The sequence below is a fragment of the Puma concolor genome, chromosome E4 (assembly GCF_028749965.1).
Source record: "Puma concolor isolate L17-30 chromosome E4, mPumCon1.1.hap2, whole genome shotgun sequence".
NCBI classification, from domain to species: domain Eukaryota; kingdom Metazoa; phylum Chordata; class Mammalia; order Carnivora; family Felidae; genus Puma; species Puma concolor.
Genome location: NC_141683.1, coordinates 29,979,175 through 30,206,556, shown reverse-complemented (window position 1 = coordinate 30,206,556; position 227,382 = coordinate 29,979,175). Strand labels below are relative to the sequence as shown.

The window sequence follows — 227,382 nt, the reverse complement described above, 5'->3', positions numbered from 1 at the left end:
TTGAAGAAGATACAAGCAAACAAGTTGACAAAAAAAATGTTTTGTTTTGTTTTTTTAATTTTTTTTTCAACGTTTATTTATTTATTTTTGGGACAGAGAGAGACAGAGCATGAACGGGGGAGGGGCAGAGAGAGAGGGAGACACAGAATCGGAAACAGGCTCCAGGCTCTGAGCCATCAGCCCAGAGCCCGACGCGGGGCTCGAACTCACGGACCGCGAGATCGTGACCTGGCTGAAGTCGGCCGCTTAACCGACTGCGCCACCCAGGCGCCCCGACAAAAAAAATGTTTTAAGACCCACTAAGGCTTTTTTTTTTTTCTTAAAACATGTTAAGCAAAGTCACCACGGTACTTAAAAGCACGGATGTATTTTTTTCTGTTTAACCTCAATCCATTATTTTAGGTGGCTATCTGTTCCTTTCTTCAGTAGCCTCTGTTGGCATCAGAAGCATCACAGGGCTCAACGACACACAGGATGGCATGTGTCGTTTGCTGTGCCACAGTTTACGATTATATTCAGCTGCAGTGATTCCTGACTCCACCCAGTTATTCATACTTTACAGTTTGCATGTTTACATGAGAAAGGAAGTGCGGCTCTCAAGCCTGAAGCAAATCGAAACTCTTCACGTTAATACTGCTTTAGGATTTAAAGTTTCTTATTATTTACTTATTTGTTTTGCTTTCTGTGAAGAGCCATTAACATCTCTATTTCACAGATGAGGTTGATGAGGCTAAAAAGTCAGGAACTAGCAGGGACCCAGAGCTAGGAGGTGGCAGCATCACAGCTGGAGCCTAAATTCGATTTCACGTCCCCTTCACTGTGCCACACACTGCACGTTTTCCACTGCTGTAATAAAACTACTTAGAAGTCTGGGGGCACCTGGGTGGCTCTGTCGGTTAAGCGTCCGACTTCGGCTCAGGTCATGATCTCGCGGTCCATGGGTTCGAGCCCCGCGTCGGGCTCTGGGCTGACGGCTCAGAGCCTGGAGCCTGTTTCGGATTTTGTGTCTCCCTCTCTCTCTGCCCCTTCCCCGCTCGTGCTCACTCGCTTGCTCTCTCTCAAAAATAAGTGAACGTTAAAAATTTTCTAAGAAAAAAATACTTAAAAGCGTGACAGTTGCACTGGTCAGTAACGTATTTACCATTGAAGGAAAACTGAGAACTCGCCTAATAACTGTAACCAGCATCCACACAACAGCAGCCAATACCAGACTAGTGTTCCTGTGCTCTCAAACATCTCGACTTCTAAGGACAGAAGAATGGAGAAATTACAGGTGTGGTGGAAATAAATGAATGCTGCCAGCAGGCTGATCAGATGTATCCAGAAAACAGTAATTAGGTGCAAGAGACCGGGTCACAAAGACACAGGGGCTCCTCCATCAAGGAGCCCGCTGTCTGGGGGCGGATGCGGTTAGACCTTTACAAACATCTCATAAACTCTATGCGCTAATAGAGGGTGGACCCAAAGTAAAGGGCAGGTAAGCCAGTAAGATGCCACATCCTAGTGTTCTTTCGACTTGAGTTTTGAACTGCAGAGACCTCGGTTCTGGCAGCTGAGTTTAGAGGCCTACTTTATGATCATCATCGCTTGACACAACTAGCTGATTGTCAACTGTGTCCTCTTTACTTCCTTAGCCAGAGGCACCTGTGTTGCACTGTTTTCGCTCCTCTGTTGTCCCCTCCCACCAGACACAGAAAGTCTGGCTGTGCAGTCCCTTCAGAGGGCTGACCTTGAACACTTGAGAGAACCACGGACACATCTGCACGTGAGGCAGTTCATGCTTAGCTTCTTTATCCTTACAGTCGGTGCCTAAACACAACAGGTGTTCTGAAATTTGTCAAATGAATAAATGAAAGAAGGCTGCCTCGTACTGTCTGGGTCAACTTCAAAATCATGCCCAAAATTTAGTTTGATTTCTGCTAGGCCCCCACGAATTTCCTGCTATAGATACTCCTGCCCTAAAAATGGAAATTCGACGTTGACTTCCCTGCTCTGACTCCCTGTGGTTCACACATACCATTTCAGGGGACCCAAGTGCAGCTTGAAAATTCAAACCACTGGTGGCTGTGACAGCGACGTTCCGATTCCCTACTTTCTCTCTTAGCTCCTCGTACTCTGCCCCTGCCCGAATTACGGCTCAGTCCTCCTCCGTGCCCTGCTCGTCCTCCTAGTCTCCGTCCAAGAAGGCCGCCAGTACCAGCTCCACCGACCCCTCGGCCCGCAATCTCCATTTCCAGCCCCGAAAGCGGCCCGTGGCCCCACTCGTGCATCCAACTTCCATCTTGGCCTTTCACCTGGAAATTCCGTTGTCCTCAACCTCAAAAAACTGGTATCAACCTCCTAGTAAAACCGACTCCTTCCTGGCGCACATGTAGCCACCGTGGCCTGAACCTTCCACGTTTTCTCTTACTCCTTCCTCTTTCCCACATGGAAGGCGCCTTATGCCCGGACAACCACCAAATCCCATCAGTCTTCACACTTTTAAACTGTTCCTCATTTTCACTGCCACTGTCTTGCGTCCAGGCACTTCAACTTTGCAAGAGCGTCCAAGTAGTCCTTCCCTAGTTCTGTTGCCCCCCCCCCACCCTCCCCAAACAATCCTGCCAACCAGTACTCAATTTTCCTCAAACACTGCTTTCACTTTGTCATCCCCACCGGTCAAAAACTCCCACAGGGCCTTATGATCACAGTATAGAACTCAGACTCCTGAGAGCAGCATTTAAAGCCCTCACAGGCTTGCCCCAACTTGGCTTTTCAGCGACGTCAGAACATCTCATAGACACCCCAAGAGGCACAATAAAACTCAGAAAAAATTGACGTTTCAAGGTAACTCATCAAAGTAATCACGAGAAGTAGCATGATAGGGTTGAGAGAGGAGGGGGCTGGGGTGTTGTGATCTGTAACCCTTTGGCACTTGGGACTACTAACGGTCTCACTCGCCATGTTGTAAGTGCTTCTTCCTATACACACACCTCTTCTTCAGAGAGGCTGACCTGCTCTGACCTTGATAGAAGGCAGGATATCACAGTCAGCCTCACGTCAAAGACATGTATAGTTCATTTTCTCGGGTAGTGTGTGAGCTGCTTGAGAGGAAGCACCATGTCAAAATCTTGGTATCCATAATGCTGCCTGACAGACAGACAGTCCTTGGGGCGCCTGGGTGGCTCAGTTGATGAAGCGGCCAACTCTTATTTCGGCTCAGGTCATGGTCTGGCAGTTGCTGGGTTGGAGCCCTGCACTGGGCTCTGTGCTGCCACTGTGGAGCCTGCTTGGGATTCTCTCTCTCTCTCTCTCTCTCTCACAAATAAATTTTAAAAAATTTAAAAAAAGAAAGAAGGTGCTTGCCCCGTGGTAGGAAGGGGCTGTTTACAGTCAGTCTGAATTGAAGGTGACCTTAGAAACTGGTTTCCCTGGTCAGTGGTGGAATCACAGCACTGGGGTGGGGCATCCCTATCCATGCACAGGGAACACTGCTGAATTCCTGCTGCGAATGACTGGAAATGCACACTAACTTTCCCACTCCAACTTTCTGTGAAGTCACTGAAAAGTTAATGGCAAGTCCCAGTTTAGAAGCTTCTGTGGGCAGAATCATTGCAAAGAGAAAATGTTACTTCCTTTCCAAACAAATTCTGGGTCCATTTTTATATTGAGGGACTTCCCTGCTGCTGGTCTTTTAAGTTTCTGATGGGTTGGTTTTTTTGCCTTGAGCCTTTGAGCTCTGGAAACCTGCGAGGGAGGGCAGATAGATGGGAGCCTCACTTTCCTTGAAAGCCACACTCTTCCCCTCACCCTCCACTTCCACCCTAACTCCTCCCCCAGGCCTCCTAAGGACCAACAATGAAGTCTGGGGGATATCAGGCCAGGGGACCATTACACAGCTGTGGGCCACAAGGCTTTCACACTGAGTCACCCCTCAGCAGCGTGGGCTGGAACCCAAACACTCATGTCTAACTCAGATGCTGTCCTTTCCCGGCCACCCCAGATTTAGTATCTGAAAGTTTCGGAAAGAAACATCTGAAACATTCTGCGTGGCCTCCGGCATCCAGGGTGGGGTCCCTTCCCTGGTGTGTGCCCGCCATCCCTCAGGTGGTTAGGCTGCAGGGCAGGGGCAAGGACTGTCCTTGCCTTTTTTAATCTACTACCCCTGCCTGACATATGCGTGCACATGCGCGCGCACGCGCGCGCACGCACACACACACACACACACACACACACACACACACACACACAAGCTTCTCCTGTGGGACTCAAGGGGATGTGGTCTATGGGAAACCTCATCTTGGCAACCAGTCAGGAACAGTGAGTAAAACAGACGACTCCCCATTCCCAATTCAATAACTCAGCAAGAGAGGGCGTGGACGCCCAAGGAGACGTGGCTTTCAAGGTCGCCCTCCCACTCAGCACGCAGAGTCGTCACCGTTAACCTCCCTGCCGGCCACAGCTGCGCTGGCGTAATGCCATCTGTCTGCGCTTTGGTCCTGTCAGCAGTTTGTCTGCAGCATTCTATCACTGTGAAATTCACCATCGGTGAGGCCAGGCCCAGGGAGCTCTGGTTGTTTAAGGCTTGAAGACACCCCCCCCCCATGGGGATTATCTCCTGGATTCCCAGTGCAATCCCAAAATTATTTGCTGATCACCCACTGTGTGCAAAGAAAGCATCATGTCCTGGAGGGGAGGAGAAGCGGCGTGAGGAGGCGACTCTGGCATCAAGACAGGTGAACACAAGGGCAGTCTTCCGTGACGCGGCGCAGGCTGGAACACAGTGTGCTGGGGGTGCAGGTGCAGAGCCCATAGGGAGGGGAGGGCCTCTACCGGATCCCCCACTTGGGGACAGGGCCTTCATTCCGCTGGGGCTAGTATGACCTTCACGACACCCAATCAGGTACATAGAATCAAACCCATTTGAAGATGTAGAAACTGGAGCCCAAGATCGCCCCGCTGTCACGTTATGAAGTGATGCAGAAGCCAGACTCGTGCCGCTAATAATCTGACCTGTTCTGTTTGCTCACTGACCACAAGCAGACACAATGACATATAAAATACGTATTTAATAAGTTTGACATCACAACATTGCAGGGTTTAAAACAATATTTGTAATTCAACGGTGTTGGGAAAATTGGACAGAAATCTAAAAAAAAATTACACTTTAGGTAGATTAAAAAAGATGCTAGAGAATTATTTTTAACAAGAATACAATTGAATGTTTTCAGATCAAAGAAAAAGTAACATTCTAAACTCTGAAGTTGCTAAGACCAACACATTTGACCTTATGAAAATGTAAAACCAAAAAAAAAAAGAAAAACAGCTAAGAAAAAAGTCTGGAAAAATATTGGAATTAAATGGGATAATGCTTGGGGCACCTGGGTGGCTCAGTCGGTTAAGCGTCTGACATCAGCTCAGGTCATGATCTCACAGTCTGTGAGTTTGAGCCCCACGTCGGGCTCTGTGCTGTCAGCTCAGAGCCTGGAGCCTGCTTCAGATTCTGTGTCTCCCTCTCTCTCTGCCCCTCCCTCACTTGTGCTCTCTCTCTCTCTCAAAAATAAACAAACATTATTGAGAACACAAGCTGGTGCAGCCACTCTGGAAAACAGTATGGAGGTTTCTCAAAAAACTAAAAATAGAACTACCCTACGACCCAGCAATTGCACTACTAGGTATTTATCCAAGGGATACAGGGATGCTGTTCCAAAGGGACACATGCACCCCCATGTTTATAGCAGCACTATCAACAATAGCCAAAGTGCGGAAAGAGCCCAAATGCCCATTGATGGATGAATGGGCAAAGAAGATGTGGTATATATATACAATGGAGTATTACTCGGCAATCAAAAAGAATGAAATCTTGCCATTTACAACTACGTGGATGGAATTATGCTAAGTGAAATTAGAGAAAGACAAATATCATATGATTCCACTCATAGGAGGACTTTAAGAGACAAAACAGATGAACGTAGGGAAGGGAAACAAAAATAATATAAGAAACAGGGAGGGGGCCAAAACAGAAGAGACTCATAAATATGGAGAACAAACTGAGGGTTACTGGAGAGGTTGTGGGCAGGGGGGTGGGCTAAATGGGTAAGGGGTATTAAGGAAACTACTCCTGAAACGTCGCACCATATGCTAACTAATTTGGATGTAAATTTTAAAAAATTAAAATTAAAAACAACAGGGGGCGCCTGGATGGCTCAGTCGATTAAGCATCTGACAGCTCAGGTCACGATCTCACAGTTTGTGAATTCGAGCCCCACATCGGGCTCTGTGCTGACAGCTCAGAGCCCGGAGCCTGCTTCGGATTCTGTGTCTCCCTCTCTCTGCCCACCCCCAACTTGTGCTCTGTCTCTCTCTGTCTCTCAAAAATGAATAAATGTAAAAAAAAAATTTTTAATAAAAAATAACAAAAATAAATAAAATGAATAAACATTAAAAAATATGGGGTGCCTGGGTGGCGCAGTCGGTTGAGCGTCCGACTTCAGCCAGGTCACGATCTCGCGGTCCGTGAGTTCGAGCCCCGCGTCAGGCTCTGGGCTGATGGCTCGGAGCCTGGAGCCTGTTTCCGATTCTGTGTCTCCCTCTCTCTCTGCGCCTCCCCCGTTCATGCTCTGTCTCTCTCTGTCCCAAAAATAAATAAAGGTTGAAAAAAAAAAAATTTAAAAAAATAAAAAAATAAAAAAAATAAATGGGATAATGCTTCATCCTAAATAGTTCATATAAATTAAAAAATATAAGATTATAGTAGATAAATGTATGAAGGACATGATTAGACAGTTCACATAAGAGGAATTAAGTACAGAAAGACTTTGAATCTTATTTATATTCAAGGGAATGTAAATTAAAATGAGGAACCACTTTTACCTCATTACCTATTAAAGTGGAAAAAGTATATTTTGCTGATGAATATTTCTGACACGACTATGTTGAACCTGTTACCCTTGTATAATGCCATACAATTACTGTCACTATAAGCATCTATATCAAGCCATTTTCATAGACTTTTACCTTATATCATGAGAACGATGTGAAAGAAAAAGTTCATAAGTGCAACTATTTGTTACAAATTTCTAGAATAGCAAAAAAAAAAAAACCACTAGAAAAATCCAAAATATTCAAAATCAAAGTATTAGAAGCAGCCTAGAAAAATGTGGATTTATATGGCATTAATCGAAAAAAGCAGCCTATAAAAGTATGTACATTCTAATTACAAATGACTCTGAAGTAGCTGTGTAAAAAAATATGTGGAGAACCTCTGAAATGGAATGTGAAAACAAAAATCTAAGAATATGGGATTACAAATAAATTCTCTCCTTCTCTGGTCGGAAAGAAATTCACCAAAGTGCAGTACCAGGCCTGAGTGGACTTGGCTTGTTTTATATTCTGCAATCTAGTCACATGGCTTTTATCATGAAAAAGGCAAATATAACGTTCAAAATTTTCCCTAAAGGTTAAAATTCTGTGTACGGAAAAATTAAAATTGGCGGGGGAGAAGATGTAACAGCTTACACATATAGCTCATAAAAGGGCAGAAATTAAAGGAACCTACTCTTGAAAGTAACCTAGTTCAAAGCAATGGGTATTTTGTTATGTAGCTTGTTCTCAGGCTCGTACCAATCATGGTGACGGACAGAGGGAAGCTCTATGCGCAAGGCGAGGCTGACCCACATAACAAAGTCGTCCAGAGAGAGGAAGGCCCATAAGGTACAGAGGCCAGAGAAGGCTCCTGAGGGCAAGATGGAGAACAAGGGAAGACCACTTCTGCTTTGCTTTGTTGACACCTGTCAGAGACTGGCCGAGATTCTCAGCTAAGCAGGAAGAATATTCTATTCGTTGGCTTGTTTCTAATCCTGTGGGGAGTCCCCCTGAGGAGGAGAAGAGAGAGAGTATCGTGGAGTTAGTTAGCCTTGGTCACTGCAAGTTGGATAGAAATCTATCCAGTCTTTGATGCCTCCTCCCCTCCAGACAGGTCCACAAAGGCCCACAGGACTTGGCCACGGCACAGAGAATCCACCACGTGCCCCAGGCCACAGACTTCCCTCGGGTATGAGACCATAGCCCCAGGAAGCCAGAATCTCTGTGTTTTTGCTAAACAACCTACTTCTCCTTCCCCCTCAATCCCCTGCCTAGGCTTCCCTCTCAGTCCCCTGCCCCATTCTTCTTTCTTACCTGGTGGTTTCCCGGCCCATTCATCTCTAGCTTTCACGGTCACTCATGCCTTCTCTGCCCCAGACGGACTATGCCTGAGGGGAGGTGAAGTCCAGCAGCACCGGGCCCGTCCCCGATTGTCCCCAGGCTCTGGCAAGCAAGCGCTGTCCTTGCCAGCCTTGTAGGGAAGGAGGCTGAGGCCCCCTAGGCCACCCAGCCTCAGTGCCACTCACCAGCAACCGTGGGACCAGACATTAGAAAAACTGCTCTGAGTCTCCAGCAGCCCATAGGCTCTCACCCTCTCTGGGTGGTCTTCAGAGGAAACTCAAGCCTGAGGTTTGGGATGCCCATGGAGGGACGGGCCAGAAACCAATGACTCCCTGGCCTCTTCTCCTGCGTGCCTGTCCCCCTCTTGTAATTGGCCGGGCAGAAACAGTCTTGACAAGAACAGCCTAGACATAGACATACCCAACTCTCCGTAATTTTTCCCACTCCCTGGGTATTCCCCTGGGCCACAGGGACCTCAAGCTAGGGTGACCGTAGGTCCCAGTTTGCCCAGAACAGTCCTGGTTTGTGGCCTGAGTTAATTACCATAGATCCTTTTTCACTCTCAGAAGTGCTCCGGTTTGATCATACATGATTTCATCACCCGACCTCAAATCAACAAGAAACAGAATCCATACACACACAAGCCTCTCTGTATTCCCAGGCCCAATGAACAGCATTCATACAGTTCCCAAACACAGCCACCCAGACCCATCTTTTGACTCCTCTCTGCTGAGATCCACAATGTTACAATGATCTCTTGAACAGATCCTCGTTTTTCTGTCCCCACTGCCAGTAATCTATTTCATATGCTCCCTATCCCCACACAAATAATCACAATAGTCCGCTCTGGGGCCTGGGCCTCCACCCTGTCCAATCCATAGTTCTGCCAGTGATCCTTTCAAAACAGACGGATGTCATGCCCTGCTCTCCAAGGTCCAGTGGCTCTCCACTACCTACAGAATGAAGTCAAGATCACCCTGTGATCTGCTCCCTGCTTTCTCTCCTGCCACCCTCCTCCCACCTTGGGCTCTGGTCACACTGGGCCCATGTACTGCTGCTCTGTTCACCCTTCAGCTCCTTCCTGGACTGAAACTCAAGGGCCGTCTCCTGGAAGACCTTTTCTGATACCCCCTCCCATCAGAAGTAACTGTTCTTTCCTCTAAGCTCCAAGAGAACTTTGCTTTTCACATTTACCAGTTTGACTTCTGGCAGGTTGGCCCCTGCACATACTGTATATGTATGTATCTCCCCTGCCTAAACAACGAACTTCCAAGGTCGAGGTGGCATCTCTCTCTCAATGCCTGAAAACAGTGCCTGCCACATGAAGGAGCTCACTGTTAAGTGAACTGAATCAAATAAAATTGATAATCCACCCAATGGGTCAGTCACTCGCTCCTGGTGACAGTGTGGTGGGGTCTGGGAGAGCACACATATTGAAACATGGGTTCCAGCACAGTATCTCATGGGAGGGATGTCTGCTAGGAAGAATTCGGACCCAGAACAAAAGCAAAGATAAACAAGCAGGACCACACCAAAATAAAGAGCTTTTGCACAGCAAAGGAAGCCATCAACAAAATGAAAAGGCAACCTACCGAATGGGAGCAGGTATTTGCAACTGATGTATCTGATACGGAGTTAATACCCAATATACACAAAGAACTTACAGCTCAACACCAGAAAACACAAATAATCCAATTAAAAAAATTTTTTAACATTTATTTATGAGAAACAGAGCATGAGCTGGGGGGGGGGGGGGGGCGCGGGGAGAGATACGGCATCTGAAGCAGGCTCCAGGCTCTGAGCTGTTTGTTAGCACAGAACCTGGGGCGGGGCTCGAACTCATGAACCATGAGACCATGACCTGAGCTGAAGTCAGACACTCAACCGACTGAGCCACCCAGGCGCTCCAAAGAATCCAATCTAAAAAATGGGCAGAGGACCTGAGCAAACATTTTTCTAAAGAAGACATACAGATGGCTAACAGACACATAAAAAGATACTCAACATCACTAATCGTCAAGGAATTGCAAATCAAAAACACCACGAGAGATCACCTCACACCAGTCAAAGCGGCTAATATCAAAAAGACAAGAAATAACAAGTGTTGGCAAGGATGTGGAGGAAAGAGAACCTCCATGCACTGCCGGTGGGAATGCGAACAGGTGCAACCACTATGGAAAACAGTATGAAGGTTCCTCAATACAAACAGAAATATCACACATTTGGGAATCTACCCAGAAAAAATGAAAACACTAATTAAAAAAGATACTTACACTCCTATGCTCATTACAGCATTATTTACAAAAGTCCAGATATGGAAGCAGCTTGTGTCTATTGGTAGACAAATCAACAAAGGAAATGTGTGTGTGTATATATACATATATATATGTATATATACACACGCACTGTCTATTCTATGGATACTCTAATTCTATGTAATGAAATATTAATCAGCCATAAAAAAAAGACCAAGATCCTGCCAAGTAAAATATTCAGAGAAAAGCAAATGCCATTTGATTTCACTTATATGTGCAATCCAAAACAAAACAAAAAAACCCCACAAATGAACAACAGAAATAGACTCAAATACAGAGAACTCGTGGTCGCCAGAGCGGAGGAAGGTTGGAGGGTGGGCAAATTAGGTAGGGGATTAAGAAGTACAAACTTCCAGTTATAAAACAAATAAGTCACAGGCATGCAAAGTACCGCATAGGGAATATAGTCAGTAATATTGTAATAATGTTGCATGGTGATGTGATAACTACACTCGTGGTAAGCACTATGCAATTGTCAAATCACTATGTTGTGCACCCAAAATTAATCTAATATTGTATGTCAACTATACTTTAAACACAAAACACAAATAATCCAATTAAAAATAATTTTTCAAATCATAAAAACTTTTTGAAAAGATAAAAAAGGATCCCGACCTAACTGGAGTTGCCCCAAATCCCTGATGTAGAAAGGGCACACCATAATAGAAGGCTTCTGCACAACCAAGGAAATCATCAACAAAACAAAATGGGGAGAAGAAAGGGCACCTTCTGGAGTAAGGGTGACTTTCTCTCACCCATCCTCTCCTGGGGCCACCAGTCCTTTCAAAGTCAGGCATCATTCCTACCCTTTCATGAATCTTCCCCTGACTCCCTCAGTAGGTAAGGGATTTCATCCTCCTCTAAACTCCTGACTCCTAATTAAAGACAACTAATGTGCTGCGAAATTGGGTACCATCTTGAGTCATCTTTTGTACTGAGCTTACTTGCTTCTGTGTTTGGCTTAATAGGGACGTTTGGCCAGATGAGGGCAGATAGAGAAGAGCTGGGATTAAAATCCCAGGCTCTGATCCTTTCTAGCTGGGTAGCTCTCCCTCTCTAGCTGAAAACCTTCCCACGTGGCTCCATGAAGACTTGATTTGGTCAGAAAAGCCACTGTTTGAGTTAAGACATTGAACCTACAACAGCTGAAGAGCTCTGATGGCCGATGCCTGTTTAGGAGGCAGGCCTCGAAGCCACAGGCTCCCCAGTTCACCCCAACCCCGTTGCACACCAGATAGCAGAAACCCTCTTTCCTAGAGGACGGGGGACCCGCAGCAGGCTGAGGCACCAGCCTTACAAAACCCTCAGCTGGAGTTCTAGGCCCTCGCCCCTAATAAAACTAGAGAAAGCAGCAGCGCGGAGCATGGGAAGGAGCGAAGTGGGGGACGAGAAGGGAGGAAGGCTCTCGGGCACCCGCCACCTGTTGCAACCTGACATCAGACTCCCCCTGGGGGGCAGAGCGGGCCTCCCAGCCCCGAGGCCTTGTCCTCGGAGGATCCAGCTGTGAAGCCCCCTCCGCCAGGTCCCGGTCTTTCCCCTGGGGCCAGCCCCAAATCGTCGGCCTCTACCCCCAGGAGCCTGCCCCTCCCACTCCACCCCCTCCTCCCCCACCTTCCTGCCCACGCATTTGCCTGGGTCGAGGGTGGCAGGAAGGGAGGTGCTGGGCACCGGCCGTGAAGAGCAACCCCCCACCTCTCCCTGGGAGAGCCCGCACCCAGGCTGCGTGCGGCACAGGCCCGACGGCCCCCGCCATGCACCCCACCGAGCCCAGGAGCCCCAGCCCCGGGACGGCGTCCTGGGACTACTCGGGGTCCGGCGCCCTGGAGGAGCTGGAGCCGTGCCTGGCCCCGGACCTGCCCTACGGCTACGCCTACATCCCCGCGCTCTACCTGGCGGCCTTCGTGGTGGGCCTGCTGGGCAACGCCTTCGTGGTGTGGCTGCTGGCCGCGCGGCCTGGCCCGCGGCGCCTCGTGGACACCTTCGTGCTGCACCTGGCCGCCGCCGACCTGGGCTTCGTGCTCACGCTGCCGCTGTGGGCGGCGGCGGCGGCGAGCGGCGGCCGCTGGCCCTTCGGCGAGGGCCTCTGCAAGCTCAGCGGCTTCGCGCTGGCCGGCACGCGCTGCGCAGGCGCGCTGCTGCTGGCGGGCCTGAGCGTGGACCGCTACCTGGCGGTGGTGAAGCTGCTCGACGCGCGGCCCCTGCGCACCCCGCGCTGCGCGCTGGCCGTCTGCTGCGGCGTGTGGGCCGTGGCGCTCCTGGCCGGCCTGCCCTCCCTGGCCTACCGGCGGCTGCAGCCCCTCCCCGGCGGCGGGGGCAGCCAGTGCGGGGAGGAGCCCTCCGACGCCTTCCAGGGCCTGAGCCTGCTGGTGCTGCTGCTCACCTGCGTGCTGCCCCTGGGCGTCACCCTGGTCTGCTACTGCCGCATCTCCTGCCGCCTGCGCCGGCCGCCGCACCTGGGCCGGGCCCGGAGGAACTCGCTGCGCATCATCTTCGCCGTCGAGAGCGCGTTCGTGGGCTCCTGGCTGCCCTTCGGCGCCCTGCGGGCCGTCTTCCACCTGGCGCGCCTGGGGGCGGTGCCGCTGCCCTGCGGCCTGCTGCTGGCGCTGCGCTGGGGCCTCAGCATCGCCACCTGCCTGGCCTTCGTCAACAGCTGCGCCAACCCGCTCATCTACCTGCTGCTGGACCGTTCGTTCCGCGCCCGAGCCTGGCGCGGAGTCTGCTTGCGCGCCGACCGCCCGGCGCGCAGGGGCAGCTCGGTGTCCTCGCTCTGCAGGGACGACAGCTCAGTGTTCCGGAGTCCGGCCGGCAGCTGGGAGCGAGCCCGGCCGGCGAACGCTGGCTCGGCAGTGCCGTAGCCGCCCCGGCCCGGTGGAGGTGGCGGCCCCGGAGCCCGCGGGGGGACAAGACCCGCGGGAGTGCGTAGGGGGTGGGGGTGGTGCCGGCTTCCCCAGACATGCCTTCTCTGCTGGCTGCGGGCCGCCCCAGCCGGCGCTGCCTGGACTCCCAGGGTCTCCTTCATTAGCTTTCTCAGAACCTCAGCGCCTTTTGAACTCTCTCCCACCCCCGCCCCAAAACCAGTCTGCTGAGACCAGCTGTTCTCTCAGCCCAGTGGGCGTAGGGGGGGGGGGCGGTAATTTTCTCCAGTCCAATAAAGGTCCTATGAGACCGTGCAGACAGCAATCTGGACACCCACATACATGTTCGCCAAGTAGAAGAAGGAGAAGTGGGTTTCCTCCTCTGCCCCATCGGGAATAACACTGGCCAGAATACCAAACCCAGACTCCCCCAAGAGTGACTGTTGTCTCCGGCTATGCTTTCTCTGAACCCCTACAAATAGCTACTACCTTCTGAGAAATACCTTCTCAAAGTCAGACTCTCTGGCCCTCTCATTCTCCAAAATTTCTATAGAATATGGGAATCGACAGCCCTTTCGTACTTAGTCATCTTTGTAGCTGTCTTTGCTGTATCATTAGTCACTATCAGTTCAGACTTTCATTTTCAAAGCTCACCAAAGCCATGGGAACCAGCCCCAGCGTGAGCTGCCCAGTTTATCCCTCCGGACAATTTCCCTACATGTGCTTGGCCTGCCCTGGTTTTGTATCTTCTCCCCCTTCCCACGAAGCTGAAGGACTCACCCTGGAAAGTATCTCGGCCCTTCCCTCTGGACAGAAGATTCTGAAATCGTTCACCAGAGTCTCTGTCACTTGGCCAGGGACACCGGAATCTCTTGCATCAGTTCACCTTTCTCAATAAACACTGTTGCTAGCCTGAATCTGACAACCGTGTCTTTTTTTTACTTGAGCGATGGGAGTGAAATGAGCATCGGGAGGCAAAGCCAATACTGCGCCAGACAAAATTCAAGCCAGTAGCTGAGGCTGCCCTCAGGACGATCAGAATTTGGTGCGAGGTCAAAGACCTGTACCACCTGTGGGTGCAGTAATCCTACAGAAAGGCAGCAAATCATTTACTCTTATTATTTCAATTTTCTTTAGATGTTTACATTTATTTATTTTTCAGAGACAGCACAAGAGGGGGAGGGGCAGAGAGAGACGGAGACACAGAATCCAAAGCAGGATCCAGGCTCCGAGCTGTCAGCACAGGGCCCGACGTGGGGCTCGAACTCACAAACTGGGACATCATGACCTGAGCCGAAGTCAGACGCTCAGCCGGCTGAGCCACCCAGGTGCCCATTTACTCTTATTATTTTATTTTTTTATTTTTTATTTATTTATTTATTTTTTTTTTTCAACGTTTATTTATTTTTGGGACAGAGAGAGACAGAGCATGAACGAGGGAGGGGCAGAGAGAGAGGGAGACACAGAATCGGAAACAGGCTCCAGGCTCTGAGCCATCAGCCCAGAGCCCGACGCAGGGCTCGAACCCACGGACCGCGAGATCGTGACCTGGCTGAAGTCGGACGCTTAACCGACTGCGCCACCCAGGCGCCCCATACTCTTATTATTTTAAAGGACGTTTCACATTTTGAAGGTTACGGGGAGAATAAAAACAGATTTAAGAGCATCTGCCAGCCAGGTGTCACTTGAAAAAGGGTATCTGTCAATGTGATATTTTAAGTATGTATTGGGCATTTTTTCCTATCCTTTTTGGGCCTATCTATCCATTTTCTGACTATAACTTACCCCTTGGGGTTTCTGGAGGGTTTGGAAATTCGGTGTGTATACTTTTGATTTAAGGGGATTTGGCTTAAAGAAATGTTAGTCGGGGCAGGGAAAGGAATGTAATTCTTGAAAACCACCTCCCAGCCAGATCCCCACCAGGCCAATCATAAAGTTGTAGGCTCTGGGGGCAGTGTCCACTCAGATCGGCACGGCAATGTGAGGTTGGGTCTGTATCCTGGGCATTCCTTCTCAAGCTGCTTAACCCCCTACCTAATACCTGCATTTGCGTTCAGCATTTGGGACTGTTGGATTAGAGCGCATTGAATGTCACACTCCACCTTGACCCCACCTGTCAGCTGCCCCTAGCAGGTGAGGCTGTTAAGAAACGTTAACCACATTCCTCCCACATACCCAGAGAGTCACAAGCCTTGCAGCCTGTGGGGTTGCTGGTGCCAGTGGGACAAATTTCAGACACACTAAGGTTTAAGAACTCAAGTATATCATGGCTCTTCTCATCCTCACCGTTCTTCTCTGGGCAAGAAATTATTCTGTGTCATATGGTGGGGCTGCAGGATGGGGAAGCCGGCTCTCATCTGGGTCGGCATGTGGCAAAACGTCCAACGACGAGGCTGTTCTGACTGAGTCCTCACCTCCACTCCTGCCAATTTACTTCTCCTGATTTACCAGTTGAGCTCCCTGAAGGCAGGCAGGAAGAAGGCTTCTCCATGCCTGAGTGAGTTTTCATAGCCCCTCCTGCAGGAATTATTGAAACTCAGTGTTTCTCTCCCACTGCAGAACTATGGCTGATGGGGAGAGGAAGTTCTCTCCCGTCGTTTGGGTAGGTCACCGAATTAGTCTGCCATGTGTCCCTTGGCAATTTTCTTTTATACTCAGTCAGGAATGAAAGGGGACCAGTAAGCTTCCAGTTGCTACTGAGGCAGCTGAGGCACAGGTTCAGGAAAGAACGGGTTAAATAAGTACTCCCACACAGATTGCTGGGAGGTGTGTAAGTGGCAGATTCTTTTAGAAAGTAATTTGTCAGTTGGGGGGCCTGGATGGCTCAGTCAGTTAAGACTCTGATTCTTAATTTTGGCTCAGATCACGAACTCTGGGTTCGTGAGATCGAGCCCCCGGATGGGCTCCACGCTAAGCATGGAACCTGCTTGGGATTCTCTCTCTCTCCCTCTCTCTCCACTCCTCCCACACTTAGGTGCACGGACACACTCTCTCAAAAAAAAAAAAAAAAAAAAAATTAAGGGCAGTCCTACTTAAAAAAAGAAGTAAGCAATTTGTCAATCAATATCCCCAGCTTTAAAAATATTCATATCCCATCCCCCCAAAATGTTCATTCCTTTTACCCTGTGCTTTCTTGTCTGCCACTCTCTTCTAAGCCAGTACTCCTGGATAAAACAAGTTTGATGCACTGAGTTCTAAGACATTCTGAAAGACTTACGCCTGAAAGAAACAACCTGAATGTTCAACAGTGGTGTAATGCCCTCGTTAGTATATGGGACTGTTGTTATGCAAATTTTAAGATGTTGCTTTAATGTCAGATTGGAAAATGTTGACAGTGAATGAAAAGAAGGTAACAGGTACCTGGGTGGCTCAGTCAGTTGAACGTCCAGCTTCGTCATCATCATATGGTTCTCGGGGGTTTGAGCCCCGCATCAGACTCACTGCTGTCAGCGCAGAGCCCTCTTCAGATCCTCTGTCCCCATCTCTCTGCCCCTCCGTCCACCCCCCTCTCAAAAATAAATAAACATTAAAAAAAAAAAAAGAAATTTAGGGGCACCTGGGTGGCTTAGTCACTTAAGCATCCAACTTGAGTTCAGGTCATGATCTCATGGTCCATGAGTTCAAGCCCCACGTCGGGCTCTGTGCTGACAGCTCAGAGCCTGGAGCCTGCTTCAGATTCTATGTCTCCCTCTCTCTCTGCCCCTCCCCTGCTCGCGCTCTATCTCTCCTTCTCGAAAATAAATAAAAAACATTAAAAAAATAAATTTTAAAAAAGGTGACAAAATTACTTGCGTTAAATACCCCCACACTTCAAGCTAAATAATTGTTAGCATTGGTTTTGTTGAAGCAAGACGTTATGTGCCACAAAGTCCTTTGGATAAAAACTATCTTTCGCTCTTTTCTTTCTTTAGCACAAGTTTTAAGCATCATAGGTATATTTCTTTCCTCTTGGTGCTAAGGTAAGAAATGTCATCTATTTTAATTTTTGGTTCATTGTTTGTCTCTCCCATCAGAATATGGGCTCCATAGCGAAAGGAGTTTGTCTGCTTTATTTAGTGCTGTATCCCCAGTTCCTGGAACACTGCCGGGCATGCAGTAGGCGCTCATGAACTGCCTGTCGAAGGAATGCTCATCAGAACCACATCGCAGTATAAAATAATATGATGCACTGTGAAGAGGAAGAGGAAGGTTATTGCATTTTATGTATGTTTGAGAAAAGGGTACACAAGAAAGTCTAGAGAATTCAATAAATGTTAGCAGTGATTGTGTCAAAGTAAGGGAATTACAGATTCTTTCTCTCCTCCCTCTCTTCATTCTTGAAATTTCCTATAACCTTTTTTTTAAGGGCAGTTGTCAAAGCGCTGTGAAACCGCTGATGCGCTCGGGCTAAAATCAGCCTGGGTCTGGTCTCCCACTGTCCCAGCTGGCCGCCGTGCTGAGGTATCTCTCCGCCTCAGGAGCCTCACTTTCTTCATCTGAAGGATGGAGATGATCATGTCTGCTTGGGCTGCCTGGTAGATCAAAGGAAATCATGTTCTTGAAAGTACTTTGCAAGCTGTGGTGTTTTAGACAAACAAACCACAGGAGCCCCGCCCTTGGGATTGTCTGGTTCCAGGCCCGGCTGCCCCCTTCCCGTCCCCGTCACCACCACCCCCACCCAGGCCCTCGCCCTCGCCCTCTCTGTGGAGACAAGAAGGGTGGAGCTGCTCTGGGTTTTTAAAAGGTCAGCATCAACTATACTCAAATTAAAAAAAAATGTATTAAAAAAAAAAAGGTCAGCACCTGGTCAAAGCCTGGGCACATGGGCTGTGTGTGATTCTGATTTCATTCTTGTGACTAATTCTGGGCTTTTTTTTTTTTTTTTTTTTTGGTACCTCCTTTGACCCCAGGGTTCTTTCTCAGGGCACAGTGTGGGAACCCAGGGCCTCCCGGGGTGATGAGTGATCTGGGGAGTTCAGAAGAATGGCAGAGTTGGCAAAGCTGTACTTGGTGATATGACTCACCCCCGTGTCACCACCCCCCCCATGTCACTCTGGGGGTAAAGAGAGGGCTCTGGACACTTGTGAGGACATCTCAGGTGGCAGAGTTTATCAGATCTAAATCCCTCCCTTACCCAGGCTGAGTGGCCGGCAGGAAGCTCCCTACCACCCCTGCTGGGCATCGAGCCCTCCAGCCTCAGTCCAGTGGGGAGAATGACGGAAAGACCCACAGCCAAAGGAGCAGGGAATGTTTGGTAAGTGAGAGGAAAAGAGGAAGCAAAGACGTGAAATCACTCTTCCTCGTCATTATCATCAAAGTCAAAAAGTGTTTATTGGGTGTGTAATTAATCACATCTTCCACGAGAGTGGACTGTGCCTGAGATTCACATTTACTCCATCGCAGTAACTTAGAGCTAGAGACCCATTTTCTCCGTTCTAAGAAGACACTGAGGATCAGAGGTGAAAGTCACTTGCTTAAGGTAATAATAACACCACTTAGGTCTCTGTAACACATCACAAATTTTTAAAAAGCACATACACATGATTTCATCAATTATTGTGACCCCGAAGCAAGCGGGAACGATTAGCTCCATTGTATCAATGATGAAACTGACAAGTAAAAAGGCTTGGTCAAGGTCACAGAGAAGCAAATATCGCAGCTCAAACCTTTGTTTAACCCTGCCCTCTCTTCCCCTGCCATCCCGCCCCTGTGAGACCCAAAGAGATGATCTCTCCATTCTGAACCCAGTCATACTCAGTGACTCCCTGACCCAGGCTCTCTCTTAAAAATTTTAAGAGTTTCCAAGACAAACACCATTTGATTTCACTTAGAGGGGGGATCGAAAAAATAAGGCAAATGAATAAGCAAACAAAAAGCAGACTCACGCCTAGAAATACACAGAACAAAATGGTGATTGCTCGAGGGATGAGGGGGTGCACAAAACAGGTGAAGGGGAGTGCGAGATACAGGCTTCCAGTTACAGAATGAATAAGTCACGAGAATAAAAAGTACAGTATAGGAAATATAGTCAATGATATTGTAATAGTGTTGTATGGTGACAGACGGTAGCTATACTCTTGGTGAGCACAGCATAATCTATAGAGTTTTTGAATCACTGTTGTGCACCCAAAATTAATGTAACATTGTGCATCAGCTATACTCAAATTTTTTTTTAATTTTTAAGAGTTTTCCTCTAATCAAGTTTTCCCCTAATTTCCCTTGATTATTAATCACAGGTTCTTTATTAATAAAAATGGATATTATGGAAAACATAAAGGTAAAAATGAAAAACACCCATTATTACACCATGAAGAGACACCTTAGAATATTTTTCTGTGTAGATGATAATACAGACATGCCCCCTTTTTTTTTTTCAGCTAAATTGGGGACAATCTACATGAGACCAAAGACTACTGTGTTCCCAAGTGTATAATCAGTGCCTGGCACAAAATTGGGACTCAGTAACTATATGTGGAATGTATATCATATACATTATTTTGGTGTCAAAATAATGTATATGATATACATTTTTTTATTTATAATATAAAATTTATAATATAATTTTTTTTAATTGAGTAGGTTCTACACCCAATGTGGGGCTTAAACTTACGACCCTGAGATTAAGAGTCACAAGCTCTACCAACTGAGCCAGCCAAGCACCAATGTATACATTATTTTGTAGCCTGCTTTCTTCACTTAGCAATATGCTATATTTTATATCATTAGATATTTTTCTAAAACACGTTTTTAAGGTAACATTACATCAATATATGAAATAAAACCTCATTCATGTAACCAAGCCCCTAATCTTTTTTTATTACATTTATTTATTTTTTTAGTAGTCTCTATACCCAACATGGGGTTTGAACTCACGACCCCAAGATCAAGAATCACATGCTCTTCTTACTGAGTCAGCCGGGAGTCCCTAAGCCCCTAATCTTGTTTCAAGTTTTCGCCCTTATAAATAATTCTATGATGAACATCCTTGTACAAAGATTTTTATAATAAACTTTTATTCATTTCTTAGGACAAATTCCTAGAAGTGAAAGTATTCATCAAAGATTATAAACAATTTGAGACTTTCAGTACATTGTGCCAAATTGTTGAAAAATTTATATTCTCTCTAGAGGTGTAGGCATTATTATTTTAACAAATATTTTGTCAGTTTGGTTTCCACCAAACTTTGAAAGAATATGCCATCTTATTGTATTATTCCAAAGACTTTTTATACATAATGTGTGATCACAACATCCCTCTGAAGGAGATGTTAAAATAACAGCTAATATTTAATGAGCACACACTATATGAGAGGCATCGAGCTAAAGGTTATATATATTGTCTTATTTATCCTACAACAACTTTATGAGGTATAGAATTTATTGTCCCTGTTCTACAGACTAAAGAGTTGAGTCTCGTTGAGTTTATGTAACTTGCGCAAGTATCTTCTCTAAAGAGCTTGTATTATTATCCCCATTTTACAGATGGAGGAACTAAAGTCCCAAGAGGTTTGATGACTTGCCGGGGTCACACACACACAGCAGAACACAAATCCCATGCATCCTGGACCACAGCTCAAGTCGGTTTCCATCTTCTACTACTCCTCCAGCACCTGCCTTGCCCTGTTTATCACTAATCAGTACTAAACCAAGGGCACACTGAGGTCAAGGCCACCATTACTGGCCCTGCGGAGAAATCACCCTGCTTCTGTTATCAAAAGATCAGTGGTTAATTGATGGTTAATTTAATGTGTCAACTTGACTGGGCCACAAGGTGCCCAGACATTTGGTCAAATATTATTCTGAGTGTGTCCCTAGGTGTGTATGAGATTAATATTTGAATCAACAGACTCAGTACAGCGGGTTGCCCTCCCCGAGGTGGGGTGGGGGGCCTCACCCAATCCATCGAAGGCCTGAAGAGAACAAAAAGACTGAGTAAGAGGGAATTTATTCTCTGCCGTCTGAGCTGCGACATCAGCCTTCTTCCTGCGGACTCAGACTGGGTTTGAACTTAAATTATGGACTCTCTCCGGTCTCCAGCTTGCCAGCTGCAGATCTTGGGACTTCTCAGCCTCCACAGGGGTGTGGGCCAATTTCTTATAATAAATGTCTTTAGAGATAGATGGATAGATAGATGGGTGGATTTAGAGATAGATCTATAAATAGACATAGAACTATATCTCTTCTGTTGGTTCTGTCTCTTTGGAGAATCCAGACTAATATAACCAGGGTTCTCTCACTAAGGAGAACTTGGGCATCTGACTGAGAGGGTGAATGGGGCTCTTCACAGATGTGCTGAGGTAAGGGGTCCAAATGGGAGAAACAGTGCGAAAACCCACCATGTTGCCTGCATAGTCCTAACTGGCAAGCGAAAGTGGAGGGGCTTGGCCTTGGTGGGCAGCAAAGCCTGAAGTGCAGACCCGAGACAACGGCTGCCAGCGTCTGGTAGAGGCTGTGGTTTGCCCCAGGGAGATGTGCTAGACACAGGGTGATTAATCTCACTCACCCTGCTCTGAAAATGACTGTCTTCATGATGTGCATGCTCACATCCCCTCTCTAATCCAATATGTCTCTTCACTGCAGCCCCCGAACCCCCCAAAGCGAGAAGGTCATGCCTTATACTAGCCCCATACTGGGCCCTATGCACACAAAGACACAACATACGATGTAGGTCACAAGGCTTGCTGAATTTCTATCTTCTTAAACAAAATCTTGGGTTTTTTTTTTTTTTATAACCTATAGCTCCAAATCTTCTCAGGTTTCATTTTTTAAGTTCTTATTACCATAAAGAGAGAAAATGTCATATTAAGAGTAAAATAACTCCAGACCCTCCAGCCTAATTGCAGTAATTTTCTTGTTTGCACATTCTCTTCCCGAACCCTTCTCTATCATGGTCACATTTTACATTGCTGTTACTCATGAGGCATTCTGGTGTTTGGGGGTTGTTGTCACTGTTGGGTGTTTTTTGTGTTTTGTTTTGTTTTTGCAGAATATACTGTAAACGTTTTTCTCTGCCCCTATGTAGATTTCATAATGGTCGTTTTTGAAGGTTTCCCTCTGTGGGTAAACCACCATGTAACACAACAATCCTCCATATTAGACATTCAACTTGCTCAAGACCTTTCGCTTTGATAAATACATTGCAGTGAGCAGCTTTCCCATCTAGCTCAGGACTGGTTTTGAACGTCTGTTCCAAACCGAACGAAACTCCCTGACACCTGCTCCCCCTCCTTTAGCCTCTCTCCTTCGCTGCCTTCGTGGGATTCTATCACCTCTTCTGGTCTGTGAGGAGCAGAAACAGGGAAACCCCCTCACCTCAAGAACAGTGGCCATGGACTCATGAACAATGCATTTTGGAAGCACTTTGAAAAGTAGCACAACACATTAGTGGAATGAACGGCATGTCAGTAGTTGTTTATTATTATTTTAGACCCTAATGAACCAACGGTGAAAAACAATATAATGTAGGGCTTTAGTCTGTAAACCAGTGCCACTGCCCGTGTTCAAGTTCCAGCTCTGCTTCTCACTTTCTTTGTTAGCTGGGTAAGTTATTCAACCCTTTCCAATTCAAAATCCTCATCTGTAAAATGGGAACAATGCTTCTTATGTCATTGGGCGTGTGCAGGAGTTAAATGTGTTCAAATAGGAAGCGCTTAGAACTATGTGACACGTATTAAGCATCATATGTTTGCTACGATTATTGGGAGTAAAACAAACAATACAAACTATTGTTAACTGGAACCGGACTATACCGTGGCTTTGGATTTCTCTTCTCAAATTCATGGATTCAACACATTTTTATTTTGCATTTATGATGCACCAGTTAGTAAGCGAGGCCATGGGGCTACAGAAATTAAAGACTTCCAGTCCCTCTACAGAACAACCACCGAAGCTCAAGTCTCTGTCCTACACACACAAATAAGATGGGAAATGTGGGCTTACTGGCGTAAAAGAAGGAAATAAAAGCCATGTGGACCGTTAATTGGGGGAATGTTATCTTTCTTCTTTCCTTTTTCTTGAAACTAAAAAGTACACAAAGACTTCTGTCCTATGAATAAGTCACTTTTGTAGATCATTGATTTCCAGAGAATTGGTTGATCACAGTGTCTCTTGAGTGAAAACCTGTGTATAGACCCAGGTTATTCTGTCTTTCAGGGCTGGGAATTTCCTGCTGAGCCCAAAGCATTCCCTGAAATGAGTGCGACTCAGAGACTTATGCACAGCAACAGCCTTGCTGAACAACTGTGTCCAGCGGTGGACAGTCAGCCCTGGATGGGGGTAGGATGAGGGGACCTCTCTGGTCCCTGTCAGACCAAAGATTCCATAGTCCCATGAATACAGGTCCAGTCTGTTTTCCAGAGATATATCGAATTTATTACTTTCAAAAATATTTTAAATATTTTATAAAATGCACTCATCAAAAGGCTGGAAACACATATCCATCATTTAAAAATTAAACAATCAGGGCGCCTGGGTGGATCAGTCGGTTAAGTGTCCGACTCCGGCTCAGGTCATGATCTCATGGTGGATTCGAGCCCCATGTTAGCTGTGTTAACAGCTCGGAGCCTGGAGCCTGCTTCAGATTCTGTGTCTCCTTCTCTCTCTGCCCCTTCCCTACTCGTGCTCTCTCTGCCTCTCTCTCTTAAAAATAAATAAACATTAAAAAAATTTTTTAAATTAAACAATCAAAGCAAAACAATCCATACACACACACACACACACACACACACACACACACACACACACAAAGGCAACAACTCGACCATGCCATCCATTACCACAACCAATCCCATCAAAAGGAGATCAAGGCAAGACAAACAACTTACATTAGGTCTGAATGTAAAATTCACTTATCAGCCCACTTAATAAACGCTTTTTGACACTTGAAAACCTGTTTCTCTGTGGTCCTACACCAAGAGAAATCCATGCATACATACTCTGGGTACTCTCAGAGGTTCAAGGCCTGAAAGACTCCTGACCAGATCCTGCCAGGGGCTCCCCAGCAGACTGCATGAATAGGGAAGTTATTTTAAAATATAATATAATAAATCACTACAGGCGTCTTTTGGGGGTTTTCTTATATCACAATCTGAATTTGGAAGGTAGGTCAATAAGAAGGTGATTGCTCACATCATAATGCAGTCTATTGGTTTTTAAGAAAAAAATTATTTTATTTCTTTCTTTTTTTTTTTTTTTAATTTTTTTTTTTTCACCGTTTATTTATTTTTGGGACAGAGAGAGACAGAGCATGAACGGGGGAGGGGCAGAGAGAGAGGGAGACACAGAATCGGAAACAGGCTCCAGGCTCTGAGCCATCAGCCCAGAGCCCGACGCGGGGCTCGAACTCCCGGACCGCGAGATCGTGACCTGGCTGAAGTCGGACGCTTAACCGACTGCGCCACCCAGGCGCCCCTTTATTTATTTCTTTTATTTTGTGTATTAAAAAAATTTTTAACGTATTTATTTATTTATTTTAAGTTTTTTTTTTTTTAACGTTTATTATTTTTGAGACAGAGGGAGACAGAGCATGAACAGGGGAGGGGCAGAGAGAGAGGGAGACACAGAATCTGAAACAGGCTCCAGGCTCTGAGCTGTCAGCACAGAGCCCGACACGGGGCTCGAACTCATGGACCGCGAGATCGTGACCTGAGCCGAAGTCGTACACTTAACCGACCGAGCCACCCAGGCGCCCCACGTTTTTATTTATTTTTGAGAGAGAGAGAGAGAACGAGTAGGGGAGGGCCAGAGAGAGGGAGACACAGAATCTGAAGCAGGCTCCAGGCTCTAAGCTGTCAGCACAGAGCCCGATGCAGGGCTCGAACCCATGAGCTGCGAGACTGTGACCTGGTCCAAAGTCGTATGTTCAACCTACTGAGCCACCCAGGTGCCCCAGAAAAAAATTATTTTAAATAGAAACAGAAATCACCTTGTGCAACCTCTAAGAAAATGGTTCAGGCAACAATCATTGGTGGGTGCTAAAACCACGAGGCGAGAGCTGGACTATTACAAGATGCTGACGTGTCGCCTCAGGGATTAGTTCTCAGTGATAAGAGAGACAACACGATGTGACAACCGAGGATGGTGAGGGTGAGGGTGGAGGATGACGAGGCGGATGGGATGCCCAGCACCACTTGTGAGGTGTTCTTGCCACAAATGATGAGCCGAAATCTATTCAAGCCTTTGCCGCTAATGTCCAGGTTACAGGAAATACGGGGGTCAGGAGTCAGTTAAATGACAATGTGAGGAGGCAAGCAGATAAAACACAGAATGTGGGGCATGAGACAACTGACCTGATTTCAACAAGGCACTGACATGATAAGAAAAAAATCGGGTGGGGGAAGGGGACCTACACAGGATTAAAAGAGCCAAATGCAAAGTGTAGACCTTACTTGAATCCAGATACAAACGGACCAACTTGAAAAGACCGTTGACAGGACGGTCCTGAGACCTTGAAAGGACAACTTGAAAAGACCTTGAAAGGACAACTGGGGAGCTTTGAATGTGACTCGGTGTCGGGTGATATTAAGGAGTTATTGTGGTAACAGTCATGTGATTATGTAAGAAAAGTGTCCAATTTTTTTCATAGATGCGTTCTGAAACATCTGCAAGTGATATGTCACCATGATTAGGATTTTATTTAAAATATTTTGCTAAAGGGGCACCTGGGTGGCTCGGTCGGTTAAGCATCAGACTTCGGCTCAGGTCATGGGTTTGAGCCCCACGTCGGCCTCTGTGCTGACAGCTCAGAGCCTGAAGCCTGCTTCAGATTCCGTGTCTCCCTCTCTCTCTGCCCCTCCCTTGCTCATGCTCTGTGTGTGTGTCTCTCTCTCAAAAATAAATAAACATTAAATTTAAAAAAATAAAACAAAATATTTTGCTAAAGAAAAGGTGAACTGAGGAAATATAGGGAAATGTTGATATCAGTAAGTCTAGGTGATAGATAAATGAGAGTTCATTATACTAGACTCTCACTTACGTTGGAAGGTATTCATAATAAAAAGTTTTAAACTACTAATTTTAATTACAGAAATTACACATGAATAAAGAATACATTTTCACAGCAAAAAGTCCACACAGAAATGATAAGTAAAGCTCAACTCCTCTTTGCCCCCCAGTCCCTAGGCCAGACTCCACCCCAGCATTTGGGTGTATAGAGACTATTTTTCAATTTCTTAGCTGCTCCTGCTAGAATCCCAGCTCTCAGCAGTGGGCAAGGATATAAAATAGACATCACCTACTTTCCAGCATCCAAGGCATTTTTGAAGCTTCTTGGACAAACTAACTGGTTTCTCCTCCCTGGTTTCAGCTTTAGGGGGCTTTTTGTCCATCATGAGCACCTAGCTTCAGGATCCTGGCTTCAGGATCCTCCATCAGACCCAGCATAGCGTCTTTCAACCATTCCATAGGACCAGCTCAGCCCTCTCTCTCCACCAACCTCCCACAGAGCTATCAAAGCACTGAGAACACATCAGTGCATGTGTTTATGAACAAATAGATGGAAATGCACTGACCAGGTGCAGAGGGGTTGGGACAAGAGCTTTGGGGTGGGAGGTGTGAAGAGGTCACACATCACCAGGTTTATGGACCATTTCAATTGATTTCAACAGCATTGTACCTCAAATTAAACCATCCTCCCTTTAAAATACACCCTTTTCTCTTCCTTTCTCATCATGTGGAGTATTTTAAGAGGAGACAGAGGCATGAGGTACTAATTTGTTTCTAGTTAATCCATGCCAAGGCCCCAGGCCCGGGCCTGGTCACAGGAGGAAGGTGCCCTTTGAAGCCTCGAGCTGCAAAACCACAGGAAGTGAAACTTGGTCACCAGTAAACAGGTTTGGACCACTGAAGATGTAATTATCATGCAGAAGTTTCTTGCTTTCTTTTTTTCCCTGAGAGTTGGGTGTGAGGACGAGGAACTTATTTTTCTTTTAAGACGAAGAATGTGGAAAAAAATGTCTCTTAAAAAAATCACTACCTTTCCTTAGGTGCCTACTATGGGCAAAGCATAATGCTAAAAAGCATCTTTAAAAAAATGTTTATTACTTAAAAAAAAAATGTTTAATGAGCCCCAGAGAGAGAAAGAGAGAGAGAGAGGATGAGGGGCAGAGAGAGGGAGACAGAGGGTCCGAAGAAGGCTCCACGCTGTCAGGGCAAAGCTCGATGTGGGGCTCGAACCCACGATCTGTGAGATCATGACCTGAGCTGAAGTCAGACGTTCAACCAACTGAGCCACCCAAGCGCTCTAAAAGGCATCTGATCTACACCCCCATTTTATATATGAAGAAACTGAGGCTGTCTGGCTCCAAAACATACTTTTTATGTCTCTCCTAAACTAGGTACCTGAGCTGGTTAATAACCACCTACCAGGCAAAGTGAGGAAAAGGCCCCATGTAGGTCAAGTGCTATTTTGGAGGGCACCTCTATCTCTAGGCCTTTGAGAAAAGCAACCGGTTATTAGAATTCTGATAATAATCCAGCCCCAATGAGAGCCGCAGGCACCGCCACCCCACCCTCCACCTTTCCCGCCACGTCTCCTGTCAGCTGCCCAGTCTTCAGCCTTCCGGAGGTGCAGCTCAGACAGGGGCTGGGTGGCCAGGGGTCTGCTCCCAGGGGCCTGGGAATTCTCTACCACACATAACCCTGCCAGGGAAGAAATGCAGTGGGGACCAGGCTGACAAAGTGTCTTTACTACATGCCATCTGACTACAAGCAAATATGAGCTTTCTTTGTGGGAACTGGAAGGGGGGGGCAGTGTGAAGAGCTTGGAGCAGAGGCGCCCTCGGGACCCAGGTGTCCTGTCTATCTGGATGCTGCCACATTTGAAAGCCCCCCAAAAGTCACTGCTCTCTCAGCTCTGGTATTTAGCTTTGTATCTTTGTAGCGGTGCTGTTTTTAACATAACTCACTATCTTTTCTTAGTTTCACGTTCTCTGTGGGTCTCTCGAAACAGAAGAGGGAATGGCTAGAGCCCAGGGCCTTCGGGCCTGCTGGGCGGTGGTCCCAGAAGGAAGGGAAGGTAGGCTGGGGACTTGGGGCTTGCAGTGAAGGAGGGGCCAGTCCTGATCTCCGGAGAGGAAGGGTCCACGTCCTGCACCAGCTGGGCCGTAAGAAGCATGGAAGAGTCTCAGGCCAGATTAGAGCCTACAGGCAACTCCACTCTGCCCTCCATCACTTTTGCTCTCAGGATTTTTTTCTCCACGGCGCAGGGAAGAAAGACCGGAACGTAGTTGGTCCAGACCCAAGAGCGCTCAACTCTCGCCCCCTGGTGGTCCCACCGGGGAGAGCAAGTTACAACAGGGGCTTGCAGAGTAAGGGACAGGGGAGGAAGGCGGCTCAGAGGCCAGTGCTCTGTACAGGTGCTCAGACATAATCCTGCGGTCCCTGGAATCCTGTGGAAGCCCTCGTGGCTAGGAAGGAGAAGCTGGAGAGGAAGGGGTAGAAGGAACGAGAGAAGGCGGAGGAAAGATGAAAGAGAAGAGAGAGAGGAGGCGGGGAGGGTAAGGGGCAGGAGGACCCTGAACACTGTGGAGAGGACCGGGCCGCGTTCAGAAACCAGCTGAGAATTGCTGGCCTGGAGGATGCTGGTGTGGCTTGGGGAAGTGGGTCCTTTCCCATCTCATGCAACTTGGGAGTCTGAGTCCCAGTGATAGGTCTGCCCTGCACTCCAAGCAGCTCCCTAGACTCCGTGTCCCCCAGCCCCAGTTTCTTAAGGGGGTGCTCTTCCCTTGAGGCAGTTAAGTACAGCCGCCTGGCTTGACCCCCCGAAGTTGGTCATATGCCTTTCCCATAGCTACTCACCTGCCTGCAGCCAGCCTGCGCCCCGTCGAGCGGGTTGTGGCCCACAGAGGCAGAGGCAGACGGGCACTGCCCCTCCTGCACCTGCCCCCTGCTGCGAGCTGCAGGATGCGGTCAGGAGAGGAAACAGGGCCTCCGGCTCCGAGTCATTCTGGGGTTTCCAAAGAGCTCCTTGCTGAGGGCATCGACGGGGCACTGTCTGGGCCGCTGAGAATCGACTCATTCTCCTCATCCAGCCCATAGAGGAAGGAGAGGGGGAGGGGAGGATGGACAAGGTGAGCCTCATCCTCTGCTGGGCCTGCGGCCCTGAGGCTGCCTGAGTCAGCAGCACCCGTGGGCAGGGAGAGGTCTGGGGCGAGTCCCCATCCCAGTGTGTGTGGGAGGGCTGTGTGCAGTGCAGAAAGGCAGCCGCCCAGCCCCCGGGAGGCTTTTAGAAGCTACGCCACGGAGATCCCAGCTTGTTCCTCTTTCTCCTCTCCAGCAAGAGCTCAGAGAACTTTTCCCAAGACCCCTCCTCTACCATTTCTCAGGAATAACCACCTGACAGAGATGAACGGTTGCCCCTTCAGCCAAAGTGAGGAGAGGAATGTACTGGGGACTTGATAACCTCTCCCAACTTGCACCCCTTCCCTTCCTTCCATAGGGTGAACCAGTCTGTTCCCAGTGAAGGCTCTGGTTTCTGCTTCCAGGACACTTGCTTCCCAAGCCCCGGCTTCAGCAGACCCCGTTCAAATCAGCCCCAGGCCCTGTGCTCAGAGCTGTGCAGCAGCAACTCAAACTTCAGCCCAAGGAGGGCAGACACATTTTTCTTGACTCCTTCTGAATAAAAAAATTTTTTAAACGTTTATTTATACGTGAGAGAGACATAGAGACAGAGCAGGAGCAGGGGAGGGGGAGGTAGTGAGAGAGGGAGGCACAGAATGCGAAGCAGGCTCCAGGTTCCAAGCTGTCAGCACAGAGCCCGACGCGGGGCTCGAACCCACATACTGGGAGATCATGACCTGAGCCGAAGTTGGACGCTTAACCGACTGAGCCACCCAGACGCCCCTTGACTCCTTTTGATTTTTTAATAAAAAAGTCAAATGTGTACAAATCAGATTTCGCATAAGCATTCGGATTTCCAGCATTTGTTTTTAAAATAGAAGCCCTTTGCTTGTGACATTTGCAGTGACAACCACCTTTGAGACAGAACCTCAGTGTTGGAATGTGCCATAGTCTCTACCACGCCTTTCCATGCTCCCCTCCAGCCACAACACATGCCAAGACCAAGGTACAAGTTGTAGTGGGACAAACTAAATACGGCCATGTTGGAATGCCAGAATTCTTCTACCTGACATACTTCATTCCTTCACTTTATCTGATAGGCCCTTTAGGTGTTTGATGTTTTCCAACCACTGGTTTAGGGCTATGGAATTAGAAAGATCTGTCTTCCAATCCTGCATCAGTCATTTACTGGTTGTGTGACTTTGGGGTGTGTGGGTGGCTCAGTCAGTAAGGCGTCCGACTTCTGCTCAGGTCATGATCTCACGGTTCACGGGTTCGGGCCCTGTGTCAGGCTCTGTGCTGACAGCTCAGAGCCTGGAGCCTGCTTCAGATTCTGTGTCTTCCTCTCTCTCTCTTCCTCCCCTGCTCATGCTCTGTCTTTCTCTCTCTCAAAAATAAAATAAAAATTTTAAATGTAAGACAGGAAGCCATCAAAATCCTAGAGGAGGAAGCAGGCAAAAATCTCTTAGACCTCAGCCACGGCAACTTCTTACTCAACACGTCTCCAGAGGCAAGGGAAACAAAAGCAAAAATGAACTACTGGGACCTCATCAAAATAAAAAGCTTCTGCACAGCGAAGGAAACAATCAGCAAAATTAAAAGGCAACCGACAGAATGGGAGAAGATACTTGCAAGTGACGTGTCGGATAAAGAGTTAGTACCCAAAATCTATAAAGAACTTATCAAACTAAACACCCAAAAAACCAAATAATCCAGTGAAGAAATGGGCAAAAAACATGCATAGACACTTCTCCAAAGAAGACATCCAGATGGCCAACCGACACATGAAAAAATGCTCAACATCACTCATCATCAGGGAAATACAAATCAAAACCACAATGAGATACCACCTCGCACCTGTCAGAATGGCCAACATTAACAATTCAGGCAACAACAGATGCTGGCGAGGATGTGGAGAGAGAGGATCTCTTTCGCAATGCTGGTGGGAATGCAAACTGGTGTAACCACTCTGGAAAACAGTATGGAGATTCCTCAAAAAACTAAAAATAGAACTACCCTACGACCCAGCAATTGCACTACTAGGCATTTATCCAAGGGATAGAGGTGTGCTGTTTCGAAGGGGCACATGCACCCCCATGTTTATAGCAACGCTATCAACAATAGCCAAAGTATGCAAAGAGCCCAAAGGTCCATCGATGGATGAATGGATAATGAAGATGTGGTATATTTATACAACGGAGTATTACTTGGCAATCAAAAAGAATGAAATCTTGCCATTTGCAACTACGGGGATGGAACTAGAGGGTATTATGCTGAGTGAAATTGGTCAGAGAAAGACAAATACCATATGACTTCACTCATATGTGGAATTTAAGAGACAAAACAGATGAACATAAGGGAAGGGAAGCAAAAATAATATAAAAGGGAAGGGGACAAAACATAAGAGACATATATAGAGAACAAACAGAGGGTTGCTGGAGGGGTTGTGGGTGGGGGGATGGGCTGAATGGGCAAGGGGCATTAAGGAGGACACTTGTCGGGATGAGCACTGGGTGTTATATGTAGGAGAGGAATCACTGGATTCTACTCCTGAACTCATTATTGCATTATTGCAGTATAGGCTAACTAACTTGGATGTAAATTAAAAAATAATAATAATAAACAAATTAATTAATTAAATTTAATTTAAATTAAAAAAAAAAGAGAGAGAGGGACTTAACTGGCTGTGTGGCTTTGACGCAATTACTTAGCTTCTCTAGGCCTCAGTTCCCTCATCTCTAAATGAAGATAATAGTAATGCTACAAATCCCCAGCTACAAACTCAGGTTTGCAAGGCACACAGGTCGTTTCTTTTCTTTTAAATCAATTTGATTCTGTTCCGGGCCTGCTGGGATGGCAAAAACCGTCTACTTTCTCCAGCAGAATCCTGAAGGTTTAGGGGGATGCCAGAAAGCAGGGTAAGGGTGGACATCTAGATGCTGTAGCCCCCAGGGACCTCTTGTAGCCCGGGCTCCTGCTTCCTGGATGTGTTTGGTGCAAGAGTCTGTCGAGGCTAGAAACTTGGGGCCCGGCATCCCACCTCCCAGCCCCGCTGAGGTCTTGCCGCCTCTGAAGGGCATTGCATGAAGGTCCTTGCTGCTCAGGACACACACCATTTTCTTTCGCGCTCCCAGGCCATCGCACCTCTTCTTCCTGGCTCTCAAAAGCCACCTCGCTGCCCTTGTCCCTGGGGACCCCTGGCACTGTCTCAGCAGGCTTAGGGCTAAGGCCTTTGGGAAGCTTCCACTTTCCACCCAGACAAAAGAGAGGGGTGAATGGGAAGGGAAAAGGAATGCAAATCAATATTTCAGCAAATTGTCCCACTGCATGAGTAATAATAATAATAATGTTTACCTTCATTTTTTTTTAATGTTTATTTATTTTTGAGAGAGACAGAGACAGAATGTGAGTGGGTTAGGGTGAGAGAGTGAGGGAGACACAGAACCAGAAGCAGGCTCCAGGCTCCGAGCTGTCAGCACAGAGCCCGACGCGGGGCTTGAACTCACAAGCTGTGAGATCATGACCTGAGCCGAAGTCGGACGCCGACTGAGCCACCCAGGTGCCCCAATAATGTTTACCTTCAAAGGCACTTTCCCCTCTGTCTACCCCTTAAACGTTCCCAGGATCCCACCCCCTTCCCTGTCCTGTTCTCATCGTCCACACCCTTCCTGGGTGATTTTACCTACTCCCAGAGCTGCAGCTCTGTAGTGGCTCTCAAGCCCCCTTCTCCAAACTTCCTGGGGCTTTAGAACCCCCAGCCAGGCTGCTCACTGGACATTACCTTCAATGTCCTCAGGTGAACACATCTTACGCTGAACCCTCAAGCTAAAAACCTGGGAACCCCTAGACTCTTCCCTCTTTTTCCCTGCCACGTCTGTAGTCGGTCAACTGTGAAGTCAGGCCAGGTCTACCTCCTAAAAAGCTGTTTCTGAATGCCCCCCGCTCCATTCGCTCATTCATCAAAGTGATCTAAAACGGAGTCTGCCTAGGTTCCGGATCGACGGTTTTCAGTAGTGTGATGGATCATTTTAGGTGTCAACTTGGCTAGGCCCGTGGTACCCAGATATCTGGTCAACCATTATTCTAGATGTTTCTGTGAAGGTATATTTATTTTTCTATTTTTTTAAAGATTTTATTTTTAGGTAATCTCTACACCCAATGTGGGGCTTGAATTTACAAGCCCGAGATCAAGAGTTGCACACTCATCTATCAAATGAGCCAGCCAGGTGCCCCTCTGTGAAAGTATTTTTTTTTTTAGTTTTTTTAATGTATTTATTTTTTTTTTATTAAATTTTTTTTTTCAACGTTTTTTTATTTTTATTTTTGGGACAGAGAGAGACAGAGCATGAACGGGGGAGGGGCAGAGAGAGAGGGAGACACAGAATCGGAAACAGGCTCCAGGCTCTGAGCCATCAGCCCAGAGCCCGACGCGGGGCTCGAACTCACGGACCGCGAGATCGTGACCTGGCTGAAGTCGGACGCTTAACCGACTGCGCCACCCAGGCGCCCCTTAATGTATTTATTTTAAGAGAGAGATAGAGAGAGAGGCAGAGAGAGCTAGCACAAGTGGGGGAGGGGCAGAGAGAAGGAGAGACAGAATCCCAAGCCGACTCTACACCATCAGTGCAGAGCCGGATGCGGGGCTCCACTCGACTCTTGAACCGAGAGATCACGACCTGAGCCAAGATCAAAAGTCTGATGCTTAACCGACTGCGCACCACCCAGGTGCCCCTGTGAGGGTACTTTTAAATGAGATTAACATTTAAACCAACAGTAGACTGAGTAAAACAGATTATCCTCCATAATGTAGGTGGGCCTCATCCAATCAGTTGAAGGTCTTAACAGAAAAAAGACTGACCTCTGATGAAGAAGGAATTCTGCAAGCAGACTGCCTCTGGACTCGAACTGCTATCTTCTCTGGGTCTCCAGCATGTCAGGCCACCCTGTAGGTTTTGGACTCGACGGCATTTCCAACAGAATGAAACAATTCCTTAAAATAAATCTCTTTCCCCATTTCTCTCTCTCTCTCATATGTATTATATACATATATCCTATTGATTCTGTGTCTCTAGAGAACCTTGACTAATACAATTAGCTTCTCTTCAGTTTCAGGGTAAAAACCTTAAATCCTTACTTAGCCCACGAGGCTCTTCAGTCAATTTAGCTCAAATAGTGCCTTTGTACAAATGAGAAAAAGTCACCACCTCTAGGCAGGGCACACAGCTTGGTGGGTGGAACACGGGTGAGCCCTCCCTCTTAGTATGGTGGAAACGTGGACGACCAGACAGAGCTGCCCTGCTTCCTGATGAACCTCTGCCTGCCACTTTAGCCTTGTCTTTGTTTTCATTCTTTTCCTTCCTCCTCATCCGACACCCTAAGGTCCACGCAGCTCCTAGGTCCCCGTGCTTCTTTGCCACTATGCGTTTGTATATCCCGTCATAGCTGCCTCAAGATCCTTCTCGCATTCTCCCGCCAGTTCCCCGGGCACATGCCTTCTCCCGCCAGACTTTGCGACCCTCAGCCTGGCCCAGCCGCGCGCACGGCCTCTCTCTCTCTCTCTCTCTGCTCTGAGTTTCAGCCCTTGCTTCATTGATGCTATTGCTACTTGATTACTCGCCTAGGTTGGGGAATCATCCTGGGAAGAATTTGAACTTTGATCCACCGTGCTGGGCACTCGTAGGTGCTCCATAAACTTCTCGCACAAACGAAAACAGGGACGTGTGAGTGAGAGAGAGAGTGAGTGAACGGATGGAGGGAGGGAGGGCACCAGGCTAGCGGTAACAGCAGGAGGCGCTCACCGGGAGTGGGCTCCTTTCCTTGCGCGGCGGAGCCCGGCCAGCCGGCGCCCAGGAGGAGGACTGGGCTCGGGCCGGAGGAGGGGGAGGCGGTTGCGGCTGCGCCAGCGCGCGGTGGCTCGGCAGCACCGCGGTGCCCAGCGAGGGGGAAGCGGACTCGCGGGGAGGGGGGACGGGGCCTGCGGGGGAGGGGCGCGGCGCCCTCTTGCCGGCTCCTCTCATTCTTTCACCCCGGGGTCTCCAGGAATGGAAACGGCCCCCGGCCAGGCCGGAGCGCGCGGATGAAAGGCGGCCCTCGGACGGAGAGAGGAGCCTCCTCCCGCCTGGGCGGAGGAAACTGGTAGTGCCGGGGGTGGCCCGCCACGCCGGCGTCCCGAAGCGGGAGAAGGGGGCAGTCTCGCCCCCCCGGGCCGGGGTCCCCAAAGGGTACCCATTCTCGCTGGCATCTTACCACCCCGCCATGGGGTCCCGCCCCGACTCTTGGATCGGAATCTCGAATCCCTTCTTGCGTCTTTCCCCTCTTTCCTCTGGGCCTTGGTATGCCCCAGGGGACAGATGTCTTGGGATCTTTAACATTTGGGATGCTGCAAATGCCGAAGTTAAATGAAATACCTCCCGGGAGGGAAGGCCGGGAGGAGGGTCGGGGAGAGAGAAGATGGCCTGGACAAACAGGTCCTGAAGCTTCGAGACAGGAACGGGGGGCGCGGGGACAGGCGGGCGGCGCCAGAGCTCCATGGGACAGGTAAGGGGGAAAACTTAGGGGGACGCAGCGCGGGTGAACTGGGGGGCTCCAGCTCCTGAACCCGTGGTCCGTGGCCTGAGCGGAGCTGGCCCTACCAGGAACGGAGTGATTTACAAAGGGGGTGGGAATTTCAAGTTCCTACCCAAAGTGCACATTTCCGACTCCTCAACCCTTCTCCTTCGACCTTCCCCACGCCTGTGGATCCCCTGGCCAGGTTCCGGGAAGCCAGAAAGCAGCCAAACAAAAGGAGCAAAGTCTCGGGCCGCCTGGATGCGGAGGGGCGTGGTGGGGGAGGGGAGCAGGGTGGACCGGACAAAGGGGCTTTTTAAGGAAAGCCGAGAGGTCTGATTTCAGGGCGCATTCCTGGCTAGAACCCACTCCACCATCGCCTGCTGGAGGCGAACACCTTTCCCAGTGGGGACGGAGAAGAGTGGAGAAAGAAACCAGTTAAGGGACCCTCTTACACCCTCCTTCGCCTTGAGGGTCCCGGGCTATTCCCCTTCTTTCTGCACTGCTGGCTCCGGCGGCTGACCATTGATCTGTGAATTCATTAAGTGGGATCTTAGGAGTGCCTGAGACTGTTCTTTGCTGGGTGCTGGAGGCAATGCGAAGATGGTAGATGAGGCTCTTGCTTTCAAGAACTTCCAATCTCGTGTATCAGAAGAAACTCAAAGGGACTTTTTGAAACTGTGGGAGTGGATGGCCACAGAGTGTGGAAGTTTCCTGATGCAGCACTTCTCCTTGGGAAGTGAAAATCCTAAAGAGATGCAGTTTTTCTCCTTTGAACAATCAGATTCCAAGTACTCTGACTTTATTCAAGGACACTCCACGTCCTCACCAACTTGTGCTCTGGGTGTTGATGCTCTGGGGGTTGGAGCAGGGCACTGATCTGAGAACCCTGATCCCTTAGGCCAGCGGGCAGCAGGGCACTGAACCCCAGCCAGCTCCTGGGGGTACTACCCACCTCCCTTTTGGTATTTTGCGTTGAGTGGCCTGGCAGACAGTGAGATCCAACCCATTGGATCTAGGGTTCTTGGGAGAATTGGTTGGCTAGTTGCATTCCAGACCTCACGTTCTGCTGGGTCAGGAAATGCTGCATGTGAGTTTGAGGGAGCAGGGGGTTTACAAAAATTCCAGAGGATCAATGCGATGAGTTGATTATCTGCATTTCTCTCCTCTGAACTCAGAGAGGGGGGATTACCTGATAGTGGGGTTCTTCACTGGGTCCCGGGCACCAAAGCATCTGTGGATAGAATTCAGAGGGTTTGTGAACTTAGATGGGAAGAAATACCTTTATTTCACACCAACCTTTAACAAAAATTTAACATTGCCTTCAATCACGAAGGCAAGAAACCATTGGCAGTAGCTGTGGCTTTGCCGTTGATAGAATTCACAGATAGTTTATGGTCACATCGCAGTTGTTCTGTCTCGAAGCATCGTTTACATTCATCGCTTCTATGAAACTATCCACTGCCACATCCCGTTTAACATTAATAAAGAAGCATTATATATTACTATGTGTTTGTTTTTAGAACTGTATTTTAATATAATTCGTTCTCCTGGTGATTCTCTTCATTTCTTTTTTGTGCATTAAAAACATGCCATGGGCTGGTTCCAGAGATTTCCAACACCCCCCACCTGGAGCTGGGGGATGGGCAAGGTGGAAGAAGGGGACTAGTTCCACTCAGAGTCAATCTCTCTGTTTGTCTTCTTTGGAAGAATGTGACAAGCCAGTAGGGGGAGGGGAGGGCTGCAGGCTCTTTGGGACACCCAAAGCTGGCTCCACATCACGGGAGGGGTCTGCCCCCGGTTGGGGGGGCCCCCGTAGCCTCAGCCTGGGGAGAGGAGGAAGTGGTCAGCCTGGAGGACTCTGGGGCTAGCATTGTTTGGAAAGAGGGTGTGTATAGGATGTGAAGGTGAGCTGGGTATGTGTGTAGGGACTGTGGGGGATGCAGGTGAAGGGAAGGAGGCAGACAGGAACTCTGTCCGGTGACACAGCTCTGCTCTACAGGGGACACTTGGTGGAGCACACTTCTACCTGCCCTGCCATGGGGAAGGGGAGGGCGTTTGGAGATGGGGCTGGGAGAGGGGAGCGATCCAGAGAGATGCTGAGGTGCTGATACCCCAGCGTGAAGGGACACAGTGGGAACATCAGAGTGGGAGAAAGGGAGGTGGTGCGATGTAAGCCTTGAGGGGTGTAGTCCTTAATCTGTATCACGTCTGTGTGTTTTCCACGTGGAGCCACAGGTAGCCTTAGCCCTTGCTTCCCCCAATGAAGTGGGCTGAATTCTAAACAGTTTTGGGTTTGTCTGAGGATCAGTGGGGTGGGAGACCTGGAGGCTTGTTTCCTGTAGAAAACAAGTTCCGTTTTGGTCCCTGGTCCCTCATGTTTGGGGAGTGGATTTAGAGCCTGGGGTCCAGTGGCTCTCCTGTGGCGTAGGGGCTAGGACTGGGGTTCAGCTTAGTGCGCCGTGGACCCTGTTGAGGGATGGATGTAAGAAATAAATAGGCCTTGATGATCCTGGGAGGAAATGACTAGGATGAAAAGAGAGACCACTCTTGCTTTCTTGGGGACCCTAGAGCCTTCCCATACGGACTTCCATAGTTACTGCCTTCCTGAAATTTCCTTAAACCTGATTTGGGAGAGACAAAACCCAGGCCTTGCTTTCCATGACTGTGTATGGAAAGAGTCATGACCTATTCTTGTCATTCTGTCAACCTCTTGTTGGTATTCCCCATGGACGGTGGCCTTTCACCCTGCTCCTGGGGGTCTCAAATGCCTTGATCTCTCTCCTTGCTAGGGAGACTAAGGGTTAGGAGAGCAATTGTGCACCCTAACCATTCACCACTTTTGCATTGGAGTCCCCTGAGGCCATGAAGACATGACCCCCCCGTTGCCTTCTTCTGGGGTTCCTCCACGGGGAGCCCCTCTCTCCCTCCTCACCCCACCCCCGGAAGCGTAGAGGCCCAGGAGCTGCCTGCTGGCAACAGCCACGGCAGGATTAGTTCAGGGAAGGACTTGCTCACCTGCTCCTCCCCTCTGACTCAAGTCGTAACAAGTAACCTGGTTCCCCTGGCCCGGCAGGCAGCCTAGGAGGAAAGGCAGCCTACAAGGAAAGGCAGGCAGGCCAGCAGGCGGGACCAGAGGGAGGGGCGGCCATCAGCAGCGGCAAGTAGAGAGCTGGAGCCAGGTCAGAGGAGAGCACAAGGGAGACTGGCCTGTGGCCTGGGACACCCTGAGGCGACATGCGACACCCCTCGGCCCCCTGACCTGGGAATGGGGGTGTTTCCCGGAATCCTGGACTAAACCCCAGAAGCAGGTGAGAGCAGGGCAGGGTGGAACAGGTCTTTGGGGCTGGGGGGCAGGCCGGCCCGGGAGTGAGGGGAGCCCCTGTAGTAGCCCTCGTCACCACCTCCTCCGCCTTGTGTCTGGGGCGTGGGATGATAGGGGGGTGCTGGTGGGCCCAGATGAGGAGCCCCTTGCTGTAGGTTTCCTACAGTTTTGCTGTAGTCCCCAGGCCTCCGTCTCCACAGGAAGAAGCGAGAGGCCCAGGACCTGGTTTTGGGGGCACACGGGTGATCGAGGAGGGTCCTCAGTGGCTCAGCCTGAGGGACGCTGCACTGGTGTTTCCCTTCCTTCCTCTATGCCTCTTCTTTCCTGTCTACCTTTTCCTGGGGACATTGTTCAGTCAGGTGGACTGCTTCTTAGGACCCAGCCCTGGGGCTTGCCGCTTAGAGCTGAGGGTCTGGAGGGCAGGGAGAGATTCCGGCGTTGGGAAGGGGTTGGGCATGTTCCCTGAACTATCTTTATCTGAAAGCAATGCCTTAAATATCTAAGGCTCAAGGGACTCCTGTGGGGCTGGTGGAGGCGGGAGCTGAGCTTATCCCTTGGGCTCCCGGGGCAGGGTCCCCACGGCCAGGAGGGCTGCCTTGGCAGGGCACATGAGGGCGACTGCTACATGGCTGTTTGGGGTTCCTGCTCAGCCCGGCATTGTCCAAGAGGTCCAGATTCTGAGCGGAGAGCTGGAAAGGGACTTCCCTGGACACTGTCTAGTCTTTGTGTCCACGAGGAAAGGAGGCTGGCCGGGCCAGGTAACTTTCTCAGGACAACACAGGCAGTAGCCGAACTACAACTTGAAGCTCTCAACTTTGGGTCCTGTGCTCTTTGCTTCGCTTGGAGCCGTGAGTTAGCCCAGAGTGTGCCCAGCATCAGACCCTGGCAGCGTGTGCCCTTGACCCTGGCGGTGAACACTGGAGGAGAGGGGGTGTGCCAAGGGGGCTCTCCTCTCATACCCACCCCTCTGTCCGCATAACCCTACACACCGCACCAGTCAAGGAGGAAAGCAGGGGCTGAGTTATCGTAACTTGCCAAGGCAACTCCTTCGTGGTTAATAATTAATTAGCAAGTGTGACTAATTCATGGCTTCTCTCCCACATTACCTCCTCCTTTGTGCAAAGCAGAACGCTCACCGTGCTAGCTGAGACACCCTTGCTTCCTAGTTCTGGCTGGGCCCGGGCCCTGGCTTCTGGGGAAGGTCAGAGGCTGCCCGCGGCGGGTGGGAGGTGGGTGAGCCGCCTGCCCCTCTGTCCTGCTCTCATCTCCAGGGGGCATGACGGTTTGGGAGGGATGGGCCATGCAGAGGTAACTCTCACACTAATTACCCTGTTCTGGGTTTCTAGAACACGGGCTGGTCTCTCTCTTTGGCATGTTTACAAAGGCCCTACGTAAACATTTCTTTTTTCTCTTTCTTTCTTTCTTTCTTTCTTTCTTTCTTTCTTTCTTTCTTTCTTTCTTTCTTTCATCCTATCATCCATTCTCTGGACTTTCTGGGAAAAATGCAATTTCACAGTGCAGGTACATATTGTTATCAAGGCTACCTTTTTATTGCTATTGCCCACGGTACTTCGCTGGCCTGTGCCATTTATGGAGGTCTATAAAAGCGCTCCATCGGTCCTGCTCTTCCAGTCTCGAGAGGCAGAGGTCCTACTGGGGACCTGGCTGTGCGAAGTCCCTTCTCCCTCTCCTGGCCTTGCGTTGTGCTTGGCTTTCCCAGGGCTGACTTGCCTCTGCTGTTGGCTGGTGGCAGAGGGGTGGAGCCCACCTCCTCCACCCCGTGGCCCTGTGCCGTGGGGAGGCAGGATAAGCTCCAGACAGAAACTCAGGAGGACTTTTGGACTGTTGCTCAATGGGCTGACTCAGTGAGGAGGTGGCTGGGCTCTCCTTCCAGACCGCCTGCCTGGGCTCCTCCCACCCCTCCCTACCCCTGCTCCAGCCAACAGCTACCAGGCCGCGGCCAGCTGAGACCCTGACCCAGGGATGTGGGCTCGGTGAGGAGCAGGTGTTGTTTTGGAGACTGGTACCCCTAGCTGGGCCGACACATGCTGAGACTGTACCTGTGCCACCCAAGTGCTCCAGGGAGATAGAGGAGTGGGTGGACTTCTTGTCCTCGGGCGGCTTCCACTCTAGTCACACAGCCCCTCCCCCTCCCCGTGACCCTGACACACCACACACACACACACACACACACACACACACACACACACACACACGCCAGGTCTCCTCTGGCTGTGGGGGATAGGGGATCTCAGCTGACTCCTCCTTGAGGGGTCTCCTAGACATAGTGGCTTGGGAATTATTTCAGAACTTTGGGACAGCTCTCTGGCACCTGCCTTTGGATGCATACCCTGGTCCAGAGGGCAGGGCAGCCTGGGCTTTGAGGACCCGAGAGCACAGGCTTGGGTGGGTACCCAGTGCCCAGCCAGTTTTGAAGTGTTGTCACCCACTGGGGCAGCGGGATGGGTCTCATGCCTCCTGGGTTCTCGGGCTGAGGACAGCCCCATGGCGATCGACGGCTGTGCCCCAAGAAGACATCTTCCCCTTCCTGCTTTCCTTTCCTCCTTGCTTTGTCCTCCCACCCATTTTTTTCTTATCTTTTTCCTTTTCATTCTCTTTCTTGCTCTTTTCCTTGTCCTTGTCCTTGTCCCCAGTCTCAGTGGTCCCTGTGGCCACCACTGCTGTTGACTCTCTTGGGCTGAGAGGCCCCTCTCAGAAGGAGGAGGCAGGAGGCTAGGGTGGGCCCAGAGAACCCCCGAGAGCGGCTTTGATGGTGAGGCCCACAGAGCCTTCTTGGTAGCACCCCCAGAGCTGAGAACCCCCCAGGCCAGACTGTTCCAGAAATATGGCCCTCACTTCCACTCCCCGTGCCCTCAGATATCTGATCCTTAGGCTCTGTTTGGAACTAAGGGGTTTCACATCTATCTTTTTGTTGTTGTTCTCTTAAAAGCTGGGGAAACTGCAGGCCACTGACACATCCTGGCTCAGCTTGGGAACGGTGTCACCCCTCCCTACTCTGTGCCCCCTCCTCCCAGAAATCCACCATGGAGAGTAAGGATGAGGTCAGCGACACTGACAGTGGCATCATCCTGCAGTCTGGTGAGTGGTTTGGGGAATCCCGCCACGTGGGCCCCCTAGCCCTGCCTCTCTGAGGCCCCAGGCCCTAGGCCCCAGGCCCCAGGGCCGGCCAGGCTGAGAAGCTGGAAGACTGGAGTAGGGGGAGGGCAGGAGGGGTGGGAGAGGCCTCTGCTGGGGGCTAAATACGAGAGGGACTACAGTTTTCCTGGATGGTCTGGCCTGGAGGTGTGATCCTATCTGGAACAGGTCTCTGCAACTCTGGCCCTAGTGATTACTAAGAAGTAGAAAAATCTTATCTGGCTGATGGAAAGGTCCTGTCTCTTTGGTTGGCCTGAGTCTGTGGGCCTGGTCTAGTCCTGACAGAAGAGAAGAAAGAAGCATGTGTGTGAATGAGAGAGAGAAAAAGAGAGAGGGAGAGAGAGAAAGGAGAAGGAGGAGGAGGCAGCAGTGAATTGTGTGGGTGGAGGGTGGGAAGGGTGAGAACAGAGCCCTGACCGGGTAGCCCTCCCACCCCCTGCAGATGGCCTGGTGAGGCGGCCCTTCCTTTTGAGCTGTCATGTTGCCACCTCGGACAGCCAGGAGATGAGGCGTTTGTGGTTATGACACCGGCCGCAGCACCTGAGATCTGTGATCAGCGGGCAGGCATGAGGCTGTGTGTGTGTGTGTGTGTGTGTGTGTGTGTGTGTGTGTGTGTGTATGTGTGTGTGTGTACACGTGTGGGCCTGGGATAGTTAACGAGTGTCTGAGAGGGGCTTACCCACCTCGGCTTCCCTGAGCCAGTGCCCTGTGGCCCCCCCTAGGCCCTGACAGCCCGGTGTCCCCGGTGAAGGAGCTGACCCACGCGGTGCGCAAGCAGCAGAGGGCCCTGGAAGAGCGGCTGGAGGCACACCTGGAGGAGCTGAAGAGACTCTGCCTCAGGGAGGCGGTGAGAGCCTCGGCCGGCCCCTGGTTCCTCCCAATAACTTGGGGTTAACCTGAGGAGCCCTAGAGCCACATTGGGGATGTTTGGGCTGAGGGAAGGGAACCCCATTTGTGGGAGAGTTCTGGAAATCAGATGGGGGTGTGGTGCCTGGAGTCCCTCACCTGGGCCCTGAGCGGCCCTGAGGGAAGGAAGTAGCCAAGGTGGGGCCCCCAGACACGGGAGGGAAAGACAGAGGGGCTACAGAGGGAGTTGACAGAGGTGCCTGTGGGAATGTAACCAGGGCCAGAGTAGATCTCTGGCGGGGGTGAGCAGAAGGTAGAAGGGAAAGAGGAGGGAATGCGGAGGGTGCCCTGAAGAGGCCAGTGAGACAGGCCTGGGGGACGGGATGGGGTGGGGAGTGGGCAGGGGCCTCTGGGGAAGGATGGGCACAGGCAAAGGGGGTACCGGCTATGCTTGGTTGGCCAAGGGCTGGGCAGTTGGAGCGGGGCCTGGCTGACGTTGCTTCCACCGCAGGAGCTGACGGGTGTCTTGCCGGCCGAGTATCCCCTCAAACCAGGGGAAAAGGCCCCCAAGGTCCGCCGCAGGATTGGAGCAGCTTATAAACTGGACGAGCGGGCCTTGCACAGAGAGGTGAGGCACCTCAGGGGGCTGTCTCTCAACCCCCCCCCCCCCCCACCAAATGTTGATCCCTGAGCCAAGGCCTCACTGTCTGGAGGGGTAGCTTCTGAGGCACAGGGCCCTCTCCTGGTTTTTGGCAATCTCCACCACCCCCCGCCCCCCGCCATCACACCCAGTCAGGGTGCTCGGCTCCGTGTCGATGAGGGGTACCCACTCACATGTAGCCCAGTGGCCATGGGGAAGGTGTGCAAGAGCTGGGGACTCACGAGAGGACCCTGGGTTTGTCTGGGCCAGTAGGCAGAAGATCAGTTAAGAGCTCAACCACCAGCCCAGGGAGGCAATGGCCCATTTAAACAGGTTATTCTGGCCCCTAGGGCTGTCCTCTTTCTCAGTGGGGGAAGTCAGGTGGTGAGGGGGCGGCTCGGGCCCCGGGATCCCTTCCCCGTGGTGCGAAAGGTGGCAAGTGTCCCCTGGGCTCGCCTGCCTGGCCCTTGGGGTCAGGAGGGAGAGTGGCCCACGTTGGTGACCGCTCTGCCCGGCTCAGTGGGCAGGTTGGCGGGTGGGTCCCCGTGCCGGCTTTTCGGGCCCACAGGTTTGCTCTCGGGCATCTCCCACCCCTCCACCTTCCGCCCCAGGGCCCCAGGGCCGCCCGTGCTGCCGTCTGCTTCCCGGGCTGGGGGTCCGTCGGGGCCCTTCCCTGGGTCCCCACGGCCACTGAGCCCCCTGCCTCTCCCACTCCTCAGGACCCACTGAGCGGCCTGGAGCGGGAGCTAGCCCTGCAGCTGCAGATCGCCGAAGCGGCCCGCCGCCTGTGCCGGGAGGGGAACCTCAGCAGGCAGGCCCGCCGGCAGCGGAAGCATGCCATGCTGCAGGAGGAGAAGAAGCTGAGGGAGCTGGAGCGCTGCCTGGGCGAGCAGCGGCGCACCAGCGGGCCCCCTCCTGCCGCTGCCCTGCCCCTGGGCCGAGGTGAGCCGGTCGCCCTGAGAGTCCCGTCCCGGGCCACGCGGGCCTCGTGTGAGCTTAGGTGGCATGGCCCCGGGGCCACTGCATTCGCCTTCGTGCCCAGCACTGTGTTTAATAGTCCAGATTGGCTTTAGCTGGGAAACCTGCTTCCTCGGTTCACCTCTACCCCATCCTGACCCTCTGCAACCCCAACAAGCTGTGGCCCAGGGCTTCTCCATCCCATGAGGCCCTCTCCCCCAATCTCCTTAGGAAGCGTCCCATTCCTTCCACGTCCGTCTCAAAACCCACTGCCCTCAAGAAGGCCTTCTAGGCAGAAAGGTGCTCCCCAGGCTGACTTCGAGCTTCTTCCCAGGGTCTATGCAGCTGCGGTAGCCAGGTCCACCCTCCTGCCCTCCAGGCCCCAGGGGCTGGCTTATATGGTCAGGAAGCGTGAGGCTGACGTGAGTCTGAGGCTCTGAGCTGACGTACTGTCCCCCGGCCTGAGCGAGGCTGCTCAGGGACCCAGGGCTACTCGTGGGATGTTTAGGTTGAAATCCAGCACCACCAGTGCCACACCCCACCATCCCTTAAGCATCTAGAACCACCCTGGTCAAGCGGAATCCCTCCACTTCTGCTCTTTGCTCTTACTGTGCCTCTAGTCTAGTCCCTGAGCCCTGTGGCCCAGAGACCTGGGGCTGTGGGGCACCTAGAAAGTCGTCCCTGCCCAGGACCTGCCATTATTGGACACCGGTGCACCCAGCCCGGGTTACCTTCCAACAAGTGGTTCTGAGCCCTCAGTTGTGTTGGCTTTGCCCTCTCCTGATGCAAACCCAGCTTGTCAAGTCCACTCGCAGCCCTACCTTCTACTTCTCATGGCATCATGCCCGTCGCTTGCCTCAACCCCTGGCCTCTCATGGGGCCCAGTTGTAGGGGAGGGACCTGGGGTGAAGAAGGGAGGGGTGGCCTGGGGCCATCCTTGGAACTGGAGACCAAGGCCTTGGTCTGGGCTTGGGGAATTGTTTACTTCTCCCACACCCTCCGGCTCCTACCCCTGCACCTTGGGTTTGCTTTTCACAGAGGCTGCTCTCCTCTTCTGGTTGGGGACGCTCGTATTTAGAACCCCCCGTGCCCTGTGGCCCATGCTGTGGGCAAGGGGATGCTCCTAGTACAGGTCTCCAGAGTCCCCGCTGCCTCACGTTGTCTCTGATGTAGGTGAGAAAGGGTGTGACCAGACACCTCCCAGGTCACCTCCAGCAGAAGCAGAGAATGAGGGAGGAGGTACCTCCGTGTGACAGTTGACCCAGTAAACCCAGGAGACCGTGCACCTGACCCAGGCTCAGATGGCCAGACTTCTCTGGGTCGACTGTCTCTGGCCTGGCTGCAAGATAATGCTCGTGGTCTCCCAGGCTCAGATGGAAAAGAAGTTCTCCATCCTCCCTCCACTCCGACAGGATCCCCAGGACTTGAGCCCCCCCCTTGAAAGGCAGCCACTGACTTGGCTTGTGGAAGTCCCTGAGGGGCTTACCTGCGCTGTGCTGGTAGGGAGCCGGCGGCGGAGTGAGAAGTGCCCCTGTCCCAGTTTGCCTCAGCCCCTCCTGTGTCTTCTCCAGCCCCGTACTGCTCAGCAGCCTGCAGATGTTGGGGTGGCAGAGGGTGTGAGGGGATATCACACTGCTGCTGCCATTGTGACCAGTGATGCTTCTCGTTGGGGGTATGAGCGGGTCAGGACGTGCCTGGGGCTTTGGTTAACCTTCATGGGAGACAGGCGGTTCTGAAACCTCGGTGCACTCAGCTGTAGAGAAGAAACCTGGGGTAGCGGCCGCCTTTCACCCTCCAGATCAGAGAAAAAGACGCTGCACCCTCCACCTTCAAACCCTGTCTTGCCGGTGGGCCTGAGGTCCTGGGTTCTAATGTCCTGCCTTGGGAGCGCAGGAGGAAGCAGCTCTAGACCAGTGATTCCTTCTCTGGCTCCTCTGCCCAGCTGTGCTTTCCCCAGAAGGAGGAAGTAGAAAGGGATTAATAATTAGTTAGTAGCTGAGAGGTGTTTTGAATTAAAAAGGAAAAAAAAAGCAAACAGAAAAAAAAAAAAAGGAAAGGAAAAGCCACCCTGCCCCCTTGGTCTCCACACAAGGCTTATTCAATTTAGGATAATTACTAATTATGCCAAGTGGGGGTAATTAGCTAGTACCTTGCAGGTGGCAGGGAGCAGTCAGGTGTTAAACTAATTCACCACAGTGAATTTGATGAGAAATCCCCCCACGCCCCCATGACACACACCTCTAATTTTAGTAGGTGCTCGGAATGCGTTTGTGGACTGACAATACCTTCCTTTAGCAATGCTATCTATTGGAATTTCTGCAGTGATGGAAATGTTCCATATCTGTGCTGTCTATAGTAGCCGCTAGAGCATATGAAATGTGCCTGGTTTGACCGAGGAACTGAATTTTTAATTTTATTTCATTTTAATTAACATAACCCCCATGCAGCTAGTGGCGACCCGTTGAACAGTGCGGCCTTTGAGAATGTGCAGAGTTGGTGGGTGTGACCTCTGTAGTTACCTCCTCACCTGGGGGGTCCAGCTGCCAGTGCTGGACTGAGGGCAGGGTGAGGTTGATCCGGGGCTGGGTTGGGGCAGTGTGGCTGAGACAGTGAGCGGCCCTCGGGAACGGCTGTGTTTGGCTGGCAGATAGATGTGCTCCCTCCATGTCTTAACTCTACAAAAGCAGCGGGTCTCCAGATCACCCTCTTTGCATTGCATTTGTTTGGCCAATGAGTCTCTGACATGCTTGTTTTTATGAAGATTAGGGATGATGGGAGATGATGTCTTTCTTCCCAGATCATAGAGTCAAACCAAAACACATGACACTAACCCCAGCTGCATCACAGGACCATGATAGTAACAGTCCCACAAATTCTTCAACTTGACAGATCTGTAAAAAAGAACACTCTTTATTCTCCGAGGTTTTGTAAAAGATCAGAGGCAGAGAACCAGAATTCAGTAAAAGGGTGTAGCCTCACTTGAACCCCAAAGCAAAGGCTAGTACGAGCCAAGCACAGCATGGCCTAGCTGGCTACTTGGGAGTCGCCCAGCTCCTTGGGCAGTATGCCCTACATGGTTTAAGAACTACTCTGGGTAGAGTTTTTTAATTCATTTAAGTTGTGGAGCAAAGGTTGACAAACTTCTGTAGAGGCTCAGTAAATATTTTAGGCCTCATGGGCTATAAGGTCTCTGTCGCAACTACTCAACTCTGCCATTGTGGTGCAAAAGCAGCCAGACCTTATGTAAATAAATCTGTAGCTGTGTTTCGATAAAACTTTATTTATAAAAACAGTGAGTTAACTGTATTCGGCCCAAGGGCCCATAGTTTACCAGTCGTGGTACAAAGGATTTTAAGATGCCTGGAATTGTTTAACTGTCTTAGAACTTTCTAGATAATGACTTGTGCATTAGATGCTAGCTAACAGGAGAACCCATAAATGGTAGGTAGCGGTGACAAGCCAGACTCTGGTCAGACTGTCTGGGTATGAATTCTGACTCAATCACCTTTTGGTGGATTGGCCTAAGCCATGTTACTCAGTTCCTGCAAGCTTTGGTTTTCTTAGCTGTTACACGATGATAATAGTGTTTACCTTACACGGTGGTTATGATGACATAAATTAATATACATAAAGTACTTAGAAAACTACTGACTGGTACAACAGAAGTATTGGCTATTGTTCATTTCCCCTCATCATTGTTATCAAACATAGTTGAAAATACTTTGTGAATTCCATCCAGGTCAGTAGAGTATTCTCAGGGTCTAAATGTTTCAGTTTGTTCAAGGGCAATGGCAAATGTAAGTTCCCTCTGATTTCCTGGGTCACAGCTGCTGTTGTGCCATGCAGAAATGTCACACTCCCATTTCATGCAAGCGACTTGCCATATCACCAATTGAAGAATCAGATCGCTGTGAATTGATCCCACAACTCCACAACTCAAACTGCCACTTTGCGCTGCCCTTGGTACTGGTAATGCAGGGCTTCTCAGATTTGGGGTCTTTGAGTTGAGTTGTATTCATGATCTCAGAAGACTATAGAAACGTTAGGCAAATTATTTCCATCCCAAAGGCCTTCCAGAATGACACTTCGCCTTTCCCTTCCATTGCTGAGAAACCCTGTCAGAAAAAGCCCTGGCTTTTTTTTTTTTTTTTTTCTTACAGACAGGGAGACTGAGGCCTAGAGCATTGAAATGGCTTATTCAAGGTTGTGTAGCTAATAGAAGAGCTAGGATTGAAATCAGGCTTCCCGTGTCCTCCTAGCTTCTGATTTTTTTTTCCACTTCCAGTAGTAAATTCATATCTCACATAGTATTTAGTACACAGTTGGTATTTCCTGATACGGGATGCTATCGGGAAGGGGGTGGGGTCAATACTGCCGGATAAGCCAGATCTAGGAGTTGATTTCCTCACCTCTTTCTCTCCTCTTTGACTTTTCCAGAGCTCAGTGCCTCAGATGACAGCTCTCTATCAGATGGGCTGCTCCTGGAGGAAGGTGAGAGGGGTAGTTTAGGGCCTATTGTCAGGATTGGGCTCATAACAGAAGACAGTGGGGCTTTGGCAGACTTCACTGCTAAGGACTTCAAATGGGGAGTGGAGATTTACTGAACTAGTGAAGGCAGGAGTGCCGGGCTGGGCTCCAGGTCTCTGCTCCTACTTGATGCTAATTTCTATGTGCCCTTGCACACGTTCATTTGAGGGTGGGGATGTGCTGACCCTTTGCCATTCTAGAAGTTCAATCATTTTGACAGGGAAGGAAAAGGTGAATTCTAGCAGAGCCTATGGGCTCTGGGGTCCCTGCCTTTGCCCTGGGACCCTAAGAGCCATCTGGCCACAATCCTTGCCCTCTTTGAATAGAGGATGGCACTGGGGAAGGAAACACTGTCCATCGATTAAGAACCCTGTTTATAAACCTTAAGGATGCTGGGGGTCAAGGTGGACCAAGAGGGTAGCGCAGTCCTATGTAGGGGAGTGTCCAGGTCAATAAGGAAATAGTGCACCTGGGCACAGCATGAACAAGAAAATTAGGTAAGCGGAAAGGTAGCTGCAGATATAATACTAGGAGCAAAGGTTAGAAGGTGGAATGATGTGAACTAAAGGCAGTCAATCTGGGGAGGTTTCTTGAAGGAGGCAGGTGTAAAATAGAGCTATGGGTGAGGAAGTCCCAAAGGAGAACAAAACATTTTTGAGCATCTGGGCCTGGAGCCACAGCCTGGAACAGCCAGATAAGCAGCGGTGGGAGGGAGAGCAAGGCGTGGGCCACGGAGGTTCTTGTTGGGCCGATTTCCTAGCTACTGCCTTCACCAGGTTTCTTTTCACTCCCCGCAGAGGAATCCCAAGTGCCAAAACCTCCCCCAGAGTCCCCAGCTCCACCTTCCCGGCCTCTCCCACCCCAGAGCCTGGAGGGGCTGAAGCCAGCAGGACCTGAGACTGGGGGCCTGGAGCGGGCCCCCATCCAGAACAGTCCCTGGAAGGAGACCAGCCTGGACCACCCCTATGAGAAGCCCAGAAAATCTTCTGAACCCAACAGCGAGTCCAGGTCAGGACGGGGAGGAAGGGGAGGGCTGGAAGTGGGTGGGAGCTGTGCTTGGCCAGGGGGGTACAGGCAGGGCAAGGCGTGGGAGACTGCCCCTCTCCTTAACTGTGTGATGGTGAGAGATGTGAGTTTTGGGGCCCCCTTCCACTGTGCCCCCTTCCTCTGCACAGCTTGAGGCCCTGAATGGAGGCATTCTTGCCACTGACCTGTCCCTAATTCTTTTGCAGCAGCCCAGCCACCACGCCACAGGACGGACCCGGTGCCTCCAGCCTATGGCTGCTGGAGCCTGCCTCCTACCATGTGGTTCCCATCCGCAGCGTTCCTGGCCAGCGGCAGGGCCGCACCAGTGCCCCAGCCACCCCTGAGATGCAGGGGAGGAGGGGCCAGGCGCAGTCTCTGAGGTAAGAGACAGGTCATCCCAGAGATGCAGGGGGAGGCGAGACCCACTATTGAGAGCTTACATTTGGAGGGTGGTGGCTTCCAGGATACAGGTGGGACTGGGTGACACATGGCTAGTGCTGTGGCTTCTCCATCCCTTCTTGGGGCACCTCTCAATAGAGGCTTTGCCACAATCAGCAAAACCAGAGGCAAGTCACTTGTGAAGCAAGCTATTTTCTGCACAACCCAATTCAAGTCCCCCCCCCCACCTATATTCTCCTATGGCACGAGACTATGTGCCTTGGTAGATACTTTTGCAACTGTTTAAGATTGTTGTATTACTGGTCGCTGACAGTGGATGATTCACTCTCTCAATTGATGTGCAGTCGATTCTCATTATTTGTGGGAGTCTGACGTCCTATAAAGTCACCGCAGATAGTAAAGTAGCAATACTGAACCATTGCTCCTAGGGAAAGCACAGGGTGAGGCTCTCGAGAGCTTCTGGTCACAACATTTTTGTCAATCGATCAGTCCATAACCTTGTTTATGTGTGTTTCTGTTGAAAGACACCTTATTTAATATATGCTGTTGACCCATTAACATTGAACTGGCCAATGGCACTGTCACTCATGCCCGAATAAAACTCATCTCCTATGTATATTCTACTGAAGGCACCTTCATACATAGCCTTCCTGCCCTTAGGAACACCAGACAGCACTTCAGCACTATGCTTAGGGCCATTCTAAACAGTGAAGCCACCAAGAAAAAGTACAAGAATATAAAACGTGTGACACTAAATAGACTGTGGCAAGAATACTCATTTATGGTACGAAAGCCGAAACAAGGAGTCAGAGCATTGCCTTGTTGGGTCTCGGCTGGGAATGTGCCTATTGGGCATGTCAAAGTCTTCACCATTCTGTGTGTGCGTCCACAAATGACCGCAAAAGTATTGTGGGTGTTGACTTTGAGGCTACAAATGCATTTTGACTATGGGGGGGATTTGCAAATACAGAATCTGCAAATAATGAGAGTCAGTTGTATGTTATTTTCCAATTGCTTTATCAGTATTCTTGGTGATAGTTTCAGTGACAGCGTTATGAAAGGCACTGTTAGCTACACCCCACGGAAAGCCCTGGGCACCACTGCTGGGCTCTTCTGTCAGTTTAAATTCACTCATCAGGCAGCACTGGACTGGGTGCAGCCTGGGACAACTGCTCTCAAGTCAGGCCATGAATTTTATATTTTACATACTCCCGGGGCTATTTTACAAACAGTGCCTTTGTGCAAACTGGGAAAAGGGGCTGGATTTCAGCCCCTGCGGGTCTTGGGCTGCCCCCTTGTGGAGGGTCGACCTGCGTGCAGTCCCCCTATGGTAGTTTGGTGGCGCCGCCAGAACAACATGCCACAGAGTGGGTGGCTTAATGACAGGGATTTATGGTCTCACCGTTCGGGAGGCTGGAAGTTCAAGATCAGGGTGGGGTTGGTTTCTTCTAAGGCTTCTCCTTGCCTTGTGCATGGCCATCTACTTCCTTCACACGGTCTCTACCACATGACAGCTTTACAGGTCCAGCTTAGATACCTGACCACGGATTCTGTGGGTGTCATGTGGCTGAACACAGGGTCCCTAAAGCAGCTGAAAATAGCCCACGTGGCCGTGGCACGCTTTGCACAAAGCACAGAAGTGTGAATGCAGCAGGAGGGATACGTTGAATGGCACACCAGGCCAGGAGGGTGTCTGGATGCTTCCTGGAGGGGGGCGGGGGAGGTTTGTAGAGTGTCTGCCTCACCTGTTTATCCCCTTCCCCCCCCCCCCCCCCCCCCCCCCGGCCCAAAGGACTAGATTCGGCCTCCCCGGCTCAGTGCGTTTCCCCTTCCCCCCTCAGGATGGATTCCTTCCGGGCGGGTCCCGAGGGCCGAGGCCGCAGCGCCTTCCCCCGCCGCCGCCCCACTCACTACACGGTGACGGTGCCCGACTCCTGCTTCCCCCCGACCAAGCCCCCGCTGCCCCACCCCGCCTACCACTCCTGCTCGGAGGACAGCGGCTCCGACGTCTCCAGCATCTCGCACCCCACGTCGCCCGGCAGCAGCAGCCCCGACATCTCCTTCCTGCGGCCCCTGTCCCCGCCGGAGCCGCCCCGTCCCCGCGGGGCCTGGGTCCCGGCCGGCGCGCACTACCCCAAGCTGCTGCCGCCGCCCGGGCGCTACGTGCTGGTGGCCGAGAGCCACCTGCCGCCGCCCGGCGAGTGGGAGCTGGGCCGCGCCGCCCTGGGCCCCGCCTACGAGGAGGACGCGGCCGCGCTGCGCTGGCAGCGGCTGGTGGCCTCCCGCGGCCGCCTGGTGCGGACGCCCTCCCTGAAGGACAGCCCCGCGGGCCGCGCGCTCAGCAAGGCGGCCGTGTCCGAGGAGCTCAAGTCGTGGCACGAGCGCGCGCGCCTCCGGAGCGGCCGCCCGCACTCGCTGGACCGCCAGGGGGCTTTCCGCGTCCGGAGCCTGCCCCCCGGGAGAGAGGGCTTCGCGCGAGCCCCGGCTCCCCGGACACAGGTACGGGCGGCCCCGGGGTCACGGGGCCTTCCAGCTGGGGGCGGGCTGCGATTCTAGCGGGCCCCAGAGTAGAGAGGTTTGATGCCACTAGGCTGGTGGCCGCGCCGTCCCCAGCTGGGAAGGACAAGCCACAGAACCTTTCCTCTTGGCTTTGGAAGGCACTCGTGACACCCCCCCTCCCCCCACGCACCTCCCAATTTTGCCTCTAGCTCAAGAGCGCTCACCCACGTACACTGGTGGAGGTAATCCTGGAAGAGAGCGGGGCTCTTTTCCTTACGGGCTCCACAGATGATCCGCAAAGCAGATAAGACTGTATTCAGAAGCAGAAGTCCAATCCGAATTAACCCCCAAGTTTCCTGATGTGAAGGCCCAGGACAAAGGGAGAGTCTGGACACGTGTTTGCAGAAGCCAGGACCTGTGATTGCCTGTGGGTCCACCTTCCCTCCGGCGGCCCTCCTGGCTGCAGGGCTGAGAAGCAGGGTGGCTAATGGTTAAGTGCACAGGCTTATCAGCCTCTCAAGCCAGGCTACAGGGGGGGTTTCAAATCTCAGCCCTGCTCCTATTAATGATTGGACAACTATCTCAGAGGGCCATGAACTCTAAATGAGTTATTATGTGTAAAATGATCAGAACAGTGTAGAGTAAGTATAAGTAAGCGGTATTCTTATCCACCAAGGACCAGATTGGTAAGGTAGACATGAGGTAAGGCTGCCCACTCTGGTTTCAGTGACCCAGTTTCTTCATTCTGGAAGTAGGGATAACACACATGCGTCTTGTCTTCTTTCTCCCTGGCATGGAGGGCTCTGCAGCCTCCAGAAGTTACCAACAGGCTGCTTCTTTGAGACCCAAGATCCCTACCAGGCCCAGCTGCACATCCCTCCCCCACCCACCAGGTCTCTGGGCTGCAGCTGGCATCCTGGCCTGGCAGTGGCCCGGCCTGGGTCCCAGGCCGCACCCTCCAGCTGACGTGCTTTTGCTTTTCCCTTCCTGCCAGCTTGGACCTGTCCTCAGCTCAGGCCCAGCCTATCCCAACCTGCCAGACAGGGAGGGTGACAAGAAGTGAGCCCAGGAAATTCGGGGAGGAGGAGGGCAGGGCGCCTGGCACACCCCAAAGAAAGTGGAGTGGAAAATGGATAAAGGGTGATCACTGGGGGACATAGAACCTCCTGGAAAGGCAGGGGCTGAGTGCCTGGGCCCCTGTAGCTGCCAGTCAGTGTCCTTAAGGCAAAGGGATGGTGTACCTGTGTTTGCTGTTTGACATTTCTACCTGGTTTGCTTACAGATCTCTCCTTTCTTCCTGACCCCGGCAGGTGACCACAGTGTATGTGCCCCGGAGATCGCCCGAAGGGGCCCCTGTGCAAGTCTTTGTGCCTGAGAATGGCGAGATCATCAGCCAGGTGTAACCAAGGCCGGGTGTCACCGTGTGCCCTGAATGCCTCAACCTGGCTGCCGGAAAAGACTGTTCCACAGCAGGGCTGGAGCCGAGACCTCCCTGCCTCGAGTGCCTTCTTCGGCTCCTTTACCCCATCGCGGGTCGATGACCTGGAGCTGAGCCTTTTTTTTTTTTTTTTTTTTTTTAATGTCTTTTGTTCAGAAACCCTGGCCTTAGGATTTATATTGTGATTTGTCCTCAAGATCCCAATAATATGATGATGCTTTATTCCCCAGAGCTTGGTCTACTGGACTTGAGGCATTGCCTGTCTGACTGACAGCATTTGTCTCCTTCTGCAAGACAAGTGGCAGGGGACACGTGGAGCAGAGAGGGCCACGTCGGGATTCCTCACAGACTATTCTCTGGCTCAGAGCACGTCCCTGGAGAACAGCTCCTGTCTCACTGCAGCTGGAGGCACACTAGTGCGCCTCACCACCCCCATTTCCCAGCTCTCTGGGTACTGTAGGGGTGCCTGACAGGGGGAGAATCTTCTTCCCCCTTTATAATGTGCTCTGTGATGCACACACGAAGTGGTAGGTTAAAGACCACACATCCTGGTGGAGTATTGTCTCCCTGGGCCCTATTTTCCTCACCCCATAACCCCCTCTGGAGGGCCCCCAGTCACTCACCATATGCTCTCTGTGCCGTGTGGGCTCCCACATCTACCCAGACCTCTGAGCCTTACGTTTGAGGCTTCACCGGACTGTAGCATTAGGAGGCCCGGGCTGGGGGCTGGCCCGTGCTGGTGTTTGGTGGAGAGCAGCCCACGCTTTGACCACCGTCTCTGGGCATCGTGAGAGCTTGCAACCCCACCCATTTCTCTGCCATCTTTTCATTGTCGTCCTAAAAACGAAAACCTTCCAGATATCTTTGGAGAGGCACCACTGTTGTGGCATGTTCTCCTAGGAGGGGGTAGGGGTCCCTGCCCTTTTTACCCCTCACCCAGCTGTGCTTCTGCTTTTGAGACTGGATTTCCTTGAAAGAGGGCAAGTCCTTATTTTTACAAATATGGGAATACTCTTAAGGGCGTTCATTAATCATCCCATCTGCTAAGACTTGAGCAGGCCTGGACACTTCCTGTGCTAAGACCATCCGATAGTCTCTGGGTTCTCGTCCCAGGGCCTTTTTGCTGCCTGGTCACATACTCAGATCTCCTGCCTCAAGGAGAAAGCACAGAGTTGAAGCTTGGTGGTGTTAGGAAGAACGGAGTTCTGATTCTGCCCATGCAGACCCCTTTCCCCTCTGAGTGGCCTGGACTTGGACAGAAACTACAAATACAGCTTAAACTCCCAATCACTTTGATGCCTGACCCCAAAGAAACACAGTTCTCCCCACTGGACAGAAGGCAGTGTAGCCAACTGCACAAGGGTGCCGAGGGAGGAACTTAGGTGGCCTGTCAGGAATCTGGGGGAGGAGAGGAGAGCCTGAGGGGAAGCACCCGCATTTCTGTCACTGCCCTCTTACCACATCCTGCAGCTCCCTCCTTTTTGGGTGGACTCTGGCCCCATTATGTTAGAATGTCCTAGTTCGGATGCTGTTCGCTTCCATTTTATCTCTGAGCGCCTGTCCCTGGTGTAAAGCTATCTCCCCTCCCCGTGTCCTCCTGGGAGCCCAGAGCTCCTAGGCTGAGCCAGGAGACAGCCCAGCACCGCACCACCCCCCCACACACACATGAGGGTCCTTTATGTTAACTTATTGGTCCTGTGTAATGCCTAGCGCAGTTGCGAAGTGGCTGCATACTTGGCTGCGGGGCTGGAACTGTGTGGGTTTTAGTGCCAAATATGTCAATAAAGTCTGTTCTTTGTGATTGGCCTGAGCTGATGAAGCGTTCTTTTGTGCCAAGTTTTCTGAGCAGAGGTTTTGCCCAGCCCTCAAGATGCCTGCCCAGGGAGGCAGAGTCGCCTGGTCTCCAGCGGGTCTGGCCTGGTCCCTGGGAAGCAGGGGGATGGCCGGGGTGGTAGAGGTTCTCTGCTCCCTGGCAGGATGGAATGAGGAACAGTTCCTGCCAGAGCTCCTTGGGTCCCCAGGGCCAGAGGAGATGGGCTCTGGGAGCCACTTTCTCAACGGCAGGGACTTCCGCTCCAGGAAGTCTGAAGGCTTCCCCCAGGCCAGGCTAGGCAGTGGATGGCGATGAGTGGGGCTGAGTCTCCCGTTCCTTGAAGCGGTTCTAGGAGCTCTGGCCTGCCCAGAGTGGAGGTTTCCATGAGAAATAGGAGCTTCTCCAAAGCTCTACAACGCAGGAGTTTCCTTGGGGTGGTGGGGGGAGGCGCTTTCCACAAGGTCTCCTCCCCCACTTCTGGGCAGGGTTGCCCACAGCCCCTCCCACCTGGGGACCTGCGCGGGGAGGGGGAGGGGAGGGGGAGGAAAGCTCCAATTCAGCCCACTTCCCTGCCGGCCCTGCAGGGGCCGCTATAGGACCCGGGGCACAGCGCCCCCTGGAGCCACGATGCCCGGGAGAAGCGCGTGCCCTGGATCTGAGGTGCCCGGTGTGTCAGGTAAAGGGGTCCCTGCCTGCCTGTCGCTCTCCACAGCACACACAGGGCCGATGGCTACGGGTAGGGGTGATTCCAGCCTGGCCCTTGGTGCTGAGCCCTGGGGACCGGGGGAATCTGTGGGCTTCAGGGGCTTGGCTTTCTCAGGCTTGGGGGAGACTCCATTCTGGGTAGAGGTGCGTGGGTGGAGCAGGTCTCTAGGGGTCTCTGGAGGAGTGAGCGTCCTAATTGTGGACCTAAGGATCTTCAACTTAACCGAACTGCTCATAACAGGGCGCTCGATTCTGTATTGTAGACAATTGGGATGAGTTAGGCCCAGGGAAAGTGACCAAGTGCTGGGGAGTTCCGAGGGGGCAACCAGTCAGAGGAGGAAGCTCCCCAGCCACAGGACTGACAGAGACCAGCTAACACATGGGGACACAAAAGAAGGCAGGGGCAGGCCCTCTGTCAAGGCTCTTCTAAGAATAGCCCATAATGGGATACCCAAGTTTGGGGACCCCAAGGGCAGGGCAGTGAGAGAACTGGCTCAGGCAGTGGTCTCCTGGTCCACGAGAAGATTTTCCTGGGCAGTGTCTGCGGGCGGGGACAGATATTTAGGGGCTCTTAGCTCCCCTACCACAGGGCAAAATGGGATTGATGAATTGGGGAAGGGGGACAGAAGTCTCTGGTATAAGGGAGCTTTAGGATTTTATTCTATTTTATTTTATTTTTTTAATGTTTATTTTTGAGAGAGAGCGAGAGGGGGAGGGGCAGAGAGAGGGGGAGACCGAGAACCCCAGGCAGGCTCTGCAAAGTCAGTGCAGAGCCCAAGGTGGGGCTCGAACTCACAAGCTGAACCTGTGAGATCATGACCTGAGCTGAAAACAGGAGTTGGACGCTTGACCCACTGAGCCACCCAGGCACCGTGGGAGCTTTAGGATTTTAGCAACAAGACTCCCAGAGTCAATTTGACCCAGAGGCAGAGGGACGGATATCATTGGTGCCTCATTCTGTCTTTTAGACAGTAGTGATGAGGCCCCCAGGAGACCACGTCTGCAGTTGAAATTTGCCCTTGCAGGTCACGCCCTGAATGGAAGACTCGTAGACAAGTCGGGATGAGTCAGGGCCCTTTCCGAGGGTCGCATATCTTCCCATGGGGGAGGGAAAGGGAGCTGACGGTGAGAAGCTGGCACTGGCATTGCTCAGCCAGTTCTTTTCTTGTAAATGTCCTGCCTCGCACAGCTTCACCCCTCGGTGGAGAAGCTGTATCCCTAGGAAGGAGCATCTAACGCCTGACCTGGCTACAGTCCTCACAGGCTGCAGGCTGCTACCCCAAGGATGCAGATGAATCCATATCCTCACAAGCACCAATTAGGCAGAGTCACCTTGTCGCGATCAACTCACCAAGTCTCTTGGAATCCTGACTTAACGGGTGAGCAGTTGGCCCCGGACCGGGCTGCGTTTCCAGAGGTGAAGGTGATAGGCCCAGCCTTTGCTCGAGATGTCACCTGGTGGGCACGAGCCTACCCACTTCCGGCTGCCTCCTTCACAGCTCTGGGCTCTTGTCTGTCTTCAGAACTGCCTCCGCGAGGAGCCTGGAGCCAGGCGGGGAACAGGACGCTGGGGCTTTGAATTAAAGCTCACCCAGCTCACAGCTGTTCAGGGAGCCAACTCCCATGCCCCCTTGCCGTGTGCATCTCTATGCCTGTCTCAGCTGAACAGCCAGACTGATCTTGTTAAACAAAAGTCAGACCATACCACTCTTTTACTCAAAGCCTATCCAGGGCTTCCGTCCCATTCAGGGCCCAAGCCCGAGTCCTTACAGTAGCCCTTTCCATAGGCCTTGAAAGGCCCTTGTGACGTGTCCCATTACCACTCCGCTTCTGTCACCTGCCATTCTCCTTGCTCCCTCCACTCCAGGCACACGGTCCTTGCTTTCCATGAGCATGCCAGGCATGATCCTGCCTCTGGGCCTTTGCATTTGCTGTTCCTTGGGCCTAGAATGCTCTTTCCCTAGATGTCTGTATGGTTTGATCCTCACGTAAAGGACCGGCCCTTCAAGACTGCTCAAATTGAGTCAGTGAGCTTTTCTCTGACCTCCGTGTATGTATACAAACCTATATGAGCAAATACAAAAAGAATACCTTTAAAACAATAGTAACCAGAGTTTCCGTGAAGGAGCCATTTGGCCTGTAAGCTCTACTTAGAAGAGAGCCTTTTCCCTAGAAGATGCTCAATAAACAGATGCCAAAGAATGAATTCATTGATTTCCCTGCTATGTGCCAGGGATTCTCCTAATATTTTACATGAATGAATGAATTCAGACCTCATCACAATAATACATACCGTGATTATCATCCCCATGTGAAGATGACAGAACTGAAGCTGGGGACATTCAATTTGCTCTTTACATACATTCATCCATTTAAGCCTTACAACGGTAGTAGTTAACCATCGTCTTTGCCATCGTATGGATGGGGACATACAAGTCGAGAGAGTTTGCTTTGCGGAAGCTCACGGAGCCAATAAAGTAGAAGAGCTGAGCTTTGAACTCAGGCAGTTTGGGGTTTGACTGCTGTGCTATGGCTTTAAGCCCCACCCTCAGTGCGCTCTGCTGGCCGGGCAATGTGACTTGGCCTGAACCCAGGTCTGGTTGCTTCTGTTGCTTCTCGCTCTAGAACTGCTACCATCTCCAGCCTCTTGATTCATCCCTCCTGACACCCTGGGGGTGCTCAGTCTGCGTTCTTAGCGTTGCCCCCCCTCCCCCCCAGCCTCTGGGGCCCTACTCGGGGAGGCTTTCCCAGAGGGCTCTACCAGCCCAATTGACAAGGGAGGTTCCAAGGCTCATTTGAGATTTCAAGTCCATTCACAGGATTTCAAAGCCTGTCTAGGAGAGCTCCAGTAGTTCGTGGCCACTGGGGGTGACTTAAAGATCTCTCTCTTTATAATTACCTTTCTATATCTGGCCATTCGTGATGCAGACACCTGTCCATTGTCAGACCTGCCTCTGTGAGAAGCCAGGAGTCTTACCTGATTCCCCACATGATTGCTTTTCCACTTAGTCTTCAGAGATCCACACCAGGCCCTAGATTTGGAGAAGCTGGTTCTTGGAGCTGAGATACCCGCCCAGGCCCTGATGGTTTTGAACCTTCTTGGCAGAGGATAAGGGGATAGGATGGCCCTGGTTTCTTGTTCCATCTGAGGTAATCAGCCAGCCTCCTCCCAACTACATCCCTTTGCAGGATTGCGCCAGTCAGAAAGAGAAGCTTGTGAGTTCATTCAGGAATTTCTAGAAGAAGGACAACCGGTAAGGAAATTGACTGGACCTTTTGGGAGCTGAGGAGAAAGTAGAAAAAAATGAGAACTCACGTTTCCTTGGGTTTTGGATACTAGCCCTGGTTTGAAAAGCACCTGAAATTCAGCCCATTTTTGCCTTCTGACCTGGACAATCTGACCTGAAAGAATCTTCCATGGGGACCCCTAGCTCCACTGTCCCCAGAGGGCCGTGAGGGGACTGGGACATTGATGAGTGTCAGTCTAGGGTATGGGGGAACTGTGTTGAGGAAATCAAGTGAGCTATCCATCCAGGCTGCTCTGAGGTCTGGGCTGGGTGTGTGGGGCAGGGTCTGGGGTACAGGTTTTTGGGTGCAGCCTGTAGGAGAAGTGAAGGGCTGAGGCCTGGTTCACAGGCAAGAAATTTCTGTGGTTTTTTTCCCTAGTCAGAGTCGGAAAAACTGAAGTTCCTGAGGGCTGTGGAAACCTTGAGCGCCACTGTTCAGGCCCAGGCAAACGGCAGTATGAATGATTACTTTCCCAAAACCATTCTGGCCAAGAAAATTGAGGTGAGAGAGACCCAAGCTCTTCTGGGAGTTGGTCATCCAGGGATGAGGATGACCAAGTCCCAGAGCCAAGGGCTGGCATCTCTCTCTGAGAGAGATTCTTGTTTCTTCCTGGCGCTTCTAGGTATTAATCCTCGAAGAATCCACCGAGGTCTTGGTCAGCAGTGTGCATCAGCGAGCCATGCTCTGCATCGTGGCCCTGAGGTTCCTTCCTTGCTGTTACCTCTTCTGAGCCCCTGGGCCTTTGATGCTGTGAACATTTGGGTTGGGAGGAAGGGCAAGGTTTGGGGACTTGAGTTTTGCGCTGTGGGTGGCAGGGCCCCATGATGGCTGCCTCATCTACCAGCATCCTGGGGTGGTGGACGTACCCCCAGTTTCACTATCAGAAGCCTATTAGGACATCCAGTGTAGGAAAGGCTCCCCAAGAGCCCAGGACCTCTTTTCCTGGCAAGTAGGTCATTGGAAGGTGTTTGGGAGCCCAGGTCCTTACTGTTTGCTGTCCTCAGAAGGGAGAGCAGAGAAGGTTCTGCCCCAGGGTGCTAGAAACATATCCCACCCTGCCACTGATATCCTCCAAAGCTCTCTTGTCATTCCTCCCCTCTCACCCCAGCCAGGTGAATCCACCATTCTACTTATCCCAGAAACTGGATCTGGTGAATGCTGGCCTCTCTAGCATATTCTCTCTGCCGCTCATCATGCCTAGTCTAGACAGAAAAGAGAGTGCTAGTCTCTACCTCCAGGTAATCCCCACCATCGCCTCCTGGTGGAGGTCTCCACAGGAGAGGATTTATCTTCAGAGGCTTCCTGGGTCCTCTTAGCTCCTAGACCCTCTTCCCCTCCTCTCTGACCTTCAGGAGCTCATAGCTCCATGGCCCTCGTGCTGCTCGAAGTAACCCCTCTGCCTCATCATCACCTGTCTCCCCGAGGACTGGCCCATGCTGCCACACTACCTGTGTCCTCTCTCGCTAAGTCTCCTATTTCTCTAGGAAGAGACAGTCTAATGATAAAACCCACAAATTTTATGGAATAACTTAACCGGCCAATGGACTGCCAAATCTTCTCAAGAGTTTTCAGTTTTAAAAATAGAACTTTCCTTAATCTACCAGAATGAATCTCTAATGGTGAGAATATCATGGGGGCTATATTTGTTGGGGAGAACTGCCCAATGCCTACATTTTACTACTTGGTTTACAATTTGGGCTGGCCTTGGCCCAGCCTTCAGTGACGTCAAGAAAGGTCAGCACTTGGGAAGATGGGAGTGTGGCAGCAAGGCTAGCCCAGCCCCCACTTTCTTTCCTCCTGAGGTGGGATCTGAGGGACAGGGGGGAGTGCCCCAGGGAGCCAAGCTAGCACAGCGGCTGTCGGTCCACCTACGCTCCATGCTTCCTCACTTGTCAGACGGTCCAGGCCTTAGATGACATGTTACAAGCTCTTGTAATGGAAGATATGGACCCCGACATGTCTCTGCTGCAGAACTTCCTGGAGGTAAGTGACTGGAGAAATCGGGGAAACGGAAGCCCTATTTTAAGTCTGATCTTTGGGAGGAAAGATAAGGAGTATGGGGATAGTCTGGGGGTCTTTTCAGCACAGAGGCCATAAGTTCTCAAACCTCAGAGAGCAATCACAATGACTTGGAGACCACTTCCTGTCTCCTTCTCACTGTCTTTAGAACCTTTCAAATATTCTTAGTTATGATACGTTGTCATCTCTCGGGGTTGAATTTGAATTGGGGAAGTAGCCCAGAGTCACATGAAACCTACTTTCATCAACAAGATGGTAATTAATGAGGATAATATAATTTTGGATAAAACATTATGTGTGACTACAAATGCAGAGACAGGATCGCCTGGATATCTTTAAAAAACTTTTTTGTGGGTACTTGGTAGGGCTCAGTCGGTTAAGTGTCTGACTTTGGCTTAGGTCATGATCTCACAGCTCATGAGTTCGAATCCCACGTCGGACTCTGTGCTGACAGCTCAGAGCCTGGATGGAGCCTGCTTCGGATTCTGTGTCTCCCTCTCTCTCTGCCCCTCCACCTGCCCGTGCTCACTCTGTCTCTCGCTCTTTCTCAAGAATAAATAAACATTATAAGAAATAATAAAAACAACTTTGATGAGGGCTGTGTCTAGAGAGGAAACATATCCATATTGGGATTAGTGACGTGATTTTTTTGAAATGTATCCTTTCTGGTACGTTTGTTGAGATGTGTTTCTGTGCTTTGTGGGTACCTTCACTGTAAGCGAACTAGTAAATGCACTGTTATAATTTGAGTTTATGGGGAATGGAGATGCTGAACTTTGGTTCTCCATCAGGGTGGAGTCCTCAGGAAATCCATTACTGGGGTCCTCGTTATCCAAAGATAAATGGTGCCCCCCAAAGGCACTGCTTGATGTAGTTTCCAAAATTTCATTTATTGATTTATCTTGATAAATGAAATTTAAATGAGAAAAATAGATATTATTATATGCAACAACATTTGGATTATATTTGCTACTTCGAGGTAATTCTGAAAACAAAAAAATCAAGTGTGGCTATTTTAGACATAATTTTTCCCACAAAATTATATGATTGCATGACACTTCACCTATTTCATGTTTGACTTTGCACAGCAGGATCAGAAAGAGTTTTAATTTTGAAAAAAAAAAAAAAACCATTTAAGGCCTATTTAGTTTTCCAAAGGGCTCCTCTCTCTTTTTGTCTTTGTTTTATTTTTCATATTTTTGTTAAGGTGTAATTTACATATAGTATAATGCACCCTTCCTAGTGCATATAGTTCTACGGGTTTTGACAAACGCAGTCATGTAACCACAACGATAATCAAGCTACCGAGTAGATCTACCAACGCCAAAAATCCCCCCATGACTCTGTAGTCAACCCCTGTACCCACCTTGGCAATAGATGATCTGTTTTCTGTCCCTATTGTTTTGCCTTTTCCAAAATGTCATATAAACAGAATCATATAGCCTCTTATGTCTGTCTTCTTTCATATAGCACTGTGTATCCGAGACTCACCCATGTTGTTATATATATCACTAATCCATTCCTTTCTATTTTGTCATTGTCCCGATGGATCACAGCTGTGTACCCCTTCTCTAGTTGAGGAACATTTGGCTTGTTTCCAGTTTGGGGTGATTACGAATAAAGCTGCAATAAATATGTGCATTCAGGCTTTTGTACATAGATTTTTTTTTTTACTGTTCATATTTTAGAAGATTTTAATACATTTTATTTTATTTTATTTTATTTTATTTTATTTTATTTTAATTTACATCCAAATTAGTTCACATATAGTGCAATGGTGATTTCAGGCGTAGATTCCTTAATGCCCCTTACCCATTTAACCCCTCTGTTTACCTCCCACAACCCTTCCAGTAAACCTCTGTTTGTTCTCCATATTTAAGAGTCTCTTATGTTTTGTCCCCCTCCCTGTTTTTATATTATTTTTGCTTTCCTTATGTTCATCTGTTCTGTGTCTTCAAGTCCTCATATGAGTGAAGTCATATGATATTTGTCTTTCTCTGACTAATTTCGCTTAGCATAATACCCTCCAGTTCCATCCACATAGTTGCAAATGGGTACATACATAGATTCTTTATTTCACCTGGGCAGATACCTAGGAGCGGGATTGCCGAATTGTATGTGCATATTTTACTGTTATAGGGAACTTCCAGAGTATTTGCCAGAGTAGCTGTATAATTTTGTGATCCCATCCGCAATGTAGCCAGCCTGCGTCCCTGCCAGCACGTGGTATTGTTAGTGTGTTTTATTAAAGATGGTCATTCTTATGGGTGCGTAGTGGTATCTCCTTGTGGTTTTAACTTGCATTTCCTAATGACTAATGATGTCGAGCACCTTGCGTGGGTTTATTTTTTCTCTGTATATCTGCTTTGGTGAAGTGTCTATTCATATCTTTTGCCCATTTTTAAGAATTGGGGTATTATTGGGGCACCTGGGTGGCTCAGTTGGCTAAGCATCTGACTTGTGGCTTTGACTCAGGTCAGGTCATGATCTCACAGTTCATGGGTTTGAGCCCTGTGTCAGGCTTTGAGCTGACAGAGCAGAGCCTGCTTGGGATCTCTCTCTCCTTCTTTCTCTGCCCCTTCCCAGCTTCCTCTCTCTCTCTCAAAAATAAATAAACATTACAAAATAAAAAATTGGTTTATTATCTTATTTTTGAGTTTTGAGAGTTCTTTATTCTGGACATAAGGCTTTTGTCAGATACGTGAATTGCAGATGTTTTCTCCCATTCTGTGGCTTGTCTTTTATTCTCTTAACAGGGTCTTTCGAAAAGTAGGTATGCATTTTGATGAAGCCCAAATATCAAGTTTTTCTCTTATGGTTATACTTTTATTGCCTTACCTAAGAATTGTTTGCTTAACCTAAGATCTCAAATATTTTCTCCTATTTTCCTCCTAGAAGTTTATAGTTGTAGGTTTTAGATTTATGCCTGTGATCAATTCTGAATTAATATTTGGATTGGGTGTCAGGTACGTATGGGTGGTGGTTCATTCGTTTTTATTTTTATTTGTTTTTTGCCTCCGAATGTTCACGATAGGATTTAATGTTCTGGCAGAAAGGCCACCCTGAAGGGCGTCTGTCCAGCTCCTATGCAAGCAGGACACACTTTTCCAAAGGTTTGTGCCGAATAGGACATAGGTCTCTCCCACCTGATGGTGTCTCAGCCTGTCTCATAGGGTTGTTGGGAGGATAAAGTGAATTATTATACACAGACAACTTATATGTTTGGTCACTAGGAGTATTACTACTAGTAAGAGAAGTTAATGCTTCCAAATCTCATCTCTCGGAGACTATTTCCACCTTGGCCTGGGCTTAGTGGGGAAGAGTTTGTGCATTTATGATGTGAACAGAACCCCTGCTCTCCACGGCATCTCGTCCCTCCCAGCTCTTCTGCTTTGCAATTCCTCCTCCAAGTGCATCACTGTCTTTAACCGTTTCTATAGGAAGAGTCTCAGAAGGTAATAGGTGAAGGGCCAAAGACACCCTTGCTTTGCCAAGTTCACGGAGCTGTCACCTGCTGCGACTCCCTCCTGTTTGTCTTTTTGGTATATGCGCCGCCAGAGCGAGCAGCTGTTTGTCTTTTCGGCAGTTAGAGATGTAGACTCAAAACAAGGAGGGATGTTTCCCATCGAAGGTGTTGTTGGTGTCTCTATGCTGCCTTTCCAGATCATCTTGCCTTGGCTAACACTGTCAGAGAAAGTGCATCAACAGATCCGGGCCTTGGGCACCATTTCCCGGATGCTGAGATTTATTTGCAATTTCCCTAGACTGTCGGTGAGTGCCTGGGGTGGCAGGAAAGGCTGACCCGATGGGCCTTGCCTCTCTGGGGTGCCTGACTGAGCCTGAGGCTCTGCAAGGATTAACCAGAGCACCTTATTTATTTGTTTATTTAGCCTTCGTGCCTTTTCTGCTTCCATGGGATATTGCCCTCAGCCTAGTTAACTAACTGGCCAGACACATCTCAGTCTTGGTGGGGCAACTTGTCCTAGAGAGCTGGGATGGGTCCACAGCTTTGCATCGGCTAACGTATTTCAGGTGCCTGGCTGTCCCATTTCCCTGGGTGTCAGTTTGGAAGGTTCCCCACGCCAGGACAGAACATGGCGCTGGTGGGGTGAGAGGCCACACACAAGCAAATAATTTAGTGATGTGGGAAGAAAGGGAAGGTTGGAGGTGGATGATGGTCATGGTGGGGAGGAGCTCCTTTGGGGACAGTGAGGAGGTAATGGTTTCCTCTTCCCAGCAGCACATGATGGAGTTCTCGATGACTGGGAAGATGATGGGCATTTTAGGTCTCTCCTGCATGAACGCCAACCATGAGATCAGCGTAGAGGCATCGGAGGCATTGCATTACTTTTTCAAAATCCTTGTGCTTCATAGAAGTAAGTGATATGAGCCTGGACCATCATGTGGCTGCAGTTGGGGGACCCACTGAGTAGCAGGAGCATACAAGCACCAGCCACTGAGTGCCTGCCTTGTGACAGGCACACCAAAGGGCAGTTCTCTCGTGTGGGGGTGCTGGAATAAATCTGCTTTATCTAAATGAACTCCAATCCCATTGCTGATGAAATGCCCTGTTATAAAAGATTCTAGGAAATCCCTGGCAAAAAGGGAGACCTAGATTTGCAGCCACTTATGAGATCAGCTTCCATCTCCAAAACTTCCCGCTGTCCCGTCGCTACTGCTTGGGTGTAGGACTGAGAAAATGAGCATTGTTTCTCAGGGAACAAACTTGGGAATCTTTGGTCTAGACCTTCTCTGTCCCAGAAAAACCAAAGATACAGACAGCCACACACACTTACAGAGGTGCTAGAGGAATTTGCAAATGTGCCTTAGAGGGAGTTTCAGAAACCTTAGCTTTTTATGATTCAGTAGGATGTACTTCCTGTTTTGCTAGCTGTGGGGGTGGGGAGTGGGAACAGTTCTCACTGTGGCATGGGTACGGGGACAGCAGGGGCCAGGGGACCAGACCACCTTGCCAACTACAATCTCCCTCCACCCATCAACCTGGCACTAGGGAACTCTCCCCATTCTGCTGGGCAAACATTACTCCACCTGTTGAACCTTGTTGATCTTCTCTGAGATTTGGAGGGGAAGTGAGGGAGGGTGCGTTCCTTTCTCCCAGTGAAGGCCCTGCCCCTTAATTGTTGTTTTTGGATCGGAGGTATGAAACAGAAGACAGAGATCATCCTGAAGGATTTGCAGAAGAATTTCCGCGGAGGATGGTTTGCCAACATACAGAATCTCGCAATGGTAACCCTTGCTCTCCATGGGTGTATGGGATGCCCAGATGGGGAGCGTTCACAGGGGAGAAAGATGGCCGAGTAGAGATTACAGAGAGCCTGGCTGGGGTCACAGAAGAGTACTCCCCCACACAGGGAACTGCCCCCAAATCAAGGTCTCATGGACAGCATGCTGGAGGGGTAAGGCCCATTCCCCTAGCTGCACTTGAGTTGATTGAAGTTTGAGGTTATTGAGAGAGTTTTAAAATAGGGGCATAGTCGACCCTATCCTCCACTCACTGATTGTGTTCATGTACCTTTATTTGTGGACTAGCTTTAACCCTATTCAATCAGCAAGGGTGTATTGCTTGTCTTAACAATGGTGTCCTCAAGCTTAATCTACTTCAGACACGCCAGCCAGAAATCCAAGAGTCATCCTTCCCTCTTTTCCTCACTTTCCACATCCAATTTAATCCCATGTCTGTCCACCCTCGTCCTGAGTGGCTCTTGAATCCATCCACTCTGCTCTGGCCCCACCACAGCTATTCCACCATCAATCTCTTGCCTGGGTTATTGCAACAGCCTCCTGTCAATTGCCTTGTTTCCAACCATGCTTCTTGTCACACCATTTTCTGTACTGTCATCAGAGAATTAGTTCTAAAATGCACATATCATCATATTATTCCTCTTTGGACTTTGCACTGACTCTCCATTATTCTTATCCTAAAGGCCAGACTTCATATAGCCAATGAGGTCCTGCACGATCTGGCTCCTGCCTGACTCCCTTGCCTCATCTTGTCTTGATTCCCCTTTCCCACCTGGCCCAGGTCCCTTGCAGGACACAGTGACCACACAAAACTCCTCCCTAGGCCTTTGCAGAGTCTGTTCCCTGCCTGGAACTCTTTCCCCCACTTTCACCAAGTATGGATTTCAGAGGTATTTCCTCCAGGAAGCCTTGTCTAATCTTGCAAGTCTAGCTTTGTCCACACTGTGTCCCTCACTGGCATTTCTCACATGGCACCACGACTGCCTATTTCCCTGCCCTGCCCTGACAGTAAGTTCCTTGAGGGCAAAGCCAGAGGGTGCCTTGTGTGTGGGCTTCCCCAGCTCCCAGCATAAAACCAGGCACAGAGTTGAGACTCTCTTTCTTGTGTGAGTGCATGAGCTTCACTGAGGTGTGTACATTTAGAGACAGGAGGCACATCTGTTTTAGACCCTGGCAGTCACTGCTTGCTTTGGAATGCTGCAAATTCACTAAACATCAGAACTTATTTCCAAATGGAATCACCTAATTATGTTCCAAATTCAAAATAGAAATGCCTTATTGCATTTTTCTCAGTATCATGTTGTCTGGACCATTGTTGTTACCTGAGGACTTAAGAGCTAATGACACTCGGGAGCCTGGCCTCACACCATGGAACAGCCAGATAGTAGCCAGGGGCTGCCTCCACTGGACCCTGGTTGACTGGTCTCTTTGGAGTCCAGAGGCTTCGGGCACTCCCAGAGTGGGATGCTGACATTGCAGAGACAACTGTTGTTCTCTCTTCAGTTCTTCAGGAAATACCTGACCCCCGAAGAGAGAGCAGATGTGATAATGGTGCCAATGGAGGCCATGACCAATGCCAGCAGGCATGATGTCTGTGCAGCTTCCAAGATGTTAAAGATGATCCTGAAGCACCCTATGCCAGAGATTGGGAAGGTACCAGCTCTGAGGGACTTAATGGTTCAAGGTCAACTTAAGGATTCTTCCACTCTGTTTTGGATCTTGTTCTGTTTGATTTGCTACTGGTTGGGGTTCAAGGAATTGCAATCCTTTAGCCCAGAGGAGAAAAAGTTAAAGGAGGAGTTGTTTGCAATTGTGTGGAAGGCCATTCCATTGGAAAAGGTGACCTCCCAGTCTCCACTTCTACCAGAAAGGGAAGAATAAAGTTGTAGCAGGAGGCTACTTGTGGGGGCGTAGGACCAGAAGAGAACTCAGTTATCTCTCCTGCTTCCAGACGGTATGTTAGGTCTGTGGGCGCCTTCATCTTCATTCAGGTGGGAGAATACAAGGTGAAGACAGAGGTCTGTTTATCGATCGATCGATCGATCTCATATATCTATATTATATGTGTATGAATTTATGAGACACTGACCTGAATCAGAAATGGAATACAGAGACTCTTTTGTCAGAGGTGGGATTGTTTCTTAGTAAAATTAAGACAGCATAGTTTATCTTTGTCTTTTTGTTATGCCATTTTTAAAGGTCTCACGGATTGATAGATTCACTCTCATTTTAATGGCCTAACCCACTCCTCTATGATGCTAATGACACCTCCATGATAGGTCCAATTAGCAAACTGATTCTTACCCTTGCCACTCTCTCTGGCCTGAACACTCATCCGAATGCCTCAGAGTAGACTAGGAATACGCTCTTCGAGCTGAATGCCACCCCAGAGGTCAGCCACTGCAACCTCCCACTCGATGCCTGTAACCCCTTCCAGAACACCCCTGAGCAGCCAGCCTCTGCTGAAAGCACTTTTGGGAAGCTCACTACCTTAAACCATAGCTCATTCTAATTTGTGAATCTTTCATTATAAGAAAGTTCCACCTTGTGGATTGAAATCTGCATCCCCATAGTTTCCAGACTCTGGCCCTAGTTTACTTTTTGGAGTTATGCGGAAATCAATTAATATTCACACTTTACTAAAACCAGGTGCCATGTGTGGTCCTAGCCTCATCCACATGTTATTTTGTTGAATTCTTACAACAGGTCTGCGAGGAAGTAATGGTTTTCTTTTTAGAAATGGGGAAAAGTCTCAAGAAGGCTATGAGCCTGAGTAGCTGAAGTTTCTTGAGCACTTATTATGTGACAGACCTGTTCCAGCCAATGTAGATGTAGTAGCTCAGAACCATGGAGGTGGGTAAAGTTGTTCTCATTTTCTATATGAGGAAATAATGCATCGAGAGGATGAAAACTTGCCCAAGGTCACGCAACTGGTAGGTAAGGAAGTGAGGCTCAAATTCAGGCAATGTGACTCCAGGGCCCATGCTGTTCACCACTAGGCACACTGCTGAGTCCATGTAGCCAATAAATGGTGAGACCTGAGCCCTCCCCTTCCCACTACCATAGGCCTTATGTCTCCCGTCCTCCCTTCTCCGAGTTGCTCATCCCAGACACTTGCTTCATTCTTCATGACATGCTTTCCAGACATAACTTGAGTCACCCTTCCCTGATGCTCTCCATTTTGCCCCTGTTAACATATGGGGACAGGACAGCCCCCAGCCACACAGGTGTGGCCTAACCAGAACGGGACAGTGACTGCTGGGGACAGGTTCAGATCTGTGTGCATCCACAGACTTTATGTGGGCGCTTAGTTACATGCCTCCCGATGAGCTGGCATTGAGTGTCCAGAAAGAACCTTGCTCTTCCTTGGCCCCCTCCAACTTCAGGTGCCAGAAATCATCCAGTACATTTACCACAATATGAACAGAATTACTGAAACCACAGCCCAAGATACCATAAAGAAGATCCTCTACCTGCTGGCTCAGACCTACACGGAAGAGGTTATCCTGACACTATTCAACATGGAAGACGGGTCACAGAGGTAGGTGACCCTATCAATTCCCCGTACAAGCCCCCAACACTCTTTTAATTTGCTTATTCTTAAAATGTACCCAGTTTTCAATACAAGTCAGTTCCTTATATATTTTATTTGGGAGCAGGGTGATTGTAAAAGTCATATGGACTTCTTGGGGCATATTTGAAAGCCTGTAAAATTTTTTGAAAAAGAAAAAAAAGGGCGCCTGGGTGGCGCAGTCGGTTAAGCGTCCGACTTCAGCCAGGTCACGATCTCGCGGTCCGTGAGTTCGAGCCCTGCGTCAGGCTCTGGGCTGATGGCTCGGAGCCTGGAGCCTGTTTCTGATTCTGTGTCTCCCTCTCTCTCTGCCCCTCCCCCGTTCATGCTCTGTCTCTCTCTGTCCCAAAAATAAATAAACGTTGAAAAAAAAATTTTTTTTTAAAAAAAGAAAAAGAAAAAAAATACATCTTTTATCACCTAAGTATAATTTATAATTGGTCTACCTTTTAAAAATGGTTTATAGAGGGTGCCTGGGTGGCTCAGTTGGTTAAGTGTCTGACTTCGGCTCAGGTCCTGATCTCACGGTTCATGAGTTCGAGTCCCTCCTCAGGTGAGCTCAGGCTCTGCTTCAGGTGAACATGAGGCCCTCTTCCGGTGAGCCTCACTTCTCTCTCTCTCTCTCTCTCTCTCTGCCCCTTGTGGGACTCTCTTTCTCTCTCCCTCTCCCTCTCTCTCTCCCTGCCCTCTCTCAATAAAAAAATTTTTAAAATGGTTTTTAAAAATGGATTATCAAGCCCATATTGTACATGCCAATTTGCATATTTTTCATTTAACATCTTAATCATAGAATTTTCCTAAGTTAAAACCTTTTTGTAAACATAATTTTAGTGGATAATATTATATGGTATGAATCTACTACACTATAATTTCCTTTATAATTTTTTTAAAAAGTTTATTTATTTTGAGAGAGAGAGAGAGACAGAGAGCGCAAGCGGGGGAGGGGCAGAGAGAGAGGGAGAGAGAGAATCCCAAGCAGGCTCTGCACTGTCAGCATGAAGCCCAATGTGGGGCTTGAACTTATGAACTGTGAGATCATGACCTGAACTGAAACCAAGAGTTGGGTGCTTAACTGACTGAGCCACCCAAGTGCCCTATAATTTCCTTTTCTAAACTTAAACAGTTTTGTAAAATATCAACTCTATGTAGACTATGAAAAGTTAGGTATGTAAAGAATCCTAAGACCCACTGAAATCCTAAAACATTGGAACAAAAACAGAGGAGACAAACAGAAAACAGATCATTAAATGGTAGATTTAAATCCAACCATATCTATCTATCTGTATACAATGGAATTTTCTTTTGCCATAAAAAATGAGAAAATCCTGTCATTTGTGACAGCAGAGTGGACTCTGAGGGCATTATGCTAAGTGAAATAAGTCAGACAAAGAAAGACAAATAGTGTATGAACTCACTTATATGTGGACTCTTAAAAAACAACAACAAACAAACTCATAGAAAAAAAGATCACATTGATGGTTGTCAGAGGCGGTGGGGTGAGGGTGGGATTGGAGAAAGGTGGCCAAAAGGTACACACTTCCAGTGACAAGATAAAAAAATACTAGGGATCTAACAATATACATGATGACTGTAGCTCATACTGCCATATAATATATGTGAAAGTCATTAAAAGAGTAAATCCTGAGTTCTCATCACAAGGGGAATTTTTTTTCTTTTCTTTCTCTTTTTATTTTATCTATGTGAGGTGCTGGATGCTAACCACACTTATTGCAGTAATCATTTCACAATATGTGTAGGTCAAACCATTATGTTATACACCTGAAATTTACACAATGTCTTTATCAACTGCTAATTTCAGCATCTGGGTGATCTCAGGATTGGCCTCTGCTGATTTTTTTATTTTTCCTTGAGAATTGATTACAAGTAAAGTAAATTTGGATTGTAGTCTGGACATTTTTAATATGATGTTGTGAGGCTCTTAGTCTTGTTAAATTTGGATTACAAGTGTCAAGTAAATTTGGATTGTATTCTGGACATTTTTAATACGATGTTGTGAGGCTCTTAGTCTTGTTAAATTTTCCTGGAGAACGTTGATTCTTTTTTAAGCAGTCAGTCTGGTGTATGGTTTAGACGGCAAGTTCTGTCTCACCTTCTGTTGGACGTAGTTTCAGTGTCTGTTATATTTTTAAAGTCTTTGCTATACTGCTTTGGGTCTGTCTTATGCATGTGCTTCTCAGGGGTTGTTGGGTCTGTCCCATACGTGTAGCTCTGGAATGATCCCAGGACTTACAGGAATTTCTCTCTCACTCTCTTCTCTTGGAGACTTCTCCTATTTTCCGGCTTTCAGAAATGCATTTTCCAGGTCCTCTGTCTAGAAAGCTGGGCTTTCTCTTAGAATTTTACCGCTTGTGTTACTACAACTGCATAGGGGCACCTGAGTGGCTCAGTCGGTTAAGCATCCGACTTTGGCTCAGGTCATGATGTCGTGGTTCATGAGTTCAAGCCCCACGTCGGGCTCTGTGCTGACAGCCCAGAGCCTGGAGCCTGCTTCGGATTCTGTGTCTCCCTCTCTCTCTTTGCCCCTACTCTGCTTGCACTCTGTCTCTCTCTCTCTCAAAAATTAACATTTAAAAAACTACAACTGCACAGCTGGGTCCACATTGAGGACAGTAAAATGAGAAAAGAGAGAGAGCAAATATGGATCCCCTGCCATACACACATACTCTTTAGGTCATTAGTCCCCTTTGTTGCTGCGGCCACCTCCATTTCCACTACACAGCTCTGCATCTGGAACCATCCCCAGGACAGAGACAAAGAAAGAGAGATTCCACCCATCCTCTCATAGAGTCACAACTCCTAGGTTCCCATTTTACCAGATCTTCTGCAGAATGGCAGGGTTTTACTCAGAGATTTTGTTTCATGTGCCTGCTGCAAAGTTTAACACTGCGGCCAGCTTCTGGTCAAAGTTGGGAGATAAAAGAGAAAGAAAAAAATCTGGGACACTCATCCAGTAAGGGTTCCTTTTCAAATTGTGGCTTTCATCACCCAGTCCCCTTGCTATGAATCATTTTCAAAATCTTCAAGTAGTTGCTTTCGTACTTGACCAGCACTTTTAGCGTTAATCAGAGGAAGAGATCAAATGTAATGTGCTTGCTCTGTCTTGGCCAGCGCAGCCCTGAAAGGACATAATTTCTTTGCAAAGAAATTAAGGAAATTGAGAGACTCTTAATCTTGGGGAAATTAAGATTGCCTGTTAACGTCTAATGAGTACTGAGTAGGTAACAAAAGCTTGGACAAGGCAATAGAGAGGACACCACAGGGGGCTCTTCTGACTGATCTGCAACATCGAAGTGTGGCCTGAGATGCTTTCTCATTTTAGGCTCCTAGGCCAAGTGAACATCTTCAGATTTACCTATGTGTGAGACGATACAGAACAGGGAGGTGTGGAGGTGAAGAAGAAGGAAAATTAGGAGTGAAAGGAGAAAAAGAAAATGGAGACAGAGGAAAGGAAGAAGAAGGGAGAAAGCGAGGGGCTAGAAACACTGGGCAAAGGAGCCTAGGGTCCCTTCCAGGGAGAATCTGTGGAGAGTGACCACGCTGGTGGGGTTCTGCCTCTACAGAGGGGTTTGCAAGCCCTGGGAAATCCTGGCATCGTTCCCCAAAGGCTATGAAGTCGTCATGGAATTTCTGCTGCAGAAGCTGACTCCATACCAGAAATCAAAGGGCCAGGAGCCCAGCCACAGTACAGAGATCTCTCCGTTGATTGTATGGAGGGGTCCCCAGAGGGGGCTGGGGGCTGGGTGGGGGACATCCCAGTGCCCTGTCCCAGGCTGTCCTGAGCTCTTGGAGCCTCTCCCTTTTACATATCCATGTTTGGTTGAACATTTTAATGGCAGAGTCTTGGGGGTGCTTGGAGGGAGGGTTTTCTAGTTGCCTCTGCCTTGTAGGGAGACAGAAAAACTAGCTTCTCGTTCTCCCCCGGTGAGCTTAGGTAAGACACACCCCCCCCCCCCAACCCCTCCTTAACTCTCAAGGATGATAAGAGAATGAAACAGCCACCACGATGATGAGAGCACTTTAAAGTAGTAACATTCTGGAAATTGCCCTTTATTTTCTTGGATCACACTAATTTAGTCTTGACCTGCCCTGGCAGTATGGGCTTTTCGGGGCCAGCCCTTCATGGTGATAGGTTATGGGCAGGGATTTCATGATGACAGGACGCAAGAGTTGGAATATAAAATGATAATGCCCCTGCTCTCCTCCCCACCCACAGGCCACCAGGGCCATTCAGGAGCTCCTTCTGGAACCGAGTCGGCGGACGGAGGTGCAGACCTTCTTCCCCTCCCTGTGTATGGCCCTGTTGTTCCAGATCTCCTTTCTCGTGGTTGAAGGGGACACTGACTTTCAGGATCAGCAGCATGCAACCGAACGGATGGACCCTGTCAGGTATCCTTGGCCTCTGGGCCAGAGTTCTAGCCACTGTGCCCCAGGGCCCATCTGCTCAGCTCCCATGTGTGTCCAGGTATCCCCCTGCCACTTGCCTGGCCTGGTCCCAGGCTGCTGGTTCTGGACACCCTTCTTGCACCTCCTGGGCAGGGCACTGGGTGTGCTCCCCACACATCATTTCCACAAGTCTTACTGGACTTTTTAGAGAGGACTCTCTCCTTCTGACTCACTGGCCTGACACAGAGATTCTGTTCCAAAATAAAATCAGTATAATGGATAAGAAGTGCACCTGCACTCCACTCTCTACCCTTCTGCTGGCTTCCTGCAGCACCGTGGGAACCCCGCATCTCTCTCGGCCTCGGTTCTCATTTGTAAAATGTTAGCCTGGGTCTGTCTCTACAGGCTGCCCCACCTCTATCAGTTCACTGTTCTAAGGGAGGCTCCTGTAGATGGGAGAGGAGCCCAGATGGTGGGGGATGGCTTCCTGTCTGCTTTCTGCGCCCCCCCCCCCCTCCACAGTTCCTCCGTGGAGGCCCTGAAGATGCTGATGCGAAGTACCGGGTATGGGGACTATGTGTCTTACATTCAGAAACTTGGAGGCTGGGAGCTGCTCACCAGTCCTGAAGGACACTACGAGGGTGTCACTCTACTGGCCAGGTAGGTCTGTGCCATCCTGTTGGCTCTCTCTTGGGGCCCGGGCCCGATCCTGAGCGTTCCGCTCTCCTCGGCAGGGCCATGGTCATCAAGAACTGTTGGCACAACCGCCCCATCTTCAGCTTCCTCATCAGGATTCTCCAAGAACGAGACCACAAAAATCGCTTAACGGCCTTCATGTTCTTGACTGAAGTGAGCAGTCCTTGGTGGGAGGCGGGCAGGTGAGGGTAGTTCCTCTGGAAAGCAGAGGTGTCCCAGGGGACACCTCCAGGGATGGCCAGTGGAGGAGGAGGAGGCCTAATTTCCTGTGGCTCCCTGTCTCACAGAAGGGTTGAGGGACATTGTTTACGACGGTAAGGTTACCTTGAGTCACAGGCTTTGAATGTATGTGGTGTGATTCCTCCTTGAATCTTAAGGCAACTCAACTCTGTCCCAACTTCATGGGAAAACATAGCTCTTTCCTTCAGCCACCTCAGCTCTCATCAGTCTTCTAAAATTTTGTGGGGTGCCAGGGTGGCTCAATCTGTTAAGCATCCGACTCTTGGTTTCAGGTCAGGTCTTGATCTCACAGTTCGTGGGCTTGAGCCCCGCGTCGGGCTCTATGCTGACAGTGCGGACCCTGCTTGGGATTATTGCTCTCTCTGCCCCCATCCCTCAAAAATACATAAAGGGGCACCTGGGTGGCTCAGTCAGTTAAGCATCCGACTTCAACTCAGGTCATGATCTCATGGTTTGTGAGTTCGAGCCCTGCGTCGGGCTCTGTGCTGACAGCTCAGAGCCTGGAGCCTGCTTCAGATTCTGTGTCTCCCTCTCACTCTGCCCCTCCCCTGCTTGAGCTCTGCCTCTTTGTGTCTCTCAAAATAATAAATAAACATTTAAAAATGAAAAAAATACATAAACATTAAGGAAAAAGCCTAATTTTTGCTAAGCACCGCTGATTGAGTCAGTATGTTCCAGCCATTTGACAGAAAAAAGGTATAGAAAATTTAGAAAATATGAAAACTAAGTCAAAAAATTATAAAGCCCTTACTAATCACAATACCCAGGGGAAAGCACTTTCAGGTTTTGGCCTGAATGGAGGGGGGTATGTGTGTGTGTTCCCATGTGTGTGTTTCTTTATCAGGGTTGACATCATTTCCTATTAATATTCTGTATCCTGCTCTCTTCAAGCATCTTCAAACAAATTTTATTTTATTTTTGAGAGAGAGAGAGAATGTGCATGCATGTGAGCAGGGGAGGGGCAGAGAGAGAGGGAGAGAGAGAATCCTGACTCAGGGCTCCATCTCACCGACCCCAAGGTCATGACCTGAGCCAAGATCAAGACCCGGACGCTTAACGGACTGAGCCACCCAGGCATTCCTCAAACCAGAATTTAATGGTGATGTAATATTTCATCACAAAGCTGTTCTATAATTTATTGGACATTTTGTTTCTAATTTTATACTATTATAAGTATTACTGTAATGGACATCTCTGTGCAAAAGATTCTGCCCATAGTCTAGATTACTTCTTTAAATATTGAATATAAGTACAAGTGTTGGCTCAGAAAATACGAATGTCTTCTATGATTTTGGCATGAATGCCAAATTACTTTCCAGTAAAGTTGGGCCAAATCGCACTTCCGCCAGCAGTGTTTGGGGAAGGTTTTGGGATTTCTGGCTCACAATATTTTTAAATAGGCTCCTTTTAAAATTCAAGCCACCTGGCTTTTTTTTTTTTTTTTTTTTTTACAGGAGCAGGATTACATTTCAACATAACTGAAGATAATACAGTGCTAATACTGGAATATAAGCAGATGTTCTCCTAGTGTGTCATAATGTGTCCTTACTTAGGTTGGGGGACATTGTCCTGCTGGAAGGTGCCCACTGCCATGAGCTGATATGTGCACGGTGGCAGGAGTGCTGATATATGCATTCAAGGATGTATGTCATGTTGGCAGAACTCTTGCTAGGGATGTGGGGATGTGGGAATGTTCATGCAAGGTGCAGAACTCTGCATGGAAGAGAATGCCTTAGCTCAGTGGGTGTCCAATATTAGTGGACCTCATGTCACTAGGGAAGCTGTTTAAATGCAGATTCCTGGGCCGCATCCCCAGAGACCTGGGTTCGGTGGCTCTGGAGTAAGGCCTGGAAGTCTTAGTTTTCTGTCAACACTCCCAGGGTTGATGCAGTACAGGTGGTCCTTGGCCCCAGCTTTGAGGAACAGTACGAGGTGCAAGCCTGGGTGGGACACCGGAAGGTGGACGGCACTCTCTGAAGAGCAGTCGTTCTGACCTCCGGCTGCATGTTAGAATCCTCTGGAGAGCTTTAAAAAGGCTAATGCCAAACCACAACTCCACTCCCTCGTCTTAACTCCCTGCCTTGATATTCTGTTTGAAGTGCTCTGGGATGAAGTCCAGGCATTGGTTTATTTTAGAAGTTCCCGAATTTAAAGCTCTATTCTAGAAATACAGTATTGAGAACCACTCGAGAAGTTCCCCCAAATACACAACACCCAACTAAACAAGCGGACGCGTGAATGGCAGTTATTCACCTGCCACCCTTACTGGAATTTCGGGCTGAGAAGAGGGGAGGGAGGCTGGGGAGAAGGCTCCCAACTGCCCCTGAGTAAGGAGCTAGGTGAAACTCACTCTTGGGCATTTAAACAGAGACCCAGTTTTGAAGTGGGGAACCGGGGCACCTGGTGGCTCTCAGTCGGTTAAGAATCCGACTCTTGGTTTTGGCTCAGGTCATGATCTCACGGTTTCGTGAGTTCGAGCCCTGCATCAGGCTCTATGCTGACAGCAGGGAGCCTGCTTGGGATCCTGTCTCCCTGGATCTCTGCCCCTCCCCCACTCCCGCTGTGTCTCTCTCTAAATAAATAAATAAACTAAAAAAAAAAAAAAAAGGTGGAGAACAGGATTTGATGTACCGGCTAAAAAAGCTGATCAAACTCTATAAACAAGAGACCACAGCTGTGAAAGCTTTCTAATATTTCACAGCCTTTTGCAACGCCCTTGTTTGTTTTGTTACCCTCGGCCATTTCCCTGGGAGGATCGTTAAGTAGAAACATTGAAAACAGGGCTGTGTACTTGTCGTCACGGTACTTAGGGAACAGGGGAGACCTCAGTTATTATGATTTCATTGTAAGTCTGTGAAAAAGGTGTTATTATCTCTATTTTGTAGAGGATGAAACTGAAACTCAGAGAATTTAAGAAATTTGCTCAGGTAGTAAGTAAATTAGGTGAGTCTGCCTGGCAGCCTGCCAAAGACTGCGCTGTCCATGACAACTTTTTTTGCCAGTAGGATCACACTGTGAACACAGATACACATACATTTGTGCATGCGTGCATACACACAAAAGCAAGTTCCTCTCGTTTAAATGTATCTGATTGGATTTTGTCTTTTAAAATTCTATTTCAAATAACGTATAGACCCATATAATTTTACATAAATATACAAAGGAAGTCATGCATGCTATTTTTTTATTGTAGCCTTTTTGTTCTTTCCCAATTTTTAAATGTTTACTCATTATTGAGAGACAGAGGGACACAGAGCATGAGCAGGGGAGGGGCAGAGAGAGAGAGACACAGAATCCGAAGCAGGCTCCAGGTTCTAAGCTCTCAGCACAGAGCCTGACGCAGGGCTTGAACTCACAAACCACGAGATCATGATCTGAGCCAAGGGCGGATGCTTAACCGACTGAGCCACCGAGGTGCCCCTGTTCTTTCCCATCTTGCCTCCTCCCTTCTGCTATATCAGTTTTACATGCCGCCTCTTCGTTTCCTGAGTATTTCATATGCAAGCAACCAAATATGTATCCTTCCATATTTTTCTCCGTGCTCAAATAATCACACACACATGCACGCACGCATACACACACACACACACACACACACACGGGTACACTTCTTACTTTATCCCCAACAGCTCCCCTCATCAAAGATGCCTAAGGGAAAACCTGCAGAATGGGTGAATGCCTTCTCACATGGAGTGCGATGTTACCTTTCAACTAAGCTTTGGCTTCTTTACCTGTCTTTCCAAATCCTTAAGAACATTTCTTTATGAATAATAGGAACCCAGATTCAAAAAAATCACTGGAGATTTTTGTTCTCCTTGCCCACCATTCCAGTCTTTCTTGGTCTCCTTTTGCAGCTGCTTCGGTGCCCAGATGTGGCAGCCACTGTGGATGAAGTCACTGTGCACATCCTGGCAAACTGGTTCCAGTGTGAGGAGCCGGCCATAGTAAAGCTCTTGCTGCGGGTGGTGGAGACCTTCGCAAAGCACGGGAACATGGTGAGATGAGGCAGAGGCCAAGGGCATGCTCTCAAGAGATGGCACCCGGGGAAGCAATAGAGAGGTCCAGAGGTCCGGTGTGTCATTACATAGAGGGTGGACCAAACTCTCAGGGTCAGACAGAGAGAACCCTCATGAAGCCAGGCCACTGAATACAGGGGTCAAGGACCTGAGCCATTCATGCTTTCTCTCTTCTAGGAAAGGAAAGAGAAGGGTTTTCCATGGGTCATTTCTGGGTAGAGACCAAGCCAATTCCAAGATCCCAGACCATCCTGGTGTCCTGGAGATGTCATCACCAGGGATGATAAAGGCCATGGAGATGGGTGCTTATGGGCCTAGTGGGAAGAAGGGTCTCCTCTGCCTTCTCCCCTTTTTCCATGAGGACAAAGGACTGCCGCCCCTTTACCGGCCCGGTCCCAGTCCCAGAGCACGTCAGCACTGGCTCTTGTGGGTCAGCCTGAGTGGAAATGCGAGTCCCTTGATGTAGCAGGAATTGTTCTGACTCCTCGTTTCCTGAGCAGCTCTCCCTCGGCAGGTGCAACAGTTCCGCATCCTGGAGCCCTACGTGCTGGGCTGCTGCTACTCGCTGGACGATGACATTGTGATGGAGACTTTCACGGTGCTCAAGTGTCTCGTCGAGCACCTCACCTGGAAGCATTCCTCCTCATTCCTTACTCAGCTCACCTTCATACTGGGGCCCCTCTTTGAGGAGGTGAAGCCCTTTGGGGGGCCATTTCCCATCTCTGGGCGTCCAAGGGAGTTGGGCAGAATTATCTTGAAAGGCCCTTCTGGCCTTTCTGCGAGGCCATTCTGTAATGGTCTGATTGTGTACGTCCTCTTGGGTAATGGCTGTAAAAGGGGTGAATAGCAGCAAGAGCAGACGGCAGTGACAGGGGAGGATCAGGATGCTGCACAGTCAAAGCAGATCCCTGGGGAGACAGGAGGGTGCATAGGGGCATGTGGTGGGAGGGGCGAGCTCGGGGGCCACCTGTCCCTCCTGGGTGAACAGAGGTGGTGAGTGAACAGAGGTGGGTGAACGTGTGTGTCTTCTCACCCAGGAGTCAGAGCATCTGCGCTTGATGGCCTTTGAGATCTACGGGGCTCTCTTGGCCAAGGTCAAGAGGACAGTGCTTGTCTTCCCCTTGAAGCACCAGGTCCTCAACTTGATAGTCCTCCTTGTGCTCCACCTGGAGGATGCGAATGTCAACGTGGCTCAGGTGAGAGGGCCAGGCCACGGAGCCTGGTCTTCCATCTCCAGTTGTCACAGGCGGTAAATGCTAACAGGTGTTAGATGCTAAGGAAGGGGCTGTAGCAAGATTGGAAGGTGCTGCTGAAGGAGTTGCTTTGTCTCTGACCTTGGAGAGTTGCAGTGAGAGGCCCGATGTGACCAGATGCTTGCGCCGGGGTTTTCTCCAGCTCCTGGCTCTCTCCAGCTGGCCCGCAGCACACAGTGGGATGTGAAGTGGGTGTAAAGACTCCAGGGAGGAAAATCCTACCGTCAGGCACAGGGCTTCCCCCTGGTTCTCTGCCCTTGGCGTCAGCGGCCTTCCCTCCACGCTGTTCCCCGCACACTCCTTCGCGCTGAACTGAGAGGGGCCTCCCTGAGCAGAGAGGCTCCCGTGAGGTAGCATGGTGGGCGGGACAGAGCGAGCCCGGAACTGGCCCGTGTTCTGGGGGGCCAGGGCTGTGGGCTGCTGCTGGGGAAAGCTGCAAAGTGGCTGATGCGGTTGGTAACAGGACGCTGAGTTTCCAAATGGGGCTACTTTGCCAGGGCGAGGCCCCTGATGGGCACATGTGACGAAGCTGCTGGAACCAGCGATGACGTTGGGATATTACCTTTGTGGGGTGGAGCCCCTCCCAGGGAACCCAGTTCTGACAGCACCCACCCTGACTCAGAGGAGCGACCACGCCAGTGGAGGGATCAACACTTGGGGAGATCTGTTTCAGAGAGACTATTTTGGGGGGGGTGGGAAGCCGTGTGGTGGGTGCATGAGGCTAGGAGGTGGACAGGTTCATTGTGCCGGCTCTCGGGGCAGCACCATAGCAACTGGGAGAATCATTGCAACCACATGTTTTGACCTGCTCGTTAGTGGGAAACAGGTGTAAGCAAAGCCAAACTTTCTAGAAGACCCGGCCTTCCTCCTCACCCCTGGGTCCCTCTGGGTTCACTGGAGACTTCCATCCCTCCGGGGCTGGGCTCACTGCTGTTTGTCTCCCCTCTTTGTGTCCCTCCGTGTCCCCTCCCAGCCCCACCCCCGTAACTCCTCACGCGGCGCCTTCCTGTCCCTCCAGATCTGCCGGCCTGCCCTCTGCCACACGGCCACCATACTGGGCTGGTCGAGACTCAAAGCGATATTTGCCGAGAAAGACGTGTGGACTATCCTCAGAGCCCTGGTAAGGCGGCAGCTTACTCACCCTTCTGTGGCTGCGGGGTGGCCAGAGAGTCTGCGCTGTTCCCTGAGGCGTCTGGGATTTGCAGCAGCTGTAGTTCAACAATGAGATGCCCACGGAGCATCTAGTTGAGCCCAGCACCTAAACCTGGTTCCCGCCCTCCTCCAATTGCTCCTTATCGAAGTTGGGGAGCTAGGCACACCACTGGACGATTTCAGTGGTGAGGGCTAAAAGAGAGGAAGGTACTTCATAGTACAAAGGAGAGGTGCCCAGCCCAGTCTGGGAGTTGAAGGCTTCCTGGAGGAGGTGTCATCTGGGAAGAGGGGGAAATGGAAAGCAGGATCTCACGTAGGCAAAGAGAAGCAATCAGTAGTGCGGGCCAAAGTGCTGCCATACACAGGGATGTGGAGCAAAGCACTCACTCTGTTCCGGGGAGTTTGCATATGTCGCCTTATATAATTTGATCCTGGGAAATAAGGTTAGAGGAGCCTGGTCTGCGGGGCGGCTATCAGGGACTTGGAATAATGAGAGCAGGGGCAGAAAACTCAAAGGCCTACAAGGCTGTGCAGGGAACATTAATGAGGGAAGCCGACTGGGTGGGCCTGGAGGAGAATCGAAGGTCCTGGGGTCCAGCAAAGGCAGTGCCTCATAGAATGGTCAGACACCGCACAGCCTTGTTCTAGTACGTACTCAGTAACGCCTCCCTTGCTATCCTAAAACGAAGTTCATAGGTGATACCCTCTACCTATATGGATTTCCAAAATCGATATAATGCCCTAACTCCAATGGAAAAAGTAATTTTAAATGAAATAATGTGTACGTATGGAACACAGTATAACATAAATGATGCGACTACATGACATGATAGGATATAACACAACATAAGGATATGTAAGTGTCTGGGCCTCACTCCCCCGGAAGACACGATGAAGAGTTGGCTCCTTGTCCCTCCGTGTGGAACCTCTGTGACTTGACCTATTACAAATGCAGAATGGTACCGGACTGTTGTGCTGGGGACTCAAATGCCATAAGAAGTGCTGTCGTTGGTGACATGACTTTCAAAGAGAGGGACAATGTTTGGTGAAGATCTACATGCAGTGAAGTATAGTCTTTCTTTGCTTCATATTGTAGGTGCATCCCTGGGAAATCCGGTGTGGATCTGAACTGTGAAAAAATACTGCGTTTATATAAAAGACAGGGTTGGGTTTTAGGCACAGATAATTAGAAACAGATCTTTGATACAAATATGCAGTGGGGAATTGGAAATTAGTGTACCCCCTTTCATCATTTTGGCAACCAAAAACACCCCCCCCCAAGTTCTGAATTCCCCTGGGGACAGTACAGTCCCCATTTGAGAGGGTTGAGAACCAACTAAATGATTCTATGTCATAGAGTGAGTTTAGTGTTGCTAGATTTTCCACTTTCTTAAGACAAGCAGAAAATCCTGACTTTAGGTGATATTTACTACATTTTATTGGCAAATAATTTACAGTGTTTAAAACATCGTGTGGAGCAAAAGAAAGAAAAAATCTGCAAGCTGGATTTAGCTCATGAACTGGCAGTGTGCGGGCTTGGTATGGGAAGCAGGAAGCAGGAGTCGGGGCTGTACCGTGTAGTGGGGGTTTGGGCACAATAAGGAACAGGATTTGATGCTGTAGGCAATGGGGAGCCACTGAACTGCTCTAAGCAAGGGGATAACATGGTTAGATAGCTGCGTGTTTTAGACAGACCACCTGGTTGCAGATTGGAGGATAAGTTCACAAGGGACAGGATTGGGGTCTGTAGTTGAGAGGGTCCAGGGAGAGAAGATGAGGTCATGAAGACAAAGACATGGAGTGAGTGGCCGGTGCTGGAGAGCTATCTGATGTGGAGTGTGTGAAGGTAAAGGTCACCTCTTGGGTTTCTGACTCGAGCAGATGCTGGTGTCATGGACTGAGGTCAGGAATACAGAGGGAAGAGCAGGTGTGGAGGCGAAGATAAGAGTGGCTTGATTTGGCACGTGTTGAGTTTGTAGAGCTTGTGAGATCTATCCCACTGGAAGTAGATGCGCTCACTGAACCACGGAGGCTTGGAGAACAGAGCTGTGCTAAAGATACAGATTTGTGGACACTGAGCACACAGCTGAATTGTAGATAGGAGCTGCAACCACGAGCCTGGCTGCACCCATCTAGGGACATAGCATAGAGGGAGAAGCATATGGTTCAATACTGGGATCCCAGGAAGCATCAATTCCAAGGATCCCATGCAGGAGACTAGGAAAGGAAACCAGGCTAGGAGAGGAGGGTGGTGGTCACTTAGGAAGGAGATAGTTTCAGGAAAAGCAGTGAGTGGTTAACAGTGTAGCGACAAATAGCACAAGTCCAGGGAGATAAAGACTGGATGTGCCTGTTGGATTGGGACCATGGGAGCCAGACCTCGATCAGTGGGAGGGTAGACGGAGACCAGCACACAGAGAACCCAAGGGTTTCTCAGGGTAACTTCGAACCCGGGGAAGATGAGAAGTGGGTGGGGCTCCGCCCACACCACCTTGGACCAGAACAGGTCCTCTTCTGCTGGGTCGGAATATTAGGTTTCCAGTTAGGATTTTTATTTGAAGAAAAGTTTGTTTTTGTTTTTGTTTTTGTTTTTGTACCAAAACAGTCCGACACACCATGGATAGAGCCTCCCATTTAGGAACTGGGGCTCCAGTGCAAAGGGGGAGGAGAAGAGTCGCTAGGAAGGACACACAGGGGAAGGGGTTACCGTTCGTGGTCTTTGCAAAAGACAGGACACGTCCATCCCCCAGAACCTTCAAGGGAGAGAGTCTGGATGCAGGCAGAAGTAGGTGCATGCCTAGGCAGGGGAAGGTCTTAAAACACTTAATTATATGTGGCCCTGCTAGGCTGTGTTTAAACAGAAAGGTTTCTGTTACATGATTGTTTCTGTTGCAGCTTAACGTGGATGACGGTGAGATTGCAGATTTTAAGCCAAGCCGTAAATAAACAATATTGCAACAACTGAGTTCAATCCTCTATGGTTGGGAGTAGGAGAAAAAAAAAAAAAATGCACGAGCAAAAGACTGGGGTAAATCTATTCAGGTTTCACGCCTCCCACAGGGAAAGCGATCCCCATATCAATCCAGGAAGGCTTCATAGAGGAAACAAGACTTCAGGAACCGGGGGGGGGGGGGGGGGGGGGGGGGGGAGGGGACGGAGATGTAGAACTTTTTAAAATATAATTTATTTATGTTTTGAAAGTAATCTCTAAACCCAACAGGAGGCTCAAACTCATGACCCCAAGATCAAGAGTTGCACGCTCTGAACCATCCAGGCACCGCTAGAATGCTGTGATGGGCTTTGGCACTGAGAAGATGTCTCCAGATTGTCAGGGTGGGGGAGGGGCAGGCAGAAGACCTGGCCATGAGTTCCTTACTTAACGCAGTTCCTGTTCTTACAGCTGAAGCAGGAGGGAAACAGAGCCCTCTGGTTTCTGAAGCAGTGCTTGGCTCTCTTCAAGAGCCCGCAGGCCCCCATTCGCCAGACAGCTGTACGATTTGCAGGTACCACTTTCCGTGTCCTTGTCCTAGTTCCTTCAAACAGCCTGAGGACCTTTCCCAGTGGAACAGGCCAGGTCCTGGCAGGCCAGGCCAGACCAGCAAAGCTCCCAAGGGGCGGGACGTCAGGGTGTGGGTGCTGCTCTGTTACAAAACTCAGAGACTGGTGAGGACTTCTTCGTGTCACCCCAAGGACAGGCGTCTTTAGTGCAGAGGGATACCCTCCCCCTGCCCCAGCTCAGTTCGCTGATGACAGAAGAAGGGGAAATAATTTCTACTTGCGGAAAAAGTCCAGGCAAGGCCAGTTAGGGGGGAGGGAAATATAGACCAAAGGAAGTGTGCGTTTTGGGAAGGGACAAAAGAGCAGGTGCAGCCAGGGTCCTGTGGGTCTTTGTGGGGCCCCTGAGGTGCTGTGTGTGCCCCTGTAGGCCAGATCATCCAAACCCTGGGTGCGGAAGAGGCCAATGAAATTGAGGAAGTATATACAGGTGAGTAGCAACCCGCTTGCTATTTCTTGCATCTTTTAAGGGTAGTGGTGTTGGTGGGGAAGTCTCAGAAATGAGGGAGAATGGGCAGATAGTTCATGAAAAGGATCACTGGAAAGAATGGAGAGGTAGGCTCATCTTTCAAAAAATTTTTTTAGATGCTTATTCATTTTTGAGAGAGAGAAAGAGACAGAGCCTGAGAGGGGGAGGGGCAGAGAGAGAGGGAGACACAGAATCCAAAGCAGGCTCCAGGCTCTGAGCTGTCAGCACAGAGCCCGATGTGGGGCTCGAACTCACGAACCCACAAACCATGAGATCATGACCTGAGCTGAAGCCAGACGCTTAACCAACTGAAACCACCCAGGCGCCCCTGAGGTAGGTTCATCTTAAAGGCGTTTAGCTTTGGGGCATTGGCCAGAGTCGTCCTCCTCTTCATGTCCACTCACTGACCCGCACCTGCATTGAACTCCAGGCCATTCATCAGCCAGGACAGTTCCTTGAACTCTTTCATTTCTTCTTCTTCTTCTTCTTCTTCTTCTTCTTCTTCTTCTTCTTCTTCTCCTTCTCCTTCTTCTTCTTCTCCTTCTCCTTCTTCTTTATGTTTATTTATTTTGAGAGAGAGAGACAGGCAAGCAGGGAGGAAGGGCAGAGAGAGGGGGAGAGAGAGAATCCCGAGCAGGCTCCACGCTGTCAGTGCAGAACCTAACTCGGGACCCGATCATGACCTGAACTGAAATCAAGAGCTGGACGCTTGACCGACTGAGCCACCCAGGCGCCCCAGTTCCTTCAACTCTTGATAAAAAGAGCCATCATTGGATGATGATGATTTTCTCACTTGGGGGACGTAGGGGTTTCCAGCCCCTCCCTTGTGGAGCCCCCAGGACCGCTCCAGTTATGGTCCACGTATTCTCCACCCATCCCTCTGAGACACAACCCCCCACCCCCACCCCATGCTCTTCTCTTTTCCTCTGCCTTGTTTCTCTCGAGTCCCATATCTCATCCACCGCTGGGTTCCCTGGTACTGCCCGAAGTCCTTTGAAGTCAGAGGACTTCACTCAGAGGTACTCTCTGGAAAAGAGGACAGCACAGCTGGGCAGGAGGGGGTGGCGGAGGGGGCCAAATAGGTTGGTTGTGGATGCAGGACAAGAAGTGGCCGGCTCCCTGAGCCCGGGGCGGGCATGGCATCCTGCTTGTGACTGAGCAGTGTGGACTCCCTCCCAGCGGGAATTCTCGGATTTTAAAAGCTGCCGGTTCCCATCCCCCTGTGCTGCCCCTCTCTGCACAGCCGTCCTGGTGAGCCCACCGGCAGGGTCCAGACCTTGTGTCCAGCCCCATGGCATTACTTTTTCCAAGCACCTTAGCGGTCTCTGTGTTACAGCCCTAAAGTACATGCGGGAAGACCCCGACTCCATGGTCAGCTGCCTCGCCGCTCAGACCCTCTACATCCTGGAAGCCAAGGAGAAGCTGCTGGTCAACCCCCCTACCTCTTGCTTCTGCAGCAGGAGGCCACGAAAGACCTACTCCTGAGCCTGTGTCCTTGGGTCCTGGCCAGGGCGATCGAGACTGTGACAATGGTGACAGTGGGGCCAGGCTCCTGAGCCCTGTCCTAGAAGTGGGTATGTGTCCCTGCAGGACCTCTGTAATAAAAGGAAGACGCATGAATTTCTGTGGAGTGTTTCCTGGCCTTTCCAGTTGGTTCTCTGGGGCAGAGCCCTTCATTGTGAGCTGTCTCCTCTGCCTGAACACCTGGTGCAGGCTGGCCTCTCCCAGCCCCGCCCCTCCTGCCCCTCTCCCACGTAGCCCAGCGATCGGAGGCCGGAGCGTGGGATGTTCCTGTAACATCAGCCTGAACCACAAAGTGGGAGGAAAGTGATACTGGGACACGTGAGGTATTCTAGGCTCCGGCTGCACCGGGCAGGGTTCCCAGCGGCAGGCCACAGGGTCCACTCTGGCAGGTTTAAGCAGGGCAGTGATTTATTAAAGGGCATTAGTCAGCTCATAAAATATCCCTGGAGATCAGAGAGTTTGGAGACTACCCATCAGGAACAGGGCGGCTCTATAAAAACACCAGTGGGGCTGCCCCCTTGCGCAGCCCAAACCACAGCCCAGGTGACAACACTCAGGACCGGCTCTCAGAAGCTCCGCCACCATTTGTGCAAAGAGCCGGATGTTTCCTCCTCCCGCTCCCAGGGCTGAACTGGGTGAGCGCGATCTTCCGGGGCTCCTGTTAGAATCCGTCTTAACCCAGCGCCGTCTCACAGTCCCTGGAGTTTATCTTTAGGTTTACACAGGGTCATTGGATGCTCCCATGCCACCTCCAACCCCCCATTGCCCACTCCCACCTCTGAGCCAGGCGTCACCTGTTGCACCTGACCTCCAGTCAGCCGGGTCCCAAAGCTCTGGGCACAAGGACAGTAACCCAATGTCCTAAAATGTGGGCTCCCCCTTGGCCATACCTGCTCTGACTCGAAAGGAGCTCGGGCCACAGTGAAGCAGATTCCTAGGCTCTCGTCCTGCAGTGCTCAGCTACTGTCACCTGCATCCAAGCCCCCAGGAACATGTGGCATTCTGCCCTCGTTCACCCTCTCCACCCCGACGGGCCTCCTTCTCAGTGGTGGCCATGCTCCTCATAGCATTCTCTCAGCCCCGGTGCAGCCGCTGGAGTCGCTTGGGGTCTGCTTGCAAACAAACCTCAGAGGGAGGCAGCATTAAAGCCCACACAAAGGTCTGTGTTGGCCAGAGGGCTCTTCTCACGTACTACCCTTGGCCTGGTCTCTGGTTCTCACATCAGCAGCCGCCGGCTGATGCTGGGGGCCTTATCAGCTGCACCTTTTATAGACGGAGGTGAGCAGAGAATAGCACAAGACAGTGGTACACTCACGTTCCCTTCCCTGACCTCCGAAGCACAATCGGGTCAAGTGTGTCTGTACGGGACCCACTTCAGAGACTGTTCTGATGCCCCCCCTCCCCAAGTCACCCCCTCACGTTGGTCAAGCCAAGTTAACAGGCACGATGGGAAGAGACCACATGGGGGAAGTAATGGAAGTCCATCAGGCCATCTCTGTCCTGGTAGGATTGGGGCCAACTCTGTTGGCTTCTCTGGGCCTCCGTCCCTCTCATCTGTAAATCGAGAGCGTTGGAAAAAACCCTCTTTGATGATGCCACCAGGCCTGACAATGGATGGCTCCTATCAAATTCTGAGAAGTGCTATTACATCCTAAATAGTATTTCTCTGCTTCACACTCTCCTTTCCAAATTTTCTATAATAAGCAGATATTACTGTTACAGTTTGGCAGGGGAGGGAACCAAATCGCACATTAAAAGAATAAAAGAACAATGTCCCTTCACCTGGTGTTCCTGCCTCCCTACCCCTAAGTGCTTTGGCATCTTCAAGACACAGGGTGACCTGAGTTTGAAAAAGCCACCTTTGGAGGCAAAGCCTCTGCAGGGTGAGGGGAGCGGCACAGTCACAAGGTAGAACCAGTTGGAGTCTGTTCCAGGGCCCTGCTCCTGACAAGTTCAGCAGCTCCTGGGCCTCCATTTTCTGGTTTCACCCACACCCCCCAGGCTTGCAGCTGGCCACACCCAATTGTCACCTCCCACAGTCAACAGTGGGCTCTGTCCCATAGGGTGGGATCTTCTGTAAAAGAAGGGCCTGTGGGGAGCAAGGGTGGGACAAGACCAGGTGGGAGGGTGGGGCAGGGAGGGTGGCATGGGGAAGGTTTGGTCAGCCGGCCAAAAACAACCATCCTTAGAAGCTACCCTTGCTTCCCAGGGTGGCCAGGCTCCTGTGCCTGCTGGACGGCCTTGGGAAATCAGGGCAACTCTGCCCACCTGGGTCCCCCTCTGTGGTTCGGGGTCCCCTTTTGCTTGCCAAGACCCTTCTGAGGACCAGGAGCCTCTTGGGTGGATCTCCACCCCCCCCTGCCCCCCCTCAGGGAGCCTCCCACCTCCAATCCACGATAACTTCTGCCTCCCACGGACCCACAGAACTCACTGGCTGGATCACCTGTCAACAGCCATAGGTCTAGATAAGCAGCACGGACTGTGTAGGTTGGCAGGACAAACTCGGTTTTATATTCGGAAAACACAGCAGAGAGAGACCCTATTGTCTTCACAATGCAAGAATCAGAAAGTAAAGCTTTCAGAATAGTCTTGGCTGGTGACGAAGATGCAGATCGTCCCCCAGAGGCCACCATGCCCAGGGGATGGGCCAGAATCTCCAGGAGTTGGTGGCACGATCTGTGGTTATCGAAAGGGAAGGTGACCGTTAAGCAAAGGAAAACTTCGGGGAAGGTATTTCATGACACTCCATAACTCAGCGCTCCCAAATATGCCACTTCTGCCCTTCCTTCGTTCACTGGCTCACCCACTCGTTCAAGGCCTGTTTGGCATCTGTCGCCGCGAGGCACTGACAGGGAATATGGAAGTAACCAGAATAAAATCATTAGCCTCAAACAGAAAAGAGGGTGAGTTTTATGGTGTGGGAATTATATCTCAATAAAACTTGCATTAAAAATATTTTCTTGAGAACTGAGCCTGGCAAACTGGATAATTGCACACAGAGCGAACATAGGGCCACCGGTGCCATATAATTTTAGCGAGTGAAGCACAATCTAAAATTATATGGGGGCCCTGGGCTCCTGAAAATCAGTGGTAACGGGCGAATACATGGAGTTATAAGCACGCGAGTATCTCGGGTGCACAGCAGCGACCCTGCATCTCCCGGGGGGAAGAGCCCATCACAGGTTTGCTTGGCATCTTCTCACACTTCTTTTTATGTTGAAAATAATGAGGCTAATAGGCAGAGGCAGGATTTTAGGGCCTTAGGAAAAAAAGGGAATATTAGTTTTTAAAAATTGAAAAGCACTGATCTAGAAACAAAAATCAAGACCACTGTGGAGCTGTTTTCTTTTTTTTTTTTTTTTTAAATTTTTTTTTTCAACGTTTATTTATTTTTGGGACAGAGAGAGACAGAGCATGAACGGGGGAGGGGCAGAGAGAGAGGGAGACACAGAATAGGAAACAGGCTCCAGGCTCTGAGCCATCAGCCCAGAGCCCGACGCGGGGCTCGAACTCACAGACCGCGAGATCGTGACCTGGCTGAAGTCGGACGCTTAACCGACTGCGCCACCCAGGCGCCCCGGAGCTGTTTTCTTATACGAGCTTTGAATATTTGTCGTCCCTTCGTAAGTGGCAAGGGAAGGAAAGATGTCTTGTAGGTGTCACGCACGGCAGCCTCCGGGCTCTCGGAAAGGCACTCGATGCGTGCGTGAAAGGAAAACAGGTGCTGTGGTCGGGAAGGTCTGGGTTCCAATCCTGGCGCTGTCTTTCCTAGCTCAGATCCTGGACAAGTCACTTCCTCTCGGAGACTTTCCCATTTCGGAAAATGAGAACACTACCTGTCACCCAGGGGAGCGAAGATCTAAGGAAAAATGCCCGAAATAGTGCCTGGAGTACAGCGGGTGCTCATTAAATGCTGGTGCCCCCTTTGCAGCTAATGTACCCATCCCAGGAGAGACAACATACGGAGTCTGCAGGCAATGCAACACTCTCAACACCGTTTTTTAATTAAGCCCCACACTCACAGCCCGGGAATTCTCGCCCAGAGGCCTGCCCCACCTGCCTAGCACCGACCTCCCACCCCAGAGAAGGGCCGCCAGCTAAAAGCGGGCAGTTCAGGGGCGCCTGGGTGGCGCAGTCGGTTAAGCGTCTGACTTCAGCCAGGTCACGATCTCGCGGTCCGGGAGTTCGAGCCCCGCGTCAGGCTGTGGGCTGATGGCCCAGAGCCTGGAGCCTGTTTCCGATTCTGTGTCTCCCTCTCTCTCTGCCCCTCCCCCGTTCATGCTCTGTCTCTCTCTGTCCCAAAAATAAATAAACATTGAAAAAAAAAAAATTTTAAAAGCGGGCAGTTCTCGGGGGCCACATCACGACAGATGATGGTCATTTGGGTTTTATTGAGGACAACTTCTTTGAACACACACATCCAGTCTGGGAACAGAAATGTACAGCATGAGGCTTAAATAACTTTCATACACTATGTACAGTCGTCGGCAGAGGTACAAAACATATATACATCTTGTGCTAGCCACATAGCGAGGAGGGCCGGAGCCAAATGAAACCCTGCAGCCTGGGCAGGGGGTGATCACTAGAAAAGAGCTGGTGGGCAGGGCAGGGCCCTGATTCACTTCAGGGGTCTTCTCTGACCCTTGGCTCTTCTTGGAGTCGTTCCCACTTCCCTGCAAAGCTCTCGGGACAAGGGTTCAAAAAATTGGACTGGGGTACGGTAAGGGTTGGGAGCTCATCTGAGTGCCGGGGATGGGTAGGGGGTGGGGGATAGAACAAAGATGCCACAGAAAACAGAACTTTCCTTGTAGACTCTGTCCTCGCACATAAGAGGGCAGTGAGGGATCTGGGAGCCAGGAGAGGAAGGCCAGGCCCGGGGAGGCCTGTGGGGCCAGTGGCCAAGCCCTGGCTCCTGAGGCCGGGCCAGGAGGCTGTGCTAAGCTAAGAGAGCAGTAAGCAGTTTCCTGTTTGGGATGGCAAGCGGACAGATGCCACAGATTTGGGCCACTTGGCGGGAAGAGACTCACCGCTCTTGCAGGGCAGGCCCTGTCCAGACAAACACGATGGTGAACACATCGGGCACAGGCAGGCGCTGAAGAGGCCAGGGGCTGTGCCTGCACCCCGCCCAGGCTGCGTCCGAGGATGCCCCCAAGAGTCGGCATTGTCCGCGTGATGGAAGAGAGCAGGGCGTTTCTGACTTCACAGCAGCGGCCTGCCTGCGTCTCCACCACACTGGGTGGCGTGAGAAAGTCCCAGCAACAGTCTTCCCTACGGTGGTTTTGTGCTTTAAAGCTGCCCTCTGCCCAAGCGACACCGCCCCAGGCGGGCAGCAGGGCCAGACAACCAAGGGTTGTCCTCGGTTGATGCTGTCGTGATGGTGGGTGGGCACGGAGACCACTCCCAGATCCACACGTGTCCCCTCCCAAGGGGCTGAAGGTGGCGCCGTGACCACGTCAAAGGCTTGGGTGCGCCTTTCCTCTTCCTTGGCAATCTCCAAGGGCAGCTGCAGGGGCTCCCCTGGGGAATTCTGGCTGTCGTGGACGAATCGGCCACTCAGATGAAAGCAAACACCGAACCGGTTAATACTGAGAACAGAGCCCGGCGCAGGACTGTGCGGAGAAGGCCCACAGGCGGTCAGCTTCAAAAGCATTCGAGGGGGCTCGGCCTACATGACAGGCACTGTGGCTCTGGGCTCCTTAGGCTCAATAGGGCTGGCACCCAGTCCGGGCTCAGACGTTTAAAGATCTGGGGCGTGGGGTCGAGTGAGGGAGCTACGCATTCTGATGTGGCTGGGCTGGCGTTGGCCCAGACTCAGGGCTGCAGATGGGCAAAGAAAAGTAAGAAGCAGTATGATGAGCCCAGAGTCAGGACAAGCCATGGGCCGAGGCCTGGTCTGAGTGAGGGCAGGCCCCTCCAGACACAGACATACCCAGTCTACCTTTGGACAGAACCAAGCTGGGGTGAGCCTCCCGGACTCGGGTCTGCCCAGGCCACCTGCCACAAGCCTTGCTATTGTGCTCAAATCACAACCGTTTTGTGCTTCCAACCTTTCGGATGTTGGGGGCCTGCCCCCTAACTATGTACCTTGGACATCCCTGAAGGAGTAGGCAGAGACTCCAATGCTCTTGGAGCACAGCTTTTGGAAGGGCTCAGGGCTCCCGGGGGACTTCAAGTTTCGAATCAGTGATACTCGCCAGGACAGCAGAGCCAGCCCGCCATGAGGTAGCTGAGCCATCAGAAACAGCAGGAAACGGGCAACGACGCTGAGCACCTCTCGCAGGCCGTAAGGTCGTATCTGGCGCAAGAACGGGCCTTGCAGCTACAGTACAGTCGCCCCAGGCTGGGGCCTCCCTGGCCCATGGGGACAGTGCAGTCTTTTGTGTTTCTACAGTTTGTAAACAGTCATGCAGACAGATTCTTTCTTACAGGTTGCAAGGTTGAAGCTTTCAGATCGGGTGGAGAGAGGGTTGGGGAGGGGGAGAGGTGCTTACTTCCAAGGGGCTGAGGGAGCTGCCGGGCACCCCTGTGACGACTGGAGGAGGAGGGATTTCCGGCCATTGAAGACAGACTGTCCCCGGCTCCTCCAGGAGGCCAGTACTCAAGGGTATGTGCTTCAGCTGACCCAGACTCCACCAGCGTGTCCAGCAGGGGCCACTAACAGCAGGACAGCCTTCTTAGTCCTGGGGGCAGCTCTGAACAGGGCAGAGGCTGGGCTGGGGACTCGGGCCCCCGCAGGTGTTTTTCCCTTTCACAGCTAAGACCGCCTCCTCTGCCCAGTGCACCGGCACGCTCCCACGCCGGGGACCACACAGAGAGGGCTCCGATCCCCTGGGCAAATAGGGAGAGGCACAGAGGACAAACACAGAGCTACCTCTGGAAAGTCTAAAAGTCACTGCATATCTCAGAACAGAGTTGGGGCTCCTGGCCCCCTCACTGAGGACAGGAAGCACAAGACCAGTTAAGCATTGGAAAAACACTGTGGACGGGTTGGGGCCCAGGAATGGAGGGATGTCCTGCGACTCCTTCCAAGGCCCAGTCCTGTAAATTCAGAACTGCCCCAACAGGGGGCGCGGGAACACGGGTTTAACCACACCCTTGGAGCCTTGACTCCACAGCCCCAAGGCAAAAAGAAACTAGGAATTCCCCTCTTTGCTGCTAATCTAAAGGGGAGGACCTCTTGCCCCATGCCAGCTTTAAGGCTTGAAAATGTCTCTCTTGAATAACCAGAGAGAAAGAGGCTGGAAGGACTTCCTGCCCAGTCGGGGTGAAAATACAGGTGAGCTGGGGAAGAGGCTGGGCCATCCTCACCATCCAAGCCACTTCCTGGTAGACACAATCCTCTGAGCTGCTTCCTACGTGGCCCACACGGGACATTGGGAACGGGGGACCCCTGGCCCTGGGCTGTAGGGTGGAGCTCCCCCGCCTTTGGGGGGCAGCGGGCATGAGACCCCGCGAGTGAAAAGACACATGTGGTGCCGCGGGCATGGCTGGTGTAAGGCTGCCCAGCATGGGTGCCAGGCCCCGGGGTGGAGGAAGGCACTGAAGCATCAGGCGGCCTAGAGGTCAGGGGTGCACTAGAATGGTCCCTGGGGGCAATGTTGGGGACAGGCCCGAGCTGCAACGCAAACAGAGGAGGTGGTCCTGGAGGGGCTGGTAGGGCGGATTCCCTTTGGGAGTCCCGACCCCCAAGAGCAGAGGGAAAGAACATGTGGGGAGAAACTTCAAGTCAGTTTCCAGGAGGCAACAGCAAAAAATAAAAATAAAAATAAAATAAATTAAATAGCTGAAGTATTTCTGACTATCTCCCCAAAGGAATTTTTTCTAGCAGCTCTAACCTTGGCCCCGTCGGAAAGGGACCCCAAGGAATTGCTGGGGTCATCTGGGAATGGCTGTTGGTGGCCAAGGGGCTAAGGGTCAGCCGCAGGGCCCAGCTGCCTCCACCTGGTTTCCATGGTTACCTGAGGACTATCATTTTGGGCTCAGAGGCAGGTGCGGTGGCTCCAGAGGCTGCATTAGGGGAGGTAGGGGGAGGCCTGTTCATCGGAGGGGGCGCAGCAGGGGCTGGAGACGCTTCACCTCCCCTACGGGGCCCCACCACTGGGCCAGAGGCTTGAGGAAGGGCATGGCCAGCTCAGCAGGAGAAAATGTGGCCAGAGGGAGGGCAAGGGGAGCCTGAGGGGCTGCAGGGAGAGAAATGAGAGGGAAAATGCCCTTTGGCTTCACAGCTTAAATTCCCCCCCAACCTCCCTCTCTCCCCAAGAGGCAGGGGCTGGGGGAATAGTATCCCATAGGAAGGTCAAGGGAGGGGAAGGATAACAGGAGAGGGGCAACACCCGATGCCCACACCCTCTGTCCCTAGGGCAGTTGGCCCCGTCAGGCCACAGCTTCCCTTCTGTGCTGTCCAGGCTGCCGGGGGCCGAGGGTCTGGGGGCCATCCTCTGAAAGACAGCCAGGGTGAGGACTGTTGTGTGCTCCTAGGGTGGGCCACCGGGTAACCGCCGAACACTCCAGAACTTCACCGTCAGGTCACTGGGGTGGAGGACAGAGAGGGACTGGTCAGCGATCGAAGGGGGCCTGGCTGGCTACCCCCAAAGCAAAGGATGAGCCAGATTCCCCAAACTCCCCAAATGTGGCTGGGGCCAAAGGGCAAGCATTGCTTAGGATGAGGGCGGACTGCAGGGGTGGAGGGGTGGCTGCTGGGCAGAGGGAGAGGGCCTGTGCTCTCAACGTCCCCAACAGAATTCTCATCACGGGTTTTCGTTGGTGTTGTGTTGTTTTGTTTTGTCCAGGCCTGGCTGCTCCCCCCTCTGCCTGCTGCCACCTGGCACCCCTCTCCTGGGGGTCTGTCCCACTGGTCATGCTCGGAAGAGGAGGGTGGGAGGAAGAGGGGCAGGCAGGGCATTCACTCCAGGCCAGGCAGGGCGTGAAGGGAGAGTAGGGAGGAGGAGTAAAATAATCTCATACCGTTGAGAAGCAGCTCAGACCGAAGTGGAGAAAGAGAGGGAAAAGGAAAGAGGGGGGAATGAGAGAGGAGACGGGAGGGGAGTGTCAAGGCAGGGTGGTGGCTCGGCCCTTTATGGCCAGGACCCGGCGAGGAAGGCAGGGGGTGAGTCCGGGGACGTAATTCCACACCTTTACCCGGCAGTCACTGTTGGGGCAGAGAGGCAGAGAGGAGAGGCAAGAGGACATGGGGAGGGAAAGAGGGGAGAGAAGGGACATGGTCGGACGAGAAGGAAAAAGAAGAGACCCCTCTGAGGAGCTCCCCTGTGGGACAGAGGGCCTGGCCATCCCCTGGATGGGGACCAGAGCTGGGGCGGGAGAGAGGCGAGTCCAGGGGGTGGCAGGCCTGCTCTGTGGTCTGAGATTCGTGGATGGGGGAGGGGGGGTGTAAAGACAGCAGGGTGGGGGCTGCTCTGTGAGGGGCAGGAAAGGCTTGCAGATAAGGGGGTGAGTCCTGACCTGGGGCCCAGCACCTTCCTGCTCCCCTGCCCCCGCTGGGCACTCTTTGAAGGCCAGCACAGGCTAGCAGGCGCTGTGGGGTCTGCTCCAAGAACCGAGCCTGTTAGGATAGCTGCAGGGGGGCCCGAGGCTCCCCAGCCTGCCCTGCCCACACCGGGGACCGGGGTGGGGAACAAAAGCAGACCTCTCTGCCCAGCACGCACCTGGAAGCAGTGAAGATGTGCTTGGCATTGGTGCAGATGGCGTTGATGGGGCTGTCGTGACCCCTGATCTCTCCGATGGGCGTGAAGTTATCCACGTTCCAGACCTTGATGACGCCCGCGCGGCAGGCGCTCAGCAGCATGGGGCGGCCCGGGACAAAGGCCAGGGCACACACCCAGTCCTTGTGTGCATTGGGGATTTGCTGCGGAAGGAACAGCGCCAGTGAGGGCTGGGGCCAGTGCTGAGTGGGCAGAAGCCAGCAGAGGACCCTGTGCCACGAAGGACAGCTACCAGGAGCCCCTCTGCCTCTGAGGTCCCCAGGTAGGCATCACTGGTCCAGGAGGCAGGCCAGGCGGGCCCATAGTAGGGATTGCAGGGGCCCAGAGATGGGTCCTTTGGTGCTCCCCCATCCCGGGACAAACCCAAGATCCTGCACTGGTGGAGAACTCTTCAGCCCTCCCAGGGTTAAATGCTCAGGAAAGGGAACATGGTGACTCAGCTTTAGAGTCAAACCTAGCGGCTGAGAGCAGCCCCCTTTCCTGAAAGCCGCTGCGTAATGGGGAAAATGGAGGGGGGGGGGGCGGTGCTGCAGGGAGGCAGGGGAGTGGACACAAAGGGGAAGAGGGTGGACAACAGGAAAGCTGAGGAGGCTCTGGCCCAAGACCCTGGGTCCCCAAGGCCCTGCCTGGACTGGGGAACAGCCCCACCCTAGCGCCCCCCCCCCCTTCCCTTCCACCCTCCATACCTGGATGAGCTCCTGCTGTTCCAGGTCCCATTTCTTGATGCCATTATCCCGGGAGCCACTGAAGAGGATGTCTCCCTGGATGGCAAGACACTCGATGCCATCATAGTGCGGGGGCTCAAAGTTGTGGGTGGGGCCAATGGTGCCGGTCACACACTCGCCCAACTCGAACATCTGCAGGAGGAGAGGCTGGTAGGGAGGGCCCGAGGCAGTAGAGACCGAGGGAGGAGGGCCAGGGCCAGGGCCACCCCCCTGCTATCACACAGCACTGTGGTCCCCAGGAGCCCACAGACCCAGTTTGCCCGGCCCAGGGCAGTAGCCACTGTCCTGGGGGAGAGAGGTGTCCCCAGCAGGAAAGGGGTCCCGGAGGAACACTGCTTCTTCCAAGGACAGAGGCCTCTGAAGGCTCGGGTCTTGACCCTTCCTAAGGGGACTGGGGCAAGGGGTAGGGGGAGACTGGCTGAAATTAACACAGCTCAACATGCAGCCGATCTGGAGAAAGGTGGGTTTGGAGTATGAACCTCCTTTTAAATTCCTTTTATTTTGTAATAAATATTACTTGTACTTTAAATAGAAACATTCATCATAGCACCGACCACCCTCTGCTTCTCTATCGCTTTCCAGTTTCTGACTGTGTACATGTAGCTTTCAATGATGTAATCGGGGAGCAAACGGAATTAGTGTTGTTTTGTATCCTTTGTGTTTTGTTCTCATTTTATCATTTTAGTAGGTGCGCTGCAGCCCATTCAGCAGGTTTTCCCTAATTTATGTGACTGCTATTCGACCCTTGGACATTTAGTGGTTTTAAATTCTTCACCATTTACAAAATATCGCTGCCATCTACTTTCTGCACACACCTGCTTGCTTCTTTGGGGTGATTTCCTCAGCATAAATCCCCAGAAGTCTCATTATATTTCATGAGTATTCCCAAGGCGACGGGGTGGGGGGAGCAGGCAGAAGAAACGCAGAGAATGCCCCCCACCCTCTGCCCCAGGCCGCAGAGGGAGGTCTTCTTAGGTACCTTAACGTAGTGGTCCTTGGAGCCCGTCACCACCAGGTCGTGCTGGCTGGCGGTCTGGGTGACCGTCAGGCACATCACAGGGCCAATGTGGCCAGTCAGCTTGCCAACGGGCTGGAACCTGCGGGTGGGGAGAGGCCCACCGGTGGGGGGAGATAGATCAGAGGGAACCCTGGGTTGTGGTGGCCGGGTTCATCCTGGAATGAATAGATCTGGCCAGGGCACTCTCCCTCCCTCAAAACAAGATGAACAATCTAGACATAAGCTGTCCTGGGTCCCAGGGATCTTGGGGAACATGGGACCTGCATCTCAGAGCAGGGACACAAGGCCGACAGCACGGGGAAGCAGAGGACCCCCGGGTCCTGCCAGCCCTGGGGTATGGCACCCAGAGCCGCGATCAGCGTACCCACCTCCGCCATGCCAAGCCCCCTGCTGCCCCCCACGCATCTCCCTGACCTGCTGAGCTCCCAGATGCGGACGGCATTGCCCGAGGCAGCATACAGCATGGTGCCTGAAGGGCTGAGGGCGATCTGGTTGATCTGATGCTCCCCCTGAGCGCTGGTGATAGCGCGGGTGGATGTGGCAGCACAGGCGTCGCCTGAGGTCACCTGACCCGAGGACCTGCCACAAGCAAGGAAAGCAAGGTCAGAGATCAAAGCGGTCCATCCACACAGGCAGGAAACCGAGCAAACGTCACTCAGACCAGACCTGATAACCCAGTTCTTCCAAGAAGTCTTCCCTGACCGACGGAGAGGAGCCAAGCTCCTCTTAGAAGTTTCTAGTCTGAGGTGGGGGAGATCAATGGTGATAGTGCCACTCCCCACCCAGCAGAAAAAGACGGTAAGACTCAGTCAGGGAACTGGGTTTGAACCAGGGTCTGGTGGAAAACGCTTAATCTTTCTGAGTCTCAGTTTCCTCCTCTTTAAAAAGAGGTGATAATATGCATTCTATTTCCTGCGCTTCTTTGGTTTTTTAAAAAGACTACTCTTAGAGAAATTACAGGATCACAGCAAAATTGAGGGGAAGGTTTCCCGTATCCCCTGCCCCCACGCATGCACAGCCCTCCCCCCCTTACCAACATCCCCACCAGAAGGGTGTGTTTGCTACAACCGACGGACCCAAATGGACACATCATAATCCCCCGCCGTCCACAGCTGACCTGAGGGCTCACTCATGGTGTGAGGTTTGGACAAATGTGTAATGACCCGTATCCCCCATTATAGTCTCACACAGCAGAGTTTCACTGCCCTAAAAATCCTCTGTGTTTACTCTTTTGAAAGGATCAAGTTAAATCACAGATGACAGCTTATAACGTAAACACAAGGGTGAGCAAGACTTCTGTTAGGAAACAATTTCACTTTGCTGGAGCCCTTGTCTCACTTCTGTCTCCCGCACGTCTGTCCACCTGAGACTGTCAGGGTCGGGGATCAGGACCAGCTCTGGCGGCTCATTTAGGCAGCTAGGTGGCCAGCGCGGCTTTGGAGTCTGCTGCCGTCTGCTGGGGCCACCCTGATTCCCGGCTCCCCTTTCAGGCTCACAGGGGGCCGCCCAGCACACCCCAGGGCCAGAGCCCGGGAGGCTGAGATGAAGCGAGGGGGCCAAACAGTGCAAAGGCTCATTCAAGTTGCTGTCCTGGACGCTGTCCCCTAGCCCAGGGATCTCACTTTGTTCCCCAGATTCAGGTCAAATCCATGTGACTATAAGGGCCTCCGTGTCCAAGTAGCTGGACTCGGCTATACTGAGTAGGTCACCAGGGCTGAGTACTGGCACCCAGCCCACCACCACAAGCCAACTGGGGGAGTACCTACGTGAGGGTCCGAATGCACTTGGCAGAGTCCCGGATGTCCCACACCTTGATGTAGGAGGTAGACACGGAGAACACAAGCCCAGAATGGCTGCAGTACTTGATAGACACCACGTTGTTGGGGTGGCCCTTTAGCGCCGCGATCTCCTGGCCTGTGACCAAGTTCCACATCTTACAGCTGCGGTCTGGAAGGGACAGGGAGAGAGGCGAGGGGGAGGGCAGGTGTCCGTTAGCAGGGGCCAGGTCACGCACGCTCCCCCTGCACGGGGGTTGTAAAGGATGGGGGAGACGGTCCACAGACATCCAGAGGGAGGAGCCCTAGGTCTAAGGGAGAGAAAGATGGGCTCGTGCATGCTCACGTGGTGTGTGCGCGCCCAGAAAAACCCCGGCGAGAAGTCCGTTAGAACTTTAGGCCAGGGTTTCTCAAGCAAACTCTATACAAAGACCAGAGTTCTGTGTGTGTGGCCAAGGTGCCCTGGGCTAAAATAAAATTCTTAAGCTTTTGGTGTCTATTCCTACAATGGCTAATAGCTGACACGATCAATGAACAAACGGCGAGCAAATCTTACGGAGAAAACTTGGAATCAACAGATCACACCTAGATTGACAACTCGGCCCCTTCTCGCCGTGCAAATATATATATATATATGACTGTCTTTCTATTGACAGGTCTACTGCAGAACTGTTCTTTCTGCTGGTAAGACTTTTCTGATTTTGTTGCTGTGATTAAGTAATCGTGACTGTGTGAGGTCCCACTGCCAAGATCATAGGGATTCTTAGATGAAAGTGCTGGGGTAGATGTCAGGGGGTAGTAGTGTTGGGGGACTGGGATGAGGAGACAGGGTGGGGCACCTGAGAAGCTTCCTGGAATTTCTGAGGAAGCTTCGGAAGGAAATGCTGAATGGAGCCACTAGGATGAGCTATGAGGGGAGACTTGGTCAGGGGCACCCAGGCCAGGGATCCTTGAGCCAAGGCAAGAGCCATGAGACAAGGTAGCGAGCAAGCCGACCCCACATCCTCAACTCCTGGGGGCTCTGTGTTTTCATCCTTACAGCCCACTCTGGCAAAGCAAGCAGGGATGGGTGTGAGACCTAACCCTACCAGGCCAGTCTGGGTTCTACTCACCTTTGGATCCTGTGAACAGCAGCTCATCCGTGGCGTCCAGGCAGAGGATGGGCTTGGTGTGGCCCTCGGCCATGGAGACGCACTGCAGTGGGGCTGTCCTCGCACCCTTGGCTCCTCCAACGGGGGTGATGATGCCCCTTCCCAGGAGAGAGGGAGAAAGGGGGCACCTGTCAGCCGGGAAGACTGAGGCCGGGTTGAGTGAGGTACACAGATAAGAGGGGGCAGAACGGAGAGAGGACTAAGGCCTAATGAAGGAGACCCCAGAGACTCCGGCCAAATGCCCTCAGTGCCTGAGAGCTGGGAATAGGCTGTGCAGGTGGGGAGGGCCTGTCTGCACAACAGCCTGTCAGTCACCATCTTGAGCACTTCTGGGAGCAAACCGTGTGCTAGGCACAGCAGGAAGGAGACGTGGGCCCTGCCCATGGGGGAGTTGCCATCTGATGCCCGCCCGACCAGATCCTGAGACGTAAATGCATGGACGCCCCAGCGAGGCAGGGCAGAGGCCCAAGGGCTGCACTGGCTCCTGCAGCAACTATGACTCCTCCTTGCTGCTGCAGTTAACCCAGGGTGAGGTGAGGAGTGCAGAGAGGGAGGATGCTCAGGCTGTCACCCCCCCAAGCACCTCGGTGTCATCTGTCAGTGACTTCTGGGGCTGATAAATGCACACGTGTGTGCAAGTGTGCACACATACACTCCCGCCCACCCATGAGCCCCTTTTGGACCTGCATGGTCAGACCTGTGACTGTCATTTACAAAGGCCTAATTTAATCCCTTTAGGGGCCCTCAGCTCAGCTCTGGGTTAGGGATGTCGAGGCCCCCTGGGGAATGAGGCCACATACACCTGGAGAAGCACCTCCTCATTTCCCACGAACATTCTGGGAGGAAGAATAAGGCTTGTCCTCAGTGAGCAAGAGGATTTTGCTACGCCGGCCTGCTGGAGGTTCTGGGGATGTTTTTTTTTTTCTCAAGGAGGGTCTTTTGGAATGAGACCCTGGCCAAGTTATGTGCAAGTCTAAAAATATGTTCTAGTTCTTTTCCAAAGAGAACAATGATCCTGACAGTGATGCCGTGGCCTGTGGGCTACTGAAGTGACCAGTGTTCTTCCCACAGTGCTGGTCAGAGCCCCCATGGACTCAGCCAGGCCCCCCTGCAAGGATGGCAATCAGACAGGGCCAGGTGCCAGCTGGATGTCACACACTTGAGCCCCCAAAGATACCTGCTTCTTTGGACACTGGTTTGGGCCCAGCTGTGTGGCTGGGAAAAAAAGCCCAAGACTGCTGTGGAAAGTGTATCACAAGGATAACCCTCTTTAAGGTTATGAGAGAGGCTGGTAGTCTGGCTAGCTTCTCGCGGTGGTAAAGCCTTGCTCCCTGCAGGCAGGTTTGCAAAGACATCAGAGCCCGGGCAGCAGGTGCAGTGAGCAGTGGGCACTGGGAGAGCCGGAGGGAGCTCTCTGCCCAGCAGGAGCTCAGGCCCACCAGGTCCTAGGACATGCTCCTCGTAGTAGGGTGCTATGCTGGGGTAGCTGGAGAAACTGGCCACTGGTCATCCCAAAGCTGGGAAAGGAGGTCTCCTAGCACCCGAGGTCCACATACCAGGAGATGTGAGCAGCAGGCACCGCCCCCCTTGCTGCTCTTCTCAGAGCCAAGGTCTGAAATGTGCACCTCACTGGCACAAGCTGAGCAAGTCACAAGGATGGTGGGGACGGCCACCAACCCCTGCCCAGCTGGGCCCTACAGGCCCCCAGGCTTTCCACAGCCTTGCCCCCTCACCCTAGCCCCTCAGCAGAGCTCGGTCCCAGCCCCAGACAACCCCGGGCTCCCATGCTCAGGTGATAAGAAGAGAACAGTGCCTGTGGCAAGCAACTGTGCACCCCTCCCCAAGCCCCCAGCTCCAGCCGGGCCTGGCCAGTCTGAGGCCACGCAGCAACCCTGAGAGGGAGGAACCACGGGGGAGGGAGAGGCAGGCCAGTGGGGAGGGCGGCATGCTGAGGACTCAGGTGTGCAGGCGGGAGGGGAGGTGGAGCAAGAGGCAGAGAGGGGACAGTAGAGAGTGAGAGCTGGGAAGCCAACACGGGAGACATTCTGTGTGTACCTCAGGACCTCCGACAAAGAGGAGTCGCTGTCATCAGACCTGGGGAGGGCAGAAAATTAGCTGGATTAGGGGAGAGAGGAAAACACACGAAGGGATGGCAGAGGCAGCAGCAGCGTGGAAGGTCAGAGGGCAGGTTATTCTCTTCAAGGGCAGCGGGGAGAGGCAGAGGGCAAGGGCGCTAAGGGAAGCAGGAGAGGAGGTGGGGTGGGGCCGGCCGCCAGGGGTCCCTCAGCTAACAGGGTAGGAGTGAGGAGAGGGCCACGCTCCAGGGCGATGTTCAGCTCGTGGGTCATTTGCCAGTTCCAAGCCCCTGGCTGCCCCATCGTACAAGCTGGGAACACCTTGCCCTGCCCCAGCAACGTTCCTACATGCCTGAGGCCAAAAGCCATGCCTGATCCTATCTACCCCCCCCACCCCCCACCCCCAGGAGCTGGCTTCTTCCAGCGATTCCTCAGGAACTTATTTACAAAGCCCACTGTCCCCAGCAAGCCCGCTGGGATGGGCCTAGGAGCTGAGTCTATACCATGCCTGGGCTCCAAGATCTGGTCCACTGGACAGGGCCAAGGTCTGCAAGACAACCAGGCTGGAATGGCCAGAGTCCCACCTCCATGCTTCTGGAAAAGGGACCTGCTGACTGTAAAGGTATGGTGGGGGTGGGGGCACCCTGGTGGGTCTGGTCCAGGCTCCGTATGCTCCTTCCAAAACGGAAACTGAGCCAAGGTGGGTTTGGGGAGGGAGCAGTATTTTGACCTGGCAAGAGACAGTTCTGTGGAGAAGGGCTGATGTCAGGTACCAGGTGCAAGAGCTAGCACTTTCTAGCCTGGGCTGCCCTGAACAACAGCGCTGCCGCCTTCCTCCCTGCCAGGGTAGAGATGCTTTTAGGGAGCCAAGAGAAGAGCCCTCTCAGAGGCTGCAGAGAGTTGCAGAGGGCTGGGGCAAGGTCCAGAGTGTAGGGAGCACAGAGAGGAGCACGGGGAGGACAGGGTCCCCCCTCTCCCAAGGCAGAGTCCCACTGGGAGGAACGTATGCTGGAGCACGTCAGAGGCCCCACGTTCTGGGCCCAAGTCTGTCACCTTCTAGGTAAATGTCCTTGGGTCTCTTTAAACCTCATTTCCTCTTCTGTAAAATAGGGAAGAGAGTTCTCATGGTTGATTATAGTCCACGTGAATCACATATATGAAAGCAGGGTGCACAGTGAAGGCACCTTCTGAACGCACAGGATTGCTGTTAACACCCACTCGACTATCCGTTGTCACAGCAGCCCAGTGGGAGCTGAACACATCAGTCGGGCTGATCCTGCCATGTGAAGGCAATTAGGGAGTCCCTTTCTGCTGGGACAGTGCACAAGGGCCACTGGGACCTCGCCTGAGCATGTGTGGCAGGGAGGGAGTGGCTGAAGTGCCAGGAAGGGGCTTCAGAGAAGAATCCAAGAGTCAAAGAATCAGCAGAGGATTCAAGGCACAGTTCTGGTGAGGCCCTATGTGGGGGGGGGGGGGGGGGGGTCTGACCTGTGTGAACATCCCCACCTGACTGCCCCCTGTCCCTGTGGCTTCCTTCTTGCCCTCTCCTGAGGTCCCAGCATGCTGGGGGGTGGGGGGGGGTGGGGAGGAAGGGTCCACAGTTAGAATAGAAAGAACAGAGACACCAGCAGAAGAGCTTCAGAGCCTCGTCTCTCAGAGGGGCTGGAGCAGCGTGGTCAGGGTCTGCCGGCTGCCCCAACCCTGCCTGTGTCAAGGATCAGCCCACCTCTGCAGCGCCCTCCCTGGCCCGCCCTGGTTCTTACTTGTCCAGTGCTGACCCTTGGCTCTGATTACTGGTGAGACGAGAGAAGACGTTACGGTCGTTGCGGGGCCGAGTAGGAGGGGACGAAGGGGGCGTGAATCCCACATCTGTGGACCTGGCGAGTGGGGACACAGCAGCATCTGTCAGTGACCACACCCCCAGCCCACAGCCTCAAACGCGCACTGTTTCCCGCACCACCTTCTGTCTTGGTTCTAAGGCCTGCAGGGCAGGGCCTGCTGTGCAATGATCCCGGCTCCGGGTTAAGCTCCTGGATGCCGTTCTGAAACAGTCCATCCTCATTATTCATGGCTTCTGTATCTGGGAGTTTACTTGCGCATTAAAACGGATTTGTGATCCCAAATTAACTCTCACAGTGCTTTGGGGTCATTCCCAGACATGGAGCAGAGCAGCCAAAAATTCAAGTCCCCAGATGCACACCTTCTCAGCAGAGGTCAAATGAGGCGTCCCTCTGCCTTCTTGCTCTCCTACCGTAAACAAGTGGCCTTCTTGTGGTCTATTTAGGGCCATGTTTTTTGCATTTTTGTGCTTTTCATTGGTGATTTCACTGCTTAAAATACCCCCAAAGCATAGTCCTGAAGGGCTGTCTGGCACATGTCTAAGCACATGAAGGCTGAAATGTGTCTTATGGAGAAAATACATGTGTTAGAAAAGCTTCATTCAGGTGTGAGTTACAGTGCTGTTGGCTGCAAGTTCAATGTTAATGAATTGACAATATATATTAAATGGGATGTCTTTAAACAGAAACACACATAAAACAAGGTTCTATATCGACTGGCTGACAAAAATGTCATGACCGGAAGCTCTCCGGAACCTACCCCTGAATTTCCCCACAAGCAGTGGTTCAGTATTAGTTCAGTGAACTAATTCCATGTTCACAGTGACTAGATAGAACGTTAAGTACCATGAATACTGAAGATTGACTGTATCGTCAGGGAAGGGTCCAAGACTTCACTGTACCACCCCATTGCAATAGCCCAACATTTCCTCTCCTTGGAAAGCTGTCATCGGGTTTGACCTACACCCTCCCTTCCTTTGAAGGGTCTTCATGAGTTCAGCCTAAAGCCCTCAGACCGCAGCTCAAGTGTGTTCTCTCAGTTCCCGGGTGAAGTGATGATGGTCTGTGAGGCCCCTAGTATACAGATATCCATGCAACTCCTCCCCACTGAAGGCCCCCACCACAAGCCACTGGTATGGGCATCTGCCCCGGCTTTGGACTGGAGGGAGGGCTGGGAGCTTGAGCAAATCCTCCTGTCTCCCATCAGGTCGCGTGGTGGCAAGAGGTCATCTTGAGCCCCTGCTCTTCTAGTACAAAGCTGTATGACTTGGAGAAAGCCTCAAAGCTCTCTGAAAACTAAGTGCATGCCAGATGACCCCAGGAGGCATCTGGTGACCAGCAGAAGTTCTGTGGGTCATAGTGCTATGAATGGCTAACCAATTAGAGACTTGGCCACCATTCTGCAATCATCTCCTGGTTTTTCTTTAAACTTCTACGCTCCTCACATGACAAGACTTTAGAAAGGGCTGAGACCTCCCAAGTACCCGTGGTTATGAAAAGGAGCTGAAGCATATCAGTACAATGACTAATTGAAGCCACGACAAAGCCACCAATGTTGAGCTCATATCAGCCAACAGTTTTGGGCAGCAGGCTTAGCCATCCAGTTCAAGGTGCTTATGGAGATGATATTTCCTGAGCCCATGCCTGACAGGATGGGGAAGGGGCCACTGGGGGAAGCTGAATGACTTAGTCAGACCAGCCCAGATTAAAGTATGCCTGATTATCTACAGAGTAGAACATCACAGCGATTCATGCATCCAAGGACAGCAGTGACTCTGGTGCAGGTTCTGGAACATGCTCTCACCTAATGGGCTGCCCTCGGTCATACGACTTCCTTCGGGTCAGTGGTGATGTCTCCGTGGCTCGAGACTGCCGGGGGCTAGAACAGAAGAGTCCAGTGAGGCCCAGACCTAACTCCCTGCCCACCCTGACCCACATGGCTGGCCCTCCTCCTTACAAAGTACTGCCTCTGGTGGGCAGGCTGATGGTGCGTGAGACCTTGTCCCGGTAGTAGGGGTCTCGGATGGAGAAGCCCACTCCATCCTCTTTGATCTCGACAAGGGAGGCCAGGGACTTGGTGATGTTCTTGGTGGAGATATCCAGTGGGGGACCCAGGCACTCGGCCGACACAGCCTTCATTTGGGCAGACAGCTTGGGCTCACCCTGGGAACAGAAGGACTGTGGTGAACCAACTTGCCCAAACATAACAGGAGAGCTGGGAGAATTCTAATGAAGGAAATAGTGCCACTTGGCCGATGGTGAAACCACTAATGGAAGATCCAGGTGAACACCACCCAGAGACCATCTCTCAAGACTTGTAGAGAATCCAAAGCAACTGAAAGGGTTTTACTGCCCTTATTTGGACTCTGCACACACAGAATGCCCAGACTGACCTCTTTCCTGGTCACCAGCTAATCAGTTTATCCAAAAACTATGCACAACTCACTGTTCCCAGTCTGCAGTCCCTACCCTTCTCTCTTTAATAAATTCTTTTTCTTGGTTCAGATTAATAACTGACCCCTCACTGGTAGGTGAACTCCCCCATTGTTGACTCCCATATTATTGAATCAATAATCTGCATGCAGAATAGCTAGAGGTCTCAAGTTAGTCTTTGACTCAGAGCATGAGGCAGAGTCTGGTGGGGAACGGGGCAATTTTTGAAAGCAGGGCCTCTGGCTCTGGTGACATCATTAGGCTGTGACTCCAGCCATTTCTCCCACCTTCCACCTATCTCAAAAAGGGTTGGGTTGTAACCGGGGTCACATATCCGAGCACCTCCCAATTCCAACCCAGGGCATCTCCATCCCAGCTGGAGGCAATATTGTTGGGTCAGGGCTGGGGGGTGGGGGCAGAGCTACAGAAAGATGGGAGACCAGGCTACAGGGAGACTGGCCCTGCTGCAGCCTGTCTGCCTTCCTATAGGGCTCACCTTGAACTTGAAATCATCATGGCTGGTGGAACCCTTCATGGTGAATGACTGGGAGAAGCTAAGGAAGAAGCAGAGGGAGTTCAGGATACTGAGAGCCTGTCCTCTGGCTCTCTGAGCCTTAGACACGTGGATTCCAAAGAGCCCCCAAATCTAGGCTTAGCCCTGGGATCCTATGGCAACCCCCACCCCCAGCCCCAGGTTCATGCTATGAGCTGTCCTCTCACTCATGACTTGGAAACTCACCTCCCCTCAGAGAACTCTGAGATCTCCTCATCTGTGCTGGCATAACCATTCTCTGTGGAAGGGAGGAGGGATGAGTAATGAGAGGCCCCAACAGAGTGAGGGGAGAAGGGATGGCTTCCCTCCCACACCTCACCCACTGGGATCAGACTGGGACTTCTGGGGGAGTTCTGGGGAGCTGAAGGTCCCCCTACCCCAGGGGTTGGAGCTAGGGAGCACTAGAAGAATCTAGGAGCTTCGAGGCCTCTGCCCACACCCACCATACCCTGCTGCACGTTGTAGATGAGGGCCTGCAGTTCAGGGTGTGTCTCAGCCTTCTCCCGCAGGGCATCCAGGAGCAGGTGGTTCTGGGAGGAACCCGCTATGTCTGTCTGCCTCAGCCGTCCCTCTAGCAGCCGGATCTGGGCCTCCTTCTGTGCCACTTGTAGCCCCTGTGGGCAAGGAACCAGGCCAGGGGTTACCATTCCCAGCCTGGCTTTGTGGGCACCTTCATCACCACCCTCAGACAACCTGCTCCCAAGGCACCTTGGAGGGTGGCCCTCCCAGACATCACCCGTGTACCTGCTGTCCCAGACCTGGGCTAACTCCTAGACATCACCCTCGTACCTGCCCCAGACCAGAGATGCAACCCCACCCTTCTAACTTTCCCCGTGTACACATGTCAGGAGAGGTCGCCTTAGATACGTTCCCCTGTTATGTGCTGAGTTGTGCCCCCACCTTCCCAAATTCACATGCTGACAGTCCAACCCCCAGGGCTTCAGAATGTGACTGTATTTGGAGATAGGGTCTCTAAACAGGTGATTAGGTTAAAATGGGGTTCTTAGGGTGGGCCCTAATCCAGTATCACTGGAGGCCTTCTAATAAGAAGACATTAAGACACAGGCACACACAGAGGGAAAACTGCACGAGGCGAGAAGGCACTTGCTTACAAACCAAAGAGAAAGGCCTCAGAAGCAACCAATCCTGCCGACATCTTAATCTTGGACTTTTAGCCTCCAGAACTGAGAAAATCAATCTGTGTTGTTTAGGCCACCAGTCTGCGGCCCTTTGTCATGGCAGCACTAGGAGACTAACACAGTCCCCTAAAACACAGAGTAGAGCTAAGAGCTTAGTGCGAGCAGAGCGGGTCTCCCCACCACCTTGCCAGACACTCTACATGGTGTCTGTCCCCAAAGACCACAGGCCCCAGGGGGAAGGAGGCCCATCCCCTGGCCAGCTGTCAGGGCGAGAGGACAGGAGCACAGGACAGGTTGATCTGATGTCCGAGTGTAAATCTTCCTGAGAGGAATGTGGTCTATCTGTTTCCCGCTGCCCCTGTCCTGACATACAGATACATGCTTCTCCCAGCAGACTCGAGCCCTGCTGTGGATGGGCCTGGACCAGACACGTAGGGTCACTTCTAATGGGAGGCCCTGCTATGTGCCAGGCATCATGCCAAGCCCTTTGCATGCATCATCTTGTTAAAGCCACGCAGCAAGCTAAGAGCTTGCTATTGTCATCACCCCAGCTTTACAGCTTCGGAATCAGAGGCTTGGGGGTGGGGCGGCTTGTCCTAGCCTGTAAGTGACGCAGCTCAGGAGCCAGGCCTGTGTGCTTCACCATGAGGGTAGATCACGGAGGCGCCCGTGACTGCTGGGCCCCCCGCCCGGGAGGTGAGCTGCTGGCCCACCTTGTCAATGGACGCCTTGAGGAAATTGTCCAGCAAGAGACGGGCTTCGGCCAGGGAGCAGGAACTGATGACCACCGATGTGTCCGTGGAGTCCAGCTCCTCCTACGATGGGGAGGTAGAGATCCCTTGTCACTGAGACTGTCCCCCACCCCCCTCATCCCTTCTGCCTCCGCCCAGGCCAGGCCAGGCCCTGTGGGCACCTTGGTCTCCTCCAGCTGCACGATGGTGGCCTGGCAGTCGGTGATGCTGTCGTTGATGTAGTCAATGTTGGCTGCCAGCACCTCGATCTCCTCCGCCAGCTCCTGCAGCCCCTTCTCCTCCTCCGGGCTCTCAGCCTGCAGCCGCTCCCGCTTCCTCCGCAGCGCCTCCTGCAGGAGGAACAGCTCCTCCCTTTTCTGCAGGGAGGGTGATGGAGGACAAGCCTCAGGTTGCTGCCCAGCCCTGCCCACAGCTCCCCCCCAGGTGGGGTCCCTGGGTCCCCCTGCACCTCCGGATTCCAGAGCAGGCACAAGGAGTGAGCGGAATGGGGATGAGAAGGTCTGATGAGCTGGAGGAGTCAGAAGTGGCAGAGGATAGGAGGAGGAGTGCAGACGGGAAGGAAGGGGAGACGGGAGCCCCAGGCTCCTTGTGGTCAAGCCCACCTTGATGAGCCGCTCCATGTCAGCCTCCAGGTTGACAATGGTCATCCTCTGCATGACGATGTCAATGATCCTCCGCTCCAGGGACTGCCACTTGAGCCTGGCAGCCTTACTAAAGCTCTGGCTGGCCCCCTTCTTCTGGAACTTCTTTCTGGGAGACAGAGGCAAAGGGAATTGGTTGGGAACGCTCCCTTTCTACATTTCCCTCCCCCACCCCCAGGTTCTCTATAGTATTTTGTAATTAAACAATGTTAATAATATGTTCTTTTGGGGGCAAATGCATGTTTTTTATCATTTTATTTCATCATGAAAAGTGTACTCTTTAATCCCCATCCCCCCACCACCTGGAAGGGAGCACTCTCAGCCTCTGTAGCTCCGTGGTCCCCCTCAGCCCTGAGCCGACGGCCATGGGGACCCGTCACAGGACCACACTTCCCCTGAGCTTGCCTCTCTCTGCTCCTGCCCCCATATTTCTGCCCGCTCTGCCCACGGAAGCCAGGGTACTGCCCGCCCGGCTCACCTGGCGGGGCGGGTGCCGTTGACGGCAGGCGCGGGGTGGTCCCCCAAGAAGTGATTGATTTTGCGGTTCCACTGGCGCACGATGCTGGAGACAGAGCGGGCCCCTGATTCGGCCTCAGATGAGGTGGTACTGGCTGACACCTCAGCCCCCGAGTCCAGCATGGGTGGCTTCGGTCCTGCACGCCCCGCCACCCTCTCAGACATGGGCTTGGCCAGGCGCCTCAGTGCAGAAACCTGTGGCCAAGAAAAGAGGAACCCAGTGAGCAGGGCACCCGGGGACCTGTGAAAAGGCCCAAATTGGGGGGGAGGGGCCGGAAGGGGAGACTACAGGAGCTGCTCCATCCAGGGTGAGCTTGGGACTGAGAAAGAGCCAAGGGCTCTCTGTTTGATATGAAATGAATACAAGAGACTTCCACCTTTTGAATTAAGGTCTCAGGCCTTTGGGACCAGAGCCTGCAGCCTGTCTTCAGGCCTCGGCCCTCTTGTTGAGCAAGGCCCTACAGCAGGCCTCGCGCAGGCTCTGCTCCATCGTGTTTGCTGAGAGAAAAGGGAGAGCCAGGGCCACTGCCAGCGGGCACTTGTTCCCTCCCGGCTCTGGAGGAACTCAGGAGAAGGGGAACTGTGTCTCGCTCACCTCCTGGGTTTTCCTCCTCAGGACCATTTCCTGCTGCCGCTTCTGGGACTCCAGAGCTCGGATCTGAAACTGTGGGTGAGAGAAGGGGGTTGGGGTCCACACTTCGGCCCCGCAGCCTGGTCTGCCCACCTCTGTAGGTGACGGCCTGGCTTTCGGGCTGATTCCTGTGTAGCCAAAACTTATTGATAAAAGGGGACGCGGAGTCTGGTTCCCCTTCCCGGAGGTCACAGTGCAGACCCTTCTCTCGGTGCAGGCAATTCCCTGAGCCTCTTCTCCACCGCACAGCAAGGGATCCGGGACTAGGGGGCTCGGGGCTGGACGCTGCACAGTTCCGGCTCTGGATTGCTGGTGACCCTGGGCAGGGTCCTGCCATCTGGGGCTCGGGTCCCCCATGCCCTGCGCCCCCCACCCCCAGACACTAGAGGGGCTGGACCAGAAGCCTGCCGTGCCCTGGCCCTTCCATGCCCTGCTGTGGGAACCGAGGGGCAGCCAGGCACACAGGGAGGCTGGGGGTCCCCAAGGGCTGCCTCGCACCTCCTGTCGCCGCTGTTCCTTCTTGAGCTGAGCGATCTCCCGGTTCCTCTTAGTCTCCACCAGCCGCCGCCGCTGCTGCTCTTCACGCATCTGCTTCATCAGGGCCACCTGGGACGGGCAGGCATGGCAAGGGTGAGGGGGTCTGGGCAGTGGGGGGCCCATACCCTCCGGGGAGCAGCTGGCTCTGGGGATGTTGGGCAGGGTGGTGGCCCGGGGCTCAGGGGTCTGCCCCTCCTCTTCCGTGGTAGTTGAAGCTGCCCCATGCCCGGGCAAGCTGCCAGCCCAGATGTGCAGCTGCAATGACTCTGCCAGGTCTAATCCTGGCCCCCCACTTCCAAATGTCACAGCTCTTGGTGGCTTTTACCCAAACCTGGGTCCTGGGTCTGGCCCCTGGAGACCCAGCCCAGGTTGCTGGAGGCAGGTAATCCTACCTGGGTGGGGCACATTCCTCTCTCCCACTGACAACTGAGCTGCAGACAGGGCTGAGGTGGGGGTCAAGGCCACATATCAGGGCCAGGCTCCCAGTGACAACAATAAAAGCCACCACCATTTATCGAGAACATGCAATACGCCAGGCACTGTTCTTGTGACAGTCACATGAGAGAGGCATTACTGTTCTCGTTTTATAAATAAGGAAGTGAGCCCCAGAGAGACCAATGACTGAGTCATAAAACTGGTAATGAACGGTCAGAGTTTTGGCCCCGGTCATTTTGTCCCCAAACTCCAGCTGTTACTCTAGCCCCAGGGAGGACCGCATGCCAGTTCAGAGCAAAGCCAGTGATCAAAGCTTGGAAAGCCTAGAACCTGGGGTTGTCAGAGCTGTGACAAAGGCACAGAGAGCATCATCATAGTGGCCAGAGATGACCCAACATGATAGAGAGCTTGTGCCTGGGACCTCACGGCATCCGCCCCCTCCTGCCAAGTGCTGGTGGCCAAAGAAGGACAGGGCAATGTACACGGGGTTTTAGACACTTTCCAAGTGACAGGGTAATGAAAGTCACACAGAGCTTGATCCTTCTCTGCCACTGAGGCCTCAGACATCTCCAGGAATGTCACCAGCCTGCAGTGCCCTGAAGACAGTCTCGAGTGGAAATGGCATGGGAGGGAAGGAGGCTCCAAGGGGGCTGGGGGCTGGGGAGGTTGGCTTCTCCCACAGAGGGCAGGCCCTGCAGGGGTGAATCTGTAGAGGAGGGCTGGCAGCTGCTGGGTCTTCAAGGTCAAGAATGAGTTTTTTCCCAAAGAACTGGCATTGAGCAGACAGCCCCGGGCTGACCTGAGAACATGTTAGAAGCTGTGTGCAAACCTGAGATGGCACCTGCTGGGGTCAGGGGTCAGAGGCTTCCTGGGGAAGAACTGTGTACCCCTAGACAGAAGCCCACCCACCCAACTTCACATGTGTGGCCAAGTTGCACAGAGGGGAAGGTCTCAGAAGGGGCAGGAATATCCCAGGCACACAGCAGTGCGGACATGGGTCACAGTGCCTGAGACCAGCATTGCTCTGTACATCTGAAGTAGGAGGCATTGTCTCATCTCCCAGGAGACCCTGGGGACCGTGGACCCCACATGGGTTCAATTCTGTGAATCACACTGCAGCTGAACCGAGGCGGGAGGGTTCTTAGACACTGGCTCTCATGGCATCAGGTTAGAACCCGAGGTTGCTGCACCATCTGTCCTTCTAACAGAACCCTGGGCCCTGCTGGGGCACCCCTGGAAGGTTCTTTTCTACCTCTAGCCAGGGCTCATGAGAACACAGTTAGATGGGCAGCTGGCTGAAGGGCCCTGGCAATCCTGAGACTGAAATGCAGGAAGACTGGTGGGTCCTCGGTCCTTTGGATATCCTGGACATCATATTATTTCGCCAGGCTTCCCTTACGAGGCTCTATTTAGGGTCACCCCAGCTAGGATGTGCACTGGCCAGCTCAGGCTGCAGGGGCGTTAGCCAGTGAGCCTCCAGGGAGACACAGAGTGAGGACACAGATACACGGCCCAGGAGCGACTACACAACACAAACCTTGATGGGTGCGCTGCTTCCCCCAGGGAAAAACCAAGGCCCCCTGGTCACTCCCTTCTACACCACCAGAGGGCACTCCTTGGGACCAGGTCAGGCCAGCCAACCTGAGTAAAGCAACAGCCTGGCCAGGCTGATGGAGCCCCTGGATCTGTGGCCCAGCTGAGGCTGGAGACAGAGCGTGCCCGGGAGAGGTGGCCAGGACTACCCGATGGCTCAGAGCCCACCTCCTCTCAGAATGCATCACTAGCGCATGGCCTCCTTCCTCTGCACGCAGGTCAACACGTGAGTCAGCGGTGAGGCCACAGTTACTAACGGCTCCCCAAGTCCATACTGCTGTCCCATCAGCCTGAAGCACCTTTGGTGCTCCCATTTCTGAGGCCAGCCCTCCACAGCTTGCTGGGACGGCTGCCAATGCCAGGTTTTGCGAGGGGGTCTAGCTTCAGGGCCTGGCCCAGGGCTGGGGAGAGCTGGAATGCATGAGGGGCTAAGGGCCAGGGTAGGACAGCAGGGCCAGGAAGGCCAGGGGGAGGGAGGACACGAAGGGAGTGTGGAGGTGCCGGGCCGCAGGCCAGAACAAGAACATACTCAGACGTCGGAGGCAGAAGACCTGAGCCAAGAAACCAGAGCTTCAGGAGCAGACTCCAGGCCCCAGAGACTAAGTACTCTGGGTGACGGCAAAGTGGAAAAGGCACCATGCCACACAGGACTCAAGTTGGCTTAGGAGGCAGAGAAGTGAGTTTGAATCCCAGCGCTAACTTTGGGTAGCTGGAAGGGACCTCTCTGAGCCTCACTTTCCCATGCACGAAATGGGAATAATAATAGGGCCTCCTTCATGAGGTTCTCCTGAGTACTTAGTATGCTCATGCATGTGAGACCACTAGCCTAGAGCCTGACCACAGTAAGCATTCAGACAACAGTAATGATTATTATCACTGTAGGCCAAGGCCCAGCACCCGGGCGATCCCTCACATGTACTTGGGAGGACTGGGGGCAACTGTGGCGCAGTTTCCTACCACAGGGGGCAGTGTTGAGCAGCGTCCCGCGAGTTCCTCCCCTGCCCCTCTACTGGGAGAGGTGGCTTCACCCTGGACCGTGAACCCGGCTCAGATGACAGTGTCCAGGGCCAGGACGGGCTTGAATTACGCAATGCTGTGCGTCGGGAAGATTTCCACGCTGATAGCGATGGTTATTTTTAACACAGTAAGTGGATTCTAAGAGGACGTCCCACGGCCACCCCTCAGCCCTGCTGCGCACCCCCTCGGCCCTACCTTGGCCTTCTTCATCTCAGCCACCTCGGCCTGCAGCTTCTTCAGCTCCCTCTCATAGCGGGACTGGTTTTTGAGCAGCCGCGCGTGCTCCTTCTGTGCGGCCTGCAGCTTCTGCAAGTCTCGGTTCATCTCCCGCAGCCTCTTCTCATAGTCCGCCTTGATCTTGTTGGCCTTCTCCTCCGTGTAGCACTCCATGGTGCCTGAGAGCAGCAAGAGGCGGCTGTCAGTGCTATGTCAGCTTCGGGCTCAGATGGTGGGGGGTGGGGGGCGGGAGCCCGGGTTCTAGTCTCACTGCGGGACCCTGAGCAAGTCACACGCCTCTGTGCGCCTGTTTCTTATTTAAACACTGAAGGGATCAGACTGGAAGATGCCAAGTCCCCTTCCTGCTCTGACTTTCTACTGGACCTGGAGGGGGTGTCTGCATCTCGAGACCTCTGAGCCTCCTGGGAGGGTCCTGTGGGCCACTCCTGCTGGCTTAGCTCTGACCCATAACTAGAGGAAAGAACCAGGCCAGTGGGAAGGAAAGAGCTAGTACGAAGACAGTGATGCGGGCCAGAGCAGAAGGAATAAACTGATTTCTCTACCCTTGACCTTTGCTGCCCAGAATGCGCACAGGCGTCCCCTTGGGGATGTGCAGCAGATACTTCAAACTTAACAGGCACAAGACCAGACTCCCAATCTCTGTCCCCCTCACCCCAGCAGGCTTCCCCTTCTCAGTAGATGCCATCACCATCCTTCCAGAAGCTTGAACCCTGGAGACACTTTTGGCTCACCTTACGTCTTCTACCCAGTCAACAAAAGCTTTTTCCTCTACCTAAAAAATGGATCCAGAACTGGACCACTCCTCAAGCCCATGTTGTCTAAATCCTCTTTCACCACGGTTATTTATTTCTTCTTCGCTGTCTTTTTTTGCCGCTAATGATTCACCAGAATCTTTTGTAACAGTTTCTAATTAGTCTCAAGCTACCACTTTCATTCCCCTCCACATCAGCCAGAGTGTTCTTCTCAAAATGCTTTTAAAATCTACATCACATCGCTCTCTCCAAACTCCACACCCTCCCATCTCCCTCAGAGAATAAAGCAAGGTCCTTCCAGTGACGGACACGACCTGCTCCCGTCTTTCTTGTCTCATCTCTTGCCACTTGCCCCCTTTCACCGTGTTCCAGCTGTCTGTCCCTTGTCGTTCCACCAACATGCCAGGCACACTCCCACTTCAGGGCCTTGGCATCTTCTGTTCTCTGCCTGGAATGCTCAGCCCTGTGCTCATTCTGCGCTGGCACTCTCTCACCTCCTTCAAGTCTGCTCAGATGTCACCTCCTCCGTGAAGTCTTCCATGACCATCCTTTATAAAACTCTAACCAGGGGCGCCTGGGTGGCGCAGTCGGTTAAGCGTCCGACTTCAGCCAGGTCACGATCTCACGGTCCGTGAGTTCGAGCCCCGCGTCGGGCTCTGGGCTGATGGCTCAGAGCCTGGAGCCTGTTTCCGATTCTGTGTCTCCCTCTCTCTCTGCCCCTCCCCCGTTCATGCTCTGTCTCTCTCTGTCCCAAAAATAAAAAAATAAACGTTGAAAAAAAAAATTAAAAAAAAAAAATAAATAAAACTCTAACCCGCTCCCCAACACTCCCTGACCTCCTTCCCTGCTGTATATTTTTTTCTTGGTACTTATCAGCATCGGACATGTCACCCACTCTGTTTACTTATCGTATTTACGTCTGTCTCTGCCCATCAGAATGTACACTTCGTGATGCAGGGATTTTGCTCACCCCAATATCTCTAGGACCTAGAACAATGTCAGCTCTATAAGACAGAGTCAACAAATGTTTGCTGAATCAGTGGATGAATGAGTGAAACAGTAATTGAATGAATTACTGCTAAAAAGCAGTATAAAGAAGACAGAATATGACAAGTAGGTTTGTAAATAGGTTCGAAGGAAAATGCTCCAGGAACTGAATGCAGAAAAAAAGCTGAGGAGCATCAGGTCCATGTGCCTAGGGAAATAAAGGATTCTAATACCAAAGATGCCAATAAAAGAATAATAAATGTAAAATGTAGCACGAAACTAGGGTTAGACCTAAGACATTGATGACAGTGGGTCAAAGGGCCACAGTCCATGGGTCAGAAGCCCTTGCCCAGGAGACCAGGTAAATCCCACAGGTGCCAGCTGCTGGGCGGGGCTTGTGACAGTGGAGGGAGGGGCCTCAGGGGAAATCGAGGGCGGGGTGGTGGCCTCACTGAGGTTCTGCAGCACGCGGTCTCGCTCCAGCTGCGTGTCTCGGATCTTGTTCTGCAGGAGAATCAGCTTCTCCTCATACTGGTGCTTGAGAGTCTGCAGCCGCCGCTGGCTGTTCTCCAGCTCGTCGATCAGTTTCTGCTTGATCTCGATCTCGCACGTCAGGTCGGCCAGGTCTGCCTGGAAGTTCACCTCTGTGGGGGCAGAGACAGGCTCAATCCAGTTCCAGGGGCTTAAGGCCGGATGGGGGCGCTGGGGCTTTCCTTTGGTCAGCCGCGCCCAGTTAGCGAGCAGAGGCTGGAGGGAATGATAAGTCCCATGGTGGGTAGGGGCTGCCGGATGGGGTGACATATTTGAAGACCAGCCTCAGAAATTCGAGGCTGGCCCAGGAGCTGGGGGGGGGGGGGGTGGTGGTCTAGGCATCCCACCACCCCTGTTGTGCCCCAGAGGCCAACGTCTTCCTGTCATAGATGGCATGGGACCCAGCCGAAGTGGAGGAGGAAGGCTGTGGGTCAGGAAATGGCAGCAGGGCAGAGCTGATAGGGTGGGTGCCCCCAGTTAGAGGAGTGGGTTTTAGCACCGGCCAGACCTACATTCAAGGCCTGGTTCTGCATCTGCCGCACGGGGGCGGGGGGGGGGGGGGACTCCTAACATCTATGCACGGGGTTGTAGTGAGAACTGAACGACCCAGGCCAAAGGTCAGCAGTTTCCGGCATATAATGAGCATTGCCATCCTTAATCACTACTATTGCCTTTGTTGATGGTGGTGGTGGTGATGGTGATATCACATCTGGGAGTTCCGGGCCCTGGACATCCACACTCTTTGAGAACTCAGTTAAGGCCTGACCCCCTTAAGAGGGGCCTGACCTCCCCTCCCCTCCCCGCCCCCCCCCCCCCCCCTCCTCGGGGCATCTGGCTCAGAGACTTGAGTCTGGAAGGTCTGCGCAGTTTCTCTGGGCCCAGGGCTGACGGGCAGCCCACCCCGCGCACCTACTACTCCGCGTGTCGCCTCCCCCTGCCCCAGCCCGGGCACACGCACCCTTCTCGTCAGGGTCTGAGTCCGAGTCCACCAGGCTCTCCTCACTGCCCGAGTCCTCGTCTTCGTCCTCACGCCCCTCCTCCTCCTCACAGCCACTCTCGTCTCGCTCTTCCTCCTCCTGGGCACCAAGCACCATTAGGGGAGGCCCGCGGACCCTCCTCACTCAGGCTGGGCCTGGCCTCGGGGAGGGGAGTCCAGAAGCAGAGGGAGTCTGGACAATGCCCCAGGCGTGTCAAGACGGTGGGGAACGGGGCAGACCAGGCTCAGGGCCCCTTGTGCCCACCCCCAGTCCTGAAAGAGTACCACCCGACTCCCCCAGAAGCCTGAGCAGAGCCCCCCCGGGACAGCCTCCCCACCCGGCCTCACCCGTTTGGAATGAGGTGGGGGACTGAGGGATGGAGAATGCCAGGGCAACCAGTTAGCCATACAAGGAAGCTCCGGGATCAACTCAACTGGGGGCAGACCTAAGCCCCTCTCCCATCCTGCCAAGGTAGCCATGGGGACCCCTCTGCTCAGTAGGGATGCAGGAGTGAGCACGTAGAGGGGAGGGGACAGGGACGGTCCCTCACCTCCTCAGCTTCATTCTCGTCGGTCTCCTCACTGTTTTCCTGTTGGAGTTTTGCCCTCTTTTTGAAGGCCTCCTTCTCTGGACTGCCCAGGAGTGAAGGGTGGGCCAGGTTAGCTTTGAGCGTGTGGTAGGGGGTGGTAGGGGTAGGATAGGGCAGGAGGATGGGGCTGGGTTCCTGTTCTGCAGAGAATGTGGCTACTCTTCTCTACCCCCAATCTAGAATTAACCCTGCGTAATCTCCACCCTCCCTCTCCCCGGGGGAAGGTGCAGCATTAGAGAAAGGAGAGTGGCTTCTGCCCAAAAGCCTGAGCAAAAGTGCTCAGAGACTTCCCAAGCAGCCCTGGGGCAGCTCCCCGCTAAACACAGGCAGGTGGCAGGGCTCCTGCAGAGCCCGCCGGGACGTGGGGGCTCCCCACTCACCTCTTTCTCCGCTGCCTGACCTCCTTCTTCTTGAGCCGCTCCAGGTCCTGCTTGGCCCTGCGGATCACCTCAGAGGCATCCTCCATGGAGCTGGCCGGGCTGCCCCCAAAGGCGGGAGCCCCCGGAGATGCACCCAGTGAGTAGGGGCTCCGAGCTGAGGCCCGAGACAGGCTGCGGCGCAGGGACTCATTCATGGCCTCGCTCTCCAGGAGCTTCGTCCTGCGTGGGGAGAGTAAGTGGTCGGGGCCAGGTGAGCTGACATCGCCCCGGGCTCTGGCCCAGCCCAGGCCCTCTGCCTTTCCCAGATATGCTGGGGCCTACTCACCGCAGCTCCTCAATCTCCCGGATGTAGTTCTGGATCAGAGCACCAATGGCCTCATTGCCATCACCTGGAGGGGGAAGGGGGCAAGGAGAGGGCAATAAAGAAGACAAGGAAGGGTAAGGACTTGCGGCTCAAAGCTGGTGGTCTTGTACCTGTGCGTCCGGTAGGACAGCACACGCGGACCTTTCCCAAAAAGGAGTCCACATCAAAGAAAGATGCGTACGTGTACACAGATATACACAAGCACTGTTGGTAAAAGCACGAAATCGGAAACAACCGAGGGCCATCCGCAGGCACTGCTGCCGATGATCGGCACATATGGAACACTGTACAGCTTAAAAGAATGAAGTAGATTTATATGTTTAATAAAAGATCTCCAAAGCATAAGGCTAAGTGAAAATGGGAAGTCGCAGGACAACACATACGATCTCACATACAGAAAAAAGGCAGTATATATTCACACACACATGTGTGTGTACGTCCATATGAATACATAGCCACACTTGGAGCAAAGGTATGGGAAAATATGGGAAAATGTGCCCAGAGCTACCTCTAAGAAGTAGAGAAGACACGGAATGGAGACTTCAGTGAGAAGGGATTTTAACCTCTACTTTATGCATGCATGTTAAGCAAGGAAGACGTATTCATGTATTACTTGTGTCGTAAAAAAAGGTTTAAAATCAATTGGAGGGGCTCCTTGGTGGCTCAGTCGGTTAAACGTCCAACTTCGGCTCAGGTCATGATCTCACAGTTCGTGGGTTTGAGCCCCGCATTGGGATCTGTGCTGACAGCTCAGAGCCTGGAGCCTGCTCCGGAATCTATGTCTCCCTCTCTCTCTGCTCATGCTCTGTCTCTCTCTCAAAAATAAATAGACATTAAACAATTTTTTTAAAGTAATAGATAAAAAAATAAATAAAATCAATTGGAAAAAAAATGCTTAAATGCATCGATCTGTGTGTGGATTGGGTGGCTAGCCCAGCCTCCCTAATGTCCTAGGGTGGGTATGGGGAGAAGGAGCCCCAGCCTGTTGGTGTCCGAGCTGGCCTGGTGCACCCCAACTTACCGGCCTTGGCGAGGAGCAGATTGGCCTCCTGGCTCATGAGATGGGTGACGCGGTTGTTGATGGCATCGATGGCCTCCTGCATGGCCTTTACCCGCAGACGCAGCGCCCCATTCTCCTTCTGCAGCATGGCATTCTCCCGGAACAGGTCACTGTAGCCCTCGGCACCGTCCTCTCCGATCACCCTCTTGCCCTGGGAGGAGGGGCAGGCAGGGGGTGGTCAGGTGCCAGAGCACGTAGTGCGGGGAGGGGTTGATGATGCACATGGCAGTGCTGGTGGTCTCCCCCTGCCTCACGTTTTCTAAAACATAGCTCCTGTCTCCCAATACTCTCCTTGACAACCAGAAAGTCCAAATTCTATAGCCAGCCATTCCAAGCCTCCCCTATTCTTACCTTGACTTACCTTTCCAGCACCTACCTTCATACCACCATAAGTGCTAACCCAAGGGCCAAAACCTCAAAGGGCCCAGGCAGTTGGCATATATGAGTAAATTAGTCTGGGTACAAGACAACAGGGAGTGTGGGGACTGGAGCTAACAGAGTCACAGACTCAGTCTAAAAGGGGGCAGCAATATGCTACCCCAACCAACTTAGTGCTCTGTTATTAGATGTTCAACTTTTTCAGGAAAAACTGAAATTTCCTGATTTTCAGAAAGGCAGACAACAAAGCTGTATTCTTTTAAAACAAAGGGCAAGCCAAACCAAAACCCATTCGTGTACCAGGTGCAAGCCACAGGCTACTAGGCAGCCACTGATTTTGCCTCAGTCATGTGGAATTAGGCACTTCCCCAAGAAGCACCCATTTTTTCCATCTCTGTTCCTTTGCACATGGCTCGTTTGCATCCTAGAATGCCTGGTCCACTTGCTTTTGATGATATCTCATTCACTTTTCAAAATCCATATAAAAGGCCCCCGTCTCCATGCGGCCTTCCCTGACTGGCCACCTGAGCGAGTAGGGCCAGCTCTCTCCCCTGCCCTGCCCCCAGGCACACTGGACTACTCATGCGGTCCCTGTCAATTCTTCTTCTGTACCAAAGTCTAGGAGTCTCATCTGGTCCAACGTAGCCTATTCAGCGGACATGAAAACACCCAGCAGGGCGCCCATCCTGTGCTTAAGAGCTATGCAACAGAAGCTGAGTTCCCTCCTTTCTCTTAGTATGCTAAAACCCTGGGGGCTCTGACCGTGCTCACTTCACCCAGGGAAACCCCTATGCACAGAGCCGATACTCAGGACGTGGTGGGGACATGGTGGGGAGGTGGTGGCGGGGTGCGAGGGACGCTGAAGAACAAGGGCCCGCCACGCCCAGGAGTGTGCTCACCGCCTTGTACTCCATTAGCTCCATCTGCAGGCGCGCGATCTCGGCCCGCAGAGCGCTGATCTGCTGGCTCGTCTTGTCCTGGTTCACCACCACCTTGTTCTTGATGTTGCGGGCCCGATTGGCGTACTTGAGCGTGTTGAGCGTCTCCATGAAGTCCCGGTCTGAGGGGCTCACACAGGCAATCATGATGGTCTGGCTGGGAGGGTGCAGTAGGAGAGTGAGGTTCGAGGGGCACAGCCAGGCCCCCAGAAGCATCGCCTCAGGGCGCAGCTCCCAACCCATTCCCCTACTGCCCTAAGGCCCTGGGCATTCACCAGGGCAGAACCTGGGATGTGGGGCTCTGGACCACCTGGCCAAGGGCTTCCTTCCAACGGTGGTAACCCACAGTGAAGGCGGCTGGCAGGTTGTGATATATCACCGCCAGTCACAGCTCTGTGTCTGCCTAGTAGTTCCCATCCATTACCCCATTTGGGCTCTGTCACTTTGAGACTATCTCTCCCGGTTGCACAAAGAAGCTGAGTCTGACCATGCTGGCTAGAGGTCATACGGCATCTTGAGGCTCCTGTCTCCCAAGCCCGCAGCCTGCAGTGGGAAGGCCTCCTCATCCACAAGGTCCTCATGAATCAAACCCTCACATCGATATTCTCCAGGAGGTTCCTGCCTACCCTGCCCCTTCCCTGGATGTTGGCTGTAGGGTACCTGTTGCCTCCCAGCGAGTCCTGGAGGAGCCGGGTGAGCTTGGAGTCCCTGTAGGGCACGTGTACCACCTTCTTGCTCTGGTCCCCCAATGCGCTGATCACGTTGCCCAAGGCCAGCTGCGGGAGACAGACCCTGGCACTTGGGAGGCACTCAGGGAGAGAGGGAGTCGGGACAAGACAGCCCCGAGCCATCTGTACCTGCCTCGATGACCCAGCAGCCCTCAAGCTCCCTCAGAGGGTTTCTAGGCAGATGTGATCATTCAGTGAAATCAGGAACTGGGGCAAGAGTGAGGGTGAAGGACCAAGGGCCTCACAGTAGTGACATATGGGTGCTCTGGGCAGCAACCAACAAGAGGCCCAAGGAGGACGGGGCGGCCAGGGGCCATAGGGTCTGGAGAGGGGCTGAGACTGAGCTGTGCCAGCTGCTGGGGCTGGTGACCCGCCGCGTGTGCCTACCAGGCCGCAGTTGATGGAGATGCCCTCCTTGGCCCGCTCGCCAGTGGCCCCCGTCCGCTTCAGCCGCTCTGAGCCGGCCAGGTCCACAAAGTGAAACTTAGCAGTGAGCGTCTCATACTCACTTGTGGGAGCCGTGCCCTCAGGAAGCCCAGTCACAGCCTCATTCACCTGCAGCAGAAGTTGGCGTCTAAGTCACCTGGCCCTCGCCCCACCTTGCTGCTCCTCTGCTCTCAGCCCTTGTCCTTCAGTACTGCTGCCTGGGGTGCTGTGGGGCCGAGAGCCAGGGAGGCTGCAGGCACCTCTCCCCTTGCACAGGCAGAGCATCTGGCAATGTGCACAGTAATTGCACATGCCCGATTCTCATGCAATCCTCAAAACCATAGAGGCATTGTACAGGTGGGTAACTGAGGCTTAAGGAAAATGAAAAAGAAAAATCAACAAGTGGCAGAGGCAAACCCAGATTTGCTAGTTTCAGATCCACAGCTCCTTCCTCATTTTGCCCTTCTGAGAAGCCCCCATAATGCGCCAGCTCCTGGGCCTCTGCGGGCTCCTTACTGGGTCGGGCTGGCTGCACACTCGCATCTGGCACACGTGGATGGTGAAGATGGCGTGTGAGCGGGAGCTCTGCACGTTCATCTGGGTGCTGGCCGTGGTGCGGGACAGGGCCCCCTGCTTCAGGCACTGGATCAGCTGGGGAGGGAGGCATACGTGAGGACAGCAGACCAGCTATGCAGTCGGCCCCTGCCTGTCCCGGACCTTTAGTGAACACTCACCTCCTCCTGGGAGGTGATGAGGCGGGAAGTGACGCCCGTGGTGTAGATGCCACCGTTCCCGTCCTCGTGGATCTTGATGTTGGACCTGCGGTGGCGGGCGTCAGGGTCACGGGTGCTATCAAACAGGTCAAGGATCTCCTCGTTGTAGAGCTGGGCAGGGGCAGAAACAGCTGCTGGGTTCACGTGGCACATAGTGTGGAGCCCCAAGGGGCTTTCCCATGTTTGTAAATCAGCTCCATTTTGCAGATATAGAAACTGAGGCTCTGGGAGGTGAACCTGTCAACACTGGTTCCCTCTAGGTTCTAGATTCCATGATCTTTCTCCTGAACAGGTATGAGGGGGGCAGCTGGGTCCTGGGAAGAACTATATTAAGGTTTTGTTTCCACTGCCCAAGCAACCAGCATTCAGCAGCTTTCAGTCTTGGCAAGGGACTAATGACCTAAAGGGGACAAGGGGACTCAACGTCCTAGATGTAAATGAGGAAGATATGACCGAGATTTGGGCAGATCCTATTATGTTGTTACTAGGCTAGGAAAGGGGTAGGGACGTGGTTTCAGATGAGGGAGGGAAAGGCAGAGCTCAGTAGAGACTGATGGTCCCCGGGGGTTGAGATGACGACTACCTCCCAATGGGGAAGGAATGTGGGCATGGAGAGCATGCCCTTGGGGCCTGGCATCCTGGGGAGGGCCTGCAGAGACCACTGGGAGAGGTGACCTGGCCAGGAGCAGTCACCTTATTTTACATGCTCTCAATCCTGGAGATTCCTGTGCTTGAAATCCCTGCAGGGAAAGCTTCACCTGCTGAAGGGTTGGCATATTCTCCAGGAGGGGCGGGGCTGGGGGTGGGGGCTGGGGCTGGGGGATGGGAAAAGGGACAGGGCAGCTTGGTCAGCGGCCAACAGAATCCTGTGGGGGAGGGGCAGACGGCAGCCCTCTGACATCCGAGGCTTTGATGCCTTAAAGAAACAGAAATACTCCACAGGAAGGGGAAGGGGAAACGGAAGGGACTGGTGCAGAGGTGGGTGCCATGGTGTCTGTCTGTCTGTTGAGACAGGCGCACCATCATTTAACCCCTTGTGGTTCCTCCTTTGGCATGAGTTTTCTAGGAACTGCCCTACTCTTTGGGGATTCCCATGGCAATAGGATAGAGGAAAGAAGAAAATAAAGAGATGGAAAAGCTTATAGAGATACACAGCCGTAGGACACACACACACACACACACACACACACAGGCAGTCAATTTATCAGAAGCAAAAAGTCCAGAAGGACAAAGAAAAACTCTCACATCTAAAATACAGGGTCCTCTAAGGGGAAAGCAGTCGCTCTGAGTGCCCAGGAGGGAGAAGCAGTGGTGCGGTGGGCAGGGTGGGCCATGGAAGACCTACAGAGGGCTGGAGCCACATCCCTCCCTCAGAGGACAACCTGGGTACAGTCAGAGCCCAGGGCAGCTCCATACCCAGCAAATGCCCCAGTGCCAGGGGTTGGTGGGGATCTATGGGTTGGAGCTTCAGATGCTGAGAACTGAAGGCACCTGGTTCAAGTGTCCTAAAGGAGGTGCCTGGTCAAGTCAGCCACCTATGAGCGGTACCCAGGTCTACCTGCTTCCTTAGAGACCCTTCTGAGAGGCCCCTTAATAGGCCGAAGATCCCTCCCTCCATCCCCAAAACCCCCAGATGCCAAAATCCTGGCCCTGACACACTGACATTCTCCCAGAGAGAGGCAGGAACTATTGCAAAGAAAAGCTCCTTCTGTTGGACCTTCCTGGCCTGGGGTCAGACAAGACTCAGAGGGTCAGGAAGGACCTCGGGCAGAAAGGGATAGGGCAGGTGCTCTGAGACTGGGGAGCAACCTGGTAGAGCCGAGGAGTTCTCACTATGTGCCAGGCATATGCTTCCGTGTCATCCTTACAAAACTCGTAAGGAAATAGACATTATAGCCACCATTGTGCAGTGGTGACATGATGTGCCCCAGGTTACACAGCTAGTAAGTGTCAGAGCTGAGAATCCGTCAGGGTTTGAAGAGATCTTAAAGGTTCTCTTTGACTCAACCCCCTTCTTCTTTTTTTTGTGTTCATTTATTTTTGAGAGAGAGAGACAGAGAGCGAGAGAGAGAGGATAGGGGCAGAGAGAGGGGAGACACAGAAACCGAAGCAGACTCTAGGCTCTGAGCTGTCAGCACAGAGCCCAACGCAGGGCTCGAACCCACAAACCGTGACATCATGACCTGAGCTGAAGTCGGACGCTTAACTGACTGAGCCACCCAGATGCCCTGACTGAAGCCCCTTCTGACAGGAATCCACTTAAGAGTGTCCTACCAAGTGGTCTTCTAGATCTTGCTTGGATGTTTCCAGCAGCAGGATATTTATCAGCTATAGGTGCTGCCACGGCTTCCTAGGCTCATTCCACTGTCCTGGGGGTAAGCCAGCTTTCATGGTCTTGCTGTCCCCCAAGTCTCCCTCCTGCCAACCCTACGAGGCCACAGTACCTCCAGGAACTGAGCGCTGACTTTGAACTCAGGCCCAGCCACACCCTGCTCCTGTGCCCGCCGTTTCCGCTCAGCAATGCCCCCAAAGAGGTGTGCGATGGCCCTCGGAATGATGCCTTGCTCCTCCTCCGATGTTGCCGTGTCGAAGCCAGTGCCCATAGTGTACGTCTTCCCGGCCCCTGTCTGCACCCGCAAAGATGGAAGGAGGTGTTAGACAGCACCCTCTGGGGGACATCAGCAAGCCCTGGACCCCAGGCCGGGCAGAATTCCTTACCATTCAACTCCCAGCCCGGGTCACCTGTTCCTCCTGGCCCCTCCCTCCTCCCTCAGCCACACCCTGTGGAAGTCTCCTCTGACAGCCTCCCTCCCATAGCTAGCCAGGCTGCAGCATCCTCAGACAACAGACAAAACCATGGCTCCACTGCCACTGCTCTGAGGGGGCAGGGCTCTCTCTTCCACCGGGTGGGGTGATGGGGGTCAGAGTGGCCCTTGGTGGGAGTGGAGGCGGCTTACCTGCCCATAGGCCAGCACTGTGGCATTGTAGCCCTCGAAACAGCCCTCGATGAGCTTGCTCACACAGGTCGAATAGATCTGTTCCTGCCAGGTGTCCAGGTCGAAGACAAAGTCATAGGTGAAGGCCTTGTCCTTCCCCAGAAGGACCTGGGGCTCCCCCGGGGTGACAGAAGTGCAGATGTGACAGCCCTCAATCTTCTCCTTTGACAGCTGGGGCCGAATCCTGCCGGGGGCGGGGAGAACCCCAGGTCGGACCCAGCCGGCAGGGGAGTGCTGTGGCCCCCTGCTCCCCCTCACCTGCCTGCCAAGCCTCCCCTTCCCCCAGACGCCCCCCACAGCTCCCACAAACTGGAGGAGAAGGAAGGAAGCTTAGGAGCCTCCCCAGAGGATGGAGGCAACTTTTGTAATAATACCACAATAGTAATAATATCAATATTATATCAAATATAATATCAATATCAATAAAAATATCACCCAAACATTTATTGAGCAGTTGCTAATACTTATTGAGCACTGTATATATTGGATATCTGTGTTAAAAGTATTTTACCTAAATGAGTTTATGTCTTCTTCACTATAAATCTGTGAGGTGTGTATCTGCCTGATTTTACAGATGTGAAAACTGAGGCCGAGGGACTTGAAGTGACTTGCCTAAGGTTGTCCAGTGGGATATGACAGAACCAAACCCACGTCCGACATTAAAGCACACACTCCTGATTGAGCGGAGAGCCCTAGAATTAGTGTCCCGCAGATCAGGAAGAGAAGACAGCTTGCCCCCTGCTGGGGAGGTAAGGCTCAGCACCTGGCTGGGGACCGGAGGGACAGGCCTGGCTGCTCCCCTCAGGACTGAATTAAAGAGCAAACCTGAGCCTCTGCCAAGGCCTGTAGGGGCTGCAACAGTCCCCCAGCTGCAGAGCCCCCTCTCAGATGCCAGAGCCTGGCGGAACATTCTTAGGCAGCAGCTCTGGTTCCTCTCCAGGAGCCAAGGGGGACAGGCCAAACACAGCCCTGACAGAGCAGGCCAAGTCAAAAGTCCGCTGAGAAGGGCAGAGACCTCTAGAAGGGATACTAGGCCTGCCACAGGCCTGGATCCCAATCCCAGATCCTGCTGGGATCCCTTATAATGAGGAAGAAAAGTGGCACCAGGGCTGGGTGGGAGCCAGCCACAGATAGGGCTATCTCCATCCGGCCACCTCTTCTCCCTCTTCCAAGCAGCCATTGCCATGGCAAGGTCCCCATGGCAACCAAGTGTGAGTCAGTGCGCATGCACTGTAGGGACTGGCAGAAAAGCACTTCCCAAATGCCTAATGTAAAAGGGGGGTGGGTTAGGCGCTGTCGCTCATGGGCTCACACAAGCCAGCCCTATCAGCCAGGCGCTTACAATGAGCTGCTTGTCAGGCTCCCTTTTCCAAAGCCAACATTTACCAAGAGAAGAAAAGAATGAGCGGGCCAGGCCAGCATGCATCCAGGGCCCAGGCAGGGGCGCCTAGCCACAGAGCCAGGGCCACCAAGTCGCCATCCTGTCCCTTCTAGGGCTGCCCCGGCCCCCAAGGCCCACTCAGAGCTGCAGGCCAGGGGAGACGCTCCCGTCAGCCTGTTGCCTGCACTTTGCTGCTAGAGGGTCAAAGGGCACTGGGAGGAGGCAGGGTAGCTCCCTGGGGGAGGGTTTGGGGAAGTTAGCTACACCAGGCCCAGTCCACACCACAGATGGTGGCCTGGGTTTTCTTCAGAAGTGTTTTCCCTTAGGCGTCAACAGGTTCTCATAGGCCAGCGGCTCTCCCCTCGCCGAGGCGAGGCTGCCGGCAATGGGAGGTTACCACCTTCGTCCCCCCTATCCAGCTGTTCCAGGTCAAGTCGAAATTAGAACTCAGCTTCCCAGTCTCCCCACTGAACTGTTTTCTGACTGAGAAGGGAGCAGCTGATACTCGCTCATCCTGTCTAGACGTGCAGACTAGCACTTGACCCACACCAGGAGGAGGACTGGGCCAGCGATTCTACCTCGACCACTAAGGGTGGCACTTGACACACGCATTCACACTCACTCTATGCCAGGGGGTGTCTAAGCATATGGACATTTACTACCTCTTGATCCTCAAGAGAACATCCGAGGTGAATACCGCCATCCCCATTTGTAGAGGAGGAAACGACATGATGCCCGGCTAGTCACAGACAGCGAGGAGCAGAGTGGGGGTTCGAACCATGGGTGTGCTCGGCCTCTTCAACACTTCCGTGCTGCGGTGTCAGTAAGGGCAGGGCTCAGCGGGCCGGGGTGGGGGAAGAGTGGCTCAGGTACACAGGGAGACAGATAGCACCTCCAGAGGAGGGGAGTGCCACTGCTCACAAGGCACCAGGTAGGTACCTGGGACTCTGGCCCTCGGACCTGGCTCTGCCCCTGGGCCCGTGGGACCCAGGGCCAAACACTTACTGCCCATGGCGTCCAGATGTTCCCAGGTGAGCCCAGGGGCTGGCCTGGGAAGGCTCCGAGGAGTTTCTAGCATTGCTGGCGAGCACTAACTCCGGAAGACACCCTCCCTATCATGTGGGCTGCTTGTGATAGGATTTCTGGATCCAATTCAAATACCATTTAATTACTCCAGGCAGATGGCACTGCTGATGATTGGAGGAAATCGAATCAGGATCCCTGGAGACAGTGAGAGCAGGGGAGGGGGAGCAGCAGCCCTGCCTGTCAGGGCCCATCAGTGTGGGGGGGAGGGGCAGTTTCTCCTTCAACGACCACTCCCCAGAACACTGGGGAGCCCACCTGCCAAGAACAAGAGAGCTAGCAGAAGAGTAGTCTGGGAAAGAGGATGTCGAAGAGGGGTTCCAGAATTTGGGGTCCAGGAATTGTGGAGTCAGTTAGGCATTCCCCTTGGGGTCTTTATCCTGGGATGTGAGGCCCAGCACATCTTGATGTGGGGGTCCTCTGAGGTCGACACCAGCCAGCCCCAGGGTGGCTCCCTGTAGGCACCAGGGTGCTTTGCAGGGTGCAGATGGTGAGCAATGTTACTCAGAGAAAAGGGTACAAGCTGGGGGACAGAGGACGTGGGCTCAGAAAGAGTCACTAACTCCCAAAGCAACTGACCCGGAAGAGGGAGACAGTGTTGGTCCTAGGAATGGGACTTGAATGGGTAGCTAGAGGTGGAAGCAAAAGAGAATTAAGATTTTATATATGCTAGCTGGGCCAGGCACCGGCCACAGACTAGCTCACTTGAGTGATGCAATGAGCTAAGGATTTCAATGCCCATTTTCCAGAGAGGAAAGTTGAGGCTTGCAGTGGTTAGGTCACACACAGAGTAAATACAGTGAAGTTGGGTACCAATTCCTGCTCTGCTTGACTATGAAGCCTGCAGTCTGTTCTGCTTCTCCAGCTACCTCCTGCCCGGGGAAACTCTCAATCCCCAAATCAATAGATAAGCTTCCTCCCACAGCACCACCATTAGAGACAGGGAGGCGCTCTGGAAGGAATCCTGCTACATCTGTCTGCTCATGCATGACCCTGGCCAGGCACCAGGCTGGCCCTGCCTTCAGGGCTTGCAATCCAGCAGGGGCAGACATTGTGTCTCAGCTGTCTGGGGGTTCACCCCTCACCACCCAGTGTAGCATTCAAACCTACATCCCACAGGTAGGAGACCAGAGGGCTGGGAGATAGAGTCCGAGGTCCTTGACAAGGCTCGGCCCCCACTCTCTTCTTATTCGTGAGCCCCTGCTTCCTCCTGTGTAACCTAGAAGATCTCTTCCCAGTTTTAACTTTCTAGGAACTCCATCACCTTCCCCTCCAGCAGCCTCCCCTCCTGGCCCCACCCTGGGTGAGGTCACTTCTATGGGCTGCCCTTAGCCAACTCCACCCTGCCCTGCCCGGAGGCTTTCTAGTTACTGCAGGGTGGAAGGGATAGGAGTCAGGCACAGCCCTGTTCCTCCTGGCGGGCATGGGAGGGGGGATCGGGGATGGAAACCAATTTCTAGGGTCTTCCAAGTAAACTATAGACTCCAGGAGCTGTGGACCAGATCCAGGACTAGGATGAGGTGAGTGAGGTATTCGCCACAAGTGCAAAAGTCAAGGGGGTATGAAAAAACTCAGTAATCAAGATAAACTATAATTTAATGCAATCTTTGAGAAACTCCAATCGGCAGACAATGGCCCGCGGGGCCAGCCCTGCGTTTGTGGACCACACATCCAATGTCATTTCTGTCCGGGGACCACTAGAAGCGCACCCAGGGAGCCCCTCACCCCAGGCCCTACCCCTACAAAGCCTCTCTCCATCGCTTCTCAAGGTCCGGGCAGGGAGGGAAGGGGGCGGGCCGGACAGCCCCGCGCAGAAAGGCTCCCGGAACCTCCCGGAACAGAGCCGGGTCTATTCGCCGCTTGGCAACCCGCAGACCGAGCGGCGGTGGGAGCGGGCGCGAGAGCGAAGAGAAAGGGCCCAGGGCTTTTCAGAGGCAGGATCTGGCACGGGCGCGTGGCCGCTGGGCTTCCTCTGCTCACAATTGAGCAGGGACTGGTGTGATGTGGGCGGGTATTTTAATATCCTTCCCCCACCGCCGGAGAGATGTGCACCGGCCGAGGGACGCGCAGGCGGCTCGGGGTCGGCCCCCCACCCGTCGGTGCCCACGGCGGCGGCGGCGGGACAAAGGCCGCGAACCCGAGCCCGGCGCTGCGGGAAGAGCTGAGGTCAGCGGTTCCTCAGCTCTTTGGGAAGCCAGGAGGACGGGGCGGAAGGGGAGGACAGAGGAGACGGGGGGGGGGGGGGGGGGGGGGGGGGGGGGAGGCAGAGCCCCGGGCGGGGGTGGGGGGGTTGGGTTGAGGGGGATGCTGAGAGACTGCCAAGGAGAAAAGCTCCCTCGGCGAAGGGTAGCTTGCCCGGAGCCCCCACACCCTGCCCCGTGGCTTAGGAGGGGGAGGATGAGGCTAGCTCCCCTCGCCCCCCCCCCCCCCCGCCCCTTCCTCAGTGACATCACACAGAGCCAGCCAATTACCCCCAGGGGCTCCGCCCAGTGACCTGGGGCTCCTAAGGGTTGGCTCCGCATCTCAGGTGAAATTAGTCCCACCCCATCAGCTGGCTAGGGCCCTTCCCTGGGCTCTTAACTTGAATTGCCCCCCAGTTAGGAGCTCAGTCCCCGGAGCTCTTAAGGGTGCTTTCTATTTGAAGAATCTCGTCACTGAGAGGTAACAGCCTGTGATATTAAAATAACTAATCAAGAACTAACTGTTCCAGAGTGCTAGAAAATTCTTGCAATTGTGGTGTATGGTCTGTGATTCCTGACGCCTTTCTTTGCTGGCACCTGGAACCCCTTTACATCGCCGCTTACTCAACTCCTCCAGTTAGTAACAACCACCATACTATGGGGCAAGACTGCCTCTTTGCTGGACACTGTACCCACAATGCTTTTGCACATTAGATCATTCTTCATTCTAATGCCCCTAATTTACAAAAGAGACTTCAGAGGAAATTAACTGGGCTCAAGGTCACATAGCTGATAAAGAACAAGCTCTTCTAGGAAGACTACCTTTACTAGCCATCAGCCCCAAAGATTCAGTCCAGGAGGAGAGCTGGAGAGTACTAGTATGTTAGCAGCTATGCTTGTGAGTAATTTGCACTCTGGGGACTTCCAGGCTGGGAGACACCCTCCCGCCAGGCTCTGCCTCAAACGCTTGGAGAAGAACCAGGGTCTTGGACTGGAATCACCCCTCAGATGGCCGACATAACCAGCGTAAGTAGTCCCTCTGGAAGAGACCCCAGGGGGAATAAGCCTATCTGCTTTTATCTTCTATAGGACCCTTAATGGCGTTCTGGAATCCTGAAAAGCAGCCCCCAGAGGCTAGTGGAACAGCCCGAGGAGAAATGCAGAATGAGGAAGTTCATCGCCTGGTCTCTAGGTGTGCTGCCCTCAAGCCTGAGATTGGGCAGATGCCACGACCTCCCTTCTGCCCAGCCCCAAGCGGTCTGCCTGGCTCCAACCACAGGGCAGCACGGGTAAACTGGAACTGAGCTGTTGTGTGCAAGTGTGGGTGGGGGGCAGGGAGCACAGAGAAGAGCACTGGGACTCCTAGTCTGCCTGGCACACCGAGTCACTTAGCCATGCTGTGACCTGCCGGGGACCAGCTCTTCTTCAGCAGTGACAGAGCCAGATCAAAGGGGACCTCAGCTACAGCAGGAGGGATTTAGATAAGCTAGCAAAAAGAACTTCCTGCCTGCAAAGATTGTTAAGCCCTGGAAAGGGGAGCCTGGGAGTCTGTGGAATCTTTTTGCTCCGAAATCATAGTCACTGGTATCACTGTGGCTTCTTCCGTGCCGTGTCTGATAAGGACAAACAAACCCTAACATTTTTTGAGAACCTATGTGTCAAGCTCATTTACATACATGAACACACGTAATGTGTTAGGACCACCCTGTGAAGCAAGGGCCATTCCCCCCCCCCCCATTTTACTGAGGCTCAGAAGGTGAAATTTCACAAGCCCAAAGTCACACAATTCATAATGGTGGAAATGAAATTCAAACCAAAGCTGACTCTGCCCAATCCCACTGCATCTACTGAGCAACCCGGCACCAGGGCAGGAGAGAGGTCGGACTGGAGAAAAATGATCCCCTCCGAGAATCTCCGGACTGATCCTACCAACAGCTGCCAGCAGCACCACGAGCAGTCTGTTGGGAAAGCATTTTTCCCCGTTTTGTAGTTAAGAAAGCCGAAGCCTAGAGCATGGAGAAGCACGGAGACAAGAGCCCAGGAGGCTGCTTCCCTGCCAGAGGAAGGCAGCTCCCCTCTGCAGCAGAAACAGGGCGTCTACACCCCCACTCTAATGAGCATCCTCTCCCCCCTCCTCCCCGTGGCAGCCTGCCAGCTCTGGGGAAGGCGGCTGGAAGCAAAATCCTGCTCTCTCAGGGGAGTCTGGCTCCCAGACACCCGGGGGCTTTTAGCTGACTTAGCCCGGAGAAGGCGTCTTCCCCTAGAGGCCACTCCTCTCCAAAATAGGGTGGTGAGACCCAATTTAGGGTGCTGGCTCTTGTAGCTGCCCGGATACCGAGTGGGGGGCCACCAGAGCCCTGCGACTGCCAGAGGGTCTCGTCGCCCTGTCACTGGACCTTCTCCTGGCCTCTCAGACCCTCCCCCAGCACTGCCTGAGACTGCCCTCAGGGAGAAGACAGGGAACCCCTAAACAAGAAGGCTTTGTACTGTGGGGTCTGAAAGCATGGGCTTATGAGGCCCTAGCAGATCTGGTGAAATGGGCCTGTCAACCCTCTGTGCTTGACCTCTGCCCCCAAATATGTTCCCAAGTGCACAGGGAGAGGGTGCCGACACTCCAAGAAAACCTATAGGAAGCCTTGGGGTGTCAATTCAGGGCACCTGGGCTTCAGCCTCCACTCCTTCCTCACACGTCCTTGACCTTTCTCTTTTAGTTCATCCAAGTCCTGGCCACTGGCTTCTGAGTAACAACCAGGGGCAGGCAGTCTGACAGGGGAGGGAACCTGGGGAGTCTTGTTCGTGACCCCCAGGGCATCACGATCTCAGCCGTGCCCCAGCAGAAGCGGGGTGAGGTGTCAGAGGCTGGGGAGCGGAGATGCCAGGAGAAGCTGAGGGAGGGGGCCGGGCCCTGTCCTGAGCTGGAAAGATGAACAGGCTGGGCTGTGAGCAGTGGCCAGGGCTTCCTGCCAGGGGCCAGGTCTGCCCCCACCCCCTGCAGGGGCCCGGGAAGAGGGGTGAGCGCAGCGCAGGGAACATCTGCTCTTCTGCGCTCCAGCATGGCTCTCTCTGTCCACTCCCTTCTCAGGGCATCTGGCAGAGGTTTCCCATGACCTCCCAGGAGACAGGAGACTCTGCAGAGTGGGGCTGAGTGGGGAGTGCCCAGAGCCCAGAGCTGTGATGGCATGTGCATCACATGGAGGACAGCTCAGTGTGAACTGGGCCCTGGGGACCCTCCCCTGCTGAGGAATGCGGAGTGACAGGCGGCTGGCCTCCTCCGAGCAGCTGGCTATGGAGCACAGTGAGCCTCTCCCCCAGCATGTTGTCCCTGGTCCTCGGTCCTCAGCCCTCAGTCCCTGCTGCCAGGCCCTCCTCAGTGCACCTTAACTCCAGTTTCAGGCAGGACCAGCCAGCCTGGAGAAAGGACAGGTGGCCTCCACCACTGCTCCGATGGTGGGCTTCTACCCAGCAAGGTAGAGGGATAGGGACTCAGATATTTGGGGACAGGGGACCATGGCACTGCCTCCCTTCCACAGCCCAGAACAGCCAGAGGTGAAAGAAGTATTCCAGAGGTCAGAACACGGCTACCAGCCGTGCTGTCACCTGCCGTGGGGGCTTCACAGCCCCTCCCACAGAGCTCCACAGCCCCCACGCCCATAGGGATGGAGCGGTAATTCTCTGGGACCAATGTCCACCAGTCCCAGCCTGGCTCCCCTCCCAGGGCAGGGAAGCATCCTCTCCTACCCAGCCTAGCAGCCTCTCAGTGTCCCTCTGGCTTTCTTCAACAGGCCGTATGTCTAGAAGGCAAAATGAGAGAAGAGACCCAAGATACCTGAGGTTCTGCCCTGTGACTGGTGTGGGGGTGTATAGGGGTAGCAAGAGGCAATGTGGCTGCCCCCAGAACTTCCTTTCCTAGAGAGTGTCAAGATAGAACTCAGGCAGGAAAACAAATTCTAGGGACCGCTGCAGGGATCTAAGGAAAGAGAGAATGGATGGACGCATACCCAGCAGGAAGGGAGAACCTCCCCAAACACACCAACAGCATGGACATGGAGGGAGTAAACAGCTAGGACATGGAGGGGACAGGCAGCCCCAGGCTAAGCAACCCCAGAAAGGGAAATCCAGACCATGTCCCCTTGGTGGACATCTGCATAGTACCAAATGCCTTCCTAGGTGCTTTTCTCGCATTGTGGTTATGGCAATCGGCGCGGAATGGCGTATGAAGAAATTGAGGCAAAGAGCTAATTAGAGCTGTGTTGGGAGGCAGCTTAGAGCAGTCTAAGGAGCATGTGCTTGGAAGTGAAGGTGCCCTGGGTTCAGATCCAGACTCCTCCATTCACTGGCTATGAGCGTTCGCTCATCTATAAGATGAGAAAAACATCAGTCAGCTGGTGGGGCTCCAGGTGGGGAGAGTGGGACAATGTAGGCACACTGCCTGGCACAGGGCATGTGTTCAAGAGGTACTGCTTAGCCACCTTCCAGTTCAGTCTCCTTTCCACCTTGGCATGCTTTCTGCTATAAATAAGTGGAAGGAAGGAGGAAGGAGAGGGAGGGAGGGAGGGAGGGAGGGAGGGAGGGAGGAAGGAAGGAAGGAAGGAAGGAAGGAAGGAAGGAAGGAAGGAAGGAAGGAAGGGGAGGGAGGGAGAGAGAGGGAGGGGGAGGAGGTTCGAGGCGAACTCTTCATTGTACCTAACACTCTCTGTAGCTCAAACCAGACACCTCGTAAGTATGCTTTAAGTTAAAACTTATTTTCAAAACATTTTATTCACATAAATAAGTCCTCAGGAGTCCACCCTTTATGGGCTATATGCCTTCTGCTTCATCCAAACCACTGCTCTTCACAAATGAACAAATTGTTCCTGTTCTACAGTGGGTGAAACCGAAGCCCAGAAGGACAAACAGAAAAAAAGCCCCATGACCCAGCCAATGGGTGAACTGCACTGGCCCCAGTCCTGCCTTTTGCCCCCAGAACTGGAAGGGTAAGGGTGCCAGGCTCATGTCACCTCTGCCACTTCCTTAGCCCCTGCCCCACCCCATCTTTGCTCTGAGGTTTTCAAAAGCTGAGATCCAATCAGCTTCAAGGTAGTCAGGCAGGCTGGCTGGGTGGTGGAGGGGGTCGGTTTCCGGGGCCTGTGGTTACTACACTCTACTTCCTTGTGATGACATAAGCCCTATTTCTGCAGCAGGAGGCCACCACTAAGATTCTCAGGTCTCCATGCAGAGGAGGTCCTGTCTGAGCCTGGGTTCCCCAGATCTATAACCTGGGCAGCATGGGACACAGCTGGCATTGATTGGCACTGAACGGCCTTGGGCTGTCAGAGTGGAGAAGGGGGACTCTGAAGGCACCCTCACATAGTCTTTTCGGTCTTCTCCGGTCTCTTTGTCCCAAGCCATCAATTCTTGTGATTCAACATTTATACAGACATTGACCAAGATTTCAGGAAAGCCTGAAGCTACAGGAATAACGACAGGTAGAGAACCCAAATGAGAGAGGACAGAGGTGCAATCTAACACTATTCCCTGGGTCCCTGGCTCGTGCCCCCCTCCCCCATCTGCCTCCAGCCCCTGCTCAACCCTGTAGTTTCCATGGATGGATGTAGGACCCATAGAGTCACCTCCTCTCCCCAGTCACTAAAGGAAGGAAGCTAAAGGAAACCAGGAAAAGATAACAGGGGCACTGAGGGCTCCCCTCATGGTGGGGCTTGAAAGGGTCTTAAACAAACGTACCATGTGACTTGGCTTCCTTCCCCAATTTCAACTTTGTCAACTTGCATTTCTTAACAGCCACCCCTTCCCCTTCTCCCCACATTAGTCAGGTCTGGGTTGCAGCCTGGGGCAGGGCACAGCTCAGCCTCACCTCTCCCAAACATCCATCCTCCCAACCCCCACCCATCCCCAGGTAGAGAGAGGCCCAGGAAGCTGAGTCCTTGTCTACAGGGGATTAATGGATAAAAGGATCACAGGGCAGGCTGGAGGGGCTGGCCTGGGAATCCCTTGGTGCAAAGGCAACTAGCCTGGGTTCAGGGGCACACAGATGGGCCAGACTCTGGGGAGGCCTGGGGTAGGGCTTATAGGGTCTGCTCACACCTAGACCTTCTGCCCTTATCTCACAGCCCCAGGTCCTGAAAGTTTCTACCTATAGCCCTTCCCCAGCCCTGGCCTGCCCTGCAGAGATCTGCAGACAGCCAGCTTTGATCCTCTTGCCAAGGAGATTATAGGGCCAAGAGCCCTGGGCCTGGCACTTCTCACCTAGTCTAAAAGGCCCCGCCAGAACCTCCCCTCTTGCCCACGCACGTGTGTGCACACACGTGCGCACATTCATGTGTGTGCGTGCGCACACACACACACACACACACACACACACACCCCAAACCAAGTCTGTCTCATTCTTGGCATCCCTGTCCCAAGAGTTGGACCAGGGCTCACCATAATATTCTCATGGGGACTCAGAAAGCACTTTGGTTAGATACAAGAAAGGACTTCCAGGAAGTCAGAAAGACAGCAGAACACAGCACCAGGCTGGGCCCTCAGCAGTTCCAAAGCCTTGGCCTTTCGCAGCATGCCCTCCTCCAATACTCTACTCCAGCCCACCACCCAGTCCTTTAGGTGGGACAAGTGGCTTCTAGAGGTGGGGATGGGAGCTTGACGGGGATCCAAAAGTGTGGGGGACTCTCCCCTACAGCTCCTCAGTGGTTACCATCTGCTCCCTGTCTCGGCCGGAGCCCTAGTCTGGTCCTCCCCTCAGCTCTCTGATTAGAAACTGGGTTCTGTCCAGGCATTGTCTGCCTTCCACGGCCGGCTGCCCATTGAGGTCTGGCGTGTGCCAGGCTGGGCGCTCACACTGGAGTGGGAGGGGAGAAGTGGACTGAGCCCCCTAAATTAGCCTGGCTCTTCTGATGTTCAAATCTCCCCACCCCTCCATCTGAGATCAGCAACTCGAGGCAAGGAGTGGGGGCCTCTGGACACTACTAGAGCAATCTGAGTGGGAAGCAGAGATGATGTCCATCACCCTAAATAAAGAACTGGGTGCAGTGGGCAGGCACACTCCCTTCTCTGGAAAGGGTCTCAGAAACCTTCCGTTGGCTGTGCTAAGAAGGCAACCCCAGCTCTTCCTCTCTCCACTGCACAAAGTGCCAATCACACACTTCACCATTCCTCAGTCTGGCCCGGGGAGGCTGACAGTGGTGGCGGTACAGGGGACTTTGTTTGGCCCTCTCCTATAAGATGAAGTCTAAAGGAAAGCCCCCATGGGAGGAGCGAGCACCCTACGTCCCTTCCTTCCCAGCCCTGGTTCACAGTGAGTGGGGTCAGGGCTTCATTTCCCTTTTATGATGTACTTGGACTCTCCCCGTCTGCTGCAGATGTCATATTTACATTTCTCACTCCCCCCCCCCCCCCACCTTCCTCCCTCCCTCCCTCGACCTCCACAGGATCCTGCTGCAATGTCAGCCCCAGCAGCAGCCAGGCCCCGCCCCGGCCAGCCCACCAGGCACCTGCAGGGCTCCTCTTTGTCTCTCAGGCTGCTCAGGGCCAGCAAGGCTGTGTTCAAGTGATGCTGAGGCTGCCTGATGCACGGGTGGGAGGCACCTCAATCTCCCTTCCTTGAGCCCAGAGCCGAGATCAGCAGTCCACTCCTCCTCTCTGGGCTGCAGAGGACTGGCCGGATTGCCTGGGGGGCATCTTCCCGGGGGGGAAGGAGGGGGAAGCTTTTCCATAGTCCTCTCTGGCCCTGTCTAGAGTGACTTCCATGGGCTCTTGGAATCTGGGTCACCTACAACCTAGGGAATCTAGAGATCGGTCTCAGAGACCCACCCTGCAGACTTAGCCTCCATACCCCCACCCCCATCACACAGAGCTGGGGCAGAGATGGGTGTATTTCTCCACCATCTCTGCCTTGGTGACCAGTCCCAGATTGGCACTCTCCCACCAACAGACCCCCTCTCAAAGAGAAAGACGTAAAACAAAAACAGGGAGGGGTGGTGTTGGTGCAAAGCATCTCTACCCAACACAAAAGACACAGATGGCTCAACTTTGCAGTATTCCCTGCCTTGCACCTCTGTGTACCCCTCCCAACAGAAGCTCCCTCCCCCCCCCCCAGCCATGTCTTCTCCACACCTCAGTTCTGTCAGGATGTCTCGTCAAGTCCCAGATTAAGTCCATGCACCACCCTACCTCCATTTTATCTGAGTGCCTGAAGATGGGGTATCATTGTCTCACCCTCCTGCCCTCTCAGAGGTAGAACCTCAGATACACCTCTTCCTTCTCCTAGCCCCATCAGCTCTTGGGGACAGGGCCAGCACGTTTTGTCCAAAAGCCCTTGACCCCCCCACGGAAGGCCAAGGCACCATCCCAGCCCTTCCATTCGTTCCTGCACTCAATCGATCTTTGTCTGCAAGCCGGTTCCCGGGGCCGGGTGTGCTGCCTTCTCAGCTGGACCAAGGGCACAGAAGTAGCCTACTAGGGTGGATGAAGGGAAATTTCCCCCCTCCAGTATCCCAGTATGAGACAGCAGCCCCAAGGGGAGGCGAAGAGGAAACACACAGACGCTCCGGCCTGGGCCAGGGCTGGGTGTGAAATACCGGATTTCCTTGTTTATTCGATTTTCTGATCATTAAGGGCTCCCAAGAGGGGCCCGAAATTACCACCCAAACAAAGCCACCTTCCAGCCTCCCGCGGGCCGCCGATTCCCTGCGGCAGCCTGTCCAGCTCCCCGCGCCCTCCAGCTCGGCTCAGGCCGACCCCTCCTCCGGCAGTGCGGGCTCCGAATCCAGTGGCGCCCACGCGAGACAAAGCCCGAGCCCCTCCGCGCACGCCCCCTCCCCCCCACCCCCACACCCCGCCGCCGGTCCCTACCTGACGGCCACCTTGACGCAGCAGTCCCCCTGGCCGGCCATGGTCCTCTGGCTCTAGGGTCTGGGCGTGGATCAGGGGCGGGGGTCTGGGGGCCAATGCCCCAGGCAGCGGCTGCGGCTGCGGCTGCGGGAGGCGGGGGCGCGGGCACGGCTGGCGGAGTCTGCCGCGGCGGCTGGAGGTGACATGCTCGCGGGCGGCAAGCAGAGGGGCTCACCCGCGGCCAGGGGTGGCCCCACGGGGCTGGGCCCGCGCGCCTCCTCGCGCCATCGGGCGACGGCGCGCAGCTAGCTGACAGCCCGCGGCGCGACCCGCCGCTCCCCACGGCGCGGCACACGCGCGCACACACCTCCCACCCTCGCAGCCACCTCCCGCCGCAGCGCGAACAAAGGGGGCGGGGGCCGGCCCGGCCCAGGACCCGCCCCCGAGCCCCGCCGAGCCTGCACTGGGCCCCGCCCCGCCCCTCATTCACCAATCCAAGGCCCGGGCAACGGCAGGGGCGGGACTTGAGCCTTTAAAGGGACCTCTTGGCTAGCGTCCACCCGCTCGCTGGGGGGCGGGCGGGATTGGAGGGCTGGGGAGGAGGAGGGCCCAGAAGCTGACCACGCCGGAGCCTCTGGCCCCCCAGCCGCCCGAGTGGCAGAATCTCAGCTTAGATGGGACCCCGGTTTCATAAATGAGGAAACTGGAACGCAAAGAGGGGAACTACCCAAGGTCACTCAGATTTGGTGGCTAAGCAAGGGGTAAGAACCCAGGTCTCCGGAGCAGAGTGCTTCACTTCAAAGCATCCCACAGCGATTAGCGGTTTATATTTTGAAAGCACCAGGAAAGCTTCCCTTCTGATTTATGACAGTGAATGTGTCAACCTTTACTGAACGAGATTCTTGCTGGTGACTAACAAAATTCCCTTCACCTCCATCCTGCAGCATTTTAAAGTTCATCTTTTGGTTGATTCCTGGCTAGGCTCCTCGCCCAGATGGGCCCCTCCCTCTGCTAGACCGAAGTGGTTCCACTGACCTTTATGACCCACAGATGACCCGCTGAGCTTGCCTCACACTCTTTTGTGGCCGTGGGGGCAGAGGGTCGGCGTGGGAGGCCTGGGCTGCACTGGGAGAGAAGGCAACAAAGGGGGCACTCAACTCCAGGCACCTGGGTAGAGGCTGGAGGGGACAGGTGGGTGCGGAAGGAGACAGAGCAGTGCAGCTGCCTTTACATGGATATAAAGGACAAGGGGAGCCCCGGAGCCTTTAAACATAGGGGAGAGATGGAGAAGAGCAACGCCCTGAGAAGTCACAATTCTCTTTCCACTCTACCTACCCTCCCATTGAGCCCAGACTCCCTCTCCCTGCCCCCCAACTCCCAACATGGGGGCCATTCCCAGGGCCCTCCCCAGCTGCCCTCCCTTCCCACACTTCAACCAGCTCCCTCCCCTGGAAAGAGCCCAAGAGGAGGACCCAGCTGCAGCTCCAGATGTGGATGATACTCTCTGGGGGAAGGGGGGAAGGGGAGTCAGACGCCAAGCCTCTTGCATCACCCTCCAATGATGATGAAACTATGCCAGAGATTTTGGCAAGGGTGTGGGTTAGGGTCTGAGGATGTATCTGTTGGTACCATCCTCTCTCCCTTCCCTCCCCCACTCACCCCCACAGATAACTGCTCCGTCCAGTAGTCCAGATCACTCTGGTTTTAATGAGTCAAACCCAAACAATGATAATTTCAAGGGCAAATCAACACCCCTCCCCCCCAACCTGATTCAAAACAGGGCACCACCAGCAGTGGCCCAACGGTGGAGGAGGAGAGGGAGGGGATGCTGGTGGGATCCTGCACCTTTTATTAGCATTTGAACCTAGAGGAAGCTCTCTCTGGGCCAGTAGGTCACCCCTTCCCGAGCAGTAGGCCTGCAGAGTGTTGAGTCAGATCCTGGACATTCTCTCCCCATCTTCCAACCAAAATAAGAGATGGGGAGGTGGCTAACAATTATGGACCATCCATGAGAACCAGGTATTTTTATGCATATTCTCATTTGAATCTCATAACATTGTGAGCTGGGCTTTAATATTCTCTTTCAGTTTTGCAGTTGGGGGAGAATGAGTCTCACCCAGCATATAAGCAATGGAGCCAGGATTTGAACTTATGCATCTTGTTCCAAACTCCCCAGATCACCTCCAAGCAAGTGCCCAGAGGGAAGGGAGCCGGCCTGACCCAGGCTTTTGCTGGAGATTTAGCCCTCCTGGATGATAATGCTGCATTTTGCAAAGCTGCTCTCCCGCCCACTAGACCCTGGACTTCTCTGGGGCTCATCTCTGGTTTCCTGCCTCCAGGAGGTCCCCTCTGACTTCCGAGATTAGGTGACCCTTCTGACTCACAGCTTTACTGCTGGGAAATGGCGCCAGAGCCGCTGCAAGCACCCTCCCCTTCCCTCCAGGCCAAAGGATGTCAAGCCAGGAGGAGCAGGGAGGCACATGCGCTGGAAACTCTGGCTTCCTAGAGGTCAGGGCCCCACATCAGCTGTGCCAGCCACCTCAGCAGCTCCCTCCTGGACCACCAGGGCCATTAGATGTCCAGACTCTTGACTCCTGGGCACTGCTGCCCAGAGGTGAGCAGGAAAACCGGGCACAGAGGTCAGAGGGAGATCCAAGGGGCAGGAAGAGACGTGGGGAGATTTAGGTTAGATGGGTCAGAGGAGGCCGAGGACAATCCCTGCCCTCTCCAGTCTCTGTGTGCCTTCAGCACAGACTCTGCTTCCTCTCTCTGGCTTGTTCCCACCCCCACCCTTTCCCACCCCTTCTCCCTCCTCCCAGCTGCTCTTTCCTTCCCTAACCCTGAAGTTTCTCAAGGAGCTGCCTATATGCCTAGCCCTCCCAACCCCCACCCCTTTCCTCTCAGCCTGACAGAAATGGGCAAACACATATACACTACCTCCTGTTTGGTCCTTAATTCCGCTAATTGGACTGGAGTTTGAGCCCCAGCTCTTGTCCTAAGCTGAGGCCTTTCCCCGTCAGGCGTCTAGGGGCCTCCATCATTTCTCTTGACAGGAGCCGTGGGCGTCTGGGCAGATGGGAACGTGGGGGAGCTGTGGAGGACCCTCTCTGAGGCAGGAAGCTCCCACTCCTGTAGTTAAAATACTCCAGCAGCAACTTGAGGAAGCCATCTGGCCCAGATCTCTCAGGCACGGCCTAGCTTTCAATAGCAACCCTACGGTAACAAATCAATATACCTAAGAGATACCCTTCAGCTCCAGAAATGTCTCTAGAGGTGGTCTGAACCCGAGACCTGTTCCCTCTTATCTTCTTTAGGGTTAGCACTAGGCATTGGCATTTGAAGAAATGATCTGAGCATTGTCCTAAAAGTTCCGGGGGTGGAAAGTATAGAGTTCTGGACCTCCAGGCCTAACTGTCAGCCCCACCCCAGCAGCTGGGCTTGGTTCCATGGGACAATGGGCATTAGCCCGTCCTGCCAGCCATGCCCTCCCATGTCCACCTGGATATGGAGCCCAGCTCTGCCTGCCAACAAGAGCTCAGAACCCCTGAAAGGATCTACTTGGGTGCAGATTCAGAGGTCTTAGATCAGGCGCGGGCTCAGCCTGACTTCCTGTGTTACAGAAGGAGACAGACTTAGCCTTAGAGGAAACCAGAATTTGTTATAAATAGAAGGGAGGGAGAACTGCCGTGGATTATAAACACCCCATCAGTCCTAAAAAAAAAAAAAAACCCAACTATTTTTGGTTTCAAATGTTAATGACAATTTAATGAATACTCCATATAACCTCAGACATGGCTCTTCATCCACTTTCTGCTCTGCCATGTTTCCTATCAGGGCCAAAAGCAGGAAGAGCAGGTGTGGGAAATTCTCAATGTCACAGAACCTTTGTGGAGTTGAAAAGAACGCTCAGATCATCGAGTTTTACAGTTTCATTTTCAGGTGAAGACACGGAAGCCCAGACGAGTAAAGAGACTCGTCAACAGTTGAACAATAAACTAGTGAGCAGGGACCAACAGTGTGATCCTCATGGGTCCAGAGCAGGGCAGTTTCCGCAGCAGCATGGAAGGACCCAGAAGCTAAACATCCAAGACTGGGCCCTGTGTGAGTTTCTGGCTTGGATGAAAGTGAAGACTACACCAGATAACAAGAGACAGGTGGAAGCTGAAGTGTGGTGTTCCAAGTCAGAGATCTGGGTTGAGATTCCCACCCTGCCACGCGCTAGCTACGTAACCCTGGGCAAGTTATGTAACTACCTCAGGCGTCCATTCCCTCACCTCCGAAAGAGGATAATCACATTCCCCTCATCGCAGGACCAGGATGAGGTTAAAGGCAGTAACCTGGGCCAAGCACCCAGTATAATGCTCAGCACAAAATAGTAATTTCCTTCACATTTCCCGTGGATTCTCTGTCCCTTCTGCGATGCGCCTCTGCCCTCTAACTGGACAGAAGGGCACATCTGTCATAAAGAAATCTGCAGGATAGGGAGTGTCTGTGGTGAGTGTGAATGAGGTGTGGACAAGGTGAGGAGGTTTGCGGGGCCCAAGTGCTCCTTGTTGATGCGGGAGGTGGGAGGAAACCAATTCGCAGAGTTATTCGGAGGCCTCTGCTGGCCACTCAGTGGTGGGGACCAGGGTGGGGGGGGGGTGGTGGGCAGGGTGTGTTCACAGAGTCAGGAAGGGGCCTGGGGTATGCTGGATCCCTTCTGTGCACAAACACTCCTGGTCTCAGCCTCACTGGGGGTTATCTGGAGGGCATCTCAACTTTATTTCACTCACCCCATGTGCTACACTGTGCCAAGGACGCCACATAGGATTTCTCATTTCATCCTCACGACAATCGCTGAGGTAAACACGGTTATTGTCCCCATTTTGCAGAAGAGGAAATGGGCTCAGAGGTCACTCGGCTAGTGTAGCAGTCATTAGTGCTGTGCACCAAATATTTCCGGCTCTCCGCTGTCCGTCACAAGGCAGGACTGCGTGTCCTCTGATGTTAGCTGTGGCCACGTGACTGACTTTGACCAGTGACGTTTGGGCGGGACAGACACATTTCACTTCTAAGTGGAAGCTGTCTGAGCTACTGGCGCCCTCGCATTACATCACGTTGTTGATCGCGTTTACGTGAGAAATAAACTTTTATTGTGTCAGGCCACCGAAATTATGGGCGGATTTGTTACCTTGGCCTAGCCTAGCCTACCCTGGTTGAGATAGTGAAGGGGCAGAGCCAGAGTTCAGAGCCCTGGTCTGTAAAGATCCCAGAGGGCCCAAGTGCCTTCGAGGACTCTACCCGCCTGTCTAAGGCACAGAGGCCCCCTTTGGCTTCTGATCTGGACAACTTTTGGAGCAGTAGAAGAGGGCAGGGAGCCTGTCTTGCCTTCCCTTCTTTCTTTAAATTTTTTTTTTTTTCAACGTTTATTTATTTTTGGGACAGAGAGAGAGAGAGACAGAGCATGAACGGGGGAGGGGCAGAGAGAGAGGGAGACACAGAATCGGAAACAGGCTCCAGGCTCTGAGCCATCAGCCCAGAGCCCGACGCGGGGCTCGAACTCACGGACCGCGAGATTGTGAGATTGTGACCTGGCTGAAGTCGGACGCTTAACCGACTGCGCCACCCAGGCGCCCCAACCTTCCCTTCTTTCTACTCCCTATGATTTGACTAAGATTTTGCCATGTTTCCAGATTGCTGGGTCCTCAATGAGCATGGTTTCCTGTCACCCCCTTGGGGGCTCCGAGTCTTCTGGTCAGCTGTGCCATCTCTCAGGGGTCTTCAGGGGCCACGCTGAGAAATAATTAGAACAGTTCCAAGGGACTTCCAGTGCCTCTGCCCGTCGCTTGCCTAGGAAACAGCTCTCAAGTTGGGCATCAGGACACAACTGTGTTAACCCCAACCCAGAGCTCCTAGAGGAAGCCAATTGAGGATCCCACAGATCTTCTCAGAGGCACATAGAAAGTAATAAGAGCTACCCTTTTTTTTAACATTGTGTCCGGCGTTGTTTAAATGCTTCAGATCCCTACGGTCATGTAATGCTCACAACAACCCTAAGAGGTAGGAACAATTATCATTCCCATATGAACAAAGGACACTAAGAGTTGCCCAAGGTCATGCGGCAAGTGATGGGGGTGGGGAGGGTCGAACCCACCCAAGCAAGCCGATTTCCTGTTTCATCCTGTGTCACATCATAGTGAAGAATTGGGATGGATCTAGACCTTGGCAGCTGCTGAGCTGAGAAAGAGCAGAGCACCTTGAGAATTCACCTGCTTCATAGGTCCACACAATGACCTGTACGCAAATGTTCACGGCAGCATTATTCATCGTAGCCCCAAAATGGAAATAACCCAAATTTCCACCGACAGATGAATGCATAAGCTGGTGTATATCAAATAATAGAATACAATCAGCAATAAGAAGGATGAACTATCAATGATAACAGCATGGATGAACTCCAAAATAATTATGCTGAGTATAAGAAGCCAGACCTGGGCACCGGGGGTGGTAGGGGGCCCGAGAGAAGGGAGGAAGGGGCAGTGAACAGAACTTGGAGGGGCAGAGGGGGCAGGGGGATCACTATTAGGCACCAAGAAATTTGGGGGGTGGTGGATACATCTATTATCTCGATGATGGTGTTGGTTCCACGGCTGTATACACATCTTTCAGAAATAATCAAATTGTGCACTTTGAATATTTGCAGTTTCTTATAACTCAATGAACTCTTTTAAAAAGGTAACTTGCTCCAACTTCTTTGGTCAAACAGGGATGCAGAATAGCTGGTGACTTTTCCTGCATCACTGGGACAGCAAACCGGAGTCTTGGCCACCTAAAAGGCAGCTGAGCCCCCTGCCCCGCCCCCTATGGACTGTGCACTCATTGGGGGTCCCCTCTCCCCCAGGAGGGACAGTGCTGGGGAATTAGCACAGAGAGGGGAAGTAGACACAAAAGAAGGAGCAAGCAGGGAGTCAAGCTGGAAAAGCCAAAGAGAGGGGGAAAGAAAAGAGATGACGAGGAAGGAAGAAGGGAGGGGGCAGACCCCTCCCCTCAAACCTGGTGGTGAGGAGGGGGCCTTCGAGGCAGTCCTAGCCAGGACCCCAGGGAAGTCAGGTCCTCTCTCTTACTAGGGCCACCCTAGTAAGCCCCTTCCTTCTGATTAACAAATAAGCCCCACCGTGCCTAGGAGCTATTGATTTGCAGTCCCCAAGGATGCATCCTTTCCTTGGATTTTAATAGACATTAGCTTCAGCGAGACCCTGCAGAGCAAACTGTCAGCAAACGAACATGTAACACTTTAAAAATGGGGGTGGGGGCAGTGTTGGAGACTTGGAGAGGTGTTGGAGAGGTGGTGGTGAGAGATCACACAAGATTAACCACTGAAGTACACTTCTTTTACAACAATGTACCAGACTGGGAATGTTATGGGACCGTAATGAATGCCAGCACCCCTGGCTGTGCATATGTGCTGAATCTCTTGGGATGATTTTAGGAGAATTTCAAAGCCCCTTTGGCCACGACAGCCTGCATTGGCCTGAGGTGACATAATCTCTTGAAAAATGAATCTGTGTCCTCTCCCCCACCCCCGTACTTCCTGACACTTGTCCAGTTGACAGAAAAGACACTCTGCCTTGAGGAGAATTAGACGAGACTGGGGAGGATGCAAAGAGTGATGAAAAGAACTTTGTCTTCCTCTTTAACTCCCAAGTTAGGTTGGAGGAGCCAAAGAAGAGTTTGCAGTCATAACCCGAATTAGAAAGAACCCAGAGGGAGAGGCCATAATCTGTCTCCCATTCCTCCCTCCCCCACCACAGACTGCCCCAGCGCCCCTGGGGCTAGCCAAGGAGAGCCAGGAGATGGGAGGCCCGAGCCTCGTGGGAGGTCAAACTCCAAGACCAAAGACCAGACGTGGGGTGATCTGGAGAGATAGTCAACCTCTGATAGTGGCTGGCACTGGGGCCGCTGGGCGCCACCTGTAGGCCACTCCTTGTGGTCGCTATAATGACCCCCCCACCCCCCCTCTCAGAGGGGACAGCTTACCTATGGCAAATGCAGAAAAGGCCCCCCTCAAGTCTGCACGCTGCCTGAGAACAGCCCTGCACAGGACACCTGCCTTCAGTGAGCCCTCATCCCGATTTGTATACACTAACCCAAAGCAAAAGGTGGGGTCTCTGCCCCCCCCCCAGAGAGGCAGTGGTGGTATTGGGGTGGCCCTGGATGGTGGGGAAACCCACCCTCATCACAGTAGGTTAAATATTATCAAACTGCCGTTTCATAGACAAAAAGGATAAAATATCTGCGATTTCAAATGATTCAATCGAATACACGTCGTTTAGCAGTGAACTTGGTGTGGTCTCGTGCATTCACCCTCCCTCCCTCCCTCCCCACCTCCTTCCTTTCTCCCTTCCTTCCTCTTCTCCTAGCTTGGGATACAAACTTGATAAAGAAACTCGCTGACCTTGAGGAACTCACGGTAGAAAAAAACTTTAAACTCCTAGTCACACAGGTGACTGGTCACAGGTCACCCTAGGTGACCCTAGGTGACCCTAGTCACAGGGTAATAAATGCCATAATAAAAGTTACCACACACTACGGAAGAGGCAACTGAGTGTAGCCAGGCCATCAGGGATGACCAAGGCCGAGTGCAGAGGCATTTACTGGGCATGGAAAGGCACGGCGAGTGGGGGCACGAGCGTGGCCAGTGGGGCTGAGTTTAGTGCAGTGGGCTGTGCTTGGCAGGTTGTGGGAAGGGGATGCGGGGAGGAGGGGGGAGGCGGAGGGTCAGGGGGCGTTGCTGGGGGATGCTCACAGAGATAGGAGAAGTCAGCAGCTCAAGAATGATGTCCAGGCTCCTGTCCTACACTGGGCTTCACTACTTCTTGGCCAAGTGACTCTGGGTAATTTAGTCTTTCTGAGGCTGTGTTTTCATCACAGAACGGGATTCACAAGGACCTTATTTTACAGGTGGCAGGGCAAACACTAAACGAGATGTTGCAGGCAAGGCACTTAAGGACCTGGGCTTGACAAATACCGGCTACTATGGTTCTACAGAGGGGGAAGCCAACGGCAGAGAGCTTTTGAAAACAATACACAACTGGAAGTTTCTCCACGTCCAGGACTTGTTGTCCCCTGCACATTTCACTGGACGCTCTAAGGTGTGGCCCAGGGAGCCTGAGGTCTCCTCCTGGCTCCTCCCACTCACTCGGGAAGTTGGGTGTATATGGCTCTTTCCTCCTCTGGGTCTTGGTTTTCTTTCTCTGGGCGGGGAGAGTCACCTGGCACTATAAGCTGTCAGCCTCATGATAGGAGTTGACACGTCATTGGGATCAGATGCCAGAAAAATGGGGATCAAGATCAGCTCTGGGTTGGCAGTGCCTTCTCTAGTGGCTTCTGCAGAGGCAGGACCTGGCTTCTCCATCCCTGGACTGTCCTGGGAGCTGGCAGGGCTGTGGGGGATGGGGTCTGATGCAGAGCTACCTGGGTTGGCAGTCAAGTTGCCCGCTTGCTTTCTTGTTTTTTTTTTTTTTTTTTTTAATATTTATTTATTTTGGGGAGAGCGCAAGCAGGGGAGAGGCAGAGGATTCAAAGAGGGCTCTGTGCTGACAGGCTGACAGCAGTGAGCCCGATATGGGGCTCGAACTCACGAACCGTGAGATCGTGACTTGGGCTGAAATCAGAAGCTCAAGAGACTGAGTCACCCAGGTGCCCCGCCCAGCTTTCAATAAGTGGCCTCAGGACCCCTCTGAGCTCAGTGTCCTCTCATCTAAAAGCCCAGCTCTCTCACCAGCCAGCATCAGACAGGATCAAAACAACAGCATCTTACTAAAGGCCTGCGCTTTACAGGGTCCTCTTCATACCTGTCGATAACCTGGAAGTAGGAATGGGTCCCCCATTTTACAGAAGGAGGAGCGGAAGCTTAAGAGGGCTGTAGGAACTGCCTGAGATCACAGCATGGAGGTAAATGAATGGGAGGCAGGTCCAAAGGGGTCTGGCTTCCAAGACTATGCTCTGAAACGCGTTGCAGAGAGTAACCACATGCTTCCTTTAAGAATCACTCGGCCACATCTAGAGCAGGGCCTACACGTACACCCGGACCAGAGCCAGGGAGCTCCTCCCCACTCTGCAGATAGACTGGAACTGAGCCCACCCTCCACGGTGTCCAGGGGTCCTCCATCTGAGCCTCACACCTTCCAGAGCGCAGGGCTCCTCTCGTCCCCACGGCCAGCATGAGGCTCTGTGACCAGCCCCTCCCACCAGCTGCAGCCCCGCCCCTTCTGGCAGACCCGGCACCCAGCAGCTGGGCCCCAAGTCTGCAGGGAACCGCCGGCAGAAGATAGGGGTCCAGCAGACCCTGCTTCTGGCCAGTGCCCCCCAGGCAACAGAAGGTGGCCCCACCGGCCCCTATGGGTACCCGGTCTCTGTCAGATGGTCCTGCTGAGAGGAGGGGTTTGTCTCCCCCCCAGACCTGTCTGGTCCCCTTCACTCCCTGCTCAGTCCTCATCCTTCCACACTTGTTCCTTTTAGGCTTTATTGGAGTGGCCCGGCAGCTACGTGTGGGCAGGGCTGAGGTGAAGTCCAGCGTGTGGCCCCTGGAGGCAGAGCACCTCCTCCCTGTCTCCCCGGGGCCTAGACAGACAGCCAAGGTGGCTGAGGTTGCAGAACTGAGGCGGGTGACACTGGGCAGTGAGCTAGCGAAGGGCCGGGCCCACACTTCCCACCATTTTCCTGCATTTATTTAACAGTTATTGAGCCACTGGTCTGTGCTGAAAAGTGTTCAGCTCCAGGTAGAGTACTTGGAACAAAGTGGACCGGCTCCTGATTTTGTGAAGCTTAGCCTCTGGCTAGGGTAACAATAAACAAGCGGTTTTGATCCCCACTGCACTCGGGGAAAAGGCCCGCCGTGTTTCTGGGCCAGCCTCCAGAGGGTCTGGAGGGTGTCCGGGGAAAGCTTTCTGGAGGGTGTCCGGGGAAAGCTTTCTGCAGGAAGCAAGAGCAAAGCTGAGATTTCAAAGATGACTAGGGAGGGATCCATGGAGTTTAGGGTTCATGGAGTTTTCCAGAGACAACAGCACTCTGGAAGTCAGAAGTGAGGGCAGCTCCCCCTGGTGGGGCTGGCAGGAGCCATGCGTGAGGTCCAGATCCAGGGAAGGCTTCTAAGCAGAGGGCAAGGGTTTGCACGATGTTCTGAGGGTTTGGGGGTGCCTTTAAGGGTTTTAAGCAAAAGAATGAGACAACAGGCTTCTCCTTTTAGAAAGATCAGAGACAGGCAGGGAGGAAGAGAAGAGAGGAGCTGCTGAGAGGGCAGTCCAGAAGCTGTTGCAAAGGAAGAGGCATGAAATGTTGATTGAACAGGTCAGGAAAGTCACTGTGGGCATGAAGACAGGTTGGAGAAGTACTTAGGAGGGTGAATCTGTGGGGCAAGCTGGGAGCCCAGGACAACACCCAGACTCCTGGTTTCAACAAGGGGTGGGTAGCACCCAAGAGTATACCAGAGTAGCAGCAGCCTATGGGGAAAGGACAGTGGGGTCGAATTTGGACACGACGCACTTTTGGCACAGGTAGGACATACGTGAGGAGTTGCTGGGGAGAAGGATACAGAGATGTAGAGGTTTAGTCTAGCCACATGGAATTGGGAATTTTCAACACAGAGGCAGCTGATGTGTGAGCGGCTGAGAGCAACCAGGAAGACCTCCCGGGTTGGAAGAGGGATCAAGGACACAGAACCTGAGAGGTGGATGGGCCAGGGGAGAACTCACAGGGAAACTCTGGGTTGAGCACTTGAAAGGTAGGAGGAAATTCAGGAGAGGCAGTGGTGGAGACATGTCAGGAAGGAGGGAGAAGTCTATTGTACCTCATGCTGTCTAGAAATCAAGGAAGATAAAGATAAAAGAGGTCTCCTGAAAAAAAAAAAAAAAAGGTGGAGGGAGGGAATCTCCTGGATTTGCAACAAGGTTGTGGAGATATTGGTGAATGTGGGCACAAGGCAGGCTGCATGGGGATGAGAAATGGGAACTAGAAATGGAAACGTGGATGAGGCGACAACCCAGGTAAGAAGTTTGCTCTTCAGTAATGGACTAGATAGATGATAGATAGATAGATAGATAGATGAGAGAGAGAGAGAGAGAGAGAGAGATAATAGATAGACCTCAGGTAGGTAGATAGGGCAGCTGTGAGGCCATGTTGTTAAGATGGAAACACCTTGAATGTGGTCCCTGCAGATGGAGGGAGCAGGGGGAGAGGGGAGGACGGGAGACGGGCTGGGGTAAAATCTGAAAAGCTGGCTGGAGGAGATGCCAGTCTTCCGCTGGGTCAGGAGGAAAGGACAGCAAGAGACAAAAGCATTGGCGAGCTCATCAGTTTGGTAACAGGAGCTGAGGGAGGGGACCTTCTGGCGGCCTCTGCTTCTCTGTGGAGGAAGACGGCAGGCTGTCGAGGGAAGGCGTGGGGGAAGCCAGTGGTGTCGAGGTTTGAGGAGCGGAGAGCTGAAATGTTCCGGGATCACACATCTGCGGCCAGGGCGAGTCTCCCTGCCCTTGCCCTTGCCCTTGCAGCCTGGGGCCCGCCCGAGGAGCCCGAGGAGCCCGCCCGGGGGTTTGCCAGGAGGCTGCGGGGCGGCCCGGTGGTCACCACAGCCACCCAGCCACCAGCGCTGGGCAAGCTCGGTGAAGGGATGGCAAGGAGAGGAAAGAGTACCCAGCGAAAGGCACCGCTGGGACCTGGCGGGCCTAACTCTGCCTCTCACTGGCTGTGTGACCACAGGCACGCCACATCACCTCTCTGTGCCTCCACTGCCACATCCTGAAATCCCTTTCGACCCTTAAAAACCCTGCCTTGGGGCGCCTGGGTGGCGCAGTTGGTTAAGCGTCCGACTTCAGCCAGGTCACGATCTCGCAGTCCGTGAGTTCGAGCCCCGCGTCAGGCTCTGGGCTGATGGCTCAGAGCCTGGAGCCTGTTTCTGATTCTCTGTCTCCCTCTCTCTCTGACCCTCCCCCGTTCATGCTCTGTCTCTCCCTGTCCCAAAAATAAATAAACGTTGAAAAAAAAAAATTAAAAAAAAAAAAAAAAAACCCTGCCTTGCGAGGGTGCAACGAGAATGAAATGGACGCTGTGTGGAAATGCTTTGTACCTGGAACGTAGAACACCCCACGGCGCGGGACAGCGTCTGGCACACAGGAGGTACTTGGTAAGTAGGAGCCACTGTGACTCATCACTGCTTGGTGTGGGTAAGAGGAGCTGTGGAAACTGCAGATCTTTGATATCCAGGGGCACAAATACGTGAGGGACCCAAGGCCTATGTCAGTGGTGGATTCTGTCCAAAGGGACAGGGTCATAGCTTCAAAGAAGGTGGGTTGTGGTGTGGCCTGGGATGTGGGGCCGTTGCTTCTAAGGCCGCCAGGCCCTCCTGCAGTGACGCGGTCCCGGTCAGTGGAACCGGCCATGCACTTCTAGGAGAATCCACATTCTCCACGATGAGCCCCTCTCTGCTGCACGCAGGATAGCTGCCCAGAGAGCCCCTCTGTTCTCCTGGGCCCAGGCTCCCGAGCCTGTGCGCGGGGTTCCTGGGAAATGGGATGGGGAAGAGGGATGAGTGAGTGTAGAAGTTTCCAAAACAGGAGACAGGCAGGGGCCAGGGGCCAATGGCATAGGCCTGGAGACTTTAATGTCCTGCTGGTGGGAGTGGCCTTATGCCAGACAGACACTGGCACTGACTGGGCCTATTTGAATGACATTAGAAGCTCCATCCAACCATGCCTCTTGCCGGTGAGGAGAAGGGCCTGTCAATCTACTTCTTCCAGACGTGTTTTCCGGTGGTTCCTGACCACCCCCACTCGGCCCATCCATTCAGCTGCTGAGAGAGGGGCTGCCGTGGTGGGCTAACCCTTCTTGGCCTCAGCCACCCCTCCCTCACCGTTGGTCATGCTAGCTCTAAGCCCATGCTGCTGCTGTGCGGAACCTCACAGCCTGCGGGGGATCAGGGTCTCCTGGGAGCCCTGATGCTGGTCAAGGCTCCCCAGCGAGGACCCGAGGCTCAAGCGTCCCTGGGCACTGGCCATGCCCTCTGGGGACTCTTGTCTTTTCAGTAGCTCTGTTGCTGCCACCTCCACATCCTCTGGTTCCATCTGGCAGGCATCTGCCAGGGCCCGGCCTGTCACCGTGACAAAGTCAGCATCAGCCGCCAAGGTGTCCAGGCCTCCTCGAACCAGAGCCTGCAGGGAAGAGAGAAGGCTGGGTGTGATCTCCTGGGGAGCTGCCTCAGGGTCTGCCTCTGTTGGCTCTACCCTCTCTCTACCCCAGGACATCACAGGGCCACCCCCGAATGCAGCCCACTGCTCTGTCCCAGCCCCCATCTCACCTCCTGTATCAGCCTGGCTGTCGCTGGAGTCTGGCACCTGGAACTACTCTCCTTGGTCCTACCGTGGTGGGATACTTCCTCAGGCCCCGGGGTGGGGTCCCTCCTCTCCCCAGGCAGGGGAGGCTCTGCACCGGCACGCTGTTCCAAATGCACAAAAGCAAAGACCCCAACAGGGATGCTGGAGCCCACTGGGATCCGGTGAAACCCTAGCCCTAGGGAGCCTCAGCCAGGACTCACAGAAAAGGGAGGACCCAGGAGTCCGGTCCTTTCTGTTATTAATGGACAAATTACCACCACACCCTTCCTATGCATAGAGTTTCTTCCCAGGCCTGTGCCCTATTACCTGGCAGGGGGTAGGAGACGCCTGGGCCCCAGGCATTTCTCTCTGGGCCATCTGTCCTTTTAGCTTTTCCACACAGGATTTGCTGTGGGCTCCTGTGGGCAAGACAGGGCAAAGGCAAGAGGGGCCTGAGTCAACAGAGCTCTGCCTGGCCAGGCATCCAAACTCTGAGAGCTCTCTGAGACCCTTTGGGCTGTGGAAGGGGTCCTAGAGAGTGGACGTAGGTTGAGGCCCAACCAACTACAGGCCAGGCAGGAACCTGTGTTGTCCCGTTGCCCTTGTACTTGTCCTGGTCTTTGTGCTTGTGGGTTTGGGAGGGGGAATCAGGGCCAGAGTTTGACCAGCTCTGGTCAAGCTGTTTCTCAGTGTGTCCACGTGTGTTTGCATGCAGAAGTGTATGTGTGTGTGTGTGTGTGTGTGTGTGTGTGTGTGTGTTTACACGCCACGGAGCAAGGCAAGTGCCCTCATCTCCCTTGAACTCCAGCATCCTCAGGGCTCTTGCTGTCACACACAGCAGTCTAGGACCTGCTGGGAGATTGCCAGACCATCTGCTGAAGGGCCCCAGAGCCAAGGGGTCAGTCGTTCAAGAGCTGCCCTTTGGGCGAGTGGGTGTGTGTTTCCAGGCATGCCCCCTTCCCACCTCAGTCGGTGACCTACATGACACCCTTGACCTCTGCCTGGATCTGGAGCTGGCCCTGACTGCTCTTCCGTCCTGGGCCCAGCTGATCCCACTGCAGCAGGCTCCCAAGCCAGCCCTCCCAGCCAGATTCCCCAAGCGTAAGGAACGAGCGAGGCTCCCCAGGCCTCTCTGGGAGAAGGCTCAGCTTCTAGGGTGCACAGAAAAGACTGACCCAGGACGCTTTGGGGCTGGCCAAAGGCTCCTCCTCTGGCAGCAGGCATCTCTGTCTCTCCAGGGAACTCCCTTTCATAGCGGATGCTGAAATGGAAGCAAGGCTGGTGATAGGGAAGCAAGGCAGGCTTCTGGTTCTCCCGCCATCCTGCCCTTGTATGGCCCCAAACATCCTTTTCTCTCAGGATCTGGACCCATCATTGTGTGCAGCTTGGACTCCAGGGCTGGTGCTCCCACTGCTCTGTGCCCAGCCAGTCCTGGCTCTCTAAGAGAAATGGGCCAAATACATTCCCCACTCCTCTCCTTCGTTCAATGGTCCCTGCTGTCAGACATGCCCTTCCCTCTACCCTTTTTCACATTCTGTTCATCTTCTGAGGCTCAGCCCAGCCTCACAACCTCCAGGACACTGGTTCTCAACCTTGGTGGTACACTGGATCACCTGGGGAGCTTTAGAAACTAGTAGTGGCTGTGTCCCATCCCCAGAGTTTGCGGTGAGGCCCAGGAACTGCAATTTTGAGAGCTCCTTGGTGTTTCTGATGCTCAGTGGAGGCCGAGAAACGTTTAGCTCAAATCTAGACCTTTCCAGCCCATGGTGATCAATATGCCTGCATTCTCAGGACACCTGCTCTTTGTGATTATTCGGTCACTGTCAGGTCCTGTGACACATCTCCCAAGAAGACTACAATCCTTTCAGGGCAGGGCCCAGGTCTGGTGCTTCTGTATTCCCAGAACACCTAACACCATGGTGACCCAAGGCGCAGGTGCCTCTCAAGGCTTGAGGGCTGAATTCAAAGTGTCTCTGAATGCAAAGGCGTGTAGGCAGCTCTGGCCATGGGAAACACCTGCTCACGGGGCTTCTGCCCTGTCCTGCCCATTACTGAGGGTGTGCGACTCAGCCTTTCCAGGTCTAAGGTACCTCTAATCACCCGGCCTCCTATCTATAAGGGAAGGTCTGCTTGGACCTCAGCCCGCAGGTTGTGATTTCTGAGAAGCTCCCCAACTTCATCCTGCTGTTTTTTCATGAGACTTATGTAATCACAGATTATATCTGGTGGACAGCTCAGGGTGAAAGAGAGGGGGCCCAAACAGCAGTGAGATCTCCCTGGAACCCAAATCCTACAATTAAACTTTAACTTTCCACAGTTGTAGTAAGCTCTCTTTCTAATCTAATACGTTCAGTAGGTCTCAGCTCCTAGACCTGCCGTAGATGATGGAATAAAGGAACCACGCAACATTTGTGCCAACGCTAACATGAGGCTGCCCTCTGCTGGCCAAAGGAGTCTCTGCAGTCTGGGCCTGCCTCTTGCCTTAAGGGGGAGGATGGATCCCAAAGGACACCAAGGCAAGCGGAGGACAACCTATATGTTTCAGGGTGTCCCCTCTCCGGAAAAGCCTGGAACCCACTAACCATGTCTTCCCAGTCCTACCCCAGTACCCTTATACCCAAAGCTGGCAGTGACTGCCACTACCTGGAAAATAGCTGGCTGTTGCTATGGCTGCTATTGTCACAGGCAACATTGGCATTGGCATTATTGGTGTTGGCATGAGCAAGAGGGTTGGTGCGTGGATCTTGAGGGAAATCCTCCAAGAAGACGGGTGATTCCAGCTCTTCCATCTCTATCTCAGCAAACTGGAGGGGTCGCTGGTTGGCCATGACAGGGGGCAGGGAGTTGGTCCTTTCCATGAAGTTGTCCACCTGGCCAAACAGGCCCCCAGTCCTCTAGGGTCAAGAAGGAGAGCATAAGGGCTGAGAGCAGTGACAGGGGATTGAGAGCTGAGAGTGCATGGGGACTGCCATACTGGGATGATTTGCTGGGAACAAGTGATGGTATTAGAAGACAAATCCTATAAGGCCAAAGGGAAATGGACTGGGCTGTAAGGCCAGAGAAGAAACCACCCACCTTCAGAGAGTTCTCAGTACAATGGGGTAGACAGAACACATCTAAGGAACGACATAGGAGACACAGATAGCCAGATAGGGAAATATGGTGTCATGGAAAGAGCACTGGATTGGGAGTCTGGAGAACTGGTTCTAGTCCCACCTCTAAAACTAACTAACTTGCTAAGGTGATACTGGATATCTCATATAATCTCCTTGGGTCACCACTTCCTCGTGAATAACCCAGAAGGTTTTAACTAGGTGGTCATTAAGGACCTTTTAGTTTTGTAGCATCATAAAAAACACTAAACAGCGCTAAGAATCGAGGGCCAGTGTAACTGGAAGCAGGTGGGGCATTTGACAATGAAGGGATTCTAAGAGATGAATGTTGACTAGTGGCTGTGGGGACGTGAGGAAAGGAGTGAGGCTTGGTAGAGGAAGGGAAGAAAATACGTGTTATATTTGACAACTGACTAGGTTGAGTCACTGATTTTTGAGTCCCAAGAGATGTGGGCTGTGGGTGTCTTCAGTTTCCAAATTCCCCTCCTATGTGGCTTCTCGCCCTCATTTCTATGGGATGTTGCTATTCCCTGTGCCTGGGACACACAGGGTGGTCATGGCCTTCACATACCCGGAATATCCCTTCCTCCATCGCAGCCTCCACCATGGCTCTCTCCAGCTCCTCTTCTGCTGTCAGGTCTCCTGAGATGGTGCGCCGGATCTCTGGGGCTGCCTCTTCCTCAATGGTCCGCAGTCCGGCCTGGGGACAGAAGCTCCGTGACCCCTCCAGTCTAGTGGGGGAGACCAGCTCCATTTCTAGCTCCAGCTCCAGCCCCACTCTCTCCTGGACATTCAATGTCCCAGGACTCCATGAGGCCACTACGTCTTGCTCTGACTTCTGGGATGGTCCAACTTCATGGGGATTTCATACCCTCTCCAGCTTCCAGCTGGAAAAATCTTTTTACTCAATAGAGTCTTTTAGACAAATGATCTCCTTTTACTGAATATGCCATTAATACAGTTTTTTAAGTTGATTAAAGCCATGGGACAAATCAAGATTGGTGTCATATGATAGCTTGCAGTGAGAACATGGCATCATTTCTGTGACATTGCTGTACAAGATGTATATCCCTAAATCTATCATGAAGAAACATCACCTGAACTCAACCTGAAGGATATCCTGTAGTCTTCAAAAGCGTGAAGGTCTTGTCAAGGAAAGACCAAGGAACTGTTCTAGCTGAAAGAGTCTAAAGAGATATAACAACTAAATGCCATGTGTGATTCTAGATTGGATCCTTTTACTATAAAGGCATTCTTGGGACAGCTGGTGACATTTGCATGGGGCCTGAAGATTTGATGGTTATAATGTCTCAATGTTAATTTCCTGACTTTGGTGGTTGCATTGTGGTTGTGTAGAAGAATTATGTAGGAAAATGCCCTTATTTGCAGGAAATACATATGAAAATGTTCTGGGTTGATGGAATGTCATGTTGGGAATTACACTTAAAATGGTTCATAAAAAAGGTGTTTGTATTATACACACAACTTTTAAAATCATGACACTGTTTTAAAGTAAAAATTGAAATTGAAATAAGTTTTTGAGCACATAGCCCAAAGGCACACATATTTTTGAATTTGTAAATTGTATGCACTATAATTAACACCAAAAAATAGAAATAAAAGACAGATGATATGAAACAAAGTTCTAAATTTCTCTGCATGCCAATGGACCAGTTTAAGCACTCAAATCCCTCTTCTGAACCAATGCCATTGCCTTTGGGTCTGTCACCCAAAGATGGAGGAGCTCCTGCCTGGCTCCTCACTCACCCTGGAGCCCTCCTTCCCTCTCTGCCTCTGTCACTGGCCCTCAAGGACATGGAGCCTGAAGACCTGGCTCAGTGGAGTCCCTTGGAGGTCAGGTTTGGCTTACCTGGATCTGTACAGTGTCCTTCTTGGGCCGATACCCATAATACTCTTCCTGGCGCTTCATGAACTTCCGGAAGTGCTCCTGGATGAGAAACGTGGCGTAGAACTTCCCTACAGTCACCTCATCATCTGCAGAAGAGTCAAAAGGGATGTCCTGAAGGTGGGTAGGAATCTGAACTGGGTTCAGAGTGGGACCGAGGTGTAGCCAGGACCGGGCGTTTCACGACACTCCTCTCCTTGCTGACTTGGCCAGTGGGCAGTTCCACCCTAAGGTTGGTACCCGCCCTGATTACCACCATGGGGTCTCTCCAAGGTATTTACGAAGGTTCTGGGCCATTCTCAGATTCCCACAGGGCTTCCTGGAGAAGTCCCTTGTCCCCTTTCCTCAGCTGCCTCTGGATGCTGGTCTCCCAAAGCAGCACCCACCTCCTATTGGAGGAATGACCTGGTCCAGGAGCTTCATGCTGGTTCTCTTCCAGATCTTCTTGATGATGGCCCTCAGCTCCTCATTGGCCTGCTCAAAGTTACCTGGGAGCAAGGGACAGGCAGGGGCAGCCCTAAAGTCACACGGCCCAAGTCAACTGCACTTGACAAAGACACCTAGAATTCTCCAAACACCTCATTCAACAAGTGTTGGCCGAGATTTTGTCTATTTGGTTTTGGCAGCTGCTGTGCTGAGCACTGGCAAGAAGGGGAGGGCATCACCATCCCCCTGGGGCAGCCCAACCCTTGAGTCATGTTTCCACACCCCACAAGCCTTGGCTTCCAGTGTTCAGAGTGGCTCCCTTTGAAGTCTGTCTGTCATCTCCTGGTCTTCTCCCTTTCCCCTCAAAAGCCTTTAAATCCCCACGGCCCTCTGGTCTATTCCAAGGACTCTCAGGCAACCTTCCTGTTGCCCTAACGTGGTTTCTCTCACTCTTGGTCTTCTTCTCCTTGCCCTCCCAAGAAAACCTTCCCTGTGGTGGTCTCAGATCCCTGCAGTGGTCCTGATTGCCTTCGGGGATGGCTCTGATACAACCGAGCGCTAAGTGAGGGCTCAGGAACAAAAGAGCCCCCAGCTTAAGTCCTTTCCCTGTTCCCATGATGTCTGCTTCCTGGCGGCAGGGCACTCAGCTGTGAAGCTGAGTGTGGGCTGCAAGCCCAGGGCTAACTGAGGTGCCCCTCTGCTCCCCCCAGAGCCGCACCACAGGCAGCCCCCACCTCTGCACGAACACTGCCATTTTTGGGGCCCCATTCAGACATAGCTGTGTGGGAAGAGATCCTTAGTGACCTTTCCCCTGCAGAGATTTTTTGAGCTCTCTCAAAGCCCTGAGAGGCACAGACTGGGGTTCTCCTTCTGCTTTTCCTCATGGCTCTTGGTTCCAACCCTTAGCTCTGAGAATCTGGCAGAATCTGTACCAGAAAACTCATCCTATGAGAGAAGGGAGGGGGCTGCATGCCAGAAAGTTCTCACCTTCCGTCTTGATCTTGAGTGCTGTGCGGACCAGGGCGAAGAGAGTGGCGTTGAAGGTGACCGTGCCGTCGCTGTTCAAGGGCATGTTCATGCCCACCAGCCGCTGTGAGGGGAGGGGCAGTGGCTGGCTGCTGAGCTGGGACCAGGCCAAGCTTGGCAGGTCATTCTGGCCTGGTCTGTGGACCGGGAGGGGATGGGACATGAAGGCTGGGGGTGCAGGTGATTTGGGATGCCCTTCACGAGGGGATGGAAAGATAAGCTGGGAGACACTGTTGACTGTTGGGAGACACTGATGAGTTGGGAGACACTTTAGGTCCTCAGGAAGGGACTTGGGGACCCAGGAGATGACTGCTCTAAAATGATTCATCCAATCAGGCCCTCATCAACTTCCCTGTCCCTTGGTACCGGAGCCTCTTCCTCTCCCAGGGGGGCACCCCTCCCTGGTTGCGCTGGTTACCTTACATGCTACCCGGTGTGGGCAGAACTTCCCAAAGCCCAGAGGGGGTTGGATCCGTCTCAGCAGGGTCACCACATCCAGGTGTTTGATTCTGCCCCTGCAGGAGGACACAGAGACTTGTACACCAGGCGTCTCCACCCAGGACCTCCTCCCTGCTCAGAGAACGGCCAAGGGGAAGAGAGCCAGGTGACAGGGGAGTGTTTCCTGTTTTCGGAGTGTGTTTAGGAAGTTGAAGCTGAGCTCCTGCTTTAAAGAAGAAACAATGTTTGGGTTCACTGTTACCTACCACCAGGAATGGGCTGTCCTTTTTTTGGGAAGACATCCTTTTGAGACCAGAATTCCCTGAGATGTGGGATCTCCAGACCCAGAATCTGGACCTCATTTTCCCCACGGCAGAGCCTTCCTTGGGTTCTGTTTGAGCTGACTGGGGGGCTCTTGGGTTATATTAATAGAAGTAGAGGGTATGGATCACTGGAGGTGAAAGCTCACTTCCACAGACTGGTAGAGAGCTAGAGACCTGTGTCATAGGTTGTTGTAAGGATTAAATGAGATAATGTATGCAATGGTTAGCACAATGCATGACACTTGGGAAATACTCAATATGAGCTTATTACTTTTTAAAGAAAGAATGTAAAGCAGAAGTGCTTCCCAAGATTTAACATAGGTATGAATGCCCTGAGGATCAGGTTAATAAGCAATGCAGGTTCTGATTCAGTCAGTCCAGGGTACAGCTCGGGGCTTTGCATTTTAATCAAGCTAGGATGCTGTTAGTCAGTGGACTAAAACTTTGGCTAGCCAGAGCCCAGAGCTGCTCAGGTACTGAGTTCCCTGCTCTCAGAAGTGTCCAAGCAGAAGCTGAATGACCATTTCCCAATAAAGTCAAGGGGTTTTCTGTCCTGAGAGGCTGTGGGATCCCTTCTAACTCTAAGAAACTCCAATTTTCTGATCTGGGACCTCAGATAATGAAGGAAGAAGAAGTCCATTCATTCTTATTAAACTGGAGAGTGATTCCCTATAGGACACGAGGACAGGGGCTAGGATTGGGGGGGGTGGACAGTGAAGGGAGGGGTCTGCACAGAATCTACAGACTGGACTCACTTAGCCTCTGGGTCATACTCTGCCCAAATGGCTTTGAACTCATCCAGGTGATGGGGGCCCAGGATGGACCAGTCCCGGGTGAGGTAGTCAAAGTTGTCCATGATGACAGCTACAAACAGGTTGATGATCTGCAAGAGGAGAACCAAGGGCTGCCACCATGGGAAAGCAGGTGACAAAGGGGAGGGGCTGGGGGCTGGGAGATGTCCACTGGGTAAGGGGGCCGGAGCTCCTTCCTACTTGGGCCCTCACTGCAGTCCTTCCGAATGACCTACGTCCCAAACACTAGCGACCTATGTCACACCTCTGCGCTCCTCCATAGACAGTGTCCTCTGCCCGGGTTCTTGGTGCTGATCCTTTAAAACCCAGCTCAAGCTCCTCCATCTCAGCCTCTTGCCCCCGCCCCAGAGAGATGAGCCCCCTCCTCTGTGCCCTCACTGGACCATGTGTCATTACTGCTCTTGCCTTTTCTGTGTCTAGTGGGCGTCCCTTTGAACTGCAAGGCTTGCTCACACATGGATTCCCCAGGTGCCCAGTGAGCTCCTCCAGGGCCAGACTGGGTCTTATCATATTTCTACCCTCTGCACTGAGCCCAGGGACACACAGATGCTCACACAACTGTTTTGACCGAATATAGGGAAGAAAATAGAGTGAAGAGACGACAGTCCCATGGATACTGCTGGCTCTTTGCGTTCCACATGAACAGACAGCAGCCCTCGTGTCTTAGAACAATCTGTGCTCTGTTTCTAACCCCATTCGGGACCTCCTCTGGGACCTTATTTCCAGAGCCCCAGCCTCCTCACAGTGGGGCAACTTTCTCTTCGGAGGAACAGGGAGGGGCAAATGGCTTTACTGGGAGCCCCTATTTATTTAGGACAGAGCCCCACTACATTCTTTTGATTATTCATTCGTAACCAAAAAAGGTAAAAACAAAACAAAAACAAAAACAAAAACAAAAAACCTCTTAGCAACCCCTCAGAAAACGAAGGCACCTGCAGGATGGCCTGAACCAGAACAATCTAACCAGAGCCTCCTGCCTCCTGTGCCCCTGAGGTCAATCCCCAAGAGACAGAAGCTGACGGGGAAGGGGGGTGCAGATTCCCTTGTGAAATCACCCTCCTCGCCATCTCACCAGGAAGGCGCAGAGCATGTAGAAGCTGACGAAGTAATAGTAGGCGAAGTTGGTGCCACACGTGTACTCCTCACCCGGGGCATAATCCGATTCGGGGTCACACAACTTGCCGTAGCTGCAGGCCAGGAGGATCTCCTGCCATGCCTCACCTGTCGCACACCTGGAAGAGAAGGGCTTCTGTTGGCCTTTTCACTCTTTTTTTTTTTTAATTTGTTGAATGTTTATTTTTGAGAGAGAGAGAGAGAGAGAGAGACAGAGCAAGAGTGGGGGAGGGGCAGAGAGAGACACACACACAGAATCCGAAGAGGGCTCCGGGCTCTGAGCTGTCAGCACACAGCTTGACATGGGGCTCGAACTCACGAACCACGAGATCATGATCTGAGCCGAAGTCGGACGCTTAACCTACCCAGGCGCCCTGAAGGCATGTCCACTCTTGGGCAGCCCCTCAGGAGGCCAGCAGCCTGGCAGGAGCAGGGTATGGACAGACAAGCAAACTAGGGCTGCTCCCCCAACCCAAAGGAAGCAGTTCAGACCCCTGGGTTCACCAAGTAGCTCAGTGTGAGGCAGGCCTCAGTTTCCCCTCTGTGCCGCGGCCCCACTGCTCTATCCCTTAAGGAGCACTATAGGTAGGAGCTGAACTAAAGAAAAGGGGCAAAATCAATCCATGATTCAACTCCCTGGTGGGGGGGTCACACAGGAGAGCCCTGTGCTGACCAAGGTGACATGCTCTTTTGAAGGGACATGTGACTTCTGTCTCCTGTTTCAGTGGGATGAGATCAGGGGAATATACCGTACTCCACTTAGACCAGCTACGCCATTTTTGGGGCCCAGTGCAAAACAAAGATGTGGGGCCATTTGTTCAAAAATGATTTTAAAAATGGCATTGGTTGCACAATGGTGAGCGCAGCTAACTTCTAAAAGTGATCAAACATTTCAAAACAGGGACAGGAGAGACTTAGCTCTTCTTTTTTTTTTAAAGTTTTTAAAAAGTTTATGTATTTTGAGAGAGAGAGAGAGAGCGAGCACGAGTAGGGGAGGGGCACAGAGAGAATCCCAAGCTGTCGGCACAGAGTCCCATGGGGCTTGATCTCCTGAACTGAGATCATGACCTGAGCAGAAATCAAGAGTCGGGAGCTTAACCAACTGAGCCACCCAGGCACCCTGAGCCTTAGCTCTTCTGAATGAGGGCACTGTGTTGTGTGGCTGCTCAGGCCACAGGATCAGGAAACCGGCCCTGCCTGCAATGTAGAGTAGAGCAAAGCAAAGGCCAAGGTCAGAGGGTGGGGACAAGGTGCGGACAGAAGGAGACTGGTACCTGAAGAGCAGCAACACAGCTTGTGGGAAGGTCTGGAAGTTGTTGTTCCGGTTTATTTGGGTCCCGTCCACCATGGCGATCTTACCAAACATCTGCAAATCACAAAGGGCTCCAACCTTGGGACCTAGGTCACAGTTTCCCCTCAGCGCAGGCCCCACTGTCCTCTCCCACCTGACCTACTCCCCTCCTCCACCCCTACCTCCTGCAAATCCCCTTTATTTTAGGCCACAGCACACCCGAGGCCAAATCAGTTAGATTATTTTCAAGGTTGGGTGAAGTTCGTCCAATCAAGCCCAAGGAAAACCCAAGAGTGGACTGGTTTTTCCAACAGCAAGCCAACTTGGGGACTCAGTGTAGGGAATGTGGGGGAGAGGGGACACTGGAGGGTAGACTGGGACCACTTGAAGCGTCTATCAGGGCCTGGGAGAGACACAGCCTGGCCCCTGCTGTTGACCTGCATGCCGAGGCCCCTCCCGGACTGTTCCCACCTGACCAGCACTGCAGCATCAGGGAGAAGAAACAGTCTCCTTTCTCAGACTCACAGCTACGCCCCTGGTGGCCAGGATGGAAGATGCAGGGAGGGCGGAGGGTCCAACCTCCACACTAATTAGGCCTCTCTGGGGTCCACCGACGCCCCCTCCCACTTGACCAAGATCCCTCCTTTGGCCTGGGCCCACCTGCCTCTCACCTGCATGCCGATGACGGCGTAGATGAAGAAGAGCATGACGATGAGCAGGGCCACGTATGGCAGGGCCTGGGGGTGAGGAGGGAGGGTCAGTGCACAGGGCTCCACGCCCTACCCTCCCCGAGCTCACTGCGGACCCTGTGGTCACCCCAGGGCTCTCCCCCGGGCTGGACGGATGTCCCTCGCAGCCTCTCCAGGTACATGCAGTGACCACGGCCCCCATGCAGACCTGGGGCGGACCCTGGCCAGGTAGGCTGGGCACACGCACCTGGAAGGACTTGATGAACGTCCACAGCAGAGTGCGCACTCCCTCTGCCCGGCTCAGCAGCTTGATCAGCCTCATGACCCGGAACAGGCGAAAGAAGGCGCTGGAGATCCGGGCGCTCTCGTCTGGGTCCTGCGGGCCGGCAGCCCCAGAGGTCAGTCTGGAGGTGGCACCTCACAGGGGTAGTAAGGGGCAGGCAGGGGAGGGAGGGGCAACGTGTGTGTGCCGGGGAGGCTTCCATGGATTGGGGGGGGCAGCTCCACCCCCACCTCACGGCCCCTGCTGTGAACTGCCGCTGGACCACCCGTAGCCTTAAGGCTTTGGGCTTGTTTAGCCGAGAGGAGGGAGTGGGCCAAGCAGCGTGGTAAGCCCCTTCTCGGGAGAGGGCAACAGGGAGGTGAGGCTGTGGCCGGGCCTGTCCTCCTGGGGCCTCCTGCCTTATCTCACCTTCTCCTCAAGCTGCCACGGAGCAGAGGACCCTTTCAGCGCAGTTTCCCTAAAGCTTGGCTGCTCTGTCACCATCAATCAACATCGCCACCCCACTCAGCACATGGCTGTCCTAAGCCAGGCAAGCCTAGCCTTAGACACCCGGATAACTCTGGAAGGGGAGAGCCCTGCCAGGCTTCCTGTGTCCCCAGGGACCTCGTGCCAGCGAACGGTCACTAAGGTCCTGTGCCAGCTAGCAGTCACAGTCCTCTCGGGATGTTCCCATCTGGACAGAAGGAGCCAGAGAGACCCTTCGCCCCGTTTTCCGGGGCTCCGAGAAAGCCACTACATCCATGCACAGTCTACCGCAGAGCCCCCGCTCCCCCCCCCCCCCCCGCCCCCAACCCGATCCCTCCAGGGCGCCTGATCTAGGGAAGGAAGCCCTCAGTGCTGGATCCACCCCATGCAATCCACGGCCAGGCCCGAGCATGCAAGCTGCAGGGCAGAGAGCCGGCGGGCGTGCAGGGCAGGCTCATGCAGCCTGGAATTACAACGTTCCCGCAGCCTCCACCCAGGCAATACAGTCCCCCGCTGGAGGCCAGGAAAGTCTGTGGAGAGAAGAGACCGGGGGAGGGGAAGGGGAGGAGAGAGAGAGGAGGAGGGACACGGTGGGAAGGGGGGGGAGGTGAGGAGAGGTTGTCAGAAAGGACACACAGAAGAGTTAAAGAGAGAAAAGACAGAGCGGCAGGGGATGAAGACCCCGAGTGGCTGTCAATCAGGGGTGGGGGTGGGCGGGTGTGAGGATGAAGCTGTGGGAACAGTGAGGCAACAGGCTGGGGACAAGGGAGCAAGAAGAGGAGGGAAGACCAGACACGGACAGGTCCCTTCCCATCTCCAGGATGTGCCTACAGCTGACAGGGGGCTCAGGTGCTTCCTGTGTGTCTGGGTCACATGATACTGGGGCCATCCCTGTGGGGACACACTGGAAACACCAGCTCATCACTCTGAGGGGGCTCACACCCCTCTTTCTCCCCGGGTCCAGCAAGGCTCCCTTGTGCCACTGAGGCCCTTATGGAAGTCCCATCCTCCAGGGGCTAAGGCTCTCTGGGGGAGTCTGAGACCCTCACCGCAGCTGCTTCTCTGCCCCGGACCTGGGAGCGGGGCCGAGGCCTCCATCATAGGGGCCAGGAGTTGCATGTGTGAGAGCCGCATTTTCTCCTGTTTACTCTAAACTTCTCTCTTAGACCACCTTTCAGGAGAAACCTTTGTCCCACAGTTGTGGGACAGGGGAAGTCCTTGTTTCATCTTGCAATTATTTGTGGGTGGACTGGTTCCCAGTATACTGGTTTCCCCACCAAGCAACATTCTCTTGGGCAGCTTTTCCCTGGACCACTGGTTCTCAATCCTGGCTGCACATCAGAATAAGCTGGAGAACTTAAAATAATATATTCCTTTGCTGGGTTCCCCCCCCCCAGGCCAATTAAGTCTGCTTCTAGGGGATGCGCCTGGCTCCAGGGGTTTAAACTGCATCCCAGGTGATTCTAATACGCAGCCAAGGATGAGAACCAGTGTTCTAGACCCATACCACCAATATGGTAGCTACTAAGCACAGGTGGCTATCTGAATTACAGTGAAAATTAAATAAAATTAGAAATTCATCTCCTCGGTTGTACTAGCCACATTTCAAGTGACCACTAGACGCACAGACACGAATGGCTAGTGGCTACTAGACTGGACAGAACAGAAGATTTCTATCGTTACAGAAAGTTCTAACAGGCAGGGTTGCCCTAGTCTGCTCCCCGGTTTGTAGGTCAAGAATGTAAATCAACATTCAAATTTGAAGTCTTAACATGACTTCAGGGAACCGTTATTAGTACATCTGCTCCTAAAAATCAAATAATGACCGATGCCCTCTGGGCCCTCCACCACCAAAGGAACTGTTTTGATTTATCCAGGCTTCCTCTACACAGATCTCAGGCTGTTTATTTTGGCTGTTTGGGGTTCTCTCTTCTAATTTTGCTGGTGAGAATCAAACCATGAGGCCTTTGGGATGCTATTTCCCAGTGGAAACCCAAAATGGATGGAAATCTACAACACCCACCTACCCACCTATGCATGCACACTCACGCGCGCACGCACAAATACACACACGCGCGCGCGCGCACACACACACACACACACACACACACACACACTGATTTTGCCCAGGACCTATCCAGCCCTTAGTCTGCCCCACCCCCTCAGGATCTGAGTAGAGCTCTGTCATTGTCTTTCTGCACGCGAGGGTGAACAGGATTCCCAGGCCAAGCCCTCCCCCAGACAGCGAGGCAGCCAAGTCCCCAGAAAGTGCTGTTCCTGCCAGGGCTTCAGCCTAAAGGAATCTCAGGCTGAGGGCTCCTTTCTCACAGGCTCCAGACTCTTCCTCAGCTGCTCCCCCACTCCCCGCCCCCTCTCGGGTGTCTTTAGTGCCAGCCCTCTCCCCCACCTCTCCATAGGATTCACCCCTGGGCTGGCAGACCGTAAAGTGCTTATCATCAGGCAGTGGAAAGTTAAGAAGCCCTACGCATGGGTAAGGCTCCTGGCTTTGGGGCTAGTCCCCAGCTGGGCACCTCCATGGCCAAACCAGCCACCTCTGAGCAGAATCGCACTATGGCCACGGTTAGGGTGGCTCAGAAGGCCGAGTGTTCTCCACATCCTTCCTAGGATACTCCTCTGCAGGCACTCTGCCCAGAGGGAAGCCGTCTTTTGAGTTCTGTCTCTGATTCCTGAATCCCCTCTTCCCTGTCCCCTGCTCCCCTCTTTCACCCTGCAGTGACCCTCAGCCATCTGCCTCCCCACTCAGCCTGGAGGTTTGTCCTGCCATTTCTATAGCGCCCTTGCTTGCGCTGAGACGCTCTACCCAATGTGCCAGCCCTCAAGACCACATCAGGGGTCCGGTCCCTTTCCTCGAGCATTACTCCAGGGTGAAACTGAGCTCACTAGGCCCACCCGAGACCCCGTCATTCTTCCTGCAGATGGACTCATCACATTGGCTATTCCTCAAGGGTCAGTTCCTGCACTCACACCCACCGTCCTGTCCTCACTTCCAGCGGAGGATTCTGCCTGCTGCTTCGGACACGCCTGTGACTGCCCAGGATGAACGCCCTCTTCCCTCTGCCCCATCCCCCTGCTCCCTTGCACCCTTCGTGATTCTTGCCACCTCTGCTTATACTCTTCCTCTTCCAGTCTTCTGACTCGTGTCCTTTGCCGTCGCCTCCGAAACTCTAATCCCTTCCTCAACAATCTCTTCTCTCACATGTTGTGAGTTTCTCCTCTGCACTCGCTCTGTCTACGGTCTCCCTTTCCCTGTATTAATCAACATCCACTTTCCAGTAACTACCTCACCTAACCTCCTGGCAGAAACTGTTTCCTGTGCTCACAGCTGCTTGATGTTTTTTGGGTTTTTTTTTCTTCTTATCACTTTCTGGTCACTGCTCCATCCTTTTAACTGGTTTCAGCCCCACAGTGTGCCAATCTGTCACCCTGCTCATGGATGGCTTCCAATCACAAACCCTATGGCCTTGCTGGCTTCAATTCTGCAGGATCTCAACTCCTTCGCAGCTGGCTCATCCCACCCGAGGCTTGAACCATCAGCTCCATGCATCTGGGACCAGCCCATGTTGATCGAGCTGCCACCATGTGCTAGATGCAGAGTGACACTCGGCTCCTCTCCTGCATTCCCAATGACTTGCTACCCATCTCCACTTGTGTACCCAGCATCCAAACCCACAGCACCAGAAGAGAATCACGGTGAGTGCACCACCCCAAGTCCTTCTCTTCAGGAAGTGCTGAGCCACCTTGGGTTCCTTCCTTCCCATGGCCACAGGGTCACATTCACCAAATCCTGCTGCCTCTGAGCTTTTCTGTTCCTCTCCTGCCATCCGAGCCCTGACTCTCATTGCTTTATGCCCGTTTGCTTTGCACACCCTCTTTCTACTATGGACGAACTACAGCTTTCTGAAATCCAGCTTCTCCCCTGGGACACCGGGTCTTAAGCCCTTTCATTTATTCAAAGACTTTGCTCCGTTAGTTACCTCCTTACTACCAGATATTTGCAAAGCCTGAGGATATGCTCCCATTTTTCTTGTTTTTGTTTCTGTTTTCTTCCAGCTTATTTATTTTGAGAGAGAGCAGGAGAGAGGCAGAGAGAGAGAGGGTGAGAGAGAATCCCAAGCAGGCTCCAGGTCGTCAGCGCAGAGCCCGATGCAGGGCTCAACCCCATGAACTATGAGATCGTGACCTGAGCCAAAATCAAGAGTCAGAGGCCCAACCGACTGAGCCACCCAGATGTCCCTTCTCCCATTTTCAAGGAAACTCTCCTTGGCTCCACATTTTTCTCTAACTCCTATTTCTCTCTGTAGCAAAACACCTCAAAGGAATTGTTCCATTCTTTGCTCTCCCTTCCCAGCCCACGGCAACCAGGCATTCTTCCCCATAATTCTAGTGAAACTGCTCCTGCCAAGGTCCCCGTTGCCAAAATTCAAGTCAATGCTCAGCTCTTATCTTCCTTGACTTTTCTGTTCTCCTTGATCTCAGGACATCACTCTCTTTTGGTTCCCTTGCCTCAGAGGCCAATTCTTTCTTAGTCTGTTTGCTGGTTCCTCCTCGTCTCTCCAATCACTAAACACGGGAGCATTCCAGGGCTCAGCCTCCGGATCCCTTCTCTCTAAATACCTTCTCCCTTCTCCACAGATCTCGTCCATCCCCACAACTTTAAATACCATCTTCAAATTTATACCTCCGACCCGCCCTAGCCTCTGAGCTCCAGACTCATAAATCCCAGCCTACTGGGTATCTCCATCCGGATGCCTCGTAAGCATCCTAAATTATCGTGTCTAAAACAGAAATTTTGGCTTCTGCCCCACACCTGCTTTGCAGCCGTTTCCGCATCTCAGTAAATGGAAGCTCAATTGCTTGGACAAAAATCCTGGTAGTCACCCTCGATTTGTTTCTCTCTCTCTCTCTCACTCGAAATCAAGGCCAGCTGCAAATTCTGTCAGCTCAAACTCCCAAATAAATAGGAGGTGTCCAGTTCTCACCACGTCCACAGCTAGCCCCCTAGCCACCATCACCTGTCTCCTGGTTATCACAACACCCTCCTGGCGGCTCTCCCTGGGCCAGCCCTGTGTCCCCCACAGCTTTCTGTCAACACAGCAGCCAGAGGGATCCTTTAGAACTAAAGTCAGACCAGGTTTAAGCCCTCCAAAGGGCTCTCATCTCTCTTAGAATAAAACCCAGGATCATAACCATGGCCTTCAAGGGCCTAAGTGATCTGGCACCTGCCCTCTGTCTCTGACCTCATCTCTACCATTCTCCACTCCTGCTACAAGGGCCTCCTCCTATTCCTCAACCTCAGGGCCTTTGCACTCACTTGTTTCTCTCCCTACAACACTCTGTGCCAATACCTGCATGGCTTACCCCCTTGCTTTGTTCAGGTTGTCACTCAGATACCATCTTGGCACCAACCCATCATTCCCTTCCAGTAAGTTTTTACCCTGGTTTATTTTTCTTTATAACACACACTGAGCATATCTGCCATGTTAGAGAATTTTTATCGTCTGTTGGCCTCCATGTTCTTGTTTATTGCTCTATCTCTAGCATGGGTAGGAGGTACTCGATAAGTATTTGCAGACTAAATAAATAACTTCCTCCATAACAGCTTTAGTCCTTCTACTGCTTTGTTCCAAACCCTCTGGTAACTTCCCATTGTCTGCTACATAAAGTTCAAGGCCCCCTCGCCACTGCTTACCTCTCCAGCCATCCCTGCCCGCCCCCCCACCCCCCCGCCTCGTCCCTCTTCTGCACAGTCATGTGCTTCTGCTAAACCGGATCTCTGGGTGTGCCCCAAATCTTCTATCATTCATTTCCTACTCTGTGCCTCCCCTACAGCAGCTCTGCCTGTGGTGTTTGCTCTTTTCTCCACCTCCGGTCACCAGCTCGCTTTCTTCAGGACCCACTTTCAGCTTGTACCATCTCCGCGAAGCCTTCCCTGACCACTCCACCCAGAGGAGACCTTTTCCCTTTCATAACAGCTCTTGCCTTGGACAGCCTGGTGCGTTCACGATGGCTGCCTAGAATCTGAGTTATCTGTCTGCTCTGTAGGCTGTGACTCCTGTCATTTCCATCTCTGTAGACCCCCGGGGCGCCATGCTGCACACACAGCAGGTACCCCACAAATGTCTATGGACTGCACAAGTGCTTGCACCCCACCCCGGGGGATGGCTCTGTTTGCCTGATACTCACGTCGATTTCACTGAGAATGACATCGATGATGCTGCCGATGACAATCAAGAAGTCAAACACATTCCAGGGGTCTCCAAAATAGCCCTGGGAAGGACAGCCATGGGAGAACCAGGGGGTGAGCTCTAGGGGGAAGGAGTTTTGGTGGCCAGCAGAAGGTGATGGTCCCCGTCCAAGGTAATGCAGAATGGCCAAGCCAGGCCAAGGTGGGGTGCGCGTGGCCCCACTTTCCACTAGTGCTCCTGCGTGCCCACCCACTCCAGTACCCCTCTCCCTTGGGCTCTGTAGTTCCCTTCCTCCAGAGCATAAGGTGGTCAGAGAGGAGGGACGGAATGGTTGAGAACTCAGGATCTGGGATCCTGATCCGGATGGGGAACTCCTTCATCCTCCCCAGCTTTGAAGCCCTGTCTGGAGCTTGCTAGTGCAGACCTTTCAGAGTGTGGCTGGGCTTGGCTGGGCTTGGCCAGGTGGGAGTGGGACTGGGGAACCAAAGACACAGCGAGATACTCCCCCTTCAGGAGCCTAAGGGCAGGCAGGGAACATAAGGCAGGTTCAACAAAGGGCTTGGGGAAGAGGCAGCCAACATCTGTCCGGTCATCAGCCAGTTCTGGCAGCCTGAATACCTTGCATGCCTTGTGCCTTGTGTCTAAAGGTGGAAGTAAGCAAAGGGGTGAGCAGGGCGGGACCAGAAGTGCTGGATGAAGGGGCTTTCAGTAGAATGACACTGGGGTGGGGGCGCACGAGAAGTGACCTGTCCTGTCAGGTGCCATCTGCTCATCTTGTCCTGTGCCCCAGCACTCACCCTGGCCTTGAACGCCATGAGCTTGAGGACCATCTCCAGGGTGAAGATGATGGTGAAGGCCACGTTGAGGATGTCTGAGATGTGGTTCATCTCCTCTGACTGGTTGTAGTGCTGTGGAGAGGCACAGGAGAGGGGGCTGGAAGGGCCCAGTGGCTCTACCCCGCAGGTTGCATCCCAGAGCCCCATTCTCTTCCCAGGCAGCTCCCAAACCTCTTCCTCAGGCTTCCTGCCCACTTTTTTGAAATCTCCAAAAACCAGGTGCCTGTTTTGGCAATCCCCACCAAGTCTAATGGATCCCCCTCTCCCCAAAGAGACAGCAAGAGGAGGAGGAGAGGTCTGGCTGAGCAGGCTGGTCTACACATGGGACTGCAAGGTCAGAGCTTATTTCCAGATCTGTTATGGGATGACTAGGGGGGGAGGCCCCTCAGCAGGACTCTGTGACAGGTTCCATCTAGTCATCTGGGCACAGAACTAGGAGAGAAGAATGCTGATTCCAGAGCTGGCATTATCACCAGCTACAGGTGTACAGGTGGGCCACCGAGCTCACCAGGCCTGACACTCGTGCACACTGTCCCCTGGATGGTGAAGCAGTCAGAGCAATAACCTTAGCCCCCTTGACCCAGCACTGTGATGCTCCTTAATTCTGTTTCCTTATATAACCTGCCAGGAACCTCGTGGTATTTTTGGAAAGTCGATGAACTCCCGCTTCTTCCATAAAACCTCCCCAGGTAGTTCAGAAGGATCTGGGGGCTGCCCCCACCCCACCCTGTCTTAGCCGGACTGCCTAATTCTGCTGCCCAGCTCAGCCCAAACTTAAGCCATTGCTCACGATCCTCTGTATGACCTGGCCCTGCTGGCCCAGCGACTCACTTTCCATGTCCTCATCACCTGGCAATGCGGAGTCCTGTTGTTGGATGTGTCTGCCTAGGGCCAGGAAGCCTAGCTGTGCAATTCTATTTATACGGGGCTTAAGGGATCTGATGCTTAATTAAGGTTTGCTAACGATGCTGCTGATTGTGATATTGTCTATAAAGTATGCTCAACTCCTAAGAGACACCTGTTCTGTGAATATCAAAGCCATTTTTCTTGAGACTGCAGCCAAGATTCCAGCCAACTCAATCATGCAGATTTGCAACAGCCGAAGATAAACTGAGACGGCACTTCCTACTTCCCACGCTGCCGTGTGCTTCTGCACAGCTATCTCCTGTTTGCAGATTTGTGCAGCTATTTGTACGTCTGAATGCCTTCTTAATAAACTACTGGGTGCCTGGCAACCAGGCCTGGGCCCAGGGAACTTCTCTCTCCCCCGCAGTACCTCACCGCACGGTGCCTGGCACATAGCAGGTGCCAGGCAAAGTATATTGGGGGAAGGAGACGGGAACCTTGCCCCGCCCACCTGCCCTGCCCCTGGCCCCAGTCCATCCGGCCCTTATCTCCTGGGGGCGCCCTTACCTGCATGCCCAGGCAGATGGTGTTGAGCATGATGAGGGCAAACATCAGGTACTCAAAGTAGGAGGAGGTGACGACATACCACACCTGGTACTGGTATGGGTTTTTGGGGATGTAGCACCTCAGCGGGCGGGCCTTCAGGGCATATTGCACACACTGGCGCTGAGACACAACACCACAGGGCAGGTCAGCACTGACGGCCCCTCCCTTGCTCTCACACTCACATGCATGGGCTGGAGGGAACCCTGCATTCTGGTCAGCCAGGAGCAGCCGTGGCCAGGAACTCGTGGCTGACGGGCTCTGCGGGACTGTTTAGGGGACGAGTCCCAGTGGGCCTGTGGGTTCCCCTTGAGTTATCCCGGCCCATTTCTAACATGGCTCTAGCCCCACCCAGGGGCTCTGAAGGACTAGCCTTCTCTGGGCATCACGAGGGTTCCACAAGAAGACTCCCACAGCACCAACTTGTATTGCTTCATGTTGGGGATGGGTTGGGAATGGGGTAGAGTGTATGCAGGCTGGGTCTGGACACGAAATGGAGGTTCTGGGGTCAACCCCAGGCCCAGGACTCTTCACTGGTCAGAGCCTAGGGCTCAGGCTGGCAGGAGGCCTGCTGAGTCCGCTCTCCACCTCAGCCCAGGCACCTGGTTTTTGTCCAGTTCACAGTTCTTGTACTCAGTCTCCCCCTGCTCCTGGAAGGTGACAATAACGAAGCCCACAAAGATGTTCATCATGAAGAAGGCAATGAGGATGATGTAGATGATGAAGAAGATGGCCATCTCCACTCGGTTGTTGTAGACGGGGCCTGTGTCTTCCTTGTATGAGTCTATGGCCTGGTAAAGCAGCCTTGGGGTAGACAGAGAAGAGACTGGTTGGACAGGGGTGATGAGGCAGAGAGCCAGGCCAGGAAGGACAGGCTTTCTCTCACTGGCCACAGGGACCCGAGGGAGCTTTCTGAACGATCAAGCACCAGAAGGGAAGTAAGGACCATGCCAGAAAAGACTGGGACAGGTCCTGGAAAGGGCCTGCCTTTCCGTGGGATGCCCCATCTACCCTAATCAATCAGTAGGGCTCCCCACATGGTCACAGAGGCCTACACCTGTTGGGGGACTGGGACATTCTGTCAGAGTGCCCAGGTCAGGATGTCTTTAGGGTGGCCGGTCAACACACTGGTCCCACACACCCTCCCAGCTGGTGGGTTTGTTGAGCGCTTACCGCGGGCCTGGCACGGAGTGGTGAGGGCTGCGGAAGGGCAAGATGGCTCCCTGGCACTGCCCCCACCATGCCCGCATTGGACCCAGGCCCCAGCCCTCACTCACTGAGGCCATCCCTCAAAGGTGGAGACCGTGAAGAGTGACATCATGGCCGAGAGCACGTTGTCGAAATGGAAGTCGCTGTGTATCCACTGGCGGGGGCGCAGCTCCATCTGGGTGGGGTCCCCATCCTTGTACACATAGTAATAGCCCCTGGGGTGGGAGGCTCAGTCACTCCACCGTGCATGGCTGGGCTGCCCCCTCTCCACCCACATCCTCTGATCCCCTGTAGACTGGGGACCAGAGGGGACACTGCTGGGCACTCCCTCACCACAGTTTCCCAAGGAAGGACCCTTTAGAACACGCTTCCTGGGCCTAGGGGCTTAGGTTCCCCAGGTCCCCCTCGCACAAGGTCCCCCACGCAGTGGCTGTCCCACCTCGTGCCCTCAGCCAGCAGAGTTCAGCCCACCTGCACTCCTTCTCTGTCATCTTGGATAAGTCATTGCAGCTGAAGAACTTCCCCTGTGTCAAGAAGAGGGAGGGAGAGACACACATTGTCATGGAAACAAGATTGAAAACTGGGCTACGGAAGTGAATAGTGGCAGGGCATGTGGAAAGAGGGCCCCAGCACTGTCTTCCTCCTTCACCATCATCCCTTCCCTCAGCTGCCCTGTGGGCTTCCCTACCAGGCCCGAGGCTGTCACGGCTGAGAGGCCAGTTCCTGAACAGGCTGGGCCTGAGGGGAAGGAAAGATGGATACAGCTTGGCCCTGCCCCTCCCTCAGGGAGCCCCCTGCCCCCCATTGCTACGGGAAGCCCTCTTGAGGTCTCCCCATGACAGACCAAGAAGGGCTGCCCCCCCCCTTCCTTCTCCTTCCAGTGGGGCGGCCACAGGGCACACAGGGCACAGTAAGAGTTGCAGGGACGGAGCCCAACCGGGTCTTGAGGGCGCAAATCATCTCAAAGTGGAACGGGGGTCCTGCACCCCCACTCAGAGGCCTGAAGAGGCGGGCACTGTGCCCCCCTGTGCTGATTACAGTCAGAGCAGTTTCCCTTTTTGTCTACATCACAGACTGGTCACCCACAGAAGAGTCTGTGTGAAGAAAAGGAGTGATCGCCAGGCCCGAATGGAGCTACATGAAGCCTGAAGTTCACGGCATCTGGTCGAGTCCCCTCAGAGGCCCAGAGAAAGAGCTGCCTCAGCCAAGGATATGGGACTGGCTGATGGCTCAGAGGCCCTGCCCGCTGCAGGGTTTTGCTGTTCCAGCCACACCCCCCTTTACGGTTGCCAGAGCGGAGGGGTGAAGGGGAGGCAGGTGACACTGGGGGAGAAGCAGGGAGAGGACACAGCTGTCACTGGGCAGGTTTCTGGGCACTTGAAACAAAACACCCAATTTAATATAGGAAGCAAACTCTTGATGTAATGTGGAATGTATGCGAAGTTTCCACAGGGTAAAACGTGGGGTAAGATGCCACTTGTAACTGATGTCTGGGCATTATCTGAGTGGGCAGGAGCTGGGGGTCCTTTGATGAGAGACTACAGCACAGGGGTCGGGGCAGGGATCTGGGGGTTGAGGGACAGCTGCTCTTGCCTGGAAGGCACACAGGAGCCAGAGGAGGGGGCCGCTCATTCATTCCTCCAGGGAACGTGTCTTGTGGGCCGCCTATATGCCAGGCCCAGGCTGGGTGCCAGGGTCAGGGAGGAGTGAGACATACACCCAGCGCCCCTGGTAGAGGAGGGGGCAGGGCTCGAGGGGAGGGGCAGCCCTCTGCTGGAACTAGGAGGGGAAGGTCACATGCCAATCATGGTAACTGAGGTTTGAAGGCTAAGCTGTCTCAGTCTGGATGCGGTTTCCAAGGGGATGCCTCCACCCCTCCAGGACAGTAACCAACAGGACCCATCTCCCTTAAGGTCATCAGGGAACCCCACCTTGACTGCTCTCCCCCCAAACCTGTTCCCTGCCCACAGGGAGGGATTTGTGGGGTTTGCTTCATGACCCCCTCTCGGCCTTAACCGAGACGCCGGCCCGGAGAAAAATGCTCCACAAATGCTGTCGAATGAATGAATGACGGTACGATGATGTCATTGCCCAAGTCTGACTGAAGTTACGTCATCATGGTTTTCATGCTTCGGGGGACAGGAGCGGTTTGGGTCATGAAAGGAAATGTCAGGGTGTTGGAGCACTCAGATACCAATTTCTGTGTCCTGCAGATGGTATGAAAGGCAGAGGCATCCAGAAACCAGCTCGGTGGAAGGGGAGCCTTGTGGGGCTGATTCCTAGAGAGGAACTGCATAGCTGTGTCCTCCCAGGAAAGTGAGGACAGAACGAGGCGGCTCCCAGGGTAGAATGATGGCCTCCCTCCCTCAGAAGCTCCTGGTAGATATGAATGATGCCAGCCACACCGGCCAGAAGCATGGGGTGCTGAAGTCCAGCTGACGGAAGAAGGTGGAGTGGATGGGGGCTAGAGCTGGGGGGCATGTTTTAGACAGGCCTGGCAGGATGGGAGGGGTGGGGGAGGTTGATAACGGGGAGGGGTGCTGACAGGGTCCGGCAGGTAGGGGAGAGGGCTTGGTCCTCAAGGAGAAGCCACGGAGAGCCAGGAAGACAGCAGGTGCAACGGTCATGGTGGCCAGCAGAGCCACTGGGGCCAGGAAGGGGCATCGCCTAGGAAACCTCATCCAGACTCCAGGTAGCTTAGCCTCACAACTCTGTGCACTCGAGGACATCTGCTTTCACAGTCTGGGGCTCCCTTTGCTTAGAGGGTGGGGAACGGGCTGGCTCTTGCCTTGGCCTCAGAGCTGGCACCAGAGCTGCGGAAGGGGGGGGGGGGCAAAGCTGCCCGGGCAGGTGGGGCTCACCTTGAAAAGCTGGACGCCGATGCAGGCAAACATGAACTGCAGGAGGGTGGTGACGAGGACGATGTTCCCGATTGTGCGGATGGCCACAAACACACACTGCACCACGTGCTGGGGAGGGACACCAGGTCGGCCACATCCCGCCCTTGCTATCCCCTGCTGCCTCCCAGCTGGGTGGGGGCAGAGGGAGCTTCGTGGGGAAGCATGGCCACCCAGCCTCACCCCTACCCCCGTTTGGCAAAGGGGGTGCAACACGCGCCCCAGCAACGGCTGGGCGGAGGTTTCCAGGATCAGGCCCTTGCAGCCTCTCTTTTCCTGCTCCTGGGGTCCCACCCAGGCCCTCTCACCTTCAGCCCCTTGGCTCTGTTGATGGCCCGCAGGGGCCGGAGCACCCTCAGCACCCTCAGGATTTTCACCACGGAGATGGTGCTGGACCTGGGGGAGGCGGCGGGGGGTGGGGGGTGAGGGCAGCCTGCTCCAGCCCTCCACCTGCCCCCGGCCTCCAGTCCTCCACATCTGCCATCTTTCTGTCTGAACACACTCCCCTCGTTCCCCACCCTTCCCTTAGGCTGCGCGAGGACCCCACCCCCGGATAAAGCCGCCTCCTGCCCGGTGGTGCAGCACAGTAAGGGATTCCTCCATGGGTGGCTACAGGCTCTGTCTCTCTCATCAGACTGGGGGCGACCCAGAGGTAGGGACTGCAGCCCCTCCTGCTAAGCACTGTCACTTCAGTCCCGTTGGTGACACCCTAGGGGACCCTGGACCCCCATCAATGGCCCTGAGAATCCCTCTCCTTGCAACTTGGTGCCCACCAACGAACAGTGGGTGGGACTCTGCTCTGAGGAGGGGTCCTCGCCCGGGGCTGGCCCCTGCCACTGCTCACTCGAGTCCCATGGAGATGAGGGACACGGCCACCACCAGCAGGTCCAGGATGTTGAAGTAGTTGCGGCAGAAGGAGCCCTTGTGCAGGAAGGCACCGTAGGTCGTCATCTGTGGGGAAAGCCAGCATCCTGGGTGGGTGGGGGCGGTGGGGAGCTTGGGGACGGGCGTGTCCCCACAAAGAAGGGCTTCCCGAGGGAAGATCTGCCTCAGTCTGCAGAGGCAGATGGCTGCCAGGAGGTCTCTACCCTTCACTCCACTCCTTGCTGTGTCCTTAGTGCTTTTTCTCCCATTCTCTGCTCCCAGTTCTGGAAACATGAGGACTTCTCATGGGCAGCTCCACCAGACTTTGCTCTCTGAGCTTGTCTCTTTGGTCAGATGCCATAGGGCGCCCCAGTCTCCTTCCCCACGGGGCCACAGAGTGGGGAAGCCCTGGCCCTTCTCTCCCCTGTGGAACATGATAAAATTCCTCTTCCTCCTCTCTGGGAAGCTTCTTCAGAAGTAACCTCTGCCCTGAGGATTGCTGAGTGAGGCTGAACAGCCCCTTTAGGACTGGAAGACCTTCACCAGGCCCGGACCCCTGTCCCTTCCCCATTGTCCCACCTTCTCGCTGTTCCTTCAGCTTCTTCCGTGTACTCTGTGATGATCTCCCAGGCCCTTTGTGCAAACATGCTATGCCCTTGAAGTCTGATGAGCCTGAAGCCTTTCCTGGCATTCAAGGTGATTTCTTCTCAACTCGCCTTCCCAGGCTCTGTTTTCTGTGCTATATCCCAGCCCAAAAGGACCACTTTCTCCTCTCTGAGCACGTCTGAACCACCTTCTCATAATGCGTTTGCCATTTTCTGTCCTCCTGGACTGCCCCTGCTATCCCTCCCTAATGAAGTCCTGGCCACCTCTAATGCCACCACCTCCAGGAAGCCCTCTTGGACCTCAGGGAAGTCACCGTCCCTCTGCTCAACTGCTTTAGTAGTCAAAGGCCTTGAAATAAAGAACTGTCCTGATTTCAGGTTGCAGCCTGCTCTGGGCTATTCCTTCTGCAAAGCTCGCCTCTCCCTTCTTCTTTCATGAACGTGAAGGCTGGGGCTACTGGGCCCTAGATGGGCCCTCCCTCTGCCTCTGAGACCCTCCACGGTGATGGTGTGAACCCAGCGTACCTGCTGTGATGTGCTGTGGGTAAGGAAGGGGGAGCTACGATGGGACAGAGCTGCCAGAAACCCATCTGGGGCAAAGGTCACTTCTCTGGGGATTCCTGGGAGACGCCTTTTAGTCATCGGTAACAAAGGTCTCGGAACAAATCACGGCTCCCTGGGTCTAAGGCTAACTGTGCCTTCACTATGGAGGAGGAATGCCCGAGGCTTTATAGACGCGGACGTGCTCACTGAGCTGTGCTGAGACGTGCTCAGCTGCAGGTTGGTCGTACTTCATGTCCCCACCCATGCACCTGCTCACCTCCTTGCCCCAGCTTACGAGCAGAAACCCCATCTGCTCCTGGGTCCCGCGAGTCCCTCCCTGGTGTTCTCCACTTTCTTCTTGCTTTTCCCTCACCCCTGCCACCCAGCCTGTGAGCGAGTGCCGGGTGTGTAAGTTGGAGCCACGTGAGGTCTGCTATCCTGGCCTGGAGACACCACTCACCCAGGCTGTCCCACAAGCCTTCCCTCACCTTGAGGACAATCTCCACGGTGAAGACAGAGGTGAACGCAATGTCGAAATACCCAAGGATCTGGTGACAGGGCAGGGGAGAGAGAAGTCGGTGAGAGGAAGAACCGAACAATGACATCATCATTGTCACCACCATCACTATCATCATTAAAACTAGGCAACAAGAGCCTGTCACGCCACACGCTGAGACCGTTCAGGACCGGACCGGGCAGTCTTACCCCTCCAGGGATTTAAACTCTAAGAAACTCTGATGCCTATGGCCACACGGAGCCTACAGCTGAGCTCTGAGCCCCAGAGTGAGGTGTCCGGGTGGCTGAGGCCTGGGGTAGGGAGGGGTGCTGAGCTGGCAGAAGGCACAGGCCTGCCATCACCTGATTCCTCACGGACTCGGCCCGGATGGGGTCCTCGGCGGCCAGTGCGGCACTGCTGAGCAGGATGAAAAGGAGGATGAAGTTGGTGAACCAGGTAGCGTTGACAATGCGATGACACAAGACACGGATCCTGGGGGAAGATGGCCAGGGGGCCAGGGGAGCTGTGAGCCCCTGGGCACTCGGGCCTCACCAGCCTCGGTCCCACACACAGACGGTGGAACCCTCCCTCCCGGCTCGGTGGAGAAGGCTAGCCCGCACCTCAACTGTCCTCTGGCTGGACACGCAGGGGCCCTGCCCCTCATTCTCTCAGCGCGGCCCTACCCCCCTCTCCCACCACCCGTCCCCTCCCCCAGTACTCCCCCACCACCCTCTGGTTTCCCCCAAAAAGAATGGACCCGGCCGATCTCCATCCACGAAGCAGACAGATGAAACTCCCTGAAGACTACAGGCGACGTAGACTTTAAAGGTATAAAAGTGTGAAGGCAGGAAGAAATACGGCCTCACCAGGTTCTCATCCCCTCGTCCTGGCTAAAATTGCCCTCAGAAGGGAACTAAAATATACAGTCCCTCCTAGGGGGACTGTATGAGAGTCATTTTCTCATAGTGTAACTGTAGGCCCAAAGAATCAGGAAAAGGGGCCTTTTTAGAGCAGAAGCCATCCCTCTTCGAGAGCCCCATCAACCACCCTGCACAGCAGCCAAGAGACCACCCACTTGTTGGTGGGGCTGAAAATGAAGAAGGAGCTGGCTTCTGGGATGGGCACTGCCTTCTCTTTGAGCTGCAGCTCAGCCAGCGGGCGTGGTCGGGGGCTCACTGGGATCTCGGGCTCATCTTCCTCATCATCTCCTGTCGGGGAGGGAGAGAGAGACAACGGGGGCGTCTTTATAAACCTGACTGCTCCCCCAGGTCTCTGTGCTCCGAATCCAACCACGAACCCCCAGCAACCAGCAAGCGAAGGTGGTAGCAGGCCAAGGCAGGGCACGAGGACATCAGCAGAGTCCTGTCTTCATACCTCCCTTTCCCCTCAGGGAACAGATTTGAACCGTCAGGGGAAAATGGCAGTCCCAGAACCTTCCAGAAGTGGGGCCAGGAGCAAAGTCAAGGAGCATTGCTGTCTCATCTGCTGTCTCAGGGCTGGACTCACACCATCCCAAGTGCTCACAGCTGGGAGACTGGGGGGTTGGGGGGGGTGGTCTCTACTTCTGATGAGACCTGAGCTGTGGTCCAGGCTCTGCCCCTGACTTGCTGTGCATGCTAGTTACGTTTCTGTCCTTCCTGGGCTTCGGGTCCCCAATTTGTGAAATCGATCAGGGGAAGGAAGCTTGTTGAAATAAACAGGCTCTGAGCTCCTCTCCTGGGTTAGAATTCTAAAAATGATCATTTCAGAGAGAAACTGCCAGCATGGGAAAAAAAGTCAATATTCCTTGAGCCTCGGCCAGTCCTCAGCACCGAGGCAGATACCGGGGTGGGAGGGATCGAAGAGGAAGACATAGGCCCTCTAGGTTCACTTGCTAGGTCCCATGGCTTCATGAGACAGCTGACTACCTGAGGTCCTCAGCTGGGCTTAGCAGGGGGAGCCAAGGTTCCAGTGATCAGACTGGGGGCACTGTCCAAAGTTGGGCTGTCCCTCTGTTGGGCTCTGTGCTGACAGCTCAGAGGCTGAAGCCCGTTTCAGATTCTGTGTCTCCCTCGTTCTCTGCCCCTCCCCTACTTGTGATCTGTCTCTGTCTCTCAAAAATAAACACTTAAAAACATTTAAAAAATGGGGCGGGGGGACCTGGGTGGCTCAGTTGGTTAAGCATCCCACTTAAGCTCAGGTCATGATCTTACGGTTCGTGAGTTTGAGCCCTGCGTCGGGCTCTGTGCTGACAACTCGGAGCCTGGAGGCTGCTTCCGATTCTGTGTCTCCCTCGCTCCCTGCCCCTCCCCTGCTCATGCTCTGTCTCTGTCTCTCTCTCAAAAATAAATTAACATTAAAAAAATTTTTTTTTGAAAATTGGGGTGTCCCTCGATATGCAGGTCTTTCCCAGTCCCTTGTTTCCCTCACCCCATCGCCACCTCATCCTTACCCCTGCTGGCCCCTGGCAGAGCCCCTTGGGGAAGCCAAGAAAGAACCACTAGATTCTTCTCTCTCCATTGTGGCAGCCTGCACAGGCTCGCAGCTCCACCAGAAACCCCCCTTTCTCCCTTCTTATAATGAGAAAGTGTTAATTCTTAGAACTAATATATTTGCTTTCTTTTTTCCTTTGTCTATGCCCATTTTGTTAACTTCATTTTGTCCTAAGCCCTTTCAAATCGTCTTTGGAAAGAAGCAGAATAAATGTATTCAACCTCTTTGGTAAGAGCTCTCTTCCAAATGCTCACCCCACCTCCCCTCTACCGTCTACCCTCCCCCCTTCTTTCCAACCCTGTTCCCTTTCCTTAACCTCTGATTTCCTAAGTCAGTCATCTCCCCTGCACACCAGCCACTCCCACCTGCTAGGTGATGGTTGTTAGATGAAACGGCTCAAGATGAATTATTTTAAAACCCAACTATTCACTTCTGGCAGACATTTGAAGAGATATGATTAGCCCTGTCTTGATCAGCTCCATTCTCCCCACACATCACTTAGCAAAATTCTTTCATGTGTTCACTTACTCTATTTATTGAGTGTCTACTCTGTGCCATTTGGAGCACAAAAAGTCCCCCCCCCCCCCCCGGAGCCCAGAGTCACTGGGGCAAACAGACGCTAATCAGCTGATTCCACAATTTCCTGAAACTGCACCAGTGACTCAGTGCTCCAAGGACCTGTGAGCGAGCTGAGAGAGGACCTCAGAGCTTTTGGCCTCCAGGGCTCTGCCAGGTGCCCTCTGTGAACCTATGTGTTCCCGCCTGCAGTAGCCACTGGTTACTTACATTTGTGAGACGTTTATAGTTTGTCTGTGGCTGAGCATTACACTCCTGCCCACCCTACGCTTGCCTCCTTCATTTCAATTCTCCCCACAGTGCAAGCCATGGTTCTGTTTATTCCTGTACCAGTCCAGCCCCAGCCCTGCTGGATGCTGGGTGGGGAGTAACCTGCCCATCTCCGACACCACAGACAGACAGGTCCTCATCAATGGTCTACTCTGTGTGGCCAGAGCGGAAAACTTGAAAACGGGAGTCCTCAGTACCGAAGTATGTGACTGGCACTCAATAAATACTAGCTGAATTGAATGCAAATAGAATGTGTGGATTTTTTCCATTGTGTGCACTGGACACGAGGCAGGCGGGGCAGACAGCTTATTTGCATGACTAGGTCAGAAGGGAGGTCTCTGTCTTGCGATCCCCTCATGGAAGGATCCAGGAAGGGGACACCCAAGAGATCGTCCCGGGGAGAAATCAACACCAGCATACACCTCCAGTAGTCCCAGGACCCTCACCTGGGAAGTCAGCTGAGGGGTAGGGATCCTTCACTTCATTGACATTAGATTCAAATTCATCGATTTTCAGCTATAGGAAGGAACACAGCAAAGATGAGAATAAAAGCAAAAGCTGCAGTTTCTGCCTACTGAGCATTTACTGGAGGGTCAGTGTAGGTTCCTGCTCGGTCCTCCTTACAGCCTGGGGGATAGGTCGTATAGGATCATTCCTTTTTTATGAATGAGAAGCCAAGCCTAGAAAGGTCACACAAGTTGCCAAGACCTCAGACTGTCTGAGCCCGTGCACGGCATCCCCTGTTTCGTTCCCTGGGGCCCAATTCTCCAACCCTTGCACCTCTGCTTCCACCATTTCCAGAAAGTTTGAGCAGAGCCAGGCTGGAACAAGCAGGAAGTGATGGGAAGCCAGTCTGGGTCTCTCAATGGAACAGGGGTGTCAAGTCGGGAGGGGGACGCCTTGACTGGGGTGGGAACCCGGGACTCTGAGGAAGTCTGGTTCCCAGAGTGGGGCATCTGTGCCTCTCAGTATAAAGGATTCCTTGTGGGAGGGTAGCGATTTACTCTCCCCCCCAGTAGAGTGGAGACAGATGTCCTCACCTGGCTGATAACCAGGCAGATAGCCCCTTTCCACATTCCTACCCACCCACCAGCACCCTAAGTCATGGAGGTGAAACCAGAGGACTTGTAGAGTCCCTCCCCATCCTGCCTCTGAAGATACCCCACACGATGCTCACCTTGGCGGTGGTAGGGATGCCTTCACCCTTGGGTTTCTGTTCCAGCTTCTTGGCCATCACTGACTTCTCTTCCTCTGACTTATCTGGAAGACCCCTAAGTTAAAAAGAAAGAAAGAAAGAAAGAAAGAAAGAAAGAAAGAAAGAAAGAAAGAGAGAAGGAAAGAAAGAAAGAAAGAAAGGGAGAAAGAAAGAAAGAAAGAAAGAAAGAAAGAAAGAAAGAAAGGGAGAAAGAAAGAAAGAAAGAAAGAAAGAAAGAAAGAAAGAAAGGGAGAAAGAAAGAAAGAAAGAAAGAAAGAAAGAAAGAAAGAAAGAAAGAAAGAAAGGGAGAAAGAAAGAAAGGGAGAAAGAAAGAAAGAAAGAAAGAAAGAAAGAAAGAAAGAAAGAAAGAAAGAAAGAAAGAAAGAAAGAAAGAAAGAAAGAAATCCCACAGTGGAAGCCCAACTAGAAAGTTCTCAGGGATCTGCTTAGTCTAATGGCATCCTCAAGGGGATCCCACACCAAGGACTCAGGGGACTCTGTGGAGGATGGAGCAGTGTAGACTGCCAAATGGGAGGGACTATAGCCCTGGGCAAACCCTTTCCCTGTGATGAAAGGGCATGATGCCCAGCTTGGGGCCATGACTACATACGGCTCGCTGGTCAGCTACGCTCAATGTTCATTGAAGGGTAAATGGCTGAAAAATGGTTTTGTGCCTAGTTCATAAAGAATTCACAGTGTGGGAGCATGATTTGGTTCAAGACGGGGCTCAACTCTTTGGAAGTGTCTGGATTACATTGCTCTCTTTCTCTTCCTATCCTGCCTCTCCCCAGAATATGCATACCATTCCCGAAGGCATGGGCACTGGAGGAAGCAGGACTTTTGTCTAGAACCATTAAGTATGGTTCTCCAACCAGCAGATGGAGAAAGGTGTAAAAGACCTGAGAAGCCAACCACCACTTCACATACAACAAGGCCAGGGGGCAGCAAGGGGAAATGTCTCCCTTCAAGAAGTGCAGGGACTCCGTGGCAGGACTGGTTGAATTTCTAGAACTCTCCACCAGGGTTCCCTGGTCCCACCTGCCTGGCTCTGCCATCACATTTCCTGAGGCCTGTCTAGAGACCAACTGCCTCCAATTCTGCGCCCAGGGACACCTCATAGGACTTCAGCCATCCCTATGCACGCTGGTTGCAGAAGCCTGCCCACTGGGGCAGGTGTCACTGTGGCACAGCCTCTGCTCATCGGGCTCCAAGGAGCCACCTGCCCAGAGCTAGGAGGTCACCATCAGGCATGCCAGGTCCCTCCCTTCTGAGGACGCAGCACTCACTTGGACATCTTCCTGCGTTTTTTCTCCTCAGCTTTGGCCTTCTGGGCAGAAGTCAGGCTCTCTGCCTCAGCCAGGTTGTCCACAGCGATGGCCAGGAAGACATTGAGCAGGATATCTGAGGGTGTCCAGCTAAGGAGTCTTGGCTTGTGGATGAAAGGGAAACCTGGGGGGCCGGAGTCTCACCCTGACCGTGGGTTGGCACGACAACCCTGCTTCCTTGGTGGGGTGTTGGAGTTCTTCTTGCCAGTAACCCCATGGGATGGCATGGGCCCAAGGGCACAGACAAGCATCCTCAGGGGAGCCTGACTGCAGAGGGTGCCCATGATGGGCCTTGAGTACCGTCCATTTCCTGCCCAGGACTGATCCCAGCTCTCTCGGGGGGCTTTGTGGGGCACCCGTGAGGAGCTGTAACTGAGAGTCGTGTGCTCAGTGCACATAAGCTCAAGGACCACTGGTTCCCTCCCTCCCCGCTACTCATAATATCAAATTCCACGGTGCCAGCACCAGAACCCCGGGCACTGCCGGCTCTGTCTGCCCCGTCCACCTCGCCCTCCCCACTGCCCATCTCGTTCTCGGTCTGCCCGCTCCCTGGTTCCTCCCTGCCTGCCTCCGAACCTGTGGAGGAGGCTGCCCACCAACGTCACGGCCCCTCCACCAGACCTGTTCTTGCTCCTGCCTTGTTCCAGGCTCACCAGCCTCTCTGGGATGAAATCCTCCCACCTGTAACCAGTCACCTCTGTGGTCCTTCCCCTTTCCTGGTGGAAGGAATTATCCTACAGCTCGACCTGCACTTGCCATATGCTACATCCCATCCCCCTGCCCCCTCCATGAGCCTGGGAGCTCCCCTCCAGCCAGAGGGCCCGGTGCCTGGCAAGTGGGTAGCCTTGACCCGCATTGTAAGCCCCCGCCCGTCCCAACCCCCTCCCTCCGCTCTTTTCTGTGCCCTGCTCCCAAGGGGATACAATTGCCACAGACAAAAAGGATGATGAAATAAATGCACACGAGCACCCCAGGGTAGGACGGCCCGCCGTAGGCCATGATCCCGTTGTACATCACAGAATTCCAGTCTTCACCTGTTAGGACCTAGAGGGACAGGGAGCACTGGGGTAGAGGGACGCGGATGGGACTTGAGAGTCTTCTGTCGGGACCACATTGCCCAAAAGGCCCCCTCCAACTCTGTCCGTTCCCCTAAACCTTTCCTCTCTTCATTCACGGCCAGGACGAAAGGTCCCTGCTCTTCTGGCCTCTCTCCCAGAGGTCAAAAGTGGGCCAAGGAGTTTGGCCGTGGGGTCGCCACATCCCTGTGCTCTGTCCCTACTGCCCAGGCCTACCTGTACTACACCCACCCATGCCTCCTGGCATTCCAGCCTCCCGAAACAGTGTGAAATGTCAAGTGTCTTCTAAGGCATGATACCGGACCAGCCCTCGGGTGAATGGAAGAAAGAGAGGGTGACGTCATCTTTAAGAGCAACTGATTGCGATACGCCGACCTCCCCACTGGTACCAACGAGGTGATGTTCCTCATGAGTGCTGGCTCCGACACAGGGGAGTGATGTGGGCAGCGCGTGAGAGAGAAAGCAGACCCTGGGACTCCATTCGTTTGGTATCGGTGATCCTACGATGGGCCAGCGCTCCGCTTGGCACGGGGGACACAGACAAATAGGACAAGCTGGGCACAGCTCCTAGCCTCGGGAGGGTGAGGGAGGCTCACAGCAGAGAGAAGACAGGGGGTGAGGGGGCCCACAGGGGGTGAGGGGGCCCGCAGAGGGACCTTGAACTCAAACCAGCAGATCGCAGAAGGCTTCCTGGAGGAGGTGATGCCCACGCCGATCCCCAAGGACAAGAAGTGGGATTCAGCACCTGCGGCACGGCCTACCTGGAAGACGCTGATGAGGGCCTGCGGGAAGTTGTCAAAGTTGCTGCGCCGCACCTCCGTGTCCTCGAAGTCGTACCTGCCCCCGAAGAGCTGCATGCCCAGCAGGGCGAAGATGACGATGAAGAGGAAAAGCAGCAGCAGCAGGGAGGCGATGGAGCGGATGGAGTTGAGCAGGGATGCCACCAGGTTGCTCAGCGACGTCCAGTACCTGAAGGCAGACGGTCACCGGTAGAGACGAGCGGCGCCCCCCCTCCCCCCCCCCCGTGCCCCGTCCCCCCGGAGGTGCCCCCGCCAGCCCCGCGCTCACTTGGTGATCTTGAAGATCCGCAGTAGGCGGATGCAGCGCAGCACGGAGATGCCCAGGGGCGTCATGGCACCTGACTCCACCAGCAGCAGCTCCAGGACGCCGCTGCACACCACGAAGCAGTCGAAGCGGTTGAAGATGGACATGAAGTACTGGCGCAGGCCCAGCCCGCACATCTTCAGCAGCATCTCGACGGCGAAAAGGGCCAGCAGCACGCGGTTGGCAACGTCTGCGGGGTGGGCGGCCGGGCCTCAGCGCCCCTCTTGCCCGCCCCCTGCCGCGGGGACTTTGCCTTGGCCACGCCCCCCACCCGGGACCCTCCCCCCTCACGCGCTTCCAAAGCACCGTCCCTGTTCTGCTCCCCAACCCCCCAGCCCAGGAGAACCCGGGGAATGTTTGCCCATCGGAGGAACGCCGAGGCAGACGCCCGAGAAGCACAACCGGTCCGTGTTTTCACAAAACCGAATCCTGTTGCTTTTGATTTCACTCAAGTTAATGGGGCTCTGCCCCACTCTGCTTACCGTACACATCCCTTCTCCTGCGGGAGGAGGGGTCCCCCCACCTTGCCAGAGCCGGCCCGTCCACCTAGGCTTTGCCCCCTGACCCCCACCTGGCGAAACCCACCGTCAACCATCTCTTTTCTCTCCCGTGTGCTTCACTTCTCCTTTCAAGTGGATTCTCCCATCCCCGTTTTAAAAAACGCAGAAGTCTCTCCCATTTCCACCCCCCCCAAGCAGCTCCTGCTCTGGCTCTCTCCTCCCTATCACGGCCACACACAGCAAAAGGTTATCTTCTTGGATCTCTTCACCTCTTCACACCCTGCCCTGCCCCGTTTACCCTTTAACTCCTACCTAACTGGGTCCACCTGGTCGCTCCACCAACAAACTCTCTCAGGGACACGACTTTCAGGTCACCAAATCCAATGGGTGGTTTAACCTGCAATTTTCCTGAGCTCCTGGAAGCCCGGGGCACGGTTGACCAGCCTGGCTTTTTTTCAAATATTCTCTTTCCTTAGCTTCTGTGACACCATATCCTTCTGGATTTCTTCTACTTCGCCTGCTTCTCCCAAGCCTCCTCTGCAGATGCAATTCTTTGCCTAATCACTGAATGCTGACCTTGAGCTCTACATTTAGTATATACCATCCTCTGGTGACCTGGTGATGTCTTCTAAGGCCATAGCTTCTATTGCCATCCCTGCCAGTGACGCCCAGATTTTAATTCTTGCACTCTTAGCTTAGGATCCCTACATCCTGTGGGAGATGCCCGAGCATCTCCCCCCCTGTAATCCTTCTCTTGCTATCTTACAGTTGCTTCTACTGTTGCCTTCCCTATATGGACTTGGCATTACTCATTAGCATCTGTCTTCTCCTCTGGCCAAGTAAGTTTCCTGGAAGGCAAGAACAGCATATTGATTCTCTCTGCATCCTGGGTTCTTTCTCTGTGCCTTACCTATGTAGTATGCACGCAATAAATAGTTGGTGAAAGATTGCTGTTTGGGGAGTAGAATTCGAACCCGGATGTTTGCAGTTTCAGATTGCCGGTAATCCTCATGTTCGGTGTCCGAAATTGTAATAATTTAACCAGACACCTGGGTGCGCGGTTGGAGGCTTTCCAGTGAGCTGCTGTTACTGCCCCCGGTAATGCCAGGAGGAAAAATACTACCAGCCTATAATTTCCAGAAAACAATGTCAATATCTGCTTGACGTCTTCTGCAAAACCTGAGGTGCTACCGGCTGGCTTTGGCCATCGGCCACATCTGTCCCCTTCCTGGCTTCACTCTGTTCTGTCTCACCTTGCAAATGGGTCAACCAGAGAGGCTGGTTGTGGTGCTCTGAGGCGATAGACAGGGTGTTGAGGGCAACGACCAGGATCACCAGCCAATAGAAGACTCTGGACTTGATCACATCGTGGCACTTCCAGCGAAAGATGCGGTTCCACTGCCTCCAGTGGCGGCTGAGAGGGGAGAAAGAGGAGGACGGAGTCAAAGAGCTGCTTGACTCCAAGCTCCCTCCTTCCTGCGGTTGCTTTGGGCCAGACCGCAGCCGTACTTAGCCTGATCACCCACTCTCTGGCCACACGGGAGACGCTCAGGGCAAGAACTGCAGAGGCAGACTGATTTAAAATCTTGCCTCTTACTAGCGAAGCTCTTCCTCTTTTCAAAGGAGAATAATAACGATGCCAGCCTCAGAGGGGATTAGAGATTATGCGAGTACAATGCTTAGTTGGCACTGTGCCCAGTATCCTATAGGGGCTCCACATACGTTAATTTCAGCTAGAGCACACTGGGAGGCCTCACTTTGCTCATTATAAAAGCAAATTCTGTAACAGATGAATCATATCTGGTGTTGGTGAGGGTGTGGAAAGGGCACTGTCACAGCCACGGCAACCGCTTCGGAGAACCATTTGGCAGCGCGGACCAAACTTTTCAAATCTACATACTCTTCGACCCAGCAATTCCGTTTCTAGGAATCGGCCCAGCAGAAATGTTCATACTGAGGGACAACTGTTCCTGTGGCGCGTTTGTGTTGTCAAAAATTGCAAAGGTTAAATATCTTAGGGTATATTCATACTGTGAAATACTTCACATCCAAAGACATACCAAATGAAGGTGTGTGGACCATCAAGCCACAAAGACACAGAGGAAACTTAATTGCCCATCGCTAAGTGAAAGAAGCCAGTCTGAAAGTCCTACGTACTGTACGATTCTAACTATGTGACGTTCTGGAAAAGGCAGAGCTATGGAGACAGTAAAAAGATCAGTGGTTAGTGGCTGGGGGGGGGGGGGGTCGGTGAGGGAACGATGAGTACAGAGGACTTTTAGGGCAGTGAAGATACCGTGTATGATTTTATAATGATGGATGGGTCCCTGTCATTTCATATTTGCCCAAGCCCACGGGATGAAGGCACGGCACCAAGAGTGAGCCCTAGAGTAAACCAGGTGCATCAGGTGTAACAACTGTCCCATTCTGGTGGGGGCTGGTGATGAGTGAGCTGGGCCCGTGTGGTGGCGGGGGAATATGAGACAACTCTGTGCCTTCTGCTCAATTTGCCGTGAACCTTAAAAAAATTAAAGTCTTAAAAACACCAAGATGGGTGTGTATGTATGAAGCTGCCCTAAATAGACGATTTTAAGTTAAAAGTGTTCATAGATGCTATGTGTATCATATTCATTTATTTATCAAATATTTGGCAGTACGTAGTCTATGTTGGGCACTGTTCTGGGTTCTGTTGGGACAGTAGTTAATGCAAAGACCCCTGTCATGTAAAAAGGCAAGCAAAACAAAAAACCTGGCGTGTGTGTGTGTGTGTGTGTGTGTGTGTGTGTGTGTGTGTGTGTAAGAGAGATAAAAGCATAGCAAAGGTCTTGGAGGGATAGCCATCTGTTACCATGGTTACCTCTTTGCAGGGCAGTGGGACCTTCATCTTTTCTTTGATGTATTTCTCTACCACTGGGCTTTCAAAATCACGGTTATGTATGGATTTGTAAAAGGAAGCAGCCAACCAAACAAATACATCTTCCTCTTGAGACAAAGGCACTTGAGCCTGGAGTGTCCCCCTGTCTCCAGATCCCTGGCCGGCCAGCCTCCTGCCTGCAAAGCTCTCCATGCCACCTCTTTGCAACGCACACCTTCCCTCTTCCCGAGCAGAGGTTTCCGGGACTAATTAGCCCACCGACTCCACTCTCATCAGAGGGCAGCAGCCAAATCCTCTCCTTGCCTCCTGGCAGGCTCCCAGCCCCTTCCCTGTGTGCTGTATAAGCAGGTGATCTGCTGAGTGCCCTCTTATGGCGCTGAGGGATGGGGCATGTGACTCTAAAGCTAGTAAGTGGGTTCTAACAGTACATGGGGAACAGCACATGGGTTCTAACTCCATGTCTCGGGGAGTTCTGAGTCTGGGAAGACCCCGGGGAGAAGGGCAGATACTTACACAAACTGGATGATTTTGTTCAAGCCCTCGATTTCATACAGGCTCTCTGTGTCGGAGCCTCCTTCATCCAGAGACAGCTTCCCTGGGAACGAGAGAGAAAAGGTGGGCCAGTCTTTGGGGCCCCTCCGGGCTGGACACACCTAGGCCGGGCACACCTGGAAAAGGGGCCATTGTCTGGAGGCACCTAGTGGGCCTGGATGGCTCTGTGTTTTCCCGAGCCGCCCGAGGAAGAGCCCACACTTGCAGGGGAGGGGCGGCTGTGGGCAGGCAGCATGGCACTCTGTACTTCAGGAGGAGCCCCGGGCACACCCGGATGCCATCCTTTCGAGCCGTAAGGCTTAAGGTGGGTCACTCACCCTCTAAGGGCCTGAGTTTTCTCACCTGCAAAATGGCAACAGTCTACCTGCCAGAAGGGCGACGTGACGCAGTGCCGTCTCTGGGAGCCGACCGCGAGGGGCCGCTCAGGGGTGGGGAGGGCATGCTGACTATGCCTTTGGGCCCGAACCTTCTCTCAAGTCCTCAACGTCCATGACCTCGCCCTGCGTGATCCAGCTCATGTAGCCCCGGAGGTCCTCTTCCAGCTGCTGCTTCTCCCGGAGCTTTTGGAAGGTTCCCCTGGACTTGGCCTTCTCCCGCTCCTTAGTGAATTCCCTGAAGGAACAGAGAGATGGGGAAGGGCGGAGAAAAAAGAGAGGGTGTGGAGAAGGATTGGGCTTCCCAAGGACAGAGAGAGCATGTTCTGTGGCTGGATGCGCCCCTGCCTTCGGGCCCAGGGTGTCGCCTAGGGTCCAGGTGCCCTTCCAGGTGACAGAGGGGCAGCTCCTCTCGTGCCCCCTCGCCATCCACACCCTCAGGAGCACCTTGGAGCGCCCAGCCTGCCTTTCTCATTGCCTTCTTCTCATCTCGTCTGGCATTTTATCCTCCCTCGTCTTGGGGTCGCCTTGGACACTAGGGGTTAATGACATGACCATTTCCCTAACAGAATCAGCCACGGATCCTCAAATTTTCCAGGCTTCCCTGACCCTTGAAGCTACCTTAGGAATTTAGTTCTGCTTACAGACCTAAGGTCTGGAGGAAATTCCCCTGAGTCTAGAAGAAACCAGGTGGCCACACTGGAAGGAAAGGACCGGAGGGTCAGCAAAGGATCTTCAGACCAGCAGAGACAACCCACTGAGCAGGGTGGAGAGAGAGGGAGGAGAGAGGGAGACGCAGGCACAGTCATTGGCTTGTCACATCAGCGCCTCAGCCCTCAGCACCATCCCCAGGGACAGGGCCCGGGCAGGGGGGCTCTGACCCTTTCCTGCTGTGGATCCTTTGGTAGTTCCAGGAAAACTGAGGCTACCTCCTCAGGATAATGTTGCAAAATGCACAAAATAAAACCATCTCATTACAAAGGAGTCGATTGTATCGCAATATAGTTATGGACATATAAAAAATTGTGATAAGTACGCATATGCTTCTTTGTTAGCTCATTCCCTAGCAAAGCCAAGTTGTAGATCTAACAACTCTCATAGTTTCAAAGTAGTAATGCGTGTTGTGTGGGTTCTATTGGGACAAGTCACAGGGAGCGCTAAATACCACCATGGCGCACTGTCTCCATGCCTAGTGAAAGGAGACGCTAGATTTCAATCCGAGCTAGCAGAAAAGAAAGACAAGTTTTTCTCATTCAAGTTCACAGACCCCCTGAGTTCTTTCTACAGAATGCTTGGAGGGAAGCTTCTGGGGTGGGGTGATGGCCATGGGGAAGGGGGCTGATGGTCACTTCTAGATTCTCCACTGTGGCTGCCTCGGAGCCGTCGCAGAGAGAACAGCTCTCATTAATAATGACCATTAGTAGTTAGTGCTCATTATGTGCTGGACTCTGTTCTAAGGACTTTCTACGTATTAACTCATTTAATGCTCCCAGCACCCCTATGGGATTATTCCCATTTGACAGATGAGGCACAGAGAGGTTAGGTGATGAGGCAAAGGTCACACGGCCACCAAGCAGTAGTGTAAAGATTTAAACTTGGACAGTCTAGCCCCAGTCTGGGTGCTTCACTGAAGGCCACACAGACTCCTAACATGAAGCATCGGCTCCTGCACATCCAGGGGCAGGAGGCTGGGATCTCGGGGGCTTCACCCAGAGGGAGTGCAGGTGTAGAGGGACAGAAGAAGAAAGGATGCGAGAAGGCTTGGGGAGAAGGGAGAAAAATGAAAAATCGAGGGGCTCCTACCTGTATCTTCTACACCTCCTTTGCTAACCCGGGAGTGTGCTCTTGGCAAAAGGGGAGCCAGGGGTAAGCGGAGGTTCTAATCCACATCTCCCTGCCCTGCTTCTCCCCTTCCTCCTCCTCCTCCTCCTCCCACACCTCTTCCTCCTTTACTGCCTACTCTCTTTCTCCCTCTTGCTCTTTTCCTGCTGTCCCCATCCCACCCCCAACCTCTCTGCCCCTTCTCCCTTCCACCCTCCATCCTTCTCCTGTCCTTTTCTTCCCTCTCCCTGCAGCTGCTTGTGAACTTCCTTACCCGCTCAGGACACCCAGCACCAGGTTGAGAATGAAGAAGGATCCCAGCAGAATGAGGGTGACAAAATAGATCCAGGGCCACTCGTTCCCAATGGCATCATTGACCTGGTCCAGACAAAAGCACGAGTCCCATTCACTGACCCGAGAGGGCTTAGGTCCCCTTCTGGACTCAATGCTCCACCTGACCCTGGGGACAAGGAGAGAGGCCATCTGGGCCCAGTGAGAGGACTGTCCTCGCCCAAAGATCTAGGACCCAGAATTAGAAGGACATCTCAAAAGTAGCCTTGCTGGCTGTCCACTTGGCCAGACAAGTCCGACACATTTCTTCCCCCAGCCATTCACCTCCCTGGCTCAACCCTTTCATTTACTTTTTTTTTTTTAATTGTTTTTGAGTGTTTATTTATTTTTGTAAGAGAGAGAGAGAGACAGTGTGAGCAGGGGAGGAGCAGAGAGAAAGGGAGACACAGAATCTGAATCAGGCTTCAGGCTCCCAGCTGTCAGCACAGAGCCCAATGCAGGGCTCGAACTCACAAATCGTGAGATCATGACCAAAGCTGAAGTCAGATGCTTAACCATCGGAGCCACCCAGGCACCCCTGGGCTCAACTCTCTCATATACTCTCTCTCCAGTTGGTTTCCTTACAGCCAAGATTTTTCAAAGTAGAAGAAACACTAAAAAGTCTCGGCGTGAGCTTGGCCAGCTCCTTCATAAACAAGCTCTGTGACCCTAGACAAGTCACCTAACATCTCTGAGCATTATCCCATCTGTCCATGGGGATAATGATATACGCTTGCCCCTCACAGACCCGTAATAGAGGTGAAATAACACGTGACAGTCCTTTGACATGTTTGATAACTCGCTCCCAAAATATGAGCTGACGAGAACTACCCATACTAATCCTTTATGTTTGCAAAGCATCTGACTGTTTGACAATCTTTTCCCCAACAGGCAGTATCATGTTGTGGTTACGCGTCCTGGGATCAGAGCCCGAGGGATTAGAGTTTGCTCACCAGCGCCATAACTATGGGCAAGTTACTGGACCTCCTTGAGCCTCGGTTTCCTCATCTGTAAAGTGGGAACCATGCCTTCCATTGTTGGAAGATTAATTAAGAAATGCAACCTAGCTCCTGATAACACCAAATAAATAATATACTCCAACAAGAAAATTTATATAGCATTGACCACATTACTGTTGTAATTCAGTTAATCTTCCTGGTAGTAACCATCAGAACTACCCTATGATGTAGGCAGTGTTTTTATTTTATAGGCAAGGAAACTCATATCTAAAAATATTTATATGGGAAAGCAGTCTTGCCCTGGGGCAAAAAAAAAAAAAAAAAAGACTCAAAGGGTCCTTTATCCCTCAAGAAATCTGAGATTCTAGGTCACAGGAATGAGTCGCTCACAGCCAGGCTTAGGGAAAAGTTAGAAGTTGAGACCAGAACCCATGGAGCTCCTGGTTTCCATTCCTCTCCCACCTCTTAGGTTCTGCACAGACAGGTTGTGCCTTGGGGATTGTCCAAAGGATGGCGGGACACACACCTGGGGACAGGAAGGGGGCCATGCACCCCGTGTAGGTTTCCCAGGGAGGGGTAAGAAGCAGCCGCGGACACTGGAGTCAGCGACTGTCGAGCCCCTCCCCCTCCCCGACGAGCCTGCGGATGAAGGCAGAAGGTTCTGCAGGCACAGGGCCAGACCCACCCAGTAGAGGACATCGGTCCACCCCTCCATGGTGATGCACTGGTACACGGTGAGCATGGAGAAGCCAAAGTTGTCAAAGTGCGTGATGCCGTGGTTGGGCCCCGGCCAGCCGCCCCGACACTCGCTGCCGTTGATGGTGCACGGGCGTCCCGAGCCCGTCCTGGCGCAGGGTGAGGGCTTCTCGTTCTCTACCGTGGCCACGATATCTGGGGGCGGAAGGCAGCATGAGCATGAGCATCAGATGAGAGGAGCAGGTGGACAGGAATGAGAGAAGGTAGTTTTGCAATCGTTGAGCAATAGGTCTAAAACACACTCAGCTGAAAACACAAAGGACTGCGCCCCCTGGAGCATATGGCGATGGAGGAGGAGGGCTGCTTGGGACGGGCGGCCCAGCCGTGGATGTCTACAGGCAGCAGTGGTCATATCTTAGGCCCCAGGGCCTCATCAGAGGGCCCGCTTCGAGGATTACTTTCCTATGAGGACGTAACCTACGTAGCAGGTGTAATGTGAATGCCAGGTATATCCACAGAGCTTTAAAACAGGAGGCAGCTATCCCGCTGGGGCGGAGGTGAGGGGCGAGGTCACACGTGTTCTGACTCAAGAGTTCCTTCTGGGAGATGACGTGGAGATACCCCAATGGTACTGAGATGAGCTGCACAAGACACGACGCTTCAGGGGTGCGGGTCTACAGGCATTCCCAGCAGTCCCCGCTGTGTCCCTGGATGGTGCTCTTATTATCTCTAAAATCCTTCAGTTTGGATTCCATCCTGGATCCCTTCTTATCGGGGGATGTTTTAGTCCTCTATTGTGTTCAGAGATTAAAATTAGCTCATCAGAGTTGGAATGCCCTACCTTACCCGTATTTACCATGTTGCCTCCATCTTCTGGAGAAGGGAGAGGAGAACATCAATAGTTCTGGGCTCTGAGTGGGTCCCTGACCCCTCAAGGCAAGGAGGGCCCATCCCAGAAAGGTTTTTGAGCACGGCTGGCCAGCACTGGTCAAGAACGCATGAGAACACTGGATGAGACCACCAAATTTGGTCTGAAGGTTGTGATAGAAAGTCTCCTCCTCTCCGTCTGGATAACGCGTATCACAGGACATAGACTGTTACAGGAACAGGACGAGGCTTAACTAGGAGGGGACTAGGAGTGAAGCCACTGAAAGCTCTATGAGAGCTCACTGTTTTGGGTTGGGCTTGGACCTTGCGTTGCCCGTCCCCTCGTCAGTGGGCCTGGGGAAGTAAGGCGTCTCCCAAGACACTGCAGGTATTGTAGTGTTGGCCATCCTGGGTTACTCTGGTGAGTTAGGTTCTGGGCTTTCGGTGGGAGGGGTTCTCCTAACAGAAGTCACCTCTTCCTCATGCCATCACCAATTCCTGTCGACCCTGGTAGAATCAACCCTCCAACCAAGACAGATCGATACCTGCCATCTCGGCAGCAATCAGTCTCAGAGTACAGGGTGGGACCCGCACCCTTTCAGGCCCCCACTCGGTCACAATTATTTTTATAATAATGCCAAGACATTATTTCATCTCCCGATCCTTCAACAAACGCAGGGTGGAGTTTTCTAGAGACTACATGACGTGTGATTTCACAACAGACTGAGCACAGAGGTAGCTGTGGGTATCCAGCAGATTCTATTAAGCCAGGCATTAAAGAGATTTAGACAAAAAGTAAGACAGTACTATTCTTGCGTCAAGTGTTTTGGGTTTGGGAAAATACAGTACTTTTTTAATAAAATAAATTATTTATGTTCATAATGGCCTTATTAGTGTCCTTTTAAAATGAATTAATAAATTAATATTGTGACATTTTTTTCCCAGTTTTCGTATCTAATGCCATAAATGTCAATCAATAAAATCCATGCCAACAAAAGCTCTTTGGGGTCCTTAATAATTTTTAAGAGTGCCAAGAGTCCTGAGGCAAACAGTTTGACAACTACTGGCTTAGAAGGCTGGGGTCAGGCTCGGCTGGGCCTCAAGACGTATTATCTCTGAGAACCCTACAAATAACCCTTCGGCTCCTGGGTGCTTTCTTGAGATCCCCTTTCAAACACTGCTCTGTGGGTCCCGGCTCTGAGGGCCTGCTCAGACTAAAGCTAAAACGACGGCTGTAAAGAAAAGTACAAGTGGAAATTTGGGCTTGTCCTGACCTGCAGCTCAAGCCACAGCAGGCTCAGAAAGCCCAAAGAGACCACATTTATTTATTTGGGGTGGGAGTGCTCCATTCAGAGCAAGCTGTGGCCTGGGCCCCTGTCCACGTGCCTCCATCACTGACCCTGGCAGACCCGTGCTTCCTTCAAGGGAGACTTTGTCCAAGAGAGAACCATTCCTCAGGTCAACAGGTGTGGAAAGCAATGACCTTCTCCACGGCTGAGGTGGCTGTCCCTTTTGAATTGTCTTAGGACTACGGCCACCACTGCCACCACCACCCCAACCCCACCCCAGCGCCCTGGGAGCTCACCTGTCCCAATGAAGTAGCAGGTCTTGTGCATTTTGCCCTTGAAGAGCTCCAGCCCGATGATGGCATAGATGATGACCATAAAGAGGACAAGCAGGGCGATGTGGAACAGGGGAAGCATGGCCTTGAAGATGGAGTTGAGGACCACCTGCAGGCCTGCAGAGGGCGAGCAGGGAGGAGAAAGGAGGAGTCACTTCCCCTCTTGGTCTCCTGGCCCTCCCACTCTCTATGTCCTGGGAAGCCTCTGGGTTGGAAGGGGACCCAGAACTGGGCCGGGGAACGGGTTGGGGGAGGAGGAAGGGCATCTGCAGGAGCACCGGCACCCACTCGGCACCCCCGACACAAGCCGGAGGGGTCTGAGCACACGGAAGGCTCTCAGGGCCTTGACGTCCAGGCCAGCCCCTTTGCTGCTCATCGGGGCGGTGTTGCTTTGGATGACGTTAACCTGTTCCAGAATCACGGTGAAAACCCTAGAGGGGAGAAGAGGGAGAGAGGAGGGCTCAGTGGTCAGACAAGCGACTGGTCTGGGACCCTGTGTCTCATCTGTGCTCAAGAGGCCTGTGGACAGGCCTAGGGGACAGGAAGCAACTCTCATCAATCTCTAACTCGGGTTTGGTCATGCCGGTCTGGAAAATTTTATTAGAAGATTCTGAGGCCAAGTTCAGACTCTGCACAAAGAGGATTGGATTCGGGGCGCCTGGGTGGCGCAGTCGGTTGAGTGTCCGACTTCAGCCAGGTCACGATCTTGCGGTCCGGGAGTTCGAGCCCCGCGTCGGGCTCTGGCCTGATGGCTCAGAGCCTGGAGCCTGTTTCCGATTCTGTGTCTCCCTCTCTGCCCCTCCCCCGTTCATGCTCTGTCTCTCTCTGTCCCAAAAATAAATAAACGTTGAAAAAAAAAATTTAAAAAAAAAGAGGATTGGATCCATCTGAGATGTCCAATCTGGGCACCGAACGGGGGTGTTGAGGGACACGTGCCACAGGCACTCACAGGCCTTGGCCTGGGAGCTGAGTGTACCCCGTGGGGGGGCTGAGGGTCACCAGTGGCGCTGCACTCGGTGGGGACCCAGAGGAGAAAGCCCAGAGCTGTGTCTCTCTGTGCAGCACTTTCTGACAATGCCCTCTTATTTCCTTTCCTGCTCATTTGCCCCTCCTCTCAATTCACTCGAATTCCCATTATCCTCTGAAGACCATCTCAAACCCTTCTTTATGAATCCTGCCTTTGACAAGGAACCCCTGGGACAAGTCGCTGAGTCCAACAATGGTGCGCTGTGTGCTATTGTTTTCCCACACTCTATTATTCTGTCATCATTTGTCTTGGCCTCCCCCCCAGGCTGGTTCATCAAGAGTAGAGGCCGAGTCACAGAATTCTGCCTTCCCCAGTGTGCCTCAAGCCGCATGGGATAATTAGTAAATCATCAACATCATGTTTATTGAGTCGAGGGGCAGCCTAATGGTTAAATACCAGGTTCTGGAGCCAAGATCGCCTTGGTGCGAATCCTGGCACAGCCACTGGCTAGCTATGCGACCTCGGGCAAGTTGCTTGACCTCTCTGAGCCTTAGCCTCCTTAAGTGGAAAAAATGAGATTGTTGAAAAAGCTAAATGAGATGTTACATGTAAAACACATAGTAAGTGCTTGATAAATGCTGCTGTTGTAATTAGGGGATGGTTATTAAAAGTTATATTATGGACTGAATTGTGTACCCCTCAAATTCAGATGTTGAAGCCCCAACCCTCAGTACCCCAGACAGTGGCTGTATTTGGAGACCGGGCGTTTTTACTTTATTTTTTACATTTTTTAACATTTATTTATTTTTTTTTCAAACGTTTTTTTATTTTTTTATTTTTTTATTTTTGGGACAGAGAGAGACAGAGCATGAACGGGGGAGGGGCAGAGAGAGAGGGAGACACAGAATCGGAAACAGGCTCCAGGCTCTGAGCCATCAGCCCAGAGCCTGACGCGGGGCTCGAACTCCCGGACCACGAGATCGTGACCTGGCTGAAGTCGGACGCTTAACCGACTGCGCCACCCAGGCGCCCCAACATTTATTTATTTTTGAGAGACAGAGCACAAGCAGGGAAGGGGCAGAGAAAAAGGGAGACACAGAATCTGAAGTAGGCTCCAGGCTCTGGGCTGTCAGCACAAAGCCCGACTCAGGGCTTGAACCCACGAACCCATGAGATCATGACCTGAGCCGAAGTCAGATGCTTAACTGGCTGAGCCACTCAGGTGCCCTGACAAGGCCTCTTAAAAAAAATTTTTTTTTTAATGTTTATTTATTATTGAGAGGCAGAGAGAGACAGAGCATGAGCAGGGGAGGGGCAGAGAGAGGAGGAGACACAGAATCCCAAACAGGCTCCAGGCTCTGAGCTGTTAGCACAGAGCCCGATGTGGGGCTCGAACCCACAAGCCACAAGATCACGACCTGAGGTGAAGTTGGGTGCCTAACCGACTGAGCCACCCAGGCGCCCCTGACAAGTTCTTTTTAAGGAGTTAAGTTAAGTGAGGCTGTTAGGGTCGACCCTAATCCAATCTGGCTGGTGTCGTTAGAAGAGGAGGAAATTCGGACACACGAAGAGGCACCCGGGTGTCCACAGAGGAAGGACCACGTGGTCGCAGGGAGGAGGTGGCCACCCACAATCCCGGGAGAGAGGCTGCAGGAAAAACCAAACCTGGGAACACCTTGACCTTGGCTTTCCAGCCTCCAGAGCTGTGAGGAAATGAGTTTCTGTTGTTTAAGCCCCCCAGTCTGTGGGATTTGGTTATGGTCCCCCCGGGCAGACAAATACAGGTTTCTAAATATCCACCTCTGTGAGCCCAAATAACAGGTTCCCCATATACCCCATGTAGGTCCAGGGAATAAAGGCGGAGACATTTATAAATGTCCAGAAACTGCCGGCCATTGAAACCACACCCATCATTTCCCATTTTGTGTGAGGTGAAAAGAAGAAAGGAGCCCGTGGTGCCTCGCTGGGGGAGGGGCGGGACCTGCCAGGGCAGTGTGTCACTCTCGACAGGCAGGGGCCAGCCCCTAACAGAGGCTGCTCCATGGCAGGGCGTGCATGGTGCTGGGGGCCCCGCCTGCCTCTGGGATGCTGGTGGCGGCGGTGGGCACAGCGTCCTCAGAGGGCCCCTCTGACCTCAAACCCCACTCCCCACATGTGGGCCTCACCCCAGGAAGACGATGATGAAGTCTAGCACATTCCAGCCGCTGCGCAGGTAGGCATCCTGGTGGAACAGGAAGCCATAGGCAATGATCTTCATGGCGGCTTCGATTGAGAAGACGATGAGGAAGAAATACTCCAGTTTCTCCTGTGGAGGCAAACAGTCACACCACTCCTCTGTGTATTCCGGGTGTGCCCTTGATCCTTCCGTTCTCTTCTCCTCCAGGCACACTGTTCCTCAGACGTGCCTGCCCCAGGACATTTGCACTGGCTGTTCCCTCCGCCTGGAATTCCCACCCCCCACCCCCACCCCCACCTCACCACCACACATCCCCACATTGCCAGCTCCCTCCTTTCCTACAGGTCTTTACTCAAAAGTCATCCCTCACCCAGGCCTTCCCTGGCCCCACAAGTACAACTGGAGTGACCTCTGACTTTTTCTGTTCCTCTTCTCTGCTTTAGTTTATCTCCTTAGCACTTATCCCTAGCTAAAAATACCATATATATTTTTATCTTGTTCGTTTTCTGTCTCACCCACTTGAATGTAAACTCCATGAAGTATGTGGATTTTTGTTCATTTCTTTTATCACTCTACTTCCGTGGCCTAGAATTGGATGAATAAATGAATGGTCTGGGCAGCCCCCAAAGTGAAGGTCCCCAGGTGGTTTCTGGTTTGGGCATCTTTCTTCTCGCGCCGTCCTGAGGACCGACAGTGGGGCATGACTGCAGAGAGGGGGTGCATTTCTCAGGACCCCAGATGGCCCTCTCTGGCTGGTCGGGGGTCTCACCTTTAACCCATCTTTCTGTAACCTCCCCCTGCTCGTCCTACCAGCCCGCCCACACCAGCTGCCTTCGGGGAGCCCTCTGGAGCCCACAAACAGGATGATTCAGGGGGAGGGGAATCGGGCACACTGTGTCTGGAGGAGGGCCCGCAGGTACCAGGTAGGGGGGGTGGGGGTTTCAGCTCAGCCTCTGCCCTGCAGGAGGCCTTGCTGACCCTTCCACGTTCTGGCCCTGCAGCCCGATTCTCTGATTCTCTCAGTTACCCCGTCCTGGACCCAGTCACCCTTCCCCCACCTCTGGGCCCAGGAGAGCTATTTCTAACTGAGAAGGCAGCATCCCCTGTGCCAGGACTCCAGGCTGAAAGTGCTCTCCTTGCAGCCATCTGAACCCTGGTTGGTGGCTTCCAAGAGCCCTGCACCCCACCCCACCCCCACCAACCTCCGCGGACAAGCCCAGTCTCCCGAGAGAGGGTGTCGCCCAGCCTGCAGGCAGGACGGAGCTACAGCACTACACAACTCCGGGAGGGATTGACTGCCCTCTGGAGCTGACCAACGAGGGTGTCTGTGCCCCAACCAGCTCCCTCCCTTACCATTAGTCACCAACACCCCCAGGAAAGCCGTCCCCCGGCCAGGGCCTCTCCATCAGCACACTCCGGAGGCATAACTCAGATTATGAATTCGTAATATGAATTCTTTATTCTGGATGGAGCCAGATCAGGAAACGAGCCACCCCATTAATGATTTGGAAGAGAATTTGTTTTTACTTCCAAGTAGTAGCTGTGGGAAGCAAGGGAAGAGGTTGCCAAATGGCCCGTTGACATGGATGCGGTCCGAGAAACCTCCCAGCTCGTCATTCGGAGAACATTCCCGAGAGCATAGTTTTCCCTTCTATATGGAGGGGGAAACTGAGGCACACGTGGACTGAGACTACTTTCCTTAACCTCACCCCTAGTTCCTCCCACCAGTTGTAATCCCAAAGCTTGCTTTTTCTTCCAGATAATGTATGGTCAAAATGCAAAACATACCATTCTACTAATGGGCCTATTTACAGGGATTGTGCCTAACTGAAGGTGAAACGGGAATCGTGGGGCACCTGGCTCCATGGGGAGATGCACAGGGCAGTCGGGGCACCTCCCCGCTGAGGTGGAGTGGGGGCAGCCATGGAAGGCCTCCTTGGAATGGGCTGGGTGCTTTCGTTCCTGGGCAGGGTCGGCTTCCGGGGAGTCAGGCTCACCAGTAAGGGAAAAGCATAGGGAGGAGAGTGAAGTCAAGTCAGCATTTTAAGTTTTAAGTTGCTGCAACCCCAGGGGCAAGACAGTTGAAGTGGGAGTGAGTGGAGGGAAAACAGGGCCCAAAATAGTTGTGGTGCTCAGAGGCTGGGCGGTCAGCCACGTCCACGGGAGCACTGCCCACACCTGCCACTGCCTGTCCTACGGCCGCCAGACCCTGAGTGAGCTTGTCGAGGCCCGTAGGCCTCAGATGGGGTCACTCAGGTTCCACAGCCTGTTGGCTCCCAGGCCCATCTCTCCCCACCACACTCCCCTGACCCGATCGCGGAGCACCTGGAACTCTACGGATCTGCCATAGGAGCCCCGTGTGTGCACGTAACACGGGCCCTCGCCCAGGAGGACATGGGAGCAGGCTATGTCCCTTCTTGAGTTTTGGGACAGTGTTGTCCATGCCACATCGGGTTGCCCCATGGCCCCTCCAGCCTGGGCTCAGTCTTTGACAGAGGAACAAGGGACATCCATTTCACAGATATTTATTCAACGTTGGACTGGAGGCAGCAGGCAAGACCCTGCTATCTCTCCCCAAGATCGAAGTTATCAACTTTCCCCCGAACATCCCAGTTCCCCTCAGCACCCCCTTCAGAGGCTGCCATCAGCAGGTGGGAGGCAGTAGGTATGTGGCGTAAAGGTTCCCATCAGCTCTGTTTCTTTGGACAAGTTCCTGACCTCTGTGACCCTCCGTTTCTTCATTGGTAAAGCTGAGATAACGACAACTACCTACCTGGAAGAGTCATTCTGAGGAATAAATGGCCTCCTGTAGGGAAGTGCCCACAACTTCCTGGCACATTCCAAATGCTCAGAAAGCCACAGCTTTTCTTATTAGATGCCTGGGCCCAGTTGTGAAGGTCTGATTTCTGCTGGCACCGTGTTCTACCAGTTTCCACAGAGCTGTTGTCTCAGGTCACTTCTGCGGGTAGCTCACCAGGAAGGACTTGGCTCTGTCCTACCTTCAATTCAACATGCTTAAAACTGATCTTCTCTTACTCCTGAACTTGCTCCCTTCCTCGATTGTCCCTGTCTCAGTCAATGACACCGAGCGGCCCAAGCTAGGAATCCAGGGTCTTTCCTGGCTCTTCCCATCACTCTTCCCTGGGCCGAGGGGCCTTGACTCTGTTCCCTGCTGTGTCACCTGCATCTAGAACAGTGCCCGCCACACCAGTGTTTGTGATCAAAGGAATGAGCCAGTGTCCTTACTGTGCTGCTTCTCAACGTACAGACTGGAGGCTGGTGCTGTCCACAAGCTGTTGCTATCAGTCTGAGACAAGCATAGGCAGTGAGAATAAGCATTTGGAAATTGTTGCAGCAATTCGCCACAACTTCCGAGCACATGGGTGGACCATAGCCTCAGGTGGGGCTTGACGAGTCTCAGAGGGCACAGCTGTGACGTGATCCCATGAAGTAGGACCACCTACCAGTCCGCAGTGGATTGCAAATTGAAAGCAGCGACCGGCCGATTTTTTCCCCACATAGTTGTCTCTGAGCCTCTGCTCTGGAGCACATCACACTTCCTGACGCATGGCAAGTGCCCAAGAAATGTTTGTTGAATGAATTAAAAAAGCAGTCAACAATCATCATCTCTCCTACGACGTAATTTAAAGGGAGGTTGTGATATTGCATTTATAACATGAAATGTATATTTCTTCTTCAAGGTCTTTGGCACAGAGCTCCTAAAACATTTGGAATTTCGTAAGCGATGAGAGTTGACAAAGATGTCTTTGTTATGTTAACAGAGTAACGACTTGAGGAACTCACCTAAGGTTGGGGACGCATCACCGGAGGAACCAACCCTATCATTAAAAGGTTGGAACTTTCAGTCCAACCCCCTTAACCTCCCGGGAGGGGAAAGGAGTTAAAGGCTGAATCAATCACCAACGGCCAGTGATGTAATCAACTGTGCCTATCTAAAAAGCCCCATGAAAACCCAGAAGGACAGGTTCAGAGAGTTTCTGGGTTGGTGAACAATGGAGACGCGGGGAAGGAGAGTGGTGCATTCAGAAAGCATGGAAGTTTCATGCCCTTTTCCCCCATACCTTGAGGTCAAGGTGTGCACCTCTTCCATCTGGCTGTACCTGAGTTATACTCTTTTACAATGAACCAGTGATCTAGTAAGTAGAATGTTTCTCTGCATGAGCCACGCTAGCAAATTAATCAGACCCAAGGGGAAGGTCGTTGGAACCTGCCATCCACAGCCCGTCCGTCAGAAGCACAGATAACAACCCGAACTTGCTATGGGTATCTGAAGTTGGGGATGGTGGTGGCAATCTTGTAGGACCGAGCCCTTCATCTGTGAGATCTGATGTTCTATCCAGGTAGACAGTGTGAGAATTTTTTTGAATTGTAGGTTCACCCGGCTGGTGTCAGAGTGTTGCCCAGTGGTGTGGGAAAAACCCCCCACGTACACACTGGAAATGGGTGCCGAATCAATACGGGTGCAGCCTCGGGATCTCTATTCCTGAGGAGGGACGCTACACCCCAGGCTCTGAGACCAGAGTAGGGGAGACAGCGCTGATCCCCTGACCCTCCTGACCTCACGGGAGGACCGTGAACCAGTCTGACTTTGCGAGACGAACTTTGTTGCCGGCTTCCTACAAGTGCCTTCACTGCCACGATCCCCTTCAAGAGAATTCTTGTCTCTCCACAGACAGACCTCTAACTGGGTTTCCCCGGAGCATGGCCCCGACCACAGCCGTTGCACCTGTTCCTGGGGGCGTTGGAGCTGGCCACTCCCAAAGTCCTGGGCTGGAAAAGGCAGGGGTTAGACTGCAGTTCCCTCGCCCTCCTACTGCCTCTATTTCCAGTCTGTCCTCCATCTGTGAGGGGCAGCCAGTCCTGCCACGGAACTGCTCCCCCCACTGGCATGTGCTAGGCGTTGACGGAAGAGGGTGGGAGCTGGCCGGACCCTGTCTGGGACCACAGAAGCAACTGTTAGCATACCGTCTCCCTCCATATCCCTGCCCCAACGCTGTAGCCTGCAGGAAGGCTGGACTGGACTCCAGTCTCCCGGGCCCCCTGCACCCGCCTTGGAGGGCTCAGAAAGAACCATAGCTTAGAGCAGGGCTGACAAAAGAGCCAGAGGCCTCCTGCCACTGCCGGGCCTCATCTCCTGTGCCTGAGTCTCCTTCCTGAGGCTCAACCCATGGTGATCCGTTAGGACACAAATCCTCCTGGTGGGAGGCCATTCATTCATAGTTGTTGTTAACTCTTTAAGGTACACTTGCTTCAAGGAGCCAAAGTGGGTTTGGCGGAGGGAGAGGGAACCCGGTGTGTGTGTAGGGAGCACAGGCTGGGTGAGGCGGGGCTCCGTGCGGGCATCCTCGTACACGCCTTCATGCCTGGGGGCCTCACAGTAAGTGTTCCCAGCAGGCTGGTGGGTGCTGCGGTTATGACTTTCGTGACATTAATGATTGTTTTCCTCCTGGGTTCATCCCCTTTCTTGCTCCCTGAAGCAGACAGCAGTGCTGGGCCTCCTGCCCCAGGAGACGTTTGGGCCAGGGCCCCAGGCCTTTGTTTTCTAAGCCTGAACCCACCATGTGGAAAAAGGGGTTGAAGAGAGAGGGCTGACTCACAAGTGAAGCAGAGACTCACCCCAGGGCCGAGAGGCCCCAGTGGTAGATCTGGTCTGGGGTCTGCGTCCTCGTAGTGCCCTAAAGGTGTGGCAGGGTCTGGGAAGAGGCCCCCGGGAGCCCCAGGAAAGCAGGTCTCACCTTGCCGAGGATTCCTGCCCCTTAAACTTGTCATGGAGACAGTGGAGGGTGGACCTGAAGGGAACGTGGGACTGGAACAATAGGTCTCCCCCAGGGCGGACAGAGCACTGGTGACCCCAGGCCCTTAGCACTGCCTGAGACACAGGCCTGGCTCCAGGCCAGGGCAGGCAGGCCGACTAACCCTAACCCAAGAATAACTACAGGTGAAGCTCTCCCCATCCAGAGGGACACGGGCTCAGAATCCAGATTACAGTCGATTTCTAGGAAAAAGGATGACATTTCCTGAGCACCTTAGTTGTGGACGAAGGTTCAGTCCTGCTACGCTGTTTTTCCTACTTCCCAGATGAAGAGAGTTGGGCTCAGAGAGGGAAGCCGGGTGTCCGAGGCCCAAAGGGCTAGTCCCACCTGCTGGGACTGAGTCAACGGCTTTTCTGCTAAGCCAGCCTGGTGTCCGGTGGCCACACCATTCAAGGGGTATCCAGGGTCCTGGCATGTGTCTCCATGACCACCTCAGCCTCCAGGTTTGGAAAATGACCCATTGAGGAGTGAGGAACGTGGCTATATTTAGGCCGATGGAGTCTTACCCAACTAGATGTGATCTGAGTGGGTCTCTCCTGCCATCATACTTCCCCCCTCCCTTCCCACAGGGGAGAACCGGGCTCCCCCCGGGTCTAGGGCGGTCAGACATGCCAGGGCTTTCTACCCTAGCAAGACCGTGGAGCTGAGGGTAGCAGGAGGAGCCGCACGCTTGTAGTGGAGGTGACGGAGGGGGGACGAGGGGAAGGCCCACCATGCGAGAGGGTGGGAGACCAGTACTGTCTCGGGTAATCATGATAATATTAGCTATTCGCTGAGGTTTATTAAGTACCCATGTATGTGCCAGGCTATATCCTAGCCACATACATACATTTCAATCTCACGGGAACCGTGCAAGGGAGGTACTCCTACCCTCATTTTACAGATAAGGAAACTGAAGCACAGAGAGGTTATGTGATTTCTCTGGGGTCACACAGCTGCTATGTGGCAGAGCCATAATGTGAATCCAGACAGGTTAATTCCAGGGTCAGTGGTCCCAACCACTAGGCCATGCTGGTCTCAGATCCTGCCTGCCCCTGCCTCCCCCGCCCCGGCCCAGGTCTGCCCTTGCCCCTTGGCTGTGGTCTGGGAGTGCTGGTCAGGCAGGGAAGGAAAAGAATGACAACTGAACAACTCCCGTGTTGTGTGGGACATGATGCCCTTGCCCTCATCAATGTAAGAGTTCTGAAAGGACCCATCGTGGTCCCTGGTGAGGTGACTGAGGCTCAGAGAGCTTAGGAAGCTGCCAGCCAAAGTCCAGGGTGGAGGCAGGTTTGTCTGACTTGAAACCTCACGTTCCCTATGACTCCCCCATAGGGTGCCCAAGTTTCCTTCAAAGCTTTCATTGTTCACTACTACCTCCCCGTCCTCAGCCCTGCCCTCATGTGAGGGGTACAGACGAGGGGTGGGGAGTGCTAACGCCCCGGAAGGGGAGCAGAGTCCCTGCAGTGGGACAGGGCAGGCTCCGAGGTGAGGCTGAAAGGCAGGCTTTGATTGTACTTTGCCAGACCCTTGTACGGTGACCCAGGCTCGGTCACCGGTGGCCAACAGGTCCCGGATCTCTGAAGGGCAAGGCCAGAGCCGGGGTCCATCTGAGGCCGGAGCCTCCCCAGATGGTGCGTAGAGTGGGCTGCTGGCCGCGGGAGTTGGCGGGCACATTCCAAACCCTATAAAAAAACAACTGCCCTGCTTGCCAGAGGCTTAGGCTGCAGCCTTGTGCATACGACCGCACGGCAACCGGAACCCCAGGAATGTACCAGGGGCCTGGCCGAGTCTGCTGACACGGGAGGGGTGGCTGGGGTGGGCGCAGTGCTCTCAAAGGTCCAGGGACAGGGAGGCCGGGGGTGCCGACGCCAGGGACAGGCTGAAAGGCCGAATCCCGCTGGCCTGGCCCTGTGCTGGGCAGCACCAAGGCCTACCCGACTGGTGCTACCAAAAATCATCCAGAACTTAGAAATCAGGCAAAGGGAGGTCACCGCGTCCTTGTAACGCCATGTTGGAGCATTTCATAACAGGCCTGGCCAAGGATTATTTAATTATCTAGGACAAAGTTTATCAGCCCCAGCCTTATTCATATTTCAAGCTGGATAACTCTTTTTTGGTGGGAGGGGGCCCTCCTGTGCTTTGCAGGATGCTTAGCAGCATCCCTGGCCTCTACTAGTAGATGCCAGTAGTGTGGGCACAGTCCCCACCAAACTGTCCCTCCTTTCCCTCGCCCTTGGAAACCATTGACCTGGTTCCCCTCTCACTGTTCTGTCCTGTAGAGCTGCAAATGATTTCTGCCTGCTAGAAAAGATAACCCCAGTAGGTTACTATTTTACTGCCCGGTGGACGTCAGCTAGCTTGATAACCAACCTGGCAATTTTATTCCATCATTTCTTTCTCCACTATCATATACTTCTGTTCCGCTAATTCTCTTTGAATCAGCTTTACCCTCCTGTTTGTTCTGAGGGGAACTAATCTTTAACGTGTGTTCCTTCTTTATTGTAATCAGTCACGTTTGCATTGTTTGAAAAGTCTCCTTGGACGCAGGATTGCTCTGTGGACGAAGTGAGATAATGTAGCGAGAGCAATCAGTTTCCAGTCTGTGCCCAGTAATTAGTAACTGTGACTCTTGTTGCTTTTCCATGTGGGTCCCCTCGGGCCGGTCAAGGTTGGAATGGTGACCCTCCCAAAGTCCCCTTTAACTCAGGCAGGGGGACCTCCTAGGATCAGCGTTGCTTCAGACCTCAGGGAGCAAGTGGGGCTTCGAGGGACAGAGCTGGCTTTAGAAGGTCTTGGTTTGGGTTCAGGGTCTAGGGCCCTGCACTCTGGTCTTGGCTTCCAACTGCCCTTGGACATCTCACTGCCCTTTTGCTGGCCCCAGTGGTAACTCTGTGTCTCTTCTCTCCTCCCGCTTCACTGACAAGCAGTGCCCCTCTGTGACCCGCATCCCCAGGCTTTTACTCTCCAGGGAGAATTCCGGGACAGGGCTGTGTTAGACACAGGCTTCCCAAGCCTAAGGCAGGCTTCTCTCTTGGGCAAGAGGAGTTCAGCCCAGGTAGAGCCTCATGCTGGATGCTCTGTGTGTCCATTCTGGCCTGGGCAGGCAACAGCTTCACAATCAGGAGAAAGCAGACTTACAGTGAGGGGCTGGGGGCTGCTCTCGTGGGATGCCTTCCTGTACCAGTCCCCAGGGGAGCAGGGATGATCATCATCCTCTGTCCTCCGCTGTCCAGAAGGCCACATCAAGATGCCCCACAAAGGGTACGGGCCCGCCCAGGTAGCCGGGTGGGTATGTGCACCCAGTCTCTGTGCCTCAGTTTATTCTTCTGTAAAAAGGAGAAAAGTAATACTACCTGCCTTGTGGGGCTGTTGTGGGCAATACATGAGATAATGCATATAAAGCATTAGAACAGAACCTGTACGATGCAAATGTTCAACAAATACCAGATGTTGCTGTCTAGGAAGAGGAGGAGGAGGAGGAGGAGGAGGAGGAGGAGGAGGAGGAGGAGGAGAACAGTTTGCTGCAGGATGGGGTTGGGGGTGGCCAGGAAAGCCATTCAGATAAGCTGGATGTTTCAAGGAGTGAAAATGAAGCATTAAAGAGACATCAGGGACAGACAGTGGGTGGAGGAAAGGGGAATTTTTTTTTATCTGAAATACTCCTTTGGTCATACCCTAGAACAACCCAAGGGTCTCTGGGATCAGGGCTTGGTGACTGGGGAGCCCACTCTGAGGCACAGTGGTGCCTCTTCTAGTAACTTCTCTGAAGTGTACGATGTCATCCCCATCTTACAAATGAGGGGACCTAGGGTGCAAAGAAGTTAAATAACATGTCCAAGATCACACAGCTAGTATATCAATGGTTCTGGACTAGAAAACATACATTGTAGGGGCTCCTGGGTGGCTCAGTCGGTTAAGCGTCCGACTTCGGCTCAGCTCATGATCTCTCAGTTCGTGGGTTAGAGCCCCGCATCAGGCTCTGTGCTGACAGCTCAGAGCCTGGAGCCTGCTTTGGATTCTGTGTCTCCCTCTCTCTCTGCCCCTCCCCTGCTCATGCTCTGTCTCTCTCTCTGTCTCAAAAATAAATAAAAACATTAAAAAAATTTTTTATAAAAAAAAGAAAACATACATTGTAGCCCTAGGACCCATTCTTAACCACCACGCTGCTTCCCCAACCTGGCTGATTTCAGAGACCATTTCCCCCTCCGCCATGATGCTACATAGCTGGCCAAGACATGAGCATCCTGGATCTTCTTCTTGCCATCCTCTATCTGACCCACTGTGTCTCTCCAGAACTCCCCTGCCCTCTCTGGGCAAGGGCCTCAGTTTCCCCTTCTGTTCAGGGAGGACCCAGGTTTCCCCACTGACACAGAACAGGCAGAGTCGGGGGGGGTACCTCAGCACCAGTCCATCACCTGCAGCGAAAGCAGGGGGGAAGGAGATGGAGAGTAGGAGAAAGCTCCTGGAGAAGCACCCAGACCTTCCACGGGAGCCTGCTTCACAGACAAGTGTCAGGATTTCTTTCCCACAATCAGGGGTGCCAGCTGCCCCCTGACTCTGTTTGCACACAAGTCAACCGTGGGAAGCCCTTCTTGCCCCCTGACCAGCCCTGCCCCCCACCTCTCACCCATCAAATGCTCAGACCTGCAAAGCCCATTGCCCGGTGAACGTGGGCACCTGTATCTCCACGTGTCGGAAATTAAAATCACTGTGGCCCTCCCTCCCACCTCAGCCTGCTCCTCCCCCGGGTGTTGCCTGTCTTGGTAAGTGATACCGCCATCTGCTCTGGCACCCACTCTGAAACCCAAGTGTCATCCTTGTCTTCTTCCCCTCCCCCATGCGTCCGTCCCTACATCCAGCAGTCACCAGGTCCCACTGAGCCGTCTCCTGTCTCTCAACGTCACCCTCTTATGCATCATGCCTCAATTCTAGTCTCCCCTGTTTCCTGCCTGGACAACTTCATGACCTCTTCCTCCCTCTCCCTGCTTCCCGCATCGCACCGCGCTCCAGTCTACCCTCTACACGGTAGCTTGAGAGATTCTTCTAAGTCCCAAACTCCTCTCTCAATCTCTTGCCTCCAGCCCTTTGCTCATGGGGCTTCCCTGCTGAGGCTTCTATAACCTCTCCCCGCCGCCCCGACCCCTCCTCCAGGACCAGCTACATGATCGACAGGCCCAGTACGAAATGAAAAACTGTAGGGCCCTTTGTCCAAAAAGTCGGAAATAAATGCCATTGAAGGTATCAAAATGCAAAGCTTTTTCCTTCCGTCCATGGTTTCTTTTTCAATCTGTCATGGTGGTTTTTGGTTTTTGGTTTTTTATTGCCTATTTAATGTTGTAAGGCTCAAGGGCAGACCCTCACAGGCACTCCCGTCCTCCTCCATGACCTCCTCCAGGCTCCTCCCACCAGCTGCCAGGTTCCCCCCCCACACACACCATCCAGCAGCCAGACATCCCGTGTCTCGGCCAGAGGTGGGGAAGTGGAGACAGGCATCTCCCTTCCCACGGGCTTGCTGCCTCCACCCAAGGTGGACGGGAAGGAAGCACACAAGGGTGGATGTGGCCACCTCTGCTCCAAGAGACACAGGGGATGTCTGTGTGGTTGATGTGGTTGAGGGATCAGCCACAGGCTCCACCCGGCGATCATTCACTGAATGGGCCGTGGAACCGTCAGCCCAGGGTGGGGACAGCCATTGCCATGCCCTGTCTTGAGACACCAAAGACAGACCGCATGTATCCAACCCTGACCCTGGCCCAGGGCTCCAGCAGGGAGAGAATGAGCGGTGTCTGTCTTTTGAGGTGGGAAGGTGATAGGAGGTGGCAGAGGGCGAAATGTGAGTGAGTCGTGGCTCCGAGCTACTTGTGCACATACCACGATCTCACTGGTCTTCGCTCACAAAATATGGATTTAGAGATGAAATTATTTAAATTTCAGTGCTATACCCACGGATCATTAAACCCCAACCATGGGGCCCTTCTGAATGCAGGCCCCGGAGGGACTGCACAGGTCACATGCACATGAAAGTTGGCCCTGTCCTCGTCCTTCACATCTCAGGGAAAACATCCCATCCTCTGGGAGGGAATAGGTTTTCCTCCAGTGCAATATCATAGTGTCCCAAACCTTATAGATTTCCCTTTTCAATTCAGATACTTGTGTAACTGGTTTAATTATCATCATTTTAATTGGTTGAATTAATTAAGGCCTGCGAAGACAGAAACTAGGTCTACCTGGTTCCCAATCTTATCCCCAGTATGTACCAGGGATATAATGGGCACAAAATAAATATTTGTAAAATGAGTGAGAATGCTAATGAAGAATTGGTCCTTGGGACTCCCTTCTTAAAAAATATGGGTTATTTTGGATGACTGGGAAGTCCCTAACCTTCCTCAGACACCTACAAAAGCAGCCAATAGGGTAAGAGAGAGATAAATGTCTGATTTCCCTTCCTTCTGGTCTAACTCCTCTCATTTCCCTCCTGCTGGATTGTGTGGAGATGAACATATAATTGACAAGTAGGAGTGAGGAATCCACCGCTAGAAGCTGGCTGTGTGACTTTGAGTATCACCTACCCTCTCTGGGCTTTACCCCAAAGGGATCAGATCAGGATCCCTCACTGACTATTAATAGCCTGTCCAACTTTGACAGTTGAGGGGTATTCACTGCTTTGGAAAGGTTTCTGGTTAGTTCTTCCTCCTCCAGGTAATTTATCATCCTGTGTTTATGCACTCTAGACCTTACCCGAAGGCGTTGTAACTCCAGCCCACAAGCTAAAGGGAAAGCACACAGGACTGCGTGAAATTCTTAGGACAGCCATTTTGTTTCAAGATGGAAGAGGACAGACCCAGTGAGGCGTAATTTAATAACCTCCAGAGGGCAATTTCTTTTGAAAGTAACCAACTTCTTAAGGAGTTGAAATAAAAGTAAGGCCCCCAGATATGAAGTCCTGAAGAGTGGGGTGGACCCAGAGCCCTCCTAGATTCAGGAACACTGAATACTGGGCCTGCCTTGTGGAAGGCCCCTCCCAGCCTCAGTTGCAGTCCTGCCCACATTTTGTCTCACTTTCCTTCCACACGCAGGAGCTCAGAGTTTTTTCTGTTTATAGCCAAGCACACACTTAAAATCCCAGCTTCTCGCCAGCTCAAGATAGATTCCCATGGAAACCGGCATAAAGGAGAGGCAAAGAGAAATACCTTTGTTTCAGGCCCTGGATGCATGTTAATTGCCCTCCCCCGTGGTATAAATGCAGGAAAAAAACCTGTTGAAATGGCGGGTCCATTGTCCTGTCCCCTCGTGGGGCTGAGAGCACTGTTTCTGTGAGGGATTCCCCTAGAAGTCTTCATGCTGTTACCACATTAGCAACACAGCTGCCACAAAGCCAGGCCCTCAAGTCAGAGAGGCCTGAGTTTGAGACCCTATGGGCAGGACCTGCATGTGGGGTGGTCCCGAGCAAGGTACCCAAACTCTCTGCCTCAGTTGCCTTGTCTTTTACGTGGCTTTAATGTTGTTACCTCACAGGGATACTTCTGCGGATTAGTAAGACAATAATGTAAAATATTTAGCATAGAACCTGGCATCTAGTAAGCACACGACAAATGGTAACCATGCTTACTATTATCTAGCTGTTGAGTAAAATCAGCCCTTTAACTCCCTAGGGCTCCATTTTCTCATCCATAAACCAGTGAGGCAGGGAGAAGATAGGACAAATCCCTCCTAGATCTGGCATTTTATGGTTCTGTGCCCGTGTTACTGGTGAAGGGGTGAGGAGAAAAGTGGTATAGAGGTCTAAAACGTGGTCTCTTGGGATTCCTAGACCCCACTCTCCCAGGAAGCAAGTTTCTTCTGGCTTATATCCAGGAAAGGGAAACTAGCCTTCTGCCTCCATTGCTCAGGAGCTGACCTTACTAAGCCTCAGTTTCCACATCTGTCAAATGGGACTACTTTATGGGGTTGCCGGGAGGATTTTAGAAGCTTACTCTCATCAGATGCCCAGCACAGTGCCTGGGCCCTTGCTCAGGGCTGGATGGTAATATTACAGAATCCAGAATTAGCAGATGCACCCTGCAAAGCTCTTGAGCCACTCAGCCAGCCCTGCAGGTGGCTGGGAGCTAGACTGAGGCTCTGGCATCATCCACCAGCATGCCGTCCACCAGGGGGGCCTCCCTGAGCCTGGGGCTGCAGGCCCACAGGAGGGGGGTGGGAAGACCTGTCTTACCAGACCAAGGTTGAGAGTGTTGTTGTCATCTTCTGGCATGGGCAGGTACACAGCCAGGGCCACACAGTTGGCAAAGATGGTGAGCAAGATGATTGTCTCGAAGGGTCTGGTGCCAGGGTTAAGGAGAGCCCTCGAGTGAGGCGTGGGATTGGTGCAGTCAAGGGGACGAGAGCTCTGAAGGTCCGTCTGGACTAGGAATGTAAAGCCAGGCTGATGGGCCCATGTTGCTCCTTCCCTGCTCTCCTGTGGGTTGTACGTTCTCCTCCGGAACAGGTGACTTCCATTTAGACCTGTTGGGACCTCCAAGCTCTGGTTCCTGGCTGGGGTCTTAATGCTCCGCTGTAAGCGCCTGCCCATCCCCCAACCCTACCTGCCCTGCTCCTGAGGAGCCATGACCTTCTGAGATTCTGGCCAGACAACCCGGGGGGCCCACTCGGAGAACTGGCAAGGGAGGCTGGGGGCTGAGTATCCACAGGGCAGGACAGGGAAAGGGGAGGCTGCCGAGATAGCACCCGAGCCTTGCAGCCAGAGGAAGGACTAGATAACTCAACTGAGCAGCCCACCCCTGGGCAGCCGTGCTCATACTCGCACTCACTCACCCCTCCCTTCCAGGCTCACCCACCGCTTCACGGGGCCGGTTTCCAGGGGGCACCCCACGCCCATTGCTTGTGGGTGAGCCGTACAGCCAACCGGATAGGCTGAGCCGTTGGAAAGCGGGTGTGGAAGGCGAGGAGGGAAAGGGAAGGAGGGGCGTGGTCAGTGGTGGAGGTGGGGACAGGTTGTGGGGTGGGAGGCACGCTTGTGGAGAAGGTCTGGACTGACAACCCCACTCTCTCCCTCCAGTGTTTGAGAAGAGGCTGGCCACAGGGGCAGAGGCCAGCAGAGGAGGAGGCGTGGAGGAGCGGAGGTTGGAGGAGAGAGAACCCACCCGGGGAAACCCGATCTCACGGGAGACGGGCCACAGGGAGGGGCAGCGAGAGGTTCCACGTCACCAGGTGCAGCTGTGGGGAGCAGAGCCGACGCCGACCCCAACTATTCCAACCGGCCCCATGTTTTTCTTATCTTTCCAATTATCCCTTATTCTCCTTTCTTCTAGGGAACAGCTGGTGGGAGCCTAGTCTTCCAGAACCCTACAGAAATATTTCAAATATTCCTGACCTCTCTCTGAGAAGGCACTTGACATAGCCCCTCCCCCCAACCTCCTTCCTCCCTTCCCCAAATAACCCAGATATTTTCACCGGTCTTCCCCTCAGAGCTACTGCAAACATAGAAAGGGATCGCAAGTCCCTGGCCCCAGGCTGGTATGTCTGAGCTAAAACTGCCAGGCCTCTTAGCCACTGCCCGGAGCCCCTCACAGCAGCCCTTTGTTCAAGGCCATTTCTCCCCCAACTCCAGCCCCAGCCAGCTTCCCCTCACCCAGCAATCTCTTTGCTTTCACACTCTCCCACCAAGGGGGAGAATTTTCTTACAGAGGCCGCCACTTTTTTCTCTCCTAGCCTGTATCAAAATGAGACTGTGGCTTCAAACCCCGCAGGGGAGCCCCATGACAATGTGGCTTGGGCACACCTGTGAACCGCCCCTCCCCCAACCCTGGCTCCTGTTGTAGATGGTCCTAGGGCTGTCACTGGGCCTTGGGCAGTGCACTCAGGCCTCAGGAGCCTCGAGAGTTCTGCCGCTCCCTTCCCCCTCAACTGAAGGCTTCCTTCCCAAAGGCTCCTTATGTCATTCCGTGGAGTTCGCCCCATCTCCAAGCCCCCAGTCTCCCCGGCCCCCAATCTCATGATCTGTGCCCATACCCAGTCTCCCTCTCCCACATTACACGCGCTCTCCCTGATACCCTGGGGACCCTAAAGGATACTTCCATTCCACGATGTTGATGCAGGCCTTCCTCAGGGGGTTCTGGAGGGTCAAGCAGAACAAGGCCCGGGGTGGCCTTGGCAGAATCTCAGGAACGGGCTTCTTGGGCTGTTTCTTCCTCAGGCCCTCATCCTGGGGTGAGGATGGCTCCATGGCTCCCCTGGCAGTCTCGCCGTCTCCAGTTCCCCCACCCCGCTGCCCGCTCCTCCCTATGTCCCCAGCGCCCCAGCCTTGGGGACTGGACCGGCTGAGCCTGCTGGGCCAAGCGTGCCCTGCTGAGCCAGCCGTGGGCGTGGGCAGGAGGATTACTCCCCCTGCTCCCAGCAAGTAAAATTAGCCTCCGCTCGGCTCCCCGCTGCCTGGCCTGAGCTCCTGAGGCCAGGCAGCTGTCATTCCTTCCCAGCCCAGCCAGTGACATCCCAATACGTCCCTGAGGAGGTTGGTAGGGGGGTGGCGGAAGGAACTTTCACACGGGCCTGGGATGGGGGCGGCGTGCGACAGGATGGAGGGCTTCGAGGCTGGGGCAATCGAGGGTTCAAGAAGGGGATGGCCTATGATGGGGAGCCCCGAACTTCAGACTGGCTCCCTGCAGCCAAGATTAGTACCCCACTCCCCACCTCGCTCCCTAGCCCCTTGACACCGTCCAGAAAAGGTGCTGGGTGGCCTAGTTCGGCACGACTACACCGCACCCCCCTCCCATCTCGGTCCCTGCAGCTAGAGGTCAGTCCCCCCCACCCCATGCACACCCCATGTCAGGGAAAGCTAACGCCTCCACACTGGCGTGGAAGGCTCCCCGGAAGAACCTTGAACATGAACGCTTCAGGCACAGCCCCTGCGGCACTGTGCAGAGACTGTGCACCTCGTCCGCTTCTCCCCCAAGCCCTCAGCGCCTAACTGCACAAGGGTTGTGTCTCATGCCTGGGACTCGGGCCCCGCCCAGATACCGTCCCTGGTATATACAAAGCTCTGTCAATGTTAGTTGAATGCAGGAGCTAACAGAACACCCCACACCGCCCACAGGAAGTGCTCTGAGCTGCCAATGGGAATGCGAGAGGGGCACCAAAGCACGTGGGGGTAGACAATGAGCTGGAATCACAAAACCCAACAAATCTTTTATTTAGCCTCTTGGTACAAACACTGTGCCATATGGTCCCCCTGCCCACAGAGGGATACAGGCTGAAGGGAAAAAACACAGTCCTCACACAACCTCGGGGGGTGGGAAGTATGAAAAGGCTACACCAGGAGGTTAGGGCTGGGGGTGGATCCTAGCCCTCCATCAGGGAAGCCAGAGGGCGCCACCAAGGCCCCCTCTGGGCTTCTTCCCAAGTCTGATCTCGATCTCGGCCGAGGGCAAGCAGTAGTCTGGCCTCCGCCGCGGCCTCTGGGTTCCTCTCGGGGTGGGGTGGGAGGCGGGGGTGGCAAGCCAGCTCCCAAAGTGGACGCTAGTGTTTGAGGCCATCTCGTGGACGGCAAGGGCACGGCTCATCCAAACCAAAGACCGGCTGGCCTCCTAGGGAGTCGTAGACACAGGGTTGCGCCTGTGGCGACAGAGGACGGGGCAGGGCCACCACGGCGGGTTGTGCACCACCCCGCCGCGGGCTGAAGCAGAGACGGAGACCCATCCAGGGACGGCCGTCCCGGGCTGCCCTCCTGAGGCCTGGAGCGGGCGCGGCGCGCACCCGCAACTTCCCTGGGCCCGGCGCCCTCACTGCTCCGACGGGGCTCCTCCGGTCTCTGTGGTGCCCCCTCTATCCCGGATCAATGGCTGGATTCCTCCGACTCAAAGAAAGGCGAGGAGGAGAAGCAGGAAGACTCGGACGACTCGGGCACCAGGGAGGCGGGCCCCCGGGCCTCGCCGTCGCCCGGGCAGTCGGACGGGGAGCCCGCGGGCTGCGCGCCGTCGGGGGCCGCGCTCAGCAGCTCCTGCAGGTACTTGATGTAGCGGATGGCGGCGCGCAGGGTCTCCACCTTGCTGAGCCGCTTCTCCGCCAGGGCGCCCGGGAGGTGGCCGCGGAGGCGCGCGTAGCCCTCGTTGACGCACTTGACCCGCTGCCGCTCGCGCTCGTTGCGCTTCTGGATGAAGGCGGGCTCGAAGGGGTAATCGTACACCCCGAAAGCACCGGGGAAGGGCACGTAGGGGAACACGCCCGCGTAGGCGTCGTAATACTGCGGCTCGGCCGGGCCTGGGTACAGCAGCAAGGGCACGTTGCCCAGGGGCTCGGCGGGGGGCAGGGGCGCCCGGCGCGGAGGGGGCACGACGCCCAACTGCATGCAGCTGGGGGGCGCCAGGGACCGCCGGTCCACCAGGGTCCGGCAGAAGTTATTGTTCATGGTGCCGCGTGGAGCTGGACCCAGAGTGAGACCCTCCCCGGGAATCGCCCCCGCCTGGGGTCTGCACCGTCCTGACCACGGGGACGAGTCACATCGCCAGCCACGGCCCTGGGGTACGAGGATTGGTTAGGGCTTCTCTTTGTCCTGTGGGATGGCCTCCGAGGTGTCCCAAACACCAGTCATCGTTGCGGCCTAGCGGGGCTCCTCGCAGGGACTCAGCAGGCACCCTCTCCAGTCCAGTAGTGGCGCTGCACAACTCTGGGGACCCCTGCCCTCTTCCGGGGCGCCCATGTGGGCAGGACGGCAGGCCTCTGCACCCCGCCCCCTCCTGAGCCCAGGATGCGCACCTCCCGCGGGCACTAACCCTGGGGCTCCATTCTGGTTCTTGTTCCTCACGGCCTTGGGGATCCCCCGGCTGCCTGGGCTGCAAACCGCCGGCTGCTGTTAGGAGTGTGCCCGCTCAGCTCAGGGACATGTTTCTAAAGAAGAGGAGAGTGAACACATCAGTTAGGAAAGGCTTTCTATGATGGGCTTCTTTGTGTTACCCCCATCCTCAAAGGGGATGTAAGCACTATGAGGGGAGGCAGTGTGGCTGCTGAAGACGATATACGGAGAGCAGGGTTCAGCCCTGCGTTCATCCCTTCATGGTTGGGGGCCTCTCTGGGTCATGGTTTCCACATGTGGAAATTTAAATATCCCTCACTGGAGGTTAATAATATGGGGGAATCAAATGAGAAAAAAATATACCAAAAAACCCCACAAAACAAACAACCCTGGGCCTGGCTTATAAAAAGTGCCCAATGACCCTACAATCCAGCAATCACACTAGTAGATATTTACCTAAAGAACACAAAAATACAATTCAGAGGGATAGGTGCACCAGATATATATATCAGTATTATATACAATAGTCAAATTATGGGGAAAGCCCAAGTGTCCATTGATAGATGCATGGATAAAGAAGATACACACACACACACACACACACACACACACACACACACACACACACACTGGAATATTACTTGGGCACAAAAAAGAACGACATCTTGCCATTTGCAACAACATGGATGGATCTAGGGAGTATAATGCTAAATGGAATCAGTCAGAGAAAGACAGATGCCATATGGTTTCACTCATGTATGGAATTTAAGAAACAAAACAAACAAAGGGAAAGGGAGAGAGAGGAGCAAAGTAAGAAAGAGACTCTTAGCTATAGAGACAACACTGACAGTTACCACAGGGGGGTGGTTGGGGGATGGGTGAAATAGGTGATGGGGATTAAGGAGGGCACTTGTGATGAGCACCGGGTGTAGTATGTTAACTCACTGGAATTTAAATAGAAACTTTTTTATTTGTTTATTTTTAATGTTTTTATTTATTTTTGAGAGAGAGAGACAGAGAATGAGCTGGGGAGGGGCAGAGAGAGGGAGACACAGAATCCCAAGCAGGCTCCAGGCTCTGAGCTGTCAGCACAGAGCCGGACACGGGGCTCAAACCCACAGACTGTGAGATCACGACCTGAGCCGAAGTCGGATGCTTAACCGACTGAGCCACCCAGGTGGCCCACACTTGCTCATCTTTGTCCTTCATTGGGTCCCAACTCTGTCCCCAGTGAGCTCTGCCCTCCATGCTGAATGAAAACCAGGAAAACTCAACAGCGATTCCAAGCGCCATGGAGACTTGCATCTGCTCTCAAAAGCGGAAGCAACTGTGTCAGACATCAGGACAAATTCACATATTCCTTCCCTGCCCACCAGCCTTTCAGGGCTTCCCCCTCCTTTGTTCTAGAAAACCTCTCTCAAACAGACTCCCAGCTTTATCAGGACCACTCTCTGCTCATTCCTGACCTCACTCCTTGGCTTCTACTGACTGATCTTGGGACCCATCTCACACCTTTCTTGATTTTCCCCATCCCCGCCGTACTTTTGAGGGAGCTCCTGCCCCTGCTGACGGCCGGAGCTTAGCAGCCCCCAGCGCGGACTTTCGGGGCTGTGCCTTCCGAGTCTTCAAGCAGACTGTAAGCCAGCAGAGGGCAAGGGCTTGGCCTTTCATTCTTACATAAAGAAAGCGTATACAACAGCTTCTTGCCCAGTGTTGGGTACATAACGGAGCTGACAATCATTTGCTAGCGGTGCCCTTTTTTGGTAAAACCATGGGATCCAGACTAGACTCTCCCACGTGACCCCCGTCTCTTCGTATTTGATTTAATTCATTCAAGTTTCATTTTGATAGAGGTCAGTTTCTGTACCTCGAATGACGATTTCCGTAAATAGAACTTCGTATCTATTTGTGTTGACTCGATATCCGATAACTTACTTTCCTCACACACTGTTTACGTTCTTCGTAAAACTCTGCAGAGAAGTGACTCAAACAAGAAACCTCCCAGCTTGATGATCTGGAGCCAGTTCTGTCTTTACCGCGAGGAAAGAGCGGAGAGCCTGGGAGGGAGCCTGGGCGAGAACACGCCTGCCTGCACGTGCGCTGTGCTCCACCCCTTCCGCCATCGGACTCCGCCCCCCCTCCCCCGGCACACGGGGACACAGAAATATCACTGAGAGGCAAGACCGTCATGCGGGCAGCGCCGCTTTACCCAGGGCCTCGTGTACTCTAGGGGCTGCTCTAGGCGCTGGAATAGGGCGGCGAACACGTGAACACGGCAGTGACGTAATGGTAATGATAGTTCTAGCTGGTATTTATTATTTATGATGTGCACGGCACCATGCTAGGCGCTTTCCATGAATCATCCCCTTTAACTCCTACACCATTCTCATGAGGTCGGTGCTAGAATCGACCAGTATTACCGGGGGTGGGCGGGGGGGGGGGGATGGAAGCTCATAAACGTTAAGGTACTGCCCGAGTTTCCACAGTGAGTAATTTCATAAACTAACAAGTGCTAAATGACCATACCCTTCTTCATGCTTCTTCCCTCACTCCTTCCCCCAGGATTTCCCCCAGTGGCTTCACATTTGAACCAAAAGATCTCAGAGGGGTTTGCTCTAACCTAACACAAGTGTCTTTTTTTTTTTTTAAGTAGGTTTCACGCCCCGTGCAGAGCCCAGCGTGGGGCTTCAACTGAGACCAAGACCTGAGCTGAGATCAAGGGTCGGACGCTGAACCGACTGAGCCATCCAGGCAATCCCGAGTATCTTATTAAATTATGATTCCTGGGGCGCCTGGGTGGCGCAGTCGGTTAAGCGTCCGACTTCAGCCAGGTCACGATC

At 53.0% G+C, this 227,382-nt stretch overlaps 6 protein-coding genes and 3 long non-coding RNA genes across 16 annotated transcripts; 4 read left to right on the top strand and 5 right to left on the bottom strand.

The window, feature by feature from the left end:
• The first annotated feature begins 12,124 nt into the window (after positions 1–12,124).
• On the top strand, positions 12,125–13,651 carry GPR25 (G protein-coupled receptor 25). Its single transcript, XM_025920968.2, has one exon. It carries the CDS (start codon positions 12,251–12,253, stop codon positions 13,352–13,354), a length of 1,104 nt encoding a protein of 367 aa, XP_025776753.1. The 5' UTR covers positions 12,125–12,250; the 3' UTR covers positions 13,355–13,651.
• A 3,887-nt stretch (positions 13,652–17,538) lies between these two features.
• On the bottom strand, positions 17,539–36,438 carry LOC147572549 (uncharacterized). Its single transcript, XR_015246391.1, has 2 exons — positions 34,247–36,438; positions 17,539–17,865 (listed from the first exon to the last, which is right to left on the bottom strand). It is a non-coding gene; the product is annotated as an uncharacterized LOC147572549 (long non-coding RNA).
• INAVA (innate immunity activator) lies at positions 35,736–56,557 on the top strand. Of its 2 annotated transcripts, none has more exons than XM_086694623.1 (10): positions 35,736–35,925; positions 42,210–42,358; positions 43,138–43,262; positions 43,773–43,889; positions 44,621–44,843; positions 49,296–49,349; positions 50,183–50,393; positions 50,618–50,791; positions 52,652–53,309; positions 54,620–56,557. In XM_086694623.1, exons 1-10 carry the CDS (start codon positions 35,765–35,767, stop codon positions 54,710–54,712), a joined length of 1,965 nt encoding a protein of 654 aa, XP_086550749.1. In that variant the 5' UTR covers positions 35,736–35,764; the 3' UTR covers positions 54,713–56,557. The 2 variants fall into 2 exon arrangements, with proteins under 2 accessions (XP_086550749.1, XP_086550750.1); XM_086694624.1 differs by lacking the exon at positions 35,736–35,925 and adding an exon at positions 39,014–39,245.
• A 1,939-nt stretch (positions 56,558–58,496) lies between these two features.
• Positions 58,497–88,810, top strand: LOC147572547 (maestro heat-like repeat-containing protein family member 7). The gene is made up of 22 exons (XM_086693269.1): positions 58,497–58,644; positions 60,455–60,519; positions 60,932–61,054; positions 61,176–61,255; positions 61,662–61,791; positions 62,450–62,536; positions 66,236–66,343; positions 66,813–66,948; positions 67,731–67,819; positions 69,338–69,487; positions 71,221–71,375; positions 74,987–75,131; positions 75,640–75,812; positions 76,332–76,469; positions 76,544–76,658; positions 80,600–80,740; positions 81,276–81,452; positions 81,799–81,957; positions 83,033–83,134; positions 86,567–86,669; positions 87,092–87,151; positions 88,527–88,810. Exons 1-22 carry the CDS (start codon positions 58,551–58,553, stop codon positions 88,673–88,675), a joined length of 2,679 nt encoding a protein of 892 aa, XP_086549395.1. The 5' UTR covers positions 58,497–58,550; the 3' UTR covers positions 88,676–88,810.
• On the bottom strand, positions 86,329–88,718 carry LOC147572548 (uncharacterized). The gene is made up of 2 exons (XR_015245788.1): positions 88,633–88,718; positions 86,329–88,216 (listed from the first exon to the last, which is right to left on the bottom strand). It is a non-coding gene; the product is annotated as an uncharacterized LOC147572548 (long non-coding RNA).
• A 4,275-nt stretch (positions 88,811–93,085) lies between the features above and the next one.
• Positions 93,086–143,245, bottom strand: KIF21B (kinesin family member 21B). Of its 5 annotated transcripts, none has more exons than XM_086694288.1 (37): positions 142,870–143,245; positions 129,340–129,562; positions 128,827–129,009; positions 126,344–126,493; positions 126,126–126,260; positions 125,571–125,738; positions 125,116–125,231; positions 124,417–124,612; positions 123,101–123,290; positions 122,041–122,104; positions 121,716–121,934; positions 121,297–121,378; positions 120,728–120,845; positions 119,691–119,882; positions 117,458–117,657; positions 114,179–114,286; positions 113,645–113,713; positions 113,012–113,244; positions 112,495–112,642; positions 112,054–112,248; positions 111,854–111,955; positions 110,450–110,615; positions 110,188–110,239; positions 109,945–110,002; positions 108,973–109,178; positions 108,820–108,894; positions 106,941–107,054; positions 105,158–105,196; positions 103,064–103,200; positions 101,943–102,123; positions 100,591–100,755; positions 100,138–100,255; positions 99,120–99,290; positions 98,377–98,576; positions 97,679–97,862; positions 94,799–97,243; positions 93,086–94,531 (listed from the first exon to the last, which is right to left on the bottom strand). In XM_086694288.1, exons 1-35 carry the CDS (start codon positions 142,908–142,910, stop codon positions 97,763–97,765), a joined length of 4,914 nt encoding a protein of 1,637 aa, XP_086550414.1. In that variant the 5' UTR covers positions 142,911–143,245; the 3' UTR covers positions 93,086–94,531; positions 94,799–97,243; positions 97,679–97,762. The 5 variants fall into 5 exon arrangements, with proteins under 5 accessions (XP_086550414.1, XP_086550415.1, XP_086550417.1 ...); XM_086694289.1 differs by having other exon boundaries at positions 96,673–97,243; XM_086694291.1 differs by lacking the exon at positions 97,679–97,862.
• Positions 133,211–135,672, top strand: LOC147572546 (uncharacterized). 2 transcript variants are annotated; one of them, XR_015245766.1, is made up of 2 exons: positions 133,211–133,362; positions 135,112–135,672. It is a non-coding gene; the product is annotated as an uncharacterized LOC147572546 (long non-coding RNA). The 2 variants fall into 2 exon arrangements; XR_015245767.1 differs by lacking the exon at positions 133,211–133,362 and adding an exon at positions 134,385–134,503.
• Positions 143,246–156,455: 13,210 nt separating the features above from the next.
• CACNA1S (calcium voltage-gated channel subunit alpha1 S) lies at positions 156,456–222,102 on the bottom strand. 2 transcript variants are annotated; one of them, XM_086694168.1, is made up of 44 exons: positions 221,829–222,101; positions 219,971–220,076; positions 205,932–206,071; positions 203,088–203,230; positions 202,764–202,916; positions 200,301–200,506; positions 198,601–198,704; positions 196,598–196,743; positions 196,093–196,174; positions 193,958–194,118; positions 192,169–192,394; positions 191,862–192,069; positions 190,948–191,068; positions 189,986–190,100; positions 188,682–188,775; positions 187,951–188,020; positions 185,262–185,394; positions 184,549–184,678; positions 184,179–184,238; positions 182,523–182,629; positions 181,987–182,074; positions 181,643–181,750; positions 179,253–179,305; positions 178,850–178,996; positions 178,175–178,376; positions 177,537–177,695; positions 176,085–176,195; positions 175,286–175,369; positions 169,555–169,611; positions 168,581–168,709; positions 168,316–168,381; positions 167,628–167,719; positions 166,313–166,472; positions 165,184–165,311; positions 164,086–164,182; positions 163,629–163,731; positions 162,602–162,703; positions 162,180–162,304; positions 160,881–161,009; positions 159,840–160,090; positions 158,372–158,457; positions 157,524–157,615; positions 157,181–157,318; positions 156,456–157,034 (listed from the first exon to the last, which is right to left on the bottom strand). In XM_086694168.1, the coding sequence occupies exons 1-44, from the start codon at positions 221,978–221,980 to the stop codon at positions 156,783–156,785; spliced, it is 5,616 nt and encodes a 1,871-aa protein (XP_086550294.1). In that variant the 5' UTR covers positions 221,981–222,101; the 3' UTR covers positions 156,456–156,782. The 2 variants fall into 2 exon arrangements, with proteins under 2 accessions (XP_086550294.1, XP_086550295.1); XM_086694169.1 differs by lacking the exon at positions 169,555–169,611 and having other exon boundaries at positions 221,829–222,102.
• A 941-nt stretch (positions 222,103–223,043) lies between these two features.
• On the bottom strand, positions 223,044–225,079 carry ASCL5 (achaete-scute family bHLH transcription factor 5). Its single transcript, XM_086693587.1, has one exon. The coding sequence runs from the start codon at positions 224,156–224,158 to the stop codon at positions 223,586–223,588; it is 573 nt and encodes a 190-aa protein (XP_086549713.1). The 5' UTR covers positions 224,159–225,079; the 3' UTR covers positions 223,044–223,585.
• Positions 225,080–227,382: the final 2,303 nt, after the last annotated feature.

Bases quoted from the DNA above. Each gene is read 5' to 3' on its own strand.
- GPR25 (XM_025920968.2), top strand. From the start codon at position 12,251: ATGCACCCCACCGAGCCCAGGAGCCCCAGCCCCGGGACGGCGTCCTGG.
- INAVA (XM_086694623.1), top strand. From the start codon at position 35,765: ATGCTGCAAATGCCGAAGTTAAATGAAATACCTCCCGGGAGGGAAGGC. The intron at 49,350-50,182 runs GTGAGAGGGGTA...CACTCCCCGCAG, and splicing joins TGGGCTGCTCCTGGAGGAAG to AGGAATCCCAAGTGCCAAAA. The intron at 53,310-54,619 runs GTACGGGCGGCC...TGACCCCGGCAG, and splicing joins CCCCGGCTCCCCGGACACAG to GTGACCACAGTGTATGTGCC.
- LOC147572547 (XM_086693269.1), top strand. From the start codon at position 58,551: ATGCAGATGAATCCATATCCTCACAAGCACCAATTAGGCAGAGTCACC. The intron at 61,256-61,661 runs GTTCCTTCCTTG...CTCTCACCCCAG, and splicing joins CTCTGCATCGTGGCCCTGAG to CCAGGTGAATCCACCATTCT. The intron at 87,152-88,526 runs GTGAGTAGCAAC...TCTGTGTTACAG, and splicing joins AATTGAGGAAGTATATACAG to CCCTAAAGTACATGCGGGAA.
- KIF21B (XM_086694288.1), bottom strand. From the start codon at position 142,910: ATGGCCGGCCAGGGGGACTGCTGCGTCAAGGTGGCCGTCAG. The intron at 129,010-129,339 runs GTAAGCCGCCTC...TTGCGGGTGCAG, and splicing joins CAGTGCTGGCCTATGGGCAG to ACAGGGGCCGGGAAGACGTA. The intron at 102,124-103,063 runs GTGAGTAGAACC...TGTCCCTTCCAG, and splicing joins GCTGTTCACAGGATCCAAAG to ACCGCAGCTGTAAGATGTGG.
- CACNA1S (XM_086694168.1), bottom strand. From the start codon at position 221,980: ATGGAGCCATCCTCACCCCAGGATGAGGGCCTGAGGAAGAAACAGCCC. The intron at 168,710-169,554 runs GTAATTCCAGGC...GCCGGCCCGCAG, and splicing joins GTGGAGGCTGCGGGAACGTT to GACCCAGACGAGAGCGCCCG. The intron at 162,305-162,601 runs GTGGGTGCTGCT...ACTCTTCTGCAG, and splicing joins GGTCATTCCTCCAATAGGAG to ATGATGAGGTGACTGTAGGG.
- ASCL5 (XM_086693587.1), bottom strand. From the start codon at position 224,158: ATGAACAATAACTTCTGCCGGACCCTGGTGGACCGGCGGTCCCTGGCG.